Consider the following 288,358-nt stretch of genomic DNA (forward strand, 5'->3'; position numbering starts at 1 on the left):
GAAGAAACACCAACAGTATTTAAAAAGTACTTCGAAGTGAATGAAAACAAAGATACAACATAGCAAAACTTACGGGAAGCAACAAAAATAGTGCCAAGAGGGAAATATATACCTGTAAACAGATCAACAAAGAAGAAAGATCTCAAATCAATAACCTAACTTCCCACTTAAAGAGACTAGAAAAAAAAAAAGAGCATACTAAATGCAAAGCATGAGCAAATGAAGTTAATAATTAATATTAGAGTGGAAACAAATAGAGAAGAGAGGAACAAAGGGAGAAGTTCAACAAAGCCAAAAATTGATTCTTTGAAAAAACTGACAAAATTGAAAAGGCTTTAGATAGACTGACTATGACAAAAACAGAAGACCCAAATTACTAAAATCAGAAGTAAAAGGGGCTCACTAGGGGTGCCTGGGTGGCTCAGTGGGTTAATGCCTCTGCCTTTGGCTCAGGTCATGATCCCAGGGTCCTGGGATGGAGCCCCACATAGAGCCCTGCATTGAGCCCTGCATTGGGTTCTCTGCTCCGCAGGGAGCCTGCTTCCCCCTCTCTGCCTGCCTCTCCGCCTATTTGTGATCTATGTTAAATAAATAAATAACATATTTTTTAAAAAGGGGGGGTCACTACTATCCATCTTATAGAAATCAAAAACAGTATAAGGGAATGCTATGAACAAATGCATGTCAACAAATTAAATAATCTACACGAAAAGGACAAATTCCTAAAAACACACAAATACTCAGAACTGATTCAAGAAAAAAAATAGGGGGCACTTGGGTGATTAAGTGGCCGACTCTTGGTTTCGGCTCCAGTCATGATCTTATGGGTCATGGGATCAAGCCATGAAAGGAAAGAAGGAAGGAAGGAAGGAAACAAATTCTTCTCAAAGTCTACCAAAAAACAGGAGTACTTCCTAACTCATCCTATGAGTTCAGAATAATGTGGTAATAAAGACAGACATCACAAAAAAAGAAAACTACAGACCAATATCACTTCTGAACACAGGTGCAAAAATCCTCTGCAAATACTGGAAAACTAAATCTCACATCATATAAAAAGGATTATACACCATGACGAAGTGGGATTTATTCTCAAGAGTGGCAGGGTTGGCCCAATATATGAAAGAGTCAATGGAATACAGCATATTCTAGAATAAAGAAAAAACATAGGATCTTCTAAACAGAGAAAAAACATTTGACAAAATCCAACACCCTTTCATAATGAAAACAATCAACAAAATAGGAAAAAGGAAACTTCCTCAGCCTGATAAAGATCATGCCTGAGAAACCCATAGCTAAAATCATACTTACTGGTAAAATACTGAAAACTTTCCCTAAGATCAGAAACAAGACAGAGATGTCTGTTCTCATCGCTTCTGTTTAGCATTGTACTGGAGTTTCAGGCCAAGCAATTAGGTAAAAACAAACAGAAAAAAGAATCAAGATGGGAAAAGAGGAAATGAAACTACTTTTGTTCCTGAACCCCAAAGTTTGCCTGTCACTCAAAAGACCAGTACTCAAGAGACAAGTTTTTTTTATTTTGTTTTGTTTTTTAAAGATTGTGTTTATTTATTTGACAGTGAGACTGCACAAGCCGTGGGAACAGTAGAGGGAGAAGGAGAAGCAGGCGGAGCCCGATGCAGGACTCAGTCCCATGACCCCAAGATCATGACCTGAGCCAAAGGCAGATGCTTAACCATCAGATCCACCCAGGCATCGCTCAAGAGGCAGGTTTTGACTGGAAAGGAATTTGAGCTTTCTTTGGGAGGCCAGCCACCTGGGGAGAGGGCAGACTGTCTTCCCAAAACCAACTCCAAGCTTTCTGCCCAGGGGTTTGTTTGTAAGGGGGTTTGGGGTGTTAATTAGCAAAGGGAGCACAGTGGCCTGCAGTGTGTCTTGATCACGTGCGGACTGCATGGTGCCAGCGATGGACGTTACCTCAGTACTCAGGGGATGTGCCAGGAGGTGCAGTTCCTGTTCTGTGATGTGTAGGAGTATTTTGTTCTCTCCACAAAGGAGGGCAAGGTCTACAGATACAGAAAGGGAGGTTAGTCTGATCATTTGTGTGACCTAAAAAAGAAAAACATTTTGCTAAAAAATTGCCAGGCTAATCAGAAAGCCAAGGCAGCTTTGGATGGGAACATCGAGTCCTTCCCTCCTCAAGACCCATGGTCTGTCTGCTATGGATCCAGAGACTTAGGACAGCATGTAAAGAATGCATTAGCCTGAAGCAGGTTCATCCTTAAGACCAGCTGAAATGCTGTTACACTTCTATCTGCAGATGATATGATCGCATATGTAGAAAACCCTTAAGAATCCACAAAAAAAAAACCTGTTAAAGCTGATAAACAAGTTAAATTCAAGTAGCAGGATACAAGATCAGTATGGAAAGTCCGTTGATGGGGCGCCTGGGTGGCTCAGTGGGTTAAGCCGCTGCCTTCGGCTCAGGTCATGATCTCAGGGTCCTGGGATCGAGTCCCACATCAGGCTCTCTGCTCAGCAGGGAGCCTGCTTCCCTCTCTCTCTCTCTGCCCGCCTCTCCGTCTACTTGTGATTTCTCTCTGGCAAATAAATAAATAAAATCTTAAAAAAAAAAAAAAAAAAGAAAGTCCGTTGAATTTCTATATACTAGCAACAAACAATCTGAAAATTAAGAAAACAAGTTCACGTATGGTAGCATCAGAAAGAATAAAATAGGAATTAATGTAACTAAGGAAGTGCAAGACTTGGATACTGCAAACAACACATTATTAAAACAAAACAAAACAAAACAAAGAAGATCTAAATAAATGAAAAGAGGGGTGCCTGAGTGGCTCAGTGGGTTAAAGCCTCTGCCTTCGGCTCCGGTCCTAATCCCAGGGTCCTGGGATCGAGCCCCGAGTTGGGCTCTCTGCTCAGCGGGGAGCCTGCTTCCTCCTCTCTCCTGCCTCTCTGTCTACCTGTGATCTCTGTCAAATAAATAAATAAAATCTTTAAAAATAAATAAATAAATGAAAAGACATCCAGTGTTTATATATCAGAAGACATGATATTTTTAAGATGACAGTACTTCTCGAATTGAACTACGGATTCAATGGGATCGGTATAGGAATCCAACTGCCTTTTTTGCAGAAACAGACAAGCTGATCCTAAAATTCATACAGAAATGCCAAACGATTTTGAAGTGATTAATGTCCATCTGTATGAGAAGGGGAGAATAAATCATGGCATTTTTTTTAGTAACCTTTTTGAAAGTTTGTTTATTTATTTATTTATTTGACAGCGAAAGAGAGACAGAGAGGGAACACAATCGGGGAGTGGGAGAGAAAGAAGCAGGCTTCCCGCCAATCAGGGAGCCCAATGTGGGCCTCAATCCCAGGACCCCGGGATCATGACCTGAACGGAAGGCAGACACTTAATGACTGAGCTACCCAGGTGCTCCAATTCATGGCGTTTTTATACAATGGGATACTACACAGAAATTTAAAAAAAATTCTTCAACATTCAACAACACAGTTGATTCTTTTTTTTTTTTCCAATTTATTTATTTTCAGAAAAACAGTATTCATTATTTTTTTTTCACCACACCCAGTGCTCCATGCAAGCCGTGCCCTCTACAATACCCACGACCTGGTACCCCAACCTCCCACCCCCCCAACACAGTTGATTCTTACACATGAGTTTGAGCAACGTAGCCAGACAAAAAAGTTCATAATATAAGTCACTAAGTTCTGTTTACATAAAGTTCAAAAACAGGCAAATCTATGATGTCAGATGTCAGAAGAAGGGTTACTTTAGGGAGAGATATTGACTGGAAGGAGGAATGAGGGGGTCTGCTGACATGTTGGAAATGTCTCATATCGTGATTTGGCTGGTAGTTATCTGTCTATGTATTAAAAATTCATTAAACTATACATTCAGTGATAAAGACCATATGTACTATACTATAAATGTTAGACCTTAATCCAAAAGAAAAAAATCAGAAGTTTAAAGTCCTTCACTTTAACAAACTGAGGGTTGCTGGGGGGAAGGGGTTGGGAGAAGGGGAGTGGGATTATGGACATTAGGGAGGGTATGTGCTTTGGTGAGTGCTGTGAAGTGTATAAACCTGGCGATTCACAGACCTGTACCCCTGGGGATAAAAATATATTATATGTTTATAAAAAATAAAAAATAAAAAAAAAACTTAAAAAAAATCTTTAAAAAAATAAATAAAAAATTTAAAAAATCACTTCTAACTCACATCTTCCACAGTCAAGACCCTACGTTCCCATTTAAATTAAAACACATTAATACAGAAAAAAAAAAAAAAGTCCTTCACTTTGCCCTACATGTATGACACTCTGTCTCATCTCTTTTTCTTTCTCTATTGTGTCGGTTAATTCGGTTAATCTCACCATCTGTAAAGAGTTTTGATAAAGATCATAGCTATGGTACTTATTTAAAATGTGGAATCTTGGGACACCTGGGTAGCTCAGTCAGTTAGGCATCTGTCCTAAGGGACTGAGGGATCCATTGAGTCCCACACAGGGCTCCTTGCTCAGCGGGGAGCCTGCTTCTCCCTCTACCTGCCACTCCCCCTGCTTGTGCTCTCTCTCTCTGACAAATAAATAAATGAAATCTTTATTTAAAAAAATAAAATGTGGATTCTTGGGGCGACTGGGTGGCTCAGTAAGTTAAGCATCTGACTCTTGATTTCAGATCAAGATCTCAGAGCTTGATTTCAGAGCTCAGGTCATGAATTCAGGGTCATAAGATTGAGCCCTGCATCTGGCTCTGTGCTCAGCACAGAGTCTGCTTGAGATTCTCCCCTTTCCCTTTCTCTCTGTCCCTCCCTCTGCTTGTGCTTTCTCTTTCTCTCTCTGAAATAAATAAATAAATAAATCTTTAAAAATAATAATAAAAATTAAAGGGTGCCTGGGTGGCTCAGTCAGTTGGGTGTCTGTCTTTGGCTCAAGTCAAGATCTCATGGTACTGGGATTGAGTCCTGCATCAGGAGCCTTCTTCTCTGCCTTTCTTTTTTCTCTCTCTCTTTCTGTGTCTCTCATGAATCAATAAAATCTTAAAAAAAAAAAAAAAAGTAAAAAGTAAAAATAAAATGTGGATTATTTGGTCCTATTTTGATCCTGGATTGAAATCTTTAGGGAAGAGCCTTGTAGGATTCTGCATTTTTAGCCCAGGGAGAGCGGGGCGGGAGGGGGTGGAGGGTGGGGGGGGTGGATGGGGGGGGAGCCTTCGGGACACGGAAGGCCTAGTCCACCCCATCCCCCGCCCAGCTAGAATCAGCTCCACTGCAGCATTTTTCAAACCAACGCCAGGCAGAAAAATTGAGTGACATTGTGTATTGTGAATTGTATCTGCGGAGGAAGCAGAAGACTGTCCCTCTTCTAAGCCTTGGCAGGCCAAGCCTTTCTCTGTCGGATGTGTCTTTGTTAGGGTTGAAAGTTCCATCCCTTTTTCTCCTTTCCAGCATAAAGGAGTTCAAGTATTGTGCTTGTTTTTGTTTTTCTCCCTCATCGTCCTAGTTGAGCTGGAGTAGTCAGAGTTTCATAGGTTTTTGTTTCTTTAATTTTGAGCTTTGAAGCTTTGCTTTATGTTTTTCTTAATTACAGTATCTGTGATTTCCTTATGTAAACCTTTGCTTGGAAAGCATTTTATTAGTTCTAGCGTTATCTGCAGGACAGGATATAGTCATTAATCGAGTCCCTTGTGTGTATAACTGACTTGAGGAAAGCCAATCAGTAACGTTGCCACTTTCTGTTTTGCTGTATTTTTCTAAATCCCTAAGTGAAGCTGGTGATGGGGTGTTGAACGGTGCGCGTAGGAAGGTAAATGGGGGTGGGTGAGATTAGAATGCCTGTATCTTTAGTAAACACAAGTGTAAGTACCGTATCTGTTTTAGATAGTGGAGTGTTTGCATTTCAGTGTTCTTGGAGTGTGCAATGTGCCACCAAAACCCAGAATAAAGTGCTAGAAACTTATTTTCATTTAAAATGAGTTACACTGGGGCACCTGGGTGGCTCAGTGGGTTAAAGCCTCTGCCTTCGGCTCAGGTCATGATCCCAGGGTCCTGGGATCGAGCCCCGCATCAGGCTCTCTGCTCAGTGGGGACCCTGCTTCCTCCTCTCTCTCTGCCTACCTCTCTGCCTACTTGTGATCTGTCTGTCAAATAAATAAATAAAAATCTTTAAAATAAATAAATAAAATGAGTTACACCAGGGTGCCTGGGTGGCTCAGTGGGTTAAAGCCTCTGCCTTCGGCTCAGGTCATGATCTCAGGGTCCTGGGATCGATCCCCGCATCGGGTTCTCTGCTCAGCGGGGAGCCTGCTTCTCCCTCTCTCTCTGCCTGCTGCTCTGCCTACTTGTGATCTCTATCAGATAAATAAATATAATCTTTTAAAAAATTAATTAATTAATTAATTAATTAAATGACTTACGCCTTCTTGTGGGGCCCCATAAAGGAGGATCCCAAATTATCTTGAATCTTCTTTCCTGTGTTCATAATTCTTCACCTAATATAGTTAGGATCACCTCAGTGTAGAAAAATACTTCGTGTTGTTCAAAAAAAGTACTCCTTCAGGATATACAATTAGAAAAAGGCACCCTGCTTTTGGGCCCAGGAAGCTTAGAGTTTAGAGTTAGGGGGCTTGGTCTGGCACACAAAACCCCAGCAGGAGGTCAGCTTTTTTCCTGTGCCCTCTCTAGTGTGTGGCCTTGTGCAAGGCCTAGCTGTGTATGGAGCCAATGGAATGATGACAACATGGTATGCGTTCCCAGAAACTCTCTTTATCCATATACTGATTCTGCTAGGGCAAGAACTGAAGTGCAGGAATTCACTTATTATGATACTAATGGGTCACAGGCCTTTACCCACTTGTGCATGAAGAGAACCTTCTCAGACTCTTCTGAATCTGTTCCCACTTTTTGATTTTGGACACGTTGGTCCTGAGAACTGCAAAAATTCTGGGCATGAATGATTCCATCCAGACCCCTGCATTAGAACTGACCAAACTCTAGCATGCCTTCTAGCAGCCCAAGGCCCTGGGACGATCTGGCCTGGCTGTCTGGAAAGGCTCACAGCTGCCAAGAGAACAACTGTTTGTTCCAGCCAATACCTGACCACAGACCCTTGACCTCTGTTTCTTAGATCATTTATTTAAAACAAAGCAAAACAAAAAAACTTCCAGGTACCTGGCTGACTCAGTCAGAAGAGGATGAGACTCTTAATCACGGGATCATGAGTTTGAGGACCACGTTGGCTATACAGTTGGCTAAAACAAAATAAATAAACTTGAAAAAATAAAAAAAGCTTCCAGCTATAAATCCTTACTCTGTGAGATGTCTGTATATCTCCTGTAACCCAGGAGTGTCTTTATCAAAGACTTGAAAACCATTTATTTGAAATGTAATAATATGGTTAATAAGGCCTCGTCTCCCAGTCCACGGGAAGTAGAAGCCTAACTTGAATAAATTCCAGTTAGCAGACATAGATGGCTGAATCACATTGACATTAAGCACACTTTTGTAACTTTCCACTTTTTGTAACTTTCCACTTCTCTAGCTCTGATCAAAACACCCTTCGTCCTCCTTCCTACTCCCTCATTCTGTAATTAAATGGTGAGTTCTTTATTTGCAGCAAAGTATCTTGGGGAATAACTTCCGAAGTCATGACTTCCTAAGCAGGGATGTGTGGGTACCTTTTATTTAGGGTTTAGGATGAATATTCAGAAAGGGGAACTTTGTTGTTGCATGGAAAGGTGGGCATGAGCCTGTTCAGGCGTACTTAGAAAACATGCATTGTGGCATGTGGGTGGCTCGGAACCATCGGCCTTCAGCTCAGGTCAAGATCTCAGGGTCCAGTGAGCCCCTCATCGGGCCTCCTGCTCACAGGGATCTGCTTCCCTCTCTGTCCCCTCCCTCCTCTCTCTCAAATAAATGAATAAAATCTTAAAAACAAAAACAAAAATGTACTTAAAAATAAAAATGACTACTATCAGCAGAGAAATTGTTAATTGCATGTGTATGGTTAATAGCTCAAAGAGAGAGACCTCAGGCTTTACAGACAGGCACTGAAATGCTTACAGATGAAGTGATGTGATGTTTGAGATTTATTTCAGAATACTCTGTCAGGTGAGTAGGTACAGGTATAGATGAAAATCAGATGGACTCTGTATTTATGGTTGTTGAAGCTCAGCGATGAGTACACGGGTTAATAATTCCTTTCATTTCCTTTGGGTTTAAATTTTTTTGTAAGAAAAAGATTATTTGTGGTTCATCTACAGTAGGGTCGCAATTTTATGAAAGCACTTCTCTCTCTTCTTCTATCCATACATATGATGGAAAGATACTGGGATAATATTCAGTTAGTGTTTATGATGCTTATATCTGGGTAGTGAGATTTGGGATGGCTTCATTACTCTTATCCTTGAACTCTCCTCAAAACCTGAATTCAAAATAATAATGTTATTTCCACCCCTCCCCAAAAGAATGACCACTATCAGGATTCATTGAAAAAAAAGAAAACATGCCTACACGCAAATCCTTTATTATGTTAATGAAGGTTTTACTCCTCCTAGGGTGGAGACTTCAATGTTCTGGTGAAGCTGAGGTAACTGTCCAGCCAGGGGAAGGGGCTGTGGGCACACTCTGAGAGCTGGTAGAAACTGGATGGGGTCTTGGGCTTCTTATCTACAGTAAGGAATGCGGGGCGTTGCTTACTTTTGAAAAAGCACTGGGAGTTTTACCATCGATTTATTGTGTCTGATGTGGTTAGGCTATTTCTTGACCTTGTAGAGACTGTTAATTTTTGCATTCCCTTTGTTCCCTTGAAATCCTCATTAGTGATAGTTTTGCATTTCTTTGTAATTCTGATACCTCCTAGAACTTCCTAGTTCTGCAAGTGACGTTCTAGAGTGAGAAGAGCCTGTAAGTCATCTGGAAAATAGCTGGGGGCCTAAAATGATTTGTCTTGTGCCACAAAAGTCTTTTTGTGTGTTTTGTTTTTCTTTTTCCAGGGACCATTAACTCTTTCTGCTTACAGTTCTCTTTTTAAAACATCCAGTCTGGGCACCTGGGTGACTCAGTGGTTAAGTCTCTGCCTTCGGCTCAGGTCATGATCTCAGGGTCCTGGGATCCTCGGATGGAGCCCGTATCGGGCTCTCTGCTCGGCAGGGAGCCTTCTTCCCCCTCTTTCTCTGCCTGCCTCCCCCTCTTTCTCTGCCTGCCTCTCTGCCTACTTGTGATCTCTCTCTCTTTCTGTCAAGTAAATAAAATCTTAGAAAAAAAATGTCTCTCTCCCTTTAAAAAGAAAAAAATGTCCAGTCAGGGCTGCCTGGATGGCTCAGTCGATTAAGCTTCTGCCTTCAGCTCAGGTCATGATCCTGGGGTCCGGGGATCGAGCTCCTCATCGGGCTCACTGCTCAGTGAGAAGTCTGCTTCTCCCTCTCCCTCTGCCTTCAGCTTCCCCTGCTTGTGCTCTCTCTCTAATAAGTAAAATCTTTAAAAACAAAATAAAACGTCCAGTCACCTCTGTGCGCATCAGAACTGAGCTCAGCTCTTTCCCTTCCTGCCTTTCCTCTCCTATACTAGTTACTGAGTAAAATCTGTCTTTACCCTTTTTAACCAGTGTGCAGTTTTATCTTTTTTTGTTGTTGTTGTTGTTCTTTCTAAGAAAGTAAAGTAACTTGCTGTAACTTAATGTTCTAGCACTCATAGTGCTGCAGGATTTTTTCTCCGTCACTGCCTGCGGTTCTTGGCCATGCCACTTCGAAGACTCAAGAGGTAAACCAGGCAGAGGGGTGGGCAGAAAAACAAGGTTTATCGAGTGACAGCAAAGTGATAGTTCAAAGCTTCCAAGGAGGGAGGGGACCTGAAGAGGTTGCTGTGGGAGTTGCTAAGTCAAGGGTTTTTATGGGCTTGTTGGCAGGCTGTTTTAGTCTGATTAACCCTCCCCGTGCCTGTCATCCCGTCAGATTTTTGTCATCGATCTACTGATGGATCTATCATGGGAAAGGGTGGAGGACTCCTTCCAGGGTGGTGTAAAATCCTCCTAAGGGTGGTTTCCTCTTTGGCTGGGGGAAAGGTAGGGAGCCCTTGTCCCGGCTGCCTGCCTTCCAACTATCCTTCATCAGTCGTTTTCCCATTGCTATTTAGTTTCCATAAACATAGTACGTACTTTAAAAAGTTTTATTTATTACAGTAATTTCTGCATCCAACATGGTGCTTGAATTCATGACCTCAAGATCAAGATCAAGAGTTACATGCTCTTCCAACTGGGCCAGCCAGGCCCCACCCCCTGTAAAGATAATACCTAATCACTGCCCAGTATGGGTTTTGTATTATAAATTTCTTAACCAAAAACCCATTCAGTTTTTTTATTATAAAAAGACACTATGGGGGCACCTGGGTGGCTCAGTGGGTTAAGCCACTGCCTTCGGCTCAGGTCATGATCTCAGAGTCCGGGGATCAAGCCCTGCATCGGGCTCTCTGCTCAGCGGGGAGCCTGCTTCCCTCTCTCTCTCTCTCTGCCTGCCTCTCTGCCTACTTGTGATCTCTCTCTGTCAAATAAATAAAATCTTAAAAAAAAAAAAAAAAAAGGACACTATGTTCATCATGCCAAATGAGAAAATACCACCAGCAAATAGAAATCACCTATCCAGTAATCCCACTACCCTGTTTTTCCTTCTTCTAATCCATTTTCCAACCTTTGCTATTAACCTTTCTTTCTTTCTTTTTTTTAAGATTTTATTTATTTATTTGACAGAGAGAGATCACAAGTAGGCAGAGAGGCAGGCAGAGAGAGAGAGAGAGAGGAGGAAGCAGGCTCCCTGCTGAGCAGAGAGCCTGATGTGGGACTCAATCCCGGGACCCTGAGATCATGACCTGAGCCGAAGGCAGCAGCTTAACCCACTGAGCCACCCATGCGCCCCTGCTATTAACCTTTCAGTATGTCTCCTTATGGTCTGTATATTCTCTGATATATTCGTATGATTAAGCATAATTCTTTTTTTTTTTTAAAGATTTTATTTATTTTATTTATTATTTGAAGAGATCAGAAGTAGGCAGTGAGGCAGGCAGAGAGAGAGAGAGGGAGGGAGGAAGAAGCAGGTTCCTCGCTGAGCAGAGAGCCCAGTGCGGGGCTCAATCTCCGGACCCTGAGATCATGACCTGAGCCGAAGGTAGAGGCTTTAACCCACTGAGCCACCCAGGTGCCCCTGATTACGCATAATTCTAAGAGCAAAAGTGGGAATTGCACTTTTTTAATAGATATCTTTCCTACTTAATATTTTCTGAGTAATTAAATACTGTTAAGAAATGCAATTTTAAAATGACACAACATTCCATTGTTGGTACACTGGATGTACCATCACTTATTTAGCACCTTCTTGATGGACTTTCCAGCCTTTTTCCCACCACCAGTATTTCCTTATTATAAACAATATTGGAATAGTCTTATAGGCAAATCTTTGTGCTCATCCTTAATTAGTACCTTTGGATAAATTCTGAAGGGAGCATTTAACTCCACTGAAGACTCAGCACCCTCTCTCTTTTGGCTTCTATGACCATAAATCTCCGTTCCTCTCTGGACATCTCTGCTTCCCATGTAGGATCTTTTTACGAAGACTTAGATCTTCCAAATTTAAATCCTATTCAGTTTTGGCTGGGCGTGTGCTTTTTTCTTCCACTCTTCAACAAGCTCCCTCATCCCATGGCTTCAGACATACCTGGGTTGATGACTTCCCGTCTATACCTGTAGTCTAGATACGTCACTAGAGCTCCAGTCCCTAAAGACCTATTTCATGTCTCTACTTGGATGTCTCACAGCACATGAAACTCAGTGTAGCCAAAATGGAATTCATGATTTTACCTCCAAAATCCTCATTCTCCAGTGATTCCTATTTTAGTGAGCAGCCCCATCACCCACCCAATGCTTCAAGCCAAAAGCCTGGTGGTCTCACTTGTACATTGCACATTTTCCCATGTCCCATTGACTTTACTTCCTACCTTTGAGTGCTAGAATTCATTTACTTCTTTTCATCCTCACTGTGACCTCTAGACGGGAGTGTCACCAGTCTGTGTCACTTCCATAATGGGCTCCTTGCCTCCAGTCTTACTTTCTTCAATGCATTTTCCACATTGCAGCCCAAGAAAGTTTGCTAAGATGCAAGTATAGTCATGTCACTCTGAAATTTAAACTCTTTTAAATGACTCTCTCATTGCCTGTGGGATTGTGTCTGTACTCTTTATCATGAGTGGCCAGGACTTTTTAAGAGAGTAACTGGTCCTGCCTGTTTGTCCAGCCTTGTTTCTTTACACTCTGCTAAAAGCCTTGGTTGTCTTCTCACTTGAGCCAGTAAACCATTGTTCTGCACTCCATATTCACATTTCTTGTTGGCTGTGCTCATCACATGACCGCATCACAGGGTCCATTTAGCACAGTGCCTAACGTATTTGACATTTTAAAAGACATGTGCTGATTTAATAGATGTATAAATATTGGGTGAGAGGATGTTAATATAAATATTTTCTAGTAGTTGGATATATACTAATTGAGAAGAGGTATGGTAAAATCTATAACCTAAAGTCTAAGTCTAGAGTAATTCAGAGCAATGGTCAAATTCTGGCTGTACCTTAGATCAATTTCCTGCTCTGATACCTTGGGTCAGTTTCTATACCTCTCTAAACTTGTTTCAAAACCTTAGTGTCTATCTCAAATATTGTGAGAATTAAGCAAGACAACTAAGGTAAAATGTTGAGTACTTCAGGGGAGGAAAACTTTTCCTTTCTTCCCTTCTAAGTTCTTTGGTTAGTCCAATAATTAAATTAACGTAAGACAGGCTCAATTATAGAGCATAATGCTATTGATCTTGGGGTCATGAGTTCTAGCCCCAAGTTAGGCGTAGAGATTACTAAAAAAAAATTTTAAACTTAAAAAAAAATAGACATAACACAGATTAACAGGAGAAAAACTTAATTACAAGCTTCTAAAGCCCCACCAAGACCAGAGAAGCTCTCTACCAGTCAGGAAATTGAAGTTCGTATGCCATCCTGAGCTAAAGAGAAGAGGGTAAAGATCCAGGATTTCCCTGGGGAGAAAGATAGTTCATAAGAAGGTGGGAAGAGCTAATATTTTGTAAACAAATATCTGCCATGCCATTAAGAGAAGTCTTTCTTACGCTAAAAAAATTGTTTTTGGTAATAGCTCTCTTTCTGATACAGGCTCTCTAGCTCAATTTCTTTAGGGCAGTTAAAGTGATGGTAAAAAGCTCTTTTTGTGTCTGTTGGGCCTTGATTGTCTTTAACTCCGAATAATCTGCATGCTAATGTTGCACATTCTGGGGTGGTCTGCTCTGAGCTCTATCAGTACAGGATCTGGCATAGAAGCGCGTAATAAATGTAATCCAGCAGTAATGACAATGGAGATTATGATGCATTGCCTCTGGATGGTTGTTACATTTTGAATGCCAGACTATTACACTGTTCAGCTGTTTCAGTAAGCCTTCCCAGTTGCTATTAGACTATTAGTTGCTATTAAATAATTCCTCTTATTGCTTGCAATAAGATAGGCAATCATTTCACATTTCTTAAATTAAATACCTATACTTAAATACCTATTATTAGACGTTCATGGTATTTATACATTTTGGCTTTCTTAAAAAAAAATACTTTCGGGGCTCCTTCCTGGTTCAGTTGGAGGAGCATGTGACTCTTGATCTCGGAGTCACAAGTTTGAGCCCCATGTTGGATGCAGAAATCACTAAAAGAAATAAACTTTTTTAAAAAAAGGTTAAAAAAAGTGCTTCAGTGACATCTTCATAAACATAACTTTTTTCCTCTTCCTAAAAGGATTCCTTCAGAAAGATTTCCGGGAGTAGTATTGTGGTAACACATTCACATTTTCAGAACTTGTGATATGCATCACTAGTTTACTTTCTGTGAAGTACAGACTCCTCATTCTAATTTTAGGAGCCTTCTCTAAATCCTGATTTTTCTACTTGTTTTTAATTAAAAATGAAAACCATGATTTTACTTTCCCTTGTATTTTTTTTAATATTTTATTTGTTATGGAGAGAGAGAGCATGAGTGAGGGGGAGCGGCAGAGGGAGAGGGAGAGGGAGAAGGAGATGCAGACGCCCCACTAGCAGAGAGCGTGACAAGGGGCTCCATCCCAGGACCCCGGGATCACCACCTGAGCCGAAGCAGATGATTAAGCAGATGATTAACCGACTTGAGACGCCCAGGTGCCCTTTCCTGTGTATTTTTTATGTATATTGTGTGGTGATCACTTTGGCCAGTAACTTTGTTTCTAGATGATTATAGTCCCTTGTCATCCTTTCTCACAGTGATAGTAGAGACTTACTGAAATGTGCGAAATGTGTTAAAATCAAATGCACTATAGATGATTAAATATAAGATACTCTTTGGGGCACTTGGGTGGCTCAGTCCCCATATCAGGTCATGATATGGGGATCGTGAGATTAAGCCCTGCATCAGGCTCTACGCTGCCTGCTCTCTTCCCCTCCCCCATTTCTAAAAGAAATAATTTAAAAATAAGATATTCTTTTTATAGTAAAAAATTGGTGTTCTTTCTTTCCCACTAACTATTAGGTAAGTCACAAAGAGCACTCATTTCAGCAAAATGCAGTTATTTAATACAGGAGCAAAAATCAAAGAAGAGTATTATGGTATAGTATATATACTATAGAAGAATGCTTATTTTTATTTATTGTATTTTTAGATATATCAAGAAGATAGTGTTTAACTTTGACTTCTTGTCAGGACTGCATTTGTTGGCAAGTAACAGAGAAGACTTGGAGGTAGGCAGTGTGCAACTGATGTGGGCAGCTCCATAATGTCATCATTGTCCCGGGTTCTTATCTCTTGGCTCTATACATGGATTTCATTCCCATGGTCAGCTCATGGCTTCAAGATGGCTGCTCCAATCCCAGACTTAAGTCCTCCTTCCAAGCAGGAAGAAGAAAAAAGTATAAATGGCAAAAGGCAAAGGGATATCTGAATCTGTATTTTTTTTTTTTAATCAGAAATCAAATCTTTCTTGGAAGCCTTACCTATGATCTTTTGCTTATATTCCATGGGCCAAAAACGATCATATAGCTATCCCAGTTGCAAGAGGAGTCTGGAGAGGAAAATAGTTTTAATTGGGCACATTGTCACCCTGAACAAAATTGGGCCTGTCAGAATAAAGAGGAGAACGGATATTGACTAGGCAACTTTGTAGTATCTGCCAGAGATGTAAATATGTATTTTCATTAGTAATATGAAAAAATACCATGTTTTTTCTCTTAAACCTAATCAAATGCTCTGTGATTAAACTTCTATTTCATATTAGAACAAACCAAAAGAAGAAACAAGTGTAACCTAGCTCTCAAACCTGTTACTTTTCTTGTTCTTCAGGTTCCTTCTACATTCCTCCAACCCACCGTGCAGAGTATTACTCAGGAATTTGAAATCTGTAGATAGTTGTAGTGCCTGACAAAGAAAACCCCATCAAACTGCTGCATTTAATCCTGAAAGCATTCCTGTGACATATTTTATACACTGGATAAAGAAACTAAAGCATTGTAGGATATGGAGTCTTTCTTCTAGTGTAAGGAGGAAAGATTGCATTCTCATTTCTCCTTTGCCATGGCTGACATTATGAGCTAACTAGTTAACTAATTGGCTAATATTTTGGATCTATAAGTCCCTGGGCTGCTCAGTCGTTAAAACTTCTCACTGTAGGGGTACCTGGGTGGCTCAGTGGGTTAAAGTCTCTGCCTTCGGCTTAGGTCATGGTCTCAGGGTCCTGGGATGGAGCCCCGCATTGGGCTCTCTGCTCAGCAGGGAGCCTGCTTCCCTTCCTCTCTCTGCCTGCCTCTCTGCTTACTTGTGATCTCTCTGTCAAATAAATAAATCTTTTTAAAAAAAAAAACAGAACCAAAAACTTCTCACTGTAATTTTTATGAATTTAAAACACGTGTATTCTATATATTAGATCCTAACTCTACTCATGTAAATTTTTTGAGAGAGACAACACAGAGAGGGAGAGGGAAAAGCAGACTCCACACTGAGCAGGAAGCTCCATGTGGGGCTCCATCCCAGGACCCTGAGATCATGACCTGAGGAGAAGGCAGATGCTTAACTGACAGAGCCTTCCAGGTGCCCCATCTACCCAATGTAAATCTAATAGAGGGTTAAACATGGTAACAAATCTCTTCCGGGGTATCATGTTTCTTTCATACACTAAATAAATATAAATAAAACTTATAATTGTGCTCTGGAACCTGAAAAGAATTTGGAGAGCAATTACCCTTAAAAGATGTGAAAAGTGGGGCACCTGGGTAGCTCAGTTGGTTAAGCTCAGCTGAGAGCCTGCTTCTCCCTCTCCCTCTGCCCCTCCCTCTGCTGGTGCTCGCTTTCTCAGATGAACAAATAAAATCTTTTTTAAAAATGTGAAAAGCCCCCCCCCCTTTTAAAAAAGATTTTATTTATTTATTTGACAGAGAGAAATCACAAGTAGACGGAGAGGCAGGCAGAGAGAGAGAGGGAAGCAGGCTCCCTGCTGAGCAGAGAGCCCCATGCGATGCGAGACTCCATCCCAGGACCCTGAGATCATGACCTGAGCCCAAGGCAGCGGCTTAACCCACTGAGCCACCCAGGCGCCCCGCTCCCCCGCCCCTTTCCAAAGCCAACAGATTATACGATTTTTCTTAACATACATGAAGTCTTACAGGTTTTCTGACTAAGGGTTTAACTTCTCTCTTCACGTCCAGGAATATACTAGTAGATCTAAGAAATAATTCAACTGTGAAGGCATTGAGTATTTGCTCTGTTTTAGGGATTCAAAAACAAAATCCAATCATATGGTCATATGGCATAGGATTCTGTGCACATGAAGGGTGGGATAGGATCCTGGTTAAGGGAGTATGCTCTTGGGCTAAACTGCCAGGATTAGCAGCTGTGGGATCATGGGCTGATTACTTAGCTTCTCCGTGCCCCTCAATCTCTATCAGTCAAAGGGGGATAACATTAGTATGTACTTCAAAGGATGATTATGAGTTAATTTCCACATAGAAGTTAGTACAGTGCCTGGCCATTTGTTTGCAGTGAAAAACATTTAGTTGTTACTTTAGCCATTATAGAGATTTGTTTTCCAGCACAATTTAAGGATGCTTCTCTAGGTCATTTGTGTCAGAACCTCTAAAATCCAGTTGCGGCAAGTTTCTCTTAACACGGTTCCATCCCTCTTTTAACATATACTGAAAATACAGTGGAAACTCTTACTGTGTTTTTTTTCTACTTATAACTTAAAATAATTAAAGCAAGCATACACAAAACAAAAAACAAAATAATAACCCTTTTACACTCTACAAAAATTTTCAGACAAATCCTCAAACATATTTCAGAATGTTTTGATAGTGGTTTACAGCAGGTATTAATCTGATAAAGACTCCCTTTTTTATGGCTTTGCCCAGTAAGGGCTCATGGATCCTCAAGAGTATGAGTAAACAGACTACCAAGATTTAATGAATCTCTGCCAAAATGGTGATTTTTTCCCCCCCTTAAACACTCAAGGCCACATAATGTTGCAAGTAGAGAAAAGAGAAGGCAGTCAGAGTGTCCTCATCAGACACTCCTCACGTAAGTAGGAGACAGCAGTTCTTCAGTGGGTCTTAGAAGGTAGGATCCTTGCCATAGGAAGAGTGCTGGGTTTAGCTGCTTGAATGGGTTGGGTTAATGTAGTTCTGATGCCCACCACAGTGGCCAGACATGACAGGCCTTCCAGGCGCAAGTACTCACCTATAAAAATTATAGCTAAAAGTCAGTCACTCCCATGCATTTCAAACATGAACAGGTTGCTCTAGTAGCTTTACACTGAGACCTATGGCTTCAACAGCTGTAGCCTCTGGTAGCACAAAAAAAAAGAAAAAAAAAAAAAGAAAAAAAAGAACATCTTCCCAAAGTGGCAATTGTTTGGGATTATCATGGGAACTCCTACTTACACACAGAAATATAAATTCAAAAGTTTTGTGAGTTCAGTCATTCAATATTTGCTGTGCATAAAACCCAACTCTTCAAAATTCCTGCTCAAGTAGCTCTAGTCTATTAAGGCCCACTACAAATGGTAAATGTTTGATGTGTAACATTTAAGATTTCTGCTAAATTTTACAAATTAAACAGAGTAGATGTGAGGTTAAGAGAAACTTGAGGCAGCAAAACCTATTTGATTTGAAAAATCTGAGTCCAATATGTTTCTTTCAACAAGTATTCTTTGAAGTATTTATTGATCTTGTTGATCACTATTAAATTTGTTAAAGATTAGTTTTGTGATTGCTAAATATTTACAAAAAGTTGAATAATTTCAAATTTACTGGATGAGGAGGAAAGAACGCTATGGCTCCAGGAGGATGAGTTTATTTTTCAAAGTTTATGTATAAAAGGAAGTCTTAAAATTACATACAATACTGTTTCTCAATATAAACATACTTAAGTATAAACATACTTAAACCATGGCATGCATTACTTTTAAGAAATCTACCATGCTTTAAATGCGAGAGCGTATCTTTCTTCCGTGGGAGGGTAATTAACAAAAGAGCCCTTAAGTGAGGTGGGAGGGGAAGGGGAGGAAAGGAGGATTGGGCCGCCTTCCTTCTGGGTCACGGTTCGTTTGCCCGTGCTAGATTCCGAAAGAGAAAAGGTCAGCCCAGGAACGTAGTGATTCCTTATTATCTCAAGATGGAAGTCGGGGCTCTTGGGTTTGTCCAGGTTATGAATGGAGAGCTCGATTTCCTTCTCCCTGGTGTCCTCCTGGGTGGCAGTGGGTTTAGGAAGAAAGTGGCAGGGCGCAGGCCCACAGTCCTCGCCCGCGCCCCCCGCAATCGAGTCGCGAGGTCGGGACGGTTCAGCTCACCCCAGTGTAAATTCTGGGAGGGCCCGCTGGAGGAGAGCTCCGCCGGGGTGTGCAAATGTTGACATTAAAGGAATACGCAAATTCAACGTCGTAGTCCCCGCAGCTTACCCGCACCTATTTTTATATCTAAGCCAAGGTCACTCCTTAATACCCGGCCACAGCCCTGAGGTGGGGCGTCGCGCTCTGCCTAGTGAGGGCTGCCCGGGCAGAGAGCGGGCTCCGGGGGCGAGGCGGGGGCAGTGCGGCGCCCCCCACCCCGCCCTGCTGTCCGAGCCCGCACCTGCCTGGCGGCCGCCTGAACCCCGGGCCGGGAGGGAAGCAGGGCGGCGTCCCCGGCGCCGAGGAGGGGCCGCGCGGCGCGGGCGGGGGGATTCGCGGTGGGCGCGGGCGCAGCGCGGCTGCAAAGGCTGGAGGCGCTGCGGCGCGAGTGCGTCACGCCGGCGGAGGGCACGGTGGGCTGCGGCCGACCCGCCAACGAGGAGCCAGGCGTCCCGGGCGAGGGGGAGGCGGCCGCACCCGCCCTGGCAGCCGGGAGCTGCGCGGCCCGGGACCGGCCGGGGGTCGCCAGCGAGCAGCCGCCGGCTCCATTCATTCCCGCGGCTCCGCCTCCTTTCCCTGGCTCCGGTAGGTCCGGAGGCGCGTCAGAGGTGAGTGCGCAGCCTGTCCCGGGCCGGGGGCCTCGGGCTGAGGCCGAGGCTGCCGCGCCCGACCCCGCCGACTCCGGACCCGCGCCCCCGCGGGCGGCGACGGGAGCCGCCGGCCGCGGGCCGCCCTGAGGACTCGGCCGAGGCGCAGGCCCACGCCGGCCTCCCGGGCCCGGGGCGCGCGTCCAGCTGCCGGCGGCTGGCCGGATCTCCCGAGGGGCGTGGGGCGCGCCCCCAGGTGCGCCGGCCTCCTCGTCAGCGCCACCATTTTGTGTGAGGGAATGCCGTCTTCTTCCCTGGCCGGCCTCGGATCGCGTTCGGCTCCCCAGCTGCTGGTGCCGAGCCCCCTCCCCTCCCACCGCGCCCCACCTGGAGCCTGTCTGCGCTCGCCGGTGGCCCTGGCTGGGTGAAAAGCGGACCTGGTGAGGCGGCGCGCCGAGGCGTTTAGACTCGGGTTCAGCCACGCAGGTGGCCTCCAGAGATGCTCTGACCACCTCCCTTACCTTCAGCCTCTCTAGGAATAGATATCGTATAGGTTCTCTTCTAGAATGCTGGTCGTTGCAATTTAGTTCTAATTCTTAGCTGCCCATTTTGCAGTTTTTCGAGGCCTGTGCCCCAGGAGACCGATGGGTGAAGCACAGTGCCCTGGGTTGTTTATGCTTCAGGGACCTGGATTACATTTACACCCATTATTGTCCTTTGGGAGAAATGATGAGACCTCTTACTCCATTTTCGTCTTCTGGAGATTCGTGTGGGTATCTTAAAATTATTTTAGATTATTAGAGTAGATTCCAAGATAACCACCTGATGCAGGCCCCTTCCCCCTTTGAGAGATTATTTCGAAACGTCAGTGAAAATGCTCCCTTGTGAGGATTTTTGAGGGGTTTGGGGCTGGCGGAACAGGTTACTCGAAGACTACCAGAAGGAGAAGTTGTGATACAGAACTGTCACACAATTTGTCATTTTCAGGGTTCCTGAGAAATTGGTAATTGGGTTTTGATTTATCTTCTCACGAATGTACCCAAGTACCTAGTGGATTATACTTGAGCCATTTGTATTTTATCACTGCATCACAGGGATTAAAATCTGGCATGGTGGCTGTTGCATAATACACACGTTTGGGCCTTGGAGGGAATTCACCAGACTGGATCCGGGCTGATGTGCCGTGTATCATCTGCTTACGTTGATGGATTGATAGCACCTAAGGTGTACTGGCAGACTGGATAGCTTGTCTTTCTCCTTCCGGAGGAGAGGTTTTAGTGTCAATATGGACCTGGCTAAGTTTTCATGTTGTGGGGAGGAGGAGGAGGCCAGGGAGTGAAATAGTGAGAGGAGCCTGGGAAATGACCATTTGTGATAAGACTTCTGGTACAAACAAAGATAAAACCGGAGTCTTTCAGTGAAAGCTTCTAGGTGTCATAGTCACCTCCTCTCTTTGAATTTATGATGACGATTGGTTTAGGGAACTTAGAAATAGATTATGAGTAGCAATATTAGCTTGCTGCATGAGTGATTATGATAACCCAAGATGCTTTACCTGTGGATTTAAGGTCTCATATTAGTCTGACCTGAAATTAGTCCAAAAGAGTATTGGAATCATTACAAGTGGTATTTTCTAATAAAGGTACAGTATATGCCAAACAGAGGGCTTAACTCTTATTTGGATAAAACAAGGTATTTTACAATAAGCTTTTGAGAGTAAAATTTTATTGTTACCCTTCTTAGGAAATCACTCTTAACTTTTTTTTTCCGAATAGTTGAAGACTCTTCCAATAATTCTTGTGACAAACAAGTAATTTCTTTTCAGGTACCATTCCTAGCAGAAATGTGCCTCTCATTAATGTTCCAGCAGGAGAAGTATGGAGGTGAAAGGTATCTTGGACATGGAGAGATGAGTCTTGTTTTAGGGAACTTAAGCAAGCACAGATTGTCTGCTAGGGGGTTGTAGGTCCCTTGATTGGATATGTCTTAGATTCCGGGGAACATGATTGATCCTCCCAGAAACTTCATATTTGAGCCATACACAGTTCCCACACCTTTGCATTGATTCTGTTAATACATGGATTACAGAGGTTCACTGAATCGGTACTGTTGTATTTTATTAACTCCAACTTGGATTAATGTGGTTTGAGATTTTGAGCATCAATTTACCAATGTTTGAGAAATTAAAAAGGAAAAAAAATCTGTTTGTGATTAGCTCCCACTGCCCCCCCCCTTTTAAAAAAAATTTTAAAGAGAGTGGGGGGTAGGTTGAGAGAGAGAGAGCAAGCATGAGCATGGGGAGGGGCAGAGGGAGAAGCTGACTCCTCACTGAGCAGGGAGTCCAGGGAGGAACTCCATCCCAGGACCCTGGGATCCTAACTTGATCCAAAGGCAGATGTTTAGCCTTACTGAGCCACACCAGGTGCTGGCTGGCCCCCCTAGGAGAAGAATTACGGAGGTAAAAAGGACCTTGGACATAGATGAGTCTTGTTTTAGGGAACTTTTACTTTGTGGGGTTGGGGGGGAGTGTCAGAGTGAGAGGGCAGATGGTCTCAAGCTGAGTCCCTGCTGAGTGGGGTGCTGGAGGAAGGGCTCATCTCCCCACCCTGAGTTCCTGACCTGAGCCAAAAATCAAGAATCTGCCACTTAACTTACTAGCACCCAGTCTAACCCTTTTAAAACCTTATGTGTGTTATATTCAGTTACGTGCCTAAAAATGCAGAGATGTACTTTTTAAAGGTAATTAGAGTATAAGAGGATTGAGTATTCAGGTACAGGTTCCAAAAATAACTTATGAAGGATTCTGTAGAAAGGATTGTTGGTTGAACAGGAATTGAAACAAAACCTTCATGTTTCTTCCCATTTCTAAGATTTTGTGAATATAACATGAAAAAGGAATTGTGTGATTACTGTGTTCAAGATGATTTTCTCTTCATACATCTTAGTCTTTTGATTCATTGTATATTTAACCCTGCAGTTAAAAGTTCTAAATTTAGTATGCTTCATGGGTAGTAGCATATTTCACAATTCTTTCCAGCAACTACGACAGCAAAGTTACTCAAAGTTGAATTTATTAAGGAAAAGGTGTCATGGCTTAAAAACAATTAGGGAAAAGCTGATAATTTACTAAGGGCATCCTAAGGTAATTAGAGTCATTCAGTTTCAGAGCTGGTATGTGAGACCTTAAGGGTTATCTACTCTGTGGGGGGGGAATTACTCGTTTAGTTCCACCTATTCTTTGTCTAGAAAGTTTATGATTTATCACATATTTTTAAAAATATGTATCATTTTTAGGTACTACCTGCTCCAGTGAATGTTAGTTTTACGCTACACCAGAGGTAGCTTTCATTTTATTCAGTAAACACCGAGTGTCTGTTGTATAGTTAAAGGAACACAAAAACAAATAGACCTCACTTTCATGGAGTTTATAGTTCAGTATTGTGGATTAAAATGTTAAAAGTCCTTAAAATTTAAATACGTACAGAGTTTTGCAACTATGGGTTGTGCAGTGGAGACGGTTTATTTGCTGAAAGAAACTGAAGAGGGAAGGAATTAAGAAGTAGAACTGAGAGAGTGCGTGTCTGGGGAAGGAGAGGGATATTGATGCATCAGATCATTGGTTGGCTTTGGTCTGTCACAAGGTCAGGAGGGGTGGGGGTGAAAATAATCCACTAAATCTGGGTGTTGAGAGGTACTGGAAGCCTTACGAGGAGTATTGTCAGGGCACCTGTGTGGCTCAGTTAAGTGTCTGCCTTCGGCTTGGGTCATGATCCCAGGGTCCTGGAATCGAGCCCCCCTCATCAGGCTCCTTGGTGGGCGGGAAGCCTGCTTCTCCTCCTCCCAGTACCCTGCTTGTGTTCTGCTCTCACTGTCTCTCGCTCTGTCAAATTATAAATAAAATCTTTTTTTTTTTTTTTTTAAGATTTTATTTATTTATTTGACAGAGTGAGACTCAGCAAGAGAGGAACACAAGTGGGGGGAGTGAGAGAGGGAGAAGCAGGCTTCCCGCTCAGCAGGGAGTCTGACTCAGGGCTCAATCCCAGTACCCTAGGATCATGACCCAAGCCAAAGGCAGATGCCTAATGACCGAGCCACCCAGGTGCCCAAAAAGTAAATAAAATCTTTAAAAGAAAAAAGTGCTTTCAGTGTCATGATGAGGGGAGGGGCCAATTGAGGAATGAATAGGAGTGTTGAAAAGGTCAGAGGGCTTGACATTTTGTTATACAATGATGGGTAAAGAAAGACTATTAATAAATAATTTTATAGTGTAAAATCTTTTACCCATAAATACCAGTGCTTTCAAGTTAATACCTGATGAACTTACTCTCATTCTTCACTTAACAGTAGTTGTTATTCAGAGGCAGTATAATCAGAATTCAAGGGTTTGAAACCTGGCTTTGGTGTTTCTAGCCACCTTTTTAAAAGATACTTAATCTCTCTGGGCCTCAGGTTCCTCATCTGCAAAAGAGTAGTTATAACAGAGCCTGTCTTAAAGTGTAGGCAGAAATAAGTGTGATTGTGTCTCTGAAGGTGAGCTATTAGTATTATTATCATCAAGGAAATTAGGATAGTTTTCAGTACCAAGTTCAGGGTTCCTCATTTTTTTCTCCCTTTTGCTATCTTTTCATGCCCACCCTGTGTATAACACAGTACTTTGTTGAGGTATATTTCGAAACAACAATTTACTTTTTCACCTTTAAAATTAATTGTGATCTGCCACTGGTCAGAGCTTTGGCACTGCATAAAGTATAAACCCTTTAAACCCTTTGTAGCTTTTGTGGATTCTAGACTAAGAAGCTGTCTTGTTTTTTTAAGTTTATTTATTTTTTTAGTAATCACTACACCCAAAATGGGGCTTGAACTCATGATCCTGAGATCAAGAATTGCCCGCTCTTCTTACTGAGCCAGCCAGGTGCCCCAGAACCTATCTTCTAATTTTAAATATGGTCCTGTTTTCTATTATTTGTGCTCAAATAAAAAATACAGCTAAATTTAGCAAAAAGCAAGCACGTTTGAAGTCTCGATATTTGGCTTTGGGATATAATGTATATCTAAAAGTACTTGAAATTAATTTTAAGGCTGGGGAGGTTTATTGATAATGCTTTTTAAGCTATAAAAAAGAAATTGAAGTGATTCTAAATAAATTTTGTCCAGAGAATACTTTTTGTATCTGAGCTGCTTCTCAGAATGGCCAAAAAAAGAGCATAGTTTTTATAAAATGATTTATATGGTTTTACAGTTCGATGTACAAATGACCGCTCAGTTGGGGTCTGTGCTCTCTTGGCTGTCCTTTCTAGAACTCTGACACTGGCTTGTTTGGAGACAAGGGACAGACATTCTTGTGCATGCACTTAACAGAGGGGTGGGGAGAGGTTTCTCCTATCCTGAGGTTGAGTATACCAGCTGTAACTAACAGTAGTCTTTGATTAGCTAGTTGGCTAGTTGGGTGTAATTCATTCGTGGGTAGCATTTATTTTGGAATGGCTCCTTCTTTTACCCTAGAGATACATGCAGAAGAACTTTCTACGTTTTCATCTGCGTATTGACTCTTCACATATTTGAAGGGCAACATTTTCTTGCCCCTCTTCCCCAAGACTTTCCTTTACTAATTTCTCCCAATTCCTGTTTCTCATCTATTTTACCATGGTATCTAGATCCTTTGCCATCCTGACTGTTTTCCATTGGAGGTACTCCAGTTTTTCAGTGGGATTTTTCTTAAAATGTGATAATCCGAATGGAATCTAAGACTGTCGCTGTCTGACCCATGAAGAGTGCAGGGAAACTTTTCCATCTCTGGATCTAGACAGTCACAACTGTAATAAAGAAGCTCTGTTTTACGATTATTTTGCTTTGACTTTAGAAAAAGTTGCTCTTGGGGTGCCTGGGTGGTTCAGTAAGTTAAGCATCTACCTTCAGCTCAGGTCATGATCCCAGGGTGCGGGGATCAAGCCGGCATCAGGCTCTCTGCTCAGCAGGAAGTCTGCTTCTCCCTCTGCCTCTCTCCCTGGCTTCTGCTCTCTTTTACTCACACACACTCTCTCCCTCTCAAATAAATTAATAAATCTTAGAAAAAAAACCCTAAACTTAAAAAAAGAAAAACCTTATGGACTCTGAAAAACAATCTGAGGGGTTTGAAGTGGCAGGGGGGTGGGAGGTTGGGGTACCAGGTGGTGGGTATTATAGAGAGCACGGCTTGCATGGAGCACTGGGTGTGGTGAAAAAATAATGAATACTGTTTTTCTGAAAATAAATAAATTGGGAAAAAAAAAAAAGCTTGCTCGTGGTTCATGTTGAATCTACTGTTGTCTAAAGCTCAAGGTCTTTTTTTGTCTCTGTCCTTCAATGAATAATTTAAAAACTACAATGTAACTAGTGAATTTCATTTTTTCTTTAGCTCTGTTTTGTTGTAATTAAAGAATATTTGATAGGCATTTTGCTTTCATCAGTTTTTGTGTTTCCCCCTTTTATTTTTTAACTTTAAAACCATTGGCTTTGTTTCTTATTTTTAAATTTTTATTTATTTATTTATTTGACAGAGAGAGAGAGAGAGAGAGATTATAGTCAGGCAGAGAGACAGGCAGAGAGAGGGGGAAGCAGGCTCCCCACTGGACAGAGAGCCCAATGCAAGGCTCGATCCCAGGACCCTGAGACCATGACCTGAGCCGAAGGCAGAGGCTTTACCCTCCGAGCCACCCAGGTGCCCTTTATTTTTGGAATTTTTAGAAGCTATTTAATAGCATTTATATTCTCTGAGGCCTGAAGTTTTTACTCCTCATTCCTTCCATGTGCCCATTGTGAGGTGTGGCGGCACTGACTGCATGAGTTACCCACCAGCCTGAAATATTACTCTCAAGTTTTGATACTGCAGAGTGTTGCTCAGAATATTTTCATGCATGCACCTAGAATATGTCTAGTTGTGTACATGAGCAACATAATACACGAAACCATTATTATTTCTCAAATGTTTGAATCCATTTACATTCTTACCAGCGTGTCTAAGTGGTCCTGTTGATTCACTACCTCTCCAACACTTGATAGATTTCTTAATTTTTGCTCATCTAGTGGGTGCAAAATGGTATTTAATTGTGGTCCTAATTTACATTTTCTTGATTATGAATAAAGCAGAGAATCTCTTTAAAAAATAGTTGGCTTTGTGTTGTGTAATAACCATTTAAAAATTCTCAAGACAGTGGATCATAGTTATTGGAACAGGCATTAAAGTTTGAGGACAGAATATTGCAAGATTTAAAAAAATCTTAACTCCTGAGGAGTGACTAAACAATATGTTTGATGTAGTCTATGGTATTTGTGTGATCAGAAATATCCTGGCTTATACTGGCCTTTTGTCTTGACCTGGGAGTCTGGGCACCAGGTTAAATCCTTTGGAGACAGATTGCCCAAGTTTAGAGCTTGATTGCTGCTTACTAGCTGTGTGATTTGGGGCAACTTACTCAACCTCCCCACACCTGAGGCTCCTCATTGGGAAACTGTGTTAAGAATACCAGCCTCGTACAGTCATTTGGAGGAATCAGTGAGATAATGTGTAGTGCATCATGCCTGGTGCAAGGCAAACAAGCCAGAAATGATTGTGCTGTCATCTTCATTGGAAAACACGTTTGAGTTTTAAAAAATAATTATAAATGAATTTTTGAGATACTACCCCTTTATAATTAAGACCTTTTTCCCCCATCTTTTTTCTTCAAGTAATCAAGTATAGACACATAAGCTTTTTTTTTTTTTTTTTAAGATTTTATTTATTTCTTTGAGAGAGAGTGAGAGAGAGCATGAGAGGGGAGAAAGTCAGAGGGAGAAGCAGACTTCCTGTGGAGCTGGGAGCCCGAAGCGGGACTCGATCCCGGGACTCCGGGATCATGACCTGAGCCAAAGGCAGTTGCTTAACCAGCTGAGCCACCCAGGCGCCCCAAGACACATTAAGTTATTAGTTACAAGGCACATCAGGTAATTTGACCCAAATGGATTATGCTTCCCTGAAGTTCTGAGTCTGGTAGTATAGACAGATGAAGAAAAAGAAGTCACATTAACAGATGATAAGTATGTTAAAAAGAAATACACACAATAGGGGCGCCTGGGTGGCTCAGTGGGTTGGGCCGCTGCCTTCGGCTCAGGTCATGATCTCAGGGTCCTGGGATCGAGTCCCGCATCGGGCTCTCTGCTCAGCGGGGAGCCTGCTTCCCTCTCTCTCTCTTTCTGCCTGCCTCTCCATCTACTTGTGATCTCTCTCTGTCAAATAAATAAATAAAATCTTTAAAAAAAAAAAAAGAAAAGAAATACACACAATATACTTAATCAGAGTTCCTCAACTTGTCCCCCTTAAGTTCTACCTATAAATCCGTTATGTACAGCTGTGGGATAGATTGTCTAAAAGTATAGCCTTGAATGTCTCTTTCCTGCTCAAGATCCCTTAAATTGCCTCCTGTGTCCCAAATAAAGTCCAATGCTTTAGTTTGGTGTTCTTGGCCTTTTATGTTCTGTCCTCAGTTGATTTTCCATGTGTTCCTTCCACTAATCCTAATACATCTTAAGTCTTCTGGTAAATCCAACTGCTTGCAATTTTCAGCATGCTTCCTGGCTTCCACTTAGTGTATTCCCATCTTTTCAGAGGGTTTTCTGTGCTTTCTCTACCTGTTGAAGCTCCATATATTGCTTTTCATCCAGCTGCAGAACCTTACCTGTCTCATCTGTGGAGGTTCCTCCTTCTAGCACCATTGTGTGATTTGTTTTTACAAACTTTTGTTCATTAACTCATTTGTTCATTTATTCAGTAAATCTGTATTGAAGTCAGATAGGAAAGCTACTACTGTCACTTACCTCATTCTCTCCTAGGCTTACTGCTGGTGAGAGGTAAAAAACAAGTTTTCTCAATCTGGGTGAGCAGACCCGTCTGAGGTTGCAAGAGGTTTGCAGGGACAGGTGTGTGGGGCCATGGATTGAAGTGCAGAGTCGGAGAAGCCTGAAGGGGAAAGAGGTGTGGGGAGCCTGTGGTTCTGAATCTGCTTTTTCCAAGTTGGTATTGTACTCTGTGCGTAGTGGCAACCTTTGGTTACATTTCTTAGTTGCCTAGTGAAAATATTAGGTGGGGGGGTGGTGGTCGTGGTGATTGGGACTCAGTAGAATAGTTCATAAATTGTATGCTAAAATTAAGCACCACGTTTTGTTTTGTTTTTGCTTTTGTCTTGGGCTCTTAGATGTATTTTTTTCAAAGTGAAAGTATCAGTCTTTGTGGTTCGAAATGAGACAAGCTTCTGTGATACTTTATATTGAAGATATCTACAACATTTTGCACATTGTTGAGACTCCTTTTCTTAACAATTGCCTGTGTCCTTGAGTTTTACTGTGCCAAACTCCTGTTAACTTTGATGAACACTATAAAATTAGATCTGTTATGGGGCAAAGAAGCCAGGTGAAAGGATTTTAGTTGTTGCTCTGATGTTGAAAGACAAAATTTTATGGCATATTTATTTGTTTATTTATTTATTAGTATTTTATTTATTTATTTCACAAGTAGGCAGAGAGAGAGGGGGAAGCAGGCTCCCTGCTGAGCAGAGAGCCCGATTCGGGCCTCGATCCCAGGACCCTGAGACCATGACCCGAGCTGAAGGCAGAGGCTTCATCTAGCGAGCCCCGCAGGTGCCCCTGGCATATTCATTTAAATAGTTGTTTTGTTTTTGTTTATTTTGTTTTTTCCCTGAGTTTGGAAACTGCTTCTGTGAGTTTATAAACAGTGTTCGGTAGTCCAGGTCATGAAGTACTAGAGTAGCTGGCATGTTCTAGAGGAAAATTTCAGCCATGTAAGTAAGCCCTGTTTTGCCTCTCCAAGATGGAGCCCACTACTCCCCAAGTCACATTCCCTCTCCCGTGCAGTTGGGATGCAAGCACGTAAATTCAGTTTGGTGTCAGATGCATCCAAGAGAGACTGCATGTTCATGTTTGAAGGATTTCTTAGATCTAAGACCATCTTCCTGAATATGAAGAAAGAATTAATGTTCTTAGAAGGAAAATTTGTTAAGACTTCTCCTGATAGGTGTAAGCAGTCTTTAACCATCTTGGGACTCCTAAAATACTCTACTTTTAGACCTGGAGTTGTGATAAAGATGAGTAGTTAGGCATCAGAGCCAGACTGCCTGGGTTCACATACTAGTTCTGCCACTTTAACTAGAGTGTGTCCTTGAACAAGTTTCTCAACTGCTTTGTGTCTTAGTTTTCTCTGCTGGCAAGTGAAGATCATTAAATTCCTCACTTAGTGTGTTAGTGATAAAAACCAGACACATAGTCCATTGTTGGTTCAGTGATTATTACTTGAAAAGATGATTTTGCTTCCTATGTAAAATAAAAATAAGCAACAAATATGAAATCTTTCCAACTTCCTGCCCCATTAGCCATAAACTTACAGGCAGTCCTCATCCTTAAGTAGTCAGCGTTTTCATTTCTCAGAAGACAGAAGAGGATTTGTGAGCAGCATTGAGCCCACCTGAGATTTGATAGTTGAAGTGGCTTTTCCCTTCGTTTCACTTTGTCATATTCAGAATCTCAGCTCTAGTACTGGAAAAGGATTTAATGTAGGATTTAGGGCCTTGTGTAGGGCAGGAGGGATACAAGAATAAAGGGTAAAGATAAAGAGATCCTTTGTGCTAATGTAGTACAGGGCCTAGGTTTGTTAGGGAAAAAATGATGTTAGGGAGAAAAGTGAAAAGGGAAGAATCAAGAGAAGAATCAAAATAAGATTCAGAAACAGGCTTTTTGTGAAAAGCTCAAGAGCATTACCGATTATGTTGCCTGGATACCTAACCTATTTTCAGTGTTGGGGAAACATCAGGAGAGGTAGGATCATGACTTGGATTGGTTGAGATAATTACTTTTTTTTCTAAGAACTCTTCTAGCTCTAAAATGTCTATATTTTTATTTATATTCCTCTCCCCCATAAAGCCTCCAAATAATGATAATCTATAAGAATCTTGAAAAATTAGGAACCGAATTTATAAAATACATTCCTCCTTTTAAGAGTATAGTTAACTTCTAATAATTAACCTTAAATAGGGCAAAAAAAAATTAGTAAGAATAAAATGGTTTTTCTCTTTTTCATATTCTCTTCCTAGGAGCATTTATTCTTTCAAATAGTTATATAATTTTTCAGGGAAAAGGGGTGGAATTATTAAAAGATGGTTATGAAATAGCTGATGGGCATCTTAAAATTCTTACATAAGAGATATTAGTATTGTGTTTTTATACAACTTAGCCAGGATTAATGAGCATAACATTTGCTTCATTTATAAATTAATTTGGACACTTTTTACACTTCATTATCCATTCTGTGTAAATTTTTTGATGAGTTAGTTTGCTTAAGGCAACACTAAGCTTTCTCATTCATGGAGAATCTAGTTAGCCCTTTGGTTTATCTCATGGGTAGAGCATAAAGTACTTGACAAAATTTGATCTGACAGTTTTACAGTTATGTAACACAGAACAGAAGCTTAAAAACAACAAAAAAGAGGGAGAAGTGAGTGATTTATCATAGCAACCTATGTTTCTCTTTAGACCCTAACCATTTTTCTCTTGCCTTTAAACTATAGTAGACCCACCATAAGGCTAGTAATTTACAGTCATAAGTTAACCAATATTTTTTTATAAACAATTACAAACGTTTAGAGGTGAAAAGGTCCTTAGGATTATCTTGTCCAGTTGCATCACATTATCAATGAGAATACAGAAGCTTAAAGAGGGTAAGTAACTTGCCCAGGGTCACTGATTTAGCTAGTGGCAGAGCTGACCGAAGAACTAGGGTCATACATAGAATTCCAATTCCAATTGCTCTTTTCTTTTGTAATATGTGAATAGAATATTTAATAACAAGGGAATTATTATAATAGCTTATGAAATATTTCATATAACCATGACAAGTAAGATTTTGCATATTGAGTAAAAATGATAATATTGGAAGGTATAGTCAATTGTTTGGATTCCTGTTCTTTTAGCCCTACTAGTGGTATGACATTGTTTCTTCATCTGTAGATTGGGGCTAATAGAAATATCTCACTGTCTTTTCAATGTGGCTCTCTCTTTAAAGTGTGGTATATGGTCACTTCTCAGTAAATGTTACTTGCTATTGTTAACTGATTTGTAATAATTTCTAATTCTTTCATCTTCAATTAATTGCTATCATGTAATCATTTAGCCAATGAAACTGAACATTGAGAGCAACTGGTAATAAAAGTAATGGATTTAAGGACAGACTTGCAACCCAAAAACATTTTATTTTTTATTTTTTTTTAAAGATTTTATTTATTTATTTGACAGAGATCACAAGTAGGCAGTGAGGCAGAGAGAGAGAGAGAGAGAGAGAGGGAGAGGAGGAAGCCGGCTCCCTGCTGAGCAGAGAGCCCGATTCAGAGCTGGATCCCAGGACCCTGGGATCAGGACCTGAGCCGAAGGCAGAGGCTTTAACCCACTGAGCCACCCAGGCGCCCCCAAAAACATTTTAGAAGGAGTGTATGTTGAGGGGGAGGCTTTGGAATTGAGAAATATTTTCTTATTTTTATTTTATTTTTAAAGCTTTTATTTATTTATTTGACAGAGAGATCACAAGTCGAAAGAGAGGCAGACAAAGGGGGAGAGGGAAGCAGGCTTCCCGCTGAGCAGAGAGCCCATGTAATGCAGGGTTTGATCCCAGGACCCTGGGATCATGACCTGAGCTGAAGGCAGAGACTTAACCCACTGAGCCACCCACACGCCCCTCTACTTCTTTTCATTTTAAAAACTATGATGCTATAGTTTTTTAAACTGAATTCAGGGGTCACAACTACTTAGTGGCATTTCTCTCCTCAGTAATGCTCTTTATGCAAATTTCAAAGCTTTTAAATTGTTGGACTGTGGGAAAACAATTATTTCATTTTGTGTAAGTATGTGAATAATAATATATTATTTAGTAATTTAATATTTAAAAATTTTAAAAATAATAATTATTTTATAAATAAAATAGTTATTTAATAATATAAGCCCAGAGACAATTATTTTTCTGTTTAAAAATGGCCATCTGAAGAGGTTTAAGAATGAAAGATAATGAATTTCTGTTTTTACACTTTATTTAATTTAGTCATGTACTTGCCTTTGATTTATAATAGTATTTTCTTATGGTGAGCACTGCTATACCTATGGTGAAATGTTTTCTAAAATGTGCTGACACACTGGTGATTTAGGAGATTTTCTAAGTGGTACTCAGGTGAACATTTAAATGATGATAGTTAGAAATTTTAATGCTGATTAGGAAAATGTATAATCTAATAGATCACATTGGTGATTTTATAGTTAAGGATGAATAAAATGTTTCTTAAAAAGTGAACTGAGGGGCGCCTGGGTGGCTTAGTGGATTAAAGCCTCTGCCTTTGGCTCAGGTCATGATCCCAGGGTCCCAGGATCGTAGTTGGGCGCTCTGCTCCACAGGGAGCCTGCTTCCTCGAGGAACCCTCTCTCTCTCTGCCTGCCTCTCTGCCTACTTGTGATTTCTCTCTCTCTGTCAAATAAATAAAATATTAAAAAAAAAAAATAAAGTGAACTGAGAGGGCGCCTGGGTGGCTCAGTCCTTAAGCTTCTGCCTTCCACTCAGGTCATGATCCCAGGGTCCTGGGATCCAGCCCTAGTCAGGCTCCCTCCTCAGTGGGAAGCCTGCTTCTCCCTGTCCCACTCCCCCTGCTTCTGTTCCCTTTCTCGCTGTCTCTCTATCAAATAAATAAATAAAATCTTAAAAAAAAAAAAGAAAAGAAAAAGTGAACTAAGGTTCTCCTACGTTGCTACAACACGGATAACCTTAAAACCACTATGCTAAGTGAAATAAGCCATGCACAAGGGGACAGCTATTGTGTGATTCCACTTACAAAGTTCCTGGATTAGGCAAATTCATAGAGACAAAGAATAGAATGGTGGTTAGTAGGGGATGAAGGAAGAGGGGATGGAGTGGTGATTGTTTAGTGGATACAGAGTTTCTACTTGGGATGGTGAAAAAGTTCTGGAAACCAGAGAGTGGTGATGGTTGTACAACAGTGGGGGTATTCTTACTGCCACAGAATTATAAATCTAGGAATAGTTAAAATGCTGTGTCGTATGCATATTTACCATATTAAAAAAGAGGAGGGGAGGAAAGATGGAGAGAGCTGTGTGTATATTTTCAAAGAAGTGAATTGAGGGGCGCTTGACTGGTTCAGTTGGTAGAACATTTGACTCTTGATCTTGGAGTTGTGAGTTCAAGCCCCACTTTGGGTGTAGAGCTTACTTAATAAAGAAAATTAACAGAAGTGATTTGAGAAATACATTAGTTAAATAGTGAAAGAGGCATTTAACACCCTAGGAAAAATGTTAATGGTGGTATGTAAATTATTGAAGGTTGGGCAGCTTTAGGATAGAGGACAGATCAATGGCTTAGGGAGGCCTGCTCTTGTTTCTGACTCACTCTGCTGTGGACTAGCCACACATGACTCTTCCCTGAAGCGTAGTAGATAAAAAACCAGGACGTCCGAGACTGTTAACTGCTTTAAAATTGTCTTACTCTGGGCTGGATCATTGGGCTCTTTATTCAGATCACCTACTTTGCCCATTTATTAGAATTATCTTACAATAATGGAACCAAAAACATGCACTTAAAACGTGACATTAGCAGTTAAAATCTTTAAGAACTGTAATTATCATAGTAACAGTAGATGAAAAAGAAAGAAAATCACCAAAAACTTGCTGTTCAGTCCAATTTTTTCCTTCTTCATCATTTTGTATTCTTTATCTAGAATGCCATATTATTTTTGTATGACTATAATCAACTGTGCTTTTGTAGGCTAAGTTTTTGACAGACTTCAAACATTAAGTTTTATCCTTTAGATTATGATTACTGTTAGCAAATGAAATTTTTATTTTTATTACTTAAAAAAATTTTTTTTTAAAGATTTTTAGGGGCACCTGGGTGGGTGAGTCAGTTGGGTGTCCAACTCTTGGTTTTGACTCAGGTCATGATCTGAGGGTAGTGGGATCAGCCTGGTCGTCCCTCTCCTCTGCTCCTCCCCTGCTCGCTCTCTCTCTTTCTCTCAAATGAACAAATCTTTAAAAAAAAAATTGAAAGATTTTTAGGAAATCTCTTCAACCAAGGTGGGGCTTGAACTCAACAACCCTAAGATCAAGAGTCACATGCGCCACCTACTGAGCCAGTCAGGTGTCCGAGCAAATGAAAAAAAAAAATTTTTTTTAGGTAAGCTCGATGCCCAGTTTGGGCTCCAGCGTGGGTCTTGAATTCACAACCCTGAGATCAAGGCCTGAGCTGAGATCAAGAGATAGAAGTGACTGAGCCACCCAGCACCCCAGCAAATGAAATTTTCAAATGTATTTCATTCATAGCTTGTTCTGGTAGCTGATTTTCAAGAGAGTCTTTTGAGTTGGTTTAAGGGAAATGGTGTAATAGTAATCTTTCTTGAGCTTCATCTAGTCAATGGTATGGTATGTTAAATGTCTCAATATTTTACTTGAATTTAAGCTGGGATCTTGTCTGTAAGAGAGTAAAAACAATACATTCTCTTAACTAGCATCCTAATTATGCTTCTTCCATCTACTACTATTTGGTTTATGTTTTTAGTTTTACCTAAAAATTTTTAAAAATTTATTTATTTATTTTAGAGCTTGAGAGCAGGGGGACGGGACAGAGGGAAGAAGAATGCTGAAGCAGATTCTCTGCTGTGCTCAGAGCCCCATGCAGGGCTCCATCCTAGGATCCAGAGATCCTGACCTGAGCTGAATTTAAGGAATTACTCATTATTTTCTATTTCATTGCTTATTTTTAATATAAATGAATGTTTCAAAGTTTTCTTATTTTTAAAGATTTTATGTATTTATTTGAGAAACAGTGAGAAAGAGAGAGAGAAGCATGAAGAGGGAGAGAGGCAAGGCAGATAGAGAGGGAGAAGCACATTCCTGCTGAGCAGGGAACCTGATGGGTCTTGATCCCAGGACCCCAGTTCACCACCGGAACAAAGGCAGATGCTCAACCAACTGAGCCACCCAGGCTCCCCACAAAGTTTTCTTTTGATGTCCATTTTCAATCAGCAGGCTCAAATTGTTCTCTGTCTTGGCATACAACTTTAAGTTTCCTTAAAGTGCGGTGTTAAAATAAGTTTTTTCTATGAGTAAAGAAAGATAACATTTCATATGCTGAAACATTTGTCCTGTGTTGGTTGTTGTAGAGGATGGCATTCCCTGTGGATATGCTGGATAATTGCAGTCATGAGGAATTGGAAAATTCTGCTGAAGATTATATGTCAGATCTAAGGTGTGGGGACCCTGAAAACCCTGAATGTTTTTCTCTTCTCAATGTTACGGTAAGGTGTGCAAAAATGGTTTTTGTCAACCTTTTCCATTGAGTTTACACATGAAATCAGTATCTTATTTTTTAATCATTTAAAAATGTTAACTGATCACTTTGGAAATTTGCATCAGAAGACTGTTCAGTAAAATGGTTAAGTACTGATTGGTTAGTACAGCAGCATGATCAAGTCTTAAAAGACACTCTATAGGTTATTGCTTAATATTTATATTTTGCCTTTAAAATTACATATAAGTTTTGCTGACATGCATTACTATATTTGACCTATCTAAATTAAATTTACTTTAGATTTGGAATTTGTGATTTTAGAAATTTTTTTTTACTATTATAAAAGTTTATTTAACAAAAAAAGTTCAATATGAAAATGCACACGGACCTGATTTTTATATTGTAGTAGAACAGGTACTGTGGAGAGGGGACATGTGGAAGCCGTTGATTCTTCTGATGAACACATCTATTGTATATACCCGTTCTAAGGCTTCTAACATGATGATACTATTTCCTCATATTACCACCATTCCGATATTGTTCTGGTGCCCACTGGTTGTCATGTCCACACATTCATCTATCACAAGATTCATAAATGGATCGAACTCCCACAATATTCCTTGGACATGTCTGCCACCATTTAATTTCATTGATAATTTCTTGTCCATAAATTTTTTCAACTCGGGAGAGTGAGCTTTGCTCATGGGGTCTACTTGGGGAGTTCAAAGATGCCTCCAAACAGAATTCGTGGCATCCCTTGGGCTCTCGTGGTGGGCCTGGCCTAGAAATTTTTTAATAAAAAAATAATCAAAACATTGAATAACACATTTTCGTGTCACAAATCTTCCTTTTTCTATCAAACTTCCTAATTAGTAAGCATGATCTATTGTGATAGAAGGATTGTTAACATTCCACTGTGAACCAGATAGTTCTCTAGCCTCTCTAGGCCTCAGAGTTTTCTCCTAGAAAATGCTGTTTATTTTTATTTATTTATTTATTTATAGAAAATGATGTTTATAGGCTTCTTTAAAGTCTGTTCTTCTATAGGCACCATATTTTATAATTACCTGAATTGTAATTTCTGTAAATGGGGAATTATGGTCAGATTAATGAAGGTAGAAAAATCTTAAGTCTTAAAATCTTATGTATCTCAGTGTAAAAACAAAGGTACCTTTCTGATGTCTTTTACTATAAAATGGAATCCCCCCCCCCGCTGAAGTTGTCTGAATAACAGAGGATAAACTATAGTTGTTTTTTAATGAGTTTATGTACCATATCATGCCTTTGTTTTTATTCAAGTGTGTGGCTAGAGCATAGTAGTAATACTTGTTGAAATAAACTTAAATTTTTTTATAATAAAGTTTAAATAAACTTAAACTTAAATTTTTCCCCCAAGATAGTAAAATTCCTGCAAAAAGTAAGTCTGATTTACTTTTTTTTTTGATACTAGAAATATCTTCTATGAAATTAAGTTACATAATTAGCATTAATGTAGAGAAAGTTTAATATTTTGGTAGAAGCATGGTGTTTTGTCCAATATTTTTTTAACAGACTTCACTAATCTCTAATCAATTGTCATTTCAGATTCCTATTAGCCTGTCAAATGTAGGCTTTGTACCTCTTTATGGTGGAGATCAGACTGAGAAAATTCTTGCTCTTTTTGCACCTGAGGACTCACTCACAGGTCTCTTTTCTGCTTAATCTTTATCAATTGAGGAACTTTTCTCCGAACAGTTATTAAAAAGTAGCTGTATGAGGGGCGCCTGGGTGGCTCAGTGGGTTAAAGCCTCTGCCTTCGGCTCAGGTCATGATCCCAGAGTCCTGGGATGGAGCTCCCGCTTTGGGCTCTCTGCTCAGCAGGGGGCCTGCTTCCTCCTCACTCTCTGCCTGCCTCTCTGTCTACTTGTGACCTCTGTCAAATAAATAAATAATATCTTTAAAAAAAAAAAGTAGCTGCATGAAAGAATTTAAAAAACTGTTTCAAACTAAATTTTGGTAAATAAAATTTTCACTTGCTTATAATTAAATGTTTAATGTGTGAAATAAGATAAAGTGGTATAAAATGGGGCCACATTGTATAATAAAGTGTGGGTATATTTAAAGTTACCTGTATAAACTTTTTCAAATAATAATAAATACGGTAAAGCTTAAGTGTTAATAATCATTTATTCTCTTTTAGCTGTGGCACTTTACCTTGCTGATCAGTGGTGGGCTATTGATGATATTGTGAAAACATCAGTCCCTTCTAGAGAGGGGCTTAAGCAGGTAACAAGATCTTATAATTTAAAAGTGTTTTTTCTGAGATCATTTCACAGTATTGTTTCCCATAGACATTGATAGTTGTTGAAATTATTGAGTACTTCTCCATTTTAGTATAACCAGGTTGTATTAAACCATTTGAGTTTCATTGTTGTGATGAAACTAGTAGTCTGATTGGGCTTCCTCAATATTACGTGGTTCTAAAAGTATCAGAGAATTGGGTGATGAAGAGCCAATACCTATGGGTCACTTGAACTGGAGTGACCTGTATTGACATTAGCTTCTGATTTTCTCACAGGGTAGAGAAAAAGTCGTTCTGTCTGTATATTTGCCAAGGTTCTCTGTCTGTAGGAGAGACTGACCAGAAAACTTCCCTGTCAGTAGGGCCATGTCAGGTGGTCTATTCAAGTGTTCTAATCAGTGGACCAGAAGGGAAAACCTTAGTAGCATACTGCCAGACTTTCTCCTTTTTCCTGCCCCAGTCATCATTTTATCGTTTACTTAGAGAAAGACACAGTGGCATGCTGATCATTTCTGCCTGCCACAGTTCTGAATGGGAGAACAATCTGTGAAAGGCAGAATTAAGAAGCAAAGAGCATTATGAGCGAACATGATGAAAAGTAGTACCCAAGTGTTCAAACGATCAACTGCACATGTATACCATGAAAAACAAGCTAAAAGAGCATATAGGAAGATGATTGGGCTTTAGTTAATTAGAAGTAAAACCAAGGTAAGCAAAAAAGCTAATAAAAACACTTAAGCTTTTATAGGCAAAGCCCCCACAGTCTTAGCAACAACTTCACTTCATTGAGTTCTGTAATATCTGCAAGTCCCAGTGGAGAGATTAAGGATGTGGGGCAGGAGAGGACTAGAATGGCCAGAGTGCCCAAAATTGCATTAGATCAGTCTTTTCCTTTAGTTGTTCCTGTGGTATGAAATTTAGGGGAATGCCATGGCTTTCTTCAAATTTTTTTTTAGGCTATGTGGCTCCAGGGTATCAAAGTCTAGTCTTTGGCTGTGGTCATCTCAGGATGAAGAAGAATTTTATACTGGTCAGAGCTGTTCAGGGAAGGAATGGGTTGTCGTGAAAGCTAGTGAACTTTGTCATTTCCTATGTTGTTTGGTATCTGACATCCTGTAGTGTGTAGTATGGTTATGGTGAGAGTGGAGTATGTATAGTTAATGCTTTTTTCCCCCTTTACTCACCTAATTAGAGGGCACTCTTGTGCTTCTTTAAGGAGACTTGGAGAAATAAACTTTATGGATAGAACTCTTGTTTTTAGTGATGAAAGATGTCTATGGGGAAAACTCTATCATTTGATGTCAGAAAGTTGGTGAGGGGGTCCCAGTGACCATGTGGCCTTTCATGTAGGAATTGAGGCTCTGCTTCCATTCTGTGATTGCCCCAAGTTTGTTTTTATCAGATTTGCTTGTGCCACTGTCATCACTCATATGATCTAGCAAGAAGGGTCTGTGGGTTTGTGTGTGGAGTGAACTGGCAGTTCCTTATAGTTACACCACTAGGACATGACTGTTAAATGAAAATTTTACCTGGAAAAGATGAGAAAGGCCTTGCTCACCAAATAAGGTAATTATTCTTAAAGTCTTAGAGGATTACATGAAGCTCCCCCCTCTGCCCCCACTTTTTATTTACTATTGAGGCTAAAGAAGTGAAAAAGTTGAAGCAGTAGAGGTGGTGGGGCAGCAGTTAGCTTGGGGGGAGACCCAAGATCTGGGCAACTGGAAGAAAAAAGAACACACTTGAACACTGAGGAAGAGATACAGGGCATTGGTACATTAGAATCTCATTTTACCTGTTCTAGAATTTTGCTGAGACAGTATTTCACATATGTGTTTGTAGAAATGGATTATTACTCTTATGAATGATGGGTCTCATCTGTGTGATGCAGGGTTTAAGAAATCATTTTGAGTGTATTCAAAGTGCTTTGAATACTAGTCTGAGGTGTGGAAGCAGGGAGCAAGGTAGGTAGCATTCTGAATGGATATATATTGTAACTGTTGTGCCTGGTGTCTGACTCTCTTTCCAGGTGAGAACTCTTGGGGAGAGAGTGGTTCTGTATGTTCTGAATCGAATTATTTATAGAAAACAGGAAATGGAGAGAAATGAGATACCATTCCTGTGTCACAGCAGTACTGATTACGCCAAGATTCTTTGGAAGAAAGGAGAGGCCATTGGGTTTTATTCAGTTAAGCCTACAGGTGAGTCTTTAAAAGTTATTTAAATTATTTATTATGGAAACCTCCTTTTTAGACCCCATACCATATTGGTATCTTTTTGAGTGACTCTTTAGAGTTTAAATTGAGGTGATTTTACTTAATATTTCTTGGGAGTATTTCTACCTTTCTCTGTAAATGAGGGTTGTTAGGAAAGTCTTGAAGAACAAAACAAAAATAAATGTTTGACAGAGGGTAAGATTTCTTCATGTATGTACAAAGAAAGTTGTGCGTTGAGCCTCCTGTTTGACTGTCTTGACACCCTACCACATCCTTCCCTTTATTTAAAGTGGTTGATTCCTGCTGTTGTCACTGTTCTGGGCTGCTTTTAAAATAGTTGTCTACCCTTGGACCAAATGCGTAGCCTTTGTCTCCCTCACATGGCTGATTCAGTCTGGCTTATTAAGGGCAGCTTTGCTGATTACCATGAAACACAAAATAATATATTTAGAGAATTCAAATAGCTTTGAAACTGTTAATCTATAAAGTTTGGATTTTTTTTAATTCTTTTTTTTTTTTTTTGTAATAAACATATAATGTATTTTTATCCCCAGGGGTACAGGTCTGTGAATTGCCAGGTTTACACACTTCACAGCACTCACCATAGCACATACCCTCCCCAATGTCCATAACCCCACCCACCTCTCCTGACCCCCCTCCCCCAGCAACCCTCAGTTTGTTTTGTGAGATTTAAGAGTCACTTGTGGTTTGTCTCCCTCCCGATCCCATCTTGTTTCATTTATTCTTCTCCTACTCCCCCAACCCCCCACGTTGCATCTCCACTTCCTCCTATCAGGGAGATCATATGATAGTTGTCTTTCTCCAATTGACTTATTTCACTAAGCATGATACCCTCTAGTTCCATCCACATCGTTGCAAATGGCAAGATTTCATTCCTTTTGATGGCTGCATAGCATTCCATTTAAAGTTTGGATTTTTGATCCTAAGACCCAACTATACACTATTCCTAAAAGATGGGTGGTTCATTTTGCGTTACCTATTTTCCTGCCATTTCTGCTCCCTAGGGGTACTGGAGCCAGAAAGATTTAACTTGCTTTGATACATGTATACATATACCCTACACCTTATAACCACCACAAAACAAAGTTGGCCTTTTCTGTACCTTGACCAGAAGACCTTTCGTAGAGAACACTCACATTATTTTCAGCCTTTCTCACATTTTACACCTTCCATATTCAGCCCTTTTGGTCAGATCAAGTCTAAAGAGGATACTGAATTCATTGTTGGTATACAGAACAGTTGTGACTGATGCCTTAATCACATAATTAGTACACACTTAAGAATTAGTAAATTAAAAAAAAAAGAATTAGTGCATGCAGTTGGTGAAAAGAAGGTCACTTTTTCTCAAAAATAAAAAACGGAGATCTTTATACTTTAAACTGGTTTGCTGTTTTATCTTTTTCCAAGATTCATTTATTTAGTGTAGAGGGAGAGAGATTGCACACCTGGGGGCAGGGGTTAGAGGGAGAGAGAGAGAGAGTCTCAAGCAGACTCCCTGATGAGTACAGAGCCTGACTTGGGGCTCAATTCATAGCCCTAAGATCATGACCTCAGCGGAAATCAAGAGCTGAAGTTTCAGACAACTGAGCACCCAGTTACTCCAGCTGATTTGCTGTTTTAATAAATACTTTGGTTCTCCTCTCTTTTATTCTTGTATAAATTTGAAGTAGAATCAATAATTTATGTAATTCAGAAAGATCATTATACAGTGGCAGGAAAATAATGTTGGTTAAATAGAAGCATTTCATAAAAGGCATCAGTTTTTTTTAATGTTTTAATTAGTTTGGGGTTGAGATATGTTTTAATTGCATTATGCTTTATGTTATACAAGGTAATTCCTAAGGTAATTGGAAGATTCCCCCTCTCCCCCCCACTTCTCATACTGGCTCCAGGGGAGTTCTTACTGAAACTAGCTCATAAATGTTTGGAGCACGTATTAGTCTGTACTTATTTAGAGCTTAAAGTTACACAGTTAAAGGGCATAGCATTCATCTTCAGTATTTCTGATCAGTACTTGATCCAAGAGTGTGCTTCTCTTTCTGTCATGTGCTTTTTAGGACTCCTTCTTTCCTCTATGACCTGTCCTCTATTTTTGCTTGTTGTGGTAGTTAACTAAATTTTATATCCTTGAGTTTCCAAGTGCTACTTGTCTACCACTTTTAGCCCCTTCCATACTTCTCTACCAATTGCATTACCTTCTTACTGCTTATTTTAGTTCTTTCCCACTTTAAGCTCTGGCTGTCATCTATCAGATAACAGTGGAATTAGGTGTCTTTATACTAGCCTTTGAATTAATAACCATTTAATTCAGTCTAGAAGCATTTTTTAAAAGGAAACCCAGATGTACAATATTTTGAAAAAATTGTCCAAAACAAATACTAAAACATTTTGTGGTAGAAGTATTCCTAATATATGTTTCAGGGGAAAAAAACTGTACCAGTAACAAAAAGATTAAATCTTTATTAAACAGATTTGGCATTGAATGAGAGCCTTATGGTGTAACTTACTATTTATGATTTTTAAATCAAATACCAAATCATTATGTTGGGATCATCTTTGGGATGTAAAAAAGAGTTTTGATGTATAAAAGGAGACTGTTGGTGTCAAATCCCATTACAGTACAGTTAAATTTAAGAAACTACATAAGTTCTTTTTAGCCTGAATTAAAGAGATCACTGTGGGGGACATAGAGATGTTTGTATGTTTTTGGGTTAGGTAGATGTCAAATTATTAAAAATAGTTCTTTACAGTAGATTGTTGTATGAAATCTGGTACCTGACTCTGAGGGAGCTCACAGAATTGATTAATGTCATCATAACTAAAGGTTTTCTGGTCTCTTCTATGGTTGTTAAGCACTTTGATCTATAAAAAAATGGAATAGGATTAATGCTAAACCTTGTCTCCTTCTGGTATTAAGTAATTTTCACTCATGGAATCATAAACCAAAAAAAAGTGAGTTCCATTTGTTTCATAGGAGATGTCTGTTTATATTTTTATACAGGTATGCTTTTGCAGTGAAGAACGGTTGGATAATAAATGTGTAATTCAGGTATAAAAATATATTACATCAGGATAACATTCTGTAGAATAAGTACAATAGAAATAGAAGTTCAAGGGCGCCTGGGTGGCTCAGTGGGTTAAGCCACTGCCTTCAGCTCGGGTCATGATCTCAGGATCCTGGGATCGAGTCCCGCATCGGGTGCTCTGCTCAGCAGGGAGCCTGCTTCCTCCTCTCTCTCTGCCCGCCTCTCCACCTGCTTGTGATCTCTGTCTGTCAAATAAATAAATAAAATCTAAAAAAAAAAAAAAGAAAAAAAAAATAGAAGTTCAAGAAAAAGGAACATAAATTTTTTTTTTCAAGATTTTATTTACTTGACAGAGAGTCAGATAACAAGTAGGCAGAGAGGCAGGCAGAGATAGAGGGGAGAAGCAGGCTCCCTGCTGAGCAGAAAGCCCGATGCAGGGCTTGATCCCAGGACCCTGAGATCATGACCTGAGCGAATGGCAGAGGCTTAACCCACTGAGCCACCCAGGCGCCCCGGAACATTACAAAATTCTTGAGTGTTAAGGAGGTTAGTTCAATAGTAAAGGAATAGTTTGTTCAGTGGATGATGAGGGTCATCAAAGTAATAGTTTTTAGGGTCCATTTGATACATTTAGAAGAGTGATAATATAAATTTTATCTTTAATATTGTTTGTTAATTGAAAAGAGAAAAATAGGGACGCCTGGGTGGCTCAGTTGGTTAAGCAGCTGCCTTCGGCTCAGGTCATGATCCCAGGGTCCTGGGATCGAGTCCCACATCGGGCTCCTTGCTCGGCAGGGAGCCTGCTTCTCCCTCTGCGTCTGCCTGCCTCTTTGTCTGCCTGTGCTCGCTCGCTCTCTCTCTCTCTGTCTCTGACAAATAAATAAATTAAATCTTTAAAAAAAAAAGAAAGAGGGGCGCCTGGGTGGCTCAGTGGGTTAAGCCGCTGCCTTCGGCTCAGGTCATGATCTCAGGGTCCTGGGATCGAGTCCCGCATCAGGCTCTCTGCTCAGCAGGGAGCCTGCTTCCTCCTTTCTCTCTCTCTGCCTGCCTCTCTGCCTACTTGTGATCTCTCTCTGTCAAATAAATAAATAAAATCTTAAAAAAAAAAATAAATAAATAAAATAAAATAAAATAAAAAGAAAGAAAAAAAAAGAGAAAAATAGTGTATTTACATAGAGCATCATGACAGACACCGTGTTTACTAGATCACAGTTAATACCGCCAGATCAGTATCATGGACTCCTGATCTCTAATGTACTGAGAGGGGCATAACATCTTTATTTTTTTTTTAATTTCTTTTCAGCGTAAGAGTATTCATTGTTTTTGTACCACACGCAATGCTCCATGCAATACGTGCCCTCACCACCTTGTTCCCCCAACCTACCCCCCCGCCCCTTCAAAACCCTCAGGTTGTTTTTCAGTGTCCATAGTCTGTCATGGTTCACCTCATAACATCATTTTTGGTATTTTTGTCCAAAACCCATAACCTTAATTTTGTAATGAGAGGACATTAGACAAAGCCAAACTGAAGGTTATCTACAAAATAACTGATAGTAATCTCTAAAAGTGTCAAAATCATGAAAGACGAAGGTGGAGTAATTATCAAAGACCAGAACTAAAAAGATACTAAACTAAATCAAGTGTGAAATCCTGATTGGATTCTGAAACAGAAAAAAAGCGTTAGTGGCAAAATTGGTGAATTTTGAATAAGGTCTGTAGTCAGTAGTACTTTGTCAATATTCATTTTCCTGTTTTGATAATAGTACTTTGGTTGTTTAAGATGTTAACATTAGGGAAGCTGGATGAAGGGTATATGGGCCTCTGTGTATATTTGTGACTGTTTTATGAGTCTAAAATTTTAAGATAGTTTCTTAAAAGTTAAAAGTGGATCGTGGAGGCAAGTCACAGGGCTGCTTTTTTTCTTTGCAGTCTAATAGGGCTATTGTGCTCTAAACAATGTACACATTAAACTTTGATTAAAAACTAAAAGTGGGGGCGCCTGGGTGGCTTAGTGCGTTAAAGCCTCTGCCTTCGGCTCAGGTCATGATCTCAGGGTCCTGGGATCAAGCCCCACATCAGGCTCTCTGCTCAGCGGGGAGCCTGCTTCCCCCTCTTTCTGCCTGCCTCTCTTCCTACTTGTGATTTCTGTTTGTCAAATAAATGGGTAAAATCTTAAAACAACAACAACAACAAAAAAAAAACACCTAAAAATGAACATTTAGAAAAGTGGAACTATATCCAGAATCTTATCAGTGTCTACTGCAAAACTGGCTGAACTTTTTAAGTCCTCACAGGATCTGTAATGATAAAAGGGCTGTGCTAACTATGGAATTGCTAATGAGAAATATCACATGCAGCTGAAAAGCGGGAAGCCCCTTTGTTAATTCAATTTGTATTATAAAATTTGGAAATTTTATTTTATTTTATTTTGATTTTATTTATTTATTTGACAGAGAGAGAGCACAAGTAGGCAGAGAGGCAGACAGAGAGAGAGAGGAAGAAGCAGGCTTCCCGCTGAGCAGAGAGCCCGATGCGGGACTCGATCCCAGGACCCTGAGATCATGACCTGAGCCGAAGGCAGTGGCTTAACCCACTGAGCCACCCAGGCGCCCCTAAAATTTGGAAATTTTATAACTCTTTGCCCTATGTCAAGAAATAGAGAAGGTGAAAATTTGTGTAGATCAGATACCAACCACATTTAATATAGATGAGCTGGAGGGAACAAAATTGAGGACATACATTAGCTGTTGTTTTAGAATTGTCCATTATTTACTTTTTTTATTTTTTAAAGATTTTTATTTATTTATTTGATAGACAGAGAGAGATCACAAGTAGGCAGAGAGAGGGGGGGAAGCAGGCTCCCTGCTGAGCAGAGAGCCCGATGTGGGGCTCGATCCCAGGACCCTGAGATCATGACCTGAGCTGAAGGCAGAGGCTTAAACCACTGAGCCACCCAGGCGCCCCTAGAATTGTCCATTATTATCTGGCTTCAAGTATGAACCATCTTGATCTATTCGAAAACCTGTATTTTGTGAAAGCCCAACCAAAGAACTGTACGAAGGAAGCACAGTCTAATAAACAGGTACTGTAAATCATATTGTTGAGTCACAAGGGATTTACAGTCACTGCTAAGAGAAACGTTTTTGGTTTTTGTAATCCTCATTTGAAGTAATTCATAATGAAAGTGTTTTTCCCTCTCATCATTTGCTAGTCAGCTTTTCTTGTGATTTTTAGACTTTTTAACAGAACTATGTCTGTGATCTTTCCTCCTTTTGGACAAATCGCTCATGTCCTATTCACTGAAATTCAGCTCTCTAGCCCTTCTGTTTAAAGATTTTTTTAAAAAGTATATCAAAACTGATATAAAATGATAAAGACTAGTAGTACAGCTAAAGGCAAAACAGTAGAAGTTTGTGTTGAAGAATGAGGTTATATTGTAGGGTCTTGAGTCTGTCTAGGTGTAATCCTTTTTTTTTGAAGGAAATGAGCAAGGAAAGTCCCAGCAACTCTTTGGCTACCTGAAATGTGTCATTTGGAAATGGTTACTTTGTTTGCATGTGAATTTCTAGCCACCTGAAGGGCCACTTGCTTTCCGATAAGCATCTCTTAGGGCTGATGCATTGTCAGTGTAGACACAAAGATAGCTGGTTTTGCATTCCTGTGCCTTCAAAGCACCAAAAATTTTGTGGATGAAACAGGAAATTACAGTCATTAAATAACTACTTATAGTTCAGTTTGATAAATGCTGTATTTGAGGTATCAATAACAGTAGTCATTGAAAAATGGAACAGCAAGTTTTGCCTAGAGGAAGGTGTCATTGAGAAAGTGCTATTTAAAAGTGGCTTTGCTAAATAAATCTTTTTTTTTCTTTTTTAAGATTTTATTTATTTATTTGACAGAGAGAGATCACAAGTAGATGGAGAGGCAGGCAGAGAGAGAGAGAGAGAGGGAAGCAGGCCCCCGCTGAGCAGAGAGCCCGATGCGGGACTCGATCCCAGGACCCCGAGACCATGACCTGAGCCGAAGGCAGCGGCTCAACCCACTGAGCCACCCAGGCGCCCCACTAAATAAATCTTTAAAAAAAATAAATAAATAAAAGTGGCTTTGCCTCCTCTCTCTCTCTGCCTGCCTCTCTGCCTACTGTGATCTCTCTCTGTCTGTCAAATAAATAAATAAAATCTTTTAAAAAAGGGGGGGGGGCCTGGGTGGCTCAGTGGGTTAAGCCTCTGCCTTTGGCTCAGGTCATGATCCCAGGGTCCTGGGATCGAGCCCCACGTTGGGCTCTCTGCTCAGTGAGGAGCCTGCTTCTTCCTCTCTCTCTCTGCCTACCTCTCTGCCTATTGTGATCTCTCTCTCTGTCTTTCAAATAAATAAATAAAATCTTAAAATAAATAAATAAATAAATAAATAATTTTATTTTTTTAAAAGATTTTATTTATTTATTTGACAGAGACAGTGAGAGAGGGAACACAAGTGGGGGTGGGAGAGGGAGAAGCAGGCTTCCTGTGGAGCACGGATCCGGATGTGGGGCTTGATCCTGGAACACTGGGATCATGACCTGAGCTGAAGGAAGACACTTAATGACTGAGCCAACCAGGCGTCCTGGAGGGTCCTCTTATGAAGGGTCTTAAATGCCATAAAGAAGTAAGTTTGGAATTTCACTGGCAAAGGAGCTATCAGTGAATTTTATGTAGGGATAACAAATATTTTAGTGAAGTAATTTTTTTTAAACATTTACTTATTTGAGAGAGAGAGAGTGCACAAGCACGTGGAGTGGCAGAGGGAAAGGGAGAAGCAGGCTCCCCACTGAGCAGGGAGCCCACCGCAGAGCTCAGTCCCCAGACCCTGAGATCATAACTTGAGCCAAAGGCAGATGCTTAACCTACTGAGCCACCCAGGCTCCCCAGTGAGATAATTTTTTGTAGGGCTTTGTGATTGGGTAGGGAAACTGTGTTCTGAAATCAGGGAAGTCTGTTATTTGGGAGCTATTTTAGTAGTCCAGGTGAAAGAAGGACCTACACTAGGAATGTAGCAATAGGGACAGAGACGGAAACAGATTTGAGGGAGATTTTTGGGTGGACAGAGTGCCCTGACTCTAATGTCTGTATGTCCAAAGGGAGGGAGGGTAACCAGTGGTGACTCCTGGGGATTTTGGCTTGGGTGCATAAGTGGGAGGGTGTTAAGATTGGGAATATAGGAGGGGGAGTGGATTTGGTAATACTGGAGTTCAGTTTTGACATGCAAAGTTCTATGACCCTAAGGGACAGTAAGTAGAGATACAATGTTAAGAAGTGTAACTTTGGTCACATGGAGGAGGTTTGGATTTTGACAAAAGTTACTGTAATTAAAAAAAGTTACTGTAATTATATATATATTTATTTATGATTTTATGATTTTATTTTTAACTAATCTCTACACCCAACATGGGGCTTGAACTCACAACTCCTAAGATCAAGAGTTGCAGGCTTCACCAACTGAACCAGCCAGGTGCCTCAGAAGTCAGTGTAACTTTGAAATGTAGATGAGATCAGTCAAAACTCTCTTAAATAAAGTGAGTGTTCATGAATATTGGTGTAAGGATATAAGTTACTGGAAACAGCCTGAGATAACCAAATGTAACTGGAGGGAGTCTGCCAGCAAAAGGTACTATCTGCTGAGATGTGCTCATTGATTTCCTGACAGTTAAAAAGGAAGTGTTAATCTACCAGAAGATAAGAGAAAGGGGAAAGTTAGCTGAGGCTGCCGACTATTGATCAGAGATTTGTGCTTTCTCTTCTGTATTCTAGTCGTTGGTCAGTAACTGTCCAGTCAGGGATTATGTTTTCCTCTCACTTTCACAGCGTAGTGGGGCTGCGTGACTAGTTCTTCCTAAGGTAATGAGAAATGATACGTATGGTGTTGGGTCAAAGTGGTTAAGATTCTTTTCCTCCCATCTGCTGAATGCAGTGGATTGCAAACACCTGGTCTGTGGAGAAGCCATGAGACAGAAGGAACTGAGTTCTGTCAGTTTGGTGGGCCCCAGTGAACCATGTTTCCATTATGTAGATGCTTGTGCCCTCTGCTCGAATCTGGGCTGTCCCTGTGACATGGTTTACCAGTAGAAGGCAGCACAAGTGACACTGTGCTAAACTTTAAGAAGGCCTGAGTGTTTGCATTTTGGTACTGTTAGAAGCTAAATCACTGTGTAAGAAGTGTGACTACTTCAAGACTGCCATGTGGTGAGGAAGCCCAAACAGCTGCATTAAAGAGAATGAAGCTGTGCTTCCTTCCAGCCAGCAGCTGATACAATCTGTATCTCGTGGCAGTGAAGCCGTTTGGACTTTTAGCTGTTTCAGTTTCCCATATATATATATGAAAGTTGTGATAAATAATGAAAATTTTTGTTTTCAGCCGGTACATCTGGGATGATTTGTTGGGCCACAATAGGTAACAAACTGTTCTTGGATGATGGTGCCTCAGAAAGACATCCATTCTGCAGTAGCATCTGTGTGGGACTGTTACCTAAGTAAAACTGAGTCTTATATTAAGCTTTCCATATTGGTTTGTTACAACAGTTGATGTTGATAACTAATTTATAAAGCATCAAGACTGTGATGAGAATACTTGTCTAGTGGTAAATGACAAAGTCTCTCATGTAGGTATAATCACATTATTTGTTTAGAATTCACATTATGCATGTGCTCTGTGGAGATAGTCACCTACCGATGACTTTGTGAGGCATTAAACCGTATTTATGAAGGTGAGGGAAGACATACTCCCCGTGGACAAAGAGGAAATAGTGATTCCATGAAGAGAAAAAGTCACTCAAGTGTGGTAGAATATCTGTGCTTGAATTTGAATAGATCCTGAATAGTTTTGTGAAATTTATACATCTTTCAGAAGCTGTTTTGGAAGATGCTATATAGATAGGGAAGGAAAGAAAAGGGGAAGAAGGTGAGTAGGAGAAAGAGCAAGAGGGAGAAATTGAGAGAGTAATAAAAATTGTGTAGACTCCCTTCATAGAACTTAGATTCTAGAGGAGGAGTTGGTGGTGAATAGGCAAGTAGACAATGCTGTGAAGAAAACTGAAGTAGATAAGGGAGAGTGTGTGTGTGTGTGTGAGTACTGTTTTAAATAGAAAGGTCAGGGTAGCCACCTCTGAAGGAAGTAAGGGGATGATGAGATAAATGAAGTTTCAGGAGAAGAGATTTTGAGGCAAAGAACTGAAATGGAGAAGCCCTGAGGCAGAATTGAGTTCAGGGTGTTTGAGAAATAGCAAGAGGGCCAGGGGCTAAAGTAGAGGGAGTGTGTGATACAGGGATGGAGAAAGGCAGGGCTATATCCTGAATAGTCTTATAGGCCAAGGAAAGGGTTTGAATTTATTCTGTGGGTAATGAGAATTCATTGGGTTTTGAACATGGGCATAACACAATCTGATTTGCCTTCAGAACAGGTAACTAACACTGTTGTGTGAACAACCAGGAGAGGGGATACTGGAATTGAGTTCAATTATTAGTTAAGAGGCTGTTGCCTTGGGAAGAGGTGATGGTGGCTTGGACAAGGGAGATAAGGTAAAAGTCATCATATTTGAGATAGATTATGAATCTAATGATGCAGGATTTCTGATGGATTGTACATGGGATATGAACGAAATGAGTTAAGGATGAATTCTTGACTTTTTGCTGTAAGCAGCTGGGAGGGGGGTGATGAGATTTCCAGAAAAATTCGTCAACTAAGGGAAGATCAGATTTGGGGAGTATCTGTGAAAAATCTGATTATAAATGGCTTATTGGAATGACACATAAATTACTTTTTTGTTTTTTTTTAATTTTAAAAAATATTTTGAATATTTAGAACGTTTTTGAGAGAGAGAGCATGTGTGTGGGGAAAGGCAAAGAGAGGGAGAGAGAGAATCTCAAGCAGACTCCCTATTTAGCACGGAGCCCCATGCAGGGTAATCTCACTACTCGGAGATCATGACCTGAGCTGAAGGCAAGAGCTGGCTACTTAACCGACTGAGCCACCCAGATGCCTCTGTTCTTTTTAAATTTTTAAAAGTTTTATTGAGGTAGTACTCACATTCCATACAATTCATCCATGTAAATTATACAATTCCATTTTTTTTTTTTTAGTAGATTCACCAAATTGTTTAACTGTCATCATTATCAATTTTAGATAACTTTCATCAACCCCAAAAGGAAATCCTGTACTCACTGGCAGTCTCTTTCAGGCTCCCTCGGCACTGGCCTTGGGCGACCAGTAGCTTGTCTCTCTAGATTTCTGTCTCTATAGATTTGTCTGTTCTGGGCATATAAAGGGGATTATACGGTAATTCAATCAGACACAGTAGTTTTTTGTGTCAGGCTTCTTTGACTTAGAATACTCTTTCCAAATGTCATCCCTGTTAGAGCATGTTATCACCACTTCATTCCTTTTTAATGGCCAAATAATATGCCCTGTTGTATGGATGTACCAATATTGTCTTTCATCATTTTTGGGGCTTTTGAATTGTTTCTGCTTTCTGGCTGTTTTAAATAATATTTCTATGAATATTTGCGTACAGGTTTTTGTGTGGATGTCTTTTTATTTCTCTTGGGTATATACCAAAGAATGGAATTGCAGGGTCATATGGTAACTCTTAAGTTCAGTCTTTTGAAGAGTTGCCAAATGGTTTTCCAAAGTGACCGCACCATTTTGCATTCCTTTCAGCAATGTACCAGGATTGCATTTTCTCCACATCCTCACCAACACTTGTTTGGACTTACCTTTTTTTTTTTTTTTTTTGAAGATTTTATTTATTTATCAGAGAGAGAGAGGGAGAGTGAGCGAGCACAGGCAGACAGAATGGCAGGCAGAGGCAGAGGGAGAAGCAGGCTCCCCGCCGAGCAAGGAGCCCGATGTGGGACTCGATCCTAGGACGCTGGGATCATGACCTGAGCCGAAGGCAGCTGCTTAACCAACTGAGCAGTCCAGGCGTCCCTGGACTTTTCTTTTTGATTTTAGGCTGTGTGTATGAAGTGTCATGGCATTGACATTTTCAGTTGTATTTCCTTAATGGCTAAGGATGTCCAGCATCTTTTCATGTGTGTATTGGCCACTCGTATGTCTTCTTTGGGAAAATGTCTGTTTGATCCTTTGCCCATTTTTAATTTGGACTTTTTTTTTTCCCTCCACTTTTCTCCCCCTACCTTTATTGTGGTATAACTGACATTAAAAAGAAAAATTGCCCATATTTAAAATTTAGTTTGTTGTGTTTTGGCATATGTTTACAGCTGTGAAACTATTACCACAATCAAGATAATAAAATAACCATTATCCCTGAAAGTTTCTCTTGCTTCCTGTAACCATTCCTCCTCCCATTATGAATCTCCAAGCAAACACTTTTTTGCTGTTACTATAGAATAGCTTGTTTTTCTGGAATTTTATAAGATGTGATCATTACAGTATATACATTTTTGTTTGTTTTAGCCTGGGTTCTCACTCACCTCAATTATTTCAAAAGTCACATATCATAAAATAAAATTCACTGTTACAGATTAATATTTACTTTATTGGTTTAAGAACACTTAACATTGGGCCACCTGGGTGGCTCAGTAGGTTAAAACCTTTGAGGTCATGATCCCAGGGTCCTGGGATCGAGTCCTGCATGGGACTCTCTGCTCAGCAGGGAGCCTGCTTCCTCCTCTCTCCCTGCCTGCCTCTCTGCCTACTTGTGATCTCTCTGTCAAATAAATAAATAAAATCTTCAAAAAAACCAAAAACACACCAAAGATCTACTCTTAACAGATTTTTTTTAATTTTTTTTTTTTATTTTTAAAGATTTTATTTATTTATTTGACAGAGAGAGATCACAAGTAGATGGAGAGGCAGGTAGAGAGAGAAGGAGGAGGAAGCAGGCTCCCTGCTGAGCAGAGAGCCCGATGCGGGACTCGATCCCAGGACCCTGAGATCATGACCTGAGCCGAAGGCAGCGGCTTAACCCACTGAGCCACCCAGGCGCCCTCTTAACAGATTTTTAAGTGTAGAATATAATATAGAATAACAGTTGACAAACTGTGGAAATAATATTATACAGCAGATAACATAGAATTTACTAATCTTGCATTAATGAAGCTTTAAACCCATTGATTGGCAACTTCCGATTTCTATCTCCCTTGCCCTTGGTGAACACAGTTCTATTTTCTGCTTCTTTGAGTTTGACTAATTTAGATACCTTACATGGTTGGAGTCGTACAGTATTTGTACTTCTGTGGCTGGCTTATTTAACTTAGCATAATGTCCTCAGGGTTCATCCATTTTGTCACGTATTGCAAGATTTATTTTTTAAATGACTGAATATTATTCCATTGTATGTGTATACCACATTGTCTTCATTCACTTATCCATCAGTGGGATATTTAGGTTGTCATAACATCTTGGCTATTGTGAATAATGCTGCAGTGAACATGGGATTGCTGATATCTGAGACCTGATTTCAGTTCTTGGATAATACCCAAAAGTGGGATTGCTATATGATATGGTAGTTCTGTTTTTTATTTTTTTTTAAAAGATTTTATTTATTTATTTGACAGGCAGAGATCACAAGTAGGTGGAGAGGCAGGCAGAGAGAGAGGAGGAAGCAGGCTCCTAGCTGAGCAGAGAGCCCGATGTGGGGCTCGATCCCACATGATCCCGGGGATCATGACCTGAGCCGAAGGGCGAGGCTTTAACCCACTGAGCCATCCAGGCGCCCCTGTTTTTGATTTTTTGAGGAGCTTCCATACTGTTTTCCATAGTGGCTCTACCATTTTGTATTCCCATCAACAGTGTACAAGGGCTCCAGTTTTCCATATCCTCATGAACACTTGTTATCTTTGTTTTTTGTTTTGTTTTGTTTTAGTAATAGTCATCCTGATAGGTGTGAAGTGATATTTTGTTGTTTTGATTTGCATATCCCCATTGGTTGGTGACATTGAACATTTTTTTATATACCTGTCAGCCATTTGTATGTCGTTTTTGGAGAAATACATATTTAAAATTGGGTTTTGATCTGAGGGGTTTGAAGTGGCGGGGGGGTGGGAGGTTGGGGTACCAGGTGGTGGGTATTATAGAGGGCATGGCTTGCATGGAGCACTGGGTGTGGTGAAAAAATAATGAATACTGTTTTTCTGAAAATAAATAAATTGGAAAAAAAGGGTTTTGTCTTTTTATTATTGAGTTATAAGCATTCTTTATATATTTAGGTACAAGTCTCTTGGAGATATAATTTGGAAATACTTTCTCCTATTTATTTATTATTATTTGTGTATTTTTAAAGATTTTTAAAATCTTTTTTTTATAATTTTTTTTAAAGATTTTATTTATTTGACAGAGAGAAATCACAAGTAGATGGAGAGGCAGGCAGAGACAGAGGGAAGCAGGCTCCCTACTGAGCAGAGAGCCCGATGCGGGACTCGATCCCAGGACCCTGAGATCATGACCTGAGCCGAAGGCAGCGGCTTAACCCACTGAGCCACCCAGGCACCCTTTAAAATCTTTTTTTAAAGATTTATTTATTTGGGGTGCCTGGGTGGCTCAGTGGGTTAAGCCGCTGCCTTCGGCTCAGGTCATGATCTCAGGGTTCTGGGATCGAGCCCCGCATCGGGCTCTCTGCTCAGCAGGGAGCCTGCTTCCTCCTCTCTCTCTCTCTCTGCCTGCCTCTCTGCCTACTTGTGATCTCTCTCTGTCAAATAAATAAATAAAATCTTTAAAAAAAAAAGATTTATTTATTTGATTGACAGAGAGAGAGACACACACACACACAGGGAACATAAGCAGGGGCAGTGGGAGAGGGAGAAGCAGGATTCCTGCTGAGCATGGAGCCTGATATGGGCCTTGATCTCAGGACCCTCGGATCATGACCTGAGCAGAAGGCAGACACTTAATGTCTGAGCCACCCAGGCACCCTATTTTTAGGATTTTATTTATTTGACAGAGAGAGAGAGAGAGAGAGAGCACAGGCAGGGGGAGCAGCAGAGGAAGAGGAAGAAGCAGGCTCCCCAGTAAGCAGGGACCCTGATGTGGGGCTCAATCCTAGAACCCTGGGATCATGACCTGAGTTGAAGGCAGACATTTAACTAATTGAGCCACCCGGGCGTATTCCTATTTTCTTCCATTTTATAGGTTGTTTTTTCACTATCTTGATCGTGTCCTTTGAAGCACAGAATTTTAAAATTTTGATGAAATCCAATTTATTTTCTTTATTGCTTTTGATATTTATCTAAGAAAGCTTTGTCTAATCCAAGGTGATAAAGATTTACTGCTGTGTTTTCTTCTAAGAGTTTACAGTGTTAGGTCTTACATTTAGGTTGACAACCACTTGCAGTTAATCTTTGTATATGGTGTGAGGAAGGGAGTCCAGCATTGTTTTTTCCCTTTAGGTGACTATCTTGTCTCAGAACTATTCAGTGAAAAGACTGTTGTTTTTCTGTAGAATTGCCTTGGAACCCCTGTCAAAAATCAGTTAACCATAAATAAGTCTACGGCCATACCACCCTGAACGCGCCCGATCTCGTCTGATCTCGGAAGCTAAGCAGGGTCGGGCCTGGTTAGTACTTGGATGGGAGAGAGAACCATAAATAAGAGGTTTTGTTTTTGGACTCTCTGTTGTATGCCGTTGATCTTTATAACTGTTCCAATATGTATGGAAGTATGGTATGCCAGTACCGTAATGTTTTGATGACTGTAGCTTCATAAGTTTGAAAGTGGCTAATGTGAGTCCTTAAACTTTTTCTTTACAATTGTTTTGGCTTTTTTGCAGTCTTTTGCATTTGTGTATGAATTTTAGGATCACCTCGTCAGTTTCTGTAAAAAGATGTAGTTGAGAATTTTTTTTTTATTTTTTTATTTTTTTATTTTTTAAAATATTTTATTTATTTATTTGACAGAGAGAGATCACAAGCAGGCAGAGAGGCAGGCAGAGAGAGAGGAGGAAGCAGGCTCCCTGCTGAGCAGAGAGCCTGATGCGGGACTCGATCCCAGGACCCTGAGATCATGACCTGAGCCGAAGGCAGCGGCTTAACCACTGAGCCACCCAGGCACCCTGTAGTTGAGAATTTTGAAGCTTTTAATCAATTTGGGAAATACCTATACACACACACACACACATACACACTTTTTTTTTTTTTTTTTTTTTTGTAAGATTTTAGGGGTGCTTGGGTGGCTCAGTGGGTTAAAGCTTCTGCCTTCAGCTCAGGTCATGATCCCAGGGTCCTGGGATCAAGCCCTGCATGGGCTCTCTGCTCAGCAGGGAGCCTGCTTCCTCCTCTCTCCCTGCCTGCTTCCCTGCCTACTTGTAATCTCTGTCAAATAAATAAAATCTTAAAAAAAATTTTTTTTAATTAAAGATTTTATTTATTTAACAGAGTGACAGCAGGAGAGGGAACACAAGCAGGAAGAGTGGGAGAGCGAGAAGCAGGCTTTCCGTTAAACAGGGAGCCAGGTGTGGGGCTCGATCCCAGGAATCATGACCTGAGCTGACGGCAGATGCTTAATAACTGAGCCACCCAGATGTCCCTAATTTGGGGAATATATTAATGTCTAATAGTGTTAAATCTTCTGATCCATGAATGTGGATGTCTTTCCATTTATTTAGAAGTTCTTTTATTTCTTTTAACAATGTTTGTAGTTTTTCATATGCATATAAGTTTTATACTATCTTGTTAAGTTGTAAGAATTTTATTATTAATGCTGTGATAAATGGAATTGTTTTCCTTTTTTTTTTTTTTTAAAGATTTTATTTATTTATTTGACAGAGACAGAGAGATTACAAGTCGACAGGCAGGCAGAGGGGTGGGGGAAGCAGGCCCCCTGCTCAGCAGAGAGCCTGATGTGGGGCTCAATTCCAGTACCCTGAGATCATGACCTGAGCTGAAGGCAGAGGCTTAACCCACTGAACTACCCAGGTGTTCCTTGTTTTCCTTTTTTTTTTTTTTTAAGATTTTATTCATTTGACAGACACAGCAAGAGAGGGAACACAAGCAGTGGGAGTGGGAGAGGGAGAAGCAGGCTCCCTGCTGAGCAGGGAACCTGATGCGGGGCTCAATCCAGGACCCCGGGATCACGACCTGAGCCGAAGGCAGACATTCAACAACTGAGCCACCCAGGCGCCCCCATGTTTTCCTTTTTTAATGAAAGATTTCATTTTAGGGAGAGAGAACGCGCATGAATGGGGGAAGGGGTAGAAGGAAAGAGAGGATCTTAAGCAGTCTCTGTGCTGACTGTAGAACCTGATGCAGCGGGGCTTGATCTCATGACCCTGAGACCATGACTTGAGCCCAAGTCAAGAGTTAGATGCTCAACTGAGCCATTCAGGTACCCCTGGAATTGTTTTCTTGAATTTCATTTTCAGATTGTTCATTGCTGGTGTATAGAAGTACAATTGATTTTTGTATATTGATCTTGGCAACCTTGCTGAACTGCCTTTAAGTTTTAGTAATTTTTTAGTGGGTTCCTTAAGATTTTGTATATACAAAAGTTTCTATCTATAAATGTAGCTTTGCTTCTTTCTTTTTAGTCTGGCTGCCTTTTATTTCCTTTTCTTGCCGAATTAAAACCTCTAATATAGTGTTGAGTAGAAGCAGTGAGCATAAGCAGTTATGTTTTGTTCCTGATCTTAGGAAGAACCATGCAGTCTTTTACCATTAAGTGTGATGTTAGCTGTGAGTTTTTCCTAAGTACCTTTATCAGGTTAGGACATTGAGTATTTTTTATCATGAAAGGTATTGGATTTTGTCAAATGTTTTTTTCTCTGTTGAGCTAATTGTGTGATTTTTGTTACATTCACATTTAATGTGTGCTCTTCTATTGTTGATTTTGGAAAAGTCTCATGCATTATAGAAATTAAAGACTAGTGATTATCAACATTTGTATACATGGTAACAACCCTTGAGAGTAGGTGAGATTTCCCAGAGAGAATATATAGAAGAAGGTGGTCAAAGAGGAAAATTAGAGGATTATAAATAAGTATTCAATATACCATGTGCAATGCTTAATTTAATTAATTACAGTTAGTAAATTTAATTTAATGAGAACTTCATCTAAGTTAGGTTGTGGTTTTGCTTTACTAGTTAATTGTGCTATTCTCTATAGCTGTTGATGGGTTTGAAGAATGTCTGGTAACATGGGAAGTTTTTGTGCTCTTTATTTGGTATTTCTGTGTACTGATAGAACACTTAAAGTACAGTTGCCCCTTGAACAACACATGTTTGAACTCCATGGGTCTACTATATGTGTTTATTTATTTTTTCAATAAATACAGTGCAGTACTACAAATGTATTATCTCTTATCACTTTTTTAAGATTTCATTTATTTATTAGAGAGAGAGAGCATGAGCGGAGAGAGGAGCAGAGGAGGAGGAACAGGGACAAGCAGATTCTACACTGAGTATGGAGGCTGACACAAGACTCAGTTCCAGGATCCTGAGATCATGGCCTGAGCTGAAAGCAAGAGTCAGATGCTTAACCAAATGAGCTACTCAGGCGCCCCTCTTAGGACTTTCTTAACAACATTTTATTCTCTTTAGCCTGCTGTATTGGGAGACTATAGTATATGATAGATATAACATACAAAATATATGTTAATTGACTGTTACCAGTAAGGCTTCCAGTCAGCAGTAGGGTGTTAGTAGTTAAGTTTTGGGGGGTTAAGTTATATGGGGATTTTCAGCTGCTCAGGAGGTCAGTGCTCCTAACTCCCAGGTTGTTCAATGGTCAACTGTATAAGTTTTTAAACAAAGGAAGAGAATCAGCATCTTATTTTGCAATGAATATATACATGACAAATAAATGTAGAAAAACTTGAAACTTTGTGAATACTGCTAGTTCCATAAATTTATCATTTTAACAATTTAAGATGCTGGAATTTACCTCCTCTCTGGTGGAAGAAATGTTTGTGTGGGAAAAAAATCAAATTGTGGATTATTTCCATCATGTAATTATTATACTTTCGTAGGGAACCTGGAGCATGTACAATAGGAAACAGCCATAAATCCTCAGACTCTGAATTGAGAATTAGAACTAGATAGTGCTTTTACTTTTCATTTTTGCTTTGTCCTTTGAACTACTAGTGCTTATAAGGTAGTGTCTCTCTTTTTTTTTTTTTTTAAGATTTTATTTATTTATTTGACAGAGAGAGATGACAAGTAAGTAGAGAGGCAGGCAGAGGGAGAGGAAGGGAAGCAGGCTTCCTGCAGGGCAGAAAGCCAAATGTGGGGCTCTATCCTAGGACCCTGAGATCATGACCTGAGCCAAAGGCAGAGGCTTAACCCACTGAGCCACCCAGGCGCCCCTCTTTTTTTTTCTTTTATTCTAAAGAGTTTTTACTTATTTGACAGATCACACGTAGGCAGAGAGGCAGGCAGGAGACGAAGGGAAGCAGGTTCCCTGCTGAGCAGAGAGCCCGATTCGAGGCTCGATCCCAGGACCCTGGGATCAGGACCTGAGCCAAAGGCAGAGGCTTTAACCCACTGAGCCACCCAGGCGCCCCTAAAGTAATGTCTCTCGGTTTTGTAATCACTACTAGCAGTTACTATGAAAAAGCTCTGATTTCAAGGTATTAAAAATTAATTATGGTCATAGTAGTTGTTGGTGAGACTACCTGTTACACTCTTACAAGTAACTTGTTTATATATTTCAGCTTTATTCAGTAAAATTGACAATTAAAATGATACATAATTCAAGTGTATGGCTTGATAATTTGACATATGTATACATTGTGAAATACTCACCAAAATCAAGCTAATTAAAAGAGACTGCTGCACAGTTACCATTTTCTTTTTTTTTTGTAGAGATAACACTGAATATTTACTTTCTTAGTAAACTTCAAGTATATAACTTTTTTTTAAAAAGATTTTATTTATTTATTTGACAGACAGAGATCACAAGTAGGCAGAGAGGCAGCCAGACAGAGGAGAGGGGGAAGCAGGCTCCCTGCTGAGCAGAGAGCCCAATGCGGGGCACGATCCCAGGATGCTGGGATCATGACCTGAGCTGACAGCAGAGGCCTTAACCCACTGAGCCACCCAGGCACCCCTCAAGTGTATAACATTGTTAACATTGTAGAATAACCATTCTATAAGACGTTTTAAACTGTAGACCTATCCTAGCTGAATGTCAACATTTAAGATCTAAGCAATGAGAATTACCTATTCTAAGCTTAAATTAGTTGAGAGTCTTGGAGACTATTGCAGAAAGTTACTGAAATTCTCCCAATTTAGTCGTGGATAATCCAAATTATTTGGTTCAGCTAAAAAAGATCTTGTTATATTGACCAAGTCATCAAATGGTATGATTGGTAAAAGTCCATTTGTGATATGTTTGTTACCTGAAATTTTATGTCTTCCTTGAACTGCATTATTAGAATTATCTGAAATAATATGAATAATTGAAGAACAATAAATAGGTTTTTTTTTAATTTGAGGCATAAAAAGAGTAGAATATTGACTGATTAACTATGAACTATTTCTAAAGTTAATAGTGAGTGGGATGCCCCATTGTGATGCCCACAACTTATATACTGTCTTACAGTGTGTTAAAGGAGCTAGCACATCTAATTGGAGGGTCAGAACACAAATCAGCATTCTTAAAAAGACAAATCAACATAGCTGTGTAGTAGAAGAGGCATATTTAGTGACTGTAAGTTATTTCTTCTGTTTAAGTATTCAAGATATTTTTTAAAAAATACATGTACAGCAAAAAGATTGTTGACTTAGCCATTTCTAAGAAATGTTTCCATTTAGTCACTTTTCTAAAATTTTTTATTTATTTATTTGAGGTAGAGAAAAAGAACAAGAGGAAGCAAGCATGAGCTGGGGAGTGGGCAGAGGAAGAGAGAGAAAAGGACCCCCTGCTGAGCAGAGAACAGGTTGTTGGGGCTGGATCCCAGGATCCTGTCATCATTACTTGAGCCGAAGGCAGATGCTTAACTGGCTGAGCTGCCCAAGTGCCTCTGTTTCCATTTAGTTCCATTCTGTGGTCCTTAAAAATCTGGAAGACTGACTTCTTTCTTTGCCATCATGGAGTAGATAAAAATGAGACTACTCACTAGAGAAAAACGGATAGATGGTTATTTAGGTACTGAAGTTGTGATGAGGTACTTCATGCATTTTACACTATATACAGTTATCACATACACTAAGAACAGTCATCACATACACTTTTTTAGTTTTAAAATGTAATAGGTGATGAGTTTTGAAGTTGTGCAAGTCTGTAGATAGCAATGCATATTCTAGTATATACTTAAAAAATGGTAATAGTGACTTCTATTAGATGATCCTGTGACAAAATACATAGATAGTTCTATCATCATCACATGTATACATTGTGAAGTTATGTGTAACAGCAGCTTGGAAGCATTTTATATTATGAAATTGATACATTTCTTTACCACTCTTAAGGTAAGAAAAACTAACTAGACTGTTAATACATGTTCTTTAAACATATATACATGTATGGCCTTTTAATGTGAAAAATTACTGGGTTTCTTTTTTCATGACTGCAGGAAGCATATGTGCCTCATTTCTTACCCAAAGCTACCAACTGCCAGTTCTTGATACAATGTTTGTAAGAAAGAAATACAGAGGCAAAGATTTTGGGCTTCATATGCTGGAGGACTTTGTTGATTCCTTTACAGAGGATGCTCTTGGCTTGCGGTATCCACTCTCCTCTCTCATGTACACAGGTAAATTAACTTTAAAACTGTTAAACTTGTTTCATTGTTCCTTTTAAGTTATTTCTGAGGAATACTGTAAATGTGCATACATCACTATTAACTAAATTTGGATTCTTTGGGTCCCTAGGGCTTCATTTTGCAGATGTGTCCCTAGTCTCATGTATATGGCAGTTTTTGGAGGTGTGATGGCTTTTTTAAAAAGTTGACATATAATTCATACACCATCAAATTCACCCTCTTAAAGTGTATAGTTCAGTGATTTTTATTATATTTGTAGCCATGTACCCATAACCAGTATCTAATTCCAGAACATGCTCATTACCCCAAAAAGAAACCCTGCACCAACTAGGAGTCACTCTTCATTCCCCCACTCCTTCATCCCCTAGCAACCACCAGTCTGTTTTCTTCTGTATGGATTTACCTGTCCTCGATATTTCATATAAATATAATCATGTGATATGATTATATTATAAGCCCTTTGTATCTAGCTTCTTTTATTTTGCATAAATTTTGTTAAAGTTCATCTGTGTTGTAGCATGAATCAGTGCTTCATTCCTTTTTATTTTTTTTAATTTTAATTTTTTTTTAAAAGATTTTATTTATTTATTTGACAGACAGAGCTCACAAGTAGGCAGAGAGGCAGGCAGAGAGAGAGGAGGAAGCAGGCTCCCTGCGGAGCAGAGAGCCTGATGTGGGGCTCAATCCCGGAACCCTGGGATCATGACCTCTGCCTAAGCAGAGGCTTAACTCACTGAACCACCCAGGCGCCCTGCTTCATTCCTTTTTATGGATGAATAATACTCTCTTTTTTGGATATGCCGCATTTTGTTTATCCATCATCAGTTGATGAACTTTGGGGGTTGTTTCCACTTTCTAGCTGTTAACAAATAATGCTGCTGTGAACATTTGTATAGTTTTTGTATGGCTATTTCTCTGCACTTAGTTGTGGATGGAATTGCTGGGTCATATGGTGACTCTATATTTAACATTATGAAGAACTCCCAAACTATTTTCTAAAGCACATTTACCATTTTACATTCCCATAAGTAGTGGATGAAAGTTACCATTTATATTGTCACCAACACTTGTTACTGTCTTTCTGTTTTTAAAATTTTTATTTTATTTTCATTTTATTTATTTTTATTGATATATAATGTATTATTTCTTTCAGGGGTACAGTTACTATCTTTTTGATTATAGCCATTTTTGTGGGTGTAAAGTGGCATCTTACTATAGGTTTGATTTGCATTTCATGTTGAGCATCTTTTTATACGGTAGTTGGCCATTTCTATATTTTGGGGGAAATGTATATTTAGATCCTTTGACCATTTCTTTTTTGGGTTCTCTGTTGTGGTAGCTTTTAAAATTAAATAAAAGGGGCGCCTGGGTGGCTCAGTGGGTTAAAGCCTCAGCCTTCAGCTCAGGTCATGATCCCAGGGTCCTGGGATCAAGCTCCACATCGGGCTCTCTGCTCAGCAGGGAGCCTGCTTCCCTTCCTCTCTCTCTGCCTGCCTCTCTGCCTACTTATCATCTCTGTCAAATGAATAAATAAAATCTTTTTAAAAAATTAAATAAAAAAATAATTTCAGACGTATAAAAAGATATAAAGAATAAGACAACAAAAACTCATGTACCATTCAGCATGTGCCATCCATGAGAAATGGATCATTGCTAGTCCATTTGTACACCTACCCAATTAACTCACTTCCTTCCCTGAAATAAGCACCACCTCATTTTGGCATTATTTTCCCCATATATTTCTTAGACTTTTTGTTTTCGAGAGAGGGTGAGAGAGAGAGAAAAAGGAGAGAAAGAAAGTGTGTACACAAGCACGTGCATGAGGGATTGGGGCTGAGAGGAGAGAGAGAACCTTAAGCAGCCTCCATGCCCAGTGCAGATGCTGATGCGGGGCTGATCTCACTACCCTGAGATCATGACCTGAGCCACAACCAAGAGTTGGGCACTTAACCTACTGAGCCACCCAGGTGTCCCTCTTAGACTTACAAAGCTTACTTATATATCCTCCATCAGTATTTCCTATTCTTTAACATATTTAAAAACTGGGGCTTTGGGTGGCTCAGTTGGTTAAGTGTCTGCCTTTGGCTCAGTCATAATCCCAGCATCCTGGGATGGAGCCCTATGTCAGGCTTCCTGCTCTGTGGAGCCTGCTTCTCCCTCTCCTTCTGCAACCCCTCCCTGCTTGTGTGCTCTCTCTCTCAAATAAATAAATAAAATCTTAAAAAGAATTTTATATAAATGATACATACTGTATGAATTCTCCTGCAGTTCGATTTTTATATTTATGAATTCATTCTTGTGGATTCACATAGCTCTATTTATTCATTTTCAGTGCTGTTTAGTATTCCATTGTATGAATATACACTGTGGTGATATTTAAAAACTATTGGTGGAGGGGCGCCTGGGTGGCTTAGTGGGTTAAAGCCTCTGCCTTCAGCTCAGGTCATGATCCCAGGGTCCTGGGATCATTGAGCCCCACATCGGGCTTTCTGCTCAGCAGGGAGCCTGCTTCTCCCCCCAAGCCCCCGCTGCCTGCCTCTCTGCCTACTTGTGATCTTTGCTTGTCAAATAAATAAATAAAATAATTAAAAAAAACTATTGGTGGATTTATATTTGTACTTATAAATGTAACTCCCAAACCACTGCTTTTCTCTTAATGAAGTAAGATTTAGTCCTAGAAGGTAATTTACTTGCAAGCTTTATTAAAACATAATTTACCATTGATTTTCGTCTAACTAGAGATCTTTATTTCCACTGAAAATATGATTTTGTTCTTAGTTTGTTCCCCCTTTTTAATATCAGAAATCCAGAAAACAAGAACCAAGTGTTGTATGCCCATCTTGAATCATAGTTTCTGTGTAGACCATACATGAGAATGGAATGAATCCTTTATACAACTGGATAATCTGAAATAGCTTTCCCCTTAAAATCTGATTATAGCTTTACTGAATTTGGGAAGGAATGTAACACACCCACTGTAGGCAGATCTCTTAATACTAACTGTTTTCTGGGGTGCCTGGGTGGCTCAGTCGGTTGGTCAGCTGCCTTTGGTTTGCTCAGGATCCCAGGGTGCTGGGATTGAGCCCCATGTCAGGCTCCCTGCTCATTGGGGAGTCTATTTCTCCCTCTGCTCCTCCCCACTGCTTATGTGGGCTCTCTCTCTCAAATAAATAAATAAAATCTTAAAAAAAATACTCTTTTCTAATTCTTTTTTTAAAAAAGATTTTATTTATTTATTTGACAGAAATATATATTTTTTATTTATTTGACAGAAAGAGATCACAAGTAGGCAGAGGCAGGCAGAGAGAGAGGAGAGGGGAAGCAGGCTCCCTGCCTAACAGAGAGCCCGATGTGGGGCTCAATACCAGGACCCTGAGATCATGACCCGAGCCGAAGGCAGAGGCTTAACCCACTGAGCCACGCAGGCACCCGCTCTTTTCTAATTCTAATGACAAATTGAATACCAAGTGAATTACAGGTGTATGTCTATTTTTACATAGTCTAAGTGGGCTTTAGCTCAATTTATCCTTCTGTTTAGGCAGGAGGTTGCCTGATAATGTTCTATTGATTTAAATGTTTATGAATGTAGTGTGAAAATAAAGGAATATACTGAAAATAGAAAATTTTAGACTACCTGGCATCTCTATTTTCTGTTTCTTGCTCTTCTTTCTGTCTTGTACAATACTTATTATATTCGAAGAACTTGGATTTCCATTTGATTTTCTCTTACAACTTAATTAGTAGTTCCTTATGGCTGCTAGATGCTTAGTATTCTTTGATGACCTTTGCTTGTTTCCATGAATATTTTTAATGATCCAGGAAAGATTTAGTGTTGTACGTTGTAAGCTTTAGAAAGAGAATTTGTTTATTCCACAAAGTAGTGCATGCTAAGTATGGATGGGGTTGGCCTCAGGCTTGAGTAGATGATTTGGTACCTATGAAAAGTTGATTTACACAGTACTATCACGTACCGATACCTAAACACATGGGATGAATAAGGTCTCATGAATCTTACCCATTTGGCATTTATCCTGGTGTCCCATATGAGGTGCGGTTCCAGTTTTATTTTACCTGACAGGTATAAGATTGCTCTAGTATTATTTGTTGAATAATTTATCTTCTGCACTGATTTGCATTAATATCTATATCAGTTCAGCAAACAGTGGTTACTGATGTGCTAACTCTTTTTGTAAAAAAAAAAAAGTTTTATTGGAATACAGCTTGTGTTCATTCATTTACATGTTGTCTATGGCTTCTTTTGCGCTAAAATGTTATAGTTGGTTAGCTATGACAGTGCCTATGTGGTCTGTAAGTCTAAACTACTTATTGTCTACCCCTTTAAGGATAAGTATCCTAACTCTTAATCTAGATCATATATTAAATTTGTATATGTATATGTTTGTGTATATATATTTTTTTAAGATTTTATTCATTCGAGAGGGAGAGAAAGTGAGCATGCAAGCTCAGGAGAAACTGGGGGGCGCTGGTGATGGGGGGGGCAGGGAGGGAGAATCAGACTCCCTACTGAGCATGGAGCCCAATGCAGGGCTTGTCTCAGGATCCCGGAATCATGACCTGAGCCGAAGGCAGATGCTTAACCGACTGAGCCATCCAGACACCCTGGTTCTGTATATTTCTTATCTGCTTATTTTTTCTATTAATCTTTTAAGTTCCAGTACTTTGCTCTTATATTTATTTTAGCATTTGGTTATCTAAAAGGACTAGTCTTCTCCCCCATTTCATATTTCTGACCTTACTTGTTTTCCTGTATAGACTTCAGAACCCACTTACTAGATTAAAAAAAAGTTTTGTTGGAATTTTATTGGGATTACTTTTAAACTTACATATTAGCCCCTAGTAAAATGTAAGACCCACCAAAAAACTATTAGAACAAGTAGGAGTGCTTCAGTCAGTGAAGTATGTGACTCTTGATATCAGCATTGAAAGTTTGGGCCCCATATTGGGTCTAGAGACAATTTAAAAATAAAATCTCAAAAAAAAATCTCTTAGAACTGATAAATGGATTCAGGGATGCCTGGGTGGCTCAGTTGGTTAAGTGTGTGCCTTTGGCCCAGGTCATGATCTCAGGGTCCTGGGATGGAGTCCCACATTGAGCTCCTTGCTTTCGGGGAGTCTTCTTGTCTTCTGCGCTTCCTCCTGCTTGTTCTCTCTTTCTCTTTCTCTCTCTCTCACTCTGTGTCTCTCAAATTAAAATAGATTCAAAAAAAAAAAAAAGAACTGATAAGGTTTCAGTAAAATTGTAGGATGCAAAATCAATGTGCGGATATCCATTTCATGTCTGTACACTAACAATGAGGCAGCAGAAAGAGCAGTTAAAAAAAAACAATTTCATATACAATCACACTACAAATAATAAAATACCTAGGAATAAACCTGACCAAAGAGGTGAAAAAGATCCATCCTCTGAAAACTGTAAGACACTGATGAAAGAAATTGAAGATGACACAGAGAAATGGAAAAGACATTTGATGCTCATGGACTGGAAGAACAAATATGTTAAAAATGTCCATACTACCTAAAGTAATCTATAGATTTAAATGCAATTCCTATCAAATATCAACAGCATTTTCCACAGGACTAAAACAACCTGAAAAGTTGTATGGAATCACAAAAGACCTCAAAAGGCCAAAGCAACCTTGAAAAAGAAAAACAAAAATGGAGGTATCACAATTCCAGACCTCAAGTTACATTACAAAGCTATAATAATTCAACCCCCCACCCCCCAAAAAACAAAGCTGTAATAATCCAAACAATATGGTACTAGCACAACAGTAAGACACATAGATCAGTGAACAGAATAGAAAGCCTGGACATAAACCCACAATTTATGGTCAGTTAATCTTTGACAAAGATGAAGGCAAAGGAAGCAAGAATATGCAAAGGGGAAAAAAAGTAATTGCTTCAACAAATAGGATTGGGAAATTTGGACAGCAACATGCAAAGGAATGAAACTGTACCACTTTTGTACACTATATACCCAAAATGGATCAGGGACCTTAATGTGAGGCCTAAAACCGTAGAAATCCTAGAAGAGAACATAGGAAGTAGTTTCTCTGACATTGGTTTTAGCAACATCCTTCTAGATTTGTCTCCTGAGGCAGTGGAAACAAAAGCAAGAATAAACTATTGGGACTACATCAAAATAAAAAGCTGCACAGCGAAGGACACAACCAACAAACTAAAAGAAAACCTACAGAATGGGAGAAGATATTTGCAAATGACATATCTGATAAAGGGTTAGTATCCAAAATATATAAAAAACTTTCACAACTTAACACACAAAAAACACAATGCAGTTAAAAATGGGCAGAGGATGCGAACAGACATTTCTCCATAGAAGACCTACAGTTGGCCCATGGACACTTGAAAAGATGCTGAACATCACTCATCCTCAGAGAAATGAGAATCAAAACCACAATGAGGTATCAACCTCACACCTGTCAGAGTGGCTAAAATAAAAAACTCAAGAAACCGTTGTTGGCAAGGATGTAGAGAAAAAGTAACCCGCTTGCATTGTTGGTGGGAGTGCAGATTGGTACAGCCACGGTGGGAAACTGTATGGAGGTTCCTCAAAAAATTAAAAATAAAACTACCTGGGCCACATGGCTGAAAGCAAAAAGGTAAACTAAATAGTGCTTTATAGGGTTTATGGACATAGATCTCAGTATGAAACTGTGGACAGGAAGGATATACACCAACTTTAGGGTCATAGTTACCTCTGGGGAGAAAAGGAGAAAGGGGGATGGGGTTAGGGAGGGGTCCAAAGAGAACATCAGCTGTATCTACCAGGTTTTATTTAGTTCTACCTAAAACTAAGTAAAAACGATATGGCAAAATTTTAGTACTATTAATCTGATTGATGGATATACGGACAACTATGATACTATTCTCTCGTTTTTTTCCCTGTATGTATAAGCATGTAAAACATGCTTCTCATGTTTTTTGGTTTTAGTTTCCATACAGATTTAAAAGGGAGAAGCTGGAGAAAACAAGCACAATAGGCCACAACGTTGAGTTACTTATCTGAATTTAATGACTAAAATAGTAAGGAATGCCTTCCATAGTCAGTAGGAGGTTTAAAAGGAGCACTTGAGAAAAGGTGACTAGAGCTCCCACTTCAGATTTGTCTGTCCCACAAGAAGGAACCTCTCCCAGCTAAGCAGCATGAACTATTCCTTAACCAGTTGTGGAGACTTCTACTTACAGACTTTGAATGCGCAGCACTAAGACATTTACCATTGTGATGAAATTCTTTTAAAGCCTAAGCTATATGGACCCTTCACTTCTCTACAGATATTTTTCTGGGCTAAATGTCTCCCAACTATTTTAACGTTCTTTGCCTCATAGAACCTTTTTTCATAGCCATTTATTAAGCATATTCATTCCATGCAAAGAACTAGACAGAGTGCTGTCACAGAAGAAGAGATATTCATGGAATCTATGCACAAGGAACTCGCAGTCTAAACTGGTATTAAAATGAAAACCCAAAGAAATAGATTGTAAAGTAGAACATACTTTAAGGAGCTTAAGAGCACTACAGGTAAAGCACCACAGGATTTAAAGGAGGACAGATGTACTTTTGTTGGTAGAGATCACGAAAGGCTTTCAGTCTTGGCCCTAACAAAGAAGCAGACTGTCGAAAACTCAAGAAAATTAACCCTAGACAAAATGAATACATAAGTAAATAAGTATCTTTCTTGTATATGACCACTAGTTAGAAGAAATAATGTTTAAGAGAACACAGTATTAATTATGGTAACAAAAGATAAAGTTCTTAAATGTATATATTTTTCCTATGTTAATTCTAAGAACTCTATGGAGAATATGTAAATGCTAGCTGATTTGAACAGAATCATACAGCTGTACATATTATACAGTTATAATATTGTTGGACAGAAAAAAAGATAATGATGTCAATTTTCTGTAAGCTAATTTGTGAGAGGGGTTTTTTTTTACATTTTTAAAAACTTTAATTCTAGTATAGCTATTTTAGGTGTACAATCTAGTGATTCAGCAGTTGCATATATTAGTCAGTGATCATGAACATAAGTATACTCTTTTTTTAAATCATTTTTATTTTTAAAGGTTTTATTTTTATGTGATCTCCCTGTACAGTGTGAGGTTTGAACTGAAACCCTGAGACGAACAGTCACGTGCTCTACTGACTGAGCTAGCCAGGCGTTCCAAGATAACTGTGCTCTTAATCTCCTTCACCTATTTGGCCCATTCCCCCCACCCACCCACCTCACCTCTGGTAACCATCTGTCTGATCTTTATACTTAAGGGTCTGTTTTTGGTTTTTTTCCCCTTTGTTCCCTTAAATTCCATATATGTGTGAGATCATATGGCATTTGTCTTCTCTAACTTACTTTGCTTAGCATTATACCTTCTAGATCCATCCATGTTGTTGCAAATGGCAAAGTTTCATTCTTTTTGATGGCTGCGTAATATGACATGGTATATACATGTCACATCTTTATCCATTCATCTGTCCTGTGGACACTTGGTCTGCTTCCATATCTTGACTATTGTATGTAAATAGTGCTGCAGTAAACATAGGGGTACTTATATTCTTTTATTTATTTTTGTTTAAATATTTTATTTATTTGTGAGAGAGAAAGAGAAAGCGTACAAGCAGGGGGAGTGGCAGGCCCAGAGAGAAGCAGGCTCCGAGCCTGATGTGGAACTTGATCCCAGGACCCTGGGATCATGACCTGAGCCAAAGGCAGATGCTTAACTGATTGAGCCACCCAGGCATCCCATCCCGCCTATATCCTTTTAAATTTAATGTTTTCATATTCTTTGGGTAAATACCCAGTAGTGCATTTACTAGGTTATAGGGTAGTTCTATATTTATTTTATTTTTATAAAGACTTTTTTTTTATTTGTCAGAGCGCATGCATGCGCAAGCGGGGGGCACAGCAGGCAGAGGAGGAAGCACTGAATAGGGAGCCTGATGTGAGGCTTGATTCCAGGACTCTGGGATCATGACCTGCACCAAAGGCAGAAGCTTAATGGCTGAGCCACCCAGGTGTCCCAATTTTTAAAGATTTTATTTTTAAGTTATCTCCACACCCAGTGTGGGGCTCAAACACACAACCCCAATATCAGGAGTTGCATGCTCTACCTATTAAGCCAGCCGGGTACCCCTAGTTTGTTTTTTTATTTTAAAAATTTTCAAGTTTTGAGGGGGCTGTAATATATATAACATATTTATCATTTGAACTATTTGTAGTTGTGGAATTCAGTTGCATTCGTCACATTCATTCTCTGTCTTTATGAATTTGCCTCTTCTACGTACCTCATAGAAGTGGAATCAGACAATATTTGTTGTTCTATGTGTGCTTTATTTGACTTGGCATAGTATTTAAGGACCATCCATGTTATAGCATATATCAAAATTTCTTTCCTGGGGTGCCTGTGTGGCTCAGTCAGTTAAGTGGTGACCTTTTTTTTTTTTTTTTTTTTTAAGATTTATTTATTTGAGAGAGAATGTGTGCATGCATAGAAAGGTGGGGGGGAGCAGAGGAAGAGAGAAACCCAAGCAGATTGATGCGCTGAGCATGGAGTCCTATGCGGGACTTGATTTCATGCCACCTGTGCCAGAGCCAAGAGACACTCAACTGACTGAGCCACCCAGGCACCTCACATCCAACTCTTGATTTTGGTTCCGGTCACAATCTAAGGGTCATGGGATTGAGCCATGTGTCTGGAGCCTTGCTCAGTGGGGAGTCTGCTTGAGAATTCTCTCTTCCTCTCTGTTTGCCTCTCCCTCTGCTCACGCACATTCTCTTCTCAAATCTTCAAAAAAAAATTCCATTCCTTTTTATGGCTGAGTATTTTTTTAATTGTGTATATATGTCATTTCATTCATAAATCTAATCATCTTCTGATGGATGGACAATTGGGTTCTTTCTACCTTTTTGCTATGGTGAAAAATGTTGCTGTGGACATTGGTTCATAGATGTCTGTTTGAGTCCCTGCTTTCTGGCTGAGAGTGGAATTGCTTGAGTTATATAGTAATTCTGTGTTGAGCTTTTTGAGGAATTGCCATATTTTAATGTGTTTAAACACATTTAACATGTTTACTTGTTAATGTGTTTTTACACATTAGTTTGTTTATAGTGTTTTCAAACTTTATATAAATGACATCATTTGTACATATACTAATTTGTTTTTTACTGATCTTTTAGATTTATCATTGTTAATATGTAGCTGTAATTTGTTGTAGTTTCTGTATAGTATTTTATTGTATACATTTTGTAATTTAATCATGTATCCCTTAATGGTGGGCTCTTAGGTTGAACTCCCCACCCCTGCTTAAAAACAGCTCTGCAGTGAATATTACAGAAATCTTCTTGTGCATATGTGTAAGTCATTAGGGTATATACCCAGTAGTAGAATGGGAGCATACAATATGTTTTTACAACTCTACTAACTGTTGCAAAATTATTCTCACACAGAGAATGTGGGAGTTTCTGTTTTCTTTATTCTTTGAATGCTTAGGTTATCTGATGGGTGTGAAAATGGTATCTAGTTGTTTCATCTTGCATTTCCCTGGTACCTAGTGAGGTTTGCCATCTTTGCCTTTGTTAAGTGACCTGTCAGTTTCGTTATGTGTAAATATCCTTTTCATAACATCTACCAGTTCTTTTTGGGGTCACTTTATTTCTCTAATTAAATTTTTGGATTTTTTTTATATGCTGAGAGTACTAATCCTTTGTCTTATTCTGAAAATATCCTAATTTGTGTTTTTATGGTATATTTTTAAGGTAATACTGTGCAGTCCAGTTTGGCAGTCACTAATATAAATTAGATTTAATTTCAGTTTAATTAAAATTAAATTATGCATTCATTTCTTCATTAGCCACATGTGGCTAGTGGCTACTCTACTGGACATTGCTGATATAGGACATTTCTATCATTAGAAATTTCTGTTGCAGGGTGCCTTGGGTGGCTCAGTGGGTTAAGGCCTCTGCCTTCAGCTCAGGTCATGATCTCAGGGCCCTGGGATAGAGCCCTGCGTCCGGCTCTCCACTCAGCAGGGACCCTGCTTCCTCCTCTCTCTTTGCCTGCCTCTCTGCCTACTTGTGGTCTCTGTCTTTCAAATAAATAAATAAAATCTTAAAAAAAAAAAAAGAAATTCCTGTTGCCTAGTTCCTGATAGAAAGTTTTAAACTGTAATGGGTTTATCATAATATTTCATTATGGATTATGGTTTTTATATCTTTTATGAGAAATCTTTCAGCACCATTATGTTTAGGAGGTATTCTCTTAGTTTTCTTTTAAATATTTTGCTTCTCTTAGTAAGTATTAGACTCCATCTAAAATTTAATTTTATGATGTGAGGTCAGGATCTGCCTTTTCTATATAGATTCTTGTTCTAGCATTATTTTTTTTAAAGAATTTATTTATCTGACAGAGAGATTACAAATAGGCAGAGAGGCAGACAGGGGGCGGAGGGGGGAAGCAGTGTCCCTGCTGAGTGGAGAGCCCGATGCCGGGCTTGATCCCAGGACCCTGAGATCATGACCTGAGCCGAAGGCAGAGGCTCTAACCCACTGAGCCACCCTGCATTATTATTTTGATAGTTAGTCTGCTCTGCCAGGAGATGTAATGCTGCCTCTGTCATTTGCCAGGTTCTTGATGTGTCCTTCTTTCCTCATGGGCTTTTTCCCCTTGGTATTTCAGTTTTTCTTTTTCCTTTTCTTCATCTTTTTTTCCCATATCCTTTTTCTTAACCCTTTCTTCTTTCATTTTGAATTTGGGGTCAAGTTTTGACAAGTTCCCTTAAAAAATAAACTTGTTGGGAATTTGTTTATAATTGCATGGAATTTACCAAATGATTGGTGAGAATTGGTGTTTTTATACTATTGAGTCTAACAATCATTGTAATTTTATGCCCCTCAGTAATATTGAGTAATTTCCTCCTTAAGGGTGAAACACATCTTCTAATAGGATTTTTATTGTCTGTTCAGGTTAAAATTTGCATAAATGAGACTGATGTGTAATTGAGTTGCATTGGTGTTATGCTAGCCCCATTAAGTGAGTTGGGCAGCTTACTTTGTGTCTTCTTTCTGTTTTCCAAAATAACTGATAATTTGGGGTTTCTAGAAAATTCTAAATGTATTTTTCAGCTTGCAAGCAGTACTTTGAAAAGTATCCAGGAGATCATGAACTCCTTTGGGAGGTTGAAGGTGTTGGACACTGGTACCAGCGGATACCAGTCACCAGAGCATTACAGAGAGAAACACTTAAAATTACAGGTAAGAATTACAGGTTTCAAGTTGAAACACATGTCAGGGTTAAAGTGCAGAGCCTTTTAATGTTTGTGGCTCTTAGTCTGGAGTTATGGTATATTGTAATGTGACCTCTCTAGTAACAGATCCTCTTTTCTAAACTTTGAATTTTTGTTATGTATTAACATTTGAGTCACTAATAATAAGAGGATTTAGAATTATAATAGCCCAGCAGAGTCTAACATTCTAGGAATTGGTGGGTAAGAAGGAAACACAGATACTAAAGCAGCATAGAATAGGCATCAAGGAATCAGAGAGTAGTCCCTGGTCTTTCCTCAAAGTCATGAAATACAGATAACTAATACTTTTGTAATTGCAAGTATTCATTATAAGATATTGGTGAAGGAGATATTCCACACCTAGGTTTTCAACACCCTTCTGTTCAGGATGCTATTCAGGGCTTTTGTGAAAAATCAGTACAAACCATGTTGTAGTTAAAATCAAATACTGATTGGGTTACAATTTTTAAAATTCTTCTATACACAGCAGTTTCTCAAAATGAAGCTAAAAGACCTATGTCTGGAGAATATGGTCTTGCATCTGTTCCAGAATATGAAGCAGGAACTGAAGACAATCAGTCTAGTGAGATGCAGCTAACTGTAGGTACACTGTGTGTTTATTGTAGGAAATAATTTTTGTTTCTTTAAACTAGATTCAGCTAATATTTAATTTTGTAAATGTTAGTGTTCATCAAGTTATGTAATTTTAATTTTTTACTGTGTTAGTTTTCTTGGAATCTCCTGATGGCTTACTAAGGACTTAATTTTCTTTGAAAAATAATTTGGAATCACACAAAATAATATAGAAGAAAATAAAAACCTCTAATCCCACAACCCCAGATACAGCTACTGTTAACATTTTTCTATTTGTATTTAATATATATTATAGAACATTGTCTGTGTATATTTTTGTTTTCTGTTATGCTGCTTCTGTTTTTCCTCCACTAACATAATATTATAAGCATTTCCATGGCATTATGGTTTCAAAACAACGATTATTAAATAGCTGCATACTATTCTGTGTAAATACCATTGTTTAGTTCTTTAACATATTAAGTTTTTTGTGTAAGTGGCTCAGCAGTGAACACATTCATATATACATCTTTTTGCCTATGTAATTCTTTCCTTGCACTAATAAATTTCTAGAAGTGAAATTAGTAGTAGGTCAAAAGTTATAAAGTTACTGTGGAAAGTTTGAGTCTCTGTATGCTAGGTCTTTGTAGAATGTAATGCATTTTGAAAGTACTAGGTAAATCTTCCAGGGACAAGTGCTTTGGGGAATTATTTGTGCCTCTTATTTCTGCCTTGATCAGTGTGAGTGTTGACTGAACTTTTTGGAAACGTTTTTAAGGATAATGTAAATCATACAATCACATGTAAGGAGTTAGATTTTTTGTTTTTATTTTTTTCTACATTTGGAAATCCAAGCTAAATGATAACCCCAGGTTTGATTATATTGAGGTCCAAATTCCTCAGATACTCTTAAACTTAATTAGTATTGGTCAGACATCATAAAATCAGGGAAGGTAGAAAAAAAATCTCTCCCCAACATGTGGTGAGAACAGTGATTTACCAAATAATTTTAAATGGGTTGTGTAAATGAGAATATATATTAAACCATGTCACAAGGGTGGCAGCATAAATTCAGTTTTCTTTCATTTTAGAAATTCATATTCTTCAAATTACTTTAAGATTTTAATTAGTTCAAGGGAAATATTTCTCATATTAAAATACTTTATCTCTCAAAAAAACATTTTCTCTCTCTTTTTATTGCTAACCAAATGGGGAAGTGGTCTTGTTTATTTTAACCACATTGCTTTTAGCTTTGTTGAGGTATAATTTACAAAGATTGTACATATTTAAGGTGTACAACTCGATGTTTTGAGATACACTGTGAAACAGTCACTATATGATTTATTCTTCAGGCGGTGATGGTATTTCTACTGCTTTTTCCTATTTTGTGACATAAAACATTACATGTACTTATACTCTTTGTACCATTTTAAAATGATTTTTATATGTGTGTTAACCTTGTCTAGTTCAACTGCAGGCTTCCTGAAGACAGGATTTTTGTCTTATCTGTCCCAGTTTATCCTTGTTTATGTCCTGTCAGTAGACCTTCTTAAAGTCTCAGTGCCTGCTGTGTCATAGGGTTTCAGTAAGTGTGTGATGAACGAATGAATAGTAGTTTATATAATGAAGTAGATACTTTGGCAAGTGCTAGATATACAAAGATGTGGTTCTTACAAGCTTGGGAGAAGTAGATGGTCCATTATTGGAACCAGATTACATAAACAAACTACAGGATTATAATTGCCTTAATAGGGCAAAGAGCAAATGATGAATTACATAGCAGAGTGAGTAACTCTGTGCAAGGAGTGGAGTAGGTGAAGCAGCAACCAATCTGACTTTCAAGGGGCAGGTGTGAGTTTTGTGACAAAGGCTAAGGTTTTCCAAAGGCTAGTGTGTTTAAAGAAAAACCAAAAACCAAACAAGTGTAAATTGGTTTTGAGAGTTGAGAGAGGTTGAGAGTTTATATTCTAGGCAGTAATAAATCATTACATGTTTTTTGTTTTTGTTTTTTTAAAGCAAAAGAGTAGCACAGTTTGTGATTTGGAAGCATCTTTGCCATTAGGTTGGAAGGGATTACAGAACATGCGATTAGAGTGAGGGATACCAGGGATGAGGCTCTTGAAATAATCACATTAAAGATGATAAAGGCCTAAACTAGAGAATGGGTAATACAAAGGAGGGGGCAGTTGTGAGAGAGTCTTCAGAGTCAGAATTGAAGGCTTTGCAGTTCACTTAAGGACGGTTAAGAAGAAGTCATTACTGACTCACAGATTCTTGGCCAGAATGGCTGACTGAACTGTTAACTGCCATTAACCAAGATAGGGAATAATATTGGGAAAAGAGTTTAATTTGGAACAGTTTGGTTGGTTGTGAAATTGGATGGAGCATCCATATTTCTTTGGAAATCAGGAAAGAAGTTAGGGAAATGTAATTACATATCTGGATTCATCAGCAAATGGATGTTGAAGTAAAGGTAGTAGATAAAATTACACAGGGAAAGCATGTAGACAGAGAAGAGGAGGTAGCTGAGGACAGGACACTAGGAAACTTCAGTAAGTTGCACTGTAACGTATTAGATGGCTTGGTACGGGCTCAACATCAGGATAAACTGAGGCTGTAACATTATCTTTTAATTTCTTCAGGTGAATGGTGAATAGTGAATGCAAAAAGTACTATTTGAAAAATGTTTCATAAGATTTTCTTTGGCACTGACTACAATAGATTCATAGGGAGAAAAAAATGAACTAAAATGTTTGGTTTTAATCTGTATTTCTATTTTAGATTGACTCTCTAAAAGATGCCTTTGCAAGTACTTCTGAAGGTGAGAAATTGAGCTAATCTACCAGTATTTGAGATGATTAGAATTTAGGGGTGGGAGATGTCCCGTAGAGTAAGTGAAGACTTATCACACTAAGATCTAGAGCTGAGTTCTAATGCCACCACTACCACTGGTCTTGCTATGTGAACAAAGCTACCTTACCTCTTTTTTCCTAATTTTCTTACCTGTAAAATAGAGTTATATCTGCCTTGTTTTTGTCCCAGGATTATTGGGAGACAATATAAGTAAAAATGCAAAAATACATTGCAGAGCTCAGGGCAATATGGAAATGTGAGGAATGAATAATGCGAAGTTATTTCATAAGTTAGAAAAAAAAAAAAACTGCCATTGTATCTTGGCCTGATACAAGTGAGAGAAAGAAATGTGTAATTGTGGGAATATACGTAAGCTGTCCTAGTTCTTACATTTCTGTGTATTGTAACATAATCCTTTCAGGACATACTGAATTAATTGTAGTTTTGTTATTTTTTTCTCAGGTCATGATAAAACACCAGTTTCCACTCGTTCTCGAGGTAGTCATCTGAAGCGACCAAAGATTGGGAAGCGGTTTCAGGATACTGAATTTAGTAGTTCTCAAGGAGAAGATGAAAAGACACTCCAGACTTCACCTACAGCTTCAATAAACAAGTAAAGTATTGGTTATTTTACTGTCATTATTTCATTATTCTTATTTTCATAATTTTTTAAAGGTTTTATTTGAGAGAGAGAGAGCACAAGGAGAGGGAGGGGCAGAGGTAGAGGGAGAGGGAGAAGCAGGCTCCCCACTGAGTAGGAACACCCCCAACCTCATGCAGTGCTCCATCCTAGGGGTCATGGGATCATGACCTGAGCCAAAGTTAGATGCTTAACCAACCGAGCCACCCATGTGCCCCTTATTTTCGTATTATTAGTATTTAGTATTTAAGGTAGAAGTTATTATTGTATTATTTGTGTAGCACATAACCATGGTGTAAGAGTTTGTATTTGAATTCTTGTACAGGATTGCTGATTGTACTCACTTTGATGTATTACAGGGAGGAGTTGCTAGTGAGAGAGTAAAATAAATCCACAATTTAATCTCTCATGTCTGAAAACCCAAGAGAATATTCTAGTAATTATATTATCCCAACTTTTATAGTAGCTATAGATTTTAGTACTGTTGAGGATTAGTCAATTTTTTAAAAAACCCTAAGTTCTATTTTATAATGGATTCATTTTACTGGGTTACTGGATATAACACAAATTAGTGATAACCGTAAGCCCGTATGGTCCCCTTCTCTAGGAATTTAATAGCCAGCTGAGACAGGAGAAAACTCAGATCAGAACTTTATCCTCTGTCTTCCTTGGAACCTTAAAGAAAGCAAGACTTCATATTTTATAATAAAACTTGACTTTTTTGTCCTAATAGTCCTACCAGTTGTTCCTGAGTTAACCATTCATAACTTTGGCATTTTATCTGTGAAATTATTTTCCTCAAGTAGAAAATTCTGTAGGTATGCTAATTTCATTATGTAAATAATTTAAAATTTGGATAATTGGGTAATTATGTAAATGTTTTAGTGATAAAGGCAAATATAACTATTTAAATCCAATAATTTATGAAAAGAGGTTAGATAATTTTCTTCCTGTATAACATTTTGATGTAATATCCTTTTTATTTTATTTATTTATTTATTTTAAAAGATTTTATTTGTTTATTTGACAGACAGAGATCACAAGTAGACAGAGAGGCAGAGAGGGGCAGGGGGAAGCAGGCTCCCCACTGAGTGGAGAGAGGGATGAGGGGCTCCATCTCAGGATCCTGGGATCATGACCTGAGCTGAAGGCAGAGGCCTTAACTCACTGAGCCACCCAGGTGCCCTGTAATATCCTTTTTAGAAAGGAATGTAACAGTGCATTTTATATTGAACATCCCAAATTATTGTGGGATTTTGTTTGTTTTTCATAAGTAGAATAGTAACATAAGACTAAATTGTTGAATGCTTGCTCAACTGTTATGAAGAACAAAATTTCAAGCTATACCCGTGACATAGGTTAAGAAACTGCAAGGGATGGGGCGCCTGGGTGGCTCAGTGGGTTAAAGCCTCTGCCTTCAGCTCAGGTCATGATCTCAGGGTCCTGGGATGGAGCCCCACCTTGGGCTCTCTGCTCAGCGGGGAACCTGCTTCCCCACCCTCCTCTGCCTGCCTCTCTGCCTACTTGTGATCTCTCTCTATCAAATCAATAAATAAAATCTTAAAAAAAAAAAAAAAAGAAACTGCAAGGTAGATTATGATGGTACAGTAACAGAAGTACAAAACGGTGTAGATGCAGAGGAGAGATTTGATTAAATGTGAGACGATAGAGAGATTTGGCATTTGGATCAGGTCTTCAAAAATAAGTTGAAACTCAACAAGCAGAGTTGAGAGAGAAGGTGTTCTAGTCCAGGGTTCCACAAATTATGGTCTGTAGCTCAAATTTGACCTACTGACTGTTGTAAATAAAACTTTGTTGTAACAGTTCCACGTTCATTAACTTACATGTTTGTATGGTTGCTTTTGTATTACAGAGTAATACAGTGAGTATACAGAGTAATACTCTTCTCCACTCAGTGGGGAGCCTGCTTCCCCCTGCCCCTCTCTGCCTCTCTGTCTACTTGTATTAGAGTTGAATAGTTGTTCGGAGACCGAATCGCCCATAAAACCTAATGGAAAAGTTGGTTGACCCCTGCTGTATACCAGGGTTGTCCAGAGAACTTATTATGATGATGAAAAAATGTGCTTTATCTGCCCTGCCCAAAATGGCAGCCCTACTTTAGTATGCCCATTGAGCACTTCAAGTATGGCCAGTGCATGGAACTTAGAAACTGAATTTTAAATTTCATTTAATTTTGATTAATGTAAATCATGACATGTGTTGTGGCTACCATATTGTACCATGCAGATATAGCATGATCAAAGACAAAAAGCTAAGAGTAATATTAATAAGGATAACTGATGTATGATGTAAATGTTACCATCTAGTAGGAAATAAAAATATGAGAGTCTAGGTCCCAGGCCAGCTGGGCGTTGTAGCAGCATGAGCGAAGCGACTCAGTGAAGTATTTAGTAATAGGATGAGCAAGAAGACCACCTTTGCCTGGTGGATGAGGCCTGGTAAGATAATTCATGCAGGGGAAGCAAGTAGCCATACTCTGAGCAGCCCTGTGAGGAGGGACCATGTGGCAATAGTCCCCAAGGAATTGGGCCCTCAGTCTGTTGGCCTGCATGATGAACTGAATGCTACCAGCAACCACATGAGTGTGAGCTCAGGGTGGTTGCGGGGAGCACTGCCAGTCAGACTTTCAGATGAGACTGCATCCCCAGTTGCTGGGTTGATTGTGACTCCATGAGACCGTGAGACAGAGGTACTCAGCTAAGCCACACCTGGGTTCCTAACCCCCAGAAACAAGATAATAAATGTTCGATGATTTCAGAGGCTAATGTATAGATACATATGAGGGTTGGGTCATGTTAGCCTTTGTAAGGAAATACACTTTATTCTCTAAGCTGTAGAGAACCATCAGAGTTTTCTGAGCTGGACTGACACAGGTATGGATGGGTTATAATATAACAGCTCTTACAGCTTCACTAAAGATTGTATGTACTGCAAGTTCAGAGATGAGTTTATGTACTGCAAGTTCAGAGATGAGTTGGGACAAAATTGCGGTGGTCCAGGGAGGGCCTAAAGGAGGATCATGAAAACGAAAACAGAAAAGTAGGGATATGTTTGAAAGGCATTTTGGAAGTAGAACAAAACCATATCATTTATTGTCCAAACTGGTATCTTTGAGACTGAAAGGGGCGTTATTAGTGATTATGTCGATGCTGGGACAAAAGCTGTGAACTGGACTGTCTCAGGTAAATTGGGATGTGTTTTCATTCTAATAGAATGAGAATCAGTGAGATACAGTTAGAGTAAAAGAAGAATCTAGCTTACATGATTGTGGAGATTGTGGTGTTACTGTTCAAACTAGAGAACAAGGTAGCAAAGAAGACAAGTTTATAAGAAGAGGAGATTGGTTTTGGACATTTAATATGGGAAGTTGTTCATTGAACGACACTTGGTTGATTGTTTTAAAGTGTTACTGTATTAACAGACTCCTGAAATTTTATATTCATCCTTAATAAAACAAGTAAGAGTGGTTTTCTTTCCTAGATTGGAATCTACTGCGCGCACATCAGAGAGCTCAGAAGAATTCCTGGAAGAAGAAGCTGAACAAAGTGTGATTGAATTTGAGGATGAAAGCAGTGATAAGGATGCTCGGCCTGCACCAGAAACCCAACCACGCCTGGAAAAACAAGATGGTGAAAAGGTATGAGATCCTGCTTATTACTAAATAAAGTGAATTGAAAGTAAACTAAATTTAAACTTTCTTAATCATATATTGTTAGAAAAATGTGATCTATTTTAGAGTCCTAGTAGAAATTGTGCTTGATGCTAAAAAGCATAGCTCTGTCCTAAGCAAGGTCAGGTACTGGAGTTGGGGAGAGGATAAAGTTAAAAGTATTGTTGCGTGTTTCACTGAAAATTTTTTTTAAAGATTTTATTTATTTATTTGACAGAGAGATCACAAGTAGGCAGAGAGAGAGGGGGAGGCAGGCTCCCTGACGCAGGGAGCCTGACGAGGGGCTGGATCCCAGGACCCCGAGACCGTGACCCGAGCTGAAGGCAGAGGCTTTAATCCAGGGAGCCACCCAGGCACCCCTCAATCTGAATTTTTAAGTGTGACTTACAGCAAAGGTAAAATTGAGGATTTTAGGTAGTAAGATCCCTCTGTATATTTAAAATACAAATTAATTTGAGAGATTAAACATACTTAAGTGACACAAATTATATATGATCATAAGATATACCTTGTAGAACCAGTTAGAAGTAAGGTTGTTAAGGCCACAGTTGCACCTGTATCTTGGTTAGAAGGTTAAAACAAACGTACATAAGTATAAATATAAATATAAATATAAATATAAATATAAATATATATATATATGACTCTAATTGATAATTTAACTACAATTGATAACTGAATTCATTTTTTTTTAAACAGTGGAAAACAAATGGGAAAATCCTTTGTGACCAAGTAAATTCTTTTTTTGGCCTGATTTCTGCAGCTCTTCTTTAGTATTTGTCCTTAACTTTTTTTTTTCTCTTCTCTGTTCATTCCCTGTTCTTCTCCTCTTTATCTTCAGTATCTTCCATCTTGGGCTCTGTAGAGATTTCTTATTTCTTCTTTCCTAGGTGCTTAAGATTCTTTAAAAGTCTTTTACCTGTTTGCCAAGTCCAGCCAGCATCCAAAGAAGTATCGTTATGTTACCAATTTTATTTCCTTAGCGTATTCCAGTTTAGCTCTAGCTTTCTCTGTTTCATGAAACTGTATTTTTTTTTAAAGATTTTATTTATTTATTTTTTTAAGAGAGATCACAAGTGGGCAAAGAGTTAGGCAAAGAGAGAGAGGGAGGGGGAGCAGGCTGCCTGCTGAGCAGAGAGCCCGATGTGGGGCTCCATCCCAGGACCTTGGGATCATGACCTGAGCTGAAGGCAGAGGCTTAACCCACTGAGCCCCCCAGGTGTCCCCATGAAACTGTGTTTTTAAGTGGCATTTTTTTCTTGTGAAAAATTTGAACAGTAAAGCACATGTTTAAAAATGTGCATCCAGACATTTATGGGAATATATTGTTATTTTTCTTGTAAAAAGTTAAGATTATGCTGTATATACTTCATGTAATGGGTTTCATTTGTCCGGCTGTACGTTGAGCACATACTGTTGTAGGACACCAGTGACACTTGCATTCACTTCCATCGGTTTTCCTCACCTAGATTGACTACTGTGTCTTCCTTAATATTCTCTAGGCCCCCATAAGGTAAGTTTTATAACACCACTCACTGTACTTTGGTTTCTTGGTTTTCCTACCTGAAGTTTTGTTTTGGTTTTGTTTATTATTTGACTGTTATGCTTTTTTCTCTTTATTCGTGGACATTCTAGAAGTCTAGAAGTCTAGAACTCAGTTCTTGGCTTTCTGCTCTTGGTTCATGTTCTCTACATGAAAATGCATCCAATCTAATGGCTGAACTCTCATTTCTGTGGGATGACCAGCAACTCTAGACTTTGAATATTAATTGAGACTGTAATGCTATAATATTACTTATCTTTTGAATATTCTATGTAGACAGATGTCTTTTATCATATTAAATTCAACATAATCTCTCTTCTTACCACTCCTATATTGGACCTTCTGTGTGTGTGTGTGTGTGTGTTTAATCTTTTCCTTCTATTCCCAAACCTAAAACTTGAAAGACAGGTTTTTCTCTTCTGTTGCTTCTCACTTTCAGTTAATTACCAGTATTCTTGTTTTTTTAAGCTTTTGCTGTGTTTTTCTCATTTTCTTCAGCATTTTTTACTACCCTGATCCTTTTATGAGCTTTATTATAATTACCTTCTGTATGCAGTCTATTTTTTTTATACATTCTGGCCAGTTAAATTTTTCTAATCCCTGATTTCAGCATCCCTATGACTTTAGGGATCTTATATAAACCAGACAAACCTATTTCTGAGCCCTTGAGTGCAACATTTTCTAATTTTTACAGTGGTAATAAAATGCCCTCTATTAGAATGTCACTAAGATTCATTAGAATTATTAAACATTAAATATAATTATTTTATATTGATAAACATTGGTAGAAGAGTTTCAGAATTGGGAGGTTTGTGTTACCTCCTCACTGATACTTCCATATTTAATGTGATACAAAGAGTAGGATTGTTCAAAAAAATGACCCCCAATTGACTGGACAATGAGGAAACTGAGGCAGAGTTTTCTTCTTCCAGCAAGAAGCTGTATCCAAACTCAGCTTCCCACAAGACTGGTAGTGCTTCCTCCCTCTGGCAGTATAACCTGTTAACTTCCCACAGGCCCCAGAGGTTCCAAGTGCTCATCATCCGGTGTTCTGTAAAGAGCTGGCATCAAATCCAGAGTCTCTGGTGCCTTTTTACTGAAAAGATTTCATTCCTGATGGACCTATAAAGAACAACAACAAGGGGAGAGAGTGTCTTCACTGCATCTCAGACCTATCCTGTGTCTACAGAGCATCACGGTCTGCTGTCTCCATAAGAACAGAGGGAGTTTGGGTTACTTGTGCCTTTTTCTCTTTTACTGACCCTGCCTGAAAAATTTAATCTTTTCTCAGTAAGACTGTTCCTTAACTCATGCCCTGCAATGTGGTAGACTTTATCTTGAGTCCTGGTGGAGACCGAGAATGGACTCACTTTACATGACAAATAAATTAGCCTGTAATTGTGTCCTGACTTACTTTTTCCCCCAATGATGTAGGAATCTGAATTAGAGCCTATGAATGGTGAGATAATGGATGATACTCTTAAAACCTCACTTATAACTGAAGAGGAAGACTCCACTAGTGAAGTTTTAGATGAAGAAATAAAATTGCAGTCTCTTAACTCCAGTGAAGACTCTACTGCTCTTGTTCCACTGGTGGTAGAATCTTCAAAACCCCCTGATACCGTTGCACAGGATAAGGTAAGAAGGGAAATAATTTAATTTTTTATAGTCAAACTGTTCCAGTGTTGGTGACATGGAAGGGGCATAATAATATATATATTTTCCTCTCCCTTAATATATATAGTCTTTGAGGAAAATAAATTCTATATTAATTTTTATGCTAGATTAGGTATTTTAAGAAAATACAATCAGTAATATTCCACAAATTCACATCTTTGTAACCTTAAAATACATACCTGACTTCTGGTAACAAAACAAATTTTATTTTGTAGATTTAGAGAAATGCTTAGGCAAATAGATAAAGCATTATTTACCAAATACTTGAATACCTATTGCTTACACAGTCCATGACGAATAGTCATTTTAATTTGTTTTAAACGGAGACAGATTAGATTAGTGGGAAAAACCCAATAGAATATTTTTAAAGAAACTTCATTTTTACTTTCAGATATTCCAATTTAAGGCTAAAAAACTATTACATAGCATTATTTTATTAGTGTCTCAAATAAATAAATGAATAAAATCTCCAGTGCCCTTCCCTGTCATCTAATGAAACTGTAGTCAAACTTCGTGTGGTGGCACAGTGTCAAGCCCCAGAGGACTCTTGGTTCTGGCTCCAGTAATACCAAGAAACTAAAAAGTTTTAGTTGATTCATGGTTTAAAGAACTTTGATAAGAAGTTTAAAATGTTCTAATACTTTTTGAGGTAAAATAATTACTTTTATTATATCTTTAAAGCAAGAACCAGGCTATCCTGTGACAGTTTTGAAATAATAGACTTGTATTCAGAATATGTACACCTGATGAATGAAAGTAATGAGTCCTGAATTCTTGAAAATGCAGTTATCATTGCATATTAGTGTGTAATTTATATAAGAGCTACACTGCAAAATTTTGCTCGCTGAGTTTTTTATTTTTAGATCTCACATATAACTGACACAGAAATGTTGCTGGACGAAGGCCCATCTGATGAAAAGGGACACACTGAAGAGAAACTGCCCCTAGTTTCAAGAAAGAAAGCACATTTTGGGAGTTCAGACAATGTGGCTACCATCCCAAATGAAGAACGATCTGACAGTGGTTTTCCAAACTCTGTGATAGCTGAATTTTCTGAGGAATCAATCTCTGAAAATTTATCACCCAACACTACTTCTTCATTGGAAGACCAGGGTGACGAAGGGGTGCCTGAGCCCCAGGAAACGTCTACAGCTCTTACTCAGAGCTCTTTGATAGAGGTTGAACTTGAAGATGTGCCATTTTCACAGAATGCAGGACAGAAAAACCAGTCAGAGGAGCAGTCCGAAGCGTCTTCTGAGCAGCTGGATCAGTTTGCGCAGTCAGTAGAAAAAACTGTGGATAGCAGCTCAGAGGAAATAGAAGTGGAAGTGCCTGTGGTAGACAGGCGGAATTTAAGAAGAAAGGCCAAAGGGCATAAAGGACCTGCGAAGAAGAAAGCCAAGCTGACATGAATGAAGAAGATATGCAGATGATAACCCCTCTTCTTTGTAACGTAATTGTTGTTTTTAAAATATGGTAATTAATAAATGGCATGGGGCACAGGGCAAAAATTCCAAAATTTCACTTTGAACTTATTTATGATGCCGGTTTTCTGTCCCCCTTAGGACCTAGGATTCACCCTTCTTTTTGATTTTTCAGGCTATTTTGTGTAAATACAATTTTTTTATTTTTATTAACCATGTTTCAACTTTGAGAAACCAGATCATACTATATTTTCTTTAGCAATTGGGGATGTCTGACCATTAATATTTCAGAAAATATAAATTACAGTGAAAGTAGTAGGCTTTACATTACTTGTAAGGATCACAGAAATCTTTTATACTATGGATTTTAATAGTAAACTTGGTGAGGGTTCTAGTAGTTTTATCTTAATAATCAAAACTAATCATTTTTTAAAAATGTAGGCATGTCTAAACAAAAATGTCAGTAAATGAAAATATACTTCAACTAAATGAGAGCACAAATAGAAATTTATGGTGAAAGGTTTGTGAAGGTGGTATTTTGGCCTCTTAATTCTTAGTTGTGTAGGTGCAGTTTCTTCCTTTGACTTCAGTGTCTGAGGAAAGGTATTAAATGTTTCCACCTCAGTCTTTATGACATCCAGTATATACAGTACTGCTAGGGATTTAACTCTGGCATGTAGACACTAATATAATTATATAAAATAGTCGAAGCTGGGGACTATTAACTTTTGTCCTCATTCAATTAGCATATATACTTCAGAAATGTGAGGGCCCTTCTGAGGCTTCTCCTTAACCCTGCCACTGCCTTTATTCTAGAATCGTATATTCTCCTCAGCTTTTATCCACTTCCCTAACTCAGAGTGATTCCTGCCAAAAGATCTGCCTGCCTGTCTGCCAGCTTATGCCCTTGGCATCCATATCTGGGTAAGTTTGGGCTGTGCCCCACAATCTTAGATCTAGACGGCAGGAATGGATCTGCCTAAGGAGCTATAGCTAAAAGAGCTTAGATTGAACTGGAGGCTTTGGTTGTTGCTCTGGTCTTGCTCACTCTTAATTAGTTTGAGTACAGGTTACAAACTAGCTTGAGTGTATACATTGTGGTACTACAGCAAAGCCTTTGCGTAGGAGAACTTAAAAAACAAATCTTCTTGTTAATTTTTATATAGTAATTTATTTAAAAATGAACAAAATGGTTATTCTTAGAATCCAAAGAGAATCTTAAAACAGTCTTACTCTTTGGAAGTACTGTGTGTACTCAGATTTGCAGTTAATTTGGAGAATGCTTTGAGACCATTTAGATTTTTTTTTTTAATTTTATTTATTTATTTGACAGAGAATACAAGTAGGCAGAGAGGCAGGCAGAGATTGAGAGAGAGAAGCAGGCTCTGCACTGAGCAGAGAGCCCGATGCTGGGCTCCATCCCAGGACCCTGGGATCATGACCTGGGCGGAAGACAGAGGCTTTAACCTGCTGAGCCACCCAGGTGCCCCCATTTAGATTGTTTTTAAAACAGCTTGGTCCTTGTGAAAAAACCATTACCATGTTATGACGTCATTTGAGGTGCTAAGGATTGATGTCAGAGGTTTATCCAGTTTATAGTCAGGTGATATCATTAAATTTTATTTTGGAATGTTGACATTTTAGGTCTAATAAGCTAGGTTAAAATGTTTAGGGAGGCAAAACAGCAAACCCTCCTGTTCATGTAAAATTTTGAGTTATCCTCTACATTTTCCTTAATTATTGGTCAGAGCAAGCCAAATGATTGCACTCCAAATGAAAATTAAAGCACTTTGGCCATTTGTTTTCTCAACAAATGCTGACTAATTGAAAAAATAAGTATGACTGGTACTAGTACATCTGTCACATGTGTGCTGTTTTATAGATTTTGTGAGAAACTTTACTACCACAATTAGGGAAATAAAGATTCGAGGATTTAGTAAATTCTTAACCTTTCCATTTTTAATTTCGTAAAATAGATTTAAAAACCTAACACTTAGATATTTTACTTTTTTACTTGGATTGCTAATTGTTCTTTTGAGAATAGTTTCTTTAAAAGGGGGTAGTTTAAGATTGAGCTCACTGACAACTCGTGATATGTGAATATAGTTGCTGAGTTCACAAAAACATGTTTAGTTATTGATATATAATGGGACTAACAGTATAAACTCATACTTGTTAAACTTGTTTGGTTTATTCTTAAACAGCAAGAGCATTTTAAGCAGTTTCAGAACTTTTTGCTTAGCGTACAAGAAAACTTTTATTATGTATTATCTCTGACTGGTAATGTTTTTGGGGGGTTTACAGATGGTAGAGAAAGCTAGACTACATAGAAAAACCCAATTTTCCTGTTCAGTAACACATTCACGGTTCAGTAAATGAGTTCTGTACTCAGTGAGTATAGAATTTATAACAAAATTTATCCTCAATAAGGAATCTAAATAAAACTAATCAGATACTTAGTTTTTTGCAAGGCATTAGAAAAACTTGAGAATTATAGAGAACTGAAATCTGATTTCAGCCAGCTAGTCTAGTTGTTGTCTAGTCACATTCTAGTCCTTTGTGAACTGCTTTTATCTGTTCAGAAGTTTTATTTCTGGAAAAGGATTTCACTTCAGTTTGTGTAAATACGTGTATATTTCCTTGTGTAATATAAAACATAGATATTAGAATTTTAGTTCTACTTTCAAGCTTAAATTATCCAATTGCTAGACATCACAGAAATATATTTAAGAATTTATTATAAAGCTCCTCTACAACTTTTAAAAGTGAGAGGATCTATTATGATTTTTTATAAAATCAAATAGCATGACAGAATGTCTTCTACTTAAAATGTCTATATTCATGGTGTTTCCATTCACTGCAGAGAATAAATATGGCAAGGATAACACTTAATAGTGATTAACGGTTCACTTTTAGCTGACCAGAACACTACCTAAAATTGTTTCAGTGACTTTAGAAAATATCTTGAAGGTTTATGATTACATCAAATTGAATCTTTATCTAGTATCTAAATATCTGCTCTTATGTACTGCTTCACCCTTAGGGATTACCTTCTAAGGTTTGGTCACACCAGCAAACTGATACAGATCTTAATGTAAATACAGAATTTATACTAACATTACTCATCTGTGTAACAGCATTTTAGAAATTTCTGCTTTGTATGTCCACTAGTAGCTGATCTGGTGTTTAAAATGTTACCGGTCTTTCATGGATGTGATTAGTTACAAATGTTATGCTTCTGTTGGCATACTTAATATAAAGCTTTCTTAGTATAAAACAATTAATTTGCTTATTTTGGGTTCTAAAAAATAAGCAGAGTGAGTTCTGTGGGATTATGCTTACCTTTACCTCTAGCCTGTTTTTTTTCTTCACCTTCCCAATCTTAAAAGTTATTCACACATTCATTTCTGTTAGTGGCAAAATCAGTTGTTAAAATATAATTGTAAGAAAGGTTCAGCTTCTGTCATCCTGAAATAATCGTATCATACTGGATAGTCATTCCCAAGGAACTAACTTTGTTTTTAAGTATGTGTGTGTGTTCTAAAACGTCTATGTTTATAGAATTTAGAAAAGATGTTATGTTTTTCAGAACAGCAAGTCTTACTGAGGTACTGAAGTTTGTTTTCTTGTTTTTTTTTTTTGTTTTTTAGTTTAAAAGTAGTCTGTTCTGTGATTGTTTCTTGGCCTGTGTTTTGATATTCTTTCCCTTTTCCCTACTTTAATTGACAGTGATGTGTTTAGATATTGAATTTGTTTAGACATTAAATGATTTTGTTAAAGGCACAATTAATCACATTGGTTGTACTTTGAAGACAGACTTTAAAAATAAACAATTTAAAACCATTAATGTGATCATAGATTAATGTAATATTATGGACAACTTAAAGCTCAAAGCTACAAACATAATTCAGATCACAAAAGTGCTTTGACCAAGTTAAAAACCTAAAAGATGACCTTTTTTGTATTATCCAGGTAACTGCAAACAAATTTCTCTTAAAGGCATCAGTGCAGTCTTTTTCTCTTTAAACAGTTCTACCTGGAATCACCTAAATTTTTAACCATTCTAAAAATGGGAAAGCATAAACATTTTGGTGCATTTTTTTTCTATATACTTGGGAGGAAAAATACAGTTCGAAGTATTACTATACATGATTGAAAGGAAGAAAATGTCTAAAATATGAATTCACCAAATTACGGTGTGAAGACAGGTAAAAAGTTACCTAAATCCTTCTGAACTCCATTTAGCGTAGTGTGCCTTTTCTCTCCTGTACTTCTAGTAGAGTATACTTTATAAACAAATGCTACCAAGTATTAATGCTGCATTTCTTAGGATTAATGAAAATGGGGTGAAAGAAACTTGGAAGGTCTCAAAAATCACCGTTCTGTAGTTTAGGGTCTATATAAGTGTGCACGAACCTTTATAATTTTTTTTTTTTTTTTTTTTTTTATTTTTTTTTTTTAAAGATTTTATTTATTTATTTGACAGAGAGAGATCACAAGTAGGCAGAGAGGCAGGCAGAGAGAGAGAGGAGGAAGCAGGCTCCCTGCTGAGCAGAGAGCCCGATGTGGGACTCGATCCCAGGACCCTGAGATCATGACCTGAGCTGAAGGCAGCGGCTTAACCCACTGAGCCACCCAGGCGCCCCACGAACCTTTATAATTAAAACCTATTTTCAACTACACTGGTTTTTCCAGTAACAATAGGTCTGCATTGGTGAGTATCCACTACTTAGTGCAGATATGGACCAAGATATTTCTATAATTGCTTTTAAAATTATTCAAATTTATGAACATCCAAATGCTAAAAAGACAAAAATAAAGACCATTTATTTTAATAAACGTCTATTTTAATGTTTTTCACAATAGAATAAATGCTTCTCTTGATGACTGCAGTACGTAAGGCTGTTTGGTAGTATCCAGAACCACCACAGGAATGGTTGTTTTCCTGATTGGTGTGTAGTCTTCAGTAATTATAAGGAATTACTTGTCTCGAACTGCTGTCAAACCAGCAGGACTGCATTTATGCATCCATCATTTTCAGGATTGTTGGTAACCTGGGCATATTTTCCTGAGGAAAAAATGGGAAAAGGGGAGATGTTAATGCTGATAAAAATTAACTTTGCCCAAAATATTCTTAATCACCACTTTGAAGAAAGAAAAAAAAATTACAGTAAGATCAATGAGATTTTACAAATCACTCAAAATCAAATGAGTTCTGAAAACAATTCTTATATACTGTTTTTATATTTTTTTTTACAAGTGGTGTTCAGTTCCATTCTGTTAGTAAGTTGTTATTAACAAGCCCTTGTGGATTGACCTGAACATTGTTACTTTTCCACATACTTTTCTTACTGGAAAATGCAACAAATTTTAATTTTCAAATCAATTTAACCTATTTTATTTTTTTAAAAATTTTAAAAGGTTTTATTTAGGGGCACCTGGGTGGCTGAGTGGGTTAAGCCTCTGCCTTCGGCTCGGGTTATGATCCCAGGGTTCTGGGATGGAGCCCCATATGGGCTCTCTGCTCAGCAGGGAGCCTGCTTCCCTTCCTCTCTCTCTCTCTGCCTACTTGTGATCTCTGTCAAATAAATAAATAAAATCTTAAAAAAAAAAAAGATTTTATTTATTTGACAGAGATCACAAATAGGCAGGCAGAGAGAAGGGAAAGCAGGCCCCCCACTGAGCAGACAGCCTGATGTGGGGCTCAGTCCCAGGATCCTGAGATCATGACCTAAGCCAAACGCAGATGCTTAACCCACTGAGCCACCAAGGCACCCAGTTTAACCTATTTTAAAACTGAGATCCAGCAATAGGAAGTATGAGTTAGTGATTCATACGAAGATTCAAGAAATTAGTGTATTCCTCAATTTCAGTTAAAGTTTAGAAATACCTGGACCCAAAAAGCAGAAAACTAAGAAAATGAGGGAAGAAAAACTAAGAGAATGAGGGAAAAAGAATTAAAATTGCTATATGACACCTTTTATTTTTAATTACTACTGAAATAATGTGGCTATGTGTATGCTATGTCTCTCTTCCTCTGCTCATGGTTAACTTACTCTATTTTTCAGTATTTTTTGGTTATAACTGTAACTCTGCATCTGCTTTCCTCCTGATGCCTTTTTTTTTTTTTTTTTTTTTTTTAAGATTTTAAAAATTTATTTGACAAAGAGAGGTCACAAGTAGGCAGAGAGGCAGGCAGGCAGAGAGAAAGGGAAGCAGGCTCCCTGCTGAGCGAGAGCCCAATGCGGGGCTGGATCCCAGGAGCCTGGGATCATGACCTGAGCCGAAGGCAGAGGCTCTAATACACTGAGCCACCTAGGTGCCCCCTCCTAATGCCTTTTAAAGCAGTCTTAAATTCTAACAATACAGTACATTTGTAACTGAAACCAGTTATCTAACTTAAAAAGAATCACATTCACAACTTTGTCTACAAAAAATATTCTTCCTAAAGATTTACATCTGATTTCACACCATTTTAACTCTGCACTGAAATCTGCTGTGTCCTTTCAACTTGCAAATTTCAATTTTAGCATTGTGTAGCAGCAGCCCCATATTCAGAAATGTACTTACCCCAAATAACTTTGCCTCCTTGTGTCACAAGGCCCAACTCGCTCACGTTCACCTCAATTACAGTACCTTTGGTAATAACACCCAAAGTTGTATATAGTGGGGATGAAGGATTTTTTTTTACACCAAGTATTGGCAGGCAAAAGGTGGCTTTCAATTCAGGATGTGTTACATGGGCCTTTTTGAAACGTAAGCCCTAGTAAGTAAAACACAAAAATGTTATGAGTCTAAATTGTTAACAACAATGAGCAATGATGATCCCTTTTTGCTTTTCTAGTTGTCTTCGAAATAAAAAATATCCCATGGGTGAACTATTTCAAATCTTAAGGCATCAATTTAAAAACTTCTAATTATATAGACTAAAAACCTGATAAATGTGTGAGGGAGAAACCCCAAACACACAACGCTGATGTTTTCAGCATGGAGTTTACCTAGCATCATACTCAGATTTTCCTATTATCTACATTTTCTGAGGATTTGCAAGCATGCCAGGCACTATGATGGAGCATACAAATAGCTTATTTAAGCAGGATAGCCTTAACAACAACTCCCCTATTTTTTTTTGCATGATAAAGATTGGTAGGTGAAATGACTTGTTCCCAGGTTGAATGGTGTGTGGATGGAATTAAACTTAACTCTCCTGATTCCAAGTCTCTGTAGATCTCTGCTTTTTTTTACATGATGAAAAAAGAGGATGGATTGTTAGCTTTTCATTGATGGTAATACTGGTCATAGACTGGAGACTCAAGCCCAGAGAGGTCTGTTACAGAGACTGGAGTCATCTCGTCACCCAGATACGGCATTTTGGGGGGCAGCACTTCAGAAGCCACAACACTCTACGGTCTCTTAAGTTTGATATTTGCCTGTAAGGGGGTAGAGGGTAGCGATACAAAAGTTCTTACTAATGGACTCATTAATGAATTTTGTAATAAACTTACATAGCTGGGAATGCCATCTGACTAATGCACAATGAGATATCTGCCAAGCTACAAAAACCCTAGAACAGTATGATGACTATATTCTCTCCCTATAGAACTGATAGTTAAGAAACTATATTTAGAAAATTAGGAAATATGAAATCAAAACAAGGGAGTCCATAATACAATCCAGGGATAGGTGAAGGTTCTATAAATGAACAGCAAACACTTAAGGTTTTACAGGCCATACTGTCTTCACCTTCAACTACTCAAAGTCTACAGAAAAAACAGCCATACACAATATGTAAATAAAAGAGCATGGCTGTATTCCAACAGAACTTAATTTACAGAAACAGGCTGCTTGACAACATTTTAATCCATCAAAAATTATTCAGGTTGAGGGCTAGGGTAACACTGTCAACTTTCCTCTGTCTGTTTTTCTAAGCAGAATGGATTTCCAGTGAAGAGAGCAATTCAGTGTGTTTTAAAGGGATTCTGCAAAAAATACATAGCTGACCCTTGAACACAGGTTTGAACTGCACAGGTCCACTTAGAGGCAGATTTTTTCAATACAGTACAGTACTATAAAATTATTTTATTTCAGGATTTCCTTAACATTTTCTTTTCTCTCGCTTTAAGAATTATAATACACATAACATACAGAATATGTATTTATTGACTTTATATTATCAGTAGGGCTTCCAGGCATTAGTAAGCTATTAGTTTAGTTTTTGGGGAATCAGAAGTTCTATGTGGATTTTGGGCTGTGCAGGGGGTGAGCACCCCCAACTTGAGTTGATGAATGGTTAACCAAATGTTCAGTTACATTTGAGAAAGGGGAGGAGAATGGTTTTGACTGTCATGGTTGTCTATAGAAATTAAAGTTCTACTTTTACATTACGTTCTTTTTTCAGTGACTATATACTGAATGTTTTCAAAAGCATTAAGATAATTTTCTTACTAAATGCGAATTGCTTCTTGAAAAAAACAGTCCTACTCAAGTTTTCTAACTGTTCTCAAAGAGAACAAGTGTCAGTAGATTACTTGCTGAATGAGTAAGGTGACTTCACGTGGAAAACAAAGGTTCTAATATGACATATATAAAAATCAGGATTCACTGACACAGCAGTAAGAATTAGTTTTCATTTCCTGTCTCTTGAAGCCAAAGACAAGATTCTTGATAGTAGTAGAATCCTTATCAATAACTTAAGATAGTATCCTTATCAATAACTTAAAAAAAAAAGCCTAAAAATGTTTTTCAATCTCTTTTCACACCAATTTTAGGAATTTCAGGTAATTATACTTTATTCAATTTAACACAACAACTAGTATTTAATGCATTCCACTATTGCAATGGGCTTACCATTGGCCTAATGAATCTTTCATATTTAGGTGGTTTTCGAGTAAAGCCGTCTCCAACAAAGCAGACTTTAGTGACCATTCTTTTCCATGCTTTCTTCTTTCTCTTTCCTGTTCGAATAACTTTTAATACTTCTGTTTCTCCCTGGGCACGAACTTTGGGTAAAGGAACTTCCCATTTTCCCTAAAAATGGACCATAGTTAAAATTTATCATGTTAGTAAAAAGCAATGAGAATAAAAATTTAAATATGTTTTAGTTGTACAAAGTAGTGGATTCACTTTTTTCCTAAACCAGCAAGATTTTGGCTCCAATGTTTTCTAGAGAAGTCTGCACTGTCTCCTCAAAAACCCAAATTAATTGTAACTAATTAAGTTTCTTATCACAGATACATTAAATAAAATGGTTTGTGGGGTGCCTGGGTGGCTCAGGTCATGATCCCAGGGTCCTGGGATTGAGCCCCACATCAGGCTCCCTGCTCAGCCAGGAGCCTGCTTCTCCCTCTCCGTCTGCCGTTCCCCTTGCTTGTGGGACAAATAAACTCTAAAATACATAAATAAATCGTTTGCTGATGCTAAAAATCTCAATGCCTTTTTATGAATGAAAAATGTCACCTGTAGTAAGGCACTGATTTCTCAAAAGAGTGTATGTGCTTACTACTAAAGAGTGAATAGTATAAAAGTGGAAGACTGTCTCCACCTCTTATCTCAAGTGGACTTTTAGATTTCATCACTAGAAGGACAAAATCATTGTCACATTTTTAACTTCTGCAGAATGAAAATTCTATGAAAAATTGAAGCAGCACAAGGTAGAAAAAAAGAATGGTTTTATTAAGACAGATTTTAGAAGCAATTCTACCACTCTACAGATAATGACTATGAAGAATGACTTACAACCTCCGGGACTTAAGTCTTTTATCTGTAAAACAAGAAGGGGTTAAGCAGATAACCTCTAAAGTTTCTTCGAGTACTCAAGTTACACCATTCTAATTTTAGATAGCATACACCAAAATATAAGCAGCCTGTTTTTTTGTTAAATATTTTATTTATTTATTTGAGGCAGAGTGAGTGGGGAAGAAAGCAGCAGATTCCCCACTGAGCAGGGGTGCCTCAAACAGTTGTGTTTTTGTAAATCAAAATTGGAGACTGAACATTTCTGATGCTATCTGGATTTCTGTCAATTTATCCACAGATGTTTAAAAGTAGTATGTATGCCTTTATCTGTTTTTAGCAGGCTTTAACCTAATTTGATACCAAGTGTAATCTAGTAATATTAAAAAAATGTTAAATTTTTGTTTAAGTCAAATCAGTTAAAGGGTTTTCACACCATTCTACTTTTTAACTAATTTTAGCAATATAGGGCAGCAAAAACAAGCAGCTGTATCTTTTTCCACAAGAGCACAGCATTAGGAAGTGTCAAGTATAGAAAGCTGTTAAAATACTGAATTTGAGATTCATGCCTTACTAAATTTTTAGATACTTTTTTTACATTAAAGATGTGTGGTATTCTAGTAACTTTTTAAAAACCTGTTAAATGCGAATGTTATCATGATGAGAAAGTAAATGTTTTATTACTGAAATATTTAATACAAAATGAAATTTACAAAGACTTTGATATCAAAATAATGGGAATAATAGCTGGACACCATATTTCCAATTACACTGAAGAAAAAGACTAATATTAAGTAATTCTCCTAAACAAAAATGAAGATTTCAATTTTTATTTCTTACCGCTTTCTCTTTTCGTTTTTGTTTAATCATATTAGAAAGTACTTTAGCTCGAGACTGTCCCTCCCTGTCCAGTAGATATGCAGGTACTGCTCCTTGTGGAGTCTTTTCATCATTCTTTTGTTTGGTGTTTCTCTTTTCATGCATCTTGATACTACCAAGAAGGAAGAAGATTCAAGATTTCAGTTTTAAAAATTACTACTCAAAAGATGTTAACTGGTTACAATGAAGAACTCATCACTTACGTCTTTTTCATCTGTATTTTCTCAGCATGGCGCTGTTTATGGTAGAGCTTAGCTTTCAGACCAATCATCTTTTTTGCCTTCTTTGAACGTTCATGAGCCTCTCGACCTTCTTTCTTTCTCTTTTTCTCATGGTAATCCAAACGATAGCCATAGCGCTTCCGGTGTAACTCAATATATTCATTTTGTGGCTGTAATGTAAGAAACATTAATTTTAAAGAATGTTGACAGAATTATGCTAAATAACATTCTGAATACCATATAAAGTACAGAAGGCCTTATGTCATCTAAATGTTCACTTGCTTAAGTAACTCTTGCGCTATTAAGCCCATTTACATTATATGAGTTAAATACGTTTTGATCCTGAATGGTATAAGGCATCAGGATTTACATCTATAATAATCTCAGTGAAAGTTAGTGTTCGTTGAAGGGAATTGTCCAAAATCCACTGGACCACAAAAAGGATGACATCATTCCAGTATATCTCTCTTTTCCTGAGCATGACTAATCTGGTTTTTCAATAACATCATATTCTTCATACTTTTTATTAAAAAAAATACAGAGTACAGAGTTTTATAACCACTGCAATAAAAACAGACTATTTCTATCACCTCAGAAAATTCCCTTGCATTGCTTTGAAGACAGTCCTTTTTCCACCTCCAATCTCTCACTCTAGTTTTCCCTTTATCATTGTGAAGAAGTTTATAGTACCTACAGTATGTAGCCTTTTGCATCTAGCTTCTTTCACTTAGGGCTTTTGAGATTTGTTCATGTTGTTACATGTGTCAGTACGTCAATCCTTGTTATTGCCAAGTATTCCATGTATGGATATACCCTCATTCATCCTTTGATTGGTTCATGGATATCTGGGGTATTTCCCGTTTTTAGCAAATAAACACTGGCACAGAAGTCTTTTGTATGGCCACATGCCAAACTGTTTTCACAAGGGGCTGGACCACCTTGCATTGCACCAGCAATGTATGAGATCCCTTTTTGCTTTTTCAGTGCCCGTTTTTATTTTATAGGCCACTTTTGTTTTATCTTAAACATGTGGCCACAGTCCATTTGTACTTTAAGACTGAAAACTAAAACAATGATGCAACCTCAAGACTCTAGCACAGATAACTCCAAATAACAACCAGCTACTATGTATCTGCTGTGGTGTTTTCAACTGCTAGCACAAACTTGGCAGAAATCAAGAGGAAAAGCATGTGGAATGCCATTCCGCAGATACAAATGAGAGACATAGTAGAAAGAGAAGGGATGTGGCAGTCAGATCTGTGCTTTAAGCCGAGATTAATTCATTAATTAATTCATTAGTTGCTTGGCCCGCGGCTGGGCCTGTCTTAAATTTCCTCAGCAATAAAACTTAAGTGGCGGCGGAATTTTGTCTACGGTATAGGGTTATCACTGGGGTTTGGCACTGACAATACACAAACGTGGCTAAGCCAGGAATTTAAGAGTGAAACCGATCTCGCCCTAAAGCGTGTACTCTGGCAAATACCCCATTCTGTGTTCACCAGATGCAATTTTTTCCCCCTCACCCTCACCCTTCGGCAGTACCTCCCTTCCGCCTACCACCCCTCGCCCCCCGCCCCAGGGCCTCCAGGCCCCACCAACTCTGAAGCTCTGCGATACGAGTGCCCCCAAACCACCTCCTTACCATGGTGACGGCTGCAGAGCTGTGGGGTGCAGCTGTCGGGGCGCAAAGAAGATCTCAGTTTTCGGATCTCCCAGACCCACGAGCTAACTCCACGCAAGCCGCGACGGGAAAGAGTCGTAAAACCACGGACTCCGGAGAAAGCGCGACACATCGGTTCCGGACCTCTGTACTTCGCGTTTAGCTGGAAGGGCGGAAGTTGCTCGCAGGCGGCATTTGAGTGTTGCACCGCCGGAACTGGGGGAGTGCGGTGGCCGGAGGAGGTGGGTGTGAGGGCTATTAAGTTCTCTTCTGGAGTTATCAGGACGTTCACCGAGGTAGTGACGCGAGGCCTTTGCGGACTTTGGCGCAGCCTGCACCTGCGGCTCTGAACACCCGGCGGGAAAAAGCCGGCCTCCAGTATGCGACCTCGTGCTAGGTGGGTATGGGACGGCGCGGTCCGACTCCCGGGTGCCTGTTATCCTGCGGGGCGCTGGGCACCGTGCCCCCTCGAGGGAGGCAACAACCAGCCACAGAGAAGGAAGAGAGGGTCTCCCGAAGGCCTTAATCATCTTCCTAAGTCTTGGTTCGTAGAATTCAGGCAGTAAGGTGGGTTTGGTTTTGAGGGTTTTCAAGGCTCCATCCTCTAATGTGGTCTATTTTCTTTAAAACTCTATTTCTAACCAGCGTTTTCAGGTGCAGTAATTACGTAATCTCTTTTCCTACAACACGCGTCCCCCAGGGTTTGCTTCCTATACCTTCTCGACGTTTTTGCTTAAATGTCATTTAAATGTCACTTGCTTAAGTGACTTGGCTTATGGTTACTAACCAGTTCCCGGTTCCTGCATAATTCTTTTCTACAGCACGTGTCACCGTAGGAGATGGTAAGTATTTTATTTATTCATTTTTATTATCTAGTGTCTAGGATAAAGACAGTGTGAGTACAAGGATGTCTTTTGCTCACTACTTTTAAACCATTTGCTAGGAGGCAGTGGTAGACACAATAACAATAAATTCTTGTTGAGTAAATGAACTTAATTCTCATACTGGTCCGGCAATGAGATAGATGGAAAGGAAGGTTCAGAGATTTTAAGTGATTTATCCAAGATCGCAGAAGACTTGGGACTACAGCAAGTCTTCTGTAAACTACTCAGGTCTTTGCCCACTTGACATTTCCATTATATTGAGAAGTTTATGGAAAGTTTTAAAAAGGGGCGCCTGGGTGGCTCAGTGGGTTAAAGCCTCTCCCTTCAGCTCAAGTCATGATCTCAGGGTCCTGGGATGGAGCCCTGCATCAGGCTCTCTGCTCAGCGGGCAGCCTGCTTCCTCCTCTCTCTCTGCTTGCCTCTCTGCCTACTTGTGATCTCTCTCTCTCTCTCTCTCTCTCTGTGTCAAATAAATAAATAAAATCTTTAAAAAAAATTTTTTAAAGACTTTTTACTGAAGTGTAAGATACATGCAAACAATGCATATATAAGATAGATGCTTCAGGGGGTTTTCAAACTCTGACACCCTGTAAGCAGTACGTGAATCAAGAAATTACATAAACCTGCACCCCAGAAGCCTTCCTTAGGCCTCTTTCCAGTCACTCCCAAGTGTAAATACCATCCTGACTTGTAACAAAATGGATTAGTTTTACCCATTTTAAACTCTAAATAATTGGAATCATACAGTATGAACTCTTTTGTGTTGGTTTCTTTTGCTTAACATTGTGAGATTTATCCTTATTGTTTCCTGTTGTAGTTCTTTCAGCTTATGGAAATTTTTCGTAGGCTTAAGTTGTGAACTCATCAATGTTGTTGTTTTTTTAATTTATCACTCTCAAAGCCACTCATGCCCTTTTTGCCTTCTGGACCAGGAATAGAAAGTAAGTTCTTAAAGGTTAAGTATTGGTCACATTTTGATTTGTGTAAAATAGAGGAGACAAGTGGTTGGCTGTTTATCATTTGTTCTTACTTTCAGCTGTGATTGCAGGCTAAAAATGGCCTGAGCAGATCAATGTCAGCAAAACTTTCTGAGAAAAATTTACTTCCTATATACCTGGCAGTAGCCAAGTTGGATATCATCACTTCCTTGTTTTATCTACCAAAAGGTTATAGTAGATACCCACTTTTTGCATTTTGGCAGTCAGAAGCATGAAAATGCATTTCTCTGATTGGATGAAAATTTAGATAGTATTTATTGCTAAAGGAGAAACTATAAGTGAAAAGTCAGGAGGATGTGAGAGCTGCTTTAATAGTTGATTGTGTATGGTTAAAAAGTCAAGCTTATTTACATTGAAGAAGAGGAAGAGGTATAATAAGAGCTTTGTAAAAAGTATTATGATTGAAATGTTTGCTATTGTAATATGCAGGAGACAGGCTAGAATTGTTTTTTTTTTAAGATTTTTATTTATTTATTTGACAGACAGAGATCGCAAGTAGGTAGAGAGGCAGGCAGCGAGAAAGAGGGGGAAGCAGGCTCCCCGCTGAGCAAAGAGCCCGATACGGGGCTCCATCCGAGGACCCCAAGATCATGACCCGAGCTGAAGGCATAGGTTTAACCCACTGAGCCACCCAGATGCCCTCAGGCTAGAATTTTTAAAGCTAACATTTTCCTCCAGATTGGAGATCATGTGCTACTCATTTTTATATTTCTAATAACCAGCTGTTGCTCCAATAAATGTTAAATGAACAAGGGAATTGTGCTTTATCGGTACAGTTGACCTAAATTTAAAAGTATCTTTATCTACTTAGGCTGTTTTTTAGCAAGTAAAAGTTAATTTGGTAAACTTTTTTCTGTTTTAAAAAATCAGGTGAAACTTTTAAAAACAGGTGAAACTGATTTTTTAAATTGAGATAAAATTTATATAACTTCAATTGGTTTGTTTTAGAACTTGTGCTAGAAATAAATTTGTAGTAAAAACAAGTGTTTAGATTGATAACATGAGATCTGTTGAACATAAGAAAAAATCAAAGATGATTTTAAGATTCGACAGTAATAAACATATTGGCCTAATTTATATGTGATATTTTCCTGAAAAACACTGGATTTGACAAAAATGTGAAAAGGAGTTCTAATTTGGGAGAAATTACTAACTGTAACAAAAACCATCTGCAAACACAAAACAACTTGATGCTTTAGGATCTCCTTTCATATATTACTTGATTCTCAGCAACATCACCTTCAATTTTGCTTGCATACTGATGTATTTTATGATATTTTTAAAGATTTTATTTATTTGACAAAGAATGAGAGAACAAGCAGGGGGAGTGGCAGGCAGAGGGAGAAGTAGGCTCCCCTCTGAGCAGAGAGCCCACGTGGGGGTAGATCCCAGGACCCTGGGATCATGAAAGTAGAAGCCTAAGTGACTGAGCCACCCAGGCCTCCCGTGATTTTTGTTTAGTGGTCCATGATTTCTCTCTCTCTCTCTCTCTCTCTTTTAAGATTTTATTTATTTGAGAGAGAGTGAGCGAGAGCAGGGGCAGGAGGAGGAGCAGAGGAAGAGAGAGAAGCAGACTCCCTGCTGAGCAGGGAGTCCCGTGAAGGGCTTTATTCCAGGACTCCCGAGATTATGACCTGAGCCAGAGGCAGATGCTTGACAGACTGAGCCACCCAGGCACTCCCATGATTTCTCTTTTTGTATATTAGGCCTTACAAACATGATACTCTACTGTTTCACAAAAAAATAATCAGGGATTCTTTTTGTTACTTGTAATGTAACTTGTTGCCAGTAATGTAGAATGTTACCTGTTTTTCTTCCCCATTATTGCTTTTGTATCATTAGGTGTTAAAACATTTAGTGAACACTTTATTCTCCAAATGCCTTAAGGAGGTTTGGGCCTTGTAGAATAAATCGCCTTATAGCACCTATAGTAGGCAGCTATTTTTGTTGAAAGTCATTGATCCATGGGAAAGAAGAAAATCCTCTATCCCTGGAGAATCCTAATCAACTTAATAGGTCAAAAAATGACTCATTGTGCCGGGCAGTGCTGGTAGAAGATTCCTCATTTTGGAGAGCTCACAGTAATGGAGAGAGCTTGTAAATACTATATTTGTCATGAGTAAATACAAGTTCCAAATGTTATGGAAACCTGAGGAAGATAGTATTAAAACTTTCTCAGAAATTAGGAAAAGCTTTCCAGGTGGGGCATGAAGATTAATGGAAATTGACCAAGAATGGAGTCTTGGGGATTCTAGGATTGCTTTCAGGCAGTGGCAACATTATATACGAAAGTGTGAACGTCCCAGACTATGATTTTTCTGGGGAATTTTGGCTGGAGCTCCCTGGTATGGAGTGGGGAATAGGAGAGTACAGGCTGTGACTATAGTTGGGGACAGATTTTGTTTTATTAAGAACCTTTAAATGTTTTTGAGTAGATAAGTGTCGAGAGGAGGCTCTTTATTTGAAGGATATATGTAAATAATGGATTAAAGCAATATATCCCCTTCAGTGATTTGAGTACTTTTTAAGACTGGTCATATCTGAATGTCACCTGTGTTACTATTTACTTAATTTTCCTCAAATTCACATTTTAATGTAAAATTTGACTTCTTAAGTATTAGTATATACAAGATGGATTCTGTTGGTTAGTTTTTTGATATTTATTTAGTAAACTTTTTTTTCTTTCTGTAACTTAAAATAATCATGGTCGTTCACTTGGGGAAACAGGATGTTGGAATATGTTTTCAAAATTTAGTCTATAGCATCCCTTCACACTCTTAAAAATGATTTAGAACTCCAAAGAGGTTTTTTTTTTTTAATGTAGGTTATAGTACATACTCAATTATTAGAAATTAAAACTTTAAAATACTTTAATAATTCACTTAAACTTAAATCCACTGAATCTTAATGTACGTAATATAGTGTTATGAGAAATACCTTTTATTTTATAAAAGTAATTTAGTTTGAAGAATATTTTACCTTGCCTTAGAATTTTGCAAGTGTCTTTAATGTTGGGCATAAAGAAAACAGCTATCTAAAGGCATAAAGGCATCTGCTGTCACCTTCTGTATTTGTTATTATGTATGTATGATCTTTATTTTTGGTTGAACTCTCTAAAGAAAATCCAGCCTCATACACATAGGTCATATAGGTAGTTGGGAAAGGTATTGAGTATTTTAATAGTCTTTACAGAAAATTGTGGATGATCTTAGATTCTGTACCAGGGTGACAAGTGGTAGTTTCTTAGTTGGAATGTGGAATCAAAACCTATTAGGTTTTTTTGTATTTCGTTGGTTAAAATGTTTTGTTCTATTTTAGAGTGGATCTAACATGCATGATATTGTAAACTTCCTGAACTTTGACACTGGAAGTGAAAAAGAAGGAATGGATTCAAGATAAATTTAGGAAATAAAATCACAAGGATTTGGTGACTTGCTAAATGAGGGTTAGTGAGGTGTGCCTGGGTGGCTTGTCAATGAATCAGTCTGCTCTTGATTTCTGCTCAGGTCATGATCTCGGTTATGAGATTCCCCCCTCCCCCACATCAGGCTCCTCACTGAGCATGGAGCCTGCATAAGATTCTGCCTCCCCATCTCCTACCATCACGCACCCCCATCCCTGCCCCTGTGCTGTCTCTAAAAAAAAGAAAATTAAAAAATAAATGAGGGTTAGTGAATGTGGCTGTTTTAAAACACAGATTTAGGAGGGGAAAATAATGGATTTTTTAAAAAAGATTTTATTTTTTAAATAATCTCCTCACCCAGTGTGGAGCTCAAACTCACAACTTTGAGATCAAGAGTTGCACACTCCATTGACTGAGCCAGCCAGATTCCCCAAAATAATGAGTTTTGACATGGCTTCTTATATAAAATGGCACACAGTGTTTCCTTGCTCTCTGCTCTCTACCTAGTCTCAGATGCTTCCATGAACTTCTCTTAGCTTTAATATTGTACTTGAAACATGATTCATATTCAGTTAATGTTTTTAAACCAAAATTACTTAATTTTTATAATCATAGAAGAGGACTTGCTTTTGTGAATTTTTTTGTACATATTTATGGTAGAAAAATCAGAATGTACAGATAAACCACTAAATTACACTATCAATGAGAAATTACCAAGTTAACATGTAGTTGCTTACCTTTCTGTACTAAATTCTGTATAATTACATAAATAACATTGTAATTGCTGTGATATATTTTTGTAATTTTAGTCTTTTCCCACAATATGTCCATCATATCTTTAAGAATTAAAACATGTTGAAAAAATAAAGAACATTTTAGCTTGAGAACCATGTTTCTCATTTTGTCAGAATTTTCATTTTCTGATTGATGTGTTGAGTTTTTTGGTAGCTAAAAATACTGTACTTCTAAAATGTAATACATTTTTACGATATGTATTACAAATGCCTTATTTTAAATATGTCTTACTGATACATACTACGTAAACTTAGTTTTAAAATTTTGTATTTTTCCTTTTCAGAGAATAACAGTTTAGAGGGTCAACATGTTCTCCAACTTGAGGAAGTTTGGAGTAAATCATAAGAAGATATCCATCCTGCATGTTAATGTAAGCTTTTCTTGTAAAATTAAATATACTTCAGCAACTTTATTTCCTGAAAGGCCTCTTATACCCTTAAACTATTATATCTTTATCTTCTTCAGTTTTTCTTAACAGAGAGTGTGGGAGAAACTGTAACCAAGAAGCAGAAGGCTTCATCCCTAGTCTGAAGTGCATTTTGCTACTTCAAAATTCCCTATGCAGTGTTTTGCAGACTATCCATTTGTATATTCCATTTTGAGGTCCTTAGCTCCCCAAGGAGTTACACAGGTTTTCTTTGGTCTTTTCATTGCTGATGCTTTCAGATTGTACACCTTTGGGGGGGTAGCACTGTCTTTCCCTCGTCATTATGCAGTGGAAATTTAAATAGTTTTGAGACTCTACTCTTGAAATATTTTATTAGGATCATAGTATTGTATTGCCAAAAACTGGGTAAGTAATGCATAGGGAATATAGAATATATAGGCATATGTTCCAAGATACTGTAAAAGGTAGATGTGGCAGCCCAGAGTTATTACTAAATACACTAAATGTCACAATTCTAAATGTATTGACAGTCAATAATATGTATCTGGTGGTCTGGGGATGAGGAATATTCAACCTCTTAGTGGAAACACTGGGAGAAGTTACCTCAGGAATTTTTAATAATGCCAGTCCTAGTTCTCCCAACTTCCCCTCAGATGTTTTTAAAATTTTCCAGGTGATTCTGATGTGTAGCCACTTTAAAAAATTCTGAGTTTCATGACCCCTACGCAGTTCTTAGCACCTGTAGAAAATCAAAGAATAGCCAGTATGAGAGACCTTATTTAACTTTTCTGGCTTTCTGGGAATTTCAGGTCCTGAGTTTCAAACTAGAGCTGTCAGAGTCACCTGGAGGTTGGGGCACCTGGGTGGCTTAGTTGGTTGAGCACCGGACTCTAGGTTTCAGCTCAAGTCCTGATCTCAGGGTTGTGAGATCAAGGCCTATGTGAGGCTCTACACTCAGTGCTGTCTGCTTAGGACTCTCCCTTCCCCCTTCATCCCCCACCTCCACTCAAGAGCGGCTGACTCTCAAATAAATAAATCTTTAGAATCACCTGGAGTGCTTGTTGAAACTCCTGTAACACTATATTAATTATACTTCAGTTTAAACCCCGCCCCCATAGATTGTTTATCTCTCCTCAGAGTTTCTGATTCTCTTGTCTGGAATAGGTCCCGAGAATTTGTGTCCCTCTGTTGCTAATGCTGCAGATCTTAGAGAACCATCTTCTAAGATCAGCTCAAAATAGTTTTATTTTTGTTTTTTCCTATTGTATAATTTTGGGTTGTCACTTTTTAAAGAAACTGGAGTTAATAAATGGAAACTATTTTAAGGAGATTCAAAGTATTTTCTCTGACAAAACAGTTATGATGTTAAAAGTATTCAAATAAGTCGTGCTAAAATAAAATTAATATCAGGTTTCTTTTCTTCTCACTAGAATATGTGTTGCTGTAAAATAAAAGCAAGTTTAAAAAGATTAAAGCCATATGTGCCTCTTGGAAGAAGCTACAGTTCTCCACCAGGTACAAATTTTTATTCTTCTCATTGTACTTAAACTGCTTGTTTGCTTTCTCTCATTGGCAAACATGCCTTTATTAAGGGTGTCCATTTTGGAAGTAGTGGGGTAGTTTTACTTCTTGGCCCTTTCCTTGAGATGATTAGGAGTTGGAAGTATTGTGATAGAAACCAGGAGGGAGTATCAGTAAGCTTGTATTCCTCATCTGCTGACTCTCCAGATGAACTAAACAAAGAGAAAGGTTGCTGGCTTTAGTAGCTGGCTCAGAAGTTAAGAGGTGTGTACCTATAGAGAGCTCTTGCTATAAAATACTTTTTCTAGTACGTTTCTGATTTTTACACAGAAGTATTTTCTCAATGGAGGTTTGCCCAAGTAATTTATTGTGGAGATACTTAAGATTAGTTGGTTAAGCGACTGCCTTTGGCTCAGGTCACAGTCCTGGAGTCCCGGGATCGAGTCCCGCATCAGGCTCCCAGCTCCATGGGGAGTCTGCTTGTCCCTCTGACCTTCTCGCCTCTCATGCTCTCTCTCACTATCTCTCTCTCAAATAAATAAATAAAATCTTAAAAAAAATTAGTTGATTAAATATTTATCTGGGGTAATTTGCATTAGATAAAATGGCTATTAAAAGCTTGATGCTTGGAGCACCTGGGTGGCTCAGTCAGTTGAGCAGCTGCCTTCAGCTCTGGTTATGGACCTGGGATTGAGGCCTGGCATCAGGCTCCTTGCTCAGCGGAGACCCTGCTTCTCCCTCTCCTTCTGCCTGTTGCTCCCCTTGCTTGTGCTATCTCTTTCTCTCTCTACCAGTAAATAAATAAAATCTTTAAAAAACAAACAAACAAACAAAAACTCGATGCTTGAAGAACTGACAAATTCTGAATGTTCTTTCTGTGTTTGAAGCAAGCAAGCATATGGGAGACTCTTTGAAACTAGTTTCATTATGTGGCTGTTTTCATTACCATCTTTGTCCTGTGAGAATTATGGAGTAAAAATACTGACAGGATGTGTGACTTGTAATGGCGTGTGAATTTAATGCCATGCATTATTGATTTGTATCTGTATTTCTATATCTTGTCATACAAATTTATCTGTAGCCATACAGGTGATCTGTAAGTCTTAAAACTGCCATCAGGTTTTCAAAATACAGTAGAACTGTTCTTGATTTATTAGAGAAATTTTGCAAAGTTGATTTAAATAATAGGAAGGTATAGGTTAAAATTATAAATGTAACTGCATTTTTGCTTTAATATTATTAATAAAATATATTGTAAGCATGGAGTAAATTATTATGGGCTCTTTGTACTCCAGAAGTACTACTTGGCCTTTTAGAAGTATTAGGTTGTTCTAGCTCCTGTTCAGTTATACCTCCTAAGCCATCTTTAAAGGTACTTTGTGCTTGGGATTACTGAGGGAAGATAGATTTCAAATTGTATGAGAATTCATTATTATCTGATACGAGGATCACTCTTCACTTTTCAAGCCTTGACAATGCACATTTACAGGGCTGTGTATTTTATTTTTCTTTGATTTAAATGCTGTGGCCATAAGATTATTGTTTTGTTTTGTTTTTAAGATTATTGTTAGAACATTCTAATTCTACAATTCTATTATGTCTATTACAGAATTATAGAAAGTGGCAAAGACTGGGGTAAATTTTTATTTTTCTAAGTCTGTGATCTAGAAGCTGATGTTTCAAAACTTTATCTTAGGGGTGCCTGGGTGGTTCAGTTGGTTGAGCATCTGCCTCCAGCTGAGGTCATGACATGGGGGCAGTCCTGGGATCAAGTCCGGCAATGGACTCTCAGTGGGGAGCCTCCTCTTCCCTGTGCCTGCTGCTCTGCCTACTTGTGCTTTCTCTGTCAAACAAATAAGTAAAGTCTTAAAAAAAAAAAAAACCATCTGTTACATCATCTGTTGCCTTTTTTCTACAGATTGCAGGAAAATAATTTTTAAGTAAATCAGAGTTCTATTTCGCTTGAATTTTATTTTAATTGGAATTACAATATTTGCTTAAAATTGTTTTAACTTTCTTGATTTGCAGATTATAGGGGGATTTCTTAAAGTTTTAAATTGTAACCCTCTTTCCATTAGGTTTAGTTGGAAATGATATCAAATCGCTTCATTCCATCATCAGTCCTCCCATAGCTAAGTAAGTACTATCACTGATACATTCTTTTCCATACGCTGCTGTAAAAAGCCAAGAGGTTCTGTAATGGACTTAATTTGGTATTGTTAATTTAGCTTTCTGCCCTAGCTAAGTATAAGTAGGTGTTGGTATGTATCTTAAAAGAGGTGTGGGTACATATCTAAATGCTATTTTTTCCTGAATTTAATGCTAAATGTTTTTAATGTAGCAACAGCACATAGAAATAAGTAAAAGATTCATAAGATTGTAGTTTGCTCTTTTGTTAGCTGTTTTGTCAGAATAATGTGTTTTATGTTTTCTCTTTTTCTAGTTTTTCTACCATTATAAAAATTACTGAAATACCAGCTTTGAAAATTGTGTAGCATACATGTTTTAGTTTTACACTTTTATTAATGTCCATCTTATAATGCGTGCTTTTTTTTTTTCCCCTACTTTTTAAACAGAATCCGTAATATTGGAATTATGGCTCATATTGATGCAGGCAAAACTACCACCACAGAAAGAATATTGTACTATTCTGGATACACAAGATCACTGGGAGGTTAGAATGGATTCCTCCTCTCCCCAACCCCCATTAGCAAAAAGCATCATTGGAAAATATTTTGATTAAGAAGTCAACCTAGAGATCTTGTGTATGGCATGGAAGCACTGATGTCTAAACCGCAACACAAAGATAAGGTAGTTTGAACACCCACTTAAGAGTCTTTGTAGGTTCAAGTAAACATTTAGATTCACAGGACTATCTTGGGCCACAATTCACCCTGGTCTATTCAGAAGGCTGTTAGAACAGGAAGCAAAGCTTCCCAGCACAATGGTAGTTTGTTTCTTCATTTCTTAAAGCAGTCCACCTAAGTGTCTGGGAGCTACCTTCTTTAGGTACCCAAAAGTGATAGTTTCCTTTAACAAGATTCACAGGAGCCACCCTGACTTACAGTCCTCATGTCCCTTAGGAATGTGTACCTCTTCCACATGGGCAGTCTTCCAGATTTATAGCTCCATGGGCAGTCTTCCAGGTTTACCATAAAAGACATGCCATAGCCCACTCAGGGAGGCCTAAAGCTGTTTATCTCTTCAGGTATTTACAGTTTCATAAAGCTCTTCTCAGTTCAGATGTAGCTTACAAATTATGAATTATTTTTTCTATAATACATGTTGCCTAGCACCATAGTTGACATACTTGTGTTCTCTGGCTTCTAGAAGAAAAGAACAAGAAAGTTAACCAAAGGTAAAGTTTTCAGGTGGAAGAAGGAAGGATTTTGTTAATCCCAGTCACAGTAGTAGTACTGTTTATCTCAGTTTTGATTTTTAACTTACAATATGTCAAAAACTGTTACTCTTGGCCAGTTGTGCACATTTGAATCCCCATGTAGTTTTTTTTTTTTTAAAGATTTTATTTATTTATCAGAGAGAGGTGGGGAGAGAGAGCGAGCACAGACAGACAGAATGGCAGGCAGAGGGAGAAGCAGGCTCCCTGCCGAGCAAGGAGCCTGATGTGGGACTCGATCCCGAGATGCTGGGATCATGACCTGAGCCGAAGGCAGCTGCTTAACCAACTGAGCCACCCAGGCATCCCCCCATGTAGTTTTTGGTTTGGTTTGGTTTTTAATTGACAGTGCCATAGCTCTACTCTGGAAATTTTTAGAAAGTATATATATGGCTAGTTGTCATATTTTTGTATCATGTATTTTAAAAGTCTACATTTATCTCATACACATTTATGATTGTTGTGTTTCTCTGATGAATCCACTTTTTTTTAATCAAGAAGTGCCTTTATCTCTGGTGAAATAGTTTGTTTTGAAATTTGAGATTTCAAGGTCAAGAGGTCCTTATTACCAGAAGTGGAAATGAGTAACTTTTTCAGAAGCTCCACAGAAATTTTGAAATGTGTTATATTGACAACCATTTCTCTAGACCCTTCAAACTGGTTGAGACTTAATAGTATTTATAGAGGAAAAGAACACCCAGGATTAGAATATTCATGGTGACAGTTTCCAAAATGTTTGAACACATGTGTTTCTCATAGAACTATTGCTGTGTAAATGGGGGCTATAACCCCAAAACATGGAACATTATTAGGCTTCCTCTGTTGTGACACAAATATGTTCCTTTTTTTTTTTTTTTTTTTTAAGGTTAACATATAATGGATTATTTGTCTTAGGGGTACAGGTCTGTAATTCATCAGTCTTAACACAATACACAGTGCTCACCATAGCACATACCCTCCCCAGTGTCCATCACCCAGTCACCCTGTCCCTCCCACCCCTCTCCCCTCCAGCAATCCTCAGTTTGTTTCTTGAGATTAAGAGTCTGTTATGGTTTGTTTCCCTCTCTGGTTTCATCTTGTTTCATTTTTTCCTCCCTTCCCCTATCATCCTCTGTCTTGTTTCTCAAATTCCTCGTATCAGTGAGATCATATGATAATTGTCTTTTTCTGATTGACTTATGTTGCTTAGCATAATTGCCTCTAGTTCATCCACGTCCTTGCAAATGGTAAGATTTTGTTTTTTGATAGCTGCATAGTATTCCACTGTGTGTGTACACACACCACATCTTCTTTATCCATTTATGTGTTGATGGACATCTAGGCTCTTTCCATAATTTGACTGTTGTGGACATTGATGCTATAAGCATTGGGATGCATGTGCCCCTTTGGATCACATTTGTATCCTTGGGGTAAATACCCAGTTCTGCAATTGGTGGGTCATAGGGTGGTTCTATTTTCAACTTTTTGAGGAGACTTCATACTGTTTTCTAGAATGGCTTCACTAGCTTGCATTCCCACCAACAGTGTAGGAGGGTTCTCCTATCTCTGCATCCTCACCAACACCTTTCATTTTTTGATTTGTTAATTTTAGCCATTCTGACTGGTGTGAGGTGGTATTTCACTGTGGTTTAGATTTGTATTCCCCTGATGCCGAGTGATGTTGAGCACTTTTTCATGTGTCTCTTCGCCATTTGGATGCCTTCTTTGCCAAAATGTCTGTTCATGTCTTCTCATTTCTTGATTGGATTTATTTGTTCCTTGGATGTTGAGTTTGATTAAGTTCCTTATAGACTTTAGATACTAGCCCTTTATCTGTTATGTCATTTGCAAATATCTTCTCCCATTCTGTCAGTTGTCTTTTGTTTTGTTGACTGTTTCCTTTGCTGTGCAAAAGCTTTTGATCTTGATGAAGTCCCAGTAATTCATTTTTGCCCTTGCCTCACTCGCTTTCGGTGATGTTTCTAGGAAGAAGCTATTGCGGCTGAGGTCCAAGAGGTTGCTGCATGTGTTCTCCTTAAGGATTTTGATGGATTCCTGTCTCACATTGAAGTCTTTCATCCATTTTGAGTCTGTTTTTGTGTATGGTGTAAGGAAATGGTCCAGTTTCACTTTTCTGCATGTGGTTAATTTTCCCAACACCATTTGTTGAAGAGACTTGGCTTTTTTCCATTGGACAGTCTTCCCTGCTTTGTCAAAGATTAGTTGACCATAGAGTTGAGGGCCCATTCCTGGGCTCTCTATTCTGTTCTGTTGATCTCTGTGTCTGTTTTTGTGCCAGTGTCGTACTGTCTTGATGATGGCAGCTTTGTAATCGAGCTTGAAGTCTGGAATTGTGATGCCACCAGCTATGGTTTTCTTTTTCAACATTTCTCTGGCTATTGGGGGACTTTTCTATTTCCATATAAATTTTAAGATTCTTTGTTCCATTTCTTTGAAAAAAGTTGGTGGTATCTTGATAGGGATTGCATTAAGTGTGTAGATTGCTCTAGGTAGCATAGACATTTTCGCAGTATTTGTTCTTCCAATCCATGAGCATGGAACGTTTTTCCATTTCTTTATGTCTTCCTCAGTTTCTTTCATGAGTATTCTATAGTTTTCTGAGTAAAAATTCTTTTCCTCTTTGGTTAGATTTATTCCTGGGTATCTTATGGTTTTGGGTGCAGTTGTCAATGGGATCGACTCCTTAATTTCTCTTTCTTCTGTCTTGGTGGTGGTGTATAGAATACAACTGATTTCTGTGCATTGATTTTATATCTTGACACTTTACTGAATTGCAGTATGAGTTCTAGCAGTTTTGGGGTGGAGTCTTTTGGGTTTTCCACATGCAGTATCATATCATCTGCAAAGAGTGAGAGTTTGACTTTTTTGCCAATTCAGATGCCTTTTATTTCTTTTTGTTGTGTGATTGCTGAGGCTAGGACTTCTAGTACTTTGTTGAATAGTAGTGGTGATCATGGACATCCCTGCCATGTTCCTGACCTTAGCGGAAAAGCTCTCAGTTTTTCCCCATTGAGAATGATATTCGCTGTGGGTTTTTCATAGATGGCTTTTATGATATTAAGGTATGTACCCTCTATCCCTACACTGTGAAGAGTTTTGATCAAGAAGGAATGTTGTTCTTTGTCAAATGCTTTATCAGCATCTTCTGAATGTATCATATGGTTCTTGTTCTTTCTTTTATTAATGTATTGTATCACATTGATTGATTTGCGGATGTTGGACCAAACTTGCAGCCCAGGAATAAATTCCACTTGGTCGTGGTGAATCATCCTTTTAATGTACTGTTGGATCCTATTGACTAGTATTTTGGTGATAGTTTTTGCATCCATGTTCATCAGGGATATTGGTCTGATATTATCAAATCAGATACCTGATATTACTCTCCTTTTTGGGGATAATTCTCCTTTTTTCATGGGGTCTTCTTTTGGTTTTAGGATGAGGGTAATGCTGGCCTCATAAAATGAGTTTGGAAGTTTTCTTTCCACTTCTGTTTTTTGGAAGAGTTTCAGGAAAATAGGTATTAATTCTCCATTAAATGTTTGGTAGAATCCCCTGAAAAGCCATCTGGCCCTGGACTCTTGTTTGTGGGAGATTTTTTTATTACTGCTTCTATTTCCTTACCAGTTATGGGTCCATTCAGGTTTTCTATTTCTTCTGGTTCAGTTGTGGTAGTTTATATGTCTCTAGGAATGTATCCATTTCTTCCAGATTGTCTAATTTGCTGGTGTATAGTTGGTCATAATATGTTCCTATAATTGTTTGTGTTTCTTTGGTGTTGGTTGTGATCTCTCCTCTTTCATTCATGATTTTATTAATTTGGGTCCTTTCTCTTTTCTTTTGATAAGTCTGGCCAAGGATTTACCAGTCTTATTCTTTCAGAGAACCAGCTCCTAGTTTCATTGAGCTGTTCTGCTGTTCTTTTGGTTTCTGTTTCATTGATTTCTGCTCTAATTTTTATTATTTCTCTTCTGCTGGGTTTAGGGTTTATTTGCTGTTCTTTCTCCAACTTCTTTAGGTGTATAGTTAGGTTGTATATTTGAGGCCTTTCTTCTTTCTTGAGAAAGTCTTGTATTGCTATATACTTTCCTCTTAGGACCACCTTTGCTGCATCCCAAAGGTTTTGAATAGTCATGTTTTCATTTTCATTTGCTTCCATGAATTTTTAAAATTCTTCTCTAATTTCCTGGTTGACCCATTCATTCTTCAGTAGGATGCTCTTTAGGCTCCATGTGTTTGAGTACTTTCCTACTTTCCTCTTGTGGTTGAGTTCTAGTTTCAAAGCACTGTGATCTGAAAATATGCAGGGAATGTTCCCAATCTTTTTTATCTAATTTGTGACCAAGGATGTGATCTATTCTGGGGAATGTTCCATGTGCACTAGAGAAGAATGTGTATTCTGTTTTGGGATGGAATGTTCTGAATCTGTCTGTGATGTCTGTTTGTTCCAGTGTGTCATTTAAAGCCTTTATTTCCTTGTTGATCTTCAGCTTAGATGATCTGTCCATTTCTGTGAGGAGGGTGTTACAGTCCACTGCTATTATTGTATTATTGTTGATATGTTTCTTTGATTTTGTTATTAATTGGTTTATATAATTGGCTGCTCCCATGTTAGGGGCATAGATATTTAAAATTGTTAGATCTTCTTGTTGTATAGACCCTTGAAGTATGTTATAGTGTCCTTCCTCATCTCTTATTATAGTCTTTGGTTTGAAATCTATTTTATCTGTTATAAAGATTGCAAGATTGCAACCCCAGGTTTCTTTTGATGTCCATTAGCACAGTAAATTGTTTTCCACCCTCTCACTTTGAATCTGGAGGTATCTTTGGGTCTAAAATGGTCTCTTGCAGACAGTATATTGATGGGTCTTGTTTTTTTTTATTGTTATTGTTGTTGTTTTTTATCTATTCTGATACCTTGTGTCTTTTGATTGGGGAATTTAGCCCATTTACATTCAGGGTAACTACTGAAAGATATGAATTTAGTGCCATTGTATTGCCTGTGAGGTGACTGTTACTGTATATTGTCTCTGTTCCATGTTAGTTTTAGGCTCTCTCTTTGCCTAGGGTACCCCTTGCAATATTTCCTGTATGGCTAGTTTGGGGTTTACAAATTCTTTAAGTTTTTGTTTCTCCTGAAGCCTTTTTTTTCCACCTATTTTCAGTGACAGTCTAGCTGGATATAGTATTCTTGGCTGCATATTTTTGTTGTTAAGTGCTCTGAATATATCATGCCAGCCCTTCCTGACCTGCCAGGTCTCTGTGAATAGGTCTGCTGCCAATCTAATATTTCTACCATAGTAGGTTACAGACTGTCATGAGCTGCTGTCAGGATTTTTGCTTTGTCTCTGAGACTTGTAAGTTTTACTGTTAGATGAAGGAGTGTTGACCTATTTTTATTGATTTTGAGGGAGAGATTCTCTGTGCTTCCTGGATTTTGATGCTTGTTTTCTTCCCCAAATTAGGGAAGTTCTCTGCTATAACTTGCTCCAATATACCTTCTGCCCCCACCTCTTCTTCTGCGATCCCAATTACTCTAATACTGTTTTGTCTTATGGTATCACTTATCTCTCAAATTCTCCCCTCTTGATCAAGTAGTTCTTTATCTCTCTTTTTCTCAGCTTCTTTATTCTGTATCATTTGATCTTTTGTATCACTAATTCTCTCTTCTGCCTCATTTATCCTAGCAGTAAGAACCTCCATTTTTTATTGTACCTCATTAATAGCTTTTTAAATTTCAACTTGGTTAGATTTTAGTTCTTTTATTTCTCCAGAAAAGGATTCTCTACTATCTTCTATGCTTTTTTCAAGCCCAGCTAGTAACTTTATAATCATCATTCTGAACTCTAGTTCTGATGTCTTACTAATATCTGTATTGATTAGGTTCCTAGCAGTCAGTACTGCCTCTTGTTTTTTTTTTGTTTTGTTTTGTTTTTTTGAGGTGAGTTTTTTCGATTCGTCATTTTGTTCAGAGAAGAATAGATGAATGAGAGAACAAAATGCTGGAGTGGTTAACAACCACCCCAGGAAAATATACACTAAACAAATCAGAAGAGACACTAAACAAATTGGGAGGAAAAGAAAGGAAGAAAAAAACATATTTATGATCAGGCTAGTGAATAGAACAACGCCACGCACTTGATTTTGGGTGTATTTTATTCTGTTACAAGAATCTGCCTCCCAGAATTTTAAAGAGTGAAAAACTTACATACACAAAAATAAGGGTAAATACAGTGAGGGGATGGAATATAATTGTAAAGATGAAAATCAAAAGTTTTAAAAAAAGAATTGATAAGTTGGTTGAAAAAAGGGAAAAAAAAATAAAGAAAAAAGGGGGAGAACCGTGATCAGGCGGGAGATTAGAACAAAGCCATACACTAGCTTTAGGGTATATCTTGGTCTCTTAGAAGATACTGTATCCCAGAATTTCAAAGGAAAACCTATATATCCAAAAAAATAAGGTTTAATACAATGAAGGGCTAGAATAGGACTGTAAAAATGAAAATTAAAGTAGGTTTTTAAAAAGGTGTTGATAAGGTAAAATAGGAAAGAGGAAATTTTTTTAAAAAACAGAAAAATAAAATAAAAAAAAAATTAACTTTAAAAGACTAAGGAATCATGGGAAAAAAGCCATGAATTCTATGTTCTGTATTCCCCTAGCACTGGTGTTTTGCAGTTCTCATTCATCAGTAAACTTGGTCTTGGCTGCATGTTCTTGCTTGTCTTATGGGGAAGGGGCCTTCTGCAGTGAGTCTCAAATGTCTTTGCCTGAGGTAGAATTGCACCGCCCTGGCCAGGAGCCAGGCTAAGTAATCTGCTTGGGTTTATTTGGTAGCTTTTGTTCCCTGAATGCTTTCTAGACAGTTTTGGAGAACAAGAATGAAAATTGTGGCCTCCCAGTCTCTGGCCTCGGAGGAGCTGAGAGCTCAGGGCCCACTCCTCAGTGGGCCCTCAGAGAAAAGCAGTCAATCATTCTGGTCTCCCTGGTCTCTGGCTGCGCTCTGTGCTCACTGGTCCTTTGACCGAGCATTTCTGTCTCTGGTGCATGACCCTGTTTGGAGTCTCCAAACCTAGCAGATTCCTGTGGCGCACTCCCACGCCACACCTCTTGTTGGTGAAGTGGGGGAGGGTCTCCCCAGATCTGCCAGTTGTGGGGTCTCTGTTCAAAGCATAGTGGTCTGACTGTGCTGCAGGTCACAGTTTATGGCAGCCCTGAGCTGAGAGCCCACTTCTCGGCCCTGTCTTTGCAGCCGGCTTCCCCACTCTGATACCTGGGAGCCTTCCCACACTCAGGCACCCCCAGTCTTTCTACGACTCCGAGGAGCCTGAGACCACACTGTCCCAGTGAGAATTCCACCCCCTGCTTAGCCACTGGAGCGATGTCCCTCCATGGAGCAGACTCCTAAAAGTTCTGATTTTGTGCTCTGCTCCTCTCATTTGACAGTAGCTGGGTGATGGAGGCGCCCACCCCCTGTGGTCTGTCTTCCCAAATACTGCCTTGGATTCATTTCTCCACACGTGGTCACTTTTTTGTTCATAGAATTGTGCTATTCTTTTCTTCAATCTCCTGTTGAGTTTGGAGGTATTCAGAATGGTTTGATAACTATCTAGCTGAATTCCTGGGACCAGACAAAATTTAGGTCTCCTACTCCTACATCATCTTGGTCCTCCTACAAATATGTTCTTAATTCTTCTCTCACATCCCCAGTTTGTATCCCTGATGCAAGGGCCCAGGTGAGGTGACAGAAGCAATGTTCAAGTTACCTTTTTTTTAAATTGTGGTAAAAAATACATAATGTTACATTTACCATATTAACCATTTCCAAGTGCACATTTGGGTTGTATTGTGTATATTTATGCTGATGGTAACCGATCTTTAGCACTTTTTAATCTTGTATAACACCCACTAAACCCATTAGTAATAACCACCTTTTTCCCCGCTGCCTAGCTTTTGGAAAGTACCATTCCACTTTTTCTATGCCTTTGATACCTCATGTAAGTGGGATCATAGAGTATTTATCTTTTTGCGGCTTATTTAATACTTAGCCACATGTCCTCAGGATTTGTCTCTACAACTCTCTCTCTGATTACTCTATAAATTACACTGTGCTCACCACTAGTGTAGCTACCATCTGACATCAGACAGTGAAAGTGTTATTACAATGTCATCAACTGTGTTCCGTATACTGTAACTTTTATCATTGTCACTTATTCATCCCATAACTAGAAGTCTCCCTCTCCCCTTTACTCATACACCCATCCCCCCATCTTCCTTCCCTCTGGCAACCGTCCATTCTCATTGTATTTATGGGTCTGCTTCTGCTTTTTGTTTGTTTTATATTTCACTTAGCTTGCTACCCTCTACTTCCATCTGTGTTGTTCATGTGGCAAGATCTCATTCTTTGTAGCTGAGTGGTGTGTGTGTGTGTGTGTGTGTGTGTGTGTTTATCACCTCTTCTTTATCCATTCTTGTAGATGGACTCTAAAGAGTGATATTAACTCTTTATCAGGTATATCATTTGCAAATATCTTCTGCCATTCAGTAGGATGTCTTTTAGTTTTGTTGTTTCCTTTGCTGCACAGAAACTTTTTATTTCAGTGTAGTCCCAGTAGTTTCTTACTGCTTTTATTTCCCTTTCCTCAGGAGACATATCTAGAACCATGTTGCTAAAACTGATGTAAGAGAAATTACCTCCTATGTTCTCTTTTAGGATTTTTATGGTTTCAGTTCTCAACACGTAAGTCTTTATTCTGTGTAAGATTATTTTTGTGTATGGTGATAGAAAGTGGTTCAGTTTCCTTCTTTGTGTGTGGTTGTCCAGTTTTTCCAACACAATTCATTGAAGAGACTTTTTCCTATTGGATATTCATTTCTCCTTTGTGGAATACTAATTGGCCAGGTATTGTGGGTTTTTTTCTGGGGTTTGTGTTCTAGTCCATTGATCTGTGTGTCTATTTTTATGCCAAGTACCATATATATATTTAAAATTACTGCAGCATTGTAATAAAACTTGAAATCTGGGGGTGACTGGGGGGCTCAGTCAGTTAAGCATCTTCCTTCTGCTCAAGTCTTGATCCTGGATTCCCAGGATCAAGCCCCACATCAGTCTCCCTGCTCAGCAGGGAGTCTGCTTCTCCCTCTCCCCTTCCTACTGCCCTTCCCCCACTTGTGCTCATGCACGCTCTCTCTCTATCTCTGTCTATCAAAGAAAGTCTTAAAAAGAAAAAAGAAATCTGGAATTGTGTGATCCCTCCAGTTTTGTTTTTCTTTATCAAGATTGCTTTGGCTGTTTAGGGTCTTTTGTGGTCCCAAACAAATATAAGGCTAATTTGTTTTAGTTCTGTGGAAAATGCTGTTGATATTTTGATAGGAACTGCATTAAATATATAAATTGCTTTAGGCGGTTTGGACATTTTAACAATATTTATTCTTAGGCATGGGATGTCTTTCCATTTCTTTGTGTTGTCTTGAATTTTATCAGTGTTTTAGTGTTTTTAGAGTACTGGTCTTTCATGTCTTTGGTTAAGTTTATTCCAAGGTATTTTACTGGTTTTGGTGCAGTTGTGAATGGGATTGTTTTCTTAATTTCTGCTGGTTTACTATTAGCATATAGGAATACAACTTGAACATTGATTTTTTTATCCTACGATTTTACTCACTTCATTAATCAGTTTGTAGTAGTTTTGTAGTAGACTCTTCAGGGTTTTCTGTATATAGTATTATCTCATCTGCAAATAATGAGAGTTTTACTTCTCCATACCAGTTTGGATACATTTTGTTTTTTTATGTTGTCTGATTCCTGTGACTAGGAGTTCTAGTACTATGTTCAATAAAAGGGGTGATAGTCTCATTCCTGACCTTAGGGGAAAAGCTCCCAAGTTTTTCCACCAAGATGTTGGCTGTGGGTTTTTCATATAAGGCCTTTATTATTTGAGGTATGTTTCCTCTAGACCTATGTTGTTGAGGGTTTTTATAATGAATGGATGCTGTACTTTGTCAAATGCTTTTTCTGCATTTTAGTTTTTATTGTTTATCTTACTGATATGATGTATCCTGTTGATAGCTTTGTGGATAGTGAGTCACCTGTGCATCCCAGGAATAAATCTGACTTGATTGTGGTATATGATTTTTTTAATATACTGTTGGATTTGGCTTGCTAGTATTTTGTTGAGGATTTTGCATTTATGTTCATGAGAGGTATGACCTATAGTTCTCTTTTTTTGGTAGTGTCCTTTACTGATTTTGGTCAGGGTGGCACTGGCTTTGTAGAATAAATTGGAAGTTTTTCTTCCTCCTGTATTTTTTTGGAATAGTTTGAGAAGAATATGTATTAACTTTCTCAGCATTTGTTGGAGTTTACCTGTCAAGTTGTCTAGTCCTAGATTTTTGGTGATTGATTCAATGTCATTGTGGGTATTTGGTCTGTTCAAATTTTCTATTCCTTCCTGCTCTAGTTTTGGGATGTTACTAGGAATCCATCCATTTCTTCTAAGTTGTCCAATTTGTTGGTGTATAGGTTTTCATAATGTTCTGTAATAGTTGTTTGTGTTTCTGTGGTATTAGTTGTTATTTCTTCTCTTTCATTAGTGATTTTATTTGGGTCCTCTTTTGTTGTTGTTGTTGTATAAATGAGTCTTGCTGGAGGTTTTTCAATTTTGTTGAACTTTTCAGAGAACCAGCTCCTGGTTTCATTGGTCTGTTCTATTGTTTTTTTAGTTTACATATCATTTATTTTTGCTCTAATCTGTATTGTTTTTTTCCTTTTGCTGGGTTTGGGTTTTATTTGTTTTTTTTCTAACTCCTTCATGTGTAAGGTTAGGGTGTTTGAGAATTTTCTTGCTTCTTTCTTTTTTAAGATTTTATTTATTTATTTGAGATAGAATGAGAGTGAGAGAGAGAGTGTGCGCACAAGCATGGGGAGCAGCAGGCAGAGGGAGAAGCAGACTCCCTGCCAAGCAGGGAATCTGATGCAGGGCTTGATCTCAGGACTCCACAATCATGACCTGAGCTGAAGGCAGACACTTAACCGACTGAGCCACTCAGGCACCCTGAGATTTTTCTTGCTTGTTAAGGTAGACGTGTATTTTTGAAACTTTATGCTTAGAACCACTTTTGATGCATCCCAAAGATTTTGGGCTGTTATGTTTTCATTTTCATTTGTTTCCATGTAATTTTTTATTTCTTTGATTTCTTGGTTGACCCACTCACTGTTTAGTAGCATGTTATTTAACCTTTATGTATCTGTGGTCTCTCCAGATTTTTTCTTATAGTTAATTTCTAGTTCATAGTATGGTCAGGAAAGATTCATGGTATGACTTTGATTTTTATAATTTGTTCAGACTTGTTTTGTGGCCTAATATGTGATCTTCTCTGAACAGTATTTTGTGTGCACTTGCAAAGAATGTATTCTGCTATTTTAGGATGGAATGTTCTGAACGTATTTGTTAAATCCATCTGGTCCATTGTGTCATTCAAAGCCATTGTTTCTTTATTTTCTGTTTGGATGATCTGTTGATGCAAATGGGGTATTACAAACCTCTGTTATTACTGTGTTATTATCAGTTAGTTCCTTTAATTTTGTTGTTAAGGGTTTTATATATTTTGGGTGCTCCCATATTGGGTGCATAAATACTTACAGTTGTTATATTCTCTTTCTGGAATGTACTTCTTCTTATTATATAGTGTTGTTCTTTGTTTCTTGTTAAACATTTTGTTTTAAAGTTTGTTTTGTCTAATACAAGTATTGCTACTCCAGCTATCTTTTGACATCCATTTGCTTGATAAATGTTTCTCCATCTCATCACGTTCAGTCTGCAGATGTCTTTGGGTCTGAAATGAGTTTCTTGTAGGTAGCATTTAGATGGGTCTTGTTTTTTATTCACTGTCATCTGTTTTTTTATTGGAGTGCTTAGTCCATTTACATTCAAAGTAATTATTGGTAGATCAGTGTTTATTGCCATTTTGTTACTTGTTTTGTGGTTTTTGTAGCTTTTTTCTCATCCTTCTTTTCATGGTTTGTTAGCTTTTTTTAGTGATCTACTTGGGTTCCTTACTCTATTCTTTGCATGTGTATTACTGGTTTTTAATTTTAATTTTGGTTACTATATATATATATGGTGTATATATATGTGTATACATATGGTATATATATGTATATATGTGTTATATATGGTATATATATGTGTATATATGTATATATATGGTACACACACACGGTATATATATATATGGTACATATATATGCATATATATTTAATTTTGGTTATTATATATATATGTATATATAATATCTTCTGCATATAGTAGTTTGTATTAAGTTGATGATTGTATAAGTGTAAGCCCATTTTTTACTCCTTTCCCCTCCATGTCTTAGGTATATGATGTCATACTTTATATCCTTCTATTTTATGAATCTTTTGACTGATTTTTACTGAAATACTTATTTTTATTTTTATTTTTTTACCTTTTATACTTTTATTTATGGTCTTTGCTTTTCATTCAAAGAGTCCCCTTTAATATTTCTTTTAAGGCTGGTTTAATGGTCCTGAGCTCCTTTAATTTTTGTTGGGCTGAGAAACTCTTTCTGTCTCCTTCCAAATGATAGCCTTGCTGGGCAGAGTATTCTTGGGTGCAGGATTTTTTTCCTTTTAGCACTTTAAATATAATATGCCACTTTCTGCTGGCCTGCAGAGTTTCTGCTGAAAAAGCCACTGATAGCCTCGTGGGATTTTCTTTGTAGGTAACTGTCTTCTTTTCTCTTACAGCCTTTAAAATTATTTATCACTATTTTTTCCATTCTAATTCTCTGTCTTGGTGAGAACCTCCTTGGGTTGAATTTGTTGGGGATCTCTGTGTCTCCTAAATCTGGATCTTTGTTTTCCCTCCTTGCATTTAGGATATTTTCAGCTGTTTTTCCTTCAGATACATTTTTCTGCCTTCCTTTCTCTCCCTTTTTCTTGGATCACTATAATGCAAATGTTAATACTTGATTGAGTCACTGAGATCTCTAAGTCTGTTTTCCTATTATGGTGTATTTGTTTTGGATTTCTTCAGCTTGTTTGCTTTCCATTACTTTGTCCTCCAGGTCACTGATATGTTTCTCTGCTTATGTAGCCTACTGTTAATATTCTGTCTGTTGTATTTTTAATTTCATTTATTAAGTTCTTCATGTCTGGTAATGTTATTTTTTTCTCTCTTTGCTAAGGGTCACACTTATAATGTCCACTCTTTTCTCCAGTTCAGTGAATATCTTTATGATCATTACTTTATCTTTTATTTTTTTTTAGTTATCATTACTTAAAATTCTTTGTCACGTATACTAATTTCTGTTTCACATAGCTCTCCAGTTGTGGTTTCGTCAAGTTCCTCCTTTGTCTCCTCATTCTTCTTCTTCTTTTGCTTTTGGTTTTTTTTGTTTGTTTGTTTGTTTACTTCTCTTTGTCTGTTTCTGTGTCTTAGGAAAGTCAGCTATGTCTTCTGCTCTTGAAAGTAGTAGCCTTGGGGCATCTGAGTGGCTCAGTGGGTTAAGCCTCTGCCTTCAGTTCAGGTCATGATCTCAGGGTCCTGAGATGGAGACCCGCATCGGGCTTTATGCTCAGCAGGGAGCCTGCTTCCGCCTCTCTCTCTCTCTGCCTGCCTCTCTGCCTACTTCTGATCTCTCTCTCTCTCTGTCAAATAAATAAAAAATAAATCTTTAAAAAAAAAAAAAGAAAGAAAAGAAAGTAGTAGCCATATGAAGAGGTTCTGTAGTATCCTGAGCAGAGTTTCCTATGTGTGTTTCTTGTGTCCTGTTATTGTGCTTTCCCTATCAGTCCCGTCTCATGCATAGACTCTGCCTGTTGTGAGCTGTGCTTGCTCTCTGTATTAATGAGACCCAGGCTGCTTTCCCTGAGGGGACGTGACCATAGGAAGGCTCAGGGGTGATGCAGGAGTGTTTGCAAAATTTGTAGGGTTATTAGGTATAGGTCAGATCTCCTAAACTGAGGTGGTGGCCAGTCACACAGTATCTCTTCGCAGCCTAGTGCAAGGCATGTGGTCTGAGGTAGCAACAAGGGGTGCGTAAGTTTGTGTACACGGTGCCTGGGGGCCTATGGCAGCTGGGCAGGGCACACACATGACTTAGCAAAATCTGCACTGAGCAGCTAGACTTGGTCACATCCCCCAAAGTGCAGTGGCCACAGCAGCACAGCGGGCAGAGGTATTGCCTGGGTGGGGCATGCACTGTGTTAACAAAATTTGCCCTGAGCTCAGCACCAGCAGTCTTGGAGTCCATGAGTCCTCAGGCTTGGTGCACTGCTAGCAGGTTAGTAGCAAGTGTCCGTGCAGTACTGCATCCAGCAGGTGTCTCTCTATTTATGCTGCCAGTTCCTCTGTTCCCAGGGAAGTTCCTCAGCTTGCCCTGAAATCCATACAAACAGATCTCCTTCCCCTAGTGCAAACTGTTGCTTTTAGGTTGCTTCTTAACTCAGGCTGTTAACTCTTTAAGGGTGGAGACCTGGCTATCACACACCCTCCTGGCTCCTCTACTGCTGAGTCAGCTGACTGTCAAAGCTCTAGACTCCCAAGTCTGTGATTATACAAACTCTTGGAACTCAACGCTTCTGGTTTTCAAGACTAGATGTTACAGGGATTTACTTTACCTATGTGGACTCCTTGGTGTTTTCCCTTTTGTGCACCATAGCTCCCTTCCTCCTACTGGCAACTCTCCACCACCTTTCTGCCTTTCCTAACCTCTCCAGTGCTGGCTGCTTCTCTGCATTTGGCTATGGAGTTTGTTCTGCCAGTCTTCAGAATGCACTACAGTTTATTGACTCAGATGTGAGTGATACCTAGTTGTAAATGTGGGACAGAGTGAGGTTAGGGTCTTCCTACTCCGTTGTCTTGCACCCCTCCCCTGCCTAAGAAATGTTTGACAAATGGCTTCATTTGGAACTTCTGGTTAGCTATTTGGTTATTGTCTCATTAATGGTATTTGTTTGCTTGGTTATGTTGCAAATAACAACACTAATTCTATAACACAGATATTTGGAGTTCCTGACAAATATATTTTTCTTGCTATTTCTCCTTCTATTGGTACATATGTATATATACACAAATAAACATATACCCACATATACATATACCCACATATACACACGTATACATATACAAACAGTGGGGAACCTGGCTAGTAATTCAGAGATTCAATGCTGACCTAAGTAGTGGTAGTATAAGGTCATAATAACCTGTGTTTTTGAATTTTGAATAGTAAATTTAATCAGAATACAGTGCATAATTCAAGAATTTTAATGCAGAATAATTTGACCTTTTTGGCTGTCAGGATGAACTCTATCCATGACTTTGTACTGTAGAAATTCTACCAAGAGTTCATTTTCATTAGTACAAATAAATGCCCTTTTTGGGAAAAATTTAGTAATGAAAAAGGTTTGGAAAGGAGAATTTAACTTTGGAGGAATTTTTTCTCTACCTTGTTTTATGTAGCTACCATTTATTTAACATTTACTGAGCTAGGTACTTTATATAGTCTCATTTCATTCTTTTAACAACCCCATAGGATTGCCTTTATTAACCTTATTTTACAGACTAGGTTAGGTAACTTGCTTAAAGTTAACAGAATAGTCATGGTAAAGGTGGTACTTAAATCTAGGTCTGTCTGGGCTCATTCATTGCAGTACCCTGCCTCCTGTCTAGGGATCAGGCATGAGGAATGTAAGTAAAGAAGAGACAATGAAAGTTAAACTTGGGGAAAAAAATGAAAGGAATATCAAGTTCAGTAAAAATAAAATATTTGAACCAATTTTATCTTAGTTGTTACAGAAAAATTATTTGTATGGAAAAATTACTAATTTTGATGGAAAAGCTTTTTCTAGAACAAGGGCTTATTTAGAGAAAGATTAAGGGCTCTGAATATTAAACAAAATATTTTACAAACAGTGTTGAAGCAAAGTAAGCTGTCAAGTAGAGGGGTCGCCTGGGAGGCTCAGTTGGTTAAGCATCCCACTCTTGATTTCTGCTCAGGTCATGATCCTGGGATTGAGCTTCACTCAGTGCAGAGCCTGCTTGGGATTCTCTCTCTCCCTCTGCCTCTCCCCTTACCCCCACGTGCATGTGCACACACTCTTTTTCTAAAAAATAAACTGTCAAGTAAACACCCTATCACAATGAAGTGTGCTTGGTATCAAACCTAACTATGTATCCTTTTCTTTGTTAGATGTTGATGATGGAGACACTGTGACAGATTTCATGGCTCAAGAGCGAGAAAGAGGCATTACTATTCAGTCTGCTGCTGTTACATTCGACTGGAAGGGATATAGAGTCAATCTAATTGATACGCCAGGTATGGTACTATTCTAGCACTGCAGAGATGCTGCATCATTGGAGGTTTTAGTTTGTGGATGTGTTTTCTTTTAAATTGTAGTAAAAAAAAAATATATATATATATATCAAAATATATATATATTTATATATATCATAAAATTTACCATTCTAACCAGTAGTTAAGTATATTTACATTGTTGTGAGATTCTCCAGAAGTACCTCATCTTTCAGAACTGAAACTACATATCTATTATACAACTACTCAACCTTGTGCCCTCCTCCTATCACCAATAACTACCATTCTACCTTGTTTATCTAGGAGATTAACTACTTTAGATACTTCATATAAGTAGAATCCTAAAGTATTTGTCCTTTTGTGACTGGCTTATTTTGCTTAGCATAAAGTCCTTCAGACTTCATCTATATTGTAATAATGTGACAAGGTTTCCTTCATTTTTAAGGCTGTAAAATATTCCATTGTACATATATGGCATATTTTGTATATATGCAGAACTTTATCTATATGCCATTCATCCATTGATGGCCATTTGAGTTGTTTCTACCTCTTGGCTACTGTGAAGAGTGTTGCTATGAACATGGCCTGCAAATATGTCTTGACTCTTCTTTCAGTTCTTGTGAATATATACCCAAAAGTAGGTATATGCTGGCTATGCTGGCTCCTTTTTTCTTTTAAAGATTGTTATGTTTCTCCTCTTTTTCTTAGGTCATGTGGACTTTACGTTGGAGGTTGAGCGCTGCCTTAGAGTGTTGGATGGTGCAGTAGCTGTGTTTGATGCCTCTGCTGGTGTAGAGGTAAAAATACTGCCACAGTGAACAAGCTACAATAGCATGATTTTTTTTTAAAGTAGACTGTATCACCTTTAGTTACCTATAACCATATATAAGTTCATATAAGTCAAATTATGAAAGGAAATTAGATTTGATATTGCTGTGTGATCTATATGTGATACCAGATATTTCACAGTAAAAGGAAAGTAGTTTGCTTTTCTGTAGGAAATCTGGAAGTTGGTGTTTGAGAACTATGAAGGCCTTGAGATTCTACCTTACTTTCAAGCTAACTGGTTAGTCTGCCACAGCTTTATGGCATGCTGGCAGAAGACACAAGACTCTTGAGTCAGGGACAAAGAACTTTATAGTCACAGAAACAGCAAAAGCCAGTGTGTTAGTATTATCTTGTGTTGTTTCCTCAAGACCCAGTTCTCAGGACAACCTAAAGGGAGGCAGGTGACAGCTGCCTATGCAGGGGTACCCTCTGCTGCTTAGAAAACACATGTGTTTTATAATGGGCAGTAGACATGCTTGCTGTTTGCTCTGAAGAGAGTTACTATCTTTCAGGGTTATAGGCAAACCTACCTTTTGATCCAGAGGGAGACACTGTCTCTCTCTTTCCAAGCTGATGATTATATCAGCATCTTTGAAAACATAGTCCAGAACAAATGTAGTCACTGCCTCTCCTAACAAAATATGTAGAGAGGTGAAGGACCCATGAGGAATTATCTTCCAACAGCTAATATATATTGAATTCTTGAATAAATCTTTTTTTTTTTTTAAGATTTATTTATTTATTTGACAGACAGAGATCACAAGTAGGCAGAGAGGCAGGCAGAGAGAGAGGAGGACCAGGCTCTCTGCTGAGCAGAGAGCCCAAAGCGGGGCTTGATCCCAGGACTCTGAGATCATGACCCGAGCTGAAGGCAGAGGCTTTAACCCACTGAGCCACCCAGGTGCCCCTGAATTCTTTTTTTTTTTTTTTTAAGATTTTATTTATTTATTTGTCAGAGAGAGAGAGCGAGAGAGAGCGTGCACAGGCAGACAGAGTGGCAGAGGGAGAAGCAGGCTCCCTACAGAACAAGGAGCCCGATGTGGGACTCGATCCCAGGACGCTGGGATCATGACCTGAGCCGAAGGCAGCCGCTTAACGAACTGAGCCACCCAGGTGTCCCCAGGTGCCCCTGAATTCTTGAATAAATTTTAAAAATGGATTTATAATAAATTACATTGGGGTCAGTTATGCATTCTTTAGTTGATATCCCCATTTGTTTTATAATCTCAAGATGGGCTGTATTGAATAAAGAATCATCTTCAGTTCTTCTAATCTTAAAATTTTACTAAAAGTGATACCTTAATTAAGTGACCAAAATTAACATGCTCCAAATGGTACAAATGACAGCATGGGCTTCCTGATATGATGCATTAAGAAAGACACAACATTATCAATATTTTATTCCTGACAGAATGTTTGGCCCCAATCTAATAATGAGAAGACAGTCAGATGAATGTAATTTGAAAGACATACTGCAAAACAACTGCCTGGGGCTTTTAGAAGTTGAAAAAAAAATGTAAATGTAAGGAAAATGAGTGATTACAAGTAAAAAATTGAGGTACTATTTTAGTTTAAACAATTCCAAAGATACAAGAAAATTAAATATAATATGATCTTCAGGGTTCTGGATCTAAAAACAGCTAAGAAGAACATCTTCAGGAAAAAGAAAAAATACATATATATATATTTTTGAAAAACAAAATTTTTAATACAGACTATATTAGGAAAAAGTATGTGTCAGCTTAAATTTTTCTGAATGATGATTGAAAATAGTTATGTAGGAAAACGTTTGTATGTTTAGGAAATACAGGCTGAAGTATTTAGGGTTGAAGTGTCATGATATGTACATCTTGCTCTAGTGCTTCATCTTCTACCCACACATAAAAATATGTTGTTAGTTTGCATACTTTGACGAGTAGATGCCAAGATGGGGGAAATGCCTGTGAAGAACAGAGAAGAAAAGAGAGCAGTGGGAGAGTACAGTCAAACCACAGGGTAGGTCTGATAACTAACTATCAAGGAAAAGGTAAAAGAAGGAGGATTGGGTAGGAAGAGTCTCTGACTACAGCATAGTTCTGAAAGAGGTTCAACGAAGCTGATGGGGGAGTCCAAAGTCACCTGTTGGAGAAGTTCCACAGGTCTTAGAAGAATAACCTACATTAGTATTCCTGCTGTATTCAGCCATTAGCTGGGCCTTCAGAGACTTTGGCGGTAGACAAGACGAACAGTAGTTGGGGCTGTCAGTTAATTATTCTCTACATAGTAGAGCCCAGTGGCACGTTTGCAGAGCCACACGTATAATGTGTGTATATGCACATGTTGAAGAAAAAAAGGCAAGTGTGGCAAAGTGTTCATATTTGGTGAATCTAGGTGAAGGGTACATAGATTTTCATTGTACTATTCTTCAACCTTTTTTGTTTTTTAATAGATTCGAGATTTTTCTGAATGACAAGTTGGGGAGGATAACTTATATATATAATTTGTTATATTAGATAAGATATTGCACGAATATTAAGTTTCCAGAGTGCATTAAACACTATTGATAATGCAGGAAAATATCATTGTTTTAGGAAGTATGTGCTGAAATTTTCACAGTACGTGTGTATGATCAAGGACTTATATCCAGAATATCTAAGGAACTACAAATCAATAATAAAAACTAACAACCTAGTAAAAAAGTGGACGAAGGACTTGAGTGGATACTTCCCTAAGATATATGAATGGCCCAATGAGCACATGAAAAGATGGCCAGTCTCACTGGTTATCAGGGAAATGCAGATTAAAATTACAAAGAGAGACTGTTTCATACCCACAAGAATGGCTAAAGTTAAGAAGAATGATGGAAATATTGTTTGAGAATGTGGAGCAACTATTTGAACAAGACTTGTTTATAGCAGCTAAATTCATAATAGCCCTAAACTAGAAATAATCGAAGTGTTCATCCACAGGTGGGTAGAAAAGCCAGCTGGCACATTTATACAAAGGAGCTTAGCAAAAGAAAGAGAGAGAGAGAGAGGAAGGGAAGGAGGGAGGGAGGAGAGGAAGAACCAGTATACCTAACAACACGAATGAATGTCAGAAACTTTATATTGAGTGAAAGAAGCCATGCTATTTATATGAGATTCAAAAATAAGCAGAATGAATCTTTGGTGACAGATATGAGAACAGGTTTTTTTGGAGGATGGGGGATATATGCAAGTGTATATACTTATCAGACTCACTGTACACTTGAGTGTTTTTTATTTATTTATTTTATTTATTTATTTTTATTCTATATAAATTTTACTTAATAGAATTATAAAGTGGCTTCTGTTTTAGGTAATGCCATTACATTAGACTTTTTATGTTCTTCTTCTGGGCTTCGGAGCTCCAGTAGGTACAGATACTATAACAGACTGGAACTATTGAAATATGTATAAAAAGTAGAATTAAAAGAAATCAAATAGAAAAGCACATGAGAATTGCTACTTAGAAATACAGCTGCTGGCTTTTTTTTCTCCTTTTAATCTTTTTTTTCATTTTTGATCAGCATCCAAATATTCATAATAAAAAATTTTTTTTCCAATTTATTTATTTTCAGAAAAGCAGTATTCATTATTTTTTCACCACACCCAGTGCTCCATGCAAGCCATGCCCTCTATAATACCCACCACCTGGTACCCCAACCTCCCACCCCCCCCGCCACTTCAAACCCCTCAGATTGTTTTTCAGAGTCCATAGTCTCTCATGGTTCACTTCCCCTTCCAATTTACCCAGAGCACATACCCTCCCCAATGTCCATAACCCTACTCCCCATCTCCCAACCCCCTCCCCCCAGCAACCCACAGTTTGTTTCGTGAGATTAAGAGTCACTTATGGTTTGTCTCCCTCCCTATCCTGTCTTGTTTCATGGATTCTTCTCCTACCCACTTAAGCCCCCATGTTGCATCACCACTTCCTCATATCAGGGAGATCATATGATAGTTGTCTTTCTCCGCTTGACTTATTTCGCTAAGCATGATACGCTCTAGTTCCATTCATGTTGTCGCAAATGGCAAGATTTCGTTTCTTTTGATGGCTGCATAGTATTCCATTGTGTATATATACCACATCTTCTTTATCCATTCATCTGTTGATGGACATCTAGGTTCTTTCCATAGTTTGGCTATTGTAGACATTGCTGCTATAAACGTTTGGGTGCACGTGCGCCTTCAGATCACTACGTTTGTATCTTTAGAGTAAATTCCCAGTAGTGCAATCGCTGGGTCATAGGGTAGTTCTATTTTCAACTTTTTGAGGAACCTCCATGCTGTTTTCCAGAGTGGTTGCACCAGCTTGCACTCCCACCAACAGTGTAGGAGGGTTCCCCTTTCGCCGCATCCTTGCCAGCATCTGTCATTTCCTGCCTTGTTGATTTTAGCCATTCTGACTGGTGTGAAGTGGTATCTCATTGTGGTTTTGATTTGTATTTCCCTGATGCCAAGTGATGTGGAGCACTTTTTCATGTATCTGTTGGCCATCTGGATGTCTTCTTTGCAGAAATGTCTGCTCATGTCCTCTGCCCATTTCTTGATTGGATTATTTGTTCTTGGGTGTTGAGTTTGCTAAGTTTTTTACAGATTTTGGACACTAGCCCTTCATCTGATATGTCGTTTGCAAATATCTTCTCCCATTCTGTCAGCTGTCTTTTGGTTTTGTTAACTGTTTCCTTTGCTGTGCAAAAGGTTTTGATCTTGATGAAATCCCAGTAGTTCATTTTTGCCCTTGCTTCCCTTGCCTTTGGCGATGTCAAACTATCACTCTTTGCAAATAATATGATACTATATGTGGAAAACCCAAAAGACTCCACTCCAAAACTGCTAGAACTTGTACAGGAATTTAGTAAAGTGTCAGGATATAAAATCAATGCACAGAAATCAGTTGCATTTCTCTACACCAACAACAAGACAGAAGAAAGAGAAATTAAGGAGTCAATCCCATTTACAATTATACCCAAAACTATAAGATACCTAGCAATAAACCTGACCAAAGAGGCTAAGAATCTATACTCAGAAAACTATAAAGTACTCATGAAAGAAATTGAGGAAGACACAAAGAAATGGAAAAATGTTCCATGCTCCTAGATTGGAAGAACAAATGTTGTGAAAATGTCTATGCTACCTAAAGCAATCTACACATTTAATGCAAACCCTATCAAAATCACACCCATTTTTTTTCAAAGAAATGGAACAAAGAATCCTAAAATTTATATGGAGCCAGAAAAGACCTCAAATAGCCAAAGGAATATTGAAAAAGAAAGCCAAAGTAGGTGGCATCACGATTCCAGACTTCAAGCTCTATTATAAAGCTGTCATCATCAAGACAGTTTGGTACCGGCACAAAAACAGACACATAGATCAATGGAACAGAATAGAGAGCCCAGAAATAGACCCTCAACTCTATGGTCAACTAATCTTCGACAAAGCAGGAAAGAATGTCCAATGGAAAAAAGACAGCCTCTTCAATAAATGGTGTTGGGAAAATTGGACAGCCACATGCAGAAAAATGAAATTGGACCATTTCCTTACACCACACATGAAAATAGACTCAAAATGGATGAAGGAACTCAATGTGAGAAAGGAATCCATCAAAATCCTTGAGGAGAACACAGGCAGCAACCTCTTCGACCTCAGCCGCAGCAACATCTTCCTAGGAACATCGCCAAAGGCAAGCGAAGCAAAGGCAAAAATGATTTCATCAAGATCAAAAGCTTTTGCACAGCAAAGGAAACAGTTAACAAATTCAAAAGACAACTGACAGAATGGGAGAAGATATTTGCAAACGACATATCAGATAAAGGACTAGTGTCCACAGTCTATAAAGAACTTAACAAACTCAACACCCAAAGAACAAATAATCCAATCAAGAAATGGGCAGAGGACATGAGCAGACACTTCTGCAAAGAAGACATCCAGATGGCCAACAGACACATGAAAAAGTGCTCCATATCAATCGGCATCAGGGAAATACAAATCAAAACCTCAATGAGATATCACCTCACACCAGTCAGAATGGCTAAAATCAACAAGTCAGGAAATGACAGATGCTGGCGAGGATGTGGAGAAAGGGGAACCCTCCTACACTGTTGGTGGGAATGCAAGCTGGTGCAACCACTCTGGAAAACAGCATGGAGGTTCCTCAAAATGTTGAAAATAGAACTGTCATAATAAAAATTTCTATCACAGTAGCATTTCGATAGTGCAGTCCTGTTTGGTTTTTTAACATCACAATAACTATATGAATTAAGGCAAAAGTCCATATTTCACAGGTCAGCAAACTTAGGAGTTCAGTATTGTGTAAACTGTATTAGGTAAAGTGAAACTTGACAAAAAGTTACATCTTTTAATTCTTTCTCTTTTTAAAACTTTTTTTTTTAGAGATTTTATTTATTTGAAAGAAAGCAAGAGGGGAGGCTGGGTGGCTCAGTGGGTTAAGCCTCTGCCTTCAGCTCAGGTCATGATCCCAGGGTCCTGGATTGAGCCCCGAATCAGGCTCTCTGCTCAGCCTGCTCTCTCTGCCTGCCTTTCTGCCTACTTGTGATCTCTGTCAAATAAATAAATAAAATCTTAAAAAAAAAAAAAAAAGAGAACATGAGCGGGGTGAAGGGCAGAGGCAGAGGGAGAAGGAGGCTCCCCACTGAGGTGGGAGCCTGATGTGGGACTCTAGGATTGTAACCTGAGCGGAAGGCAGATGCTTAACCATCTGAGCCACTCAGGTGTCCCACGTCTTCTAATTCTTGATGAAGTCTTTTTTTAAATTTTATTTTATTTTATTTATGTGAGACAGAGAGAGAATGAGAGAGAGTATGAGAAGAGGAGAGGATCAGAGGGAGAAGCAGACTCCCTGCTGAACAGGGAGCCCAATGCGGAACTCCAGGACCATGACCAAAGGCAGTTGCCCAAACAACTGAGCCACCCAGGCGCCCCAGTGAAGTCTTTTTTACATGACTCTCAGTTACCTTCCAGGTGTTTGTTCTCTTTGTGTGGCAGCGTAAATCACCCAAAGTAGTAGTCTCAGTTTGAAGCACACTGTTCATCACCCTTCATTATGTCTTAACTCTGTTAACCTACTAGCAGAAAAGTGACTCTGGAAGTGTCAGTGCAGCAGTGCTAATTCTGTGCTAGAACAAAAAGTGACTCTGGAAGTGTCAGTGCAGCAGTGCTAATTCTGTGCTAGAACAGGGCCCAATTCCATTATAATAGCTTCTTAGATCTGTTTGTTCTGTATGTAGTATCATAGTTATTTTTGTTTAATATGAGTTTTTTTTTTCCCTTTGTCTTTGCCTTAGGCACAAACTCTCACAGTATGGAGGCAAGCTGATAAACACAAGATACCTCGAATCTGCTTTTTAAACAAAATGGACAAAACTGGAGCAAGGTATTTTTAAGTTTTTTTTTTTTTTCACATGTTAAAGTAGAAATACAGTTTGAGATTTTAATGGACTATAACTTAAATTTACAAACAACTGTTCCCCATAGAATATAAATATTCTATGGAATCTCAATTCAGTCCCATTAAAAAATTTCTTTTTTTCCCCTCCATTAAAAGGTTTCATAGCAGGTAGTTCATAGGTTGAATAACAATGTGGGATTAATAGATAAGTGATGGGTGTTGAATCATCATGATTCTAATGCAGAGAGGCTATATTCTGTTTTCTAGAATCCTGACAGAGTGATGTCTGAATGATTCCACTGGTTCTGTCTAGAGCAGTATGAAATAATCCCTGTATTGCTAAAGACTGTGATGTTCCCCATCATTACTAACGGTAGAAGGTAGATGATTGTTTTCTGTCCCCTGATTTTCTTTAGCTACTGGCTAATATGCTCTCACTAAAAGGGAACTGGGAGAGAATGTAGATGTTTTAAGACCTGCATAGAGGGCAAAAAAGTTAATACTAAGATGTGGTGGTAATGCTCAAAGACTCACAGAATGATAATCCAAAATAAATACATGGATTTGAGAACAGAATTCAGAGAATCAAGAATATAAAGGATTTTGGGGTAATGTGATAGATCCTGGTCTGTGGTGTGAGAATGACAAAAACAAGACCTAAACTGTCCCTCTCCTAAAACCACATAGTATTATTTCTGTTTATGTAATTTTCTGCAGTAATTCTAAAGCTGATAACAGGATACTAAGAATGCGTGTGATAAAGATACAGAGAAATTAAGGCTGCCTTTTGGGGAAGAGTGGGAATTATGTGTAATAGCAAATATAATTGATAGAAGAAAGAATCCTTGACTCATAATCACAAATCATGCATTTTAATCTCGTAACTGTAATTTATTATCAGTGACCTTGATCAGTTTATCTAATCTTAATTTCAAACTGTAGGTAAGTGAAGTTTATAATAATAATACCCTAGATACCTGTGCAGCAGATTATGGTAGATAGTCCAGCACTGTTATCTGAAATTGACATTGAAAATTTACTCAACATATTGTCCTACGGAAAACTGTTAAATGGTGAACATTGGAGACAGTAAAAAGGGATGTAATTTTAATTCTTAAACCTGTTTTAAGAATCTTAACATTTTAAACTCTAGCTATTTTGCTTTCTGCAGTTTTAAATATGCAGTTGAAAGCATCAGAGAGAAATTGAAGGCAAAGCCTTTGCTTCTACAGGTTGGTTGATACTTGGTTGATTAATAGCAACAACTCCAGGGGCACCTGGGTGGTTTAGTCACTCTTGATGTTGGGTCGGGTCATGATCTTAGGGTTGTGGGGGACCCTGCTGAAGATTCTCTCCCTCTCCTTCTGCCCCTTGCTCTGTGCTGGCATATGCCTGTGTTCACTTGCTCTATTTCTAGCTCTGTTTAAAAAAAAAAAAAAGGCAACAACTTCAGATTTCCTCACCAGTTTATTTTATTGTGACTTGTATTTTTCTAAAACTATCTCAAATCTTTTTTGAAAAAGTTGGCATATAAATATAAATACAGACTGTGGTAATAATGATAATATACATTGGGGGAAAGTAGGGGAAGATAAACTTTATCACCAAATCGATTGTAATTGAGTGGTCATGTAACAAAGTTAATCTCACTCTGACTTGAAGTTACCACTTGGTGAAGGCAAAGCTTTCAAAGGCGTTGTGGATGTTGTAAGTAAAGAAAAACTTCTTTGGAATCGTCCATCAGAGGATGGAAAAGACTTTGAGAGGAAACCCCTTTTGGAAACAAGTGATGCTGAGTTGCTGAAGGAGACAACTGAAGCAAGGAATGACTTAATTGAACAGGTAAACTAAATACTTGGAGTTTACATTTGCATAAGTATTTAGAAACTTTAAAAATATTTTATATATTATGAAATTTTTATAAAATTACATATGGAATATGTAAAGTGTAATGAATAATAGAATGAACACCAATGTTTGCATCACTCACATTAAGAACTAGAATATTAGCAAATCTCTTGAATCTCTGTGTGCCATTTACTGTTTCTATCTCTCTTTTCCACTGATCATTTACACCTCCCACCACCACTATCCTGACTGTAGTGTTTTTCTTGCAATTGCTTTGCTTTATAGTTTGTTACAAATGTATGGATTCATGAAGGACTTCATTTCCCATGTTTTTGCACTTTACCTAAATGGAATGATAATTGTATTTTTTTTAATTAAATTAAATTTTTTTTATTTTAAAATTTTTTATTTTTTATAAACATATATTTTTATCCTCAGGGGTACAGGTCCGTGAATCGCTAGGTCCACACACCCCACAGCACTCACCAAAGCACACACCCCCCCAATGTCCATAACCCCACCCCCCTTCTCCCAAGCCCCCTCCCCCCAGCAACCCTCAGTTTGTTTTGTGAGATTAAGAGTCACTTATGGTTTGTCTCCCTCCCAATCCCATCTTGTTTCATTTATTCTTCTCCTACCCACTTAAGCCCCCATGTTGCATCACCACTCCCTCATATCAGGGAGATCATATGATAGTTGTCTTTCTCCACTTGACTTATTTCGCTAAGCATGATACGCTCTAGTTCCATTCATGTTGTCGCAAATGGCAAGATTTCGTTTCTTTTGATGGCTGCATAGTATTCCATTGTGTATATATACCACATCTTCTTTATCCATTCATCTGTTGATGGACATCTAGGTTCTTTCCATAGTTTGGCTATTGTAGACATTGCTGCTATAAACATTCGGGTGCACGTGCCCCTTCGGATCACTACGTTTGTATCTTTAGGGTAAATACCCAGTAGTGCAATTACTGGGTCATAGGGCAGTCCTATTTTCAACATTTTGAGGAACCTCCATGCTGTTTTCCAGAGTAGTTGTACCAGCTTGCATTCCCACCAACAGTGTAGGAGGGTTCCCCTTTCTCTCCATCCTCGCCAGCATCTGTCATTTCCTGACTTGTTGATTTTAGCCATTCTGACTGGTGTGAGGTGATATCTCATTGTGGTTTTGATTTGTATTTCCCTGATGCCGATTGATATGGAGCACTTTTTCATGTGTCTGTTGGCCATCTGGATGTCTTCTTTGATAATTGTATTTTATAACATTTTATTGCAGATTCATCCTGTTATTGTGGTTATGCTTCATCTTTAGTATTTCAGTATTATACCACAATTTATTGTCTCTTCTTCTGTGGATGGACTTTGAGGTTTTAATCTTTTTTGTTGTTAGGAACAGTGTTGATGTGAACATCTTTGTTTGTATCTCCTTGTGTATATGTGTAAGAATTTGTTTAGGGTTACACTTGGAAATGAAATCTCTGGGTCAAAGGGTATGTCCATCTTTTACTGATCAAATGACACATTAACTTAGAAATTTTAAAACCATTAATTTTATAGTTAAAAGAGAACTCTGGACCTCTTCCACCCTCAAAGTTGGTGGGTTTTTTTTTTTTTTTTTTAAGATTTTATTTATGAGAGAGAGAGAGAAAGAAACAGAGAGAGAGTGAGCCTGAGCAGGGGGAGGGGGCAGAAGGGAGAGGGAGAAGCAGACTTCCTGCTGAGCAGGTAATCTGTCTTGGGTCTTGATCCCAGGTCCCTGGGATCATGACCTGAGCCAAAGGCAAATGCTTAGAGAACTGAGCCACCCAGGCACCCCCACCCCCAGACTTTTAATGGAAAATAGTAAGATCGTTAATATTTATAATACTTACATAGTACTGTTCATATATAGACTAATAAGTAATGCCTTAAATAACCTCTGAATCTTATGGTAGAAAAACATTTACTTCCAAACCCTTTGACTTTTTTTCTTCTAAATTAAACTATTCAAAATAGATCTTCTCATCATTAATTTTTTTCATTCATCTTTGAATTTATTTATTTATTTATTTATTTATTTTTTAAAGATTTTATTTATTTATTTGAGAGAGAGAGACAGTGAGAGAGAGCATGAGCGAGGAGAAGGTCAGAGAGCGAAGCTGACTGCCCATGGAGCTGGGAGCCTGATGTGGGACTCGATCCCGGGACTCCAGGATCACGCCCTGAGCCGAAGGCAGTCGTCCAACCAACTGAGCCACCCAGGCGTCCCTATTTATTTATTTTTAAAGATTTTATTTATTTATCCGACAGACAGAGATCACAAGTAGTCAGAGAAGCAGGCAGAGAGAGGAAGGGAAGCAGGCTCCCTGCTGAGCAGAGAGCCCGACGCGGGGCTCGATCCCAGGACCTTGAGATCGTGACCCGAGCCAAAGGCAGCGGCTCAACCCACTGAGCCACCCAGGCGCCCCTGAATTTATTTTTGAAGTAATTATTTCCCATTATATCACATACTAATCTTTTTTTTTTTTTTTTTTTTTTTTTAATTTGACAGAGACACAGCGAGAGAGGGAATATAAGCAGGGGGAATGGGAGAGGGAGAAACAGGCTTCCCGCCAAGCAGGGAGCCTGGTATGGGGCTCAATCCCAGGATGCTGGGATCATGACCTGAGCTGAAGGCAGAGGTTTAACCCACTGACCCACCAGGCGTCCCCATACCGATCATCTTTATCATTACCAGAATGTTGATGATTATTTTTATTATTGGGTAACAGTTACTGAGGACCTACGATGATCTGGTTTAAGTGCTTTAAGTATATTATTTGATCATCACAACTTACATTATCCTTGTTTCACTAGGGGGGAAACAACAGCTTAGAATTCTTTTTTTTTTTTTTTTTTTTAAGATTTTATTTATTTGTTTGACAGAGATCACATGCAGGCAGAGAGGGAGGGGGCGGGGGAAGCAGGCTCCCCACTGAGCAGAGAACCTGACTCGGGGCTCCATCCTGGAACCCTGGGATCATGACCTGAGCCGAAGGTAGAGGCTTTAACCCACTGAGCCACCCAGTCGCCCTGAAGCTTAGAATTCTTAAATAAGTTGTTACAAAGCTAATAAGTAGTAGAGCTGGAATCTGAACCCAGGTCTATACCGCTTCTCTAATTTGGGAGGCCCTAAGCAGAATATAAGTGGAATTGACATTTATTAATCAATAATTGGGTAAATAATTGGTTCCCCTTTGAGGTTTTAGGTTGTCTTATGCATGTCTTAGGACATAATGGTCTATAATGAAAATTAAGAAAATTTGAGACTGTATGTATAAAATATTAAGTGCCAATTAACAAGAATATATATATATTTAAGGAATATATATAATTATAAGGAATATTCCTCAAGGAATATATATTCCTTGTAATAGTTTATTATTTTGTCCACATGGTCTCACATTTTCTTTATTTTCATTAGAGAATAAGATCACATCATACCCCGTTAGGATAACTACTATCAAACAAAACCCCACAACACCCTCTCCCCTCTGCCAACCAAAAAACAAGTATTGACAGAGATGTGGAGAAACTGCAACCATTGTATACTATTGGTAGGAATGAAAATGATGCAGCCACTATGGGAAACAGTGTGGTGGTTCCTCAGAAAACTCAAAATAGAATTACCATATCATCTAGCAATTCTGCTTCTGGATGTATATCCAAAAGAACTGAAAGCAGGGTATTGAGAGATAATTGCATATCCTTGTTCTAGCAGCATTATCCATAATGGCCGAAAGGTGGGAGCTACCCAAGTGTTCATCTATAAGATAAGTAAATAAAATATGGTGTATACATACAATTGAGCCTTAAAAAGGAAGGATGTCTGACACATGCTACAATGTGGATGAAACTTGAGGACATGCTAATTGAAATAAGCCAGTCACAAAAAAAATTCTTTACTGATTCCACTTACATGAGGTATTTAGAGTAGTCACATTTATAGGGATAGAAAGTAGAATCATAGTTGCCAAAGGCTAAGAGAGTGGAGAGTGAGGAGATTTGTTCCATGGTATAGATTTTTGGTTTTGTGAGATTGGGAAAGTTCTGGAGAGTAGTTTTACAACAGTATGAAAATACTTAACACTACCCAGTTGTTCAGTTAGAAATGGTAAAGATGGTAAATTTTATGTTTATGTTATATTTTATCACAATTAAATTTTTTTAAGAGAATAAGATTAGTGTGGACTAGAATCAACTTCCTGTGTTCTGAGGTGAATAGTGATCATTACACTTACTGTGTACTTACTGTATGTCCTAGAAGCATGTTTTGAATTGGTTATTTAATCCTCCCCCTGTGAAGTAGGTGATACTATTATCTCCATGAGTAACCAAGGTAAAAGAGGTGATGTAACTTGACCTAAATTTTTGAACAAGTTAGTTAGTAGTGGAGCAATTTCCAGGCAGTTTGGCTCCAGAAGATGGAGTCATATATACTTCTTTTCAGAGGAATGGTTAGGTATGTTTCTATAATAGTTAGCGGGTAGGAGAGTATTTTTCTTCCCAGGTTGGTTGGAATGTTTTGCTCCCTTGTACTGTCATAAACTTTTGAAACTTTTTAAAAATATATTTATTTATTTATTTATTAGCGAGAGATCATGAGTGGGGGTAGGGGAAAGAGGGAGAAGCAGACTCCCCGTTCAGCAGGGAGCCCGACTTGGGACTCGATCCCAGGACTGTGGGATCATGACCTGAGCCGAAGGAGACACTTAACCAACTGAGCCACCCAGGTGCCCGCTTTTGAAATATTTGTTAAATTTATTGTCAGCTGAATTGTTTCATACAGGCAGATGATTAAGAAAAGAATGTGAATTAGATAATTGCATTTTTATTGCTGAAGTGATAACTTTGACCCCCAACTTAAATCTGTTCCCTCAGTGCAGGATTACTGTAAGATGAGTTACTTTAGTTGGAGTGTCTTAGGAGATCTGGTAAACATTCATAATGTTAAAGGAATACCAAAGGAAGCTTTTTTTTATGAACTAAGACTTACAAATTTATCTGAAAATAGTAATCCCTTATATATATTATCAGTGGCTCTAAATTGTGTATCTTACTTCTTTTGAGCACTCTGAGTAGATAGCACTTCATTGAGATACTTTATCTGGCTATTGCTTCCCATGACTATAAGAACTCATAATTGCCTATCTTCAGTTTTCAATCCCTTCTCTTTTCCTTTGAAAGAAACACTATTTATCTCTTGAGAAGATGTGGAGAGTTCCTTGAACTGAATAAGATAGATCATGTAGCTGTCTTGAAACATCTGAATAACATACATTTATGGTATTTGGACTTAACAGCCATGATAATAAAAGCAAGTTATAGAACTAAAATCTTTCTTTATAGGTTGCAGATTTGGATGATGAATTTGCTGACTTGGTTTTAGGAGAATTCAGTGAAAATTTTGATTTGCTACCAACTGAAAAGGTAAATTTCATTATTCACTTACTTTGATAAAGTTTTATTAATTGGATATGGTTTGATTTTTCTGTCTCCGGCGTTTTATTTTTTTCAACTTTGCATAGCATTAGAAAAGGCTGACTTAATTGGGAGAACAGTAGGGTAAAGTCACTATTAATACAAGTACTTAAATAATGGTATTGATTTACTGTTGTCATAATGGGCTTTGGAAAATCAGAGATTGTATCCTTTTTACTGCTTTGAATCAGCTTAAGTTAATTATTCCTTCTTTGCAGCATTTTCACTGTGATCATTTTTCTCAGCAGTTTAGGGAAATTATATGTAGAAATTTTGTATTGAAAATTTATTGGTTTTGTAGACTGCTGCAATGATTATTTTTCTCACATTTTTTCTGAATATGATTTAATTTTTCTCGGAAGCTCATTATAGGTGTTCATTTTTTTGTTTTCTTTTCAAATACATTAAGCCAGAGAATAGGCATGTTTTAAATGGTGATAGTAATTCAATTAGGACAGATTTCTTCAAAGCATTTCCATTATTTTCTACCAGAGACCTCATCCCATCTTTAGTTTTCTTTATGAAACAAGAGTTACCAATTAAAGCTGTTTTTTTGTTTATTTGTTTTTAAGTAAGCTCTATGCCCAACATAGGGCTTGAATTTAGGAACCTTGAGGTCAGGAGTTGAATGCTCCACCAATTGAGCCAGCCAAGAGCCTGCCCCCTGCCACCCCAAGTAAAGTGTTTTTAGATGGAAGTATGTATAATGGGATCCAGAATGAGCCCAGCAAATTTACCTAGTTATTTTTCACAAAAGAAGTAGGAAAAACACGAGTCTCTAGATTAATTTGGGGTTGGATTAATTTAGAAACCCCTGGGGTTAGAAATGGAAAAAGGTATTTTTATTTTGAATGAAATGTCCTTATTACTGAACATTTTTGTTTAATATTTGAAAGTTAGATGTGATGTTTATTGTGCCCTATAGTCTCATGATTTCTGTTTTCAAAGAGCTTATAATCTGAGTTAAAATTGACCCATCATGTCTTTTTCAGTAGCTTACAAGCACATCCAACCATTTCCTGGCTTTTGAGTTCTTTCAAATTTGATTTCTACTTTGATTTCTGATTTTCTTTGGATTTGATTTGATGTGGGTCTAATTTCTTTGAAAAATTATAATTCATATTTATGTTTTTAATTTCTGGTCAGTTCCTCTGTTAAGGTTAAATTAGAAGTATATTCATTTATTCAAGACTTATTTTTATAGTCTTTTTTTTTAAGATTTTATTTATTTATTTGACAGATAGAGATCACAAGTAGGCAGAGAGGCAGGCAGAGAGAGAGGAGGAAGCAGGCTCCCTGCTGAGCTGAGAGCCCGATGTGGGGCTCGATCCCAGGACCCTGAGATCATGACCGGAGCCAAAGGCAGAGGCCTAACCCACTAAGCCACCCAGGTGCCCCAAGACTTATTTTTAGATCCTACTTATTTTAAGGACATTTTAAGTTTCTGGGGATTCAGCAGTGTTTTTATGGGATTTGTTAAAATGCTTATATGGATTTTGTATTCTGGTGGGTGGAAAGACAGACAATAAACCATTAAATATGTATGCAAGATACTAAGTAGTGATTAATGTTATTTAAAAAAAGAATAAGAAGGCCTTAAAAAATGATGGCCAGGAAGAAGTTGCTATGGCTGAGGTTGAAGAGGTTGCTGCCTGTGTTCTCCTCAAGGATTTTGATGGATTCCTTTCTCACATTGAGTTCCTTCATCCATTTTGAGTCTATTTTCATGTGTGGTGTAAGGAAATGGTCCAATTTCATTTTTCTGCATGTGGCTGTCCAATTTTCCCAACACCATTTATTGAAGAGGCTGTCTTTTTTCCATTGGACATTCTTTCCTGCTTTGTCGAAGATTAGTTGACCATAGAGTTGAGGGTCTATTTCTGGGCTCTCTATTCTGTTCCATTGATCTATGTGTCTGTTTTTGTGCCGGTACCAAACTGTCTTGATGATGACAGCTTTATAATAGAGCTTGAAGTCTGGAATCGTGATGCCACCTACTTTGGCTTTCTTTTTCAATATTCCTTTGGCTATTTGAGGTCTTTTCTGGCTCCATATAAATTTTAGGATTCTTTGTTCCATTTCTTTGAAAAAAAATGGGTGTGATTTTGATAGGGTTTGCATTAAATGTGTAGATTGCTTTAGGTAGCATAGACATTTTCACAACATTTGTTCTTCCAATCTAGGAGCATGGAACATTTTTCCATTTCTTTGTGTCTTCCTCAATTTCTTTCATGAGTACTTTATAGTTTTCTGAGTATAGATTCTTAGCCTCTTTGGTCAGGTTTATTGCTAGGTATCTTATAGTTTTGGGTATAATTGTAAATGGGATTGACTCCTTAATTTCTCTTTCTTCTGTCTTGTTGTTGGTGTAGAGAAATGCAACTGATTTCTGTGCATTGATTTTATATCCTGACACTTTACTAAATTCCTGTACAAGTTCTAGCAGTTTTGGAGTGGAGTCTTTTGGGTTTTCCACATATAGTATCATATTATTTGCAAAGAGTGATAGTTTGACATCGCCAAAGGCAAGGGAAGCAAGGGCAAAAATGAACTACTGGGATTTCATCAAGATCAAAACCTTTTGCACAGCAAAGGAAACAGTTAACAAAACCAAAAGACAGCTGACAGAATGGGAGAAGATATTTGCAAACGACATATCAGATGAAGGGCTAGTGTCCAAAATCTGTAAAAAACTTAGCAAACTCAACACCCAAGAACAAATAATCCAATCAAGAAATGGGCAGAGGACATGAGCAGACATTTCTGCAAAGAAGACATCCAGATGGCCAACAGATACATGAAAAAGTGCTCCACATCACTTGGCATCAGGGAAATACAAATCAAAACCACAATGAGATACCACTTCACACCAGTCAGAATGGCTAAAATCAACAAGGCAGGAAATGACAGATGCTGGCAAGGATGCGGCGAAAGGGGAACCCTCCTACACTGTTGGTGGGAGTGCAAGCTGGTGCAACCACTCTGGAAAACAGCATGGAGGTTCCTCAAAAAGTTGAAAATAGAACTACCCTATGACCCAGCGATTGCCCTACTGGGTATTTACCCTAAAGATACAAACGTAGTGATCTGAAGGCGCACGTGCACCCAAACGTTTATAGCAGCAATGTCTACAATAGCCAAACTATGGAAAGAACCTAGATGTCCATCAACAGATAAATGGATAAAGAAGATGTGGTTATATATACACAATGGAATACTATGCAGTCATCAAAAGAAATGAAATCTTGCCATTTGCGATGATGGGGATGGAACTAGAGGGTATCATGCTTAGTGAAATAAGTCAATCAGAGAAAGACCACTATCATACGATCTCCCTGATATGAGGAAGTGGAGATGCAACATGGGGGGTTTAGGGGGTAGGAGAAGAATCCATGAAACAAGATGGAATTGGGAGGGAGGCAAACCATAAGTGACTCTTAATCTCACCAAACAAACTGAGGGTTGCTGGGGGGAGGGGGGTTGGGGGAAGGGGGATGGGGTTATGGACATTGGGGAGGGTATGTGCTATAGTGAGTGCTGTGAAATGTGTAAACCTGGTGATTCACAGACCTGTACCCCTGGGGATAAAAACACATTATATGTTTATAAAAAAACAAAAAATTTACAAAAAAATGATGGCCAGTATACTGCACACAGAGTACTTAATATCTCTGCTTTATAGCTACAGGCTGCAATACACAGAGTAACACTGGCTCAGACAGCAGTTCCTGTGCTTTGTGGAAGTGCCCTGAAAAACAAAGGGGTTCAGCCCTTGTTAGATGCTATTACTATGTACTTGCCTTCACCCGAAGAGCGCAACTACGAATTTCTGTGAGTATGCAGGTAATAGATTAAAATCTTACAGCCTTGAGAAAACAGGCAGAGAGGTCTTGTTTCAAAAAGGTAGTTAAATCACCATTTTAAAAATAACATTGACGAATATAATTGTAAACAATATAGAGTTTTATCTGAAAGGGACATTTTTCATTATTTTTGTGACCTGCTGTATTTACAGATGAAGGTAGAACAGTGTGTCTTTTTTGCTGTATGAAAGTATAATTGTTTACCATGTTGTCTTAGTTAAAAAAAAAAAAAGGCAGTATAGTGGGGATGTTTGATAAATTTTCTGTAAATATGTTTATACTAGATTTTAAGATTTTTTTTAAAGATTTTTTTTGTTTATTTGACGAGAGAGATCACAAGTAGATAGGCAGGCAGAGAGAGAGAGAGGGAAGCAAGCTCCCTGCTGAGCAGAGAGCCCAATGCAGGACTTGATCCCAGGACCCCGCGATCATGACCTGAGCCGAAGGCAGTGGCTTAACACACTGAGCCACCCAGGCGCCCTAGATTTTAAGATTTTTAATAAGCTCAAAAATACTTTGTGGCTGTAAAGAAAGGTCATCATTTTACTTCTCTTGGCACTACCAACTTTGTACTTATTAATAATAAATCCTCTAAAATACCAGTGAGCATTGTGTAAAATGGCAGGCAGGAATGGACTTTAATCCTTTAAGTAGGACATTAATTACTTTTCGTATCTCTCAATTGGAGATGCATTAATGGTGAAATGATTATGAACATGGATTGTGTACTGCCTAGATTTAAATCCCAGCTCTTCCAAGTTAGTATTCTCTCACCTGTAAAATGCAGAGAATAGGACCTATCTCACTGGATTGTTACAAGAATCAAATGAGTTAATATTGATAAAGCATATGGAACAGTGCCTATTGTATGGTAGACTCTAAGTACTTACTAAAGTTAAAAGTTGGAGAGAACAGGGATAAGATTGGAGAAGTTCTATAATAGAGTGGCTTACCTGCTTTGAGTCATGGGCTCCTTTGAAATTAATGAGAACATGGTGTGCCTACATATAAAGTTTGTGCCTACTTATGTATATGTGCCTACATGTAAAGTTTGGCAATTTCAGAGGGATTCAGGCTTTCTGAAACTTAACAGTGCACACTAAGGACATCAGTCTGTAAGAATGTTGGCTATGTAAACAAGTTCAAGTTTATAGTGTAGATTTCTATGATTATGCAATTGGAGAGAAAGTTGGGGGGGAGTTAAAAGTAATAATTGGAAAGCATCTACCTGTATGTATACCCTGTACAGGGTTTTGTGAGAACTGGTAAGATGTCCTTACGTGTATTTCTGAGGAATGAACTCCATGCAGTAGAATTACTTGCAAGTAGAGGTAATATTTGGGAGAGAATCCATTATTTTTAGTTTTGAAGAATTAATGATAAGATCTCCATTAAATAGTTCAGTCAAGTGGAGGAAGGGAGGTAATTAGTACTGACATGATTTAATTAGTCTGAGTAGCTTAACTAGAAGATAACGAGGGAGTACATTAAGGTTAAGTTTGTACACTGATCTGATCTGCATAGATACCTGGGAAGTGTATCTTAAAGGATTTTCTGGAATGTCTCATTTTGTAGGCAGTGGTATAAGGGTGAGTTATGTGCCCTGGCATTTAAAGTTCTTCATGACAAGCAGCGGGGACCACTGGTGTTTATGCGCATTTACTCAGGCATGATAAAACCCCAGTCAGCCATCTATAATATTAATGGAAACTGCACGTAAGTAGAAGCTTAGGTTATTTTCAAAACTGCACTCATTTCTTTAGAAATTCTTTTACTAATACAAATTATGATTTTCACAGGGAGAGAGTAAGTCGTCTTCTTTTGCCATTTGCTGACCAACATATAGAAATCCCTTCACTGACTGCTGGTAACATTGCTTTGACTGTCGGCCTTAAACATGTAAGTGACCAGATGGTTTCTCTAGGAAATGATAGCTTAAAAGTTTATTTAAAAGCAGGTGTTTTGCAGTAGCAAAAGCCCACAAACAATCCAAATAGCTATAAATAGCGGGATAAAGAATTTTGTAGCATATTCATCAACATGGTTGAATCTCATAATAGAAAGAAAATTACAGAAGACTGTGAGCGGTATGGATTATATTTGTGTAAAGTTCAAATTCAAGTAAAAAAAATACACTATTCCTGGATACACACTTGTGTTTTAAGTTTAGTAAATATTTTTTAAGATTTTATTTATTTATTTGACAAAGATCACAGAGGCAGAGAGGCAGGCAGAGAGAGAGAGAGGAGGAAACAGGCTCCCCGATAAGCAGAGAGCCCGATGCGGGGTTCGATCCCAGGACCCTGAGATCATGACCTGAGCCGAAGGCAACGGCTTAACCCACTGAGCCACCGAGGCACCCCAAGGTTTAATAAATTTTTTTTTTTTTTTAAAGATTTTATTTATTTATTTGACAGAGAGAGATCACAAGCAGGCAGAGAGGCAGGCAGAGAGAGAGAAGGAAGCAGGCTCCGGGTTGAGCAGAGAGCCCGACGCGGGGCTCGATCCCAGGACCCCGGGGGATTATGACCTGAGCTGAAGACAGAGACTTAACCCACTGAGCCACCCAGGCACCCCTCTGTATGTGTTTTTGCTAGGTTAAAACTATAAGGACATTTCATTTACATATAGATTAAACTGAATACATTTTCTCATTAAACTTTGGTATATTTGGCATTTAGGATAATCATTGTTATTTTGAACATTTTTATTTTTATTTTTATTTTATTTTTTAAAGATTTTATTTATTTATTTGTCAGAGAGAGGGGGAGAGAGCGAGCACAGGCAGACAGAGAGGCAGGCAGAGGCAGAGGGAGAAGCAGGCTCCCTGCCGAGCAAGGAGTCCGATGTGGGACTCGATCCCAGGACGCTGGGATCATGACCTGAGCCGAAGGCAGCTGCTTAACCAACTGAGCCACCCAGGTGTCCCTATTTTGAACATTTTTAAATGTCTTTATGGGTAATTGCAGGATTCAGGATCCGTTCGTATAAAATTTCCACAGTCCAGAGCACCTGAGTGGCTCATTTGGTTAAGTGTCTGCCTTTGGTTCTGGTCTGGGATCAACCTCCACATTGGGCTCCCTACTCAGTGGGGAGACTGCTTCTCCCTGCTCTCCCCACTACTCATGCTCTCTCTCATTCTCAAATAAATGAAATCTTTTTTAAAAATAATAAAAATTTCCACAGTCCAAGTAGCGGACTTCTAGCATTGAAAATGTCCTCTGTCTACCCTAAGGCAGGAGCTCCACATACATATTTGAGGGAGTTACAGAAATATGTTTGAAATACTGCTTCAGTAGGAATATCTTTACAGAGAAGAAAGCTAGCACAGAACTTTGTAGTATTGAAGTTCAAAAGTGATACTGTAGTTATTAATTAGAGTCTATAAGGAAGCTATCAATTTTGCATAGTCTGGAGAATGCTAGTTAATTGCTTATTTTAGTTAATAGAGGATTTTCTTTTAAAGATTTTATTTATTTATTTGACAGAGAGAGAGATCACAAGTAGGCAGAGAGGCAGGCAGAGAGAGAGAGAGGAGGAAGCAGGCTCCCTGCTGAGCAGAGAGCCTGATACAGGACTCGATCCCAGAACCCTGAGATCATGACCTGAGCTGAAGGCAGTGGCTTAACCCACTGAGCCACCCAGGCACCTGTTAATAGAGGATTTTTTTGTAAAACAGTAATAAATTTCCACTGTGGTAAAACTCTATAAGGACTTCTAGAACTAACCTATTTTGACATGATTGAAAATTTAGGAAGGTACTGGGGCACCTGAGTGGCTCAGATGGTTAGGTGTCTCCCTTTGGCTCAGTCATGATCCCAGTGGGATCAAGACCCCCATGGGGCTCCCTGCTTGGAGGGGAGCCTGCTTCTCCCTCTTATGCTGTTCCCTCTGCTTGTGCTCTCTTGCTCTTTCTGTCAAATAAATACATAAAGTCTTTAAAAAAAAAATTTAGGGGCACCTGGGTGGCTCAGAGGGTTAAGCCTCAGCCTTCAGCTCAGGTCATGGTCTCAGGGTCCTGGGATCGAGCCCCACATCGGGCTCTCTGGTCAGCAGGGAGCCTGCTTCCCTCTCTCTCTCTGCCTGCCTCTCTGCCTACTTGTGATCTCTGTCAAATAAATAAAAATCTTTTTAAAAATAAATAAATAAAATTTAGGAAGGTACATTTGTTTCACCACATGAATTTTGGATGTGTAGTGTGTGTGAGAGTGTGTGTGTGTGTGTGTGTGTGTATTTTATTGTTAGGATTTTATAGCAGTATTTTGGATAGAATTTTTTTTTAAGACTTTATTTATTTATTTGACAGAGATTACAAGTAGGCAGAGAGGCAGGCAGAGAGAGAGGAGGAAGCAGGCTCCCTGCTGACCAGAGAGCCCGATGTGGGGCTCGGGGGCTCGATCCCAGGTCTCTGAGATCGTGACCTGAGCCGAAGGCAGAGGCTTTAACCCATTGAGCCACCCAGGTGCCCCTGGATAGAGTCTTACACAAGTTAGCTTTACCTCTGCAAAGTTATAATGAGCTTTATGCATTTGTCTCTGTTTTAAATTCTGTTGGAAGTGTCACATGAAATTTTTTCCTATTCGTGAATCTTGGTAGAAGCTGAGTGCTTGCCAAGAGCTTGTTTTGTTCCCAAGTATCTTTTTTGCTTACAGACGGCCACTGGGGACACCATTGCCTCGTCCAAGTCCAGTGCATTAGCTGCAGCTCGTCGAGCCGGAAGGGAGGGAGAAAAGCAGCACAGACAAAACAATGAAGCAGAGAGACTTTTACTGGCTGGAGTGGAGATTCCAGAACCTGTTTTCTTCTGTACCATAGAGCCCCCTTCAGTGGCTAGGCAGCCAGGTACACATAGTTTTTAGTGTATTAACTAATTAGTGCTCCGATAATGTAGATAGAAATAGTTATGTTATATTCTCAAAAGATTTATGTGATCTCAGATCAGTTTTACCAGAATTTATGGGTATTACCTGTGGTTAGTCTTGTTTTTTATATAAGGTGTTTTGGTTTTTACAAATTCCTTTTACTTACTCTTTTCTTAGATGTTGGCCACTTTTTGCATATCATAGTCTTCCTTACTCCTGTTCTTGTGGTGCTTTCTGTGGCATTCTGAGTAACTGGCATCAGGACTGCCCTTCCAGACAGTAATTGATTAGACAGTTACCGATTCCTAACTCATTCATTTTCTCATCACCATTTATAAAATGCTCCTTGTTTTCTAGCTCAACCTTTAGAACTCCGTGAAGATATTTATATACTATAGTTAATGTTATTTGACCTTTTTGACTGTTCTGTGCTTCATTCTCTAGCCTGTTTACTCAGAAATCGGTAGTGGCTTCTCATTACTTAGAGCACAAACCCACTCCTTAATATGCTGTATAAATATCATGATTTCAGGTGTATTCTCTCCATTTAGCTTTGGTTACATATTACAGAAACCCCCTCAAATAACAGTTCCTTTAATGACAAAAGTTTATTTCTCTCCCTTGTAAAATGTGCCTTGAGTTGGTGGCCCAGGGTTTAGAGGTTGGCTCTACAATGTCATCAGGCACCCAGCCTCCAGCTGTTCTGCCCTGATTCTCTGAATGCATAGCTTCTATCCTTAGTTATATCATGATCGCTGCTAGGGTCTTTGGCATCACAGTAGAGTTCCTGACAGAGAGGAATGGAGTAAGGAGGAAGAAGATGTGTCCTTTTCCTTTTAAAGATTTCTTCTATGTCATGGGCTGTCACTTAGACATATGGTCGCTCAGTTGCAAGGGAATCTGGTAAATGCAGTCTTTTAGCTGGACAGCAGCAGAATAGAGTGAAAGACTACTAACAGCCTCTCATACCAGTCTTCTTGCCTGGCCTCATTTCTTGAAACTTCCTCCTTCATTCTGAACCCTCTTCTTTCACTAAACAAAAATAGAATACTCTCACCTTTTTTTTTTTTTCAAAGATTTTTTATTTGTTTATTTGACAGATAGAGATCACAGGTAGGCAGAGAGAGAGGAGGAAGCAGGCTCCCTGATGAGCAGAGAGCCCGATGCGGGACTCGATCCCAGGACCCTGGGATCGTGACCTGAGCCGAAGGCAGCGGCTTTAACCCACTGAGCCACCCAGGTGCCCTGGAATCCTCTCATCTTATACTTACACAATAAACTAGTTCCAATTTCCTGAAGATACCGTGCTCTTTTTGCAATGCTGTTTCTTTTAATAGTGGTTTTTTTTTTTTGGAAGATTTTACTTACCAATTTGACAGAGAGAGACAGCAAGTGAGGGAACACAAGCAGGGGGAGCAGGAGAGAGAGAAGCAGGCTTCCTGCTGAGCAGGGAGCCCAACACGGGGCTCAATCCCAGGACCTTGGGACCATGACCTGAGCCAAAGGTAGACACTCAACAACTAAGCCATCCAGGCACCCCAAATTTATAAATATACTTTATAAATGTTTTTGAATGAATTTGTTTATTTACAGTAACATTACTATGTTTTCATTCCAAAAGCTCCAGTGTCATAAGTATTATTTCTTTCTTTGAAAATCTGAAGATAAGATATTATCTAAATAACCTCAGTGTGTATAATACATCTCTTGGAATTCTTGTTAAGTGCAACTCTGATTCAGTCTGGAACGTAAGACTTTCTCTAACAGGCTCTAGTTGTTGCCAGTGTTGCTTATCCTTGAACCCGACTTTGGGATGTCAGGAGTCTAGAAGAGCACTGTGCAATAGAAATACAATATCTACTTTACTACCCTTTTTTTTTTTTTTTAACCAACTGAGCCACCCAGGCATCCCCTTTTTTTTTTTTTTTTAAAGAGAGAGGAGGAGGAGAGAGAGGAAGAGGCAGGCTTCCTGCTGAGCAGAGAGCCCGATGCGGGGTTCGATCTCAGGACTCTGAGATCATGACCCGAGCCGAAGGCAGAGGCTTTAACCCACTGAGCCACCCAGGCACCCCTTTACTGCCTTTTTTAACCTAAAATTAGAGCCACGTTAAAAAAAAAATAAACTGCAAAATTAATTTTGACGGTACATTTTACTTAACCCAGTATATCAAAAACAGTACCATTTCAGCATATAATTAATATAAAAAATTAATGAGATACTTTTTTTCATATTAAGTTTTTGGAACCTAGTATGTATTTTATACTTAGAGCACATGTCCGTTGAGACTAGTAATATTCTAATAAGATGGCTCATGACTACTACCTGGATCGTGCATGTCTAGAAGTTTATATCCTGAAGACCACTTTATTTTTTTTTAAGATTTTTATTTATTTATTTGACAGAGGAGGGGATTCACAATTAGGCAGAGAGGCAGGCAGATAGAGAGGGGGAAGCAGGCTCCCCACCGAGCAGAGAGCCCAATGTGGGGCTCCATCCCAGGACCTTGAGATCATGACCTGAGCCGAAGGCAGCGGCTTAACCCACTGAGCCACCCAGGCGCCCCTGAAGACCACTTTAAATGTGTGACTGATAAGGTTGTTTCATTAATCCATTGCTCAGCTCTTTTCTTGAGCCATACTTAATGTCTATGAAACTTTTCTTTTTAATTAATTTATTTATTTGATGGAGAGAGACATCAAGAGCAGGAACACAAGCAAGGGGGGAGGCAGAGGGAGAGGCAGGCTTCTCCTGCCCATTGAGGGAGCCCATTGTGGGGCTCGATACCAGGACCCTGGAGTCATTACCTGAGCCGAAGGCAGACACAATGACTGAGCCACCCAGGCGGCCTATGTCTGTGAAACATCTTTTGTAGAGAGGGAGAATATACTTGACAGTTAATTGATTATATTAAAGTATCACTTGTCTTAAGATGCCATATTTAACATAAGGAATAGATTCTTTCTCTTTGTGTGTGATAATACATCCCAGAGTGACCATTTTAGCATCTCTTTATTCAAGATGTCATTTAGTTTCCTTTGGCCAGTTTTTCATTATCGCTTCTGTTTCTGAAGGCATTTTGCTTTTTTGTCAGCTCCTAGATTGATCTTTGTGAAACAATCAGGTGGTTAGCTGTCCCAGTTAAAACCCTTTATTGGCTTCCCAGTGGAGATCCAAATGCTTCATCCTGGCTTAAAAAAACTTCACATGATGTGATTTCTGCCATACCTTCCCCTCATAATCTAATACTACTTTCCCTTTTACCCACTAATATCCAGCTACCCTGGCCATATTGTTACTTTTCCACTGGCAAAACCGTTCCTTGCACCGCCATTTGCTGTTTCTGGAATTCCTTTTCTTCCGGATTTCGCATACATGGCCATTCTTTTCTGTGTCTTCCTCTAAATTATCTTGGAGAGGCCTTTCCAGATCATTCAGTTTCAGATAACCTCCTATCACTGTCTTACCATCTTCTTTTATTCTCGGCAAACTATTTATAGCAGTTTGAAATGTTCTTTTTTAAAAATTATTTTTATTAACATATAATGTATTATTTGCCCCAGGGTTACAGGTCTGCGAATCGCCAGGTTTACACACTTCATAGCACTCACCATAGCACATACCTTCCCCAATGTCCATAACCCCATCACCCTTTCCCTACCCTCCTACCCCCAGCAACCCTCAGTTTGTTTTGTGAGATTAAGAGCCTCTTATGGTTTGTCTCCCTCCCGATGAAATGTTCTTTTTCAAAATTTGTTTGCTTGTTCATTTTTTCCCCCACTTTAACATAAGTCACATTATGAAATATAAAGATAACAGTTACTGTTTATCGCTTAGATTTGGATTATGCACTGAAATGCCTTCAGCGTGAAGATCCCAGTTTGAAAGTAAAGCTGGATCCTGATTCTGGACAGGTATGCATTTTATTAATATATCCCAGAAATCTTTCAATAATAGCATTTTTGTGTGTTTGTGTGTGTGTGTGTGTGTGTGTATTTAAATGGATATATCTAAAATATGATTGGCTCATGGTCCCTGAAAGAAAAAACTTTCTCTTTTGGTTCTGTCGTAATAGAAATTTCTTATTTTTGTGTTGACTATCAAGCTGTTAGTTTCTCAGTATAATTAATTATACCTCGCATACCTAAACCACTGTTTATCATTTCAGCTTTCCAGAAGACAGTCTTTTGTAAAATTTTGAAATAAGGTTCAACCCTGACAAGGTCTTAACCCTCTAAAGCTAAGGTTTATAAACAGCATACTAAAGGGAGGGTGTAAAGGTTCTTTTAATGTCACTAACTCACCTAAGATGGGGGAGAAGTGACTGCTTAATAACCTAACACAGTGGGAGGAAGTAGAGCTAAAGTAGGTGGTAAGAAGTTTGTGTATATTACATTACAGTAGAAGAACACATATTCCATTCTGTGTCTTCCTTTTAGGAAAACAGGTAAAGTTTATCCAAGATTTTAGAAAAAGTTCCTTTAAAAGATTATAAAGTTGTTTTTAAGGATAAACTGATTTAGTTAATCTTTATTTTTTTTTTTTAAGATTTTATTTATTTATTTGACAGACAGAAATCACAAGTAGATGGAGAGGCAGGCAGAGAGAGAGAGAGAGAGGGAAGCAGGCTCCCCGCTGAGCAGAGAGCCCGATGCGGGCCTCGGTCCCAGGACCCTGAGATCATGACCTGAGCCGAAGGCAGTGGCTTAACCCACTGAGCCACCCAGGTGCCCGATTTAGTTAATCTTTAAACAGGGAGTATTTTATTTCCCAAATACTAGCTAAATGAGGTAATAATTTATTTAATTAATGCTGGAGGATACAACAAGCAGTTAAACTTTCTTGAAAAAAAACTTATTTTAAAAAATGACAAAACATGTTTTTCTTTTTTAAATAGCAAATAACACACAAGGATACAAAGTACAAAAAAATTTTTTTTCAAGATTTTATGTATTTATTTGAGAAACAGAATGCAAGAGAGAGAGCGTGAGTGGGGTGGGTGAGAAAGGAGGATGTGGGGCTCAATCTCAGGATCTTGGGATCATGACCTGAGCCAAAGGCAGATACTTAACCTACTGAGCCACCAAGGTGCACCACAAAGTACAAAATTAAAGTTTCCCCTTTTGTTCATTCTGTTTTACACAGGTAACAACTGAAATGGTGAATAATGTTTCACACTACCAAATATCTTCTGCTGTGTTATGTTATAAATAAAGCACAGTATATTTTTTCCATATATATATGTACAGATACAGATTATAACAAGTCATCCTAGTTGTATTATTCTACAGCTTGTTTTTCCCAAATAATCCACTTGTTTAACTTTATAGTAAATTGTACACAAAATAATCCTTTTTGTTGTTGTTGTTCCTTACATTTGTAGTTCTGTTATAGTGAAGGGATAAAATTTGAGCCAACCAAAGGAAGAGTCAAAGAGGCAGAATCTGGGAGAGTTCTGAATGCATATCTTCCTTCATCAAGAATACTGCCAACCAAGGAGGCTCACCCAGCCCTGTTCAGAGTTTTTATTAAGACTGGATCAGATTCTGCTTTTGTGGTTGACCTTTAGTTTCTAGTACCTCCTATAAGTTGAGGCTACTACCTTTACTCTCCAGGTTGGAACTGATAAGCCTATTCCAAGGCCCACATCATAAATCACATCATTACACAATCTGGTGGACAGAGCCCCCAGACAAGCAGACACTTCTGCCAGGCAATATCCTGCCGTAAAGATAACATACCAGTAGCTGAGGGCAAGGGCCGTATCTCTCTTTGGATGAGGTTAATTCTTCACTATATAGATGGCATATGAATAAGATTGAGCAAATATGGTTTCCTTGCATTATACTTTCTCATACACAAAGACCTTCTTAAGGAATAACCATTGTTTTAGAGAAGTTTTCTTAAAAGGCATGCCTTGGGTGCCTCAGTTACTTAAGTATCTGCCTTCAGCTCAGGTCATGATCCCAGGGTCCTGGGATTGAGCCCCCCACCCCCCGCCCTCGTATTATCCTCCCTCTGCTTCTGCCTCTTCCCTCTCCTCATGCTCTCTCTCTCAAATAAATAAAATACTTTAAAAAATGAATAAAAAGCCTGTCTTGCTTAGTTTTGATACAGATTTGGCTTGTTCTAACAAAAGCTCTAAGTAACACTGGTTCATGAAAGATAAACGTCAGTTTATTTGTTAAATAAAGATCCAAACCAGTCTGAAAGATTTGATTACTCAAAAAACTGTAAGGTGCTGCCCAGGATGATTAGTAGATACCAATGTGGTTGGGAATGTTTGGGGAAAAAGGTTATCCTCTTCACTCCCCTAGTTAACAAGATGTTGTACTCATCTGCATGTTTCAAGACAGTTTCCTGCATCTTCAGTTAGAGAAGGGCTTTATCCTTTCTTTAAAGGTATAACCCAGAAGTTGCCAGCATCAGTTACAACCCTGTTGCATTGACCAGAACTAAACTGTATGGTTGGGAAGTATGGTACTTCTAGATGCTGCCTGCCTGATTAAACTGTCTTGTAAAAAGAACAATAGCCTAGCAATCACTTTGTAAATTAATTTTTTTTTAACTGAGCTTTATGTACAGTGTAGGGCTTGAACTCACAGCACTGAGATCAAGAGTTGCATGCTCTACTAAGGCAGCCATGAGCCCCAGCAATTCACTTTTTTTTTTCCTGATTTTTAAAAAATTTTTTTAATTTATTCATTTGAGAGAGAAAAAGAGTGCTCAAGTAGGGGGTAGGGAGAGGGAGAAAGACTCCCTCAGGCTGTGAGCCTGACACAGGCCTTGGTCTCAGGATCCTGACTGAGATCCTGAGATCGTGACCTGAACCTAAGCCACCCAGATGCCCCAGCAATTCACTTTTTTTTTTTTAATTAATTAAATTTTTAAATTTTTTAATTTTTTATCCCCAGGGGTATAGGTCTGTGAATCGCCAAGTTTACGCACTTCACAGCACTCACCATAGCACATCCAGCAATTCACTTTTAATTGACTTACCCACTCAGAAAAGTTAAAAACTGTTTTGAGGAAGTACCAAAAAAAATTTGCCAAAAACTTGGTTTGTTGTGAATGAAACATAACATTGATAACATACATTTATATAGTATTTTGTGATAAACATAACTTTTTCCTTGGATCTTGTTTTTATTTTATTCTTCTTTTAACCAGACTGTTCTCTGTGGTATGGGAGAGTTACATATTGAGATTATTCATGACCGAATCAAGAGGGAATATGGACTGGAAACCTACCTAGGGCCTCTCCAGGTGGCATACCGAGAGACCATCCTAAATGCAGTTCGTGCCACAGGTAAAACATGAAACATTTAAAATTTGCTATTTTTGTTTCTCTAGGATCTGTTTTCTGAAAGCAGGGTTCATAGTCACTAGTATCTTCCATCAGTGGGCATAGGGTGTTTTTATTTTTAAAGATTTTATTTATTTATTTGACAGAGCAAGCACAAGCAGGGAGGGAATCACAGAAGGAGAGGGAGAAGCAGGCTCCCCACTGAGCAGGGAACCTAACTGGAGGGCAGTGGGTGGCCCTCAGGCTTGATCCCAGGACTCTGGGATCTTGACCTAAGCCAAAGGCAGATGCTTAACTGACTGAGCCATTCAGGCACCCCAGGCATAGGTTTTATGTGTGGGTTTTCTTGTGTTTTTTTTTTTAGAATTTTGTTCTGTTTTGTTTTAACCCATCTCTCTTATTTTACCACTCATTACATCAAACAGATGATGAGCCCTTACCAAACAAGTATGCTTTTCAGTGGTGTTCATGGGGTAGAGTAAGCCCTTGGTGTAGGTGGCTTACACTCATCCTCACTACCAGAATGAGTATAAGAATTTAAAGTTCATGTATTTTTTTTTTTAAAGATTTTATTTATTTATTTGACAGAGATCACAAGTAGGCAGAAAGGCAGGCAGAGAGAGAGGAAGGAAAGCAGGCTCCCTGCTGAGCAGAGCCCGATGTGGGGCTCCATCCCAAGACCCTGAGATCATGACCTGAGCCGAAGGCAGAGGCTTTAACCCACTGAGCCACCCAGGTGCCCCAATGTATTATTTTTACTCTACAAAGTGAGTGGAAAATAATTTCATTTGCTTAATAAATATGGTAATGTTATGCTGATGATGTTCTTGAGAAAGTACAGGTTTTTATATTTCTGTCCCCAAATTTAAGAATTCATATTGTTTCTTTTATAGTTTCAGTTTGCTTTTCTTAAGTATAGGACTATGATAATCACTGCTCTTCCACAAGGAGTAAAAACATGGAGCAATTTCTGAAAAGAGTCACAGAGAAAACATGTTAAGGATAACCAAATGTAACTCAGTAATTTATGAAAAGGCCAGGTAGTTACTTTTCAGTAAAACTTGAAAAATTATACAAGGAGAATGTAGGAGCAAGTGATATGAGGATTTTTATTCTTGGACTTTTTATCTGGAAAATGCTGGGAAAATATAAGTCTTTAATTTCTTTTTATTTTTATGTTTTTAGAGAGACCGTGCAAGCCGGGGTTTGGGCATGGGAGAGGGAAAGAATCTTTTTTTTTTTTTAAGATTTTATTTATTTATTTGTCAGAGAGAGAGGGAGAGAGAGCGAGCACAGGCAGACAGAGAGGCAGGCAGAGGCAGAGGGAGAAGCAGGCTCCCTGCCGAGCAAGGAGCCCGATGCGGGACTCGATCCCAGGACGCTGAGATCATGACCTGAGCCGAAGGCAGCTGCTTAACCAACTGAGCCACCCAGGCATCCCGAGAGGGAAAGAATCTTAAGCAGGTTCCAGACTCCATGCAAAAGCCAACATGGGACTTGATCTCATGACCCTGAGATCACAACCTGACTTGAAATCAAGAGAGTCAGAGGCTTAACCTGCTGAGACACCTAGGCACCCCTAAATAGCATCTTTTATTTTTTATTTATTTATTTATTTATTTTTAAGATTTTATTTATTTATTTGACAGAGAGAGATCACAAGTAGGCATAGAGGCAGGCAGAGAGAGAGAGAGAGAGGGAAGCAGGCTCCCTGCTGAGCAGAGAGCCTGATGCAGGACTCGATCCCAGGACCCTGAGATCATGACCCGAGCCGAAGGCAGCAGCTTAACCCACTGAGCCACGCAGGCACCCTAAATAGTATCTTTTAAATTAACGTCTGAGCTGCTTAGAACACGAAAGGAAGCTAGAGCAGGAATCTCGGGGAAAAAGCACCAAAACTGCTAGCTATTCTGGAGGAAATCTGTAGTAGTTATCTCTAACCTAGTACTTGAGGGTCACATTGCTCATGGAAATAATTAACTGGGAAGTCTTCTCCATAAAAAGACAAGGAAACTTGGGGCAAAATTTGTAAGAATTTGTAACCATTGGCTTCTGATGGGGTTTTTAGCCTAAATTCATAAGAGCCACTTTTTTTGGAGAAAAAAACTCCAAACAAAAAAGAATTTAGTATAACATGCTCATGAATTGATAATATTCCAAGGATCCTGGAAAAAAACAAACAGGGACTCTAGATAAATGTGTCTTTAACCCATTCCTCAAAGAAAATCCTATAGATAAGGGAGTGTTAAATCAGAGTTCAAAAAATATTTTCATGTTACAAAATCACGAGATAAGAAAGGCACAATGAGGAAAGAGGCAGTTTAAACAGTATCAGTCAGAACAGCAAAGACTTCTGACACTGGAATTACTGGATGCAGAATATAAAAGAAGTATATTTATTTCTAAAGAATAAAAGGACATAGAAAGTATTAGTAAGGACCAAGAGACCATTAAGAATAAGCAGGCAGGGGCACCTGGGTGGCTCAGTGGGTTAAGCCTCTGCCTTCAGCTCAGGTCGTGATCACAGGGCTCTGGGATCGAGCCCCACATCGGGCTCTCTGCTGGGGTGGGGAGCCTGCTTCCTCCTCCCTCTCTCTCTGCCTGCCTCTCTGCCTACTTGTGATCTCTCTCTCTCTGTCAAATTAATAAAATCTTAAAAAAAAAAAAAAGAATAAGCAGGCAGTAGAACATTATGGTATATTAAAAAGGAAGGGAATGTTCTATTGGCCAAATCTGAATGAACTGGAATAGCTCTTAAGTCTAGGAATTATAGGCCATTGAGACAAAGTAGTGATTCACGAGTCTTTACTAAACAGATGGGGAAGAAGAGGAAATTCTTCCTTAGAGTGGAATGCCAACTGCTGACTGTTAGATGCTGAGGAGAAGGATTTCAGTAGGAAAATAGTCATTTTGCAACTATTGTGATTGCTAAATATTGGGTATCTTAAGGAACAGCATATTTGCATAGTCTTTAAAGGCTTTCTGCACAGACTGCTTATAAGTTGCAAGGTAAAAAAACTAGTAAGTAGGAGCTGTAATAATATGAGGAATAACCCAAAGAAGTGTATCAGATTTGAATATGTATTATAAAGCCACAGTGTGGTTCTGATACTAATGAAGCTCGAAACAGACCGACCAGTAGAACAAACCAGAAAACCTAGAAGCAGACTTGTACATATATGGAAATTCGATTTATATCAGTATTATTGAAGTTCAGTGGCCAAGGATGGATTGACTATTCTGTAAATGGGCCTGTGATAATTATCCATGTGGAAAGAGATTTAGTTAGATTCCTGACTCTTGCCATACACAAAAATCACTTCCAACTGAACCAGAAAACTTAAACATGGGGGTGCCTGGCTGTCTGTGCCTGTAAAGCATGTGACTCTTGATCTCAGAATTGAGTTCAAGCCCTGCATTGGGTGTAGAGACTACTTAAAAGAATCTTTAAAAGAAAAGTGGGGGGAGATGACTCAGTGGGTTAAGCCTCTGCCTTTGGCTCAGGTCATGGTCTCAGAGTCCTGGGATCAAGCCCCGAGTCAGGCTCTCTGCTCAGCGGGGAGCCTGCTTCCCCATCTCTCTTCCTGCCTTTCTGCCTACTTGTGATCTCTCTTTCTCTGTCAAATTAAAAAAAAAAACACCAAAAACTTAAAAAAAAAAAACAAAAAACCCTATACATGAAAGAAGAGATGCAAAATTTTCCTTGTAGTATAGAAGTATAAAGAAAATAAATGCTAGAGGGGCGCCTGGGTGGCTCAGTGGGTTAAAGCCTCTACCTTCAGCTCAGGTCATGATCTCGGGGTCCTGGGATTGAGCCCCGCATCGGGTTCCTTGCTCAGCGGGGAGCCTGCTTCTCTCTCTGCCTCTGCCTGCTTGTGATCTCTGTCTCTCTCTCTCTCTCTCTGTGTCAAATAAATAAATAAAACCTTTAAAAAAAATAAAAAAGAAAAGAAATGCTAGGATATGAAAAACAACCCCAAAACTTTATGAAAGGTAAACCTTCAGATTTTGAAAGAAAATTCAGAATTATCTTATTAACCAGGACAGATAGGGTAGGACTTATAGAATACCAAAAGTTGAAATTATGAACTAAAATATTGATGAATTTGATGTTATTAAAATTAAGAATTTCTTTGCTAGAATACACTATAAAGAAAGCAAAAAGATACATCAAAAGTTGAGGAAAGACATTTGCATCATATAAAAAGTGACAAAACATTAATATCCAGAATATATAAACAAAGTTTAAAGATCACTAAAAACATGACAACCAAGTAGAAATGTGAGCAAAAAAGATTCAACAGGTGTTTCACAAAAAAGATACCCAGAAGGCTGATGAACATATTAAGAGATTCTTAGTATCAGTAAGGATTAGGATGATGCAATTTATGACATACTATTTTACACCAGTACAGTTGGCAGGAATTAAATCAGACAGTGACAAGTGTTGGTGAAATGTTGAGCAATGGAAAGTCCTAAAAACTTCTGGTGGGATTGTAAATTATATAGCCACTATGAAAACATTTTGATAACTTCCTAGTGAAGTTGACTGTGTACCAACTTTACCACTCAGCAGTTCTTCTCTTGGGTAGATGTCTAGGGAAACTCTTAACACATGTGCACTCAGAGATAGATTGAAGAATTTTCATAATAGCACTGTAATAAAAAACCTGTACGTGGAAAAAAAAGTCCAACTATTTATGGATGAGGAATGTATAAGTTGTGGTCATATCATAGCATATTATACAGCTGTGAAAAAGAGCGAGCTGCTTCAATATGCATCATCCAGAGGACCTACAGATGTGAAGCAGGAGGCATCTGGGTGGCTCAGTCGGTTGAGCATCTGCCTTGAGCTAAGGTTGTGATCCCAGGGTCCTGGGATTGAGCTCCACATCAGGCTCCCTCCTCAGCAGGGAGCCTGCTTCTTCCTCTCCCTCTACCCCTCTCCCCTGCTCATTCTCTCTCCCTCAAATAAATTTTAAAAATCTTAGAAAAAATGTGAAGCAAAAGAAGCAAATAGCAGGGTACATAATAGAATAACAAATTCAAAACACAGTAGAGTGAACTGTGTTGTTTAGGGATACATGCATATGTAATATAACTAAGGAAAATCGTAGGAATGACTGAATATATCATGGTAGTGGTTACTTCGGAAGGCTTGTAGGTTACTGGTAATGGTTTATTTCTGAGTAGTTTTAGGTCTCATAAATGCTCCCTTAAGTAAAACATATTTCATAATATAAAAATTAGCTTAAAAAGGAATCATTAAAAAATTTTTTAAAAAAGGAATCATAAAGAGGAATTGTAGGCTATAATTCTTAGATTTAGTTTGAGCTATATGTTACTCTGTTACATGGTCCACTCACGTAAATATAGCATTGTTTTGTTTTAGTAAAATACTGGAGATTGATGACAGATGTAGGTTGTCAGGAAATGAGAGATACTGTTTTCAATCTTTAAGTCACAAGTTTGAGAAAAATCATAAATGTGTAAAACATCACGGGAAGAATGTAGAATTTAGCAGCTTGGGTAAACAGAATTTAAAAAGCCTTTTAATTTTCATTAGATAACCTTTTATACTCCAGATGTTTACAGTCAAATAAAAGTTTTGCAATTAGAATTTTAGTCACATAAGGTATTTTGAAAAGTTTAAATGTGTCATCTGTATGTCAAAACTTATAGCATCATCTGTCTTAACACATCTCAGCACTGAAGCAGTATTAATCAATGATTCACACCTGGCTTGTAACCTCAGTAAACACAGAAGCAGATGCTTTCTTTGTAGAACTTTTTACTCTGTCGTGTTTATATTGTATTTAGTGTCATTGTAATCTTTTTTCCCACTTTATCTTCTATGAGACTTCGAATTTGTTGACTGTAATATTGTGATTTGCGGCATCTTGGCATCTTTCTGGAACAAATCTCTGAGATACTATTATCATTTGTTTATAGATACCTTAGATAGAACTTTAGGAGACAAAAGGCATCTTGTGACCGTAGAACTGGAAGTAAAACCAATTGAAACACCTTCTGTTACGCCAATTATCAAGTATGCTCCAAGTGTTAGTGAAGACCTTCCAAAGGTCTCTCAAGAGGCCATTGAAAATGGAATTCACAGTGCATGCCTCCAAGGTAAGGTACTCAAGAGTAAGCTTTAGTATCACAATGACCCACTTAATCACTCCTAATATCATAGATTATTTCCATCTTTTTTTCCAGCTTTGGTAGTGTTTTCTTACTGTGTCTTCTGATTATGTGTATGTTATACCTTTTTGCATTGTCCCACAGTCCTTGGATATTCTGTTCTAGGTGGGTTTTTTGTTGTTGTTTTTTTCCCCCAGTCTTCACTTGCTTTTCACAGTTTTAGAGGTCTCTTTGGATAAAATTTCTTTTTTTTTTTTTTTAAGATTTTATTTGTCAGAGAGAGCACAAGCAGGGAAAGCAGCAGGCAGAGGGAGAAGCAGGCTTCTCTCTGAGCAAGGAGCCCAGTGTGGGGCAATGGATACAATTTCTAACTCGGCACTTTCTTCAGCCATGTCCAGTGTATCTACAAGTCCATCAAAGACCTTCTTCATTTATTCTACTGTTTTTTTTTTTAAGATTTTATTTATTTATTTGACAGAGATCACAATTAGGAGGAAAGGCAGGCAGAGAGAGAAGAGGAAGCAGGCTCCCTGCCAAGGGGAGAGCCTGATGCGGGGCTCGATCCCAGGACCCTGGGATCATGACCTGAGCCAAAGGCAGAGGCTTTAAACCACTGAGCCACCCAGGCACCCCTTTACTGTGGTTTTGATTTCTGGCATTTGTTTGGGGGATTTTTTTTTTTGGACTTCTCTCTGCTTTAATTGTCCATCTGCCTCTTCTTGCATGTGGTCTACTTTATCAGAGTTTTTAGTGTATCAGTTATGTGATTGGATTATTACAACATCCTTACCATGTCTGGTTCTGTGCTTGTTCTGTATTCATATTGTGCTTTCGTTTTTTGATATGCCTTGTAATTTTTTCTTGATGGCCAAACACAGTGTACTGGTAAAAGGAACGACTATAAACGTATCTTTAGTAATGTGGAGGTCAGGTGAGAGGGCAAAGGAAGTATTCTCTAATCCTAGGATTAGGACTCAGGCTTAGGTGAGCCCATGCCTCTGGACCAGGAACTGCACCCATGTTTCTTTTTTTTTTTTTCCCCTACTGGCCTCTGGTTGGACAGGATGGTCAGAGTAGACTGGGGTTTGGTACTAAACCCAAGTTGGTTAGGCCCTGCTAATGCCCCTGCCGGTTAGGCTCTAGTTAGCTAGTTTCCCCTGACAGCAGGCCTTTGTAAGAACAGTGTGTTCTGGAATATTTCAGAATGGTTTCTTTACCCTTCTGTCAGAAGCATAAGGAAATTTTTCTCTGATATGTATGGTAAGAATCTGCTTGAGCTCCTAGAGGTAAACCTCACAAAATTGGCCGGTGGGGGCGAGGGGTGTCTTCCTTATGATTTATGACTGGATCCCTCTGGAGTTTCTTAACTCCCAGACTTGCCCACACTGAGCCTCCAGCAGTTCATCAATTAAAGTTGACGTTTTCCTACCCTGGCAGCGGTTCCTGGGCTGGTGAACCTCTGCTCTAGGAAGCTGTGACTCCCAGTATTCACTGTCTCTCAAGGTTTGGGGGCTGTGGTTTTGTTCTTTGTCTTCTTTCTTAAGGATCCAAGAAGAGTTGCTGATTTTTCATTCTGTTCTGCTTTTTACTTGCTGGGACAGAGTGACAATTTATAAGCTGCCTACTTGAATTGGAATTAGAAGTTCTCTCCCTGTATCTACTCCTCATTGTATATTGAGTGTTAACACAGTTGTTTTCTTCCCCTTGCCTAGGACCATTGCTTGGATCCCCAATTCAGGATGTGGCGATTACTTTACATTCACTGATAATTCATCCTGGTACCTCCACAACGATGATTTCTGCCTGTGTCTCGAGATGTATCCAAAAGGTATAGAACTATCCTGTGTTATCCTTTTTGCTTTAAGGTGACTCTCCTGACATAGTGTACCGTTGCTCTATAGGCAGCTGTGCTTGGCAGCGAGTGCCTCAGACTGTTAATGTTGCCTTCTCATATAGTCAGGAAGGGTTTTTACCTTGGAGAATCTGTGTGTTCTTAGTCACCACAGTTATATGTGATAGGGGACCTAGGAAATTATTGTTCAGCACGATGACCAGGAAATACTCTTTGATTTTTGGCAGGGAGGTAGGTTTCCTTAACTGGCATTTCTGAGTTCCCCATCCCAGACACATAACTATTAGTGGGAAGCTTGGTGGTTTGAGTAGGGGACATTTTGGGGGTCACCTGGGCCCAAGATGGACTATTATTAGTTCCAATTTTGGAGTTCCTGTTTATCTGAGTAAGATTACCTTAATCAAAGATCATTGAAATCAGAGAAGTCACACTGAGAAAAAGGTTCAAGATAAGCACCTAACCTTACAAAAAGTATTAAACAATCTGATTTTCTTGGCATGGTTACCTCTCTGGATATCCCTGAGTGTCTTGCCTCAGTAAGCTACTAGAGCTGAATTAACTCATGGGATTTTAGTGTGCTAAATGCTGACTATGTGCATTCCTCTCAGTGTGGGAATACTGTAGTTTTTGTAGGTGACTGATTTGCATTAAAACACTTACTGTTTAAAACAGTTTTCTAACATTTTGGACTGTGTTTGAGACTTGATTTTCTACAGCTCCTTTGAATCCAAAATTATGAAGTTAATGTGAATACCTAAGTCCCTGACTTGTGCAAGTGGAACTCAATGTCTTGTTTATTTGAGTTCAAGTTCATACTTTTTTTCTTAAAGTAGCTCTCTGCCAGTTGGGAGCCTACTGCAGTGCTTGAACTCATGACCCTGGGATCAAGATCTGAGCTGAGACCCAGTCTAACACTTAACTGAGTGAGCCACCCAGGTATCCCTCAGGTTCACAGTTCTTAGTTTTTTGATTTTAAAAAAGCTATACATCAAAAAACATTCTGTAAATATTGTTTGCTTAAGCTATAGTTAGAAATAATACCTATCAATTAGTCATGATTAAAATGTTGAGAATCTTTATAAAAATTTTTAAAGTTTCTCCTGAAAATGGTTTTAGTCAGTAACGGTAACCTGAAAGATGTCATATTTCTAAAATAACCCCAAGCCCCATTATACTGATGAGTCCTTCAAAGCTTCATATGCCTTCTAAAAGCAAAATCTGTAAGTGTATCTTAATTGGGTAGTATATTTATTGAGATCATTAACTTCTTGGGGGCTGACATTTACTCTTTAGTTTTAATACATTAAATGAAGTACTCCCAATAGACAGACTGCAGCCCTTGTTCAGCTTCACCTAGTAGGGAAGCTATTCTCTGCTTATTAGAATGATGTTTCCTGTATTTATTGAGCCATCTTTGTGGAGCTTACCGTGCACTGACATAGACAAAATGGGATATTTATGTTTGTCTTAACCCAGAGGACCTTAAGATTTATAAGACGATTAAATATATGTCTAAGAAAGATTATGAAGCCATCAACAGAAATAAGAGCGAGCACACAGGAATGTTTGTGAAAGGAAATGATGAGATCATCTGGGATTGCTGGGTATTTGGACTGTCTTAAAGCAGGCTAGTAGGGTATAGGCTGTAACACTCAGACCATAGTCTGTGTGAAGTATGAAAGTTTGAGGAAGCTACATCGATGTTTTTGAAACTCTGGATTAGGTGGAAAGAACACTGAGGACAGATGCTGTGTATCTTAGTTATCTAGCATTCAGTCCTTTCCTTGCTTATAGCATTTTTCTTTTTAATTTTTACCTTCTCCCACTCATTTGTCCTGAAAGACATTATGTGAACTCTGCATAAGAATTTGAAAAAAAGATACATAGTTGTTCGCCACTGATGGTCATTATTTTTAGTAGTATCTTAATTAAAGGACTGTTAGATGTATTTTCTGTAGGTGAGTCACTTCAGTTAGATTTTAAAGCTATGAAGAACTGATTGTTTACTATGTATGTGTGCTGTATTTTGAAATTTTAATGATAATGAGAATATACTCTTGGTTTTAGAAATGTGGCCGTTTTTCATGATTGTGCTGGTGCCGGGCAAGAGGAGGTAGGGGAGGTAGTAACTGATCAAGGACAAAAGGATTTAGGGTCCAGAACTTTTACCAAACACAGACAGTTATAATGCCCACTTTCTGTTAATAATGAGAAGTGAGTGGTGATAGAGTGGGAACAGAACAATGAACACCTCACAGTAAGGGTGAGGGCACATTCCAGAGCCCTAGCTCTCTTACTTTGGTGGTTTCCATTGCTGGCTCTGTTTAGTAAATCCCACCTAATAACCAGAGGCTTAACATTTATAGGAAATGGTTTTGTTACTTTAAAACTCTGGCAGGGCTCCAGCAAGATAGCTTTTAAAATCAAACCCACTGGTACTTAGAGTGTTTGCATATGCCCTCTAAAACCCATGAACCGATGTGTCTGATGGCGACTCCAGTTCATTTCGTCCCCTATTCACTTGCCCATGTGCTGCACTGGCTTTTTTCAGTTTGCATGTTGTTTATGTGCTTGGTCTTCTCGCCTTTTGTTGTGCTTGTGCTACCTTATTGTAGTACATTTCCTGATTTGCCCTCATGTGGCCTCTATCTATAGTAGGCACAAAACACATTGTTTCAGCAAGGAAGAAACTTTGATTGAAAGGAGAAAACTATTTTATTTCATTGTATCTCTGTCTGTACCTTCATAGGTCCTCTCTGTAACCAAGCTTTACTAAGTACCCCCGTACTGTGTACCTGAGTTCTTATATTAGCTTTATAGACCATTAAAGCAGCTTTGTTATATCTTTTTTGCTAGAGCTCTAGGCTTACAAGGACAGGGAACATTTATGTATTTTTTATGAATTTTTAATGGAAATTTTATTTCTAATTTAAGGAAGGGGGTTAACACTATTTAATTTCTTTAGGCTCTGAAGAAAGCTGATAAGCAAGTTTTAGAGCCCCTGATGAATCTCGAGGTGACAGTGATGGGAGATTACCTCAGCCCTGTCCTGGCAGATCTGGCACAAAGAAGAGGAACCATTCAGGAAATCCAGACTCGTCAGGAAAACAAAATTGTTATTGGATTTGTTCCTTTAGCAGAAATTATGGTAGGTACTTACTAACTGAAAAGGACCTTTCTTTAATAAGATTTATTTGAGAGCAAGTGAACAGGAGCTGGCTGGGGTGGGGGAAGCAGATTCTCCACTGAGCAGAGAGCCCAATGTAGGGCGGGATCCCAGGACCTGAGATCATGACCTGAGCTGAAAGCAGATGCTTAACAGACTGAGCCACCTAGATGCCCTGAAAAGTATCTATTTTTTTTAAATACTGGGGATATTTATGCTGAAGCAAAGTAGACAATCAGGGCTTTGATTTTTAGAGGACGCATGTTAAGTTTGAGCTGTTAGGTCTTTGGATTTAAACTTACAGATGTCCAGGGGATGGTGGATCACGTCCACCCTTCACAAAGGCTGAGGTGTGCCGTACCACGCTGCAGCACCAGCCTCAATGGCCAGATTTTTCCCTTCCAAGCACTTACTGAATGCGGAGTCCAGGGACTATATCTGAAAATGGTGAAATGATAAGCAGCAGGAAGAGATACGGGAGGCTTAAATTTGCTAATGTAAATTCTTTTGATTAGGGTTATTCAACTGTGCTTCGAACGCTTACCTCTGGCTCAGCTACTTTTGCCTTAGAACTCTGTAACTATCAAGCCATGAACCCTCAAGACCAGGCGACACTGCTGAGCCGGAGAAGTGGCTTGAACCAAGTGCTGTAGGTCTTTGGAGACAACCTCATGGGCACCTTATCTACAACTGCATTTTCAGTAAGAAGAATTTTTATTGTTTTACTGAACTAGATAAACTGACAGTGGCCCTGGAGCAGCCTGTTCTGCTCTATATGAAGTTAAGTATGTGAACTGTATTGTGGACCTGTAAAGTTACTGCTGTGGGATACACTGTGTTATCATAAGGTTTTCTGGGTTTTTTAAGCTTCTTACACAAGCAAATATTCTATAAAGTAGAGGTTCAGTCTTCAAAGATACTTTATTTAAAAACAATATGAAATCTCAATTTCCATGATTTCAAAATCAAGTTGAGTGTTGAACAGATTGCTGTGGGCTTTGTCCCCTCCTGTTTTCTTCTTTAAGCTCATTTTTGGTTTTGTACTCAGTATTCACAATATCCAGTAAAAAGAGGTTCTGCAGCTATTCCCCGTCTACAGAACAGATAAATTATGAATTAGAGATGTTTTAGATTGATGGAATTCATATCCATTTTAAAGAACTTTTAAGTCAGAATCACCAAAGCGGATTTAAAAGTTATATCAAAATTTGGTGCATTTTTATATATACCTTTCCTATAAAAATCAGTGACTTAATTGGAAACTGTTAAAGGTCACTTGGACTTAGTGTCCTAGCTTTAAAAAGCTCTTACCTGGTCATCCGGCAGCGGTGAACGGTTAGTCTGTTGTAGGCATCTTCTAGATTTTTGATGTTCTTTGGACTCCAGAGTCTCTCACCAATGGCACTTGCCCGAGGCCTGAAAATTAAATTGCTCTGGTGAACATGTGGTTTAAATTCACATTTTCTTGTATCTAAAGTTTATGCTTGGGAAAATTTCTAAAAAAATTCAAATGTTACCACTTAAATTCCATACCATAATCTTGGAGTGAGGTTAGTTGCATCCACAAATTCTCCCCATAGACAAGCTTCTCCACCAATGACCAGTTCTTTCTGTTCTTGAGAACCTACATTAAAATCATTGAATTGATGTAAGTGAAGTAGTTGCTCAAAACTTTTACACAGAGGCAATGACTGGTTTCTCATTCCACCTTTACTGTGGGGCAACATTTCTGTTGTGTGGTAAGCAGAACCTTGGGAGATACTCCTGCTTTTGGCACCAAAAAAGGGTAGCAAACTTTATTCCCAAGGTGCTTGTTAGCCTATTTTGACTTTTAGTTTTACAAAAACCTACTTGGGTTCCAGAACCACTTTTCCCTCTGCTTGCCAGTGAACAGTGTGCCAGGGGAATACAAGTTGGAATACTAGTGACTGTCCCTTCCCAATAGACCTCCAGTTTTGAAATACTTTTTAACACTAACATCCTTTTTCTTGAAGGAAATTTTGTAAAATCTGGTATATAATAAAGCTGGAAAAAGAAGAACTGTTCTTCAGGAAGAAGGTCTGAGAGCCTAAAGCTCTACCATTCCTCCTACCACCCCCACCCCCATGGATGCAGACCCAAAGACCAACTGGACTGTAGCCTTCCTTGTGCCTTACAATGGAAAGGCCCATCAAAAGAGGATACAAGGATGGGGCACCTGGGTGGCTCAGTGGGTTAAGCCTCTGCCTTCGGCTCAGGTCATGATCTCAGGGTCCTGGGATTGGGCCCCACATCGGGCTCTCTGCTCAGCGTGAGCCTGCTTCCCCCTCTCTCTGCCTACTTCTGATCTCTCTCTCTGTCAAGTAAATAAAATCTTAAAAAAAAAAAAAAAAGGATACAAAGTTAATGCAATCAAGAGTCTTTAAAATGTAGGGTGAGGAACAGTGCTCATCACCAGTGGAAACAGATAAAACCCAAAGAAATCTACTTTTGAAGCTGTGGTTTCTTTAACAAAGTTTAAAATGTACTGGGGCCTTTCTTTTTAAGTAAACAAAAGTGAGGATAGTGAATCAGTAATATCCTGGTGGGAGATTAGACAAGAAAAGGAACAAACCAAGGTAATGACGGGTGTTTCACTTACCATCAAAATCAAGAGGGTCCACGTTATAGAACTTTCTCCAATCTTGTCCGTAACTAATCCAATCTAAGTACCAAGGAGCAGAAAGGATCATAGGGAAGCCAGCTGCTGTGACTTGAGCTTGTTTTTCAGGATACAATTCCTGTTTCCATACTTGAACAACTGTGCCTGGCTTAAGCTATTAAAGGTAAAAACAGTATGTATGATGAGATCCAACAATTGCAAATGACATTAAAAGTTGAAGCCATTGTAGTTAGGAAAACAATTCCCTAAGATTCTTCAAAAAACACACATTTTTCCTCTTCAGAGTTAGTACTAAATGTTATTGGTTACTAGCCCTTCTGGAAAGATAATACTGGATTTGAAATTGTCATTTATCTGAGGGAAAATAAAAAGCATATAAATTGACAATGTAAATTTTTTTTTTTAAGATTTTATTTATTTGAGGGAGAATGAGTGAGAGAGAGCATGAGAGAGGAGAAGGTCAGAGGGAGAAGCAGACTCCCCAAGGAGCTGGGAGCCTGATGAGGGACTCGATCCTGGAAGTCCGGGATCATGACCTGAGCCGAAGGCAGTCGCTTAACCAACTGAGTTACCCAGGCGCCCTAAATTGACAATTTAAAACTACCTTTATACCAATAAAGACTCATTCATTCTTGTTTGTTCTGCTCTTACGAAAAAAGAACTTCAAAGTACTCTACTCTGTGACAAATAATGGGGTAGTGGGGGGTGGGAGGGAGAGATGGGAAGGTGGCACTAGTCTCAGTCTACAGTTTCTGCCCAGAGTTGAAATCCGGAGGTTAGCTTACTTCCCCACCATGTTGGCTACAACATTATGAGGGTTCCTTCCTTCCAACATGTTATAATAGTTAAGTCTCTCATATTAACAGAATCAGATGCAGTCCTCATACTTACCTTAACATGATCATCAAAAACCTCTTGCCAGACTATGGCTCCCTTGTTTATAGTTGAAACAATATACAAAAGCCTACCGTTGGGGGGAAGAAAAAGTTATTTCAGAGCATAAGCTTAACATGTGTTTAAAGCATTAACAGTTTTCTATAAAGGACTGCAGTGTTGGGAGCTGCTTTTCACTACAGCACAGCTTTATAGCAGTTATAGCAGAACTTGCTACAGTTGGGTCCTGACCCAGTGTGGTTCCTTCTTTCCAGCACATGCTTCAGCATGTCACATGGGTTAAAAGTCATTTGCTGAATGAACATGCTAAGTGTGTTCCCCAAAGTGGGGAAAACATGGCAATTCACAGGGCAGAATACAAACCAAAATCTCTGGTAGTGGCATGGCTAGCTTAGAATAAACTGTAATTTAGCCTGTGTTATCAGCTACATAGTGTTCAACAATTGCTAATACATAGTCCACAAATACTTCCTTGTATTTAGACAATGCCAGGTATGCTGCAGGTTTAGAACATTAGAACACAAAAGGAGAACAGGAAAAGGTTAGAATCTGACCTTCCTTAATTCAGGAGTTGGCAAACTATACCCTACAGCCTGTTTTTGTATGGCTCATTAGCTAAGAATGGTTTTCACACTTGTAAATATTGTTTAAAAAACAGTACTATGCAACCATGGGTCCCATGAAGCCTAAAATATCTACTATCTGGTCCTTTAAAAAAAAAAATAGCTTATTTGTATACAGCAGTACCATTCATTTCCAAGTTTCTGCAATGATGGAAACAGTCTATCTATGTGTTTTCCAAATGGTAGCCACTAGCCTCACCCTGCTATTGAATACTAGAAACATGGCTGATGTGACTAAGGAACTGAATTTACAGTTTTCTTCCTTTTAAGTCAAATACATCCACATGCAGCTGTGGCTATCATACTGGACATCACAGAAGCCAAGTAAATGTTCCTGGAGTTGACCAAAGGAAATGAAATCCACAGGCTGGACAGTGATAAAAGCTTCACAGGGAAGCCAGGGGCTTTGAACTGAATCCTTTGAGCAGGTGAATGCTCACCTTCAATATTTATTACAAGTCTTAGTCATCACTTAATTGCTTTAAGGAAAGCAGCAGATACTGCTTCCTTCTGACACTTTGTATGATAAAGTATACAATATCTGCACTTCGACTTGGAGTGGAGAGAAAATTAAAGACAGTACTAAATAGCTAAACCTTTTACAAAAGGTACAGATGAAGTAGGCTTACAAGTAACTTACTTTTGAATATAGAAAGATTCCAGTCTTTGAAAATCTCTGCCAAAGCCCTTCCGCTTCATGAAATCTAGGACTTCTGGGTTGGACTCCCTTAAACAGAAAGTGATTAAAATTGCATTGAAAGTTTGATAAACCCAAGGTCTTTAAAGCAGCATATAGCCCTAACTTCATTTGTGCAGATTTAAAGCTATTAAACTTTGTAGGGAGAAAATGAGCCTAAAAAATTTTATTATGAGTTATCCTAGTTTTCCACTGCAGATAATTTTTTTCCGGAAGCCAGTTTCTGGAGGAAATGGCTTTCCCAGTCTCATGCCTCTCCCCTCTATCTAAGGCTATTGGCACAGAGGATTTTTACTTGAAAAAATCTCCCTCACTTAATCGTTGGCCTTTCCCCAAAGCTGCTGTTCTTCACCATAGTCTTTTCAGTCTCCACTGTCTTGCACATCTTGATTCTCCTCCCTCAAGGCTGCCACTCTTGAGTTATGTTGCTGACTTAAAACCCTGCAAACAGAGATCTGTCCCCCAATCTTCCCTTTTCACGTGGAGACCTCTAAAAAAGGATTTTAAAGAATGGTCATACCAACATGTAAAGTCCACTTCATCTCCTCCCAAGTGAACGAAGTGATCTGGAAACACTGTACCAACTTCTTTGAAAAACTGAGCCAGAAAGCAGTAAGTTGAATTCAGAATAGGGTTTATAGGTCCAAAGGTCCCAGACTGCTCAGGTCCATTGTAACATGGAGTCAGGAGGTTTTTCTGACCTGGAAGAAGTATTTTAATCACAAAGACAGACATGGGTTTGGAGTTGATTATACTACTTTTGTTGAAGCTCTAAAAAAGGTAAGCACATCTGCTAAGAGTTACAATGGCAACTCCTTCCAAATAAGATGAGGAATTCTTTTCTTGAATCCTATTCCCTGTACCTCTTTTTTCCCTTTCCACTATTCTATTTCCAATATTTCAAATATTAGTAACTCCCAAATCTTTGGCTCACCCAGACCCTTTTTCTTGATCTTCGATCCGTATTTCAAATTTCCTGTTCAACACAATTTCCAGGAAGGGTGCTACTACTCTTCCCCTCTATAACTTTTCCTTCTCCAGAGCTGATCAGTTGACAAGTTCTGTGGATCGTATACCCAGAACATGTCTCAGCTCTCTACATTATTTTCCATTCTCATTGTTACCATTCTGGCATAGGACTTGTTTCTTTCTCCTTCCAGTCTGTCACTTCTTCAGGTTTCCCTGAAGTGTGGTCCTCCTCATGTGATGCTTCTTTTCTATAACTTTCAGTGGTTTCCATGTGTCCTGATGGAGCCCCATTCCTCACCCAAGGCCCCCTACATTGTACTTCACTAGATTTCCCAATATTCTCCGAGTCCTCCCTGGTAATACTGAACAATTATAAATGCGAGCTGCTGTGCTTTGTGTTCTATATTCATTATTTAACCCTCAACAAAATACATGATAGTTACATTTTAGAGATGGGGAACCTAAGATGAGACACTCTAGACTCGTTCAAGGTCACTCAGTTTAAAAAAGTCAAAAAGAGGATGCCAACCCAGGTGGTGTGGCTCTGCGGCCAGTTCTTACCCACCCTGTAGTGCTTACTGCTCTCGGCTGCACTATACTCGGTCACCTAATGCCCTTCCTGTTATCCCCTTTATCAGAAACAGGAATATATTTTTTGAGCTCTCAAAAGCACTTTAAGTGTTCTTCTCATCCAAGAAACCATTTCTTAAATTGACTTATTAGCATGCTCTACTTGTAATTTTTCTTTTAGCCCTTGTTTTCATACTTTGGGCAGCGCCTGGCATAGTATCTTGCTCACAACAGTTACTCAATACCATCTGTCAACAGTGTTACCTTTGTGCAAACCACAGTTAAGAACAAAATGAATTAACACCAGGTCATAAAAGATGGAGGAACTCAGGTACTCACTCTCTGCAACTTAAAAAAAAAGACACTCCTTACCTTTTCCCCAAGACTGTGTATGTCCAGGACTATCAAATTCTGGTAGGACTCGAATGCCTCGTAATCGGGCATATTCTATCACCGCACGGACATCATTTGGTGTATACACGTGAGACAAAGTATAGCTTCCCTATAAGAGCCATATTTAATAAAATGTATGGAATGTATTTGTCTAGACACTGTTAACAGTTCTGTTTGTACACTGGTATTGGATAGCTGATTTTTCTAGTATCACAATGTATTAAATAGTCCTGTGTGATGATGGAGGACTTTTTAAAAATTTTTCTTTGATCCCATTTTATTTTCATTCATTCCTTAGTAAACTCTGCAGCCTATGTGGGGCCTGAACTCACAACCCCAACACCAAGAGTTGCATGCTCTACTGACTGAGCCAGCCAGGCGCCCCTGGAGGACTCATTTCAATTACTTATTTACTGTATCTTATCAGTAAGCCCTCAGCACACTGTGCATTAATTCCAGATTTATGACTAGCTCTATCTCAACTAACCCCTCTTGTTTCAGGAACATCTACCATCATGTAACCATACAACAAAACAGAAATAAAATGTTTGACTCCAAAGTCAAACTTGTGGAAACTCTTGAGTATACGCTTCTTGTCAGTTTTAGAATAAAAATTAAAATACTACTACAAAGCTGAGCTTTCAAAGTCACCTTTCAAAGTCATTTTAATTACAATCAGCTTTAAAAATATCCCCAGACATGCTGTGGTAATTTTTTTTTTTTTTTTTTAAAGATTACCCTCAATCCCTTTATAGGTCACTTAAAAAGTATGGGTTGTAACTACAGACAAAGGTGTAAGTTAAAGGTGTTACTGTAGCATATTTCTTAAGGTATAAATAGATAAATATTACATGGAAATTATAAGCTGTATCTAATTTTATATGTAAATATAACCTAAAATGTCTGATCCCATGACCCCCATAAAATTTATACGCAAGAACAGATCTAACTACTCAATTATAATTTAGAAGACAAAAGAACATACTAATTGATAGTATAGGGATGCAAACAGCAAAACCAGGACTTTGGGAACTAGAAAATTGATTTGGTTTTAACAAAGATAAATTACAAAAAAAAGAAAAGAGTAAATGGCCTGTGATGGCCACCTATATATCAAAAGACAAGGAATGGATACTAACTGACCACTACATATGGAACTCATATGCATCTCATTGCAGGTAAGATTTTTTTCTTTAAGAAAAGGTAAAGGCACTTGGAAAAATGTAATGACTGGCTAGCTGGATGGTTAATTTTTCAGCTGCAATAATATATTATGGACTTTTTGTTTTAACAAAAACAGAACTTTTTACCAATAAGATAATGCTGTCCAGGATTTTCGTAAGAAATAATGGTGCCAAGAGTGGGTGAGTGCAGGTGATTCAAGATTGGCCAAGTACTGATTACTGAAGCCGGACGACAAGGACATGGAAGTCATTATTCTACTTCTGCATGTGTTTGAGATTTTGTATAGTAAAAAGTAAAGCAAAGGCAAGCAAAAATGGAGTGCCACTAACATTTCAACCTGTACTACATCATAACATTGGATAAAGCTTGAGAGTGTGGACAAAGGACAACATTTAGAGTCCTGGTTTTGTCCCTTCTTAACTCCAATTTGGAATGAGGTCAGCATCTGCCTCTGTATTTATAGGGGGATTAAAAAAGATGACATGAGGCTTGCTCCCACCTCCACTGTTTCATAATACAGTTAATCTGAACACTGCTGAGACAACCATTTATTTTTTAAGGAGCTCTCTTCTCTAAAATTCTCCATATAGTTTTTCAGAGAAAAAGTCATTTACAGAATCCAATACAATTCTAGGCTACATGATAAAAATACTCAACCTTTTGTTAGTTGTGAGTGCTACAGGTCTCCTATATTAAGCTTCTTAAATTTTGTGTAACTACTAGAGATTATTTACATTTACAATAACAATTATAAGAACAGTTTTATGGACCTACATTGCTGAGCTACAGCCTATTAAAGTTTTTAAACCATGAACATCTAACTTTTATACTTTAATTCTATCCATAAGAAACACTTAAGCTGAAAACTTATGATGAAACCATACACACATATTTGAAGACAGACTATAGTAATATTAATTACTTACTTTGTTGCTTAACTCAGGAAAAGCAACGCTCTGGTAAGGGAAAGACTGGTCATCAACAATGTGCCAGTGGAGAACATTAAACTTATTAAAAGCCATGGCATCCTGCAAGCAAACATGTTAAAACATTATATATAATACACAGATATAATACATACACAATCCAATTAGCTATATTCAGGATCTTTTCCAACATGTCTACTTCCTTTTAAATTTTTTTCAGCAAAGCAGAAATGCGGAAGAAGTATAAATCATTTCTCTTATACACTTCATGTGGGTGGCGCCTGGAAGGCTCAGTTGTTTATAACGTCTGTCTTTGGCTCAGGTTATGATCCCAGGGTCCTGTAATCAAACCCTGGGTCGGGGTCCTTGCACAGCAGGCAGCCTGCTTCTCCCTCTCCCACTCCTCCTCGTTTTCCCTCTCTCCCTGTCTCTGTCAAATAAATAAAATCTTAAATAAATAAGTAAAATCACACTCATTTGGCATGTCACTTTTCAAAAAGCCTATTCAGCATTTGTGTTTATTCTAAACAAAGAGCTAGAACTTTGTTTTCTGAGAATGTAACAATCTTCTAAATTCCAAGTATTTAAACATAGTCGGGCAAGAATGGAAAAGAGTTCTTAGAAACAAGGGGGGGTATATAAGTACCAGGACTTATAATCCCCAGAGACAAAGTCATTTACAGAATTTAACACAATTCTGAGATCTGAGGGGTGCGTGGGTGGGTCAGTCATTGGGCATCTGCTTTCAGCTCAGGTCATGATCCCAGGGTCCTGGGATTGAGCCCTGCATCGGGCTCTTTGCTCAGCAGGAAGCCTGCTCCCCCTGCTTGTGTTTCCTCTTTTCGCAGTCAAATAAATAAAATCTCCAAAAAAAAAATTCTGAGATTTGAGTGCCATCCCTTCCTTTAGAAATGAAAGAAACCTGATAAAAGTACGTACTCTTAAATTCTGGGGGAAATTGGTATCAATTTTATGTACATTCTGGAGAAATAAACAATGTAATACACAAAACATAAGCCGACTATTTGACAAATCAGGGAGACTGAATTTGCTGTACCAGATAACTAAAACGTAAAGAAGCTTCCCTTCTCCATCAGGACTGAAAAGATTTGCTGATGCATTTGGGAAAAAGCTTACCTAACATGGGAATTATGCAAAGAGGTCCAAGTTTTTTAGTGGATAATGGCAAGATTTTTACCATCAGAGGAGGGAATTCCCCAGTAGAGACCAGGGGCTTGCAAACTTTTTTCATAAAGGGCCCAAAAGTAAATATCTTGGTTTCATGAGTTACACAGTTTCCATCACCATTGATCCTGCTGTCACAGAGCCACACAAAATGGAAACAAATGGACAAGGCTGTAGTCCAGGAGAACTTCATTAGCAAAGACAGGTGACAAAGTGGATTTGGCCCTCGGGCTCTGATTTCCCCAACCCTTGATATTGATAATTTTAGTATATGTGTTGCCAAAGCGAGCACCTTTAATACTGATAAGATACAGAATTAGATAATGATGTGAGGGTCATGAAGAAGATAGGGTAGGAAGACTGCAGGTTCATCTTGTCCCATTGACACACTAAGGTAATAGTTACGTGTAGACAACTAACACTGAAGGCAGAATAGACCTTCCATGGTCCATCACAGAGAGATGACCACAGAAACAGCAGTGGAGATACGGTTGGGAACTAAAGCCCCGAAGAGACCTAATCCAAGCAGGAGGGACTCAGCTGCAGAGAGAAGTGAGACCCCACACCAGGCACCCCAGGTACAGGGGACCTGCACTGGGAGGATGAGTCTATTAACATCTGGCTTTGAAAACCAGTGGGAGTTTAAACCCACTGAGCCACCAGGCACTCCCCTACACCAGCCCCCCGCCCCCCGTGGCCCAGAGGGCAACAGGAAACGAAGTTTGCTCTGAAGAAGCAAGCATAAGGGGTGCCTGGGTGGCTCAGTGGGTTAAAGCCTCTGCCTTTGGCTCAGGTCATGATCCCAGAGTCCTGGGATTGAGCCCCGCATCAGGCTCTCTGCTCCGCGGGGAGCCTGCTTCCTCCTCTCTCTGCCTGCCTCTCTGCTTACTTGTGATCGCTCTCTGTCAAATAAATAAATAAAATATTTAAAAAAAAAACAAAACAAGCATAATATAAACCAAAAGACACACCAACAAAGTAGCAGTTTGAAAAAAGCCTAGGGTATATTAAAGATTTATTTACTAATCTCAGAACTTGAAGGGGAGAGATCTTTAGGAGGCTTCCTAAGAATCAAAACGCTGGCAGGCACCATTTATATCTCTTATTTCTCTTCTCCCCCAGCCCAGATACCTGAACACCTAACACTTTACCCATCTTGCTAGACCACATGCCCTGCCCCATTTAACCTACTGGCCTTGGCAAGTGTCCCTCCAAAGTGACTCCTATGTGGAGAGGGGGAGAACTCCATCTACCAGCACACCTGCAATGCAGAAATCTAGCAGATGATGTCTGTCAACATCCTGGCAGTTAACATTACCAGTACTGGAATAGGTCACCGTGCCACCTGACAAGCATGGAGAAGAACATGGGCTCCCTTCTCTCCTATTCCTGCCCAAAGCTCGTGACCTGAAATCCAATCATGTAGGAAACAGGCAGAGATGTATTCTACAAAGTAATGGAGCCATACTCTTCCAAAATGTCATGGTTTTGACAGACAAGGAAAAAAAAATGGTACGAAATTAAAGGTGGCTAAAGAAACATGACCAATAAATCCAACACCTGATCCCGGACTGGATGCTGATGGAAACAACTGATTTAGTAAGATGAATGAGGTCTGCAGAGCAGGTGTTCACATGATGTCAATTTCCTGAGTTTTGATGGCTGTACTGTCGTTACTGAGGTAAGCAGTTGTAGGAAGTGAAAAGGGAAATTTCAAGGGGTGTGGGGCGTCATATGTGCAACTTGTTTTAGGAACACATCTTTAAAAATAGAGGGGGAGAATAAGGCAAATGTTCAATTTTGAAATGGGGATGTCTGGGTAAACAGTCTATGGGAGTTCTCGGGACCCTTAAGAGCTTTTCTTTAGGTTGGAAGTTACCAAAAAAAAAAAAAAAAAAAAAACTTCTAACTTTAGAGAAATGAAAACCATCTGTATTGGCCCGAGAAGACAAATTGATAGACTGAGAGTTCAGAAAGGGACTCATGTATTTGCAGGGAGTTAGTTTTTGCTACTCATGGCACTGGGAGCAGTGGGGAAATTACAGATTGCTCAAAAATTATGCTGAGACTACAGGCTAACCATCTGGAAAATAAAGTATCATCCAGAACACAATGAAGTAAATTCTAACTGAATCAAGAATTTTGTAGGAAAAGGTAGAAATCTTTTTTTACAATTTTATTTATTTGTTAGAGAAAAAACAGGCAAGCACACAAGCAGGGAAAGCAGCAGAGGCAGAAGGAAAAATAGGCTTTTGACCGAGCAGGGAGTCCAATTCAGGGCTCAATGCCAGGACACTGGGATCCTGACCTAAGCAGAAGGCAGATGCCTAACCCACTGAGCCACTGAGGCACACCTAGAGTATATCTTTTAAACATTTTATTTTTTAAAGTAATCTCTATAGCCAACATAGAGCTTGAACCCACAACCCTGAGATAAAAGTCACACCCTCTACCAAATGAGCCAGCCAGACACCCTGAAAGAGTATATTAAGAGAAAATCTGATAGGTGATTTTCGTATTTAAATCATTGTTCTGGAGTCTTCTCAGCTCACTTTCCAAGGCCAAAAATAATAAAGGATTAGATAGAAAAATATTATACTACATATAGTATATACTGTTTATACTTCTACAGAAAAAGATACTAGTTTAAAAAACACATCTAGAAAACTTCACTACAATACAGAATGGGTAAGCATATAAAAACAAGCAAATACCAAAGTACCACTGACACACATACAAACAAATTAACACCAAAGAGCTCTTAAGTCAACAAGGAATCTATATTCCGGAGGATAAAACAGACACTGAAAATAAACTTGCCGCTTGCAATATAAAAAATACAAATAGCTAATAAGTAAAAGAGGCTTCTATTCACTAAAAAAAATCAGAGAAGTGCCCTGCTGGTGGCCACACATTCACTCATATGTCCCCTCTAAAAGGCCATCTGACACTAAGAACTAACTTACAATATCCGCCAAGATAAAATGTATCCTTTAAGTCCAGAAATTGACTTGCAAGAATTTATACTCAGGAAATAATCCTGACGAGTGTACAAATAAAAGAATACTTATTTCAGGGACGCCTGGGTGGCTCAGTGGGTCAAGCCTCTGCCTTCGGGTCAGGTCATGATCTCAGGGTCCTGGGATCAAGCCCCACATTGGGCTCTCTGCTCAGCAGGGAACCTGCTTCCCCCTCTCTCTCTCTGCCTGCCTCTCTGCCTACTTGTGATCTCTGTCAAATAAATAAAATCTTTAAAAAAAAAAAAAAAAAAAAAAAAACTTACTCTACAGTACTGTTTGTGATTAAATTAACCTAGATGTCCATCAGCATGAGAACAGATTCACATCATGCATCATGGTATATAGTATGTAATATACAACTCCTTAAAAAGATGGTATGGACCTCATAATTCTTTTTTCTTTTTTTTTATGACTTTACTTATTTGACAGAAAGTGCACAAGCAGGGGAAGGAGCAGGATCCCCGATAAGCAGGGAGCCTGATGTGGGGCTCAATCCCAGGACCCTGAGTACATGACCTCAGCTGAAGGCAGAGGCTAAACAGCTGAGCCACCCAGCACCCCCAGACCTTATAATTCCTTCATTAAAAAGATGTCCACAACAAGATTTTCTGAGGTAGCAAAAGTGCAATTCTATATGTTATTATTAATTTTTTAAAAAAGATTTTTATTTATTTATTAGAGAGAGGGCCTAAGTAGGGGAGAGAGGGAGGGGGAGCTGGACTGGACAGAGGGAGAGGGAGGAGACTTCCCACTGAGCAACATGGGGCTTGATCCCAGGACCCTGAGACAATGACCGGCGCCAAAGGCAGTTGCTTAACCAACTGGGCTACCCAGGTGCCCTCCATTTAAGTTTTTTAAAGAGTTATGTCATATGTGTTAATACTTTCATTTTTAAGTGTAAACTGAGATAAATGGGACATAGAAATTGATATCAACCTTTGGTAAACACAAATATGGGATTACCACCTCTGCACAACTACATTCCAACTTCTTACACTAAGCATTCCTTTCTTTCATGAAAGTGATAATAATGTCTTTTGAAGAAAAAAATTCAGGGTATTAGTGCAAATGCAAAAACTACATTTTAATAAGACACTGCATAATGATCAAGTGAAGGTGCAGAAAAACATAGGAGGAAAACCTCCATACCCCTACAAACTGGTGGTCACTGTGGGGATGAACCAATAAGTGGACAGGAAAAAATGGTTCCTATCAACCTCCACCCCAGCTCCCACCATCTGAAGTCATATATTCCTTTGAAACATCTCCCTAGGGATAAAGCAGCTTCCAGCCTCCTTTCTATGCCATTTTAAGCAAATTAAATCGAGATCACAATGTTAAAAGAAACTAACTTTCTCGACTGAGGAAGAGATTTTCCAAGGGAGGCAGGAAAAGAATGCGCAATGCTTTACTATATGACAAACAACCACCCTTCCCCGCCATGTTCCAACTTATAAAATGGGGCCAAGAACCCGTGTAAAGTAACCCCATAAAAGGACACGGCTTCAGCAGAGACAATGGGGAAAATAAAATAATTACCTACCAGAGTTTTAAGTATACTCTTAATGGGCAGGAAGTGTCTAGCTGTATCAATTAAAATTCCTCTGTGTGGAAACCGTGGAGAATCAATAATGTTAGCCTCATTGATGGTGAACTAGAAAACAAAATAGAAGTGCTTTATTTTTAGAAATTTTCTCTTGACTTGAGCTAAGTGAAGACTGTATCTATGCAAGTACTGCATAAAAGATTTAGAAGAAAGTGTGAAATTTTTACCAGAGAAGCTAAACATTTGGAAAGAACATTCAAGAACCAAGTAAGTAGCTAAAAACTTTATATTTTTCTTGTAGTAATCCAACAATTTTTAGTAACATAATAATCATACTTACAGTCCCATAAGAATCTTGATAAATTAATTGGCTAAAGGTCTCTAAACCTAGGAAGAATAAAATTTATAATTTATTGCATTAATTTATGTAACAGATTGAGTGAATAAAAGTCATATTATGATAATGAATACTGTTTTTCTGAAAATAAATAAATTGGGGGGGGGGGAAAGTCATATTATGCAAACGTACACCCATAACCAGAAAAGGCAAATAAAACTAAATACAATGTCACACCTATACCCTCTAACATATTTTCTAAAATCAAAGTTCAGTTTTTATTATTTTTAATTGTTTTTTAAAAAAGATTTTATTTACTTATTTGACAGAGAGAAAGAGAGAGTACAAACAGGGGGAGTGGCAGGCAGAGGGAGAGGGAGAAGCAGATTCCCTGCTGACCAGGAAGCCTAATGTAAGACTTGATCTCAGGACCCTGGGATCATGAGCTGAGCTGATGGCAGATGCTTAACCAACTGAACCATCCAGGCACCCCCAAAACTCAGTTAAAAAAAAAAATCCCTGTTGCCATCTCATTCAAAGCTTTACTTCACTGTACCCACACACTGAGTTTTGTCTGAACAAGAACACAAAAATGAATGGTGGTTTAATACAACAAAATACTAGTCACTTAATAAATTAATAGCATTATAAAGAAGAATTTTTATGATAAAATACAGTAACTTTAGAAGGTACATAAAGTTAACAGAGAGGGGAAAAGGTTCGAAACCACCATTAACCTATATTAAGTAAAGGCCCAAGTTAAAACTTAAAATAATTTTACTCATAGCTGTAAAACCATCTCCTGAACATTTTCACTGAAATGGTATTTCCTTAATACACTATATTAAAAGCGAATTCCTTTAGCTGCCCTTGACTTTACCATAGTTTTTTTCTTAAAAGCTTTTAATTTTTAATGGATCTCTACACCCAACATGGATCTCAAACCCACAACCCCAAAAATCAAGAGTCACATGCTCCACTAACTGAGCCAGCCAGGCACACGACTTTACCCTAATTCATCATTCTAGCTAACAGTGAAAATTTCAACCTAATAGTCCAAAGCCAGAAAGGAAAAAAGGAGACATAACTGATGCCACAAAAGTAAAAAGGATCATCAGAAACAACCATGTACAATTGTAAGCCAGAAGATTTGACAACCTAGAAGAAATGGATTAATTCCAAGAAACATATATCCTACTAAAACTGAATCACGAAGAAATCAAAAAAACTGAAAAGACTGCTTACTAGTAAGGAGACTGAATCATTAATCCAAAACCTTTTGACAGACAAAAGTCCAGGACCAGGCTTCAGAGTTGAATTCTACTAAACATTCAAAGAAGAATTAACACCAATTCTTCTCAAACTTTAAAAAAAAAAAAAAAAGAGAAGGCAATACTTTCAAACTCATTTTGCAAGGCTGGCAGGTAAATACCAGAAACAGGTAAGAAAATTACTGCCCAATATCCCTGATGAACATGAATACAAAAATCCTCAACAAAGGTGGCGGGGCACCTGGGTTAACACTCAACCTGGATCAAATCCAAGGCCTTCTTTATTTTTAATTACTGTAACCAGTTAGCTCACACTTAAAAAATAATTTTTAAAAAACCCTACTATTTGGAAGTCAGTAGAACAGTATCTCATCAAATTAGAGGAAGTAAAAGAAGCTTCTGAACGGGAAAAATAAATGTCCCAAAACCCAAACTTTGTTCCAACTCTGAAATTCAGAAAAATCTTTTAGGGTTTCTCTCTGCCTATCGCCTCTAACCCCTCTAGGTATGTATTTAACACTGTTCCTGTAAACGTGGTTCTGTTTCTGAATCCACAGGAATTTAAAATGGTAGAAGGGCCTGCTCCCTCTTCCCACTGTTAGCGTGTATGTGGTTGACTGTGCCTCACCAAGACTTTCATGATCAAGTGATTCCTGGCCAAAAAACAAAAGCAGAATCACCCCATTCTCCCTAGTGGGTTCAGATGAAAACTGGTAATAAAATCAGAAACAATCCCAAAAGGAGACACCGGAGAAGAACCAAGAAGAGTCACACAGGAGATGAAATGGCCCACAGTTATTTACACTGTATGGAGATCACTAGGGTCTCACTGTATTAAGCTGAAAACTTCACCACTAGCTGGAGGATATGTTTTATTGAGAAAGTTATTTTTCTCTTTGTTTCTATGCTTCTGCATTATCAGGTTTAGCAGTAAATCTGAGACATTTTGCTTGTAAGTAAATACATTTATTAAACAAGGGGAGAGAGATACTTGCTACTGAAGGTGACAAGAAATGACAGTGAAACAGACTGGAAAGAAATGCCCTCCTCCGAGCAGGCGGAGGCATTTATAGCTCCATCCACATTACAGTCCCAAGAGCATGAACGAGTTACATTCATACATACATATGGTAACGTTCAAGCATTTTTCCAAAAGTCAAACGATCTTTCTCGCATGCTTTAAGTGTACATGTGTGATAGAAATAATTTTGGAAATACCTGACAAACCATCTGTGAAGGGCCCAAGGAAACAAACTTTTGCTGTGCTTGATTTCCCAAAGCACCAAATGGAGATATTTCTTTATTAGAAAATAACAATCAAACTACATATAACTTACCTCGTAATACTCCCCAAACTCTGTTGGCCTTGAGAAAAGCCACTGGTCCTGCCACAGCTAACGTATCTGCATTGGGGGGGGGGGGGAGAAGTTTGTTAATCCCTCAGTCACACAACAAAGTATTCCTTAAACATATAATTGATATTTCTGGAGCACTCCTTTCTCCTGAGCTCCAGGCTTATCTCTCCAACTCCTCCTGTACATTTTCACAGAGATATCCTGTGGATTCCTACAACCCCACAAGCCCAATGCCAGGAAGCCCTCCTTCCTGCTGCATGCTGTCCCTGCCTGTCCCCACTGTGCCTCATCTCTGCAGGGTACAGCAGTGCCCTCCCACCAGGAAAGATGCTCAAGTCAAGAATCTGGGTGTCATCTCCACAATTCCTCATTTTCCTTCAGATGCATTATTGTCTCCAATGCCCCTCAACAGAGTAAGTTCCTACTTCGGCAATGATTTTAAATTTTAAATTCCTCGGTTCTGTAATTCCTTGTGAAGCCTCAAGGAGCATTCAAATCTTCCACTCCACCTAAGGCCAAGTGTTATTTCTACTCTTTATCTTCTACTTCTACGCTTCTCTACTTGCCTTATACCCACCTTTCCCCACTATCCTCCTAAATCTCCCTTAAGATTCACCTCCTGGGCGCCTGGGTGGCTCAGCGGGTTAAAGTCTCTGCCTTCAGCTCAGGTCATGATCCTGGAGTCCTGGGATTGAGCCCCTCGTCGGGCTCCCTGCTTAGCGGGGAGCCTGCTTCCTCCTCTCTCTCTGCCTGCCTCTCTGCCTACTTGTGATCTCTCTCTGTTAAATAAATAAAAAAAAACTTTAAAAAAAAAAAAAGATTCACTTCCTAACTCACTTTAGCTAAACTGAGCTGTGCCCCACTCAATAAAAGGTTCACACCCAGCTCCAGGTGGCTGCTTCTGGGCCACGGGGGGACACTGATCTTTCAATCTTCTAAATCACACTCTCCCTAAGGCTGCACCAACAGTCCTTATAGACTTTTGGAGAGGTTTAGAGTGGAAACAACCACAGATCAAGTAAAGCACCAGACATTACAGAGACTGGAAGCTAAAGGGCATGCCAGATGTGGGCTCTGCTGCAGTACAGACACTCGGGCGGCAGGTTAATGGCCCGTGGCCTATCTGTCAGGTGAACGTGATAACCACTACACTACGGAAACCCGTGGCCTATCTGGACCACACCATCGCCCTCCACCACCACTGCCCACACTGGCACCCAAGAGCAGGCTGCAGGTAGGGGAAGGAGCTCTAGCAACAGTCAAGAATCATGTAACCTTCTCAGGTGACAGTCTTCTGACTAGGCAGCCCTTTCCATGAGAAGACCGCAGTGCTGAGTTAGCAAAAGGCCAGGCTAAGCCAGAGACTGCTGTTTTGAGTACAATCTAATCGTGTTTCCTCCTCAACTCCATTAAGTACTTAGCCACCAGACTCGCTGGCTGCTGTTTAAAACTTTTTTTTTAAAGATTTTATTCACCAATTTGACGGAGTGCACACACATGAGCACAAGAGCAGGGGGAGCTATAGGCAGAGTGAGAAGTGGACTCCCCACTGAGCAGGGAGCCGGATGTGGGGCTCCATCCCAAGAACCCTGGGATCACGACCTGAGCCGAAGGCAGATGCTTAAGCTGTTGAGCCACCCAGGCATGCTAAAAACATTTTTTAATGCATCATAGTTTTCAGAGCTCCAGTAAATAGTTTTAAACACAAAAAAATCACCTAAACACATCAATACCTTGCATGGACTCAACACTCATTATTTTCCAGGAGCTGCTGATCTTAAGAAGGACTCAGACTCCACTCAATGCAAAACCCATGAAGAGAAAGCAGTTAAAAGGAGATTTTGTTTTCTAAACGTATGGACACCTAAGCTGTAGAATTTCAAATTTTTTTTTAAGGATTTTTTTTTTTTAATTTATTTGACAGAGGAGGGGAAGCACAAGCAAGGGGAGTGTCGGCCAGAGAGAGAGGGAGAAGCAGGCTCCTCATAGAGCAGGGAGCCCGATGCGGTGCTCGATCCACAGACCCTGGGATCATGACCTGAGCTGAAGGCAGAGGCTTAACCCACTGAGCCACCCAGGTGCCCCAGAATTCCAATTTTTAATTCAAAACCGAACTACTGGGGTTAACAGCAATTACCCTCCCTGATGTGGGATCAGAGTGGCATCTTGCACTTCTCAGTTATCCCTTTCTGCGTTTTGCACGTAACTACTTTGTCTTCAAGAGTGTACATACAGATAACATCAATAAATGATTCTTTAAAAATAAAACAGATTGGGGGATGCCTGGGGGGCTCAGTTGGTTGGGCCACTGTCTTTGGCTCAGGTCATGGTCCCAAGGTTCTGGGATCAAGCCTCGAATCCGGCTCCTTATTCAGCGGGGAGCCTGCTTCTCTCTCTGCCTACTAGTGTGCTCCCCCCCCCCGACAAATAAATAAATAAATAAAATCTTTTTAAAAAAATAAATAAGTAAATAAATAAAACAGACTGGATGCCTGGGTGACTCAGTTGGTTAAGCATCTGCCTTCAGCTCAGGTCATGATCCCAGAGTCCTGGGATGGAGACCCGCCATCTGGGTCCCTGCTTCTAGTGAAGCCAGCTTCTCCCTCTGCCTTTCTCCAATAAATAAATAAAATCTTAAAAAGTAAAATCAAATAAAAATAAAATAAGGTTAACATCACTTTTAGAGATCTATTTTGGTCAGAAAAAACACACTTACCAGACCTTCCCCTGGGCATTTACATACACATATGTATAACAAATGTTGTCGTGCCATATATATGTTCCTGCGTATGTCCTGATACACAAACAGTACCCTACTTCTCATATGCCCTATGCCCACCTCCACAGTTTATCTCAGCAAGCTCTCCAGGCTGTTTTCTCACTCGGCCTCTTTATTCTTCCCTCTAGTACAGCATTCTTCAGCGCCCACGGACAAGATACACGCAGTCATTCTTGTACTGATGAACATGTGGTTTTGTTTATAACTCTTCACTATGACAGGCAAGCTGCATCAAACAGCCTTGTTATACGTAATTAATTCTCTACAGTAGACACTAGTTCACTTCCAGTTCAAGGGCATATATATTTTCCCTTTTAATACATAATACTGTGGCACTTGTCACTTCCTTCAAAATTTTCTCACACTCCAGGACAACAGTCGATATCATTTCCATCATTACAACAGCTGATTCATGTTCTCATCATCATCTTCATCAACGAGTTCAAAACTGAAGACTAGTTCTCCTTCAACCAGAAAATTTCAGTCAGCTTGTCCTAAGAAGCCTCCCCTTCAGAATAAAGGTTTGCAAAGCTGAATGGATGACAAACTATACCTCTCCAGTCTCAAAACACGGCCATTTTCTGGAATTTACGATATGTCATCAGTATTGCTAACAGACAGCAAAGATTCCTTGGCAAGTTAACGACCACTTCCATCTCAATTCAAATTGCAAAACCTAATTCATGAAGTGTATAAGTGCTGTTGACTGAAATCACATGTCTGACAGTCACAGATAATCCTGTTTATCTTCTAAGAACAGCTAGAGAACTGAAGAGAAATGAACTTACTTTCCAGAGATGCAGAAGAGATCTGATCTAGGGGCACCCGGGTGGCTCAAGTCATGATCCCAGGGTCCTGGGATCAAGCCCCACATCAGGTTCCCTGCTCGGCAGGAAGCCTGCTTCTCCCTCTCCTGCTTCCCCTGCTTGTGTTCCCTCTCTTGCTGTGTCTCCCTCTGTCGAAGGAAGGAAAGAAGGGAGGGAGGGAAGAAAGGAAAGAAAGGAAGGAATCTGGTCTACACTCAGAGAATGAAGAGATGAACCTAACTATAAAGCCGTCTGAGGACAAAGGGGTCACTCTTCTCTTAGATATGGGGTAGCCCCTCTCTCCTTACACTCCGCTCCCCGTCTGCTCTGTCTACACTTACCCTAGCATCTACGTCCTCACATTGCTCCCCTTGGTTCCTTGCTGTAATTCCACAATCTTCCCAGTCATTACGCCCTATGAAAACAGCCTGCCCAATTGCTTCCTTCCAAAACAATCGGGGAAGAGCCCAAACATTTTAGGCAACAAAAATATATAGCTAAATAGTGATTGCAATGTAAAATGAAACAACTCCACCCCACTCCCAGTTCTGCAGTATCTCCATGTCAAATTAGATTATAAATAGAGATCATGAATATAAAGAGAGATTAAGTCTCAAAATAAAAGTTAAGAAATTACCAAGATGTCCAAAAAAGGGGGGGGGGAATTAGCAAAGTACATTATTGCACCAAAAAGTACTTAATACATGTTTATAATGTTGGGCCAAAAAGCAGACTACAAAAGCCATATGGACAGTATTACACCATTTTCATGTCATTTTTATATGTTTATACTTATATCCATGTTTATTTCAATGTTTAACTCTAAAAAAAACAACACATCCGAAATAATAGTGATTGACTGAGTGCTGGGGTTAATATGATTTCTTTCCTCCTCTTCACTTACTGTATGTACAGATTTTCCACAATGACTATGACTTACTTTTTTTTTTTTTTAAGGTTTTATTTATTTGACAGAAAGCAAAAGATCACAAGTAGGCAGAGAGGCAGCAGAGAGAGAGGGGGAAGCAGGCTCCTCACTGAGCAGAGAGCCCGATGCGGGGCTTGATCCCAGGACCCTGAGACCATGACCTGAGCCGAAGGCAGAGGCTTACCCCACTGAGCCACCCAGGCACGTTATGTATTACTTTAATCATCAGCCTTTAGTGATAATTTTAAAAATCAAACTTATAAACTCACCAAGAACTCAAAATAGTTCACGGCATGGAACCTATTTGTGGTACATAAGCCCCTCACGAGCAGCTTAGAACACGATACACTCACATTACACAGGTACTCACAGGACTCATCTGAAGTGATATTGGGGTAAAGATCACACTCCGATTCCAGGACAACTGAGACGAGAAGTTGCTTTAACTCCACTGCACTATTACGTTTAGGAGGGCCGAGCTGTGACTTTTTGAGATCAAAAATATAGTCATGGTATCTGTGTGAGAAATAAATGCAAACAAATTTTTAAAGCACTGCAGCCAAGTTTTAGATACGCATGTGGCCGTGGACATTGCAGCTGACTCCTCCCATCCATGCTACCCAGGAATGGTCCAACGAGAGGCTCTCAAAGCTGCACATTATAATTTCTGGGGGAGCGTTTTGGAAATACTGATGTCCAGACCATCAGAATTAGAATCTCTGTGAGTAGGATACAGGCACAGAAAGTTTGTAAGTTATGACCCCCAACTTCCAAGTGCCTCATACAAAATTGCTGTTAAGAACTAGTAATCAAACCGATAATGGTAATCCCATCACTCTTCCGTCTGCAAGCCAATTAATTATAACCAGCGATGGAGGTGGGGCATCAGGGGTGGTGGTGGCAGGAAGTTTCCAACACTAAGTGTGTAACAAGAGTCCCATTTCTCAGTATGGGACACCTGGACTAGTTGCACCCTAGATGCAGCCACTAAAGGTGGCAGAAATAGAAAGAGTAAGGATTCCCTAATGATACTGTTGACTGCCTTAGTCAACTAGAATCCTCCCTGATTTTGGACTTCCTCAAGTGTGAGATAATAGGTGTTATTATTGCTTGAGCTTGACTGAGTCAGAGTTCCTCCGTGCAACAAAAGTATCCTAGCTATTGCACACTCCCCTCCCAAAAAAAAGGGTCACTGAATTCTTGACAGGGCCTTGAAAATTTACCTTCTGCTGATACCCAAATACCAGAGAAATGGGATATTAAAACAACATTTAAAGGTGTTCAAGGACCAGGCAGACTTCAAAGCAGTTAATATTTTAGATTTTGGTAAGCCAGAGGTTGTGTATGCTACTTAAGTGTAAGAACATCTGGTGTGCTTCCAGAAAATTAAGGAGAGCTAGTTAAGATCCAGTACGTTTGGAAGCATGTGGAAGTTAACGAGTCAGAAAGTGGAATGGATGAAGGTGCTGAGAGCCCCCTCCATGGGAAAACCTCAGTAGATTCAGAAGCAAAATAGGATCAATGAACTGTAAACTTAGAAATGGTTAAGATGGTCAATTTAATTTTATGTGTATTTTACCACTCTTAAATAAATTTTTTAAAAGGAAATTAAAATTGCCAGCAGCTCTGAGATCGGAGTTAGGTGCTGGCTTGTCACAAATACGGAAAAACTTGGTTCTGGACATTGAAACTCCAACAGAAAACTCAAAGGGTTCTAAAGCAGTGGTGTCCAAGGGTTAATTTTGCCTTTCAGGAACCAAGGGCATGCAGTTTTTTGTTCAGAGAAAACAAATGAGTGACTAGCACGTGATGGACCTCATTCTACAAGTTGAGGAAGTCGTCACACCTGACCGAGCGACCGAGCTCTCTGCTTCCAAAATGATACTATTTCAACGGCAAGGTTTACCATATAAGCTGGGCACTTCAAAGACAGGACCGGTGGTTCTCAACAACCTAGGGCCTACACTGTGTGTGCTCCCGACCACCTAGCACCTTTGGAACATCCCCATCATCTCTACGTTCTACCAACCACACTGCACTTCTTCTCTGAAATAAATACCCTTGCAGGTTCCTAGAACGCTCACCTGCATGCCTTCAAGTCTTAGCCATAGGGCTAATGTTTTATAACCTGCTTCCTAACAAGGTAGGGTATAATTAACAACAGTTGCCTCACATACCAGGCATGAATTAGTTAGGCCAACTCCAGATAATCACCTGCACTGTCTCAAAATGCCTAGCCTTGTTTTGAAACCATCTCACACCTGGCTCAAGTCCTGGTTATCCAACTACCACCAACTCATCTTCCCTGCTTGCTTGCCATACTCTTATCAGTCCTTTCAAGCCTATTACCAAGTCCTTTTCTACGAACAGTATGGCACAGAAGAAAAATAGTTTTACCAACAGAGTCCCAAAGCAAAGATTTCCTAGCCATGATTTTCCTTTAAGATGACCTTCATGTACTTCTTCTTCCTCAATATCCCAAAGGAACCAACCACTTTGGTTTTATTCCCTCACACTGACTCTAGCCATTCTGACCAGTTTAGCAGATTCAGTACCAAAGGCTGACTAGAGTATACATCTAAAATGAGGGTAACACTATCCACTCAGTTGCAGGAAAGTGGAGGAGAGAAAGAAGCCACCCTGGGACTCTTTAGCTTATGCTCCAGGTCCATCTGGGGCCAGTAGGTGTTAAGCCGGTTTTGCACACAGACACCCCCGCCCCCACCAGGTGTCTGCTGTTCTGCAGGCAAAATTAAGCTATGACGCCCACCGGACACAGACAGACAAACATCTGGGGGAATAAAGCGGCAGTACAGCCAGCACCAAACGAGTCTCCAGCACTACAGGCCTTCAGGAGAGTCCAGCAGACAGGGGTTTCACAGAGCGGCGACGCCACAGGCAAGCCGAAACCCCTTCCCAAGAGCAATCTGCCTCGTATTTGGTGTGGTCAGCAAAGCCAGGCTGTGGGCTGCCTCCGCGTTACGGAATTCACCCTGTCTGTGGCCAAAGGCGTTCCAGACGTGGAAATGCGGGGTGCTCTGGGACTAAACGGGAAGCTGCCGGGGCCAGCACGTGACCTGCCCGCCGCGAAATGCAAAGCAGATACTGCGGCACAGGGATCACATCTAAGTAATTACATGAAAACGGCGAACTCTTCGTATGAAACAGATTGGGGGAGTTTGGGCAACACTCCAGCCTGAGCACCTTCTGAAATGTTACCAGATTTGGCGAGTGCGGTGGGGAGGTGGCCTTTAAATGGCAACCCACCCGGGAATCCTGGTCCCAAGCTTGGGGCGCCTGGGTGGCTCAGTGGGTTAAGCCGCTGCCTTCGGCTTAGGTCATGATCTCAGGGTCCGGGGATCGAGTCCCGCATCGGGCTCTCTGATCGGCGGGGAGCCTGCTTCTCTCTCTCTCTGCCTGCCTCTCCATCTACTTGTGATTTCTCTCTGTCAACTAAATAAATAAAATCTTAAAAAAAAAAAAAAAAGCACTCAGCATTTCCCTGGAATTTCCTTCAAAAAGGAAGCTGCCACCACCAACCCTCTCCATCCGCACTCCTCCCCCCTCCAAGGCGAACACGGCCACGGATTCCGAACAACCTACCCTCTCCCCTCCGTACTCGGCACGCAAACAGGGCTCTCGAGCGCCCAGAACATCCCTTAGGAGGCAGGAGGGGGAGGGGAAGAGCTTGGGTTGCAGCACCTGTGTCCGAGCCGGCTCTCCCACCTTCTAGACCTGCCACTCTCGTCAGGTCCCTGGCCGGTCGGGGCTGTTTCCTCATCCGGGAAACGAGGATAAGAGCGCGCCCCCGACTTCGCCCCCCGCGCCCGCACAGCCCCCCGGGGCTCCGCCCGGCCGCGCGCGGGGAGCGCTCACCGCCGGAACGCTTCTTGCAGGAGGGAACAAGAGGGGCCCGCGGTGGACGAGGGGTCGTAGGAGAAGGAGAAGTTCTCGCGGGAGACGACCAGCAGGCGCGGAGACAGCTTCACCGAGAGCGGCATAGGCCACAGGGTCGGGCCCGGCGCGGCGAAGGAGCGTGGGGCCAGCGCTGCCAGCAGCGCCAGCAGCGCCGGGAGCCCCAGCCCGCGCTGCTCCATGGCCGCCCGGTTGTTCGGTCCGCCCGGGTGTGAGCGAGCGGAAAGATGCCCACCTGGCCTCCCCGCCGACCGGGAGGAGGAAGTGCGGAGCGCGGGGGTGAGGGAGTCAGCTGACCGCACGCCCCGCCCGAGCCCGCCTCCGGGCTGCTGGGCCCGCCCGCTTCGCCTCCACGCCACGCCCCCGCCACCCTCCACGCCACGCCCCCGCTACTCTACACGCCAGGCCACGCCACGCCCCACTCTGGCAGCTGCGAGCCCTCAGCGGAGACCCGTACCGCCGCGACCCGAGGGGAGGCCGGGGGAAACGCTGGAAACGCGGCTCAGAGAGCCGCCGGCGAGGGCGCCTGACGCGGGGGTTTTGTTGGCTTACTCCCAAGCCCCAGGCCGGACGGTAGCTCAGCTTGAACTGAAGCCTCCCGTCAGAAATCCCCGGGGCAGGGTCTGGAACAGGTGGGAGGTTAGAGATTCTGCAGATTTTCCGTGAGAGAGTGTCTCGGCGCAGGACTCCTGGACACTTCGGAAGGACACTGTGGACCCAGTTAATTAGGCAGATGATACAAAGAGGCAATGTATTTTAGCGAGGGGTTAATATTGCCAGACTATAATTTTCGAAAAAACTACAAACATGACAATTACAAAATAGAATACAAATGTGTCAAATACCTTATTCGCCATGATTAAGTAAGTCTGGTTCACAGACAATTTAATAAAGTAGCGCTAGAATAAGATAATAGATTGATAAATAGTTTTAAAATTGGGAAATGTGCTGCAATCAATGACTCAGCCCAAAGTAACCTGGAAACTCCCATCCTCAAAAAAAAAAAAAAAAGAAAGAAAGAAGGAAATTCCATTTATAATGAACTGCTAAGAGCAACTTAAATATTCATTGTGGCAGGCCTCTCTATATATTTGGAGATTAGAAAGCAGATCTAGAAGCAAGCAGATACAATGTCATTAAAATCTATGTGGTGGGAATTCAAATGTCCTCTCTCTCTCCTCTCTCCCCCACCTTAGACCTCCTCTTCCCCCTCTCCTTTCTATATATACCTCTATTTTCCAACTCAATTTTTCTCCGCATTGGCTTCATTCTCAGACAGGCTCTTCATGATGCTCTCTAAATCTGGGGTAGCAAGAACAACGCCTCAAGGAAGCTTAGGTCCTCCACTCATTCCTTCCTAGCAGTCCTAATAAAGGATTCCAATTGAAAAGCTTGGTTTCACACCCACCCCTAAGGGAAATCGAGTTAAGTTAAATGACCAATGTGGAATGGAAGATGCTGATGTTCCCCCAAGAATAGGTTATCAAAAAGAAAACTACAGCCCCAAAATGGCATCACTTAGGTTAGAGCCCCAAGTCACCAAACCAAGATTTAATACCCAATGGAAATATAATTCCAACCCCCCAGGAATATAACCTATAGCCAGTCAACATGGAATCTCCTGGTCAGTACTAGGAAATTTACTGATGGACCCTATGCATGCTCCTAAGGAGGGCAACCCTGCCTAAACAATGTATTCTATCCTTTTTTTTTTTTAAATGCCCTCTCTAGCTTTTTTTTTTTTTTCCAAGTGTCTCCACACACACACACCCCCAACAGAGATCACAAGTAGGCAGAGGGGCAGACTGGGGGTGGGGGTTGGGGGGGTAGCAGGCTCCCCACTGAGCAGAGAGCCCGATGTGGGGCTTGATCCCAAGGCCCTGAGACCACGACCTGAGCCGAACGCAGAGGCTTAACCCACTGAGCCACCCAGGTGCCCCTGCCCTCTCTTGATTTTAAATATGTTTCTCTTGTTTAGCTCAGCAGCATTTCCTTCTTCTTGCTAGATGGGAATGCTGCCTGATTCATGAATCACTTAATAAAGCTAGTTAGATCTTAAAATCAATTCAGTTGAACTTTGTTTTTTAACAAGGTGTTCTGTTGCCAGAAGAAGGAGAAAAGGATCCTAGGCAAACCAAAGCTGCCTATCTACTACAGAAAGTATTCTGAAAATTTTGTCGAAGAGCTATAAGACTTCAAAGAAACTTCATGTGACGTGCTTAAAACACAATTCTTCCATAAAAGCAAGCATCAATGTCACACTATTCTTCCCTCATTTTATAATTAATATAAGTTTAATTTGCAGTATCCACCTTCACTGCCACTTTTCACTGTTAATTGAGGGCTAACAGTTAATTTTCCCAAGATTCCATCTCTAGTTCATATTGTTGAAATTATCACAAGTTTAATGACAACTTCACCTTGTGTCTTAATTATCTATTGCTGTGTAACAAATTACTGCAAAACACAGAAACTTAAAACAACAAGCGGTAAATGATAATATAATATCTCACAGTTTCTGTGATTCAGGAATTCAGGAGTCTTTGCTGGGTAACTGTTTCAGAGTCTCTCATGAGGCTGCAGTCATCTGAAGACATTTTTCTAAAGGCTTTGCTACTGCTGGAAGATGTGATTCTGGGTTAGCTGGCATGGCTATTGGCAAGAGACCTGATTCCTTGTTGGCTATTGGCTGAACACCTCAGTTACTTGCCACAAGAGGGTTTCCCTAGGGTTTTTTGTGCATATTCACAATAAGGCGGCTGGCTTCTCCCAGACCAAGTGATCCAAGAGACAGCAAAAGCAAAGACAAGGCTAGGACACCTTTCCACGGCTTCATCTTGTTTTTGTTTTTGTTCTTAAGATTTTGTTTATTTATTTGACAGACAGAGATCACAAGTAGGCAGAGAGGCAGGAGGCTGTGGGTTGGGGCAGCAGGCTCCCGCCAAGCAGAAAGCCCGATGTGGGGCTTGATCCCAGGACCCTGAGATCATGACCTGAGCTGAAGGCAGAGGCTTAACCCACTGAACCACCCAGGTGTACCAACCATGGCTTCATCTTGTAAGTGACACTACCATCACAGTCAATAGCCCTTAAAGTGAGTTATTAACTGTAGTTACATCTACAGGGAGAGAAATTAGGCTACACCTTTTAAAGTGTTGGGTCCATGGTCAAAGGAGCGAGACCGATACAAAGCAAAGGTCAAGCAAAGCTTTATTTCGCACCAAGCATCAAGAATCAAACTGACCGGGGCACCTCTCTGCTCAGCAGGGAGCCTGCTTCTTCCCTCTCTCTCTGCCTGCCTCTCTGCCTACTCGTGATCTCTCTCTCTATCAAAAAAATAAATAAAATATTAAAAAAAAAAAAAAAAAGAATCAAACTGACTGGCCAGGGCTGTCTCTTGCAAAGAGGCGACCTCTCTCTGCCTTACAGACTAGCTTTTAAGGGCAAAGGCCATGTGGTTGGGCCTGGCCATGCATAGGTGGCCAATGAGATTGTAACACAGAGAGAGCTACACAGTCATGCTAGGTCACACATAAGTGACCAATTGAATTACAATTTACCCCATAGTAGATATCTGAACTAGCCTATCACCTTGGTCAGAATTGGCACCCAAAAGGCACCCAAAGGGCGGGGCCCATACTCCTTGGTAGCTAGGGAGACAGTATATGCCCCCCACTGATTGAATACCTCCACCTGGCCTGACCCATCCTTGTATTTGGGCTTTGTTACCTGGGACTGGTTTCTGGAACTTGTTTTTAAGTAAGTCCCCTGGGGGGAGGTGGGGCAAGGACAGTTTAAGTTTTACTGCATAAACAACAAAATCACTGTTTAACCAGATCGCATCGCTCTGGCTAAATAGGTCCTTACAAAAGGGAGAGGTCTACTCTCTGACCACACATTATTTATATTCCTCCCATATGTAAAATATATTTCCTTACTCCCAAGAATCTCCAAAGTCTCATCCTTTTAGAAAATTAGCTTGACATCCAGAATGCTGGCATCTATTAGTGCTAAGTATGGATGAGGCTCCTAAATGTGTCCTTAAAGTCCTTAAGTACAGTTTCTCTTAATCTATAGAACTGTGAACCAGAGACAAGTTATTTGCACCATATATACATAAAATACAATGGTGAGACAGACCTAGGATAACCAGTATAAATAGTTCTGTTCGAAAGAGGGAAAATGAGAAGCACCAAGGGGTAAAGCAATCCCCAAATCCAGGCAGGCCACTTTTGGTAGTTCCTTGATTAGGATTCAAAGACAGGATATAATTCTCTGTGAGTCTTGACTCCACTCTCTGGCTTTGGATTCTGCCTTCTGAGTCATGTTTCCTTGTTCACGGAAAATAGCATGTTTCAGGTTGAGTAAATTTCTCTGTTGCTGTCCCTGTTGCTCAGTTTAAATGGGCAGCATTTCTGTAATACATTTCTGTTAAAAACTGTTGATTCCCTGTGAATCTCACTGAGGTAAGCTATGCCCACCAATCTCTTCAAGATATGCCCTTCCCTACCTTGGGCTTCTACTGGGAACAGCATTATTGGAAATCCTAATGTCTGATTGAGAGGATCTGTCAGGCATACCCTTAAAAATATTTAGATGACTTTTTTTTTTAAAGATTTTACTTATTTATTTGACAGAAAGAGATCACAAGTAGGCAGAGACGCAGGCAGAGAGAGAGGAGGTGGCTCCCTGCTGAGCAGAGAGCTTGATGTGGGGCTCGATCCCAGGACCCTGAGATCATGACCTGAGCCAAAGGCAGAGGCTTAAACCACTGAGCCACCCAGGGGCCCCTTAGATGACCTTTTGTCTCAATGACAGATACTCTGAGACTTTCTGAGCTCTTTAGGGATTTTATATTCACAACCTTGGTTTTGTGTTTAGACCTGTTTCCCTGAGAGCACCTGGTCTTGATCTTCGCCGGGAAGCCAAGTCTTCATTTTCATTGGCTGTCTAGAAAATTTGGAAATTAAAAAAAACCAATTAAGTCTTGGTGTCTTGGTGTTTAACAGTCCTTCCTTTCCTTTACCTTTTTTCACATTTTTGTACAGCAGAAAGATGAAGCTAAGAGGCACCCTGAATATTTTAGTTGGGCAGCTCCTTAGTTAGATACCAGATTCATTAGTAAGCCCATCCTCCACTTCCTGTAGTTCATTGTGTTGCTGATCCTTCTGCCAAGGTAGTAACAAGGATCAGATTTCCTCCAGCTTCCGCAAGATTTTCCTTGCTCTTTAAGCGAGCCTCTTGAGGTCTGTATCCTTCTGACAGTCTTTATGCTGTCACTAACCCTATCTTCAAAATCATTCCAGCTTCTATCCACTTCCTGAGTCCAAAGGCAAGCACACATTTTAGGTACTCAAATGTCAGTGCCCCACTTCCAGGGATCAAAATGATTTTTGTAATCTATTGCTGTGTGACAAATGAACAACATTTAAAAGATGGGTACTAATAAAATTTTGATAGATGGTACAAAATTTCTCTTCAAAATAGATTAACAGTGTAGGAGAATATCCATTTCCCCACAAACTCATATCACAATATTACAAATCTTTTTCAATTTTAAAACCTGTTCTAGTTTGTTTCCTTGATTACTTGTGAGGTTGAATAAAATCACACACACACACACACACACACACATATATACACTAAGATTTTATCTGACAGGGAGAGAGACAGCAGGGAGAAGCAGGCTTCCCACTGAGCGGGGAGCCTGATGCAGGGCTCCATCCCAGGACCCTGGGTTCACAACCTGAGCCAAAGGCAGATACTTAACGACTGAGCCACCCAGATGTCCCTATATATTCTTCTGATAAGAGTTTTTTCATACGCTTTGGGTTTTCTTTAATGATGTATATGAGTTTTTTAAAAATTATGGATAATAAACTCTACTGTATGTTGCAAATATTTTCTCCCAGTCCCTCCATTTTCTTTTATCTTTATGTGGGAATTTATCTTCAAGTGTTTTTAACTTTTTTTGAGCTCTTATTTGTCAGTTTTCCTTTTACGGCTTTAGGACTTGTCTTGATTAGAATTCAAAGGTGATAAAAATTGTCCTATTTTCTTTTAATGCTTTCATTTTGAAGTAGGTACTCCAGCTGTTGTTGACTTTGGTGCATAGCTGCGGTAAGGCTCTAACTTTTTCCCCACCCACAAGGATAGCCAGCTGTCAAAATGTCATTTATTGACTAGGCCACTCTTTCTTCACTGATTTAAAACACTTCCTATACTTTATTCTAAATTTTCATAAAGATGCGTAATTCTGTTTGGGGATCCCTGTTCTGTTATTCTAAATATCTTTTCCTGGGCTAAGTGCTATGCTGTCAATGTTATATATAAAATCACTGTAATTTTGAGTTATACTTTGTTACCTTGAAGGGCATACAATACAGTGTTCTTATTTTTAAAAATTTCTGGGCAATTTTAATCATATATCATTCCATATAAAGACTCGATTGCCAATGTTCAGAAAAGTTGTCAAACATTACTTCAATGGCATTGATTTTGTAGATGAGTTGGGAGAGAACTCACATCACTGAGTCTTCCTACATAGAAATAATTTCTCTTAATTTATAAAATTGTTTTATGCTTATCACTGAAGTGTCATCGACAACTTTACATGGGCTTTCTTATTTCTTAGCCATGCTCCTAGACCTTTCATTCTTTTGTTGCTTATGTTACTAGAAATCCTTCCCCTCCTCGACCCCGGAAATGACAAAAGAATGAAGTAGAGCTTTAGGCATTGGCCTGGAAAGATGTTTCCACGAGCTTCATTCCTACCTTAACCAGAGTGGAAATGGTTGCCAAAATCTTTTTCATAAAAGGTAAACTAGGTCATGTCACTTCCTTTCTCAACACATTTCAATGGCTTGTTTCCCACTACCTATAGAATCAAACACAAGTTCCTCCCCATGATTCACACAGAGGCACAGAATCTTTCTGACCAGCATTCTGATCACAGCACTTCCTCCTTTGATGACCCTGCTTCAGGCACTCTTTGGGTACTTCCAGTCCCTGAACTTTTCGCCTCCCTCCCAGCCTGACCTAAGACATTAGCAAAACGGGGAAGAGAAACTGGCATGGCCTCTTGTGCTGCTCTGAACATGTCTGCATCCATTGCCTGACAAAAAGACGCTCTTTGACTCACCTTTGGTCCGGCCTTTCTGAGCCCTCTTCTTCTTCTTTTTTTTTTTTTAAAAAAAAAAAGGTTAAGACTTCATTCTATTTAACATTTTTTTAAAAGATTTTATTTATTTATTTGACAGACAGAGATCACAAGTAGGCAGACAGGCAGGCAGAGAGAGAGGAGGAAGCAGGCTCCCTGCTGAGCAGAAAGCCCATCCCAGGACCCTGGGATCATGACCTGAGCCAAAGACAGAGGCTTTAACCCACTGAGCCACCCAGGCACCCCCTCTTCTTGACAAACAGAACCTAGTTGTAGCAACAATCTTAAGTCTGTTCATCAAGAATCCCCACCAGTTACACTATCCCATTACCCTGGCCTCTTTCAGCAACAACCCTCTTAGGTCAGTTTAGCAAAAATCAACCCTATTGCTGATGTTTCCTTTTAGTAATTTTTCATCCACTGACACCCCTGTCCCGTACTCCGCTCATTGGCTATAAACCTCCAGGTGATTTTGTTGTACTCAAAATCTCTCTCTCTCTTTTTTTTTAAATTTTTATTTATTAATTTGACAGAGACAGAGATCACAAGTAGGCAGAGAGGCAGGCAGAGGGAGAGGGGGAAGCAGGCTCCCCGCTGAGCAGATAGCCCGATGCGGGGCTCGATCCCAGGACCCTGAGATCACAGTGCTCGCTTCGGCAGCACATATACCAGGACCCTGAAATCACGACCCGAGCCAAAGGCAGAGGCTTTAACCCACTGAGCCACCCAGGCGCCCTGATTCCAATCTCTCTTGGTAGTCTTCTGTTTTTCTTCTTCTCCTTCTCCTCCTCCTTCTCCTTCCTCTTCCTCTTCTTCTTTCTTTTTCTTTCTTTTTTTTTTTTTTTTGAATTTTTAAGTAGACTCCATGCCCAATATGGGGCTTGAACTCAACCACCATGAGATCAAGAGTTGCGTGCTCTACTGACTGACGAAGCCAGGTGCCCCTCTCTTGGTAGTCTTGACACGTATCACATAGTCTTGAATAAAGTCTTCTTTACTGTTGTAACAAGTGCCAGAATTCTTTATTTAAAACAAACTTATTGGGGCACCTGGGTGGCTCAGTGGGTTAAAGCCTCTGCCTTCAGCTCAGGTCATGATCCCAGGGTCCTGGGATCGAGTCCCGCATTGGGCTCTCTGCTCGGCAGGGAGCCTGCTTCCCTTCCTCTCTCTCTGCCTACTTGTGATCTCTGTCTGTCAAATAAATAAATAAAATCTTTAAAAAAATAAAACAAATTTATTTAGATCATATTTGTGGATCAATTGTGAATGAGGGGGGAAAGAGGCATTCAGGAAATTTCTCTTCCTAGCTCAGGCCTGTGGACGGACAATTTATTAGTCATTTAAGGATTAGTTTGTGGGGAACAGAATCCACTCCAGCTAGTTTTAGCAGAAATTCATTAACTAGAGGCTATCAGAGCACAGGATATTAACTGCAGGTACAGTGGTCATAGAATCTTGTGAGAGCTCAGTAACTTGATTCTTGGCTGAAATTCCTTGAGCAACTGCTCCCTTGTGACTAGAAAGCCAAATGCTAGATGGAGAAGCCTTTACTACAGCTGTAAATCTAGAATCATACCAGTTCAGTTCCAATCTGCACCAGTAAAAGGGATACTTCATGCACTGTCTCTGTCTGCAGTTAACTCCTTTCTGAATTCAACTCTCAGTAAACGCATGTAGCCGGCAGAAACTAAAGAACATGGAAACCAAAGAAAGGAGTTTTCAGCTTCCACAATACAGGTGTTCCCGCTTTTTGAAAGTTCACATTGGGACACCTCATTGTTAGGAAAGTGTTACATTAGGACCTGTTTTCACTAACTGGAAGAAAGTCAAAGAGGATTTTTCACTTTTATGAAAAAAGGCAAATAGCAAAAATAGCGTGCAGGGGCGCCTGGGTGGCTCAGTGGGTTAAGCCTCTGCCTTCGGCTCAGGTCATGATCTCAGAGTCCTAGGATCGAGCCCCACGTCAGGCTCTCTGCTTAGCGGGGAGCCTGCTTCCTCCCATCTCTGCCTGCCTCTCTGCCTACTTGTTATCTCGCTCTGTCAAATAAATAAAATCTTTAAAAAAAAAAAAAAGCGTTCAGTGTTGTTTTGCCCCAAGCATTACAGAGACGCCACGCACCCCCAGCAGCTAGAGTGGCGCCCCCCAGCTCCTTCCCTGGGAATTGCACTCAGCATCTGAGCTTGGGGCCCCACAGCTTTGAACGGTGTCTGGGAGCATCTGTGCTTGATTTCGGTTTATTTTGAGCATCATTAGCAAAATGGGTCCTATGGCATCAGAAAAGCCAAAAGAGATTATTTTTGGGGGTCTGGGAAAGCTCAGACTTTTTCCGGTTTAAGTTAATGGTCGTTGCTTCTTTATGCCATTTCATAGGAATTCTCTACTTTTGGAGAGCAGGAAACACCTATGGCATAATTGAAGGAGGTTGAAAGATGGGTGCTGGGTGAGAGAATTAAGCAGCCTCATAGGAGGTGAGACAATTCATTGAGAGGGATAGACAGCCCAGGACGTGGGCACCCAGGTAGGCAAAGCAGCCTAACTCCTGAGGAAGTGTGAATAGCCTGCGGCAGGGAGCAATCTCCTGACGCTGGACGGGGATCTCCCCTCTGACTACAGTTCTCTGCTCTCAAGGCACATCCTTACACCATCCTGAAATAGGTGGGAATTCCGTCACTGCAACCATGAAAACCAAGACTGAGCTCCATGGGGCCTGCAGTGTTAACCCGGCCTCTCCCAGAACGGCGGGAGGGTGTTTGAGTTCCGCCGGCAAGTGGCCAGCATTTCTTCCCGTCCGGCTAAGACGAGCGGCGGAATCCAGGCTCTCACGCCCCGTCTTCGACACAGCGCCCCCTGGTGGGAACCCGCGCTCGCTCTCTCCTCCAGCACTCCGCCTTCCCCTTCCTCTGTCAATGAGCAACGTTTACACAAATTGGCTGTTCGTTTAATCTGTTGATGCAGACCAACTGCCAAGACGCTAAACAAAATCCCGAGTCCATCTGGAAACACATGGTGACCAAAGGCTGCTGTAATGCCACAAAACGCTTAGGTTAGTGAGAAGCTAACCTAAGACTTGTAAAACCAGCCTCCAGATGGAGGGCAAGGGTCAGGTTGTCAGCATGTGTCCCGGTCTTCCTAAAAACACCCATGCTTTGCCTCCTCCCAGCCTCCACAGTTCGTCATGGGATGTGAGATGTCATGATGGAGCAATGGGAAATGGGATGGCTCAAGGACCTCATCGGCTCCATGTCAATGAGCTGGTGGCCTGAGAGGACAATGGCTTAGGGAAGAAGACACTGCAGTAGCTACCAGGTGAGGCTGCGCTGGGAGGTCACTGCTGCCAGGCCCACATGGCCACCCTCCCTGTCCTCCCAATGTGAGGAGGTCAGAGAGAGGGGGATGGAGTTTGTCCTCCTGGGGAGAGCTAAGTTCTTGAGGGTTAGGGATCAGCATTCATTCTGGTCTATTGCTTCAGAGGCTGGGAGGCCCCAGAAGACTCCCCCAGGATGTGTGAGGCCGACGACCCAGGGGCCTGGAATGAGGGTTCACCTCTCACTGGGACTTGCAGGCAGCTACACTCACAGAAGTGATCTGGGCAGTGTGGGCATGAAGCACGGTGTGGGGTTGGTGCGTGAAGGATCAGAAAGCTCAGCCAGGGGCCTCCAGGGCAAACAGTGAACAGGACGTGTTTCCCTCTGTTAAAGATGCACTGCTTAGATGAGGGAGCCGTGGGCTGCCCTGGAGAGCTGCCCCACTGAGCAAAGGGCAATGCCTAAAGGGCTGGCAGGTATACCTCAGGCAGGGAGATGAGGAAGGCAAGGCCACCCCCACTGACAGTTTATCACATCATGATGCCAGAGGGGGAGAGGGTGGGCAAATGGCCTGAGAGGAAGCATCCCATCCACCGGGACAGCAGAAACAGATCAGATAGGAATCTCCCCAAGAGCACACCACACAGACCTCATCAGCCCCAAGGGCCAGGGAAGGGCAGGCAGGGATTACCAGCAGTAAAGGAGTGGCCACTCCCTGGACTTTCCAAGAACCGGACCCCACACAAGCAAGAAAATACTCGCCTAGTCTCCACCAAGGAACTCCCCCCAATTCCGAAGAACAGAGTCTGAGAACCAGGAAGGAGCTCAGATATCCAGGGGTTCAAAATCGCATTGTGTATCTATCACCCCCCAAATATTTCCTCTGGCTCTTTTGCAATCCCTTCCTCCTACCCTGCCCTCCCCACTCTGCCCCCAGACCTCGTCTCCCTTCCAGACACCTGCTGGTCAGCTTTCTTCTTCTTTTTTTTTTTTTTTAAGATTTTTATTTATTTATTTGACAGAGATCACAAGTAGGCAGAGAGGCAGGCAGAGAGAGGGGAAGGGAAGCAGGCTCCCTGCTGAGCAGAGAGCCCGATGTGGGGCTGGATCCCAGGGCCCCGGGATCATGACCTGAGCTGAAGGCAGAGGCTTTAACCCACTGAGCCACCCAGGTGTTTCATGCTGGTCAGCTTTCTATCACCACAGATTCATTTGAATCGTCTAGGATCCTATAGAAATAAAATCATACTGTATATTCTCTTCTTTGATCTTATTTTTTGCTGGGCAGAATTATTTTGAGATTCATGTAGCATGTGTCCATGTTCACTTCCATGCGCTGCTGAGTCATACTCCATTGTAGGAGTATACCACAGTTGGGTTTTTCCCTTTACCAGGTGATCGACATTTTGGTGGTTTCTAGTCCTCCAGACATGCGCCAGAGGGGCAGTCACATCTGGGTAGGATGAATGAGAAGACAATCTTTCTGCTGGCCTTGAAGCACTTTGTTGGGGATGCTCTTGGGGCACTGTTGGTCCTTCTTACAGCTGCCATTCTGTCATCAGTGTCGCTGTGTGCTGCCTTAGTCCTTAAGCACAGGGGTTAGATGTCTTCCATGATTCCACATCCCTGCAGCACTGCGTCAAGTCATCTCTTGTTGACCTGGGGCTCCAGTCTATCACACTTTGCATCCTCTGCTACTTTCCCATTCTCCTCACCAGTCCCTTATTTCCCTCATCCCCAGCCAAACTCGGATATTTATTTTTCATCCTTTGATGAGGACTCGACCTTCCCTTTTGCCCTATTTATGCCCAGATGGCGCCATCTGCCCTGGAAATTCTTCCCTCATTTCCCTGCCCGCCCACTCGGTGTACCCTCTACCCCCAGCTCGGCTTATCAACATTCCACAGTTAGCGTCGTGTTGCTCTAGGCAGAGGCAAATAGGTCGATAACTCAGAATCGATGGCCTTGATATATTAGATGTAAGAATTTAAAATATGCTGGAGAGGCATCACAGATTAGCAGGAGAAAGATTGTCAATACATGGCATAGGAACAATTGATGAGCTTCTTGTGGGGAAAAATCAATTCAGGTAATTATTTCAGCCTTCCCCAAATTAATTCCAGATATATTGATGAAGTAAGTTTTTAAAAACCTAGAAGAAATTGACAGTGAATATTTATTAAATCTTTGGAGAGGGAGGACTATCTTCCTCTTAGCTTAGATAAGGGCGATGCGTCTCTGGCCATACCACCCTGAACGCGCTGATCTCATCTGATCTCGGAAGCTAAGCAGGGTCGGGCCTGGTTAGTACTTGGATGGGAGATAAGGGCGATGCTCATGAAGGAAAAAACAATCAGTAGTTTAAAAAATCTATTAAACTTCTGCATGTCAAAAAAGCAATCCAAAATAAAATGTGCTCTTTGAATTTTAAAAGATATTGTGGCAAATGTAGCTTCTAACGGCACAACACAGAGCAATACCTGTTCTATAGGAAAATTGCCAGAGGACATATGTCCAAATAAGGAAAAGCTGTTGGTTAATGAACATATGGACAAATGTTCAACCTTATTTGCCGTACTCAAATATGTGTGCCATTAAAAACAGAATGAAAGGAGGTATAATCCCTTGTAGATTCAATTACTCAAGATTAAAGACAATTAGAATATTGAATGAATTACGCTTCAGTTACCCCTGCCCCATCATGACTTGTCTATCTGTGTCTCTGGGTGAATTTGTGTATTTGTGTCTCTATCTGTGTGCTCACAGCTAGAGGCTCCTGGGGGCTAAGAAGCCAATGTTTTAAAAGCCCTGTTTTAGGGGCACCTGGGTGGCTCAGTGGGTTAAAGCCTCTGCCTTCAGCTCAGGATATGATCTCAGGGTCCTGGGATTGAGCCCCGCATCGGACTTTCTGCTTGGCGGGGAGCCTGCGTCCTCCTCTCTGTCTGCCTGCCTCTCTGCCTACTTGTGATCTCTGTTGTCAAATAAATAAATAAAATCTTTAAAAAAAACAAAAAACAAAAAACAGCCCTGTTTTACCGGAATCTTTCTACCATCTCTCAGACCCTTATGACAACCTTTCAAGGTACGGAGGGTTAAGCTCATTTTTCACATCTGGAAAGAGAGGCTCAGAGAGTCACTGCTAGGATGTTTGAGGGCTAGGATTTGAACTCCTTCTGGCCTAACCACACATTCTCTGTCTTTTCTTTCTTTTTTCTGGAGCCAGACCCCAGGACCCTGGGATCATGACCTGAGCCAAAGGCGGAGGCTTTAACCCAGGTGCCCCCTCTGTCTTTTCTCACTGGGGTAGGCTGTCTCTCTAAAATGCTCTTAACCAGTAGGGCAACAGTAGGGCTGGCTCAGTCATTAGAGCATGTGACTCCTGATATCAGTCATGAGTTCAAGCCCTACACTGGGTTTAGACATTACTTAAACAAATAAGTAAACTTAAAAAAAAAGTTGCTTTTAGCCGGTAAAGAAGGTGGCAGTTGAAGCGGTTCTGCAGTTGAAGCCTGTATCTAGAAGAATTGCTTCCTCCCTCCCTCTGTAACCCCCAATCTGGAAGGAAGATGAACAAGAAGTTATGAAGAAGAAACAAAATGAGGACTGAGAACTGAAAAGCAGAATTCAAAATCAAAGAACTGTAAAGTTTTCTGACGAAATAAACACAACACCAGGCGAAGTGGGTGTAAGGCAAGGTTTATTAAAGGTTCTCTCCTGTGAAGTTTCAGGGCCCAGGTGAAGGGGAGCCGAGAAAGTTCACGGGGAGGAGGTGGACACCCTCGGGCGAGGTTCCGCAACTCTGGAAAGCAGAGTGGGGGAAGTCGCGCCCAAGGCAAGGAGGAGGGGGCTTTTAAGGGGTCTTGGGGAAAGCTCAGGGGTCCTTTGGCAAGTTTCCCTTATTTGGATATCCCGCCTATTCATCGGGACCCCATTGGTCCACAGGAGCCCGGGGCAGGGGTCTCAGATTCCTGCTTGGGCCTTTGTTCTCCTGTCCGAGCTCAGGTCTTGTGACGGGAACTTTCGCCATCTTTAGTAGCCCTTCCTGCCAGCCCAACAAGAACAAAGTGTGCAGAAGTATGCAGAGAAGACAAAACCAAAGTAGCTGCTGGGAGAGACACAAGGCTCTCTCTTTTGAGACCACTCACCCCCCACGCAGATCCCCCCCAAACTGATCCTTGTCTCCATTAGGTAAGCCCGGGGTGCTGGGTCCAGCACCATTTTATGGTGGGATATCAAAAACTAGGCTCCACCCCTCTGTGGAACAACATGACAGGTGTGTCTGTCCTCTGAGAACCTTTGTCCCTTAACAATCTGCCCTTTGTGGAGAGAGCATGTCATATAACTGGGGATAATTAAGTTTAATATTACCGAGTATAAACAGTGTGATGCCCGTGGAATCAGCATTTGAGGACCCCTAATTAGAAATCCATGCTTCAGGGAGGATAAGCGAGCCCCAGAAGGACCCTCCCTGATCAAGAAGGCACACTCCATGACTACACACTGGATTATTGTTTTTGAAATTGAACAACAGAAGTTCAGTTGATGAGCCTCAGGAATGACTGGAACGGCTTCCCACTGGTGAAATACAGAACTGAAATTCGTGGCTAACTAGAATGACTGTACCCGCCCTATTGCCCTCACCCAAGCAAGTCCAGTCCACCCCAGCAACCCCAGCACGAAACCTCCGCAGCAGCACCTGACTGCGTTCTGCCGGGTTGCCATGGCCTCTGTTTCCTGGCCAGGATTAGCCAGATTTCTAGTTAGGCCCAACTAGAAATCTGGCTAATCCTCGTATAAAAATATTGTTCCTTCCCAGAGTGAACCTCTCACGCAAAGAGCTCGCTGGAATGCCTGGGGAGAGATGGGATGTTTCCCCACCTCACCAGAATGGACCATCTGATCATTTTTATACCTGCCTGTTAATCAACACTGGCACCTGGGGCCAAATGTGGTCTCAGACTCTTTCACGGTAATAAAACACATGGTAGCAAAGTTGTCAGGGAGAGGATATGCCTCACTGTATCTAATACCAGAGGCTCCCAGCATTTAGGAGAATAACAACAGCAACAACAAATAGATCACCTGACGTTTGTAGACACATTGACTTGGATCAGTATGCAACTGTGGCCCTTTTAGCCTGAGAATACATCTCCAAGATGCCCCGAGAGCTTTTCCCCACCTTTGAGTGTGAAGCGAAAGCAGGGATGCTAACTTCAGAGATGTGAAGATAAAACAGATTCCACTTCCCGTCAGGTCTACATGGATTGACAGGTAGAGAGGTTGGACCACAGTTTGGTACCTTCTAATTAACTGTTAAGACTAGGGCTGCTAGGGCCAGCTCCAGTAATGCCCCAAGACTACTGCTCTGCAAGCTTTAGTGTGTGTGTGTGTGTGTGTGTGTGTGTTTAAGAGGTGGAGTCCTGTTGCTGAAAAGATGGGGGAAGTGACACCTGCTCCTGCTGAGCCTGATCCTGTTGACTAGACTTCCTACTGGTCCAAGTGAGAATTTGGCTGCTAGTAGACAATGAGAACCAGGCCTCTGATCCCAGCCAACCTGGGCCATTTTCATTGTCACTGCCAACTGGACCTACTATTATGGAAATTGCTCCAATTAGGTGCACAACATTTGCATGTGAAATGACAACTAAGTGCTTGCCTAAGAGGCAAGCATTTTTGCAAATGGAGCTGGTGTTTCCAAAATAGGGTCTTTTGCCCTTTGTTGGGATTACTTGTGACAGATGAGATGACAGCCATCCTCAAGCGTTGCCTTGTGGCCTGTCATAAATTACTTGTCCCTGAAATGCTTCCTATGGCTTGCAGACGAGCCCCCTGAAATACACGGGCTTCAATCACTAGTTTCAACAATTCTCCTGTCTCCAAGCAATAAAACATCTGGAAAATTGGGCTAAATGGATAAAACAGTTCTTTGTAATAAAGATCTGGCATTCTTACAACTCTGTATAATGCATTTTTTTTTATGACCAGATGTTGTACTTCTATGTTATGAAGAACAGAGGCATGTTTAGTCATGCTTTTTATTACATTTAAAATGCAAGGTATATTTTCATAGCTCCCTGGAGAAATGCTATCCCATTGATTGGGAATTGTTGATGTGTTGGTTTACAAACTTGAAAAGTAAGTGAACGGCTCAGAAAATTGCAGATATAATTTAAGCAGTCATTAAACTGGACACTCACAGGGAACTGGCTGAAGAAAAAGAATTCGGTCTATAAATTTTCCTTCACTCCTAGTGGATTTGTTTTGCAGAGTCTTTGATCTTGCAGTCGTTTATGTTCTTATGTGTCTTCTGTAATATTTACAGCTTTATGAAGAAATGATTTCATCAAATTTGCTATTCACTCTGCCCAATTTCTCATTAAGATAGCTTAGCTGGTAACCCACCTGTGTAGTCTCAATTTTAGAGTCCTTTGTGGGGTTCCAACAAGATGTTTTAAACATGTGTGTGGGTGTGGGAGGGGCACGGAACTATCTAGAACGCTGTCCCCTGGGCTACTATTCCACAAATCTCCCCAAATGGACACCACACCACCAAACATACTTACATTATTATTATTTGAGAAAGTCTGGAAAACACAGAAAAGTACAAGAAGAAAACAAACAAACAAAACTATCTGTAACTATATCCAGTGATTACCACCGTTCATATATGTATGTTATAGAATTATAATCATGCTCTCTCCAGTGTTTTGTTACTTTAAACACTACGAACATTTTCCTTTTTTATTAAATATCCCTTCAAAATATGAGTCTTGTTGAATAGAACATTTTTAGTTCATTTGGGGACATTTATATTTTTCAGAAATTTTCACTTCCATAAATAATTGGTGATAAACACCTTGAGATAAAAATCTTTTTACAGATCTCTGATTCTTTCCTGGAAGTAGAATTACTGGAGCAAAGTGTAGGAGTTTTTTAAGACTGTATTTTAGGGGCACCTGGGTGGCTCAGTGGGTTAAGCCTCTGCCTTCACCTCAGGTCATGGTCTCAGGGTTCTGGGATCAAGCCCTGCTCAGCAGGGAGCCTGCTTCCCCTCTTTCTCTGCCTGCCTCTCTGCCTACTTATGATCTCTCTCTCTCCGTCAAATAAATAAATAAAATCCTTAAAAAACCAAACAAACTGTATTTTAATACGTGCTGTTCCAAGTGTTCTGCAGAAAGGGTGCAGTGATGTCTGCCACACCTGCCTGCCGTGGAACACGAGTGGCCAGTTTGCATGCCACGTCCTCCCATTAGTAACGGTTTCCCAGTGACTGTGGCCATCTCTGCCCACTCCTTGAGTTGCCAGCATTTTCTGGTTCGATATTTGTCTTTTAACGTGGATGATAAGCTGGAAAATTTTGTTTGGCCAGGTTCCCTTCCCTCGCTCCTCTCTTGTTTAGATGCTTTAAATTTCCTTCTTTTCTATCTTTTTCTTTGTGGAATCTTCCCCTTTTTTTGGCTTTTAGGACTTTGCCAGCTTGAAATGAAATTCTGGATGCAGGCTTTTCTTAAATTGGTGCTTTTCTAGTTCTTTAGTGGTTTCATTTTTAGACTGAACACCAATCTAAACAGAACTGATTTTGGTGTAGCACCTGAAGTTAGGGACCCGATTTATTCTTTGCCAAAAAGTTAATGGCCTGGATTAGTACCTTGCATTCAATATTCCATTGTAAAATAATCCATCTTTTAAGAATAAAAAGCAGAGGTTGTGTTAGTTCTCTGTCTGAGTCTTTTAAAAATGGGTGTGCTCTCACAGACGATTCAGGGATGTTTGAGTTTCCCCTTGTCAATCTGTCTCCCCTGAAAGTAGAATTTATCTATTTTCACTGATCGTAAACCACAACTCCTCCCGACTTTGAAACCCTTAACTCTCAACAGCTTTGGACACGAGTCTTCTCGGTGTGTCTCTTAGGTTGCCCAGGAAGTTTCAACACAAACTACCTCTGTGCTGTGAGCCTCGAAAGCCTTAACCTTAAGAGAAGCCAGATAGCACACAATCAGAAACAGGTCATCTGAGGTTGGATGATTGATTCTAACTCTGTTACAGATGCCCACAGCAGTCTGTGGGCTGCAGTCCGCTCATTCGTAAGCTGACAGAGAAGCAAGGAGCTTGCTGTATGTCCTTTAAAAAGTGCTTCTTTTGTTAGATTTTAGAGGTAGGATTGAGGAATTAAAAACCATAGGTGGGGGTGGGGCGCCTGGGTGGCTCAGTGAGCTAAAGCCTCTGCCTTCAGCGCAGATGATGATCTCAGGGTCCTGAGATAGAGCCCCACACCGGGCTCTCTGCTCAGCAGGGAGCCTGCTTCCCCCCTCCCTCTCTCTACCTGCCTCTCTGCCTACTTGTGATCTCTGTCAAATAAATAAATAAAATCTTAAAAGAAAAAAGGAGGGGGGAGATAGGAAATTACTTAAGTAGGCCTCAGAAACCCTGAGCTGGGTTCCTCAGTTTAGCTATTTTAATAATCATGTGGCCTTGGGGAAATAGTTTCACTTCTGCTGGCTTTTTTTCCCCTCTGCAGTAAAATGAGGTTTGCCTCTGGCCTAGGACCAAATTCTTCATAAAAGATGAAATATAGCTGGTTAATACATTTTTGGAAAGGTACACCAACCTCAGTGGTCATCCAAGATATGTCAATTTATCTAGTAATGAGATATAATTTTTTACCAATAAATATACATATTTATTTTTTTTATTTTTTATTTTTTAAAAGATTTTATTAATTTGTCAGAGAAAGCACATGTGAGAGCGGCAGGCAGAGGGAGAAGCAGACTCCTCGCTGAGCAAGGAACCTGATGTGGGACTCAATCCCATGACCCTGGGATAATGACCTGAGCCGAAGCAGACACTTAACCAACTGAGCCACCCAGGCGCCCCCCAATAACTATTTTTTAAAACACACACTGTTTTTTAAAACACACACTATCTTTTAAAACACTCTGCTGTGAGGATGTGATTACATAGGCACTTTGGGAATGTAGGATGGGACCAGGCTTGGGGAGGCAATTTTGCGGTCAAGCACCTCAAACTTTTCTTTCTTTGAGAGCAGCAGTTCCACCTCTGATAATTTAGCCTGGAAAAGTCTGCCACAGATGTAGAAAAACATGTATATGTAAGGATGTTCATGAGACAATGAATGATACAAGGAAAACTCATGGAAGGAAGAGTAATTAGCCTGGTAGATTTTATAATGGCAAAATTCTTTTAGATTTTTGCTTAAATGACCCTAACAAGGTAATCCGAAACAAAATGGGCAAAGTATTTCACTATTGGTAAAATTAAGTCAATTATAGTGTGCAACCTTTAAATGGCAGTAAGAGTAACAATATCCTGAGAAAATATGCATGTTATGGTGTTGGACTAAAAAAAAAAAAAAAAAAAAGTAGAAAATAAATTGTTTAACCAGTATAATGCCTGAGTAAAAATAACCTGGGCAGTATAAATACTAAAAGAAAACCTTACGTGATGGGATGCCTGGGTAGTTCAGTCCATTAAGCGTCTGCCTTGGCCTCAGGTCATGATCCCAGGATCCTGGGATCGAGCCCCACATGGGGCTACTTGCTCAGCAGGGACCCTGCTTCTCCCTCTGTCTGCTTGGGCTCTCTCTCTTGACAAATAAATAAAATCTTAAAAAAAGGAAAAGAAACTTTATGGGGACATAATGCTCAGCATGGTGACTACTGTAGTGCATATTTGGAAGATGCTGAGAATAGACCTTTAAAGTGTTCATCACAAGAAAGAAAAATGTGTAACTATGTGTGGAGACAGGTGTTAACAAGATTTACTACAGTGAGTGTTTTGTAATATATACAAATATCAAATCATGTTGTACACTGGAAACTAATATAATGTTGTATGTCAACTACATTCCAATTAAAATTATTTTAAAAATTTAAAATTGTGGTGGTTTTCTTTAGGGTGTGGAGGATTTTTGTCCCTTTTTTTTCTACTCTTCTATGTACTCTTATTTTCTGCAGTGAACACAGATAAATTTTACAATTCGCTAAAAATAAGCCTATTTTTCAAATGATTATTGGCTCTTTGAACAAAGACACGTGATTTTGAAAGTAGTACCTATTCCTCTCAGAATCACTGCATTGTCATCAGCGTTAGATAGAGTTGTCAGGAAGACAAACGGGGTGTGGACATGTCTGAAGTTGGAAGCTCTTCGCACACGTGTCATGGGGTTAGGATTACACACGGACCTACTGCTACAGAATTCTGCTGAATTCCCATCTCGAGGTACAGGTCCCAGGATAGCTCGTTTTACGAAGAAACCCTGCACTTTGTGAAATGAACGCTCCATCCGGAATGTTCACTCACATTCCGTCTTCTAATGTGTTTTGTAGGTTCGGGTTTTTACTTGTTGAATTCCCCTGAAGGAGAACTCAGTTTCAAAATCCGGAACGACAAGAGGAAAGACTTCCTAAGGCGGAGGAAGACATGACTCGTTTGACTGGCACGGGCTCCTTTTCCACCAACGTCGCTTTTCACCTCTGTGCATCCTGTTGATTTTCCGCTATCCTCCTTCCCATTCAGTGGGTAACTCTTGGAGCCAAGGACTGTGGACTTCAATTCCTGTTCAGCTTCCAGAATGCTGTGGGGATCTAGCAAGTGCTTCTTACAAGTGTAACTGGCCTCTTTTAAAGCCCTGGGCTGGTCCCGCGGGGAGCCAGAGAGGGACCAATGGCTGAGTGATGCCCCCACCACAGCACCAACAGACATGGCTCCCTGGGGCTTAGTCTGCTGTGGTCTGGCATCAAGGGTGAAGGCGGAGCAGAAACGAATTTCTTGTCACCCTTCTCCCTCTGTCAGAGGGATGCTGGGTGTTCCTGTGTTCCAGTCCCCACCGTCTTACTTAAATTACTCTGTCCCTCCCCTCAAGTTCAACACCTTATCTGTCTTACTTTCACTGTAATTTTATCTCTGGCCGAGCTCCGTTCTTAAATGAAGCTTGTAGAGCCAGAGGATTAGAGACCTCTTTGATGGGATCCACGAGTTCTAAGACAATTTTTGAAAATTTAGGGGAGTCTGGGTGGCTCAGTTGGTCAAGCGTCTGACTCTTGATTTCAGCCCAGGTCATGGTCTCAAGGTCGTGAGGTCGAGCCTCAAGTCAGGCTCTGCGCTCAGAGGGGAGAGTCTGCTTAAGATTCTCTCTCCCTCGTCCCTCTGCCCCTTCCCCCTCTAAACATCCCCCTGTCCCCTGGCTCCTGCTCCGTCTCAAATAAATAAATAAATCTTCAAGAAAATGTAGTGGGTTTCTCTAGTGATAATCTAAAATATCACTTTACCGGTTATAAAGGCAATAATCCCAAACTGAAAGACATTTTCTTAGGATAAGACTTTTGTACTGTGGCTGCCCTCAGCCACTGGAAGGAAGGGCAGACACGGCCAGGGCGGCTCACCGACCACCAGGTCTGGCAGCGGGCAGCTAGCTGCTGGCTGAGCTCAGGGCTTTAATGATGTCAGGGCTGGTGTCACTGTAAGTCTCCTATCTGGTCCCTTGGAGCTGCAAGTTGGTTGCTGCAGCTTCAGGCATTGTGATCTGTGTCAGAGGCAGGATGAAGAGGGAGAGAGGAGGCATTAGCCTCATCGATCTTTTCTAACTGAAAAGTGAAGCATTTTCCAGAAACCTCCTAGCAGGCCTCCTTTTACATTTCACCAGCACCAAATGAGTCACACAGCTGTCCTGGCTAAGAGGTGGGGCCTAGAAATCCACTGGTGGGGAAAGGGCACAGGGTTGCCACGATGGGCTTGAACCAGTCGCCGCTCAGTAGGGAGGGCTAGACGCCGTTTGCGAAATAAGATCACGGTTTGGGGTGGCTGTTGGGCATGAGGCATGGGACACGCCGCTTGAGGGCCTCTGCTCAACACGTGCCCTGCCCTCTTGCTTCCCTCCCGGAGTGACCTTTGTTTCCTTGTTTCCTCTCCTTCTGCTTCTTGCTCTGTTCCTGCGGTGATTTCCTCCTGCCTTTGAGATCCTCACCTACTTCTCCGCTCCATCAGTGATGGACAGACTGGTGTCGGTCACTACCCCCTCCTCCTCCACCATCAAGGTGGAAAAGGTCTTTATTTCTAAGGCCATTCATTCGAGGTAAAGGTCATTATTTTTAAGTTGACTTCAGAGCTATAACACTAAATCCCAGCTGTTTATCAAACCTTCAAGGTTCAAATTCCATTTATTCTCGCCCAACTGCAATTTCCTGGGTTGAGAGAGAAACACTCCTGCTCAGCTGACAGCAAAGCAAGGCTGATTTTTGCTAAAGGCCCCTAGGGTTAAGTGCTGGCTCACTGACAAGATAAGAGAGAAAGAATTGAACAGAACTCTGGGTTTTTCCTGGAGAGGTGAGAGCTGGGCTTGGGCCCCAGCTGGCCATGCTTCCCCCTCTTCTCTAGGATATCCGTACTCCCCTCTGTGGCTTTCTTTACCCCTCCTTCTTTCTTTTTGTTTTCTTGTCTCCTGCTGGCTGGGACCTCATATTTCACCCTGTGAAAGGTCAGCACTGCCTGTGGCTCCCCCTTCATTGTTTCTGTAATTTTCCTGCGGCACACAAGTTCCCTTGTCTCCTCCTGCCTCAGCCACTTCACCTGCTCCTTCCTGGTTATCCTGCGCTTCCTCCCGTGTTTTAAAGTTAATAGCGCATCTCCAGCCCTGACCATGGTCTGTCAGGCAGGGAGAAGTCAGGCACAGTGCGTTCTTTTCTCAGATTTGCTATAAGCCTTGTGAGGTCTTAGGCAGGTGACTTAATTATGCTGCAAAATTAATACTGTGCCAGGAAATTTTTTTTTTTTCTTTTTTAGATTTTATTTATTTGACAGAGATCACAAGTAGGCAGAGAGGCAGGCAGAGAGAGAGGAAGGGAAACAGGCTCCCCGCTGAGCAGAGAGCCCAATGTGGGGCTTGATCCCAGGACTCTGGGATCATGATCTGAGCCGAAGGTAGAGGCTTTAACCCACTGGGCCACTCAGGCGCCCCTGAAATTCAATATTCTTAAAGTCTCTTGGGACTTAATGACACAAATATTACATAGCTATCAATGACATGTTTTTCTTCTGTTTTAAAAGTCTGTTTCCTTTTTGACAGTTTTAAAATATTACACAGAGAAATATTAAAAGATAAAGCTCACGGGAGAAAGGTGGGGCGCCTGGATGGCTCAGTCGGTTAAGTGTTCTACTCTTTGGCTCAGGTTGTGAACTGGGACTGTGAGATCGAACCCTGCATTGGGGTCTGTGGTCAGCAGGGAGTCTGCTTGAGATTCTCTCTCTCCCTCTCCCTCTGTACCTTCCCTCTGAGTGTGCGCACTCTCTCTCTAATAAATAAATAAATAAATAAATAAATAAATAAAATCTTTAAATGTATGAATGAACGGAGAAAGGAAACATGGATATGGTATTAGACTCAAATACCTTAGATCAGAGGCCCCAGTCTTCTCATGTGTGGGGATGTCCCCAGGGTCAGCCAGACTATGAGGTTTGAAGGCACAGTTCCCGGGACTGTCCTCACTTCTGACACCACTGCAAGGCTGGGGAAGTGAGCTCACAAAACCACCCTCAGTGTTGAGAATTCACTAGAAGGAAGTCTTACAGAACTTCCTGAAAGCTATGACATCCACAGTTATGCTGAACCACAGGAAAAGAATACAGAATAAAATCAGTCGAAGGAAGAGACACATGGAGCAGAGTGTGTGCGGGTTCCCAGTGCAAAGCTTCTGACCACCCTGGCATCGACGTGTGGCAAAACACATGAAATATTACCCATCAGGGAAGCTCACCCAAGGCCTTGATGTTCAGAAGTTTTGGGGGTCTCATTACCTTGATATGATTGAATGACTGATCGTCCACTGGCTGATCACAGCCTCCAGCCAAAGTTCCCTGCCTAAGTCAGGTGGCTGGTCCTTCTGGCATGGCTAGTTCTCACCCTAAAATGATCAGGTGTGACTAACCCCACCCTAAGATCTGTTTAGCCTGCCCTAAACAGACACTTCTGTCAGGAATGACCCAGATTACATCCCAGAAGCTGAGCCCAAGGGCCAGACATCTTTCGGGGCAAAGTCTTTCCTGTGTAGGATGCTTGGGTTCTTACAGGATGCGGATTGTGCACCCAGGAAATGCACAGTGAGAGAGGCATGGGGGCCATCCTCGAGGCCGCCGTTTATTAGTGGGCACTGACATTGAATCCCAGTTACCTGGGGGCACACATCCCAAAGTCCTCTGCTGCTCAGACATCAGAGACGCTGGCAAGGTAAGAGCTCTGGAGTCTTCCGTGTTTCAAGATGCCAGTGCCCTGGGGGCTCAAGGATAGCTGATGTTTCTGGAAGTTAGTGACCTGCCATCTACTAGGTCAGAGTCTGTGAACAGCTGATCTGGAGATTTGTGGAAGCAAAGACTTAGCAGATTCAAAGAGATCAAGCAGCTGGAGTTGGAAACTGGGCAGAAAACCCTGAACTTTATATGAAACAGATAGGAGAGGTAGGCTGAGGATGGGAGATGGCCCACAGTGTGTGACCTACAGACGGAGTCACAGAAGCAGCCATGGAGCAGACAGAACATGGAGATTCATTGGAAGACACATGACTACACAAATACTCCGTGTCAAGCTTCAAAAGGAAAATACTTCTTCACTAAGAGAAGGAATTATTAACCTTCTAATAAAAATTTGAGGAATTATTATCCGTCAGTTTAGCAAATATTTATTGAACATTTACCAGGTATCGTGCAATGTTCTAAGTGTTGAGGATTCAAGCAAAGAGCAAAACTGACAAAATCCCTCCCCTCACAGAGCTTCCTAATGGGAGATATAAATAATAAATAAACATACTGTATGAGGTGGTGGTAAGTGTGCTGAAGAAAAAATAAGCAGGAGGCAGGAATGGAGAGAGGGAGAGAGGTGCATGTTATCTTAGACCAGGAGCTCAGGGACAGTTTCACTAATCGGGAGATATAGGAGTAGAGATTTCAATAAAAGGAGGAACCTGGTCATGTGAATACCTACGGAAAAATTTTCTAGGTAGGTCAGTAAGTGCAAAGGTCCCGAGGTTGGGGAACACTTGCCGTGGTTGGGGATGAACGAGCAGCCAATATGGCTAGAGTGGAGATAAAGCCAGATGAACAGCACCATGTGGTTGTAGAAAGGAGATGGAAGCAACTGGAAGATGTCCAGGTAAGTTTATATGACAGAGACAACCAAAGTTTGGGTATGCACACACACAACCACCTCACTGACCAGGTTCTGTACAGACTCCTGGTTCCATCATCATCTTGAGCAGGGCTAACTGTGGAAGAGTCTTCCAGGCAGCTGATAGGCTAAACTGATGCATATTAGAAAGGATGTGGAGTGCCCATGGAAAGATTTGAACTCTGGAAGGTCGGGTGGTCAACAAAGGGGTAGCAAGGGGCAGAGAGGGGGCTACCGAGAGCATTCTTTTGGGGAAGCACAATTTTAAGGACGCAGCTACCATGAGGAGGGAAATGAAAATTCACAGAATGTTCTACTGTGTGTTGTCCACCATGGTTCCTCTTTGCAGCTTCTCTAAGAGATTTCTTACATGAAGCTGCAAGGCTTTTTTTGGAGTTGGATTTGTGTTTCTTCTACATGCAACATTCTGTTGAGACCAGCTCTGAGGTGGCCTGGCTTTACTCAGGTTTCATTTCTATGGACAGTGCCCCTGAAGTGATTGACTGGCTGTTTTATAGCCTTTTCTTATCAACTTGAAATATTTTCTTTTCCCTTAAGCAATTAAAAAAACAAAACAAAAAAACCCCCTCTGTTTCACTTCAGAATATTTCAACTGTTTTTACACAACAGGTAACCTCAGCTGGATCTCAAATCTCCTATTTACAGCCATGTTATCTCAGGTAAGTCACCTGACTTTTTTAGGCTCCAGGAGTCTTATCTGTAAGTGGAGGTAATTTCTTAAAAATTTCTATACAGAATCTCAAGAATGAAATGGTATTCTGCCTGTATCATTTGCAAATGGCAGCCACTATTTTAACTGATTACTGTTTTTAAATGACCAATTTGGACATTAACATGTGCCCACTAAATATATGTGGAATAAATTTAATAATTAAAATGGATGTATAGATTCATTTGACCAGAGGAGACAAAATGTGTCCATCAGAGTGCAGTAAGTTTTATCGAATTGCTGGAATCTCTTTCTTACGCTAAATGAGTCAAAAAAGAGCAAATGTTGCTTCTCTTTTATATTTCAGAGTATGTAATCCTGAGAATAAATTTCCCTTACTAATAGTAGAAATAATTTTCCCAAACTATAACTTATATATATGTTATACATAACTTACATAACTATAACTTATAAATCATTATAATGATTTAAAATGATTATAATGATTATTGAAATTGCAACTTAGAAATAAACACCGGTTATATATATACATGTATTATAGAATCTGTAGATTCTATAGATCTATTAGGTAGAAGTTCTGGAAAATAACACAGAAAGCAGCAAGAATAATCACTCGTACAAAACTGGCTTTGTCACAAAAAGGAGATTTGGCTCCCTTAAAAATAGTGAACTCTGAGTTTTTCTCATCACTTCAAGTCATTTGCATTTAATAATACCAGGGCAGGTAATTGTGTGAATTAGCACAAAAGCTGATTGCTCACTAGTTCTAACTGGTTTTGCCACACAGTAATGAGCGCAGGGTTTGGTAGACTCTGAGAGATCAATGGTCAATAGTCTGAGACTCTATTCAAAGTTAAAAAAAGGAAGTTCAACACTGTAACAGTATGTCAGTGCTTATCTGAATGTTGCTTAGAACATTCTTGAAAGCTTGATGTTGTCACAGCCTGTCTCAGTGCCTGGCAGAAACAGTCATGCCGTTCTTCCCCTTATCTTAATGGGTGTTGTCAGTGCTGCTGCTGATGGAAAAGGCCACCCACAGCCAGAAGAACCCCTTAGGGAAGCTTTCCCCTGGGAGGGCGGGTGGGGGGGGCGCTCAGCACACCTCTGCCCTCCCTGGGAGAACTCCTCCCCATTGCCCCGCCATTGCCCCCATGGACCTGTGGGATCAAGGTCCATCCTCTAGGTCACACACCAGCTTCGGCTTGCCCCTATGCGCCTCCTGTCCTTGTAACCCCCCTCCCGGCAGCTGCACGCACTGTCTTCCCACTTCCCCAGCCCACCCCACAGAGGCACCAGGTGCCACAGCTGCCGGCTGTTGGGGTCCTGCTTCCCTGCTTTCTTCAGCTTAGTCCAGGCCCTCACTGTCTGTTGCATTAGAGCTAGCCGCCGTAGTCCTCGCCTCCCTCTTCCCTGGCGGACTGGCTGCCCAGCGGGCAGAGTGCTCTAGAGTACATGTTGGATGACACGAAAATACATCACAACACACGTCCTCCAGTTTAACCTTTCAGTGTAGTGGTGGGTGCCTTGTAGGGCCTCATCCCTCTGTGCCAGCTCTTCCTCTGCACCCGCTGAATTTCTGTCTTTACATGCCCAGCTCGGAAATCCCCTCCTTCTGGAAGCCTTCCCTGGCCTCGGTAGGGAGTCTGTCATTCTCTTCCATGCTATGCAATATACCACATGTCCGATCCCCTTACTAAGGAAGGAAGCTAACCTCATCTCAGAGGACCCACAGTCTTATGGGACTGAAGAGCCATTCATCTGACTCATGCGGCTGTCACTGTGGGATCCCGTGTTGACAGATGGCTGCCTGGACACCGTGTCTTATAAGACTTTGCTCCTCGGGTGTGGCCTGCCACCCAGCAACATGGACATCTCTCGAGAGCTGGTTAGAACCACGCCCTCTCTGTTCCTACTCCAGACCTTCTGGATAAGAATCTGTAGTTAAACAAGATTCCCCAAGGAATTTGGTTGCACGCTAAAAGTCTGAGAGGCACTGGTGTAAGGATTATTCAGGTCAACAGTTTAAATGGAAAGCATAAAACGCCTGGTGGTTCCTGGGGAGCAGTGCTTGAGACGGACTAGATTCTAGAAAGGGATTGGCTTCTTGGCACTCATATCCGGGCACTGGTGTGAAGTGGCACCGGGTCTACCAGCAGAGGCCTGGGGAAGGGGGTAGGGGCGCAAAGGGAGCAAGGAGAGCAAAGGCAGCTTCGGCGGGAAGGTTCCCTCTCTTCCTGCAGTTCCCAGGGCTGGTGTCTGCAGGACAGCTCCATCTTTTCTTGCATAGGAAATTGAGGTGTTTGGCATGAGGTGGCCTCATGCTGGTTCAGACTTGGACCAGAACACATCCTGTGAGTCTCTGCATTCCCTGAAGGTGTCCTATTGGCTGCTGTAACCAGACGGACGGTGGGCGCTCCGTCAGTGTTTATGGTTGGATTTGGGCTTCAGTGACTGTGTTGTGCCTTCTCACACCTCTCCAGTCAGCTCTGCGTACGATGCCACCACTTTTAACAGAAATAATTCTGTCTCCACACAAGTCTGGGACCTGAGCTGGAAGCAGATGCTTAACCTACTGAACCACCCAGGCTTCCTGGTTTCAGCTGACATTTGGAGAAACAAGCTCACAATGATTCTGCGCTCGCATGTGACTGACTCCTCTGTCATGTCCTTTAGTGTGGTCACTTAGGGTACTATTACACAGAGCTGGTGGAGAGACTACCTACCAGACCACAGGGCCCACAGGAGGATTTGCGCACATTCCAATCAATAACCCACTACTTGCCGCAAAGCTCTTGCACTGGAAGGTGTGCTCTGCTTTTCCATTATCCAAGTCTTATCATTTCTAGCATCAAAGAATACAGACCAGTTAATCACCAAGGAGTAAAAATAAATTACCTCACCTTTAGGTGACTTGCTGTTTGGGTGATTTAGCACTTCTTACCTCTAGAGGAAAAGCACAGTGGGGCTGGTTGGTTCACAGTGGAAATGGTTCATGCTTCCAAGGAGACCCAAGTTATTGCAAAAAGGCATTCATTGTAGATTGATGACGTTCCTGTTCGGAGGTTTAGGGGACGTTTCTTCCAATTCATCACTCTGAATGTGATCCTATTTCTTAAGGAATCCAGGGAAACTTTGATTATGCAAAATATTGTGGAAATGGGGTTTTCCAAATAAGGTGGGCAGTCATCTGGGTTTAGCCCAAGTTGACAATCTATTTTAATTGCTTTCTTGGACTTTCTTGTCTTCACAAGTACAGGGCAGTGAGTGTACTTTGGCTGTTTCTTTGTGAGATGGTTGAAAGAGTCATTCATTCATTTGTTAAACTATGCATTTATTCTTTCTACAAATACCTATTACATTAATAGTGAGCTCTGGGCTAGGGGCCCGCCACATGGCGGTCAAAAGATGGGTAGTCTAACGGTCTAATGGAAGCCAACAGACCACAATACTGCCCCCGAGCAACCATGTGATCCCAGGCAAGGTCTTCCGTCTCTCTGACTCAATTTCTCACCAGGAAAATGGGGCCCAAGATCTCTAATATTTAGCTTGCCAAGGACATTTGAGGATTGTAAAGCATAAAACACTTAAAAACTGCAGTTCTCTATGAATGGTCCTGTTATTTGATGACTGAGAATCTTGCCTTGCTTTAGGAAAATCCTTCTAAATGGCCCAAACCATTATATCATTTTAAGGGATGAAGTCATTTCTATGTGGACTCTATATTGTTTTAATAATAACACTTTGAGGCAAAGACTATCTGCTTCAGTTCCTCCCTTTCACAAATTAGAAAACCAAGTCCTCAAGAGGTGGGCTGACCTGCTCAACTGACTCTGTTAACAGATCAGCTGAGGCATATTAAACATTTCGAGAGTTTATTTGAGCAAGTTGATTCAAATTGGGCAGCATCCAATCTAGCCGATAGGAAAGGAGCCAGCTGCATGACGTTGAATGAAAAATGAAAGACTTTTATAGACTGAAGGGAGCAGGAACAAGGGAATTATATTAAGCAAAAAGCAGGCTGGTTACTGTCTAGTTATTTTCCTTTAGCGGATGGAAGGGGTCCCTCAGGCAGATCACCTAACTAGGGCTCGTCAGGAGACTCCTGACTGACTGGTATCGGACTCCATTTCTGGGAGAGTTGAAACTCTAAGAAAGTTAAGTCTGGGCTTGGTGACCTGGGGTTTAGAATCAGCACCTTCATTCTGGGCCCACTGTCTTGTTTTTAACAACACAGAAAGCTGGGACTAGAGCTCAGTCAGTCCTGCTCCTCTGACCGGGTCTTATCGCTCAGATTGTGTCCCTTACCTACAAAACATAGGATGACACTAGGTGACCAGTAACAGTAGCCTGACCACTAAAATTGGGCTGTCACTTCTCTCCACTTGAATCCGTCCTCAAGGAAGAATCACTGTCCCTTCAATCCATTTCCAATAACTGTTGATTTTATCTTCCTATTTGAGCTGATGTGGCAGGAAGAATTTTGGCCCGCATTGTCTCTGCCCTCTGATGTCATGCTTGTCATGCTTGTTATATTAATTGGAAAAAGGGATGTTGCAGATACAGTCAAGGTCACTAAGCAGCTGGCCTTAAGATAGGGAGATTATCTGATATTATCCAGGTGGACTTAAAGTAATCACATGAGCCCTGAAAAGCAGAAAAGGAAGCCAGAAGAGGAGATCAGAGAGATGCAGCAAAAGGCAAAGATGGAAGATGCCGACCACGAGAGGGTCCCATGTACGCTCGTTGGCTTGAAGATAAAGGGGGTCAGGTGTCAAGAAAATGGGGATGACCGTGCTCGAACCTCAAGGAACTGAATTCCGTCAACAGCCTGAAATGAGTTTGTAAATGGAATCTTCTGCAGAGTCTCTAGGGAAGACCCCAGGCTGGCCCAACCCAGATTTCAGCTTTGGGAGGCCCTGAGCAGAGGACCCCGTTGAGCCACTCTTTGCTGGGGACCCACAGTGAGATCCTACATGGGTGTCTCTTTAAAATGTTTTTACGTTTTTCTTTTATCTTTGTCATTGCCTTTAAAATATATATTTTTAAAGATTTTATTTACTTATTTGACAGAGAGAGAGGGAACACAAGCAGGAGAAGCGGGAGTGGGAGAGGGAGAAGCAGGCTCGATCCTGTGATCCCGGGATCATGACCTGAGCTGAAGGAAGATACTTAACCGACTGAGCCATCCAGGAGCCCAGACACCATTTACTTTTAAAAGAAAGCGCCAACAGGGACATCTTTTCTTGTGTTTAGTCTCTTTCTTCTAAAAGTTCAGTAAAAGGAAAATGTTTTATTTATCATTCCAGTGAGCTGGCTCCCACGCAACTGAGGTTTTATTGCGTTAGCCTCTTAAAGGACCGAAAACCACCATCCCATGCTCAAGGAGGCTCCACGCCTGCCCATTGACAATACCTGTCCCATCTGTGAACGCTTGTGCTGTATGAAGATTTCAAACTTTAGCATAATCTGTGTATCTCGGGTTTTTAACCATAATGTCACAGTTGGTGGATACAGCCAAGAGATGAAATGCTTCCTTTATTTTCCATTGTATTTTCTCCCCAGATCCTTCTAGGAGGACACTCAGAGCTTCCCCAGACATTTGTGCTGCAGACATTGCAGTGGATAGAAGACGAGACCGTTAATATTTGGAGTTTCATCATAGCTGGGGAAACTGTTTCATTTCATAATTAAGAAATGATGTCTGAACTGAATTTAACAGAGAAAACTTGATTAGGACATTATTTTGCTTGTGAGTTGATGTAGCAAACTCGAATGGGTATAGAGGGTCAGAATGAAAGAATGATCTGGTGAGACATTTAATCAACTATGGTTAAAGGGTAAACATTGATTTAAACAACAACAACGACGACACATAATTTTAATCAGTTGATTTCAGCTTCTCATTTGTCACACCTTTATCAGTCCTATCAGCACAAAGCAAAACAAACAGAGCAATTCATTTCTTCTTCTCTTGTTAGTTTACCACATATGTGCCAGGTGTATGAGGCTGGCAGTCCAGGGGACAGAAAAGTAGAGGCCCAGTTAATCAGGAAATAGAGGAGGCAGTGTCAGTCAGTGGTTATGAACTCAACTCAGGTGGGGTAAAAACCACTTTGGGTTCTGGCTTCAACCAGAACCTTCAGTCCTTTAGGGTTACCATGGGGATTAAATGAGATGGGTATATAGCACATAGTATCCTATAAAACTAAATAAATGTGAGGGTTTCTAGTCATTCGTATTAGCTCCAAGACCAGCCTGGTGGATGTATGGGTCCCTGCCCAGCAGCCTTGAGTACAACTTCTGTTAGGATCGTATGCAGAAGGGGCAACAGCACTGGGATTGCCTAGCCTGTGCTGAGGAGACAGATTGCACAGTGGTGCCCTTGGCTTGCCAGTCTCTGGGCGCCAGAGTAATGCTGCATTGTTGTGGATTGGCTAGACCTCGTATTACACTTGGCATTGCTCATTTGAGGCACAACCTTTATGGCTATGCGGCTGCTCAGTTTCTGCAAGGAGTTTCCACACCGTGTTCACCTTTTCTTTCTTTTTAAATTTAATATGTTATTTATTTATTTGACAGAGAGAGAGAGAGTATAAGCAGGGGGAACAACAGGCAGAGGGATAGGGAGAAGCAGACTCCTGCTGAGCAGAGAGCCTGATGATGCGGGGCTCAGTCCCAGGACCCCGGGATCATGACCGGAGCTGAAGGCAGATGCTTAACGACTAAGCCACCCAGGCACCCCTGTTGTTCACCTTTTCTTTTTCAATATGTTGGGGCTTTAAAAAAAAAAAATACACTTCTCTACTTAAAAATTTAAAAAAACAACCCGCTCTATTGAAGTGTGATTGACATACAAAAGCTGTATGTACTTCATGCATACAACTTCATCAGTCTGGGGATAAATATACACCGGTGGAATCATCACCACACCTAGGTCATTAACAAATCCATCACCTCCAAAAGTTTCCTCCCACCTTCTTTATTTATTGTTATTGTCATGATAACACTTAACATAAGACCTACCTTCTTGGTACAACACAATACAGTGGTGTTAACTATGCTACTGTGCGTACAGTAGGTCTCCAGGAGTTAATCACCTTCAATTTCATCATTCTTCTGTAATTAGTTCTTTATTGTAGCCAGAAGAGGGCACTGTTGCTTTACCCAAATTCTGCACTGTGGCCTGCAGGGAGTTGCATCTGTGTCCTGTGCTACAGTGTCTCATTCCTGGCTTTGTTGGGGGTGGAATTTCATTTCATAGGTGCCCAGCAGGGAAATAAACAAAACAAAACAAAACAACCTCTTGTCTGTAGCTGGACACATATAAAAACTTGATACTTGACGAACTTTAACAATTTTTGAAATCATGCAAAATTGTGTATGGGATTTTAAAAAATGCACAAGTGCAACTGAGAAAATGCGTTCTTTGAAACTGATCAAGGTTTCAACTTTCTGCAACCACTGTTTGAAAAATTAGAGTGCAATTTGGTGTTTCTGCTCATTTTTGGCATCATTAGGGACCTGGGAAAGACAGAAGAAACTGACTTGACAGTTTTGGGGAACTCTGGGAGGTTTCCTCCTACTGTGGCAAAACTCATAATCTGAAAACAGAAGTCTTTGTTAAGAGCAAGGAAGGCGCAATGTTGACACTCACCCCCTACTTCTGCCTATGAAGTCTGCCTTTTCCTTTCTTGGCAAATGCCATTATGAACCACTTTACCATTTTTAACAGGCCTTTTTTTTATGAGGCAATAATGGCTTTATTTATAATCCTTGGGTGAAAAATGGCAATTGAAGAAGACCATTTCACAACCCAGGCGGTCTGCATTCTCGTGGTTCTCTTCCAGACTAGCAGTCTAATAAGGGTGACAGAAATTGAGCTCTGCTTTGGCCCATGTTTATGTTCTTTTCCCCCTACTCCTCTCATGTTTCCGTATATGTGATTTCTTTCCATGGCTTCAGAGTTGGAACAAGAGACATTCGAAATGCAAATTCAAGTATGCTGATGGCAAGCCAAGCCAACAACAGTGTAAAATCACAGTTTAGGGCTGAAAAAAAATCTAGTGGAACTGGAGAATATCCCCAGCACCAAGTATTAATACGATGCCTATAAATCAATATTTGCTGGGTGAATGATTGATTGGCCCAATGAAACCACTGACTTCTGAAGATAATTTTGAGTATGATAACTGATTTATAACTATTTGAATGTACATGATTTTTTAAAAAGAGTCACCATTTCCACCTGATATTTAAATATTTTCAGGTATCCTCAGATAAGGAAATTGCAAATCTTTCAACTTTACTTCGGATTTTATAGTGAATGCTTTCCAAAATTACTCATGAGGGTAAAGGAAATTTGTGTACGTGTGTGTATGTGAGTGTATATCCTTGCTCAGCTGTATTTTCAAAATCATGAGGAATGGTTGGGGAACTTGAAGAAAGCACACTCAACAGCAGTTCTCTGTTTTCTTCATACTGATAATGTTAACTTACGGCTTCTTGTTTTTTTTTGTTGTTGTTTTTTCTTCCAGACTCCTGTCCCAGCTGAACTCTGTGCAGTGAGTAAAGTCTGTGCTCACAAAGGGCCATAAAACCCTTTTAATATTCATTTGAAGGTACAAGCTCTTGGACCACAAAGGTCCCTTCTTCTGGTCCCTTCTTCATGCCCAGGCATGCTCAGGGACTTGGCTTCCTGCCCTGGAAGCAAGGCATATAGGCCAAACAAAACCCTCATTTTCACCGCTTGAAACAACGGTCAATTCTTGAATGTAATTACTTAGTACAAATTAAGAGTTTAGATCCAGGAGCCTTGGGGCACTCAAAAATTATGGAAAATAGGGGAGTAGGGAATGGTTTCAGGTGTTCCTGGGTTGTAAAAAGCCACACCCCACACAGCCTGGTGTGATCTGATACATGTGAGAGAGGGTTTACCAAGTATACCCCACAAGATCTTCAGGCAGGAAAAAGTAGGAGCCTATGTTCTATCCATGCTTGATGTTGGCCAGGCGATCTTCTAAATATAGCTCGCTGCTTCCTTTTATAATGAGTGACTTCTTCCATACGTTTCCCTTTGCAGCAGCTTCGTTTCTTTCTTTTTAATTTTTTTAAATTTTTTTTTTTAAAGATTTTTTATTTATTTGTCAGAGAGAGAGAGAGGGAGAGCGAGCACAGGCAGACAGAATGGCAGGCAGAGGCAGAAGCAGGCTCCCCGCTGAGCGAGGAGCCGGATGTGGGACTCGATCCCAGGACGCTGGGATCATGACCTGGGCCGAAGGCAGCTGCTTAACCAACTGAGCCACCCAGGCATCCCGCAGCAGCTTCGTTTCTTAAGGTAGTGGAGAGTAAAGAATTATTTCTCCATCATCAACTGAAGACAGACAGCCCCCGTATAAAACATGAAGAGTGTACCAGTAAGAGATGGAAGGAGGCACAAAGGCATATCCAATGAACTAGAGCTTTTAGTGCACGAGCTGTCAAGGTTCCTGGGTGTGCAAGAAGAGCAGAGCCTCAAATACAGACTTCAAAGAGAGTCTGTAATTTCATTCAAGACAGAAAGTGCCCCTTAAGCCACTGCCACTGGGGAAATGTAGAAACTGGAACTTTGATACAGAGTCAAGTCACCTGATACAAGTCACTTTTATTGGGGAGGGTTAAGAGGACAAACTCTTGGGGTTGTAGGAATACCATTCTCCTTAAACCGCTTAGGAAGGAATCAGAAAAGCAGGTATTATGCAGCATTCTCCACAAGCCGGCCACTGTTCTCTGTGCTTTACATATGCTAGTTTATTTAATCAGCAAAACAATGCTTTGAGCGAGGTCCTCAGGACCTCAGTAGGCAAACCGGGAAACTAAGGCACCAAGATACTACAGTACTTGCCCCTCAAGCACCCAGCTACCTGGTGGAGAAGCAGAAATTCCAGCCTGATTCTAGTCTCTGCCCTTAATAACCATTTAACTGCTAAAAATCAGATACTATGTGGATCTAGAAAGACTGGACCCGGAATGCTAAATGGCATTACCTCCAAATGGTGGGTTTACAGTTAATTTTCTTTTACCTTTCTGTCCACTCCCCCCCCCAATTTCTACCACATATTGTTTTTATAATCAGAGCAAAAATAATAAATGATGCTTTAAAATTCTGACCCTAAAATCGATCACCTTGAAGATCACTATGCTGAAGGGCCCAGGAGTAGACACATCACATGTAGCCCTCCCTCGATGCTCCATTCGCTAAGTAACGCCAAGTAAAAGTCACTCAGATGTATCCCTCTGCAGTCCTGCAAGCTGTCAACAATCGGTCTACTCTGTGCAATGTCACCTGGGGCCCTGGGAGAGGATGGGCAGTGTCTCAAAGGAAGAGTGAATTTCCCCCTGTAACAGTTCCGAATGGAGTTCAACAGGATGCCCTGCAAAGCTTTGAACGGACACAAATTCACGTTCACACATGACTTTCTATTAAAAGTCATAATACAGGGGCACCTGGGTGGCTCAGTCGGTTGAGTGACTGACTCTTGGTTTCAGCTCAGGTCACGATCTCAGGGTGGTGGGATGGAGCCTAGCTCAGCATGGAGGCTGCTGCTAGAGCGTCTCTATCCCTCTGCCCCTCCCCCAATGTGCAGGTGCTTGCATAGGTGTACCCAGGCTGGCTTGCTCTCACTCTCTCTCTCTAATAAATAATTAGATCTTAAAAAAATAAAAAAGGCATAACACAAAAGTCCACTATCTGTATAGATCAACCATGAACAATTGGAATTTGAAATTAAAAAGTAATACTATATTAAAAAAAAAGTAATACTATAGTCCAACATAATTCACAAAATACACGTAACACACATATGCCAGATGTAGGAAGCAACTGAAATTTTAAAATATGACCCTGTCAATTTGGATACAATTTTATTAATATTCTCAAGGTTTATCATAACAAACGTTTAACACAAATACGGTTGAAAAGACATAAATGCAGAGGCAGCAAATCAAAATTTAGGAAACTATCAGCTCAGACTTCTTGTTCATTCCCAGAGAAAAACAATGTTAGCTTCTCATACAGACTACCTTACTCTTTATTTTTCCTTGTCTTTTTAATAAGTAGCCAGACTTTTTAAAGTCCTCTCTTTTTGAAAATTAGTGGCTTGCTGGTAGGAGCTGAGGTCTCATTTCTCTAGGTTTGTAGCTCTGTTAAGAGGAAGTGTGGACATGGACACTCTGCTGAGTCCCCTGACTCCTTCCGTGAGACTGAAGGACTTCTCCCAGCTGATGGGGTGCTGGCCGCAGAAGGCGCTCTGCCACCTGCCCTCCTTAGAACTGAGAACTCTGGGGAAGAGTGCTGCCTGGACCGAGGCCTGGTCCCTTTGCTGGGTGGTGTTGCAACTAGTTGATGCAGCCATATAAAACCTGGCCTTCTTGCTTGGACTGGGGACAACTCTGCAGGGTCATTTCTACTCCCAGGATTCCCATGGGGCCATCTAAGTCTTCAGCTGAGAACACATCCCGGCTAAACTCCCTTTGCCCATCCTGCTTCCCTCTGTTTCCTGTCACAGGTGTTGATCTCAAGACAAGTGCAGTCCTTGGATCAGTGTCTGTCCATTTCCCAGCACAAACTTGACCCTGGGGGAGGGAGAGCATACGTCTTTCCTGGGCATTGGGCCCCTTGGCCACACTGACTCTACAGACCACAGCCTTGAAGTCCCTCTTAGAAATAAGGCGAGGAAGGAAAGCAGTGCCATTTTCCTCACACTGATTCAGGAAGTGGATCAAAGAACAAAGAAGACACTTGGAAGACTGGCAGGGAACACATCTGAAATTCGGGGGAGGGCTTTGGGGGAACCACAGGAGGCAGGATGGCAGCTGCTTAGCCCACTGTTTGGTCTAATCCCCTGAGCTGTCCTGTCCCTGGTACCATGGTCGCACTGTGTTAATTAAATCATTCTCATTAATTCAGCCCGAGTGTAAATTAGGAAGGAATGAAGATAAATTAGGTTTGAAGGCAGCTAATACATTTAACCCCATGCTGCTTATTTTGCAGCCTAACAAAATAATGTTGTTAAGGGAGATAACAAGGCCAAAGCCTTGGGCACAGCTTCTTAATAGCATTAAAAATGAGACCTTGGTTTGGTGTCACAAGGCAGAGGCAAAGACCAGCTCCCGGGGGCCTATGGGAATGGGTTAACATCTTGAGTCGGGTGGTGGTCACTGTCCCACACAGACCCGTAGCATTTCCTGACTTGTTTATGACTGAGACATCGACTATACGGATGCTTGTCCAGCTGGGTCACAGGTCTGTCTAGAGAGGCCTCCCTATACACATCCATGACTTGCTCACCTTCTCATCCTGTGAGGAGAGTGTAAGAATTACCTTTAGGCTTGCCTGAGAGATGCTGGGGTAATAACAGTTTGAGTTACTGGGATCAGAAATAGGCTAACTTGCAAATCACTTTCAGCTGTGAAATAAACATTAGAAACCGCACACAGGCCTGTGGTTCAAGCGGACCAGTGTGGTTTGTAGGAGGTCACTGCAAGCACACACATTTTCCCCAAAATGCAAGTTTAGTTCCTCTATCTCTCAGCAGGAAAATGTTTTCCACTTTTATACCCTCCGGAAGCTCATTTTCCCCCCTGCCTCATGTTGCTTATCTCCCTGAGGCAGATGAAGCCAATGTCTGCGGTCACTGAATGCAATTCAAGATTTCCCAAAGCTACAGCTTTTTTCCCCTCCTCTTTCTTGAAGCACAGAAAGACGGCAACATTAGGTAGAACAGAGGAAGAAAATGGCAAAAGCCAATGTCCAGAGGACCCCCCCTGTCCCTTAGCAGAGTCCCCAGCAAGGAGAAACAAACGTTACTGTCGCCAGGGTTAAGGACGCAGCAGTTTCCAGGTGGTGAAGATGCAACAGAACCAGATTGCCTGCTCCTAACTCAGCGGCCTCCTATGACAAAGTCCCGAGCCAACCAACTGAGCTGTGCACATGTTTTATTTCTCAGCATCATCTACCTACAGTTCCACGTAGATTTGCTAGGTGATGAAGTAAGAGAAAACTACTTCTCCTTAGTGAGAAAACGTGTTGATCTCTTCGTTTAAACAGAGCATTTCCCCCAGAGGAAGACACTGGCATCTAGTCTTCCAAAGCACCAGGGTTAGTTTGAGCCCACAACACCGACAAAGCCCTTCTAGGAGGCCCTGCCCTGATGGGCTTCCTCCCCACCTTGCCACAGGCTACAGAAACAGGCTTTTTTTTTTTTTTTTTTTTTAAAAAGACAGATGTGCCCTAGCTCCACATTCCCACCTCCCTTCTTTTCAGCACCCATTTCTGGAATCTACAGCGCTTGTTCTACCTTTCCTCTTCTTGGCTCCTTTTATCCACACCTCCTTCAGGAAGGGGGTGGACTTGCCTAGCTCCTCTCTTCACCTGGCCGGTCCCCAGATTCGCTGCACGTGATTCTCACCGTGAACCGATCCAACTGTCTCTGGCTTGTTAAGCAGTCTGGGGCTAAGAGTTTGCCTCAAAAATTAAAATACGAAACAGATTTGTAAAGGCTCACGGTGAGGCGGACGAGTTAATGCTAACAAAGGACTTCAGAGGGCACTGTCTTTCTTTGCTTTCAAGGAGCGAAATTTCTCAGCGCGTACCAGGAGGGAAGGCGGGGGCGGGGGGGGGCGGGGAGTGAGCTTAGAATATAGAAGAGTCTCGGCAGTGTCTGGACACGGGGAGCGCTAGGTGGAGGCTCCTCAGCCTGTTTGAATCATTTATCCATCTAGTGTTTAGAGGAAAGCTAGGAGGTGGGAGTGTCGGGGCAGGGAGAAAACCCTACGGTGGATCCCTACTTGAGGTGCTTGCAGAACCGAGCCTCTGCTAAGGGGCCGTGTGACAATTCACATCTCTCTGGGCTTCGGTTTCCTAACCTGCAAAAGGAGATGGCTCCTTTTGCCGGGGGGAGGGTGTGATCTCTACCGTTCCTTCATAGATTTTATTCCAAATATCTAATAAAAACCAAACAGGCGTTTTAGGTCCCAGGGGAGATACAGCTCTCAGTGCAAAGATCAAAAATGGCTTTGGTCAAGAGTGATCGCCATGCGAGATGATTTTTCGGATCGCCCTCCTTTCCCCAGGCACGCGGCGCTTCAGACCCATGTGCTGGGCCATTTCTTTGCTGAACTCCAAACTAACACAACAGAGCGATAAAGACAGGAAGGGCCCAGTCCAGAGGATGACTGAGCTCTGTCGCCAGGGAGAGGGGGCGGCGGGGCCGCTCCTTTGAGGAGCTCGCTTTGAATCAAGCGCGGGCCGCGATTGGCTGCGAAGCACGTGGTGTGCGCCCCGCGGGACAGCGCCGCGCCGCTGGTGCTCCCCGCGCGGTGGGGCAGAGTCCGGCCGCGGGTGCCGCACCCGCTGAGACGGGGAGGCAGGACGCAGGGGAAATGTCAGGGGCTCGAGTCTGTCTGCCCCCGCCGGCGAGAAGACCGAGGGCCCGGCCCTGCCCAACCTGCAGTGTCCCCGCAGTGACCAAATTCATGCCCCTGCCCTTGCCCCTCTCCTCGCTCCAGGTGTTGCGCCCAGGGCGCGTGCGGCGGACCCCCAGCTCGCCCCTCGCTCCCCTATCCTAAGCATCTCGCGGATTCCGGCACCGCGTAGCGCGCGCCGGGCGCCTCCACTGCCAAGGGTCTCTGAGCTCCGGGACTGTCCTTTAACCGTGCTGAGCCGGAGAGGCGCAGGCACTCAGACCTGGTGAAACTTGCTCTACTCGCGATCCCTGAAGACTGCAGCTGCTAGTGGCTTAAGCACGGTGTCCGCTTTGTCTCTTTCCACTCTCCGCAGCCCCCCTCCCCCGCTTCCTCTCTCGATTAACTCCCCCGACACGCTCCTCTCCAGCTCTTCCCCGTCGCCGCCTCCTCCTCCTCCTCCTTCTCCTCCTCCTCGGCGGGCGGCATTCATGCGCTTCCTCCCTCCTTCCCCGGGTGTCACTCTGCATCCGCAACGTCTCCTCCCCCCTCCCCTCCCGCCGCGCCGCGCCGCTTATAGCCCGGCCCGCGGCCGCTGGGCTCAGACTGCTTGGGCAGCCAGAGGGGAGGCGGCGCGGCGGTGTCGCTGCGGAGACCGAGTCCAGACGCCAGGCGGCCGCCGGCGCGCACGAGCGCTTTCTAGCTCCCTCCCCGGAGTGCCCGGCCCGCCTCCCTGCGCGGCGCCGGCGGCCAAAGGCTCGCTTTCTTTACCTGAGACGCGTTCCGGGAGACGCTCCGCGGGTAGCGAGCGGAGTCCGCGGCGTGGGGGTCGCGAGGCGCTGTCCTCTCCCCGGTGGGCGCCCCATGCGCGCTCCTTTCGCCCAGGCAGTCGCCGCCGCTCTCCGGGGCTGAGACGTCCGCCTTATCGCCTCCCGCGCGGTGACCTAGGCGAGAACGCAGCTGGTCGTGCCTGACGCCGGTCGACGCCGCCGTAAGTTTCCCCCGCTGACCCGGACCTGTTGCGGCCGCCGCGGCTAACCTCCGCCGCTCGGCCTGCGGGGGTGTGTTCGCCCCGGAGTCCGGAACTCCGACTTGGGCGGAGGTCGGAGAACTGTTCTCCGGGCGGAGACCTCGGTGGCCGCCGCTGCCCTCCCGCATCGTGCAGACGCTGGCGGTCGCCGGAGGGATCTCCTCTCGTCCGGCTCGCCGGCTCCCGGGCAAGCTTTGGGGATTCAGGGAGCCGAGCCGGAGGGATCAGTCTCCGTCCTCCGCCCAAAGCGGCGCTTCACTGCGGGTGGCTGTCGCTCTGCCTCGCACTTCGCAGCCTCCAAGGCCGGGCGCCCGGGATTGTCGGCCCACGTTGCACCCCACCCGGCACAGGGGCGCGCCGGAGCCCCGAGCACACACGCTTCGTGAGGGCACGTTCACGGCGGCGGGAATGTCTGTGGGGAATGAATGAAAACTATGAAAAATCAGTTTCTTCTCGTGCAAGTATTTGGCCTTTAGTGTGACACTATGAGTTTCAAAGGACAGGAATGGGTGGGCGTGGTGGAGACGAACCTTGAAACTTGTTGGGCATGTAATTCGGTGTTGGCCGCACAGGTATGGCCAGCGTGTTGAAGAGCGTTGCAAGTGTTACAGAGGGCTGTATGGTTAGCTGGTTTTCTTGTTAACAGTGCCTTTCTAATGTCCTTCCACTGTTATCAGTAAGGTAAGTTCTCCAGAAAGTCTGCCTCGTTTCTCCGTTGAGACCAGGTTGAAAATGTTAAGATGTGACTGGAAGCAAAGTATTGGCAGCAGGACTTGAGTAAGGAGCATTAAGTGAACTGAAGTTACTGTAGCGAGAAGCCGGTTTGATGCTCACTGTAATAGCAGCCCTTTCTCTGTCTTCTTCATATACACAGGTTAAGTATACATGTGCTTTTTTTTTTTTTCCCTTTTCTTTTTTGGCTACTTGCTTGGCATACAGATATTTCTGTGGGGGCTTAAAAAATGCCAGAAGGGTGATTCATTTTATTTATTTATTTTTTTAAAAAAGATTTTTATTTATTTATTTTGAGAGAGAGGGAGAGAGAGACAAAGTGAGAGAGAGCATGAGAGGGAACGTCAGAGGGTGAAGCAGACTCCCCATGGAGCTGGGAGCCCAATGTGGGACTTGATCCCAGGACTCTGGAACCAGGACCTGAGCCGAAGGCAGTTGCTTAACCAATTGAGCCACCCAGGTGCCCCGGGTGATTCTTTTTAGAAGGTGTGTTTAGTGACTGTATAAATGGCTTCTGCTGATATTTTGATGTTTGCATAGTTTTAAACAAGAAAGCAAGTCGTTTCCCTTGGGTCTTTAGGTTTACCTTTTATTTTAAGCAAGTACTGCTGTAGGAATTTGGGTTTTGCCTGTGACATGCTTCTCCATCTGGGTGGTATCTAAGATGACAGGCTAGCATCTTCCTTCTGGTTTTGTGGGCCAGGCTGGAAAAACGAGGAAGCATAAACACAGGAGGCATAGGGATGCAGGTCCTATATCCTCAGGTCTTCAAAACAAACCGTTTCCTTACATGTAAGCCTCAGTGTGAATGTTGTTTTACCCTGTCTGGCATCTAAGGCACAGGGAAACATGTTCTGGGTCCCAGTGTGATTCAGTGTGCCAGGCACTGTGGTGTCCTGTACCTGGTGCAGGGAGCCTCATTCTTTAGCCTGAGAGAAGGCAGCCTTTAAGGGTGCTTTGGAAGCATTAGCTTAAAAAAGAAAGCAGAACTACTCATTTGGCATGTTGGCAAGTTTCTATATGAGGTATCACAGTGTTCACAGCATCTTTTGAGGTTTAAGCTTAAAACCTTCCTCAAAATACTTCAGCATCAGGTATGCTGATCTGTGTTCTAAGCATTTGGAGACCTGGTGCATTCACATAGGTGGAGCTGGTGGTTCTCCGGAGCACTGGGCATGGTTCATGGTTCGGGTGGACTAGACTGGCTTGGCTTGAGGTAAGGGTGATGGGGGGGCCACCTTACTGTTTGTCCTGTCTTCAAGTTGCTATGGACACTAAAGCTGTCTTCCTAACATCAGAGCCCTAGAACATTGTTACTGTCTTCCACTAAGCCCTGTTTACGCTAGTGAAAAGTTACATTCCAAAAGAAAAAAAAACAAGTTGCATCACCTAATGCTCTGTGGCCCATGTGTCTGGGGCCCAGTTGGCACCTGCCTTTGTTGTGAACTGTGCTGTGCCACAGCTGGTCAGGAAGGGCTGCTTGGTAGCTAGCCCCGGAATCCATGTAAAATCGCTCCTTTGAGTCTATTAGCAATTACTGCACTATACACTAAAAAAATATATGTCTGAAGGGTGGAAGGAAACGAGGCAGCGGTAGGTTTCAGCTGCCTGTAAAAACTAGCTGTTCTGTGTTTTGAAACAGATACTGTAACTTACACAGTTGTTTACCCTCCTGGCCTAAACAGCTTCCTTAGGAATCCTTTGACAGGCAGGTTCTTAGAGGCTTTAGTCTTTTGAAGTAACAGAAGGATAGGGTTAACAAAGAAAAAAGAAAAGCATGTGATCCAGTTTTTGAAGATAGGTGATAGGTATGTCCTATGTTTTTAACCTGTGGTTTACTTACCGAAGAAAGCCCAAGACAGCATTAGATTTTGCTATAATTTCAAAAGTACTTTAGTCAGCAAATAAATTCCAGGGTGGCCCTAAATTTACAGTGGCTGGCAACACACACGCACACGCACATATGCACATAGGTGTGAGTGCTTTTGATTTACATAAAGCAGGGTTTGCATTTTGAACTTCTTCTATGCACATGCCAGTGTTTGCAGGTACACAAGAACGGTCCTGGTCCTGCACGGTAGAAGCGAAAGAGAGGGATGGATAGATCCTTTGTTCTTGCAACCAGTTTTCCAAGAATTGATATAAAGCAGGAAGAACAGAAAAATAGCAGTGATGACTATGCTACTCAAAATAGTCTTCCTTTTATGTGTGCAAATCCTTGTTTTGGAAACTGTCCAGAGCAAGAAAGATAGGTGGTGACTACGACCAGAATCTGTTCTGTGTTTCCACAAAAGCCTGCTGATCAATATATGGTAATGTTCATACTAGTGCCTTTTGAGGACTCTGGCGTGGTAGAATTTTCTGGTTACAAGTCATTTGTGACATTTCAGTCAAGACCTGATTATGGAAGAAGATGGCCTAAGCCTATGATTTTAAGGTTCCATTGCCCATTTACTGTGATACACAGGGAGAGTGGATCTTACTAAAGGAATTCCTAATGGAATTAATTAGTAGGTATTTGTTTTACACATGGCTTTATGTTGCATGGGACATAAAAGCTGGTGCCCGGCCTGGCGTTACGAGACCTGGAAGCCCGGCATTTTAAGTGGCCCGCAGTGAATCAGCTGGACAAGGGCAGGGAGCTGTGAGAGTGAGACCTCCCTCCTCTTGGGATTTGCTGGTTTACATTCTCAAGGACTTCAATATCCTGGAAGTTGGCAGTCAGGTTTTCCAAGATGAACCTGCTTGCAAGCAGCGATTTCTTTTCTTTTCTTTTTTTTTAAAAAACCAAGTTTAAATAGCTCAGCAGTGTTACAGTGAATGCCTTTCCTTATAGGTGCTTGTCTCTGACTTTGTACAGGCACGGCTATCCATTATTCCGAGCGGTAGGCGGCAAAGTGTTCTGCTTTTTCTGTTCACAGCAATTTGTTTGGCTTTGTTCTGCCGTTCTGAACATCAGGAGCATCAGTTCAATGGTTTGTTTTGTTTTGTTTTTGTTTCAGGAGTGGAAACAAAATGTCAGTCAGTGTGCATGAGAACCGCAAGTCCAGGGCCAGCAGTGGCTCCATTAACATCTACCTGTTTCACAAGTCTTCCTATGCCGACAGTGTCCTCACGCACTTGAACCTTTTACGTCAGCAGCGCCTCTTCACGGATGTCCTTCTCCATGCTGGGAACAGGACCTTCCCCTGTCACCGGGCAGTGTTGGCTGCATGTAGCCGCTACTTTGAAGCCATGTTCAGTGGCGGTCTGAAAGAGAGCCAGGACAGTGAGGTCAACTTCGACAACTCCATCCACCCCGAAGTTCTGGAGCTGCTGCTCGACTATGCGTACTCCTCCCGGGTCATCATCAATGAAGAAAACGCAGAATCGCTTCTGGAAGCTGGCGACATGCTGGAGTTTCAGGACATCCGGGATGCGTGCGCGGAGTTCCTGGAAAAGAATCTGCATCCCACCAACTGCCTGGGCATGCTGCTGCTCTCCGACGCACACCAGTGCACGAAGCTGTACGAGCTGTCCTGGAGAATGTGTCTCAGCAATTTCCAGACCATCAGGAAGAACGAAGATTTCCTCCAGCTGCCCCAGGACATGGTAGTGCAACTCTTGTCCAGTGAAGAGCTGGAGACAGAAGATGAAAGGCTTGTGTACGAGTCTGCAATTAACTGGATCAGCTACGACCTGAAGAAGCGCTATTGCTACCTCCCAGAGCTGTTGCAGACAGTGAGGCTGGCTCTCCTGCCAGCCATTTATCTCATGGAGAACGTGGCCATGGAGGAACTCATTACCAAGCAGAGAAAGAGCAAGGAGATCGTGGAAGAGGCCATCAGGTGCAAACTAAAAATCCTGCAGAATGATGGCGTGGTAACCAGCCTCTGTGCCCGGCCTCGGAAGACTGGCCATGCTCTCTTCCTCTTGGGTGGGCAGACCTTCATGTGCGACAAGCTGTATCTGGTAGACCAGAAGGCCAAAGAGATCATTCCCAAGGCTGACATCCCCAGCCCAAGAAAAGAGTTCAGTGCATGTGCAATTGGCTGCAAAGTGTACATTACCGGGGGGCGGGGGTCTGAAAACGGAGTCTCAAAAGATGTCTGGGTTTATGATACCCTGCATGAAGAGTGGTCCAAAGCTGCCCCCATGCTGGTGGCCAGGTTCGGCCACGGCTCTGCTGAACTGAAGCACTGCCTGTATGTGGTTGGGGGGCACACAGCTGCAACGGGCTGTCTCCCAGCCTCCCCCTCAGTCTCCCTAAAGCAAGTAGAACACTATGACCCCACGACCAACAAATGGACCATGGTGGCCCCCCTCAGAGAAGGCGTTAGCAATGCGGCCGTGGTGAGCGCCAAGCTCAAGCTGTTTGCTTTCGGAGGTACCAGCGTCAGTCATGACAAGCTTCCTAAGGTTCAGTGTTACGATCAGTGCGAGAACAGGTGGACAGTCCCAGCCACCTGTCCCCAGCCCTGGCGTTACACAGCGGCAGCGGTGCTGGGGAACCAGATTTTTATTATGGGGGGAGACACGGAGTTCTCCGCCTGCTCTGCTTACAAATTCAACAGTGAGACTTACCAGTGGACCAAGGTGGGAGATGTGACAGCCAAGCGCATGAGCTGTCATGCCGTGGCGTCCGGAAACAAGCTCTATGTGGTAGGCGGGTACTTCGGCATTCAGCGCTGCAAAACTTTGGACTGTTACGACCCGACATTAGATGTGTGGAACAGCATCACCACAGTCCCATACTCGCTGATTCCTACCGCATTTGTCAGCACCTGGAAGCATCTGCCTTCTTAGACGGCCGTACCTCGTCGAGAAGGGGAGCGTGAGGTAAGAAGTCAGTGTGGCCAGAAGTAGGCGTGTCATTAAGCTACCTGTGGAGACCGAGATGTGATCATTGTAACTCAGCCCGTAGAAGTAGGTCCACAGAATCTTTAAGAGAATTTGCACCCTAGAACTGAGCACACTTGTGTTGCCCACAGCTGCAACCTCCCCACCCCTCAGAAAAGCCAGCGGTTCTCAGCCTGGACTGATCCTCCTGCTCCCCTCCAAGAGCTTTTCAAATTTGGCCCATCCCAGAGATTTGATTTCATTTGGTCGGGGTGGGTCCCAGGCATATCAGCATGTTTAGGAAGCTTTCTAGTGATTCAGATAGGACAGCCAAGTGGAGAACCCCTACCGGGGGTTAATGATGCCAGCTAATGTTGACGGAGCCCTCCCTGCCTGCCTGGAGCCGGGCCACATGTCTCACACGGATCATTTCATGTGATCCTGACAACAGCCTCGTGAGATATCATTACTAGAGCATTTTATAGATGAAAACAACTGATATACACAGAGGTTAAGTCAGTTGCCCAAGTCATGGGGCTTTGGAGGTGGAAGAGTTGGTCAAGAAATCAACCTAGGCACTGGAGCTTCGGGTTGAACTGCTCCTTAAGAAACCAGAGAGCCTCATATCCATCTCAGCCCAGGAGATAATTTATTGATATTCAAATTTAGATCCCTCCAACCCTTTCTGAAATGAAGTAGGGTGTAAAAAACTGAAAGCTTGGGTGCCTGGGTGGCTCAGTGGGTTAAAGCATCTGCCTTCGCCTCAGGTCACGATCCCAGGGTCCTGGGATCGAGCGCCGCATCGGGCTCTCTGCTCGACAGGAGCCTGCTTCCTCCTCTCTCTCTCTGCCTACTTGTGATCTCTGCCTGTCAAATTAAAAAAACAAAAACAAAAACAAAAACTGAAAGCTTAAGTTTACCCCTGGTTTGTTCCCTCCCAGATTCTTTATTGCATATTTAAAAATTTTTTCCTGGGGCGGGGGGGAAGGCCCCTTTTCAGACATTGACTAACCAACCTCAGAGTGAAATCAAGGTCTTTCCTTGTAAAAGTTGCACCTGCATTGTATAAATTTGTCAGATGCGTGGCATGCTGAGACCTCTAGACGGCCTTCCACTGCAGCCTTTCAGAGTTAATCAGACAGGCTGACCCTATTGTCAGGGCTAACAAAAGTTGTCTTTCTGTGTCATATATCTGAGTCCATAATGGTCACCTTGTGTACTTACGAGTATATAATACTCTTGGCTCAAATAATTAATAGGCCCACACAGTTCAGTGTTTGCGAAGCTAATGGTGCTTTGCTGCCCTTAAGCATCTTTAGTATTGGCTCCAGGAACCACTTACGCGTTTCTGAGTGTAGCACAGGGCACGTGGAATGTGTTGGTTTGTTTTGGTTGGTAATGCATGGGCTTATTACTAATAAAAAGAGAATAAAATGAAAACTCGGGTTTTGGAGGAAGTACCATGAAAACTTGCTCATTACCTGGAAACTTTGACTATTTTCCTTAGTTCACATTCTCAAAGAGGATTTTCAGAGGGGAAAAAAAGAAATCTAGGGGTCTTTGTGAGCTAAGCAAAGAGGGATTTTGACACATTTGTCTTGTCTTTCCACCTTTCTTACAGCTCCTTTTCAAACACCGCTGAAGTTGGCCTCACTGTTATGATTCATCTTTCTGGTTTTTTCATTGGTTCAGTTGTCTCCTCTAGCCTCTAACAGTTAGTACGGTTCTTGGTAATAGAATGTAACCTTGGAATGAAACTCCCTCAAAGGAGCTGGAACAGTCAGAAACCTCCTGTGGGGAGCGACCAGGCTGACAGTGTCCCACACCAAACTGGTTTTTGCAGCCTTGCTGGCATCTCAGTAATCCTGAGTAAACAAATGCTCTGAACGTGGTTATTTCATCTGCGATATGAGTGTGTGACTCACCTCTAAAGCAGGTTTAAAGAACCTTCTGGGCAAAAGCATCAATTAAGAGCACACTGAATTTGGTGTTAGCCCAGAACTGACTGTATTTGCATAGGAGAGCCTGAAAAATTGCCAGTGATGGTGGTGGTACCTCAGAATGGTCACTGGCAGATGGGCTGGCCCCTTTGGAGCAAGGTAAGGAAGCAGAGGCAGGAAGAGACCACATGTGCATTCTGGTTCGGGGTTCGAAACTGTGGACTCTGGACCATCCTGGACTTCAGATCTGTCCTTTGTCCAATGACTGATTTAAATCTGGCTTCTCTGAGCTCAGTCCTGGTTCAGACTTGGGTGAATTGATAGATGAGGGGAGAAAGGGGGAGAAAAGTACCTTGCTCTGAGGTTTCTTTTCTCCTCCATTGGAGACCCCAGCCAGCCACGGAATTAGCTCTGTGTGTGGCAGGAAAGTGAGGCTTCTTTGATTATCATCTGCTTGTTATCTTCGTTCTTCATTGTTGGTGCCTCCTTTGGCAGCCCAGAGGATGTTGGCAAACACTTGAATTCGCCCTGTCCTGGGTGTTTGAACCTAATCGCACACTTCCGGTCCCTGGGAACCGAGCAAATAAAGTGTTAGGTCACATGGGAAACACCACCTCCCGCCCTGGGTGCCGCCTGCCAGTGGAACACAGAGCAACGGAATTCGACCGACCGGCCGGTTTGCCTTCACAAAGGGTGGGGTGGTTCTGATCAAAGCCTGTCTTGCGGTTTCTGATAGGGAGCATGTTGGTTTAAGTTTCCAGAGTTTTCTACACACAAGAGAGTGTTAAAACACTTCAGCGGGATAGAGTGACTTTAAAAGAGGAGCTGTGCAGGTATTGGCCCTAAGCTGCGGAACCTTCCGGGACGTCTCTTTGATCTCGAAATGTAGGTGCTAACCGAATTAATATGGTGTTAACAAGAAGTTTCCTTAAGGTCTAAAAGCTCATTCACCAGGGGGATTTTAACTGTCTCCTGCTGCTCTGTCAGTGGGTGGGAAGGACAGAAAGGAAATTACTTTTGATTACTCTCCCATTTTCATGGCGCTGTGTGGCCCCAACCTGACAGCACTTGGATCTCAGATGTGCCTGTTTCTTCCCCTAGAGTTTGTCTGTGTTTCTTTCTTTCTTTCTTTTTCCTGTTTGTGTATGTACCATCACGAAATTTCATATTATTACAATTACAAAATGCATTCTTTTGGCCTAATGTTGATATATAGGTTCCCGGGAGGTGGGGGTGGGAGAGTGACACTGTAGTCTAAGGAATGCCTTGCAAGCTTGAATCACGGTTCAGAAACTGCCAAAAGAAACAACTAATGAAATGAATCAGACTTCTGGACACACAAAAGCGAGAAGAATTCAATGCAAGTAACAAGCGGCCCCTCCTGAATTCCCTTTGTCTCCACTTAGAGTTAGCAGCAGGGATGAGATTCCTACACTAGGGCTGGAAATGTGCTCTAGGAACAGATAGGGTGATTGCTGGAGAGACAGGCTCTCTGCAGAATTTCCCTGTATCAAAAATAGACCCACAGAAGGGAAGGGTGGGTCGCGTGGGGAAACACCCACTCCCGTGAAATGTGCAGGCTTTGTGGTTAGAGCACCTTGAATTTCTATTCATGCTCGATGTCGGCGGATTCTGCAGATAATAACTGCGTACCATAGCTGGCGTCTCCCAAGTACGGACTGATGAACTTGGAGAATAAACTCTCTAGCCTTGGGCCGTGGAGGCCTGCGATGTTGTCGTGTGAAAGGAAGCAAGACTGATTTCTGCCATAATGAATAGCAGAGATGCATTTCGATAAGAGGATTAATATATCTGCCTTCTATATGGTGAATAAATTGGCTTTGGAGTCCTTTATGGTAAATGGGCCAAAGAGGTTTTGCACAGGAATCTTGTTTTGACCCTCCAGTGATTGCTTCCCAGTGGTTCTATTTAACCACAATGAAGGATGAATGTTGGCAGCAGAAGGTGACAACTCCTAGCAGCACCTAGACGTAGAAGTTTGCATTTGCATGTATATATGTATATGTATATATATGTGTGTGGAGAGAGAGAGAGAGATTGAAGGTTTAGTAGAGCAATGAAGATTTTTTCTTTGGACACCATTTCTGTGGAGCCAATCATCTCTATCTGTGCACGCACATGGATGCCCTTAATTTTTGCACACTTGCTACTAAACGTGTAATTAAGATTTTTAGAAGCATTATTGACCAGCTCTGTCCTGATTTTAATTTTCTTTTTTTAAATTTCAAGGCTATTAATGAGTCTTTTTTTTCCCTCTGTTTTAGCTCGCTCCATCACTTGGTGACACAAAATGAGCTTTCTCCTTTGGAGAGGCCGAATTTAATGAAGAGAGAGAAAAGAAGGAAAAGAAGTTGCTACAAGACTCCTGATACAATGCATTGCACCTTGTAAATTCTCTAACTGGACATGAAGGAGGGGGTGGGGGAGGGGGCGGGATTTTCAGTGCAAGTAGCACATGGTTTAAATATGAATGAACGAACCTGTGATCTAGTCCTTGTCTTGTAATTGTGGATTAATGTCAGCGTTAATCAGCCCCTCAAAGGGAGAGAAAAGCCGGCCCTTTTCCCTTGCTGTACCATATTCAGCATTTGATTTCCATGGGCTCCACCATTTATGTGTAAAATTTGAAATGGTTGTCACCTCTCTGAGGAGCAAGCCCGAAGCCTGCACACCAGCTGCTGTTGGAGATTGAAAGCCCAACTGTGGGGCCAGGCGGGAAGCTGGCTTGGCTGGCCACAGAGTGAGGACTGCTGGACTCTCCACTAATCTCTGAGGGGTTGAGCTCCCCAGGAAGGTTCTGAACAATGGGGACGTTGTTGGTAGGCGTTTGGTAGATGTTCTTTTCTATTTATAAGTGACTTTAAACTTTCCCTTGGCTGTTAAGAAATTTGTCATAGATTTAGCTATTTATTGTTTGACGCCTGCATGCTGAAACGATGCTTACGATTGTCTTCACGTGTATGGGTGTGTGAATGGTTGTATGTTTTGCACAATTTTGTGGCTGTTGTGAAGTGCTTTGCTGCACAAAAATGAAAACTTGGGTGTTAAAATTTGGAGCATAACTGGAGGGTGGGTTGGGAAGGGGGGATTTTGTAAATGTCAAGGCAGGGAAGGAGTACAAGACAGAAACAGATTATATCCTAGAGGTAGAGAAAGCATGGAGGTCACTTTTCTTGGACTCACTAACTTGTAATGGGGTTTCATGGGGTCTGGTATGCTGATGGCTCATGGGGTGAGGGAAAGCTTCACTGCCCTGTTCCTGTCTGAGTCACACGCTTCAATCTCAGCTACTGAAATTCAGAAAGGACCAAGTCGCTTTGCAGTTCTTTTCTTTGTGTAATATCCTGAAATCCTGGAAAATTCTATGGAATAGTTCTGTATATAGGGCACAGGTTAAAGGCAGTGTCCAAAGTTTATTTATTTATTTATTACTCTGTGAGAATGCTTCGCCATACCCGCAGCTAACAGGAAAAAGCTGAGTTGTCACAGACGTCAATGAATTCACTCACCAGATTTGCTTGAACCCGGTGGATTCATTGTTCTCTCTTCTTGATGCACGATTTAGCAAGTATTAGGAGTTCTCCAAGACCATATTCACGTTGGGACAGTGTATACTTAGTGCTCCCCCTCGGGTAAGTCTCTAAGAAAGAACTCTTTGGTGCGCCAAAGTGACCCGTTTGGCCAGGAAACACCAAAGAATGATGAGCAGTGGCCCCTGTTGAGAGGTGTTCTGGGATCGTTGGGAATCTGTTGTGAATACATTCTTTGCTAGTTTGAGCGCTTGTTTCCTAACCGCGTGCCGTGATAGGTATTAGTGCTAGACTCCGTTAGCTGTTTGCTCAGAGGTGTCTGGGGAAGACCAGAGTTTGCAACTCAAACACCGCTTTCATCGATGTTTCTCACATTACCGTAGTTTAGAAAATAGGGCTTAAGACCGATAACAACCTTTTACATTGTGAGTGTGTTTGCGTTGTCTAGTGACAGATAAATCCTTAACATTTCTCTTTACCTGAATACTTTAGACTAATTGTACGTATCCATTCGTGCCATGAGTAAGTGGGCTATAGCTGGACCAAAATAAATGAGCCGTTGGAATAAAAGCATCACAATACTTTTCCAGCAGCCAGTCCCTCTCTCCTAGATGTGTTCTAAGCAATGCAAATGTCTGATCATACCCCGGCGGCATCGCGATGGCGTTATATTGTAGCAAAGCTATGGCTCTCTAGTTTATAATGCAAATCTGCCGAGATGTGTGTGTGTCACTGCGTGACTTCTGAAAGCAGGGTGAATTTTCTGCAGCTGTTTCAAAGTTGTGGTCTGTCCTTGAATCCTCTATTAATTATTGTGTGCGAGCCAGAGGGAGCCGTGGTCAGGGTGGGCCCCCAGCCTGCAGGGAACTTTCTGGACTCCCGCTCTTTGAATTGATGTAGGCATTTGGGCTCACTACTTGACCATTCTCACCCTGTGAAACGTCCCCCACTTTGAAGCAAATACAATTCACAGCACAGTGCACACAAAAACCTTGGCATAAGACAGAGAAGGTTCTTCTTATTCTGTGGGCTGGTTGCTGTGGAAACAGATAACAAAGGGCAGCCTTCCACTTCTGGTATAATTGTGTAGCCCCCTTTTCTCTAGGCTTGACACCTGTCTGAATAAGAGTGATTAGAGCTGAATAATATCCCTCTCTTGGCTATTGAATATGTGGTTCACGTACAAAACTCTGTGTAAGTTGAAGTAAAGTGTTCATGTTCATATGTGCTTGTTTGCTACTACTACATTTTTGAGGTTTTGTAAAACTGTTATTTTTTTTTCACAATGTGAAACTGAAGGTCAAATAAATTATTAGAGATTTTCTCTTCATTGTGTGTGTGAGTCTTTATTTTTATACGACATAATTTAATCTGCCAAAAACTGGTGCCTTCTGTAGTTTAGTGAACATGAGGATCATTGCAGATATTTTCTGAACGTGTTTATCTCCCCATCTAGTCACATACATTCAGGAAAGCGGTTTTGCCTGTTGAATAATTAAAATTTTTGGCTGTGTAGGATGTTTCCTGAAGCAGTGTGGAACACCTCGGTTCTGAGTTATTCATAGCTTAGAATATAAAAAATCACATACGATGTGATGGTAAGACAGCACAGGTAGTATACAGAAGGAATTTAGTTTTTAGCATCCTTGTGTGGGTTATATTTTGAGAGGAAGCTGCGAGAGGAGGGGCAGGAGTGCAATCCCCTTTTCATCTGACATGCCTTAGCAATCATTGAAATACGTGGGAATCTATGCATATATTTTCCCTGTCGCGGCATAGAAAACCCCAAGTTTAACCCCTCTGATACACATAGCTCCTTCCAAGGTGAAAGCCACTGTCCTGGCTGGCCCAGGGTAAACATGATCACTTCCTGTCACAAGAAGATGCTCCTTTATCGCTTGGGTTGGGCCCCTTGCTCTTTTTTAATGCGTAGAGAGCAATGTCAGGCGTAGTCTTTTTTTTTGGATTGAAAATAAATACAACCTAATTAGAACTCTAGGAGAGCCCACAAGCAGACAGAATGCAATTACGGCCTTTGGACTTTGACCAAAATGCCAGAGCAGATGCCTCAGGTTTTATAGAAAGATCATCCAGTTCTGTGCTGGGTGAGTCTGGTCGAGTGCCAAGCACTTGGAAGTCTTCAGATCCCATAGGCACAGTGCTGATGCCCCATGGAGACCCCATTGAGGACACCATATACAGCACCATAGGACCAGGAAGAAAGGAAAGTTAGCAGCTAGGTTAGAGTTAGAAAGTTAGAGTTGACACATGGGATTCGGATGTTCAAAAAAGCCCTGATACTAATCTTAAGAAGGGTTGGAGGGGCGCCTGGGTGGCTCAGTGGGTTAAACCTCTGCCTTCGGCTCAGGTCATGATCCCAGGGTCCTGGGATGGAGTCCCATATCTGGCTCTCTGCTCAGTGGGGAGCCTGCTTCCTCCTCTCTCTCTCTCTGCCTTCAAATAAAATCTTAAAAAAAAGAAAAAAGAAAGAAAAAAAGAAGGGTTGGAAATATTTCCTAGAGAGATGATTGGAAATCTGCCTTTCAATCCCTGGAGTTCTTTTTATCATCTCACTTGGAACATGGAGACAGATTGGGGTAAAGAAGTTACTTCAAATCCTTAATTTTCGTTAATTTGGAAATTTCATTTCATTCCTACATTCCAATTACCCTAAATGGTGGAGGTATTGGTTTGGATTGCCTTGGGTTGCATGTAAGGGGAATCTGGCAACGAGAGGGGTTTAACCACAATGATGAAACTGCTGGGAAGCTGCCAGTCAGTGGTGGCACGGCTCCCCCACGAGGCCATGGAGGTCCGGGGCTGTGCCCGCTTTGCCACCTGGACATGGTCTTTGGTTCTCATGTCTGCTTTCATGGCTTTCAGGACAGCTGAAATGGGGACAGACTTAAAGGGGAATAAGTATGTGTCAGATGAAGCTCTTCCCTTCTCTTGGGACAGTAATAGTTTTCCCGAAAGGCCCACCTAGGAGATTTACACTTACCTATGGTTGGCCACTACCGGGTCATGTGACCTTCCATGGAACTAAGGGATACTGAGGAGAGGGCTATTTTCGTTGGGACACATTGTCACCCCACACAGAAATGTGATTTTGTTAGTGAGGATGAAAGGCAGGGTGGATGGATTGGAAACTGCACAGCATCTGTTCTGGTGGATAATCAAAGGGTAACTCTAAACCGTAGCCCCGTTGATTGAGTGATTACGATGTGCTGGGACTATGCTAAGGACATGCTTCACAATCATTTCTTAGTCCTCACAACAAAAGTTGGTAAATGCAGAGCTTTTTTTTTTTTTTTTTTTTTGACACACAGAGAGACACACGAGAGAGAGCGAGAGAGTGAGAGAAAGAGCCTGCACAAGCAGGGGGAGCAGCAGGCAGAGGCTGAGGGAGAAGCAGGTTTCCTGCTGATCAGGGACCCCCACGCGGGGCTCGATCCCAGGACCCTGGGATCTTGACCTGAGCCGAAAGCATGGGCTCAACCAATTGAATCACCAGGTGCCCCAATGCAGAGCTTTCTTAATATCTCCAAGCCTCAGCTCCTTCATTTATAAAATCCAGATTCATATTCTCTAATAGGAAGACTTAATAATACCATAAATTTAAGAGAAAGCACTAAGATCTGTGCCTGGCACATAGTAGGTTCTCACTGGTTTTCAACCATCGGTTTTTCAGTACTACTGGGAGAAATACCTCTGCTAAATCTGAGTGTCTGTTCCATGTAAGGGTTTGTGTTCAAGGTCTGGATGCCCATCACGTAATTCCGTCTTCATAGCAACCTTGATGGTAGGCACTGCTATTACCCTCGTTTTGTAGATGAAGAAACAGGTTTTAAGAGATTATCTAACTTGCCCAAGGGAGTGGTGGAGCCTGGGTTTTAAGGCATGCTCTCCAACCTGCTCCTCTCCATCCAGGAATGTGGAGGAGAAGTGATTCACAGGGCTGAGGCTGGCTGTGGCCAACCCAGGGCTCTTTGCGTCCACCATGTCCAGGAAGCCTTGACTTTAGAAGAGCCAAGGACTCTGCAGCTGGAGAGTGCTGCCCTCAGACCTGAGAACTAAAGAAGCACATTGGAAGGACTGTACATGTGACTCAAAATGTTCCTTGACGATGTGTTCTGAAGATAAGACTGTGGAGAATTTTTTTTTTTTTAAGATTTTTTAATTTATCCACTTGACAGAGAGAGATCACAAGTAGGCAGAGAGGCAGACAGAGAGAGGGGGGGGAAGCAGGCTCTCCGCTGAGCAGAGAGCCCTATGCGGGGCTTGATCCCAGGACCCCGGGATCACAACCTGAGCCGAAAGCAGAGGCTTTAACCCACAGAGCCACCCAGGCGCCCCGACTGTGGAGAATTTAAAAATAAATGCCCCTGCCTCCCCCAGTGGTCGTTATATTTGATAGTTCACTGAATTGCACAGGCTTATGCTATGTGTACTCTTCTACTTGTACAGCTTTTCTTTACTGAAAGACTGAATATACGACAGACAATAGCCAGAGCGTAACAGGAAGAGAACTCTGACCCGTGATCTGCAGCAACCAGTCCAGGAGACCAAAATCTATGGTGGCTGGCCTGCAATGACTTGTCAGACCTGTGGGAGTCAGACCACTCTCTCTAGCAACTGATTCAGCCCAACAATGACCCATGTAATAATTGGCTCAAAATGGCCAGGATTTTGGTTGATAATGGAAACCTTCCCTAATATTTGTCCTTGCTTCCAACCGAGGACCATCCAGAGACCATCCAGTGCGCCCCCCTAACCATCACATAGGATGCCCTACTTTTAATTAGCCCACCGACAGCTTCCCCACACCACCAGCCTCCAGTCCGGGCATCTCTGAAGCCTTCCCTTTTCTCCCCTATAAAGCTTTCCCACTCCTTAGTGTGCCCTTTGAGTATCTGCCAAAACACACTGCCAGTGGCTGACTCTTGCTAGAGTGAGCTCTGAATAAATAGCCTTTGCCTGCTCTCATGTGGCTGGTCTTTGTTTACATCCACAGACAAGTGTTTGTTCAGTAAAATAATTAAATATTTCAATAAAAAGGTTCATAAAAATGAAGTGGGGACCAATACTGTGGGTTCTGGGTAAACTGGGTGTTCAGAGGGAAGCGGTTTTATCCTGAATGTTGGAATAGAATGAAATGTGCACAATATGTAGAGTAGGAGAAAGATGAATTTTGAGTTAATGGGGTTGAGATTAGGGCATCTGGTTTGCCACAAGGAGAGCAGTTGCTTTGTTTGGGAATATTTTGAATAAAGCGAGAACACTTAAGTAACTTTTACAGCCATATTCACGGTGCACATGGATGTATGAATAAATGCAAACATTTAGCAGTTAATTCCTGGTCGTGCCTGTCACAAATCTTAAGTGCTTCGCCTGTCTGACACTTATTCAGACAAGCCATCTGTCCTGCATTTGAGTTTAATCATAGACAATGAATTTTAAAGCTCTGTTATTTGTCAGACATTGGACCACTAAGTTTAAGACCTAACTTGCAGAGGGAAAAAATGTATGCCGAGGCATGACTATGAATTAAAAGTAATTTGACTAAGTAAATTATAAATCTACCATAATCTTGTCCAGCTCCGTTTACAGCCCAGCTTGCTTTGTGACTCCAGGGGAACCAAAGGAGACAAAGTTTCTCTCTCTCTCTCATCTCTCTCTCCCTCTCTGGTCCTGTTTCCTTGGCAACCTAATCTTTATCTGATGAAAGATGGAGGTCTGCATCGAGGAAAGGCAGTTGGAATTTCAGCAAAGTCTCTCACTAATCTTTCTCCTGGTAGATTTCTGCCTTATCAAATGATTTGTTTTGTTACAAGAAGTTATTTTACACCCACCTTTTAGATGGCACTGGGGGGTTGTTTACTGGATATCCTGGAAGGGCTGAGAGAATGTTTCCACGTAACACTGTAACCACAAAGATGAAATCAGCCTCTTGGTGGACACAAACTAGGCACCTGCAAAGTGAGAACTAAAATGTCTCTTGGGGCACCTGGCTGTGAAGTCTGATCCTCAGGTTATGAGTTCAAGCCCCATGTTGGGCTCAGAGATTACTTCAAAACAAAACAAAACAAAACAAAAACAACAACAAAAAACCTCTCTGTCTCTGAGGTTCTAACTAATCCATACACAAGCTCTAAATTCCAAATACCCCTGTCCCTCTCAGTCACCCACGTACATTGTGGCAGAGGCATCGCTGCCAGGAGAACCATTTTGAAAGAATGAATCTTGGAATTTTGAAATCATTTGTACACTGTGAAGGAAAGGAAGGGAGCAAGAGGAAGAAGGTGGAGGACACCCTCAGGCGGACGTGTCTGGTGGGCGGTGGGCCACTTCACATCCCTTTCAGGGACTTCCTGAGAGTGCACGTGCTGAGCACACGGGTGGGCGTTAACCAACACCCTCTTTCAAAATGCAAACACCTCGGCCCCTTTGGGGGGCTGCTAGTCATTTACAGGTTTATATGAAGAGGGTCAGTCTGAAGGGTGGGCGTAGGTCGGGAGTGCTGACAAACTGTGTCAGGGAACCCCGGGCGGGGCCTCGCCTGAGTGGGACTCAGACACTGAGACACACCCAGGAGAACCCCAGGAGTTAGGAAGCCTGTAGGTGTAGTAGTAGTAGGTGGGAGAAGAATGAGAGAGGCAACATTTTATGCCCAAAATATTATGGTTGGGGAGGGATGAATAAGAAGAGCACAGAAAAATCTTAAGGCCGTGGAACTATTCTGTATGATGCTATGAAGGTAGATACCTGTCCTTATATGTTTGTCAAACCTCATAGGATGTCCATCGCCACAAGGGTGCGTGTCCCTTGCTCTGAACTACCAACTTACAACTCACACTGTCGGAGCCAACTCGCTCATCACTTAATGCCGGTCTATGTTTTGACCAATACCTATACATGAATATCTGTACTCACAGTGTAAATGCTGACTCTGACACTCTACTTCTGCCAACATTTTCCCTCCACAATACTTAGTGTTCAAAATTTAATTACTGTAATATATTTTAAATTTCCCTTTTCAGGTATTTGTCTGGAGCAGAAAACTAATTTTGGAAATGGCTGAATGGGTGTACAGATGCCCACGTGTTGGTGAGAAATTCATTTCCTCATTCATTGGTTTATTCGCTGGGAAAAAAATTAATTCCATTTGCTGGAAGTGCAGAAATGTTCAGAGAGAGAAACCAAACCTTATTCAGGAAGAAACATGGGTGTTTCAAAAAGTTTTACCAGAGCTGATTATAGATGGCTCGGAGGGAAATGGAATGTTTCTCTTGGATGTCAGTAGGTTGGCCTTGATGGCCAGTGCTAGGGCAGACCTCCCTGAACATTCTGTGAAGAGGCACCTTTCGGCCTCAGTATCCCTAAGGGTAGAGAAGTGTGGTGGGCTGTAGAGGCACAGTGGATGGGGTGGCTGTCCTTCCTTTCCAGCAAACTGGAAAGAAGGTTGTGAGGAGGAATTTATGTAAGACAGTGACTGTCTTTGCAATCACCAAAAGGCACTCATAGCTTCTCTTGCCCTCCAAGTATCATGATAAAGGCAGAGAACCATAGAGTCCTAAGTGTCTTGGTTGGCTTTGTTTGTGCTCAGACATGTGGCATTCAGTGTGTTCCTCAGGGTGATAGCTGTCATTAGTAGATCTTGTCTAACCTCTGAGGACAAGAGATGGGCATGCCTCCTCTCTCTTCATCACTGGGAGTGTAGGAGCTCTCCAAAACAGGGAGAAAAGGAGCTACCTTTGAGGCAGGGAAGGACTGCTACAGTTGTACCTGAAAACCAGGGGCCAGACGTTAGCCCTCCATGGGAAGCAAAAGGGAGAGAATTTGAGAGAGAGAGATCTGGTCATCTCTGCTCTCTCCAGGTTGGTTTATGCCCTGACAGCCCCGTTCACAGGGCACAGAAAGGCATGAGGGAGTTTATGATGGACGTAGCATTAGAATCTATAAGCTGTGGGACAGAACAGAACCCGCAAGGCAGGTAAGGTAAGAGAGTGGACAGACGGAGCAGCTCATTCGTGCCCAGCATGGAAGCGCCATCACCATGGGGCAACGGCAGCATTCAGAAGAGCACTCCATGTCCTTCCTTCCTCACGTCACACAGGTCGTGTGGTCTGAGCTGTCTCCCTGGCTTCTCTGGCCCTCTCCTTATTTGCCACAGTCTTTCTAGACATCTCTTGCTGGTCTATTCTCATCCTGACATCAGCCCTTGGATTTCCAAACCAATCCAAGAGGCTTACAGTTGAAGACTAAGATGGAAAACATTGCCCACCTATCATCCTGCCTGTCGGCCCTGTGATTTCCTGGGGACAGGACACGTTCAGGGGCAAGTGACAGATTTTTTGGAAGAGATTCGAAGGGCCCAGTGGCCCGGCTTTTAACATCTTCCTTGCAAAGGGCCGGTTTCTTCACTTTCTTTTTTATATGTGGGGAGATGATGAAACGTGTTTGAAAATGTCTTAGCATTTGGCCATGATCTGCCTGAGCATAGTGCTAGGATTGCTCTGTTCACAACTAAGCTGCAATTTTAGGCAGAATTTGCAGAGCATCTCAGCATTTAACAGCTCGAGAAAACTTGGCAGTGATTTCAGGCTGCATAACATCTGCTTATTTCATTTTGTTATAAGTCACCTGGGCAAAAACTTCCTCACTCTGGCCTGTAAATGAGCTCATCCCCAATTAGAACACTCCGGTTAGTAGCAGTAGCAATCGTCCCTGAGCCATCTATAACGAAGCCTTAAAGCTAATGGCACTTCTCTGTGCTTGCAAAACAAAACCATTATTTTTCTTCGTAGCTCAGATGGGTGATTTGGTAGTGTCTTACCAGCTCTAAAAGCTTATTCTCTGAGGAGGAAGTAGTGTTTTCTTAGTAGAAACTTTTTTTTTTTTTTAATCTGGAAATTTTGAACAAAATTATTTGGGAGCCATTTAATGTAGATTTTAAAATAATGTGGTTCTGTACCAGCCTAGCACTCTCTGATCATTTTTATTATTTTTTAAAAGCTTTTTTTGTTTATTTGTCAGAGAGTACAAGCTGGCAAAGTGGCAGGCAGAGGCAGGGGGAAAAGCAGGCTCCCCGCTGAGCAGAGAGCCCAATGCAGGGCTCCATCCTAGGACCCTGAGATCATCACCTGAGCCAAAGGCAGAGGCTTAACCCACCGAGCCACCCAGGCGCCCCCCCTCTCTGATCATTTTAAAAAGCATGACTATTGTATCTATTCAAGATTTTCCAATGGAGACCTTTGAGGACTGTTATTAAATAGGTACCAAGGATACTGAGCTCCACAGTTATTTTTCTTCCCATTTTCCTCCAGACGACTATAATGTTCCTCAGGAAAAGTATGCTGTTTGAATGCAACTGCAAGCATCTCCCTGCTTTAGAAGCGGTAGGAAGCCCAGGTTGGTCATCTTCAGTTTATTATGTATCCTGACCCCACACCAGATGTCCATCTTCAAGGTCAGCTCTCTGTTTCCAGTATACAGTTTTAGAGGAGGACCAAAGGACAGTGACTTGGAGAAGACAGCAACTGATGCCACTGTCTTGGCACTGTTGGCCAGGACAGAAAAGACCCTGCTAGCCTTCACGGCGGGCTGTTTTAGCGTCCTTTGGCCAGAGTCGACAGGGCAGGAAATGATGGAAATTCTCTGAGCTGGGGCCCAACCAAAAAGTTGGCTAAAAAGTTCCTTCTTAGCACTCTATGCTGGTTTTCTCTGAACTGGTTCTTTACGCTGAGACAAAACTCTCATAATATCATGGGATCAGAGCTGATCATCAGTCTGGGACTAGTAGTTGACCTTGAATCTTGACTCTGGGCCTGTGCTTAATTTTCTGTGGTGACAATGAAAGCTCATTAAAAAGCTGACACATTGTTTTCAGCCTTGAGCTCATCTCTGTGATTCACTTCAATGTCTGAAGGAAGGAGAAGAAACCAAATTAGTCACAGGAAAAAAAATAGAAGAAACTTTTGGGGGCCTCCCTTTTTATGTCATAAAATTATTTGTAACTTGAGAGTTATTAAATGATCCCACTAAGGGCCCCTTCTGTTGAAATGTTAACAGCAGGAGACAAGTTAAACCTACTCAGAGTGCTGTCCGTCACCCACTTGAAGTGTTACTGAGGAGCAAAAATCGATTCTTTGACAGCCACAGGCCTTGCTGCAAATTCATCCTTAGCATCGAACTGAAGGAGAAATGACAGCTGATGAAGAAGTTTTTTAAATGCAGAAAAAGTTGACTGGAGAGTTTTCGTGTTTCAACTTGATAAAAATATTTCCAAACTTTTTTTTTAAACCAAAATTAAAATATCTAAATAACTCGGGCTATTCTCTTTATGCCACAGTGCATAAAACTATATTTATTTAAGTAGTAATAAACACTCCGTTGTTATTTAACTGGCTAATCCTAATTCCAGATGGGAATATTTTCCAGGGAATTTGAAGAATCATTTTTTTGAGGTGAGGTTTAGGTCTCTGTGGGGCACCCATGATGGGAGGGTCTGCAGAAATACACCCAAGGCCCAGAGGAAAAAAGAAGAGAGCATGTTAGCTGGTCACTAGGAAGTAACCACCCAGCTTTTGAAAAACCAGATTCCTCCTTTAAGCCATTTATTATGTTACAAATTTTTGAAAGCCTTTAGGAATGACTTACGTTTAAAAGCTGATAAGCTAGAATTGTTTGAAATTTGAGACCCTAGAGGGGGAGTTCACCTTGATGGGTGCAGTTTTTGTGCTGGCCTCTAAAACTGTGTGATGGAAATGTAGTTGATCTTAATCCCATACAAGTTTGGCTTCTGATGAATGTGGTGCAGGGTCGATCATATTATACTTGTTAACCTGCAACTTGCATTTTTCTCTTAATATGCCATTCGGTTCTTTCCCTGTGAATATCACAGATGATATTCTCTGACATTCTGATTCAGAATCTTGTTCTCTCTTCCTGAAAGGGGATTGGACATTGGGACATTAGGAATAAGCCTCCTCAATCCCAGCTGCCTTGTAAACTCTTGCACTTTACTTCTAACTGCCTCGATTGGATCCTTTGCCAGTTTAGATCCAGGTTCCAAACACATTTGAATGGATGCAATCAGCAAATATATTCTCAGTGGCTTGGCTATGGACAGAACTTTACACACACACACACACACACACACACACACACACATTTATTTATTTGAGGGAAAAAGAGAGTGTGTGAGTGAGCACATAGTGGGGAGGGGCAGAGGGAGAGGGAGAGAAAGAATCTCAAGCAGACTCTGTGCTGAGCGAGGAGCCTGACGTGAGGCTCTGCTCTATCCGAGGACCTGAGCTGAAACCAAAAGTCTGACGCTAAATCGACTGCACCACCCAGGCATCCCCAGACAGAATTTCTTAATACAAACTCTCATAAGCTTTATTTTACAGAAGAGTCTGTTGGCAAAGTGCTCAGACCTCCAAGCCACTACTTGACACCTTTGCAATGCATTTGATGCCATTATTGTGGTGCGGGGCCTCAGTGCCGCTCAGCCTCTCCCAGGGATGTGCGAGGATCTCTGTGGAGCCCCTCTGTCATGGATGTAGGATATATGCCAGTGGTACCCAGGACAGAAGGAAATCAACGTGCAGAGTCTTTGCCTTGGTTAACTGGTAGACCGGGGGGAGTCTTCCTGCTTTTAACAGCAACATGGATATTTTTATAAACGTTTTCTCTGAAGTACAAATGACCTGATGAACAAAGAGATGAGCCGTTTTTTTTAAAATTCTATTTTTAGTTTTGAATTAAATGACTGTAATAAAAATGTACCCATTTGTTTCCTGATAGAATGAAAGTTGAGTGGATAAAAGCATTTCTTTCTTAAACTTATGTCTTTCTTGGGATCTAGGGCTTTTTTTTTTTAAATTGTGACAGGAAGTCTCTAAGTCACGAGAGGAAGGCAAGCAAACCCTGTGCTATAACAGGGACACCTGGCTTCATCTGATTTTCCTAGCTTGCAATTACATCAACCTCTGTCACTAGCTGCAGAATGGGTTCAATTATGCAGTGTCTTTAATCCGGAATATCTCTGGACTTGAGAAACATTATTGCTTTAATTATCACCACACCCCTAGGAGGAACCAGAGGTAGAAACTCTGACCAGCATCCCAGTATTACAGGGGAAGGAGTTAAAAGGAAGGGCTACCGAGTGACTAGACAGACAGCCTCTGAGGCCTGGAGGCAGCAAGCGTGCCGACTCCGAGGCGCTGGGTTCAGACTTATAGGTCCTGGTCTGTGTTTCTGTGTTGACTGTCCAGTGAGTAAGATAGTTGATGAGCCTGAGGCACGCTGAGGTAATACATCAACAATGGATTTGAATGGAGTCAAGAACTGGGTACATAATCCTCATTCTGGCTTTACTGACCCAAAAAGAACACTCTCCATGTACAAGGGAACACTAAGTAGCTTCAGTGGATTTTGAGTCACCGGTTTGGGGCAGCTTGGTCAGAAAGTTAGACCAAATGATTGTTCACTGGTCTTGCTTTTGAACTGTTCTCTGTAGTCCCTTAGGCCAGCAAAAGCTCACTCGAGAGCTCTCCCTCACCACCCCCCGCACACGCACACATACCCTCCAGCTCTGCTCTGGCTGTGTGGGTCTTTTTCAGTTGACAATTAAAGGAGGACCACAATTCTGTGATATTAAGAATTAAATTAAAACCATATTTCACCAAACAAACATCTCAGAGGACAGAGTGCCTGGTGCTACTGAACCAGCTTATTATCTTCCTGGGCAGCCGACATCTCTCAGAGCTCAAGAGGCACATGGGCTCTGGATGTGGAGGCAGCAGGAGAGTCGGAAGGTCAGGCCCTATTCAGTTGTGTCTGCGTCTCACATTTAGCAAGTACTTAGTGAGGGACACGTGGTATGGTGGGAGGACAATATGGCAGAAAGTACTGAAGTGCCATAATACTACATGGGACCACTCTTCTATTCATTATGTGTGAGAAGCAGTCAGTCAGATGTCCTATTGAGTGTCTGGTATTTGCAGTTTCTTTGGGGCAGGCAGTGTTCCTGCCGGGTAGGACAGGGTCTTAAGGTGGAGAAACCCTAAAGAGATCACCTAGTCCAGAGGTTCTCATGGCAATCAGACAGAGTTATTTTTTTTTTAAAGATTTTATTTATTTATTTGACAGACAGAGATCATAAGTAGGCAGAGAGGCAGGCAGAGAGAGAGGAGGAAGCAGGCTCCCTGCTGAGCAGAGAGCCCGACGCGGGGCTCGATCCCCGGACCCTGAGACCATGACCTGAGTTGAAGGCAGAGGCTTAACCCACTGAGCCACCCAGGCGCCCCAAATATTTTTTTTTTAAGATTTTATTTATTTATTTGGGAGAAAGAGAGAATGAGAGGGGAGAGATCAGAGGGAGAAGCAGACTCCCTGCTGAGCAGGGAGCCTGATGTGGGACTTGATCCCAGGACTCCACGATCATAACCCGAGTCCAAAGCTGTTGCTTAACCAACTGAGCCACTCAGGGGCCCTCACTACAAATATTTTATAATTTTTCTCTTTACTACCCTAAATTAAAATTGCCACCCAATATAGCACCCAATGTCCAAAAACCGTGATAATGCTCTGTATCAGCTTCCCCAGGAAACAGAAGCTGAGATGGCATCTGAAGGCAGGAGAAGTATATCCCATACACTCCTAGGATCGACACATGTAGTAGAGAGAAAGAAGCAGGATGGGGCTGAGGGAGAGGTGGGCCTGTGCCTGAAGGCAGTCTCACAAATGACACAGCAGATCCTACAGGGAGCTCTAGACTTGGGGTGATCCTGATGAATTGTGCCCAACCAAAGCCTTCCTAACACCCCTGCCCCCCCCCAGTGATGGTCAATGGATGCAGGTAGCTTCTAGAGAGGAGTCAGCCCCCTGGAGACCAGAGCCACTGGGAAGGGGTAGAGACACTCAGCTATGGGCTGTCCGCAGTCAACATTCTAGGAGCTGTGGAAGCCCTGAAGCAGAGACCTAGAGGGTGCTCCCAGGGTCTAGCACAAACTGTAATAGAAAGGAAAAACAATAGGAAAGTAATTCCTAATAAAAGCATATGTATTTCTCACATGAGGTAACTAAAAGATGTTGTGAAGTGTTCCGATAATTGCAACTGTTTATAATGAATTTGTTTGGGCTTAAGAGAAGACCGTACTCAACTGAATATAGCCAACACTTTCTCTTTATATCTGGCACCTGGAAATAAGGGCTAGGTGAGTATATATGTATCTATACTTGAATGGTGACAATTACGTATGCAGACTGATATGCTGTCCCTGGAAGGTGACTGAAAAGGTGATCGGTTCTTGGTAGAGTTCCTAACAAAACAAGTATTTATATACAGTGGTTGCATTCTTGGAAAATTCAATGTATATCAAAGCTATGAAAAATATATTTTGTATTTATATGCTAAATGAAGTAGCTATGAGGCTCAGATCATTTTATCAAGTTTGATGAGACATTTATTTGAACTTAGTGATGGATATGGGAAAATTCTTTGTCATGGGGACCATACCCCACACTTTCTAGGGTATTTACCACGTCTAGCCCCACCCACTAAATGCTAGTAGTGCTTCCAATCAAAAAATGCAAATTTCCATGCTTCCCCAAGGAGTCTCAGAGGAACTTGATTAGTCCTCTGCTTCTAGCCTAAACAGAATTGCTTTCCCTTCTCAAGGTGTTTTAAAGCAAGAGATCTGAGAACTCTGTTAAGTCCCTATTTCCACAAAGCAGTCCAAATTAAAGAGATTGTACAGCTCTGGGCACACCTGGGATCCCACAGCCTGGAGTACTTGCCCCCTAGCTCTCCCATCAGCCTTGAGATGTCACCCTCAAGTGTTTGAACCCCAACCAGATTGTCAAAGCCACAGTCTAGTTCATCTATAACTGACTGACTTAGTAGCAGCCAGGAAGGGTTGTGGGCCTCTAGGGTTTCCTTCACTTAGGAGGATTTTTATTGCCCACCCCTTGTTCCTCCATCACTTCTTGCTTTGGCAAAGCTGAATTTCAGGAGAAGACAGGGGATTCATGGGAGTAAGTAATCTGTCATACCTGCTTCTGTACAAGCAAGAGAAATGGTTATTTTCTCAGAAGCTTGATTTGGCCCTTAGTGGGGCAGGCTCTGTGTATTCCTTTCCTCCTACATCAAACAGTTGGCCCCCCCTGCAAACTCACCGAAGCAGCCTGTCTAAGGGAAAGGATGAGGAATGTCAGGACAAGGACCATGGAAATGGAATTAAAGATAAGGAGGGGGTGCCTGTGTGGCTCAGTGAATTAATCAGTGACTCTTGATTTCAGCTCAAGTCCTGATCTCAGGGTCATGAGAGCCAGTCCCATGTTGGGCTTTGCGCTGGGTGCGGAGCCTATTTGAGATTCTCTCTCCTTCTGCCCTGACCCTCCCCCTGTTCACACACCAGTACGCTCTCTCTCTAAGGAATAAAAAAAGAGAGAAGAAGATTTCCAGGCTGATTTGAAATATAAGACAACAGCAGCACCAACTGGGAAATTGAAAAGGGAAAACTTTAATATGAATTATTTTATGCAGACTGTTTTATGCTAATTCAGATGTTAAGACTTAATTGTAAAGTGCTTATGCAGCAAAACTGCTGATACCAGTGATGGTTCAGCCTGTATAAAGAATTACAAGGCTCTGGAAATGACTGCTGGAGCCTTACAGTAATTTGTATCCGGGAGAGTGGATGCGAAGGAGACGGACGTGTTTTATCTGTGCACCTGAATAACATACAGACAAGTGTTAGTCATTCGTTTATGAATATTTTCCATTACCACTCATCTCTCAACATATGGCAAACATTTTTTGCTGTTTTGTTCTGTCCCCTCTTCTGCAGGCTGCCGGAAACAGCTGGCATGTATCTTTTTATAATTTTGCCAATAACTTCTCTGATGCACTAGGTTTCTTTTTGTGATTAGAGAGAAAAATTATTGATCTTCTTAAAGACATTAGTTCATTGTTGCTGGAAGGCCAAGAGTGTTTTTTAAATGAATAATCAATCACACTGCTGATTCTACCTCAAAATACGAGCGTCTCAGGAATTTCTGAACAAATGCAATTTGACCTAAGTGCCATTCTCTACTCAAAGGACTGCAGTGTGATATTTTTTGAAATGATGGCATTACACCTTTGTGGACTTGACTCGTTCCATTTCATTAGAAAAAGTAGTGCTCAGAATGGATCACAGTTAATTGTAACAAAAACTTGTTAAAACTGACATGATGCAGCCTAGTCTCAGTTTTAGCTTGATTTTATGCAACTTTTCGTAGTTTTTTGAAACATAATAAAGGCAATTCTGAGTTTCTGAGCTTCACATTAGACTCAAAATGGACTATTCAAATGCCCATTCGAGAAGCAAGGCCATGACCTATGGTGGTACTGGTTGCATACTGAGTCCCTGCTCATGGCGATCTCTAGCGGAACCGGTATCTGTAGATGAACCTGGACTTGGTCCAAATGCCACATGCTTGTTACAAGGATGTTCTGTTACCCAAAACCCCCTCCCTATTTTGGTCCTTGACTTGCACTTAGATTCTTGGGAATATGGACTGAAATGGACAGATGCACCAATCGTCTAGTCCTTGAGATGATGGAAACTTTACCATTGGAACCCTCGCAAAGTAGGTTAAATCAAAACAGCTGAATAAGCATTGTAATCAGCCTGGGTGATACCATTTGTGATAAAATGAAGGAGACTCAAACTAATTCTGAAGGCAAGTACAAATGAAGATTCTAAAAGGATAGTTTCAGTGAAATTAACACATAGCCTTCTAAATATTTTTTAAAATTATGTGCTTGCCTTTTTAAAAAAATTCTCATTTCTTACTATTGTTATTTTATGTTCAATTTTCAGCTTCCTCTGCTTCTAAGGACAAGGATATCATACATAATTGTTACCTATAACTTAACCAGATATTTTATTGAATTGGTGACTAAAACAAAAGAAAGAAAATGAACTTTTATCCCCTTTTTTTGTCTCCACCCACACATTGTATACGAGTATAAAATATACAAACACACAAGCACCACATGTATCTTTTTAAGATAAGAAGGCAAGCTATAAGAATATAAGAAAAGATGTAAGTCTAGTAGAAAGAGACATCATAGAGTCTGTCTCAGAGTAGTTGAGTTTATTTGAAACATAAAGGAGCTGCATTTATTTTTTTAAAAAGACTATTTATTTGTCAGAGGGAGGGAAAGAGAGCGAGTGAGCACAAGCAGGGGGAGCCACAGGCAGAACAGACAGAGGGAGAAGCAGACTCCCTGCTGAGAAAGCAGCCTGATGCTGAGGAGTTAATCTAAGGACCTTGGGATCATGACCTGAGCTAAAGGCAGACACTTAACCAACTGAGCCACCCAGGCATTCCCCCAAAGGAGCTGCATTTAAACAGCATCTCAAGGGCACCTGGGTGGCTTGGTCGTTAAATGGCTGCCTTTGGCCCAGGTCATGATCCCAGGGTCCTGGGATTGAGCCCCACATGGGGGCTCAGTGGGAAGCCTGCTTTTCCCTTTTCCACTGCCCCGGCTCGTGTTCCTGCTCTCTCTGTGTCTCTCTGTCAAATAAATAAATAAATAAAATCTAAAAAAAAAAATACCATTTCAAATGGAAGTCATATTATGTGTCATGGTATAGAATTAATAGCAAAAAAAAAAAAAAAAGAGACGATTTTATATGTTAAAAAATTTTAGTGCAAAAATTGAGTGATTTTTTTCCCTCAAAAGCATAAAAGAGGACTACCTGAAAATGGACAAAGAACATGAATAGACAGCATATCAAGGATAAAATAAAACAAATAAAAAATATAGGAAGAAGATCAGTCACACATGAATGCAAATTAAAACATCTTTCCACCCCCCCACAACAAATTAGTAAAAAGTAAGACACAGAGAAAGGGAATGAGAGAGAACTGACAAAGGTGTGATAGGACAAGTGCTTTTATACATTGTCAATGGGAGTATTAGTTGACACAATATTGTAAGACATAATCTAGACTACAAATTTTACAAGTCCTTAAATGTTGATACCTTTGACCCAGTTATGTCACATTTAAGAGTCTTTACTATGGAAGTAATCCTCATTATCTTTAAAAAAAAAAAAGATTTATTTATTCACTTTTAGCAAGAGAAAGAGCAGGAGGAGGCGCAGAGGGAAGGAGAGAGAGAATGTCAAATAGACTCCATACCAAGGGTGGAGCCTGATGCAGGGTTCAATCCACAACCCCAAGATCACAAACCGAGCAGAAACCAAGTGTTGGGACACTCAACCAACTGAGACATCTGGGCACCTCAAAAGCAATCCTCATTAGTGATAAAAGATTTGCGTTAAAACCAATGCTCATCAGGCCCTAATGGTCCAGTGAAAGACTTGAGGACAGGGAACATGGTGTATCAACTCGATGGAACATTGTGCAGCCATTAAATGTCGTGTTTCCAAAAGTTATGTCATAACAGAAGAAGATTCCTGTTAGCATGTTAAAGAAAAATAAAACAGCTCTCCTGAAGATGAAAGGCATAGCATAGGAAGTATGGTTACTGGTCCTACGATCATATGTGGTGATGGATGGTGGTTCCACGAGGGTGAGCAAGGCATGGTACAGAGATGTGGATTCACTACATTGCATACCTGAGACTAATGTAACATTGTGTGTCAACTATGCTTCAATAAAAACAAAAATAAAACAGCCCTCAGAGTCACACATGGAGTATTAGATTAGTTATATTAAGAGGAAGAAAAGGGGTGCCTTGGGCAGCTCAGTCAGTTAAGCATCTGACTTAATTTCAGCTCCTGTCATGATCTCAGGGTCGTGAGATGGAGTCCTGCGTTGGTCTCCACACTAGGCATGGAGCCTGCTTAAAATTCTCTCTCCCTCTGTTCCTTGCGCCTTCTCTGTCTCTCAGAAGAATAAGGGGGGAGGAGAGAGAAGAGAAGGAGGAGGGAGAGAGGGATGAGGAAGGGGAGGGGGAGGGGGAGGAGGAGGAAGAAAAATAAAACCTAAAAATGATGAATAAGAAAAAATGGCTGAAAAAAAATAAACCCAAATATAAACTCTGGTTTTATTTAGATGATGAGACAGCCCATGTGTCACGTGTTTCCTTTTTCCCTACTTTTCTAATTTGCTTTCAAAAACAAAACCTACTTCAAAAACTACAAATATAAAAATTATTAATAGCACGTTACAATTATACACTAAGATAAGTAAATTGTGAGGCTCCTATTCTGGTGTCAGATGGGTGAAATTTCCAAAAATTCTCGATGTCGACGTGGTTTAAGCTGTGTCATTACTATAAAACATGATACACGAGAGTAATGATTATCTAGTTATCCTTTGCATATATGAACTTCCAAGGAAGAAGTTCATTCTGAATTACCCTTTATGGTCAACTGGAATGGTTCTGGGAACCCCCATTTATCCTGTGCTGCATGAGCTCAGTCTGACTCTGTCTTGTCCACCAGCCCCTCCTTCTTTGGCTTGCTCCTGTGTCCCCTTCTCTTGCCTAGGGAAGCCAGACTCCCAGATATCTTCCCAGAATGGATGCTAGAACAAGCCTCTTCCAGGCCATTCTGAGTTCTAATTTCTAGTGAGTCATTCTTGCCCTATGTCTACATAAAGGCCCAATTTCATCGGGTCTGATATTTCTCATTCTCTTAGAATTATGCTTGCAGCTACCAGTAACGCCAGGAGTTAGAACTAGAAAAATAAAAGGTATCTTAGTTACAGCAGGCCAGCTGCTCTGGGGATCTTCATGGTTTGGAGTGAGAGAGACAGTAAAAGAAAGGCATTAATAGCTTTGGAAACTCTTCTTGCATTGCTTGCCTGGAAAAAAGACTGGCTTTGCTCTTTCCCCTTCTTCTCAGCTCATCATACTACCTCATCCTTAAGGTCTCAAATTAAGCATCATTTCTTCACAGAAGCTTCCCTTGGTGCCTAAACTGGGGCAGACAATGGACTGTCCCTAGAGCACTACTCTTCTCTTTCCTAGGACTCAGAAGTAGTCCTTGCAAGTCTTAGTCATCTTTCTTTCCTGCTGGACTCTGAGTCTCTGAGAGCAGAAACCTTATCTCTTTTATTTATCGTCATGTCCCCAGTGCCAAGAACAGGAGCCTGGTATGCACTGGGTGCTGAATAAATATTAGTTTAATGAATGCACTTTCCGGTGTGGTCTATGAAGGTAGGGAAAGAATGGTTGGCACAAAGCCAAATAGTGGTGGAGTTGGAAGCATAAATACGGAAAGCCTTCTTATTTTTTTCTTAAGCAAATATACACGTATATATAAATAATGCCGTATCATGGCTCTAATATTGAATTCAAGAAGGTCGGACTTGGCTTTTTGGCTTTGAAAGCAGTGGAGACAGTTTGCTTGGTTCCTCTGCTGTGAGAAGAGCAGACATTTGGCACTCCTCCAAAAGTTAAGCTACATCCTCCTTAAATAACTTGACCCACTGGAGCAGAGTTTTTAAGTAAATCAAGTTTAGCACAACTGAAGACATGCACGAGGAGACATGTTGTGAATCCAGAGACCCCTCAGCCCCTCTTCCCTGAAGTTCATGGGGATTTGTTCCATTTAGCACATGTGTTATTGGCCATCTCCACTTCTTCCTTGCCTTTTGTGGAAGCAGAATTCTTGGAATTTACCTTACAAGCACAAATCACCTGTAATTCTTTGCACTTAGTAGTTACTGAGCATGTAACTACAGAGCTTAACAATTACCATATACTGTAATCACGCAAAGATTTTAATCTTTCAAATTAGATCTCACCTCCACACTGGGAAAGAAAAGGAAATTTATGGGATAATTAGCTCATGGGCTAGTTGGCACTTCTGGCAATGTCAGGAAGTCATATGCATGAGTGGTCTTAAGGTAGTATTTCTCTCTTTTATGAAGTGCCTTTCATTAAAGCTGCCCTGCATGTTTTGTATTGAAGAAACTAGAGAAAAATGCCTTTTGCAAGTGAAGGCAGCCCTAATGCCATCAGGAAATTCAAGCAGAGGGTGGCATATTTTGTAGTAGCAGAGTCTTTCTGCTGCCCTTGGGGGTAAATAGTTGGACCTTCGTGTATAACATGGGAACTGAGTCAAATTTTAAAAGTGAGATGTCAAAAAAAAAAGGCGGGGGAGGAGCCAAATTTATGCTCCATCTTTGAGCTGGTTCTGAAGAAACTTGGGAAAAGAGAGATTTGAGTTGCAGAGCTACCTACTCTAACCCCAAACCAGGGTCTGCTCCATCCTGCTCTCTGGGGCTGACTTTGTGAGCTATTTTCACCTCCATGTTCAGGTCACATTCATGACGTGTGATCAGCTGGAGGGGGCGGCTCCTTACACAATGACGGTTGCCAATGCTACAAACCAGGGCTCCCTCCACCAAACTGGCTGCTGCGCCTTAGTCAGTCAATACTTTCCCAAACCTACCTCTGGGAGGTACCTCTTACACACATTGTAAGGCAATCAGGAGAGGAGTCCCTTACCCAGAGCAGGTGCTCAGTCAGTTCAAATCCCTCTCTCCCTTTAGCAGCAGATGAGAGGAGTAAGACCAGAAGTCAGTGCAGCAGTGTGCGGAGATGTGTGTGTATGTGTGTGTGTGTATGAGTTGTTATGCCAATCAGGTCTCTTGTCTCTGGTAAATGCGGCATTTTCAGGGGTTGACCTATGACAGCGAGGAGGCTGGAGAGGAATGTGGCCAGGAAAATGGGGGTGAGTTGAAAGGAGACAGTTCCTCCTCAGCCTCAGCCCCTGGGGGAACTGGGGGAGCAGGGAGATCTCTTGGGGGAATTTGTTATGTACTCAGGGATTGTCGGGACCTTGTTTGGGGCTTTGAGAGGGTTTGCAGCAATTTCTTTTCCCGAAACAGAAAAAAAAAAAAAAAAAAAAAGAAGAAGGTATTGCACTTAGTAATTTTTCAACTTTTGATCTCATTAGAACTCATAAGCCATCCTTTATTCACTATGATAAAGGGAGTCATTAGGATGAGGTTATATCGCTAATCAAAATGTATGAATTGAGGGCACCTGGGTGTCTCAGTCAGTTAAGCCCCCGACTCTTGATTTCAGCTCAGGTCACAATCTCGGGGACGTGGGATCAAGTCCTGCCCTGTGTTGGGGCTCTGCACTGAGCAGAAGTCTGCTAGAGATGCTCTCCCTCTGCCCCTTCCCTCGCTTGCATGCGTGCTCGCTCTCTCTCTCAAATAAATAAATAAATCTTTAAAAAAAAAACTATTAGTGAGAACATACATGACCTGTTGTGGAGCTGGTAGAGCAGAGGTTTAGGACAGGATCAAGCACAAGCCTGATTTCCAAAGGTTTTGTGATCTCTTCAGGACAAAACTCGTCCAACAGAATAAGGTAAGGTAAAAATTAATTGCGGGGCAGTTTTATGCCTGCTAAAAAAATCCAGTAGGGTTTAGAGAAGGAAGGGAGCACAGTGGGTAGATAATTCTTTAAGACAATGACAATAGAGCTTTTCTAAGCTTCCATGACTGCTAATTTATTTCTTTATATTATTATGAGCTCCATTACAATCACCAGTAAAATTATAGTCCTGCTAATAGAGATCCATAATAATAAATTCTTTACTATGCTTATAGCCTCATTCAGCCTCAGAGTTACACTCCTAAGTAGGACGATTGCCAAGTATTTTTAAATCCCTGCTTTATCCTCGCTGAGAGAGTCAGGTTCAATACCTTGTCTCCAGCTTTTTATCATGTCAGTAGCAGAATCAGGGAAAAACAAAATTCAAGTCTCCACATGTGATCCTTGGCTGTCATGAAATAACTTGAACAGTATCAGGTCTGAGGATGGAAGCTAGCCGAGCAAAGTCCCCAAATGTCAGGGAAGATGAGGACAACTGAGGAAGAGATACGGGGACTTCTTGGGAGTGGAAGAGATGCAGGGTCTTTAGACAATAGGGAAGTATGTGGGCCATATATGGAAGAATTAGAACCCTCCAGAGAAATCGAGATTAAGGTGTGCACATGAGCTTCGATCTCAGCAAGGAGCAATTCTAGGAATGTCCTAGAGATAGTGTCAGGCAGCCTAGCTGAGGAAGTGTCATGGGAACTCAGGGCAAGTTCAGGGCTCAGCTTTTAGACCCGAGGACTTGGGAATGAATTACAGAAAAGAAAGAAAAGAAACAAAGAGAATATATGTATTCTTTCTAAAGGACAACATACAGAATATATGGGTAGTAAAGATAGAAAATATTGGCATGTCTTAAAAGTGACAGAGGAAAAAAAGGGGGAGAAAAGAGGAAAAAAAAGTTGACAGAGAAGGTAAGTCGGGAGAAATGCACATTTAAGCAAGATCCTCGTTATCAGAAATAAAATAGTATCTGGGGGGAAAAAAAGGAGGTTAGATATCAAAGTACAAAAAGTGCAACTATGCCCAAGATAGCTCAGTATTGAATGGGCTACGAATGTTAGTCCCACTGTTCAGAGAATATAGGGCACTGCACATTTCTAAGACCTAGAAATGTCGGTTGTTGCCTGCCCCGCTGTGGTGCAGACAAGGTCATAGGGTCATACACGGTTCTTAGATTTATCAGACGGCTTTGTTCAGAAGAAGGAGACTCAAGTCTTGAATTCCTTCCTTCCTTCATTATTCATTCATTCTATTTTCCACTTGTTCATTTAACAAATATTTATCGAGTGTCCACTTTGGGTCAGTCTCTGGGCTGGCTGTTCAGGATATGAAGATAAATAAGGCCCATGCCACCCAGGTCCTTGAGGAACTCTCGGTTGAGCAGACAAAACAGAGGGCTTGGAAAACACATATTTACAAAATAATGTGATAATGTGTTATAATAAAAGAAAGTTCATAGATGATCATGCTGTCTTTTACAAAGGGGCTTCCATTTCATTTCTGAAATTATATGTTGCTTACCCTGCATTGAGAATTAGCCAAATCCTTCACACTGCTCTTTTGGACTCTGAGGTAGGGGTAGACTAGGTCAGAATCACACGTCATTGTGCAGAGACACCACAAGTGGGAAAGGGAGATACAAAGCTGGCATCTGAAGGACATTTCTCGTTGGGGAAACTCATTTTTACAGCATTCAGCACAGCTCAGTATTGAGCAAGAGAGCTGTAAGAAGACAGCATTCTTCCTTATCTAGCTTTCACCACATGGCTTTTCTGCTCTGCACAGTGACGTATGTCATTATCAGACACAAAATACTCTGTTGAGACGTCAAAGAGTCAGTCAATCCATAGTTAATCTTGTTAAATTGATATCAAACAAGAAATTTTGTTAGTTTTGGAATTGAAAAGACATCTTCTTATTCAGAGAATTAACTAAATTGGAGGTGTTTGGAAGCATTTTTCAGACAACCAAGTGAACTTTTAGAATCTCCTTCAAGAGGGGCGAAGACAGTACTTGCAAGCATTCTGGATTATGCTGGAAATCCATACCGTGTGAAACAGACATCAGTGATAGGATCTGATCTGTAGTATTAAGTGATGAGACATGAAGGAATTCTTTGTCATGGAGTTTGTCTCTACTTCTGGTCCATGTCTCTAGCTAACTTACTTTTTCTACACACTTCAGGGGGTGAAGACTATGTCATGAATAAGGCCCAAATCAGGAATGACCTAAGTGACCTATGAACAGAAGTTGCAAGAATTCATACAAAATTATTTTAAGAACTCAAGATAACTCAACTTCAGATAACTCAAGAGGAAAAATATCCAATTTGCACCTCTGGATATTATAAGGGAAATACATAGGTATTTTAGGGGTCTAGCATTTTCCTCACATTTGCTTTAATTGTGGGCTTCTTCTGCATGACATTAGTGTGATCAGGATTGATTTGAAGTACTGCTCCAGAACCTTCTTCTCAGAGGACATTGTGTTTGCTGGTTATGCCTAAATCGCTGGTGGGAGCCCGTTTGTACGCGCCCTAGTACTCGCTACCTGAAGCTCGGGGTCATAGCACTCCTACAGTGTGTACTCGGTTTATGTTTCGGGTATGGTGGCCGGGGGAGGTTATAGAGACCAAGATTCTAGAGGTGCTCTCAAGTTATCCCCTGGGGTTGACTCTCTCCTCTGATCCAAACTTGGGAGAAACTGAAGAGTATAGCTCTCAGAGAACCCTAACCTCATCTGGGGCCTGTTTCACTTCAAGTCAGCATTTCTTTTTCTTTTCTTTTTTATTTTAAGATTTTATTTACTTATTTGACAGATAGAGAACACAAGTAGGCAGAGAGGCAGGCAGAGAGAGAGAAGGGGAAGTAGGCTCCCCACTGAGCAGAGAGCCCGTTGTGGGGCTCGGTCCCAGGATCCTGAGATCATGACCTGAGCTGAAGGCAGAGGCTTAACCCACTGAGCCACCCAGAAGCCCCAAGTCAGCATTTCTGAAGCTTAACTTACCATGGAAACCCACATCCCCTCACTTTGTTTGCCCTCCCAACTCATAACGACATCTCACAGAAACTGGTTTTTAAAAAACTCATTTGCTTGGACATAAGTTTTTTCAAAAACTGCATACTCTCGGGGCGCCTGGGTGACTTGGTGGGTTAAGCGTTTGACTCTTGACCTGGGCTCAGGTCTTAGTCTTACGGCCATGAGTTCAAGTCCTGCCCTGGGTTCTGTGCTAGGGGTGATGCCTACTTAAAACAAAACAAAATAAAAAAAAAAAGAGGAAAAAAAAAAAAAGAAAAAAAATCCTATGTGCTCCTTGGTTAATTAACACGGAAAATGTTTCGTCCTGAGTTTAAAGAAGTACACTGTAAATAGGAGGTAGAAAACATGAAACAAGTTATAATTTGAAATAAGATGAGAACTCACTCTAATTAAGATTTTATTTATTTATTTGATAGACAGAGATCACAAGTAGGCAGAGGCAGGCAGAGAGAGAGAGGAGGAAGCAGGCTCCCTGCTGAGCAGAGAGCCCGATGCGGGACTCGATCCCAGGACCCTGAGATCATGACCTGAGCCGAAGGCAGCGGCCCAACCCACTGAGCCACCCAGGTGCCCCAGAACTCACTCTAATTAAAAGAAATACTTTTTGACAGATTTGATAAAATAGATTTTTGGGTGACTTCCTGAAATTCTGTTTGAATCAGAAAGAATATGAATAGAATCTTTACTTACGGGCTTTGTCTTTAAAAAGTTGGTAATTCGGGGCGCCTGGGTGGATCAGTTGGTGGAGCAACTGCCTTCGGCTCAGGTCACAGTCCCGGAGTCCTGGGATCGAGTCCCGCATCGGGCTCCCAGCTCCATGGGGAGTCTGCTTCTCCCTCTGACCTTCTTGCCTCTCATGCTCTCTCTCTCACTGTCTCTCTCTCAAATAAATAAATAAAATCTTAAAAAAAAAAAAGTTGGTAATTCTAGGAAACATTCCAAGAACATTTGAATGATCAACATCCCTAATCTATACTGTATTGATTATTCTGAATTCAGAACCTCCTTCAAAGTTTCCTTCTTAACAGAGGGAATTGAGATGACAGGGCAAGACAGGGAGCCCAGACTTCTCATGGGCCTTGATGAATGATCAGTCCAGTGCAGAAAGATTTGGCTTAGGAGAGGGTCAGGTCTTTCTTTTTCAAGTGTGATTTGGGTTATCAGGCAGTTTTAGAAAAGGACATGGAGTACATATAGGACATATAGGATTTGAGGATCTAGAAAGTGATTCCCTTCAAATGTTTTCTTTAGCATCTGTACCCCCTGGCAAATCTGTGGAGCCCAAGGGTATGAGTACCACCAATTGAAGAACTCTTGCCTTAGCCCACACTTCTGGGTGCCGCCCCCAGCATTGAGCAGAACACCTGAACTGGTCTCTTACCTGTCTCTTTATGCCCCCATTCTCCCCCCAGTTACTTCCCTCCCCCCAAAACCTTTTTTTTGTCCATAGAATGAAACAAATTTCTTGCCAGACGGGAAAGCCCCTCCACAATATGGTCTCAGCTGACCTCATGCTTTCTTTCCCTCCTCCCAGCCCCAGGCTCCAAGAACCTCGAGATCCCACCCCAGGGACCTCCAGACTCTTTCCGGAATGTGCATTGCCCTCTCCTCCCTCTGTTTCCTTGTTCTCCTTGTCAGGGAGTGTTATTCTCCAGATAGCTCCTCTGAGAAAGAAACTGAGGGTTTTGGAGGGGAGAGGGATGGGAGGTGGGTGAGCCTGGTGGTGGGTATTGTGGAGGGCACGTATTGCATAGAGCACTGGGTATGGTGCATAAACAATGAATCTTGGAACACTGAAGAGAAATAAAATAAAATGAAATGAAAAATAAATAAAACAAATAAAAATGAAAATGAAGAGTTAAAAAAAAATAAAAAGGAGCTTGACTCATGCCTTCGCGAGGACCACTGGTTCAGTTTCTCTCTCTTCCCCCATTCTCACATTGTCCTTTGTTTGGGTCTCCACCGTATCTTCTGTGTCTGTACGTCTTGCATGAGCGTTGCCTGGACAAGTGTTTGCCTCCTTAAGCAGGGTCAAGTCCCTGAGCAGCCAGGACCAGACTGTACTCAACTGTATTCCTTCCAGCACCCAGCACAGGGCTGGCTCAATGTTGGTCAAATGATCAACCTCCATAGTTTAAGCCCATTTCGAATAAGAGAAGCACACAGAATCTCCAGGAAGGAATGCTGCTCTTCCCTGTACTTGGAGAGTCCCCTGGCCTAAGGAGTTTGCCACTTTGACACACCAGCTGTAGCTTCGGAAAGCAAGAGAACAAGACATCTGTGCTCTCGCCCTACCCTAACTGTAATGGTGGTGGAGGTGGGGGATGGCAAGCAGGCTTCTGTTTGTGGAAGAGCTGTAAAATTTGCAGGGCTACTCTCGAATGATACTTATTTACAAAGGCAAATAAGTATCTCCTTTTGTTAAAAGAAAAAAAGAAAGTTTGCATACCCAAAGTATTTTAGGTAAATGAAGACCTTGGTTTTCCCTAAAGGGCCTAACAAGGAATTTCAGTCCCCATTGTCAGTAATGTCTTTGTGGCAGGTCCCTAATCATTCTTTTTCGAATTTCCTTCAAAGGATGGTTAAGGAGTCTTTAATTAACTATTAAAACGGGTGTTCTAACACGGAGGACAAGATTTAGAAAATCCCTTTAATTACTGGAACCAGATTTTCTCCTGATTTGTAAATACCAGTTTACTCCTCCACCAAATTGGGCTTTAATTAAACTGGGGGAGAGGGAAGGATTGGAGGCCTGAATACTGGAAATTGCCTTAATTTGCATCAGGCCCAGTTTCAATGAAGTTGGTTTAAGGGTAGGGATGAGACACTCTTATGGTTTATTGTTTAAACTGGAAAATCAAGCAAAATGGGATTTGCTTTCCATGCAGGAACTCATGGAAATTAGACACACCCTTGCCACCTCCAATTTAGTCAAATGCCATTGCTATAGGATTACCAGAGGGTCCCTCAGTGGTATGAGCTCATGAAGCAGCCATGCGTTTCTTTTTTTTCTTTTTTCCCTTCCATATACGTTAATTAGGCAACACTGGGCTTATGGTTCCAGTGACAAGGAAAGAAAACCCAGAGCTTGCTCCACACCTCCCTCAATATAATGTTTAACATTCAATATGGTGCACAGTTTGTTGAGAAAATAAGGTACATGTTTTGTCATTCCCCTTATGGATTTCAGTCAACACATGGAGGTGTTTGAAATGATCTGCTAATCCAGTTTCCTTTCCTTGAACCATCTGGTTCGAATTCTGTCTACCTGCTTGGAGTGCACCAGTCTCGTCTGCATGTACATATAAGGAAGTCACAACTCATTAACAGTTTAGGGAAAATCCCTGTGGAAATATACAACTTTACTATTGTGGGAAGTTTCCTCTTGGGAGAAAATTAGATAGAACTTTGATGTAAACCAAAGACATTTGAGGCTTTTGGGAAGACATGAGGGGTCCTGAAAAAAATTAAACCACTTTAAAAGCTCTTATTTTAAATGGGAACAAAGTTATTAGCTCACTCATATCATAGCTCCACTATCAGTGGTCAAGTGAAGTGATGTGCTTATGTGGCCTTATTAGCTTCAGGCTGAGCCCCTTGATTTGATTTTAGGAATGAGCATCCAGCAGTAGTAAAATTAGTGGACAATTGACTAAGCCAACAGACCCACCCAATCTTCTTCTTGTCCCCACTGTAGAGGCTGGGGAGACTCAATACCCTCTTTTCCAGCCCCCTGAAGTTAGGCATGTCTATGTCATACGGTTTTAGCCAATGAACTCTAAGTCAAAACTTACTTAGGGCTTCTGGGAAATTCTCTTTCCCAATAAAAGGGAAAGATAGCACTGGACCTACTTCCTTTTCTTTCTTAGACTCAAAAAGACTGAATGCAGATGTGATGTCTACAATGGAGGCAATCATTTTGTGACCATAAGAGAAAATCTATAAGAATTACAGACATCAGACGGATTTTGTTAAGATACAGGACCAAAACCAGCAGTTGCCTCCCTCTAGATTTCTTTGTATTTAATCCACTTAATTGTTTACTTAAAGCTGAGTGCAGGGGCGCCTGGGTGGCTCAGTGGGTTAAGCCTCTGCCTTCAGCTCAGGTCATGATCCCAGGGTCCTGAGATCGAGCCCCGCATCGGGCTCTCTGCTCAGCAGGGAGCCTGCTTCCCCCTCTCTCTCTACCTACTTGTGATCTCTGTCTGTCAAATAAATAAATAAAAAATCTTTAAAGAAAAAAAAAAAAGCAGAGTGCAATCCTAACCAATCCAAATAAAACACATATACTTATAGGTGACTTGAGAAAGGTTCTTCCTGAGTTGATTGACTCAATCAACTTTCCCTCCTCTACTGTGGCATGGGAGTCTCCTATGGGTTGGAACATCTGTGTGAGCTTGGAAGGTAGCATTTGGGCCCGAGTACAGAGGGCATGATAGAATGTGGGTTGAAGGAACAAGCCTTCAACTAAAGGTGACTTTCCAGACTCCACTACACACATGGGGAAGTGATGCACAAAGAAGGCTGCACTCTAGTGATTTTGCACGACATGAGTGAGAGTGAAAAGTCAGAGCTTCATACCCTATTTGCAGGTCCCCCCTGCCCCCCCACTCCCCCACCACAGGCGTGTTCTCTGATTCACTCCGTTTTTTTTTCTTCCTACTTCGCCAGCACCTGGAGTGCCCTAATGAAGTCAGAGCAGTGGCTGCTTTGCTTATTTATTTATGTGTTTATTCATCGTGGCTGAGCTTTGATACCAATCTACATCCCCTCTTCTCAGTTCCTTCCACCTTCCCATTTTTTTAAAAGCACTTTTCCTCAGCTCCATTGGTCTCCTCTTAACGCAGAGTTGGTTAGGAGGTACATGCGAGTTTATAGTGTCTGACATTTTAGCCAAAAAAGAAAATCTGTGGTGATGGGGAAATAAAAAAAGAGAATCCTTAAGAACAGACGGAGATGGTGCATTTCCGGATGTAAAATAGAATAGAATATCTAAAAGGAAGAAAAGCTGTCATAAACATTTTTATTTTTCCTGAACTGGATTTTGCTTTCGCTTTTTTTTTTTTTTAGAGTACTTCTCATGGACCTAATACATGGGATTAAATAGAAAATAAGGCTACAAAAATCTGACTGTGTTCGTTTTTCATTTTCCCCTAGAGGTGCGCTGCTCAAGGACAAAGAATCTTTTCTAAGAGGAGTTTTTTTCCTCTGTCCTGGAAAAATCCCAGGGACAGACCCCCAATTCAGCAGGTCAAAGGCCCACTTGAGCAGAGGAGCGGCTGGGGCAGGAAATGGTGGATTTCCTCTTCAATAGGAATCCCTCCCAGAGCAGGGCAGGTTTGGGGGAGGGGAGGCAGCTGCGCTGGCCCTTCGGATTCAGAATTTAAATTGGGAGAGACCGCCCAGAGCTGAGATCCTGTCCCCAGGTCTGTGGAGATGGGGGAAATGAGCGCCTCGTTTTGCAAACCCGGGTCTGCCTGACAGAAATGCCAGGAGGGAAGCGAGGGTATCTGAAGGGCCAGAGCCCGTGGCGGAATGCCCTGGAGACAGGGTTTCCCAAACTGTGTGTTGGTGTTTCGTTAAGACCTACCATCCTCATTAGTGCTTGGCGAAATGGGTCAGTTAAATGTGGGGAAACACTGACTTAAAGCTAAACAAGTTTCTTCACTTTTGTGATTTTCTGAGAGGATTTAGTGTCCAGTATTCCCGAGACGTCCTTGATGGCAAACTGTTTAACTGTTTCTGTTTTTCTTTTTGGAGCAGATATTCCCTGAACACTAGCAAACAGTTACTACAAGGCCGCAGGGAAATGCTTGGAGGTGGGAGGCTGGGGGAGAGGAAGGTGCTGTTGGGATTCACCCTCCTCCCCCTTCTCACTCGTCATCAGCTACCCAGGAAGGACAGCAAACTACATCTGGCCACTTTCACTGAACGTGTTCTTACCCTGTTCTCCAGGGAAGAAGTAACCAAAGTAGGACCGCATTTAATATCTGAAGACTCTTCTAAAGGAATCTGGAGACCCAGTACATTGTTCCGCCTCTCCTTACTGGCAGAGCAAAGTTTACCTTTTTGAGGGAGGAGAAAGCTTCAGAGAATATGGTACTGTTTACACAGGCACAGGAAATTATTGGCAAAACTGCAGCTGTATTTTTCAGAGCCTCATGAATTACCCATTGCGTTCAGGAGAAAGATGATCACTTCCCCATTTTTTGTTTGGTCTTGAAACAGACCCGTGGCTAAGTCCTTTGTTGGGGGAGAAAAGAATTTGAAAATGATTGTTCATTTTTAAAAAAGAAATTACTTTCTTCTTCTCCTATTCTTCTTATCCTTCTTCCTTCTTCTTCTTCTTCTTCTTCTTTTTTTTTTTTGCCAGCTGGGGTGATCCATGATTAAGATCTCCATTCTTTTTAATAGCTCTAAAGCACTACATATACTGACAGCTTGCAAATTAAATTCTCAGCCCAACTTTCTTTCTGAACTCTGAACCTGTGTATACAACTGCCCACTGAACAGCTGTTCCAGGATGTCCCCGAGGTACCACAAATTCATCACTGTTACTCTTGTTCTCCTCTTCCTATATTTCTCTCCTGACTAAATACTACCGTCCATCCACGAACACGGACCAAAATCTGGGATTCGTTACCCTTCACCCCACTCACCTTCTGCAACCAACTATCAAGTCTACTTCAAAACGGTTCTTACAAATGTCTCCTCTTCTCCACCATTTTCCCCTTAGTTCAGCAAAGACAACTTTTGCTTTGTTTACCATCTCTCAAGATGGGACTGCCCTAACTTCTACGCCATCTATCACCCTGCGTTTTTCTCACACATTTTTGGATAGTTCCCCCAACTTGCTCTGGTGTTTCCATTGCTCGCACTTTACCAGCTATTTCTGCTCCTTCAAATGTGCCCCCCATTACCCTCTTTGCCAGATGAACTTGTACCATATGTCTTGAGGTCTGAGACCTCCTCAGAGTACTTCTCAGAGCCTTCCCTGAACTCCCTGATCAGAAATTGCCACTCTTACCTCTGTAACAGTACTATCCCTTCCTCAGAGTCCCCAATTTTTACCTGGGCATGCAGGTCAGGAGAATACATGTTTGCTGTTTTGGGGGTTGTTGTTATACGACAAAAGCGACCTGATGCAGCCTGGCCTGTAACAGGTGCTTTTTAAGTGTTCAGTGAATACCTGAGGGTATTTTAGGCTCCTCCACAAGATGAAAGAAAGGAAGATGATATTTTGTGATTGGGTTGGCCGACTTGGAAGTTGACTCACAGAGAAGGAGGTCACTGGGGGAATGCCAGGGACTTCGTCATTCTCTTCTTTGCCATCCTGGAATGGTCAGTGTGCAGATGGCCAGGGCTGGCAGCTCTTCCAGGGCCCGGCCGCACAAGCATTTAATGCCCTGAACTCCAGTCTCACAGAACTGTGACCAGATGTCACCCGGCTGGCATCTCACCTCCAAAGCCGTCTGAGCATCTGAGACTTTCCAGTGTCAGATTAACCAGCACAAAGTCTGACATAGAATATGTACTCTCTCACTGTGAGTTTTGTTGTCTTGCTATTTTTTTTTTTAAAGGCAAAAATACAAAACTAATTTTTTCTTGAAAAATCTGTGCATAGGGTATGGGACGAGGGTTGTTGTCAACAGGCAGGATGTTTTGTGTACATGTTTTTCCTTTTTTTTAATTTTATTTTTTTAAAAGATTTTATTTATTTATTTGACAGACAGAGATCACCAGCAGGCAGAGAGGCAGGCAGAGAGAGAGAGAGAGAGGAGGAAGCAGGCTCCCCGCTGAGCACAGAGCCCAGCGGGGCTGGATCTCAGAACCCGGAGATCATGACCAGAGCTGGAGGCAGAGGCTTTAATCCACTGAACCACCCAGGCACCCCTTCCTTTTTTTTTTTTTTAAGATTTTATTTATTGTTTGACAGAGAGAGAAAGAGACAGCACAAGCAGGGGGAGCAACAAGCAGAGAGAGGCAGACTCCCCACTGAGCAGAGAACCCAATGTGGGCTTGATCCCAGGACTGGGGCCTGGGATCATGGCCCAAGCCAAAGGCAGATGTTTAACCAACTGAGCCACCCAGGTGCCCCATTCTTTCCTCTTTCTAAGGCAAATCCCTCTTCATCCACACTGTTCTTCTTTCTCTTGGATTCCCAACCTCTCCCACTTCCCGGGCTCCTGCCACTTCACCTATGAAGAAGCTGGAGTTTCTCTTATTGTACAGAACCCTCCTTAATTCTGCCCTGCGCCCACTCAGGCTACTTTCACCAACTGACCTAAAAGCAGGTCTCCTCTTCGGGCCTGTGACTGTTATTGCTGTTTTGGTCACTGCAATCTGGCTTCCATCCTAGCTGTTCTTACTGCTCCTGCTAAGGTCAACTCTGGCCTCCTAATTGCTACAGTCAATGGAAAGGTCAGTCCTTGTCTAATTGCCTGCATCTGTTGCCATCAAAACTCTTCTAATTCCCTCTCTGAAGCCCTATATCCTCCTTGCTGCATTGATATCACTCTGTCCTTGTTCTCTTCATACCCTCTGGATGGTATCTTCTCACATTTCTTTTTTTTTTTTCTGCCCAAATAGTGATAGAAAATCTTGCTTATCCTTTGAATCCCAGCTCAATTTTTACTTCTTCCAAGTAAGTCCAATCCAATTTCTATACTTCTTGATCATTCTCTACATTGATCAAAAAAAGAAGAAGAATAGAATAATTAAGATTTTATTTTTTCATTTGCCAGAGAGACAGAAAGAGATAGGGAACACAAGCAGGGGGAACAGCAGGCAGAGGGAGAAGCAGGTTCCCTGCTGAACAGGGAACCTAATACCAGACTCGATTCCGGGACCCTGGGATCATGACCTGAGCTGAAGATAGATGCTTAACTGACTGAGCCATCCAGGTGCCCATATTCTATTATTATTCTTTATTAATATTATTATTCTAATATTGTTGCCAGAAGGAACCAGTATCTTTAGTTCATCATACTTCTTAAAATTTTTTTAAAGACTTTATTTATTTATTTGACAGAGAGAGAGGAGACAGCAAGAGAAGGAACACAGGCAAGGGGACTGGGAGTGGGAGAAGGAGAAGCAGCTTCCCGCTGGGCAGGGAGCTTGATCCCAGGACCCTGAGATCATGACCTGAGCCAAAGACAGACGCTTGATGACTGAACCACCCAGGAGCCCCTAGCTCATCATACTTGAAATGAAAATTTCTCTCTGGATTGAGAGATCCCAAGCTGGTTGGGGAGTTGAGGAGGTGATTTACTCATGATTTCTTTGCAATAAGGTCATGTTATTTATTTATTTATTTATTTAAAAAATACATGGTTTTTTTTACGTTTAAGTAATCTCTATACCCAACGTGGGGCTCAAATTTAACAAACCCCAAGTCAAGAGTCACACACTCCACCAACTGAGCCATTCAGGTGGCCCATGGTCACATTTTCTGCATGTGATATTGCTCTTACTCATGATAATGCTTTCTGTATTATTCCGTACGATTTAGTTTGTGCATTTCAGTTCAGTTCACTAAAACCATGCTGAGCTGTCCACTGAGGGTGAGGCATTATACTGGGCCTAGACATGCCCAAATGAATGAGTCTCAATCCTTACCCTCACAGAGTTTTTAGTTGCGCTAGAACTAGTTTGGGTATGAACTACCAGAACTCTGTACTGACTTTGAAATTTAGGCTTGCTGACTAGCTGGTCTGGCGACCTTTGGTTGTTTGAAGGGCTAAGTCAATGCGTGGCCATATTTACACAATTTGGAACTATGGTGGCCTGAATCTTGGAGGTGATTGCTTTCTGCTCATGCTGGTGAGGTTGTTCAGATGTGCTTTGTGTCTGAACATCTCCTGCTTCTTCATGGATACAAGAGTGACTTTTTTGGCCAGACTTCCACAGCTACCAGGTTTACTCTGTGTGAAGTTTGGAGAACGTGTCTCCAGATGTGTCTTTCCTAAGCAACAGAAGAGAGTTTGGACTAGGTGACCTCTACAGTGCCTTTTTTCCCTTGGAATTCTGTAATGGTATAAAAACAGCTCAGAGCCAGAGGTCTGAGTTTCAGTATCAGTATTTATGCTGGCCTATTGAGTTTATTAGTGTTAATCAGTAAGCTGGTTGCTAAGAAAATATTTGAGAGGTGGATTCTAGTGAATTAGGGTGGAGGTGGGTAGAAGAAAGTATATTTTGAGGAGAACAGTAGTTACAGGGACACATAAAAAAAATCTGGTTGAAACCCCACTTTTTCCTGGAAGAGTTTTTATGCCCTATGAGATCTTAGTTCAGGGAGCATGCTGCCCTTTATAAAATATTCTGCACTTAGACTCTGACAAACATTTGATAGAATGATTTCTCTCTCTCCCTGCCTCAGCCCTACTCTTTCTTTTTTACTTTCTTCCTTCTCCTTCTCTCTCTCTCAGAAAATGGTAAGTATTTGTTTTGTGATCTCCAAGGAGATTTTAATGTATTTGAGGTTAGGAACCGTACCTTACACATTTTTGGGAAATGCCCCATTTCTTATAGTACCTAGCGCATGCTGGAGACAGAGTACGTGTTTTGTAAGAACTTGATCAATTGCATGAAAGTGACAGTTTCCGAGGACTGTCGTTTAAGCTGTCTGTGTAGGGCCAGAAGGGGATGGTCAAGGCTTTCTCTCCTCAGCACAGGTCCCTGAGAAGATTCTCGCAGATGGCTGGTGCCTGAGTTGGGTAATCATAATGTTGCTTTTCCTAAAACTTGTGGGCCACCAAATCCATTGCTCTGTGAGTGGAGGTCTTTCATGGCTGGGTTTCAGGAAGAATCAACCAGGTTCAGAAGAGGATGACAGACTTCCGTTGGAGAACGGATGGGGGCTAGCTTCCCATTTGACTCAGGGTAGCAAACACTTTATGTCCCCAACACTGATTTCCCATCTCTTGTCAGGTCCAACAGAACTATGGGGTCCAAGGAAGGTCACAGGGGTTGTAGAAGCATAACTTTCCAAAATTTCACGCAAATTGGTGATGTACAATTTTCCTGGAGAATGAGTCCATTGCTTTATGTTCTTCAAAATGCTAAGAAACACTACTTTATCCGCATGTCTGCTATACAGGCTTTCTTGGGGATGATTTGTATGAGAACATGCACAGATCTTACAAGAGAGGGTAGGAATGAGCAGGCAATTTGGCTTAGGGCCTCAAGCTCAAGAGTGGAGGTCACTTATTTTTACATATTTTTTTTTTACTTATTTTTACATATTTTACATGTGGTTGTCTAGTTGTTCTACCATGTGTTGGAAAGACTAATTTTTTTTCTCCATTTTATGGTCTTTACTTTTGATCTTTTCAGTGACAAACTTGTTCAAGCACAGAGTTGAGGTCTTGATGCACATATTATTTCTTTTTTTTTCTTTTTAAGATTTTATTTATTTGAGAGAGAGTGCTTGTGAGCAGGGGGGAGGGGCAGGCAGGAGGAAGAAACAGGCTTCCCACTGAGTGGTGAGCCCAACCTGGGGCTCTATCCCAGGACCCTGGGATCATGACCTGAGCCAAAGGCAGATGCTTAACCAACTGAGCCACCCAGGCGCCCCTTGACGCACATATTGCTTCTCAATCAAATTCATCTACCTGCCTCCTACCCCATCCTACTTAAATCTGAGGGTAAGAACACTGACTTAAGGTCAAGGGTCCTCCAAATTGGAAACCCTGAGATTTACAGAAGCTCTTTGGAGAACTTGGGCACTACCTGTTTCCAGCACTGAATCTGGAATGAAGTCCTAAGAAAACTTTTCTCCTTGCTGTAAGCCTAGAAAAGAAAAAGCTGGGAGAGACCTTACTGAAAGGCAAGCAACTCATACAATATTAGGCTCAGAAAAATACATTTGTAACATCCCAATCCTGTGGCCAGAAGGATCTTCAGCAGAGCTCTATAGGTCATGGCAGCCTATCTTTGCATAATGAGAGATCTGTTCTTAGCTTCCACCTTAAACCAGAAACCCTTTCTTACTAAAGAGAGATTGAATTGCCACCCCTTTCCTTGGTAGAATAACACAATAGGACAGATAGAGAGTGCTTAGTCAGGGAGCAGGACCTCTAATATTTTCCAGCCACTCCTGGGGTTAACAAGCAACAAACACTAACAGCTCCACGTGGTTGGGAACCAGAGCCCCTAAGCAGGTGGGGTACACCAGGCAGCACTGTCACTCGACCTGGGAAACACAGAAGAGGCTCCACATGGCTCTGGGTCCTGTTTGACACTGGTTAACCCTAGGGAATCCACCCTGGTTCACACTCAGAAAGGTTTGCTATTGGTTTTGCACTAAAGAGAAATGAAAACTAAAATACTGAAACTGAGAAATTGCAAACACTTTATGTTTATATTAAATACACACAAATCTCTAATACCCAAACTGTACATAATTCTCTTAGAGAGTGGGTTCTTTTGTTCCCAGTGAAATACTTTTTTGTCTTCATAAAATCATGAGTTAAGGAACTCTTAGGTAATATTACATTGGGATGTCTCATTTGGTAGATCCTCCAGGATGATGAAGGCCAACAACAGAATTCAGAGTGGGCCAAGGCGGGGATGGCTATCTCCTTTACAGAACTCTGTTCTAAAAAGGCCAGTTTCTGTCTGGGTTTACTTCTGTTACACTGAGTTTTAAGATCATGGCTACCATGTTGAATATTTCCGTGAACTCAGAAATCTTATTTTTCTCTACTACTACCATTTCAAGTTTTAGTGCCTTTGGTTAGAGAGATAGGTGGGGGAGTTTTGTGTGTGTGTAATAATTGAGCAGCATATTTTTCTAATAATAACTATAAGTAATGGTTATTGAATATTTATTATAACTTAGGTACTGTTTTAATTGCTTTTTTTTTTTGAGAGAGAGTGTGAGCTGGGTTGTGGGGAAGGAGAGGCACAGAGGGAGAGGGAGAGAGAGATACTTTTTTTTTTTTTTTTAAGATTTTATTTTTTTATCTGACAGAGAAAGAGATCACAAGCAGGCAGAGAAGCAGGCAGAGAGAGAGGTTGAAGAAACAGGCTCCCTGCTGAGCCCCATGCAGGGCTTGATCCCAGGACCCTGGGATCATGACCTGACCTGAAGGCAGAGGCTTCAACCCACTGAGCCACCCAGGCGCCCCGAGAGAGAGACTTTTAAGCAGACTCCACTCCCAGTGCAATGTGGGGCTCCATCGCATGACCCTGAGATCATGACCTGAGCTGAAATCAAGAGTCTGACGCTTATCTGCTGAGGCATTCAGACGCTCTAGTACTGTTTTAATTGCTTTACAAGTATTAAATCAGTGACTCCTCACAACCACATTAAAAAACAACAACAGCCATGATTGTTCCCAATTTACTGATGGAGAAACTGAGGTGTCGAGAGATTAAGAGCTTGCCTGAGGGTAATAGCTAGTAATGAACAAAAGTAGATTCAAACATAAGCAATCAGTTGCCTTATGTTGCCTTATGCTATGTTTCTCTTCATAGTATTGAGGCTTCCACTAAGACTCCCAAGATGGTTGTAATGATAACCTTGGTCTTTTCTCTGTCACTGCTAGTTGAGTGGGCTGTCTTTTGCTCCCTGCTGAGTAAGTGAGGGGGTCAAAGAGAAACCAAGGTTTCCTTGCCAACATGTGCCTGCCTCTGTTTAAATCCCAGGCATCTGTGTTGGGCACATTGTGTTGGATGAACAACAGAGAATTAAGTTCTAGGGATCTGACTTGTTTTCCCTTGTCCTATAATATATATTCCCAGGCAAGATGTTTATGGTATGAAGGCAAAATGGTGATCAGAAAATGTGACTGTGGTCAAATGTCTTACAAGCAAAATTTGGTAGAATTGGAAATATGATTAACTAGTGGCCTATTGCTCTTAAATTATTTTATATTAAAAGATAGATTATTTGAAATGAACCATTATTTGAAATAAAGTTGAGAGACAGTCCCCCAAGACACACATATACTCATGCCTACAACACCCCACCGCCCCCTGCCCTGCTCCTCCTGCTACACAAACAAATGAGCGTAGAACACCAAGGCACGCAGACACGGAAACATGGAGTTAGCCCAAGTGGTTGACAAGGTAAGCAAGTTGCCTACTAACCTATCCAATGGGCACTGAGGCCTAAGCAAATGCCTAGTCTGTGGTGAAGCCAGCTTTGCCACAACCTAAGTAAACATGCTCTTCTGATGTTGATAATGCTCTCCAGGCCATGGGGCTGCAGCAGAATGCACCAAGTCCTATGGCCCAAAGGGTGGGCTTTCCAACTGGA

The 288,358-nt window shown here is 40.8% G+C and overlaps 6 protein-coding genes across 14 annotated transcripts; 3 read left to right on the plus strand and 3 right to left on the minus strand.

The window, feature by feature from the left end:
- Positions 1–19,415: 19,415 nt before the first annotated feature.
- Positions 19,416–88,181, plus strand: FAM169A (family with sequence similarity 169 member A). 3 transcript variants are annotated; one of them, XM_044267049.1, is made up of 13 exons: positions 19,416–19,537; positions 35,743–35,877; positions 37,455–37,554; positions 38,050–38,135; positions 40,178–40,349; positions 61,908–62,087; positions 74,255–74,383; positions 74,906–75,015; positions 77,770–77,809; positions 78,304–78,454; positions 81,983–82,139; positions 85,150–85,353; positions 86,256–88,181. In XM_044267049.1, exons 2-13 carry the CDS (start codon positions 35,746–35,748, stop codon positions 86,802–86,804), a joined length of 2,010 nt encoding a protein of 669 aa, XP_044122984.1. In that variant the 5' UTR covers positions 19,416–19,537; positions 35,743–35,745; the 3' UTR covers positions 86,805–88,181. The 3 variants fall into 3 exon arrangements, with proteins under 3 accessions (XP_044122984.1, XP_044122963.1, XP_044122973.1); XM_044267028.1 differs by having other exon boundaries at positions 19,417–19,537; positions 74,903–75,015; XM_044267038.1 differs by lacking the exon at positions 19,416–19,537 and adding an exon at positions 19,795–19,956 and having other exon boundaries at positions 74,903–75,015.
- On the minus strand, positions 36,354–36,574 carry LOC122918527 (small nuclear ribonucleoprotein G-like). The gene has a single exon (XM_044267061.1). It carries the CDS (start codon positions 36,572–36,574, stop codon positions 36,386–36,388), a length of 189 nt encoding a protein of 62 aa, XP_044122996.1. The 3' UTR covers positions 36,354–36,385.
- Positions 88,182–91,641: 3,460 nt separating the features above from the next.
- On the minus strand, positions 91,642–99,422 carry NSA2 (NSA2 ribosome biogenesis factor). Its single transcript, XM_044267149.1, has 6 exons — positions 99,291–99,422; positions 97,631–97,818; positions 97,389–97,539; positions 95,664–95,843; positions 93,387–93,579; positions 91,642–91,884 (listed from the first exon to the last, which is right to left on the minus strand). Exons 1-6 carry the CDS (start codon positions 99,291–99,293, stop codon positions 91,817–91,819), a joined length of 783 nt encoding a protein of 260 aa, XP_044123084.1. The 5' UTR covers positions 99,294–99,422; the 3' UTR covers positions 91,642–91,816.
- A 95-nt stretch (positions 99,423–99,517) lies between these two features.
- On the plus strand, positions 99,518–172,063 carry GFM2 (GTP dependent ribosome recycling factor mitochondrial 2). Of its 6 annotated transcripts, XM_044267093.1 has the most exons (23): positions 99,518–99,705; positions 104,509–104,635; positions 105,672–105,758; positions 107,207–107,291; positions 109,376–109,433; positions 109,874–109,971; positions 126,903–127,028; positions 127,734–127,822; positions 135,160–135,248; positions 136,435–136,495; positions 136,926–137,105; positions 142,481–142,561; positions 146,295–146,443; positions 148,051–148,191; positions 148,275–148,374; positions 151,128–151,317; positions 155,173–155,249; positions 158,506–158,644; positions 164,594–164,773; positions 166,498–166,613; positions 169,603–169,785; positions 170,319–170,504; positions 171,798–172,063. In XM_044267093.1, exons 3-22 carry the CDS (start codon positions 105,696–105,698, stop codon positions 170,454–170,456), a joined length of 2,343 nt encoding a protein of 780 aa, XP_044123028.1. In that variant the 5' UTR covers positions 99,518–99,705; positions 104,509–104,635; positions 105,672–105,695; the 3' UTR covers positions 170,457–170,504; positions 171,798–172,063. The 6 variants fall into 6 exon arrangements, with proteins under 6 accessions (XP_044123028.1, XP_044123009.1, XP_044123049.1 ...); XM_044267074.1 differs by lacking the exon at positions 104,509–104,635; XM_044267114.1 differs by lacking the exons at positions 104,509–104,635; positions 148,051–148,191.
- HEXB (hexosaminidase subunit beta) lies at positions 170,706–196,103 on the minus strand. The gene is made up of 14 exons (XM_044267138.1): positions 195,805–196,103; positions 192,299–192,444; positions 187,398–187,463; positions 184,793–184,839; positions 184,450–184,560; positions 178,702–178,803; positions 176,570–176,699; positions 175,179–175,359; positions 174,602–174,688; positions 173,336–173,408; positions 172,424–172,598; positions 171,337–171,427; positions 171,115–171,219; positions 170,706–170,896 (listed from the first exon to the last, which is right to left on the minus strand). The coding sequence occupies exons 1-14, from the start codon at positions 196,023–196,025 to the stop codon at positions 170,848–170,850; spliced, it is 1,584 nt and encodes a 527-aa protein (XP_044123073.1). The 5' UTR covers positions 196,026–196,103; the 3' UTR covers positions 170,706–170,847.
- A 41,130-nt stretch (positions 196,104–237,233) lies between these two features.
- ENC1 (ectodermal-neural cortex 1) lies at positions 237,234–250,011 on the plus strand. 2 transcript variants are annotated; one of them, XM_044267164.1, is made up of 3 exons: positions 237,234–237,601; positions 241,375–243,190; positions 247,416–250,011. In XM_044267164.1, the coding sequence occupies exon 2, from the start codon at positions 241,388–241,390 to the stop codon at positions 243,155–243,157; it is 1,770 nt and encodes a 589-aa protein (XP_044123099.1). In that variant the 5' UTR covers positions 237,234–237,601; positions 241,375–241,387; the 3' UTR covers positions 243,158–243,190; positions 247,416–250,011. The 2 variants fall into 2 exon arrangements, with proteins under 2 accessions (XP_044123099.1, XP_044123108.1); XM_044267173.1 differs by lacking the exon at positions 237,234–237,601 and adding an exon at positions 238,231–238,321.
- The last annotated feature ends 38,347 nt before the right edge of the window (positions 250,012–288,358 follow it).

Source organism: Neovison vison, chromosome 1 (assembly GCF_020171115.1).
Source record: "Neovison vison isolate M4711 chromosome 1, ASM_NN_V1, whole genome shotgun sequence".
Taxonomy (NCBI): domain Eukaryota; kingdom Metazoa; phylum Chordata; class Mammalia; order Carnivora; family Mustelidae; genus Neogale; species Neogale vison.

What these genes read in the sequence shown, in the direction of transcription:
- GFM2 (XM_044267093.1), top strand. Translation starts at nt 105,696, where the DNA reads ATGTTCTCCAACTTGAGGAAGTTTGGAGTAAATCATAAGAAGATATCC. An exon ending in AAGCTACAGTTCTCCACCAG is followed by an intron (nt 107,292 to 109,375) that starts GTACAAATTTTT and finishes TCTTTCCATTAG; the next exon opens with GTTTAGTTGGAAATGATATC. An exon ending in CAAAGCCTTTGCTTCTACAG is followed by an intron (nt 136,496 to 136,925) that starts GTTGGTTGATAC and finishes TCTGACTTGAAG; the next exon opens with TTACCACTTGGTGAAGGCAA.
- HEXB (XM_044267138.1), bottom strand. Translation starts at nt 196,025, where the DNA reads ATGGAGCAGCGCGGGCTGGGGCTCCCGGCGCTGCTGGCGCTGCTGGCA. An exon ending in CTGCAAGAAGCGTTCCGGCG is followed by an intron (nt 192,445 to 195,804) that starts GTGAGCGCTCCC and finishes TTTCTCACACAG; the next exon opens with ATACCATGACTATATTTTTG. An exon ending in GAATCTTTCTATATTCAAAA is followed by an intron (nt 173,409 to 174,601) that starts GTAAGTTACTTG and finishes CCCCAACGGTAG; the next exon opens with GCTTTTGTATATTGTTTCAA.
- NSA2 (XM_044267149.1), bottom strand. An exon ending in AAAATACAGATGAAAAAGAC is followed by an intron (nt 97,540 to 97,630) that starts GTAAGTGATGAG and finishes CCTTCTTGGTAG; the next exon opens with TATCAAGATGCATGAAAAGA. An exon ending in AAAAACGAAAAGAGAAAGCG is followed by an intron (nt 95,844 to 97,388) that starts GTAAGAAATAAA and finishes GTCCATTTTTAG; the next exon opens with GGAAAATGGGAAGTTCCTTT.
- ENC1 (XM_044267164.1), top strand. Translation starts at nt 241,388, where the DNA reads ATGTCAGTCAGTGTGCATGAGAACCGCAAGTCCAGGGCCAGCAGTGGC.
- FAM169A (XM_044267028.1), top strand. Translation starts at nt 35,746, where the DNA reads ATGGCATTCCCTGTGGATATGCTGGATAATTGCAGTCATGAGGAATTG. An exon ending in CCTACAGCTTCAATAAACAA is followed by an intron (nt 78,455 to 81,982) that starts GTAAAGTATTGG and finishes TTTCTTTCCTAG; the next exon opens with ATTGGAATCTACTGCGCGCA. An exon ending in ATACCGTTGCACAGGATAAG is followed by an intron (nt 85,354 to 86,255) that starts GTAAGAAGGGAA and finishes TTTTATTTTTAG; the next exon opens with ATCTCACATATAACTGACAC.
- LOC122918527 (XM_044267061.1), bottom strand. Translation starts at nt 36,574, where the DNA reads ATGAGCAAAGCTCACTCTCCCGAGTTGAAAAAATTTATGGACAAGAAA.